Raw genomic sequence first — 256851 nt, 5'->3', positions numbered from 1 at the left:
GACCCTGACCTTGGGCTGTTCTTTTGAATCTCAGCCAGCCAACCCTGCCTGTGTGTTCCATATGGAGCTGGTGGCTCGGGATGCCTTCTGGACCTCAACTCACACAGGTGTTACACCCTGAGAGGCTGAGTCAGCCCCTTTGCTGGATGCAGACCAGGATGCATTTAGATGAGGCAATGTAACGCTCGCACAGCTCTCTCAGAGCTTACACACTAATTCCACCCTCCCCTCTTCCCATCTTCAGAAGACCAAGTCAATCCCCCTCATTTAGGTTGGCAAACATGACTAGGTCCTGAAGAGAGGACTCTCATCTGAAAGCCAGTGCATCAAGCAATTCACTATTTACCTTCCCAGTTTCCCTTTTTATCCCCAAATGCCCAGCACAAGCAGGATCCAGATGGCCACCTCGTCTGCTCGTGAAATATTCACAAAAGCCTATTTAGTAGCAGCATGCAGCAATTTAACCCTTTGTGGAATGGGGGTAGGGGTAATGCTGATAAGTAATCACTGGCAAGAGGGCAAGTATAAGGATTGCTCTCAGTAACATTATTGCCATCAATTTGCTCCCACTCCCAACAGAAATCCTTTTCCATTTGCAGCCTTGTCAGTAAGTTGCATTAAGTCTAAAATTATCTTTCGCATGTGGTAGAACCTCAAAAGGCCACGGGATTACAGGAGAGGATAAAGAGATAAAGAATTGGGCCTAATTTTTTAAGAAGCTTGGGATGGGGTATGGCCCTTTGGTTCTGTGAAGCAGATACTAACTTTAAATACAGGACCAAATTCTTCCATTGGCAATGCTGGCACTGTGAGTTGTCTGACACAGGAGACAACGCTCCCAGTAAATCTATGCACATCTCGAGTTGTGTTGTGGAAGAGGTGGGGAGGAGAACAGTGCCATTTCCACTATCGCCCTCTGACATCTCCATAACACAGAGCAGCTGCAGTCTCCATTTCTCACAGCTATTGATCCAGGCTTCTGCAAACCCAGATAGATGCTGCTGCATCAATTGCGCTGTGTCAACAATATTAAAATACCCTCTGCAGCCTTAACAGCTAAAGACTTACTTTAGAGCAGAATATGTTATGCTCCCTTTGTCCACACATCTTTTGAATGAACAGGGCTTGGACAGGCTTCTAAAAATGGCTGTTCTGGGGCAGTTGTTGCAATACTGCTAATGAACCTCCAGCAGTGCTGCCCTTGAAGCTACTATCTCCTCATCCCTTTGTGGAACTACAAGAAGGATCTGATTGCACAGCAGTCCCCAAGGAAAGCTTGCTCTGCCCAGACAGCCCCAAACACAGACTGTCCCAAAATCTGTCACAAAAGGGCAGAGATGACTCTTGCTCAAGAAGGGCAACAACAGCTTGAAGTTGGGGGGAAAAAAACCAATTTCCCTTGTTCTCAGCATGCTGTCACGTCCACATGCTGCCTCCATGCCTGCTCTCCCCTATGGCATTCCACATTCTCCTTCTAGTCTTGGATCATACAGCGTGGCCAGAAGCCACTAAGAGCACACCAGGTCCCACCTGGAGGCAGCAGGAGCAGTTATGGTTGGCATGATGGTGAGTGCCATCATCTCCCCATCTCCTCAGCTGTCACGGAGGAACGACCTATTTGCCAGTGCAGCGTATTTCAAGTGGAAGATTCACAAAATCTGAGAGTTTGTATCTTAGCAACCAGCAGGGCATTAAGGAAGCAGTTTAACTGCTTAAGTTTTCAATTAAAAGATGTACCACAAACATGAACAGCCCCCAGGGCCATCACAGTGCTGCATCAGGAGGGAAGAAGTGACCCTGAGCCATGTCCCTTCCCAGCACAGACCCTACAGTACCAAGCTCCTGCAGGAGGTGAAGCATGGGAAGGGCTTCTTTCTGCAGAGAAACCCTGAGGTTTCATTAGCTGGTCTCATAGGATCCAAAGCAAGATTTCCTGCTTTCCAAGAGAGAAGAGAGAGCTCCCACAATAAAAACCCAGAGTGAAACAGGCACAGATTGACCTCCATGAGAAGATGCAATGCGTCCTCTCCCTGCTTTGAGCAGCCTTGAGGCCTTTCCCTCAGTTCTCAGTTCCCCACCTCTATAAACTGTAGTTACTTTGCACAGAAAAGTAGGTCTTGTTCCATAGCTGTTCTCCATAGCCAGACCTAGAAGCAAGTCAGAGAACATCAGACATTGCAGGGCGGGCATTCACAGGGGCTGAGAAAGGAGGCAACTCTTGTCTTTCCTACACTTGCCTGAAGGATGCACTATGCTGGAGAAACTCAATGTAATACGGCAAAATTAAAACAAAAAAGAAAATCTGCCAGGATAGCTACCAGTCCCAAAGAGGAGCAGTGCTGGACGAGGACTGTCATATAAGGCACAGTGCATGCACGGACTCACTGTATTTATTTGTGCTCTAAGCTGCGAGACAGATGGGCTGCCCCAGGCTAAAGAAACTTCAGGATATAGGATTTAAAGATTCCCATGGAGACCCAGTTTTGAAACGATTAAAGATGGGTTGAACTGTTACTAGAAGTTGCATTAGGAGAGATTTATGAATCGTCCATTTACAGTTCCAGGAAAGCAGCTTTTGTAAAGAGAAAACTGAAAGAATCAGTTCACTGCAAAGCCATTTGCTGGGATCATCATCAGTCTCTCTGAGTGCAGGCAGACAAGCACTGCCTGGGCAGTAACTGGATGTGGTGACTGTGAAGAAGTTCGCCAATTCCTTAAATATATTTCTTGCCAGTGTGTGCTCTGAACAACATTTAGTACCAGAATGAACTGAAATTGCTCTGCACAGCAGCAAGAAATCATCTGGATTTTGACTGAGCATTTGAATCTGGATTATTATTAGATTATTCAGCCAGTGATGCCCGCCCTGACCTCGGGCTGGCAGTTTGAGCTTTGATTCCACACATTCTTGATCACAATCCCATCTGTTCAAGCAGACTCTCAGAGCATCCAAGCCCTGTTAGAATAACATTTCCATTACCTAATTAATTGTTTGACGCTATTCTCAGTGATTACTTACTGAAGTTATAGTTTGTCACCTGAGGCAACAGAACGTATTGTTGTCGTGGAAACATCTCCACTGTCACTGGATCTGAATAGAGAGGGAGGAACGGGAGAGGGAACTGAAGAAGGAAGGCTTTGCTGAAATGCCATTCCTACCAGAACAGACATTGGGACTGCATGTTGTCACCACATGAATTACAACAAGAGCAGACAGTGCGGATTAACACCACCAAGGCTGTGTTAGAAAAACCTCCTCAAAAAGCTGCTGAACTACAAGGCAGACAGAGAGTGCCTCTCACAAGACAGCCATGGCCTGTTCTGTACACTCTTAGTCTATCATTACAGTATTCTATTACATGATTATGATCTCAGATTGAAGAAACACTGCAGTGACAACTCTGCTAGTTACTGCTTGTAACTTGGGAAGATGGCTTGAAATGGGGCCTATAAATAGTTACCTATTCCTTATTTACTAATCGCGTTTCCTCCCAGAAATGGAGTAAAAGCAGAACGTGATTCTTTTGTTCACTGCCGGTGCCCTCTGGAGACAGCAGCTGAGGGAGAGAAAACGCAAAGTGAACCTGGAGTGCCACCTGATGGCACCGCATTAAAACCACACAGGCTACACTGAGTCAAGCAGCAACTTCCAAAGAGCAACTCACTGCACCATTCTCTCCTTTTATATTTAATTTCCCCCATTGCTAAGTGTTACCTGTTTTTCAGTCTCCCAGCAGCAATCCCTGCCATGCAGCGCCATCAATAGAAGATGTACCAGCTCTAAGCAGAACTCCTGCCCACGTCAGAGCCAGGAGAGCAGGGATATGAACACACCAAAACACTGGAGCAGGCATTACTGCACGTATCCTGCTCTGGTTTTCATTATTAGTTGCAGGTGGGAAAGCTGAGAATTAATTGTGCTCAGCCTCACTTGTTAAATCTATTTCCCCACACTAAACTTTGGGAAAAGCCCTTTCTTTTTTATTTTGCTGCAGAAGGGGGGACGATGCAGCAGACTATGAGTGTTTTTGGGGAGACAACCCAGACAGATCCATTGTAAAGGGCTGGATTTGTTCTGCACAAAGCTAACTGCACCACCTTCAAACAGGTTATACCATCTGTCTCCAGGGCTACACCTATCAGCCTCAATCAGGCTGTGAAAGTCCAGACTGCGAATGCACCCGGCTGCAGAATGAGGCTTAAATTACCAGTGTTTCACTGCTTCTGTAGGTATGCTTGAATTTATGGGCCCTCTGTCTGCAGCCAGCTGTGGGAAAACTTGCTTGTTCTTCTGGAGGAGTAGTGAGAACACACTAGAAAACATCAGTTTTGCTGCTTTGTTTATTGAAAAGGAGGAATTCATGCTTCAACCCACAGGCCATCTGGATAACAACAATGAAGGGACTGAGGCTAAGAAAGTCTACCTGATAGGAGAGGCTGGAGATGGACTGCCAACATCCAGTCCTGAGGATACAAGGCTTTCTCAGGAAAGCTACAGGGATATGTTTTATAAGATGGAGGCAAACTGAAGTGTCAGATGGCTCTGCTGCAAAAACTGCATGCACTGACTATACATCCTATATGCAAACATGTTCCACCTTACCCATGTGCTCAGCTTGCACCTGTTTCTTGACTGAAGTGCTGATTATCAATAAGCTCCTGCTATTTTGTTTATATTTTGTCTTGGGAAGTGTGATAACACACACTACTTCAGTAGAATTGCAAAGAAACTGCTGGCCTTGTTATCAGTTTCAGCCCTTCAGAGGATTCTTATTCTTAACTCAAACAAGAATGTGCAGTGAATCACTATTGCACAAACCATAGGAAATATTGTCAGACAAAAACACTGAGAAGTCTGTGGTGATGCTGCAGTCTTAACAAAGCTGCTGGGTGGAAGATGTGTCCTGTATACTTCCCACTGTATCAATATAAAATACCTTGTAAAGGAAGGTTCCATATTCATGTCTGGCTTCATAACCTGTGGTTCATGTTGACTGGAGATGCTGTAAATGCAGTTTTTCTCAGTGCAGAACATCCCTCCTTTCTGAGAAGATGAATCTCACCTTTTGTACATCAGGTTATAACTTATCTGAGGAAGAAGCAGGATGCTTTTGACCTTTTATTTTTTCAAGACAAAAGCTAATTAAAGCTTCAGAGTAATAGAAGGCCAACAAAGGAACCATCTTAAGCACATAAAAAGACAAACAAACACTACATCATTTGGTTGCTTGATTCCAGCCTTTCCTATTAGCATTTGAGTAAGCTGTGCAGGTATGTAGCAGTTATAATACCTGTCTACAAGCTGGCATCTTGTTGAGAGTGTACTCACAGTTCTGAAATCTATTTTGCCTTTTTTAGTGAAATTAATGAAGCCAAGAGACAGGTGAACATGGGTGAGCTCTGGAAGGTGGCACATTGTTTTATATTAAAGGCTCATGTTCACTTGTGTAAAGAAGTTGTGTTATGCCTTTGGTAATATTCTTATCATCCTGTATTACTAAAAAATGCAAGCAAATTTGTAATTAATTAATGGTAACTGGCAGTCAAGAAGATCAGTTTGCGTGAGGAAATAAAAATCATGTTATTCTGACAGATGTACTGATTTCCTTCTCCAAAAGCACTGGGTGAAATGCAAAGCATGAACTCCTTGCATTCCTTCCAATGGCATGAGGCTGTTAGTCATTACAGAGTAGGCTTTTAAATTATTCAGAATTTCTATATGCGTGGAATTGTTTTTCCTGTGCACAAGTTTGAGAACAAGAAGTACTTTTCCATGTTACTTACAGGATGGAATTCAAATAACGAATATTTGCTTTTCTCTAAATTCTCTATATTTTAAGTACTACACTGAGCTTACAGAAGAACAGCTGAGCCTAATGTAAATATGTCAATAGCCATAATGTAATATCCTCCTCCTCCTCATCAGTAAATTAATAATAATCCAAAAGACTGAATTATCAGCCTAGAGAAAGGGCACTTTGGAACTGTTTGTAATTCATCATGTCTTCAAACTAAGAAAATAAGAAATGTAGAATTAATTGAATAATTAACAGCAGTTGCCACATTATCATAGAACTGTAAAATCACTAAGGTTGGAAAAGACCCACAAGATCATCCATTCCAACCCTCAGTACAACATCTTGAACACCTCCAGGGACAGTGACTTCACCACCTCCCTGGGCAGCCCATTCCAGAAACAGCCTTTGCACAAACACCCAGCCTGGGACTGCAACTACTTAAGTACTAGCAGTTACATTTTGTCTGCTACAATTAAGAAATATCTGCTAAATGTTTCAGAATATTATTAGACATATAAGAAAATGGAATACCCATACATCATGTTACTGTTACACTATCTTATTTTCCCATTTAAAAAAAATAGTAGTATTAAGGAACACTTGAGTACTGGACAAGAATCTGGCCTTCTGGACCTTCATTCAGCTATGTCAACATAAATCTATAATTGTTAGTGTATCTCCACTTTTTCTGCAAATACATGAAGGGAGGAAACTCCACACAGTTTGCTTCATGATAAAAACCTAAATTCTCCTTTAAGAAGCTCCCACCTCTGTATTAAACCAGGCAGTGTTTTATTAGAGGGAAAAAGTGACTATACAAGCAAAGATAACAAAAAACCTTTATGCCATCCCTACCATATTGTAGTCTTGTGCTAGAGGTTCTCTGCTGCTGTAGCAAATTGGTCAAGATTCTTTTCTTTCCTCCCTAAGGTCTGGAAGCTGACATAGGCACTAAGCACTAGAGGGCAGCTCTCAGCTCCCTGATGTCACTGGGATTCAAGGTCCTACTCAGCAGTTTGTCCTGGGCTAAAGTACAAGGAAAGGCAAAGATTAGAGGAGTTGCATGCAGATGGCAGTTTTAGACACTTTAGCTCATCTAACTTGTCTCTACTTAACAAATGAATTATTTTTCCCTCCTAACAATTTCCCAAGAAAATGCTAAGCCAGAATTCTCCAAGTTGTTGGAGTTAAGCCTTGTAATAGCATCATTATAGATGGGAACTAAATTACCTGGATTAAGTCTTTTGTCTCAGTGACAGAGCAAACATTTCCATAGAAATCAATAGAACTACACACTACTTCTTGCAACACTTTCCACATCTGACTTCATCACATTTTCCCAGGATACATAACAACTTTAAAACACACCACTTAGTCAATAAATTGACATCCTTGTGCAGAGTAAAAGCTTAAAAAAAAAAAAAGATGATGCTCAATTTTTCCCCTCCTGACAAACAGACGAATAGAAGTTTTAAATTTATGCGTATATAAGGAAATAAAAGCACCTTTAGGACACAATTCTACTACAAAGATTCTCTAATAGGCTCCAACGTGACCAGGTCTGCAACACCAGGATCAGATAAGATCCTGGGATTCTGGTACCTTGCCTGTAGATGTCTTTGGGTTCTTTCTATCTGCACCTTGTTCAAGTGGCTGGAGTGCAGCCAAATGTCTTTTTTCTATGTTTCTTCTTCTGTCAGTTTTCAGTGACTGTGTTTCCCTCATGCTGGCCAAACTTGTGACAGGTATGGAAAGGCAAAAAGGATATTAACGTAAAAAGACTGAAAGAGAAGTCAAAGAAACAGAATGATGAATGTGATGTCATCCAGGTGCTCAAAAGGCAGTAAGTCACAATGCAAGCAAAACTTGCAGTACGTCTAGATTTTATAGCTACAAAAAAACTTGGCCTGGTAAACTCTAGTTTTACTGCCAGCTTGAAATAATGTGAAGTACAGCTTCAGGCAGCTCACAGCAGAAAATCGTGTATGTTCTAGATTGTGTTTTCCAATGAAAGCTGTTTGTCATCAGTGCAACATGAACAGCTGCTCAAAATGTCAAAGCATAACAAACACATGCTGTACCCATTTAATCAAGTTTATATTTTATATTTATTTGCACAATACAAATTATTAAACAGACACTCTATTTCAGTTTCCAACGTAGACTTCTACATACTATTTTCAGTTACTTTGGCTTGTCTGTTACTGGTACCAATACAATACCAGTTCTATCATATGGTTTTTGTCATTCACGCACCAGCATGGATTATACCTCAGTGTCAGACAGGTAGCTGTCACAGTCAATTAGAACAAACAGCTTGTTTTGTAAAGAATATTTAATGCAAAATGAAAGCTTGAGAGCGTTTTACCACCTTGCTGAGCTGTGAAATGGTATAACCTTTCAAAAAAAGGTTGAAACCACCAAATTCTGGACAAGAAATGACATAATATGTTTTTTACACAGATATCACTACCAGGAACTGATTATATGATCACATTTTTCTAGAATACATCAAATAAATACAAGCAATATGTGCAACATAAGCTACTGTCAACTACCTACTATAAATCATATCTGTGAACGTACATAGGAGCATGTTGTGAATATTTAAAGTGCTTTAACACAGAGCAAGTGAATCCATCTAGTGTCGTATCACAGGCAAACAACATGTTCAGTTTGGACAGAATAGTCTCCATGCAATTAGTAAGCAGCAATGCCCTGCATTCTTTTACAACATATAGTATATACCACTGCAGTCATATGGGGTTTAAAGTCAAAATACAGTGTTTGCACTTACAAAACTCAACCAATGCTCTACATTAGCATATGTTTTAAGCATTGCTACAGCAGGGTGGCTTTGTGTTTATTTTTCCTTTTAAGAAGCCAAACCTTTGGTAGTGTAAATGCAGCGTACATTGAAGATGCCACTGAACCAAAATGAGCTCATTATGCAGCTGACAGGAATGGGAAGAAGAAAAAATCAAAAACAAATTTAATGGCTTTATGCACTGTGCTCCTCCAGTCGTGTTCTATTTTCACATGCCTCCCTGCAGGTAGGAGTTTAGACATGCAATTCAAGCAAGTGATTGCTTTCAGTTCAAAGACAGGCCATTTACTGCCAAGACGACCTTCCAGAATAGTGCTGAATTCAATTATACTTCCTTGCCTCAAGTTCAACAACACTTTCTTAAACTCATTGCTTGCCTTCAGCACAATATCTTTGGTTATGTCATCTTCCTCCACCAACTTGGTTCCATTTTTGCTACTGAAAGGCATGCCCACAGTTATTTCAAATTTGTACCGATCGAACATTTTCATGTGGCAGTTATGCTTTGTCAGGTACTTGAGACGACACAATTCTTCCTCCTCCATAGTGACATTTTTGGGGTCACAAAGAGGGTAGGTTTCACCGTACAAGCACCTCATCCAATCACCAATAAAAAGTGGAAGCATGTTTATTGCAGATTCTGCACTATTATCGATTTCTGTAACACGCACGTATTTGAACCTTCCAGTCCATGTCACTCTGTGTCCTTCCAGGTGACTACATAAAATCTGAGTACGTGCCATATTGGTCTCCTTCCATGATCGGGGTCCACAGAGGAAGGCATACTGATTCCATGTCAATGTGGAGTTGTAAACTTTCATTCCCTCTGATCGATACACATAGAACCAACAAAACAACACTACGGCTGTAATCCACACCAAAATGAGTTTCACAATTGAGCTTCGAGTGAGAGATTTAACCATTTCTACTACAGAGAAGTTGACTTTTGTCCACCATCGGAAGAGCAAAGGAACAGCACACAAAACTAGAGTCACTACGATTTTCATGAGCTCCAGCGACACGAACCACTTAATGAAATGGACCAGACACATCAGTGCAATGCCTACACCCAGCACTGGGAGCGCAAAGAGAAACAGGAAGTAACCAATTGATGCACGGACGAGCCCAATGCCAGAGGACTCCCGCAGAATGACCACAGAGAGCTCACACCACATAAAGCAGACCAGATACGGGACCAGGTAACAGTAGGTGCCTTTAAAATTTCGCAGTTGTGCCATTCTAAAGAAAAGATAGAACAAATACAAAAACAAAAGGCACGGGATGCTTACATTGATCAGAAAAAGATGGCCAACAGGAACAGTAAAGAAGGTTTTCCCTAAGAATTTCAAGAAGCCAAAATTCCCAGGTAATATCTGCAACAGGGACAAGCAACCTGCTGCTATCTCAGTCATTAATGCTCTTCGTGTGTATGGTTCTGCACATGTGCTTAAACTCATATAACTCGTCACTGTGAAGAAAACTGAGACAATAGCTAACTCTGAGCATGGTATACAGTCCTTGCTTGCTATAGGGAAGGAAAAAATAACAAAGAATACTGAGAGTAAAAAATAAATGTACGGCTCTAAGTGATTCCACCCAAAGTTCACCTCAGCTTGCTCAACATCTAGGTTTGGTTCAAAACGAAGGAGTAAGTCAGTCAAAGTGCGGAAGTTTTCCCAGGCCTTACTGTCCTGAAAAACTTTCAGTGTGCAAATCACCATAGAAATGAAGGACAAATAGAATATAACTAACGGAATAATGAAGGCAAAAAAATCAATTGTCAGATTACTGATGATGAAGAAGAAGATGAGAGCATTGATGTGATGTGTTGGAATAATGGTAGACAGCCAATGCATTCCTGCCTTTGATGCAACATCTATTAGATATTCTTTTATTTCCATTATGGCATGAAGTGGATATTTTACAACCTAGAAAGAGAGAAAGAAGCATTTTATTTAAGAGCGGTTTTGTACTGGTACATCACAGATATTAACTGAAGCAGTAGCAGCCAGCTGTCTAACTTCAGTTGAAATGAAAAGATTTTTATTCCAAAAGAGTGTTGCCAATAACCTGACTTTACATTCTCTGATATTATTAGCTCTATTTTGATTAATTCAGCCAGGTGAAACGCAGAGGCTATTTTGATTTTAGGGAAGATGAATTTCATTACCTTTGACACATAATTAAACGGTTTCCTAGTCAAATATTCTGCTCTGGTAACTTCACACTTAAGATAACACAGAAGTGCAACCCTGTAGTTTAAGTCATCACTTGAGCTGATGATGTACTCACTTGAGTGAGTAATGTAAGTTTTAAAAACATTTAATTCTACCACTCTTCTGCAGAGATCATGTTATACATTCTGATTATATGCATTTAAAGAAAGTCTTTATAGCTATGCTTTATCTTTAAAAGATGCTTTCCACATACCTACAGACGCAGCTGTCAAAATCTATTTTGTAAACAGAAAGTCACTGCACGTGATCATAAAATTTTACCCATCTCATGTGGCATTTTCCTATACAATCATACAACAATGGAAGACATGCTAGATCAGATCTCCCTATGGCCACCTACACATTTAGTGTACAAGCAATACATGACTTATTTTTTTCAAACAAGGATTCAAGTACTACTATCTGCATATTATACAGTGCAAACAGTCCCATTAAAAAAGTTTTTAATATTTTCCCATAAGTTATGCTTTTATATTAACTATGGCAGCAGAAAAGCCAAAAAACCCTAGGCAAACCTCTGTAACATTGTGAAAAAACGGCAACAAACACACTGACTTTGGCACAAACTTGTTCATTAGCAAAAGTATCTCTGCTCTTCTTTGTAAATGCATCACTTTCAGAATACAATTTATTCAAAATAATGGAAGAGATAACACCTACTACCTTTTTTAACCTTTCTGTATGGAAATGGATAACAAAATGACAAGAATGACAAGAATTTATAACAAAAATGCTACTATTGATTTTCAGAGGCTAAATATCAGCTTTGAGAATCAAGTGCAAATCACCTCTGTCTTGTCTGAAATGTGCAAGTTACATCCCTTCCATACAACCTGTTCATTACTGTCTGCTTACCTTCAGTCTCAGGGGCAACTCTTCAGGAGTCTTCCCTGCCAATTCATCATCTTCCTCCTCTTCCTGCATAATCAGGTTAGATGGGATGATTCCCTTTGCATACTTCTTGGTAATCTCCACAAAGTCATCCAAAGCAATAAATTTTTTAGCTGTAAAATAAAGTAGAAATAATGAGCAAATAGCATCGCTAAAATGCTGTACTGATTATATGAACTGGAATATTAATTTTCTTTCATGTAATTAAAGATGTACTGTGAACTTCAAAAACTGAATTGGTGATAACACAGACCTACCTTTAAACTTGCTCTAAGACTTGTGCTTAAAACAAGCTGCTTTTCCCAGCAACACACGACTACTCTAAATCTTGTCAAACCAGTATGTATTTTATTATATTTGCAAACAGGAAAACGAGTGAACATAGCTTATCTGCAAGTACTCCAAGGAGAAGAGACTGCTAGATAAGGTTACACAGTTCCAAATCGTAACTTATCATAGCTTTGGTAACTGAGAGAGGTCTTTGACTAAAACCCACGTTGAAAATAAATAAATGTACAGGAACAGTAATGAATTACCTATACATTATGAACTGAAAACTGACTTCTGATTTGGCCTGTATTGTATTATTTTTCCAATTCTGTAACTTACGGACAGATATAATTACATCAAATGCCCAATTATTTATATCTACAAGATTAAATACAAGTTTACTTTAGCATATTAATTTAATATGGTGTTGGGCTATAAGAAAACTCCCTCAAACTACATCAACTAGGATTTAAATCAGCTGGCCACAAAATATTTTTTGCTCAGTTGTACACTGCCTATCAACTCATTTACAAGTAATGAAGCATCTTCTCGGCTATTGGCCTTCGTTATCCACTCCTGCAAGTAGAATGGAAGCAAGAGATTACTTCAGAGATCTCCAAGGATGCTACAAGATGCCTTATACACTGCTTCAAACTATTTTCACATCCAGTGCCTTGCATTAGCATGCACTAGCTAGTTTCTATGGCAGTCAAGCTTGATGTCATTTGTAAAGGAGGATAATTAACAGCAACTTTTCCCATACTCTGCAGTAAATGACACTGCTGTAGATATGAAAGACTTCTGAATGACAAAAATCTGTAATACACCACCCACACAGTACGTTTAGCGAGTCAGCTGACAAAAACAAGAACATTGGCGTGCTCAATGTAACTTTATGATTTTAAAGGGACAGAAAACTGAATGGCTTGACTAAGTTTCAAATAGAAGATTAGTGGATTTGAGCTTTAAAAAGAAATGAAAAACTTTAATACAAATAGTAGTTATGGAAGTTTTCCACAACCTGGACATTGCCCTTGCTTGCACTTTGAAAATATTTTTCTGTTTCCCCACTGTATGAACCCACATGTTCCACCAAACACCATGTGGAATTGTTCCCAAGAAGCTGTTTAACTTTTTGCTAACTTGTCTTTTTCATTCACAGACTGCAAGGCAACATGACTTGTACAAAGAATTCAGTGATGTTCCTCAGTTGTCTTTGGTGCGCTCCAGACCTCTCCTAACATCAAACAGACCGATTATGTTATTATAATGCCTTATCTGGACAAAATATACAGCAGTAAAAATAGATATTTGGTGAGGAAGCAGTATGCAGACATGATTAGAATCTTACTAAAGTTCCTTTAGGAGCTTTGACATGACTCTGAGGTATCCTGAGTGGGAAAGAGTTATTAATTTAATATGTATAGTTGGCCTATCAAGCGTAACAATACATAACACTCTCAGGCATGCACCAACTGTCCACTGACAACGTCAGCTTTCGTATTCCATTTATGCCTTCATTAAGAGTACTCCAGATCAAGTGTCAGCAAACATATTACTGGCTTAACACTTCCAAGTATTGACAACATAGTAAAACTGAAGGAAAAAATTCCTGCTGGCAAGATAAATGCAGAAACTCAGTGGATCAGAGAAGTAAAAGCTGGATAGGAACAGCTGCCTTGTTAATCCATGAAAAGATAAAAGCTCTCTAGAGGAGAGGTAACAGCTTAACTCCTACTTTAAGTGTTTGATGAAAACTTTTCATTTTTAAACGTTATTAGTATTTTGTCACCCAAGTGTCTCTTAAATTGATATTAAAAGTGTATGTTGTAGATTCTACTTCATTATTCATAGATTTTTTTTCCTTCAATTTGGTTATGACAAATTCCCCTGCCTCCCCCATCCACCGTAGGAAAAGAAAAATATGCACATCAATTCCTGCCTACGCTCACATGTAGGTTCATTTACTCTCCTGTTATTTTATCTGCCATTTAAGACTTAAAAAAAAAAAAAAAAGAAAAAAAAGCAGTTCCTTTTCTGACATTCTGAATTACTGAAGAATCCAGAACAAAATGACTTGCTTTGCACTCATGCTCTGTCAGCACGTGTCTGTTCAGCTAAGGAATGGAAAAAACAAGTGCCCAGCGATGAACTCAGTTACAACTGCCTTACGATCCCATGACCAAACAATGAAACACAATCCCTGAAGGACTATTTGTAGATTTCCAGAAGTGGCAAATCAGTCACAGGAGCAGCTGACCTACTCCCGTGGAAATTCTGATAGGACCAGACATTTGGTCTTCAAAGTACTATATCTGCCTGTCTTTACTCTCTCCTTCATATACACAAGCATGTGTTCATCCTCTGCTTTCACTTCTACTAAAGTTAGCATAAAGCTGAAATACTCTGTTCTTAGGAATGTTAGCTTTACTGCCAGTTACATAACTCGATTCCGAAGACACCTGTGTAACGAATAGAATCCTTGGAGATGAAGGCCAAACTGAACTGATGGAATGTACATCTAACCTTTCAAGGACCTGTGACATGCAAAGCCCTGATCTGGCTTATTAACCTACATATAACATTTTAGTTGTACGTATCCTAAACGACAGTGTTTTAGTAAGTAACAAACTGTGGGACATTCAGCAGAGCTTTCAAGAACCAATCTGCATTTTAGATATCACACAAATTGACCTGCCTCTATCTACTTGAGATATGAAAGGAATATCTGGGTACATATTTCTTAGATAAATTCTTGAACAAATATGAAAAAGCAAACATTAATTATAAGGGAATGGCAAACAGAAGCAAGGCAAATAGAGTGAGGGATCTGTCTGCAGTAAGAGTCTGCATAATGAATTCCCCTATCGAATTTTTTTTTCTTTTACTGAGTTCTCTCTAAAGCTGAAATGGGAAGAAAATGGCAACTTACATGCAAATTTCCTTTAGACTAATAACTGATAAGTTTATGAGAATGGTAACGTATTCTATCACTTCATGTGCAGATCATTTGTTTACCTTGCACATACAATAAATGGACATCATCAATTTATAGCAATTAAAACTGGCTCTAATCTGGCAGAAGAGCAGAAGGTACTAGAAGCAGTAGGTACTCACATTCACAGCTCACCAAGCGCTCCAGCATTCTCCTCTGCTTCTGCACTGACTTTGGGACTGGACCAGGCTGCTTTTCACCATCTGGTTCAATAATAGAAGTTTAAGAAAAGTTAAAGCTGTTAATTAAAGTGGTCAAACGAAAGGTGGAATATTGTTCAACCTCAGTATCTGGCGAATGGTATTTCCTCAAACTCAGCACAAGACAAACATACATATCAGCAGGTATGGAGGAGCTATTTACCTTTCTGTATCCTTATTACTATACAAAAGAAAAAAAAAAAAGAAAAGAAAAGAAATGGAAGAGAATTGACAGGGCACATATAATTCCATAATAGCACACTGAAACAGATGCCTTAACGACTGAATTTGTAAATTTAAGGATAACTGTGGTAAGTGGAAAAAAAAAGAAACACAATGAAACCATAAGACATGGAAAGCAACTGCTAAACTGAATCACAATCTACAGCGAGAGTTGGCAGGCCTTTAGGAAATAACTTCACCAGTCCAGAGAGATTACTTACTAATATAGCCATTAAGACAGTTATTATTTCTTAAGTTAACCATACATTTACTTCTAACTCATGCTTGATTTTTTTATAAAGCTCTTCAGGTTTCTAGCTGTATTCTACCTGCAATTATGTGTCATCAATACCATAAATCAGTTCATAAACAAACCTTCATTATCAACTTGCCCAACATTTTCCAGTAGTTCAGAGACTGCTAATTGCTTCTTCTTTTTTGGGTTTAATTTCCAATACATGACTAAGGCAGCTTTTCTCACAGCTCTCTCCAAGTCAGTCTCAGAAGACAGTTTTTTCACTTCTTGCTCATTCTCAGAAGTGATGCCTCAAGAAAAGAAAAATACATTAGATACTATTATCCCACACCATTTCTGAAATGACAGATTTGCCCACAATTGATTTTTCCTCAGTTTTCTGAAACCTCTCAAGTTTCATTCATTTCTTCACCCCTTAAATTACTCAAAAGCCCTTCCATGCACAAAATCCAGTTTCATTCCTTAAGTTTAGGCTGCTCTTCAACAAGTGCGCCAGACATGCAAGATCCTTACATGTTTTTGAACTTTTCAAGTACAACAGATCAGGCAAAAGGTGGCACAGACATGTATGTCTAACATACAAAAAGCAGAAATAATTTCACCAAAAAAAAATTATTTATTTTTAAATAAGAGTTCAGAGAGATGGCAGACAAAAGGAGCCCATTCCAAGTGGGGGAAGCAGTATGAAAGAAGGTATGAATCTTGAATTGGGAGAAGACAGCCAGAAAGAACAAGCAGAAGGAAGCCTGGATATGGGCAGAAGACTGAAACAGCAGACATGTAGGTGGTATATGGTTATATATGACCTGAATGGTCACTGAAAAGAAGCTTCAGTGCTGTTGAAGGGAACAATACACATGAATTCCATGAAGGAATTCAACCAAATCATTAATACAAATGTTTTTGTAAGCTGCAGTTTGCTTTTTACAGCACTCATTTGAACACGCTTCCTGCAGCTACTCATATAATTTTGCCATGAACGTTCCCACCGTATTTTAATGTGTCTTTTCAGCGTTAAAATGGATAGACTATTATTAAATTAGGATGTACAGACTAAAAGTCTCAGAGAACCCATACCTCTTCTGTCTGCTAGGCATCTACGCAACAGTTTAACAGCTTCTCTTCGACCTTGCTTAGCAGCAAGGATGAACCAATCAACCGCACTACAGTTGTTAAGTTCTTCATCCTCCTCTTCTGCTAATCTCAAGTAGTGTTTCCCCACCTAGAACAAGCGGAGAACAAAAATTCTTTCAATTACTGAAATACATGTAGTGTCCGTCTCTCTCCTCTCACCCCATCAGACTCAGCTACAATAAAATCTCTTTGAACAAAAGGTCAAAACATTTGCTCCCAGCAGTGAAGAATATAGTTGTAAGTTGATATTCTGCAGAGAAAGATCAGTTTCCAGAACTGGAAGCAAGAAGGAATTGCAGTACACTTGATCAGGTCAAAGAATTAGTTGCCATTGGTCTTTGGGCATCTAGCAGGATTAGTTAAAGTTCATGGTGTTATTAAGTCATATTAAGAGTGGTCATCTTCTTCAGTATCTAAAGGGGAGCTACAAGAAAGTACAGGATAGGCTGTTATGCAGGGTGTGTGGTGATAGGACAAGGGGAAATTGTTTTGCACTTAAAGAGGGTAGATCCTGGGTGTAAGGACAAAGTCTTCCACAGTGAGGGTGGTAAAGCACTGTAACAGGTTGCCCAGAGAAGTGGAAGCCCCATCCCTGCAGACAATCCAGGCCAGGCTGGACCAAGCTCTGGGCAACCTGATCTAGCTGTGGATGTCCCTGTTCACTACAGGGGAGCTGGACTTGATGACCTTTAAAGGTCTGTTCCAAGGATTCTAAGATTCTCTTCGATTCTTTCAATAAAAATGGTCAGACAAAATTCTGATGATGTAGGCTGTTAAAGTCTACAGTTTAGTCTCTGAAGGTCAAAACAAACTCACGATTAACTAGTGAATGGAAGATAACTAACACGGCTTAAGAACCTAGCAATTTAAGCGATATAACTTGTAAAATTCTTACCATTAAGGATTAATGTAATGTTAAATATACTTACGCTCTAGCATGAAACACTTCCGCTTATCATACCCTAACACTTAAATGTTAAGTGGCAGAAAGTGGCCAAAAGTACTGGACACTTATTTACATGCCCACAAAACCTGGGAAATGCTTTTGTTTAGTTAACTGCACTCCTTCTCTCTCTCTGTCTCTTTCAGGTGCGTTATTATTTACACTCAGAATGTAACTGAAATAGTAACAGATTACAGCTCCATAAATCTAGTATTATCTGTTGAAAAAAAAACCCACGAGACCAAAACAACCACCAACCCTGCTTGACAGTTTCTCTGAAACTTTGCATTTGATATCACCAATAAGTGTGACTAAAGAAATATCTTTGAAAGGTGAATAATAAACAGTTGTTGCAAGCAGACTGAACACTCTGATCTCATCAAAAAGATGTTTCTGTTAGACATTAAAGGTTAGGACTCCAATTCTGCAACTGGTTCAAGCACTTAAGTGGGTGTTCTAACAACTTCAGCAGTCACCAAGTCACCAAGACCTTGGAGCAATTAAATACAAAGCACAGCAAAGTGACCCAAAACTGTAAAGGAAATAAAAAAATATTGGATTAAGCAATACAAAAGATAGAACTAAACACTTACTATTAATTCATACAGGAGTTCAACCAAGCACTGCACAGATATAGTGGCAGAACAAGAGAGTATATGAGGTTACTTATTTACTTATTTTTACCTTAATACTTCAGCCTTGATAGTGCAATTCCCAGGTAATTCATCACCAACTGCAGATCTACCTTCAGCTTTTTATGTCAAGAAGGAATTGTATGAACGAGTTGCAAGGTAAATAACATCTTCCGACAAGAACAGGAGTTTCTTGAGCACATTTATGCTTCTAGCCATTGCAATTTTGAGCAGAGCTTCAAGAGTAGTAGCACTTGATGTGGCTTTCAAATTTATGAACATCTCTTGGTCACAAAATCTCATATTGCAATGTAGGCTAGGAGATTTTGGAATTAGTCATATATTGCACAAGTGTATTGCGTGAGGAAAAAGAAGCCATAGCACTGGTTTTATAATATAAATGTTTAGGGGTCTGGATTTTTTTTTTCCTATGGAGGTTTTTGTTTGTTTGTTTTTGAAGTTCAACATCAAGATTGAATTATTTGACCACTTCCCCCCCTTCCAAAAACTGCAACAAGACAGAGGCAGCTCCAAAAGCCAAGCAAATATTTGCTTGATATTTCAGTTACAAAGCAACAAGACTTTCTGTGTATTTAGAAAGTTTTATAAGCAAAAATCACCTCCAATCACCTCCAAGTTACAAGCATGTTGCCTTTTCACAAAATACTGCTGGAAGGGGCTCTAAAAAAGCCCCACACCTTTCCTTCCTATGGCAAAGCTTCCACGTGGAGCCAGCCATGAATGGCTGCACAGCTCTGGCCTGCAGGGGTCAAATAAGGAAGAACTGATGGGAAAGAGCATCAGCCTCAGATTGCTAATGAGACAATTCAAGGATTCTCTCTTTCCCGTGAGCAATGGTTTAACACAGGCATATATACTGTACTTCCCTAAAGCTGACTGCCCACCTCTCACCTTTGTGCTTTACCAACTGCATCATTTATCTCAAGCAGGCCCCTTGCAGATAACCTCTAGTCAAAGACACCGAGCTTCCTCTGCTTTATTACAGAATCCAGCTGTGGGTGTTTCATTTTCATAATTGCTATGCAGTTATTTCTCAATAAAGAATCTACATAAAGCTACGGTAATGCAGGCTGACATCCACTCATGGTGTGTTTATTTTCCACAGTCAGTGCAAGGTTATTTTTGAATAAACTTATAGTAATAGCTACTTGGCAGAGAACTGAGAGACTCTTTATGTTTGATTTTGTAATTATCAAGACAAAGAACGATGATGTAATGCCAACTTCTTATTCATAGTCTTACAACAGTCACAAATTAAAGTAGTTTTCCTGGCTGGATTCTAAAGTAGAGAAGGATGCATATATATGCACTATATCTTACTTATCTAGGTTAAAAATGAGAGATAATTCCCTCTCTATAGGCTACGACATCCATTTGTCTAGAAGATATAACTATTTGGGGTTCTTTTCCAAACTGTCATTTCCTCCTGAATGCACACTAATGCAAAATTTTATCCCAGATCTTTTTAAGAAAAGAATACTGTTATTATATGGGAACAGAAAGTGTGCACAGTTAAAGAGCTAAAGGAAAGGAGCGAAGGAGGAATGAACTGCAAAGGATAAGGATGAAATACAATTATTATTTATATATATATATGCATACAGATCATCGGCTTAGATTACCTGTGGTATTTCTTACTCAGCCAGAAGTTAAACCCCAAAATAATGTTCTATGGGTTTTGCTCTTTGGTGTGGAAGAAGAGCCAAAACGTGGACTTTGTAGCAGCAATCCCCTCACGGCTAAAGGCAAAGCCACCGGCTGCTTTGGAGGTGAGGAATTCCTTACCGTCTCAGGTTACAGCTCCAAGGACAGCCTGCCCTCAAACCAGCTGAGATGAAGTGGGGACTGAGTCTGGAACTGCCACGTTTTTATCAGCTTCACAAGCATTTCTCTGTGCCACTGTTCCTGCCTCCTCCCTCTTACCCCTTTCCTTTTTATTTGCAAGATGAGTGGTAATCCCCAAGGAAATAAAAACCAACAACAAAGCACAATGATCGCATGGAAGACCACAAGCACTCCTTTCCATCACAGCTGAAGCTGGAAAATAATACTTTAGTCAATTGTTATCCATATGAAATAGGAATTAAAAATCTTCTAAAAATGTTGAACTAGTTATACTAAACCTGTTAGACCAATATACCACCATAATGGAATGGACAGAAAATTGATAGAATTTTTGTAAAACCTAAGGAAAACCAAGCACAATGTGTACAGAGGCAGAACTGTCACTACAAATGTAACTACACTTGTCATTACATAGCTAGGTATAGTTAGCTTAATTAAACCATTACAGATTTGTTTTTAAAAATGCGTTAATTCAACACAGAAATGGTGATAAAACAAAACCAATCTCTGATGTTCCTCCTGAAGCATCTCAACAACAGCTTCTTGCACAGGATCCAGCATGAGCGTCTTTATACATAGTGGAGAACCGAAACAACAGTGTTGAATCAACTTTCAGCAACAATTCATTTTGTTCCAATGACAAAGTTAAATCCAAAGATCATTTAATAATCACTATCTTTATACCTCCATGAGTAACTCTTTGGTACATGATTTAAAAGGTAAAAATAAAGCGCTGCAGCTCCTCCATGCTCTGAGCCCTTCCCCCAGTTTTCTTATTTGTTCGAAAGGATTATGCAAGAACTGGCCTTGAAACCCAAGCAAGCAGCATTTCTCTAGGCAGAGAAGCCATCTGGCATCACTGTTCTTTGAACAATTTAAGATCCAAACAGATATAGTTCAACTAAATGTCTTTGGGTGAGATAATAGTTCGACTAAAAGCAGGCAACGCTATTTTTGGAATTAAGAGTAAACAGGACTGGAAAAACATACAAAATTACCTCTGTTTGTGCCTTTGGTTCTCCAGCTTTGGCCCTCTCCAGCAGTTCCTCAAAGAGCACTTCAGGTTCTTCCTTCATGGCCTCTACAAAATAATTCGATTTAAAAAAACTGATTTACTAGCAACACTTGAAATCATTTTCTAAATTGTTACTATATTTGGTTGAAGAATTAAAGGATCACATTAAAAAATCCAACACGAGGGTGTTACAAGAACAGCAGTGGAGATTAACTCATTATAGTATTTACTCTGTGTCTCACTGTTCTACTTCAGTGTATGTACTGTTACTTGTTATTTGGTACCTGCCACAGGATGCTACGCACAGCTTACAGTGTTGCATTCATTTCCCCAGGATTAATATCTCAATAGAAGAATTTTCATTACTGTAAAAATGAACATACACGGAACCTGCAGAATTGATAAACTTTTGTACTGTAATTCTTATGGCTGAGAGCCCCTGAGTCCCTACCCTGACTGTTCTTTATTTGGTAGAGAAGCACTTTCAAGCATTCTGAATAATCAACCAGCCTGTAAAACTTAGGCACATGTTCAGTTCCTCAGCCCCTGAACTATACAGAAACAACAAAAATGAGTAAATGCTGATAGAATTCATTCTACTTTGTCCAGTTCAGCACTCACAGTTAACTGTTCCTCCTTTCTTATCTGACTATACACATACAGATGTAAACACAGCTTTTCTTCCTCAAAAGCACCAAACTGGTCAAACATTAAGCAAAATCTTCCCAGCTCTATCTGACATCCAGTGCTTGTAAATAACATCATGCTGTGTATAATCTTATCAAGGAAGACCACTTTTAATGGAAAAACTAACAAATGCTATAACAACTACTTTTTCTTTTATATGAGAACTTACAATCTGAAATTTGTTTCAAGTACTAAAGAGAAAAACAACACAATTTAATCAACACAGAGTGTGTCAGAAGGAACAGACCAGTGATTCACAGCATGTTTATTAAGGAAGCTGAAACTACAGCTAGAAAGGCAGGTCTAAACTCAACAGAAAGCTCCAAAGCCTTACCCCATTATCCTGCAAGGTCACCAAACACGCTGTGATGCTTGGCAGCTACGTATTTAGGGCAGCCAGCATGACAAAGCATGGTCAGAAAGAACAGTCTCTGAGTGTAGGAAACGGAGAGATGTCTTCTGGCACTTGCTCAAAGCTACAGATTTCAGTCTCTACCTAATATGGTCAGTGATAGTGCATGAAGCATGGTAAGCAGCCCAGTTAGCTGAGGTAACATTAAGTATCAGCGATTCTTCAAGAAGCGAGAAGAAGGAAGATATAAGCCAATTTCACATAATTTCCCAAAGAAAAGGGCCACGTACACTCTTTAATATCTTTGGTACTGGGACTATTTCCAAACAAGAACAGGCTGCAAGCCAGCTCTTTCATTAAAATGGATATATTTTAACAGGAGCAAAACATGAAGTAAGTTTTATCCTTCCCCATGCCACAGTTTTGTCTGCCAACCTCCACTTGGAAAAATACTAAGGCCAGATTATAACACGTTGTCTGACTAAACAAGGCACATAGTGAAAAATAATTTTCAATTACTACTCCCTCTTTTCAGAAAGCTGTAAAAATATTATCGTAAGATAGGGAAACAACAGCCCAGGAGAATTAACCACTCAGTCTCCTTGCCTGATATATATAACCACCACACTGAACTCCAAACAAGTCAGAAGCCTCCTCTCCAGATGGCACCACTCACATCAGCACCCATCTTTCAGGGGCTCTCTGCTAACAACAGAAGTTACAGTGAAGAGTGGATTGTTTGAAAAAAACATAATATACATTTATCTACCCTATCCAAATGAAAAGATTTGGGCAATAGAGCATTTTACTGCTTCGTCCTCAGCTTTCACTCATTCATAAGCTTCTTTCAAATCAGCAGCAATAGTTTTGGCTACAGAAATGGGCTGAGGCCAACTGTACGAGCTTTAAGAACACAAAATACCTGGTCTTGCACTTTGGCTACAACAACCCTAGGCAATGCTACAGGTTTGGGGCTGAGTGGCTGACAAGCTGCACAGAGAAGAAGGAACCAGGGGTGTTAGCTGAGAGCCAGCAGCGTACCCAAGTGGCTAAGTAGGCCAGTGGTAGCTAGGCTATTATCAGAAATACCATTGTCACCAGGATCAGAGAGGTGATGTGCTCTCGATGTGGTACCCTCTGTACTCAGCCCTGGAGCAGCTGCATATCAAGTACTGCATTCAGTTTTGGGCCCCCCACTCTAAGAAAGGCATTGAGGCCCTAGAACATGCCCAGAAAAGAGCAATGAAGCTGGTAAAGGGTGAGGAACACAAATCTTAGGAGGAATGGCTGAGGGAATTGGGATTGTTCAGTCTGGAAACAAGGAAGCTCAGAAAAGACCTTATCACTCTCCCCAGCCACCTGAAAGGAAAAGGGGGAATATCCATAAGTCACACCAGGGAAGGTTCAGATTAGATTTAAGGAAAAAAAATCTCTTCTCTGAAATAACAGTGAGGTATTAGAACAGGATGCCCACTGAAGTAGTAGAAGTTATCAAGAAAAGGGTAGATGAAGGACATGGGTTGACAGATGGACTAAATGTTTACTGAGGTTGGAAAAGATAAATCAGCAAAGCACTCCCATTTTCTTTTTTTGTTTATTCAACACCAGAATATTACAATTACATTGCAAATCTACAGGTAAAGTTCTCAGGGAAGACTGCTTTAAAAGTGCGGACTTCCAGTGGAAAGAAGTGCTGCCTGGGGCTGGCTTCAACTCAATTATCACTTCAACAACCTATGTACTGCTACAGAGAAGCTATAAATAAAAACTTAACATTATACCTGTGGGTTGGTTATGTAGATGCAGAGCAAGGGCAAAGAACAGACGTGGTGTGTTCTAAAGGTCATATTTAGAATAACTCTATATCCTAGTGTTCCTACAACACGATATATAGATATAACACTAGGATATAGAGTATATAGAGTATAGAAAGTTTCCTTTGCTTAGCTTGAGACAGGCCTAGAAGGTGATCAACAGGATAAAACATGAACTCCTTAGGCTGCACATCTGCTGTATCAATTTACTTTCCTAAAGTATTCAGGTCAGCTGTTCAAGGTAAATGGTACAAAATGCAGTTGAAGTGTATTTCGGAAGCAAGAAGGATGGAGAAATATACATTCCTTCAACTGAGTTGAAAACTGGGAAGACAAATACTATGAAAGACATGCCTGCTACAAAAAGGCTAAGTGATGATCTATAACTTATTGCCCCTTGTTCTTAAGCATGTTTTTAGTGAGAAAACCTAATATGTATTCCTCCCACACAGAAGCACCACAATCAAAGTGCTGTCAGTAGAAGCTTTTATTTTCTAGCTTCACTAAAAAATGATGTCTTTTTAATGTCAAATCTTACTCTGTCTTGAATATAAGATTTCCTAGAAAAGAGGAACATTCATATTACAATACTTCATGCATCTTTTATTACAATTAAAATAGACTTCAGTAGCAGTTGTGTATCATGTGCTTATATAAATAAGCCAATGAAATCTATCATTCAAGGTTCAGAAGTACTTCAGTCATTCAAATGAAAGAAGGCAAGTGAAAGCACACATTTTAAGTAGTATGCAGCATGCATGGAAGAATCAAAGTAAGTCAGGACTAAAGTAGAAGGATGGTTGGAACTTCACATTCACTTTGAGTTTCTTCATGCTATGCCACCAAGACCCTGTGGTGACCATCATCAGGCCACTGTAGGGTTCATCTCCTGCCACACAGAACAAGTTATTACAACTAGATTAATAACAGCCTTTATGCATTTCAGTCCTACACAGCATTTAGAAGAGTAAGCTAAAGCTGCGTATCATTACCTAATGTACTTAAAAGGTGCTATCAAAACATTTGCTAGTGCTGTTTGTTCACTACGCAATTATGTTTTACAGTTTCAGAAAAAATCCTGAATACATGTCTCAACACAACCATTCATATAGGGAGAGCATAAGTAAGCTGATGAAACTAAAGACTATTTACTTCATGAAATTCCATCCATTGTTTATTGATAATACAAAGTAAGATTCCAATTTTCAGTCCAGCTTTGTAACCAAAGGCTGAAATGGATTTTGCTCATTTTAGGTTTTGATCTGAAAGAAGAAATGCTGTAATGAAGGGAAACATTAGCTTTGAAAATAATTCCATATGATACTCTGTTAGGATACAGTTTTTGTCCCTCATCTCTGGAATTTAGCAACCAAAATGATAAATGTTTGTTGGTGAAGCTTCCTACCAACACAAACATATCACAGCTCCCAGCAGAATGAGCTTTGCTAGTAGGCCTAGTGTTGGAAGTCCATTCTGTTATCACCTGTTGGCAAAATACACACATTCTCCCCATTTAGGTCACCACTACATCACTTGAATTCTCCAGATAAAACCAGAGAGCAGAGACTAAACAAGAAACGTTCAACTCAGAAGTGGGTATTTTAATGGATCACAATCTCATATGCCTTTGAGCTTACATTCCTCATTCACATAGTTATTGGGGAGCCACAGGAAATCTGCATTACTACCCACAATAAATCAATCTGTTGTCAGACACAAGCCAGGTACTTCCAAGTCCTTTGAACATCAGAAACTTGATGAACACAAGATAAAAAGAAAACTGAGTGTGGTTTCTCCGACAGAAAGCAATAATGAAGACAAAGCATTCATCTGAAATATATAAGTTTAAAAGAAATTACAGGTTTTTACAAGTGAATGTTAAAGCTTCTGAACAAAAGATTAAGGCATCAGGCAACACCCACAGAGTGTCTGAAGGAAACCTGTAGAGCATACAATCTTCATGATCACAACTACAAGGAATCATTCAGGCTCAGAAAAGAAACTCACAAAGACATGGAAAAGGAGAAGAAAAAAAAAATGTGTTTGGGAGAATAAAGGATCTTAGATTTCAAGATATGAAACAAGACCCATGTACGGGCTTTCCCATATTATTTTTACAGCAGATGTTCCTGAAGCAACTGAAAATAGGAAGAGTTAAAGATATGCACAGTGCTACATTCAATCCTAGCTAGCGTTTGCACACTTCCAAAAGCTCACTGAATACATAAAACTTTTTAACCACTTGAGAATACCTGACAGCTGTCACGGATGAAAATTGCCATTAAGGCAGCCCAGCAAGGTGGGTCAAGCAGCAGTAAGTAGTCAATTTCAGTTGATCCCAAATCCGAGTGTTTTAAAATATAGGATTACACTATTGCAAAAGCAATTTAGATTTAGTACCTGTCTAGTTGTACCCAAAGCCAAAAATCTGCTACAGCTGTAATTAAAAAGAAAACTGGATATTTGGAAAAACAAAATAGAGAAGAAAAAGGAGAGGACAAGATTTAGAAATAAGAATGCATCACTGTAAAGCTGAGGTCACTCCTTAAAAAGGGGAATTAGAAAAAAACAATGAATTGAAAACATACCAAATGATATGCAAAAGACATTCAGGGGAATAACTCAATGTAGAACCGGTTACTGCATTCTATACCTTTTTCAAGCACACAAGGTGCAGCCAGCCCACCAGGTAGACTGAAGACAATTCAAGGGCAACAAAAGAGTTTATTAAAGAGATGGTCACAGCAAGAGAGATCGATTAAAAGATATGTTCCCATGCTACTCCTAGCAGAAAATAGTGCTGAGAAGCTCCTATGCAGGAAACTCAAATCTGTTTCCAAAAGTTACCATTTCTTTCAACTGTACTTTAAAGCATAATTTCATAGTGCTCCAATATTAAAATCCATTGAACTACGTGCTGCAGCACAGAACCTCTCACTCAAAACAGAGATGAAAAGTGGCAAGCAAGGTAACAGAGAGATCCATAATAACAGAGACCGTTATGTCTGTTATCCACACACAGCAAATATGTAAAAGGGAAAAAAAAAAAAAAATTAGCCTGAAGGTTTTAAGGTAGGGATCATGTAAAAGCAAATAAAAAGTCATGACATTAAACAGCCCTCAAGGAGTTAAAAGGTGGGAGGACAGAAATCCAGCTCCTATCTCCCCTCAGTTTCACATCATTAACTGACTAGTAATACATATATTTGATGAAGGTGGTATGGAACACGGTATTGTGTGCAGGTCTTTCCAGCAACTAAGTCACTGGGAGGGAGAGAGGGAAAATGCCATCTTTGACATCAGATCTTCTCCCACGCTTGGGCAAGCTCTCCCATATATCACGAAGCATGCTGGTGTCTGAACTAATCAGTACCACAGTGTACTGAACTTCAGCGAAGGTTGAGGTAGGCATTATTTCACTGTAACACAATCTGAAAGGAAGAAAAGTCTGAACTAGAAAGAAAGCTACCATACTTGTACTTCGATAGGTTTTTTTGCTACAGAGTTTGAGACTATGATAAGGCCATATTGTAAACATCTGGTCCTTTTGGACTACTATGAAAGGAAAAAAAAATGCTTGACAGGCATCAGAAATAACACTGACACCACAGTGAAGCAGTTAACTTATGTTAGAACACTGAACACGTTTGCTCTAAATTCACATGTCCTGTGATATTAAATACATCAGCTTCAGCATATCATCCTTGAAATCCTCTGCAGGAGTCCAATTGCTAGCATAAAAAGAATTTAACAGTGTTGAAAATAGAAGATCTTACAACATTGGACAGGAAATAAGCAACAAGAATGCATGCACACACTGTAAATAACGTGGGCACCGTTTGTTCAAGCAGTAAATGCTCTCTAGGAAAAACAAAGCTTAAGGAAACTCCTAAACAGTTCAGAAGAATATATTTTGTGCAATATCTCTGTATTTCTTTCAGAGTTATCTCCTGTTAACGTACTTCCAAGGGAAGTGGAAATCATTCCAGTATCATTACACTGGCACTTTTCATAGGAAAGCTCTTTCTAAAAGCACAAAACTGATAAATTTATCCAGATGCAACAAATACTGTATTTTCAGGGAAGAGTCCACAGCCGTTTATTACAGATTTTATTCTCACTATGAAACAAGCTTTCCCAATACTGAGACTTAAGAACAAAAGCATACATATATTAACAATAAAAAGAAAATCTATTCTATTGCTAGAAGATGTTCTGTAGACATAGCCACAAAGTGAAAAGAAAAAGTTAAAACTAATCAAGCACCTTTCAGGAAATGAGAAATTTAAATTGCTCATCTGCAGGTAGATTTGTCTGTTATAAGTGTGTTCTTAGAAAAAGTTGATCTGTACATTCTGTAACACAATGTAATGCGCTAATAGCTTTTGTGTCCTAAGATTGTGCTGTTGAGCTTTCAGTGTTGAGTGGAGCCAGTTGGAATCTCTAAAGAAATCCTCCTACTCACTTTGCACAAGCTCCAGAAGTTGAGTTTTCTAGAAAAATTGCATTGTTGATTCCATAGTGGTACCTTAAGACAGCCCTGCTTGTACGAAGAACAACTCAACACATTTGTATTAGCACACATCATGAGGCATTCTATTTTTTAAAGGTGATAACAGGGATGAGAGTGTAGGGAATGTATATATATATATTTAAAGATAAGTCTAGGACTCGGCTGTGCTTTCTCTGGGAGCAGCACTGCGTTTGTAGATATGATAATAGTCTTAGTCACACCACAATTGCAAGTCATCAAATAGCATTAAATTGAAAAGGGAACAACTTCTGCACCCCCACAAAATGAAGGTAAATTGTCAGGAGAGAAGTGACAAAAAGCATGTAGGTGGAAGACTAAGAGTGATGATATTATAGAGTATAAATTCTACAAGTGGAGGGAAAACTATTCTTAAAAGGTGTTTCTTTCTAGAGTAGCTATTATTGTACATTGATCACTTAAAGTAATTTAAAATGATTTTACAACTAATAAGACAGCTTTGCTGCTTTTTCTCCCTATGCAGTCCCAGATTTACCCCAACTTCTCAATAACGATTTGATCAAAGAAGTTCCAAAAGTAGCGTTAAGTGTCTTTTTTTTTGGTCATTTCTCAGTTAAGACTAAAACACTACTAACCTTCTCCATAAAAACAAAACTAAGAAAAATCAACCTGCAGACAAGCAATGTGAGAAAGACTTGAAAACATAAGCCTTGCACAGTCCACATAGTTGTGTGAATGAAAACCCAAAGTTATCACAGTAATACACTTCAGGAATTCTGCTGTGAAAGTCCTTCAACAGAGGCACTATCAGTTCATTAACTTACAGTCAAAACAGCAGCCCTTAAAAAACACCTCTGATATTTGGCAAGTCAGCAGTGCCTAATTCTTTGCTTACTAAGCACTGCTAGTAGTTTACTGAGTTTGCAAAGGAGTGGTTTTATTTCCAGTTTACTTTATCCAGCCTCATCTTCTAACTTCCGCACTGAGGTAGGCCTTCTGCTGTTGCAAGAGGCCCCTCTAACAACAGAAGTTCCAAATCTCTCCTACACTTTTTTTTGCAGTTCTATTTGAGATGAATGTACAGATACCAGGTATGCCCAAATGTTTTCATTTCAAAACACTATCAGATACCAGCAGAGGTTAGTCAGCCTCCAGAAAGCTCTTGCTGCAGATGAATTTCTTCAATTAGACACTTGGTCAGATGAGGCATGAGCTTCTCAGCTCTTCCCATTCAATGCATTTCGTTTGCACAGCAGAACACAAATACTGGACTCCTTTTGAAGAAAACTTAATGGAAGGAGTATTTCCAAATGCTAGATTTAATTTAGACAAGCTGAGTTTAGTATAAATAAAGCATAATAGATTGGTGCAATATGAACCTTGGGTCCTCAGCACCAAATGATTTACAGAAGTACTCTAATTTCATGACACAATATGCTAATGTGAATGTAGCTCTTCCTCTTCTACTGCTCCTTTCTATTTAAGTATATGATAAGAAGGGATAGACTTTGGAACTACATCCCAAGTTTTACCTGAAAATAGAGACATTAACTTCTGTTTGTATAGAATCCTTTCTCCCCTACAGTAACACCTGACAAAGGAGCTTTCCAGAAGCCCCAGGAACTTCAGGTAAAGTCTGAAAGAACATCAATAAACTGACAAATTACATAGTATTGATAATTCAGAGCATAAACCTCCACTTCTAACAATCAAATCAATTTCTGAGTTTTCTTCAGGCTTTGCACAAACATTTCACATTGCCTCACAATGCGTCTGTAAAGCAAAGTATCACTTTTGTCTTCATTTCCTGATAAAATAGAGCTCTGAAGCAGAGGTTTCTTATAACCTTAAGTAGAATAAGCAAACATGTGGAAAGTATTTGTAAATTAGCAAGGTTCCCTATTTGTTAACTTTCATTTAGCAATGCAGGGGAAGATGCACACTGTTACAATGTATTGTAAACTGTTTTGAAGATTTTTGGGTACTGTTTATAAATTCTAAGGCACACAATTTATAAAAGAAACTTCTTCCAAGAGGTACAAAAAAACCTCATAACCTTCCACAGACACAAGACACTGATTTACGACCGCAAAACTCTCAGTACAAATACTTCCCCCATATGTTCTCAATTTTAGAGGAAGAAATTGGTACATGTCCTTAATAACAAAAACATGGTCAACGTGTTATGTTAGGGAACCAAAGAGATGCTTCTTGAAGCTTTGCAACTCAGTTTCTTGGTGCTCCCAAACTCACCTTTGAGATCCTATTCGATTCCTTTTTTCCAACTCTACTGGATAGCAAATGTACATGAATAAGGTAAACAAAACACCCCCCTCCCAAACTACAGTCCCTTTTGTCTGCATACAAGAAATTGTCACCATCACACTGCTTCCACCATTTCTGTTATCCTTGTATGTCCTCTCACCTTCCCTTCTACTGTTGAAAAGCAGGTACTTCAATATCATTTTAAAGGAAGATATTTTGCATGCTTGAAAGGGAAACACCTTCAGATAACCTAGAGCACAACAAGCATGTACCTGGGGGGAGTCAGTCCAGTTCAAGTTACCAGCACAGCTGACTTGAACTAATGAATGGAACGCAGATGCTCTGGACATGGATCCTATCATTATATTGGGAGAAGTTTCTCTCAATTATGCATTCTATGTACAAACATGGGAAATGATTCCACCAGCAAGCACTGCGTTTTTAAGCCTATCTGGAAACTTGTTCTTATGGAGTACAAAACAAATAGACAGAAATTGAGGGGTCTGTGCACCTGGGGGGCATATAACTTAGTCTTTGAGATTTGAGTCTTAGATTAATTCATCAAACTTTACAGATTCCATTGCAAGCAGCCACTGGTCTTTTTTCCTTCTTTTTTTAAACCATATTCCACATTCCTCCTGACACAGATTCCACATTCCTCCTGACACAGACTACCAAGGTAATGACAGAACTTCTTTAAGCATCTGGCAACTCTTCTGTAATTTCCTTAAACGAATACCGATGACTCAATGGTTTTGAAGTTTTGGAAGCCCTAATTAGCAGTGCATACGCTTTGCTCACTAATAAACTTCCTGTTCAGGAACATTCATGACAGAGCAGCATCATTGTTAAAACAAACAAACAAAAAAAGACAACATATTGACATGCATACCATTCATAATGCACTCCACAGGTTTGGATAGGAATTGGAAAACACCCATGAAAACAAACTCACCAATATCTAGAAATCATCTTAAGCTCATCAGTCAAGTAATCCCTTCCCCCCACCCCATGAAATTGAGGTTTGATTTACACAATGCATTTGCAACTGCATCTGACTGCTTCCCACTACTGTGAGATGGATTATATAAGGAATGACCAAACACTACCTAATGACGGTAGCCTATGATGAACTAAAGACTGCCAAAACACCCTAGGTATAGGATTTTAATCCAAATGAAGTACCTATGCTTAAGTGCTTTACTGAATCAGAGCCAGGGCATTCATTCCTTTGCTGGATTATGCTGCAAGATACAGATAATGCTGCAGGAGTGGTAGATTGGTGTTCCCAGGAAACAAATTACTTTGTTCCTATCAGCACGATACATTTAAACATAGAAACAGGAAAAAAAGCATATATCTGACATGCCGATATTTTGGCAAGAATATTCCAAGAGTAATGCAACTGTTTATGCTGGAAGAGACCTATGGAGATCACCTTATGCAATTCCCCTGCTGAAGCAGGGCCATCCATACATAATAGGGCACCTAGGACCTCATCCAGGTGACTCTGGAATATCTCCAAGGAGAAGATTCCACAACTGACCTGACCAGCACTCAGCAGAGGAAAGAGATTGTGTCCCCTTGACCTGCTAACAGCAGTCCTCCTAATGCAGCTTAAGATGCCATCTGATTTAACAGGTATCAGAACTGCATAATCTAAGGAAGTACTGGAAGGTTTGGAGAAAATTCCAAGGTTGCCTTACCTCAACACCTGGTCGTGGAATGGACTGCCCAGGGAGGTGGTGGAGTCACTGACCCTGGGGGTGTTCAAGGAACAATTTGATGTTGTGTTGAGGGACACTGTTTATTGGGAGCTGTTGGTAATAGGTGAACAGTTGGACTGGATGGTCTTTTCAGTCTTTTTCAACCTTGGTGATTCTATGATAACACTGGCCAGAACAGAAAGTCTTCTGACCCAAGCTATTTATCTTGAGGCTCTAGAAATAAGGGTCCTAAGTCAAGAGCTCCTTGAGTCTCAAGGACCACAGCTGGATGCAATCCTTCATTTCCCTCTGAGATACCACTTGGACTTCTGGACTTAGACTTCTGAGACTAACACTGAAGAAGAGCAGCCATTTAGGGGACAGATCCTGTTGTCCACTGAGAGACAACAAAAGGACAGGCAAGTAATTCACCAGGACGTATGAGTTTATAAGCCTCCCCTTCAGTACCCCGCACACAAATTTCAAGTGAACCTTGTCATTTTCAAACCCTTTTAAGTCGCTGTATTTGACTGTATTAAACTTCATTGAATCAACATGTTAAATTGGCCAGTGATTAAGTGCTGACTGAGTCACAAGGTTAAGCAGTATGATTCTTAGTACTGTAAAAGCATTGATAAATACTAAATTGGTTCTTATACTGCTCCAGTTTTAGCAGCAAGCTACAACAGCTATTCAAAGGAACAGATGTAGTTTTCCACGGAGGAAGTTGGTCACCAGAGCATGTTTTACGTCCTTTCATAAAACCAGAATACAACAGAACCATATGCTATAACTAAGAGACTGAATTCTTCACTTATGTATACGAGCAACTGGAATGTTATTTATTGGTAAAGGCTCTAACATTTGGTTTGAATATTGCAAAAACTGCTGAATTGCCAATTTTGGGTTTGAGATGACTTTTTTCCTATTTATGTTTCAATAAGGATATCTATGAATGTGTGAACTTCTGTGGATTTGTATTTCTCTATCTGAAGGTCTGCTAAAACCCCTGTTTCTAAGTTTTGATGACCAAAAATCAAAACTTGATGGTCGGTGGAAAAGAAAATTCTCTGCTTCCTCTCTTTTAAGAGAGTTTTTAGTTCTAAAGATGTTGGTATTATGCTAAATTTTACAAGCCCAAAATAACCATAGAAAAAAAATGGACAGAAATATGATCTTATTGAACACATTTGCCAACTAAATCAACTAAAATCTTGGTTGATCTAATATCTGGCATGATATAACAACAACAGTAACTATTTTGCAGCATTAAATACTTGAATATATTAAGAGGTGGATGTAAGAAGCAGTGACAGTTATATCAGGCTATTCATGCAAATTATCATCAGAAATGAAACACAACTGAAATGGAGAAATACAGCAATATTTGGAAGTCCTCATCCTAAATTAGGAATCACATAATTCATGTCAAAAGTCTCTATTTTCTAACATCTGAGTTATTGTACAGGTGGGTTAGATGGCAAAGATGGCAGTGATACCCTGAAGCATGTTAAAAATTAAGACATTCCAAAAAAGTTCACTACTTCTATTTAGAATGAACGTGCCCTTTGGTACCAAAGAATGCAGAAGGTTCCGGCCCGACCATTTCAATCCAGTTCTGAATTACATACAAAAAGATGTACTAACACAGCCAGTGATACCAGCCTGAATCTTGTGATGAACTTACCTGCATCTGATGCATATCAGATTCACACAGTTAGTAATTTTAAACTCTTGGACAGCCTTATTATCTTCAATTTAGAGTTATATATACCAGTATGCACATAAGCAGTTTCAATATTGAAAGTTCAACTTCAAGGAAAGTTAAAGAACAGTAACTATGCCTGGAATACAAGATTTCTTCAAGAAGTATTAGATTATAATATGTGGCGCAAGTGGTAGAAGTGCCGCTCTGCTACACAGAGGCTCGAATCCCGGGGGTTGGACTCGATGATCTCTAAGGTCCCTTCCAACCCGCACGAGACTGTGATAAAGTGAATTTAAAACTGAATTCATTAGCTGAATGCAAGAGCATTACGTTTTTCTTTCTACCTTCAGCAAGAGGTAAGTATTCTGCCTTTCGAGATGTATCACTGTTCTTAAGAATTCTTATCTGACAGGTAATATTAAATTCACTTTTGTCACTGATTTCATACATCGGTCCCTTGATCTATGTTACTCTAGCACCTATTCACCCACATTACAATTCATACTAAAGCTGCAGTCAGCATGTAGTCTAGCCAGTTAAAGAAATTAAATTGAAGCCTTAATATTCTGCTCAATTACATTTAATTCTTCCTGCCATTTTTTCAGAGAAACTTCTTCCCTGCTGCTCTATGTACATAAGGAAAAAGGAGATGGAAAAGCTCAAAAACACACAAAAAACAAGCAGCAAAGAAAAGACTCTTCTAAGACAATAGGCTAAGAAATTAGAGACTTGCTTTTATTACTTGGCAGTGTCTCTTCAGAGCAAGAGCTTAAAGCATACACATAAATTGATCTCTTAAGATTTAACATAACTCAATTTTGCAGAAAAATTGCTTTCATACCATTTTTTTCAGCTTTCTCCCTGCTATGGGAGTAGCCTGGAGCTGAAGAAGGAGCTGCAGCATCGCCTGAGGGTGGTCCAGATTTATGACTGCTCTCACTACGGTCCACAGCAGCAGCGTTCAGCTGAGACCTTCCAAGATGCAGTTGTGGTTGAGAGGGATTTGATGGAGGTTCAAAATTTGAGTTCATTTTAGCTGCAAAGAAAGAGAAGAGGGATTAGCTGTCAAGCAGCAGAATCACTACATAAAAACAAAGTAAAGCTTAAAATCGGAATCTGTATGTATAGTTACAAGAAGTCATGAAAAGGGCAAGAATATTGCTAGCAACTTCAGGATGTATAAACACATCCCTGAATAACTCCAAGCATCAACATTTACTGCTGGTTACTGACTGACCACATATAGCATTATATAAGAATATCTATTGCCTTTATCCATTAACTAAATAAGAATTGATTTTTAAATGTAGACAAACTAAGTTCACAATTAAATCCTGTAAATACTATATACAGACAACATTTTGAGTCTAACTTCACATATGCAAGAAATAAAGATTCGCTCCTAAATCTCTTATAGAATAATAGTGTCAATTTAAAATGATGGGAAAGTTGACTTCATCCCAAGGGCTTGGTGCACAGCCCTCAGCCAAGGTAAATAGCAGGGAAGGAAAAAAAAGTTCAGAATGCAAAAGTGGAGGCAAAGAAGGTGAGTAGGCAAAGGGCAACTCCGAAACTGGAAATGAAGAGGAACGCCACCAAAGACACTCATTGTGAACGTCTGGAAATGAAATATACAGAAACCAAAGTAAGTTCACCTTATTTCCTACTTACTCAGTCCACGATCTTATGAAATAGGATTTAAGCAGAAAACACTCAAGCCAGGAGTGAAGGCTTCCTGATTCCCCACAAGAAAAGGCCTTTTAACTCCCATTGCAAACCCTCTCTGAAACAACGAGCTGACCTCTGCTCTGCAGAGATGTCCCTAAATCAGTACACTCGCTCAGGGCTTACTGAATGCTTATCTCATACCAGGCAGGAAGTTGGAAGGCACAAATTCATGCCACCACGGCACAACAAGGAATAACTCTGTCTGACTGAAAGCAAGTCCCCTGAAACGAAGTAATTCATAAGAAACACTGTAGGTGTTTGCTTACCAACTATAACTTTAAAGCAGCTGTTCAGATCATTGATCTAAAGGTGCTTTTTCTCATGGAGGTGGAAGCAATGCAGCCAAACTCAGGGATACAACCCCTAACAGCTTCACCTCCACTCAAAGAGCACCAAAGCACAACAGGATGCTGAAAGCACCGAAAGCAATAACACAGCAAAATACTGTCTGCATTTTAGACACTCTACTTACCAAAATGAAGCTTAAATAAGAAAATAGTTTACTGAAAGAAAGAAAATGCATTCCTGTATTGTATCTCGCTACCAAACTATAAATAAACCAACACAGTTCCACTCAATCACCCTCCAAACAAGCCCTAGGAAAGCACGGAGATTAAAATACTTTCCCAATAGACCAGCGTGATTATTTTTAACTACTGAACAATCACAAAAGTTACTTTGCAACCCCGTTTTCAGCTTGACCTTCCGGAGCACTGTCAGCTGCACCGCAGGTCTCCCTAAGGGTGTCCTAACACATAACCGGGCACAGGGCTACACGAGAGGCGAACAGGGAGACTTACCTGAGGCGCAGACACTTAGCAAACACTGCTGTTTCAACAGTCCCTCCTATACAGGGCACTCTGAAGTTTCTCTGCGCCCAGACGCTAATCTTTAACTTTGATTCCAGCTCTTCCTCTCAAAGTTCGGGAGCAGAGCTGCAGGAGGAGCCGCCTCACACCCAATACGGCCGGGCCGGGCAGGGGCGCTCCCCGAGAGGCCGGAGTGCTCCGGGGTAGCAATAACAGCACCACCACCCCGGAAGGCCGCGGGGACCGGGAGGGAGGCGGCCCTCGCTCCGGTCGCTCACCGAGGCGAAGTCACTAACGCCAACTACACGCACTAGCTTCCCCCGCAGCCGCCAGGCACCGAGTGGAGCCGTAGCGGCCGCCCGCCGTCCTTAGGGGTAGACCGGCCCTCCCCCAGGCTCAGCCCCTTCCCACGCCGCCGCCACTCAGCGCTCGGGGGCGGCTCCGCCATGGGGGGCGGTCCCGGAGGGAGGAGGACGGGCCGGGCCGGGCGGAGCGAAGCGGCTTTGGGGGTGGGTTGGGATGGGATGGGATGGCAGCTTCCTGTGAGGGGGGTGGGGGATGGCGGGGCTGCTTCAAAGTAGCGGTGTGGGGTTACGAGAAAGGGAGGGGTGTCCAGACTGATAGTGTGACCTGACTCAGATCTAACTTTAACTGCTGCAATCTGCTCCCCCTGCTATTCACATTCACACTATTCACAAAAACTCTATAAAATTGATTTGATATTTAGTGGGTGAGTATAACAGATGTAGCTTGCTTAGGGAACAGGTGGGAATGAGGGTGGTAGCTGGAAAAACAACTATCAAGGAAGTGTAAAATAAGGCCTCTCTGTGCTGCTTATGTCCACTTCTTTCCAACAGTTGTTATAAGCCATTCCCAAGGATCTTTGTTCAAGTTTAAAACTGTCTCCACTGGATACAACCCAATTTAACAGTGAAACTCAATGTAAAATATATTCACAGATTGATTATAAGTGATATTGCAGTGTGTGTGCACATTTGTTTTATTACTGAGCTTGCTTAGCTCCTTAACTTAGAAAATACCACCTAAACCTCAACAGTGGCTTAACTATCACACATGCTTTATGTACTCGGGTATATAAATATACATAACATAACGTGGAGTGAGCCAAACTTAAGCATGGCATCAGCTTCTGACATCAACTCCACTAACTTCACTTGGGCTCACACTATGCCACCTATGTTGGTTTGCATTTGGCATAATCACATTTGCCAACTGCTTCGGCTACAGAGAAGCCTGGAAGTACTGTTATAACTCATCACAACACCTTTTTAATGTCAGTTATGTACTATGATATAAAAAATCCTATTGTATCAAAAACACAATAAAAGCCTGACATTCAGCCAGTTTCATCCAGACCTTTTACAAATATTCTGTATGTTTACAAAGTGATGATGAAAAAAACTTTTGATCAAGTATTTCCTAAAATGATGAAAGAGCGCATTGACAGTCCAAGAAAATTGACTTGCATGAAGTGTGAGTCATTCCAGTGAACAGCCTTCAACTCTCTTTATCCCAGTAACTCCAAATAGAAGTCCATTTCTTCAGCCCACATTACATTAAGAGACAGGTTTGATTTGTCTGGATTTGTCCAGAATATGTCAATCCTAACAACAACAACAAACCAAAAAATAACCCAAACCAATAGAACTGTCAGCAGTGCTGTTCTGAGAGCTGAGAAATCCAGACAAAATTGCCATGTGTACCTTCTGTAGTTATATATTATGAAGGATACATTATGTAAATAGGAATATCTAAGTGACGCTAAATAGGCTACACTTAAAGATGTCTCAGACGTCTTTGCCCCACCTTTCCAATATAGAGGAGAACTGCTGTTTTGAAATAATAGGTTTTGTTGTTTACTTTGTTACACCTCTTTTAACAGTATAATTTGACTGCTGGAGGGATTATATCAGCATAGCATTAGTTCAATAAAAGCTCCAGAATGCCTCAGGAGCAGCTTGGGATACTATTGTTTCATTAGGCTATAAGGACCAATCTGCAAACAGACTTTTTTTCCCAGGCTATGTGTAAATCTAAAGCAGCAGTCATCTTCTGTCAGAAATACTTAATTCGTACTTAATACTTCAAGCACAGTAGAATCTAAACAGATGTAAAATCCAGAAACTGAACAATGTGATGTCAGTAACTAAAATGTAAGTGCTATTTAGGATGGATATTTAAGAGGAATAGTTAATAAAAGGCAAGGGTGGGACGAAATGGAAAGAAAAACATAGAAAGGCAGGCTCTAAAAGCAGATAAAAATAGCTAGTGGAGAGTTCTGCAAAGATTGGTTTCATGTGCAAAAATACGCAGGGCAATTTGAGTATCTCTTCCTGTCCACTGCTTACTTATCTTTATCCCACTGTCCTTCTGTCAAGGACAAATAATAACCATTATCACTGCTTTATAGAAAAGAGCAGTGCTGTAGCACTGCCTCCCATGAGCTTTCCCTTCTGGGAGAAAAGGGTCAGCCTTCTCCTCATGAATACCAATCCTCTAGGTCAGTTACATGGCATCAGATGTTCACTTCTGCATTTATTTTTCATCTGTTTTCTTAGTCATGGGCATATGCTGTGAAAAAAGACAAGATTTTAAAAATGTGCACAGATACCTTCAGTAACCTCACAGGTGATAGTTAAAGCTGTGAATGTCCAACAGTGGCTTTTCACAGGATCACACAGTGTAAATCACAGAATGACCCGGGTTGGAAGGGACCTCAAGGATCATGTAGTTCCAACCCCCCTGCCTGGCAGGGCCACCAAACATACACATTTACTAGATCAGGTTGCCCAGGGCCCTGTCCAACCTGGTCTTGAACACCTCCAAGGACGGGGCATCCACCACCTCCCTGGGCAGCCTGTTCCAGGGCCTAACCACTCTCCTAGTGAAGAACTTCCCCCTAACATCCAGCCTAAATCTTCCCTCTTTTAACGTAAAACCATGTCCCCTTGTCCTGCTATTGTCAGCCCTTTCGAAGAGTTTACTCCCCTCGAGTGCTAAGGTAATTCCCCCTAAGTTTCTAAGGTAATTCATTCCCTAAAGGAGTCAAGAAGAACGTGCTACTTTTTGCTTCCTCAGATGTTCCTGATCTTTTGACAGCATCACCATCACAGAGCCACTGATTTCATTGTTGGTACACAGTACAAATTGAACTTAACTTTCCAAAGCCTGGTGCTGCATCTGAATTAGAGTCTTATTGATTCTATTCTGCTGCTGCCTAGAAGAAATGATGGTTTTCTAAGAGTAGGGAAATACTATCTCAGACCTTTATGCACAAAAGACAGTAAAACAAACAAAACAGAAACAGTTATTGAGTCTGTGAATGTATCTGGAATCAGGTTGGTATTAACACAGATTAAATTTGGTCTAAAATTAAATTTGACATCTTTAGACCCTGAGAGTTTCTTGGTAGAGGTAAGTTTTTACTCTAGGTTTTCTACAGAGTTTGTAAATAAATGAGGTTGCCTTAAGAAGTACCACGCTCCCCCTTGAGTGATATATTTAACATCTAGAATCATAGAATTGTAGAATGGTTTGTGTTGGAAGGGGCCTTTAAGATCACTTAGTTCCAGCTCTCCTGCTACAGGAAGGGACACCTCCCTCTAGATCAGGTTGCTCAAAGCCCCATCCAGCCTGGCCTTGAATGCTTCCAGGGAGTGGCCATCCACAGCCTCACTGGGCAACCTGTAACACAGATGAGTTTGCATCATGCTTGCAAATTGCCAAGTGCTCCACAGTTGTCCTGCAAATTGATTCACTGCAGTTCATTCCTTTGCAAGTGAGACATGATCTTGCTCACAGTGACCTCTAGTGTAAATGAACAAAACAATCTGGATTCCGCTGTGCATTTATTTCAGACAGAACCACAGTTGCAGATCCGAGCTAATGCATTCAGGACATGATATGCAACTGTTACCTGTTTAAGGGGACAAGTATGTATGCCATCGGTCTGACTAAATAACAGACTGTTTTATGAATTAAAAATAAGTCAATAGAAAACCATAAAACCAAAAACATTCCTTCAGCCATAATAAACATGTAATTAAATAATATTTTTTAATGTATCAAAAACAACTCAGTGTGATGTGGGTAATTACCATAATTCCCAAGTGAAAGAGTTTGCTCTTTTGGAAGTATAGCCCTGGATTTCATGTCTAAGATAGAAATCAAAAAGAAGTGATGCAAAAATTGCTGTAAAATTTAGAGTTTTTCCAGTGTGTCACCCCAATATATTAATGAGTTAACCTCAATATTATACATACTTTTTAGAATAATTTGAATGGATTTTTAAAAATTGCTCTAAAGAAAAGATTTTTCTGTCTGTTTTCTACAAAACAGCACAAGAAAAGGAGAAAGAATCAGATCTTTATGGAAAATGATTTATTATGGATAATTCCTGAAGATTGGCAGTGTTAAATCTGTAATTTAATAGTTAAAGGGAATTTAGCTTGAGAAGTAGCCAGTTCAATCCCTGAATTTATTCTGTAGGAATCTTCAAACATTTCAGGAGAAAATAATCTCCCATCTACTTTGGATAAATAGAAATTGCCATTTCCTTGGCTTATCAGCTTACATAACTTGAAATATAAAGTGTTAATAATATAAGCTACCTTCCATCCTTTCCAGCAATCCATCTTCTGTGCAGCAGCAAATGCAGACATTTTGTTCTCCAGACAGAAAATGTTATGTATAAATTGCTATCTGAAAAATTGAGCTTCTACATCTCAATTGCAGACATTTAATGTAAAGGATTCTGTAGCAGGAGATTGTGTACCATTTAATTAAGTTCTCAAAATTGTGCAAAACTGTCATATTGCAAATTACATTTCTGACAGGAATATACACTGTTAGTCCTATACATGTCAGATCAAATTCTTTCATATTGTGCCTCTCACTGATTTAGTCAGGAAGCCTTCACAGTGTCATATTAGTCATTAAACTTTCAAATTGTATTTATGTCAATACTGCTATCTACAGATCTCACTGCTTCCTGCCCAAAAATTGGCCAGTCATTTCACAGCTTTGCATACAAGCACATTGTCAGAAATATGAAAAGAAAGTGAACAGTAATGTGAGTTCATTAACAATACGAGTGAATTGATGGATCATTAAATACAGAAGTTCAGAATACTTATATCTGGGAAAGTCCACATTATTCCTTGACAACTGCATAAACTCAGGACAGATCGTTTGGTTGGATTGAAATGCAGGTTGAAGCATCTGTTCTTTGTCCAAATTTTCTACTTAATATTTCACTGTGCTTGTTCAAATTTTATTTACACATTTCAGTGTTCCAATCCGGTTGATCAACATTGAAAGCGATGTGATTTAGTAACTTTAATAGTGTCTTTAAACGACTTTAAAAAGAATGTAAAAACAGGCTGCAGCCCCTTAATAATACAGTTTGTCATAGCAAATGCAATCACATGATTGTTCTTATAGTACAAAATGTAGTTAGTGGAGACCCTCAGGAAGGTGTTGGTCAGTGTGAATTGTTTCAACACCTTCACAATGCTGTTAAGTTGAAAAACACACTGCTCCCACCAGGTGGCAATAACTCTTCATTTTTAAAAGGCACTTAATATATTTTAGATGGCAGAAATGTATTTTGTGTACAAGTTAGCGGGAAAAATGGTGATTTACAATAAAGTCAAGAAGATAGAAAATGTTGGGTTGCAGCATTGGTGGATAAGAGAAGAACAACTGACATAGTCTGGACTATGCATTTGACACTGTTCTGCATGACATCCTTGTCTCCAAATTGGAGGTATATGGATTTGATGGAGAGACCACTCTGTGGATAAGGAATTGGCTGGATGGTTGCACTCAAAGAGCTGTTACCAAAGGCTTGATATCTAGATAAGAAACCTGGGTGAGTGATGAGTGGTGGTGTTCCTCAGGGGCTGGTATACAGACTGAGTCTATTTAACATATTTGTCAGTGACATCATCAGTCTTGACTCTTCAGTGTCTGGTCATGCAGAAGCATGAAATATGCTCAGTTTTTCTCTTGAGATCCTGATAAAAATGTGAGAAGACAAAAGTGCCTCAAATGGGCTTCATAAAGAATGAACAGAACAGCATCTAACCAGTCAAGCAGAAAGTTCTGTGGAAGGAGATGGACAAACACTACAGAATTCCTCATACAGAGGAAACATTTTAGAACAAATGCTTGTTTCTGCTAATAACTTACAACTTACGGGTGGTTTTTTTTCAAGAGCCAAGATCATTTTGCATACTTTACATGCAGTTCTTTTGTCCATTTTCAGCCTGCAGAACGCTGTTCCAGCAATATATCTACCATTTAATATTTGCCACAAATCTAACATAAGTAAGTTTTTTTCTGCTCCCTCCTGCAGAGGTGTACATGCATAAAATTTAATAAGTATCCCTATCTCACCTTAACCTTGAAAATCAGCACTGGTTGGAATCTTTTCTTGTATATTCTGAATTTTTAACCTACTGCAACTTGTCTGATTGCATAAACTGCCTGTTTTCATTTTTTTCTTCTCCAAAATGCTTACACTTGGTATAAAGAAAAAGTTAGTGTAAAAAAAAAGTTGTACTGACATAAGCAATATTATATTCTACTGTAGTTATATAGAGTTCAAACTGCGGGAAAAAAGTAATTTATAGCATTGGTTCAAATAAAGTATTACATTTGGTTCAGCTTAAGGGGAATGCAAGGTGTTTGCAAGTTACCATTTTTGATGTAATAGCTTATGAAACATAACTGCTAGTTTTATATGACTGAGTATATAATGAGATACCAATAAATGTGAAAATTTATTTTTAGTATCAGTGTTAGTTTTCACGTATTTCTAACAGATTATTGGATAAAAGCCCTTTGAACACAAATAGCTAAGAAAAAGAAGCTGCAAAGCTTACTCTTGAGAGAAATGTGTTATGCTTTTCCCTCCTTTTCAGTTCCCTTTGAAAGAAGTCCAAAGCATGCTTGAATAGGGGACACTGTGCAGAATTAGAAACTTCACTGCTTATGTATTCTCAAATGATCTCATAACACGAAGACATGTTCTGTTTCAATGGAAGGAATTATTCACGTATAGGAAAATTCCAGCTGAAGAAGCTTGGTACAGCTTCAAACCATCTTGTTCAGCAACAGAGTTAAATACTTTGTAATACTATCTGATGCATATTACCAACTATGTGTCGATTGACTATATAGGAAACTGTTAATCACAGCCTGAACTTCTGATTAACCACCTGGGGCAAGCAATGAGTCAGCTGCAGGAGCACAGGTGAATTCAGCTGTGCTACCGGAAGGGGTGGGGCTTGACTCCACCTCTCCCAGATCTCATTTAAGGGCTGTCTACCACTAAGGCAGGTTCTCTTTCACTGGAGGTTGCTCCTCTGTGGAGTTTACTGCAAGCTTTCAACTTTGGTGAGTGTTTCCACTTATCTTTTTATCACAGTAATCTTTCATATGAAATGTCTGTATAGCCTCTGTTTACCTTATTGGCTCTGTAATTGTATGATAGTATAGCTCTATGTTAATTTTATTACAAAGGACTAAGAATGATGTAAATCGTTCTCTTAAGTGAATGACAGATGAAGCCAGGTGTTTTATTTTAACGTATATAATACCATCTGATGGGGAGAACTGCATTAATGTTGTTATTTTGCTTACTTTCAGAGTACTTTTTTCCCCTTTTTGAAGGGAAAACTGATATACCTCACACCTTTCTTCACTAAATCCTGGCATCTATTTATTGTCATCAAACACTCCTACCAGTATTGCTGAGTCAGACAGTAGCAAATCTTTGGTCTGAAATATCATACATTTTTTCTTATTGTCTTGTAAGACTATATTTGCTCTGTCATATGTTTGAGGTTGTTTTGTCATTACTCTTTCCCCAGACCGCAGGTCATTTGTAAGAATATATAGCTTAGACTTTCTCCCCTCCACTTTTTTTTTTTTTTTGGTAGTTTGGTATTTTGAAGATGAATCTTACAGAGTCCTTCTTGGTCCATGCTCTTGGACTCTGAGTTTCAGACACTTCTTTCTATGTGCCTATATTCCTGATTTATCCTTAGAATTAACTTAAATGCCTCTTTAAATAGAACTTTGGTAAAGATGAGATAAAACTAAAACAACGCATTTCTATTTATTTTTTTTTTCCACAAGTACTTTAGTTTTCTATATGTTCTGATGAAAAGTAAGCATCGAAATATTGTACAATTAAATATCTAGATGACAGAAAATATTGCAAGACTTTGGGAAGGAGATAAATAGGGTCACATATCTGCAAAACACTCTGGAATCTGAGAGTTGGCTTACTCAGGATGACAGTACAGTGCTGCTCTTTTCATTTTAATATGCATGCAGGAAATTAGTATGACAAACAGCTACGGATACTCAATGACTGGCCTTGTTTAGGTGTTAATTCTTTTCAGTATTAATGTGTTGACCTGGCTTGAGTTAGGGTTGTATGATAAAACAACGACTCAGCTCAGAACTAGAGACTTGTGAACAAACTTAATGAACAAATAACTGACAGATGTATTTCTGCTTGCAGGCTGAAAATAACAACTATTTTAACAGTTAAGAATTGGAAATAATTGAGTAACTTTAGAAACAGTCATACCCATTTTCACTTAACTGAGAGGCTACAGCAATACTAAAGAACACTTTAAAATTACTTGATCCCTTCAGAAGATACTTGATCAAAGTAAATTGTTTTATGGATCAGCATAGCTGGTGGGATGAGAAATCAAGGAAGGGTAGCCTGCAGGAAGAATTTTCAGGGAGCTGGGTAGACAGTTCTAGAATTGTAGATGTCCAGGCAACTGGTAAGAGATGTCTGTGTTTATTTTTTTTCAAATACAGCTTTTTGCAATTTTTAAGTTTCTAATTAACAGTGCCATATGATAAGGAGAACATTTGATTACTGATTCTAGGCCAATTTAATTGCCCTAGAATAAAGAAATCTGTAGAGTTGGTGTGGTGAATCATCATAGCTGATTCACTGTAAGCTGCATCTTGGCTCCAATTATGAAAGCAGGGAAAATTAACTTTAACATATGTAACTAAGATCATAGTCCTGGGAAGGAAAAGAAAAAAAAAAAAAAGGAAAAAACAAAGAGCCTTAACAGACAAAAATTTATGTTACATAAGGGAAGTCTTTTAAATGACTACAAGATTGTTTTCTACTTGTTCTGACAGCCTGGCATTAATTTACAGAAAGGTTCTCAGAAGTCTTAAGAGGTTTTAAAAGCTTTTGTAATCTCATATATGAGCTACAGATATAATTTTAGTTACAATATGGGAGAAAATTCATGAAATAAAAATAATTTACTGTCATTCAGTATTTGCATATGAAACTGAAAGAGCACAAGAAAAATGTTTTTCAGATTTTTAAAATAGAATTTAAAAGCAACTAGAGAATTAGATAATCTGTTCCAACTCAAAATGCTGATTTCCTGAACTGCATGAAGCTGCTTCATTTCAAGAGATAAATGACAATTATCTCCTTTGGCTGTGGATTGGAATATGGGAGCATGGGAAATGCTTTGCTGTTTATTGGCCCTCTCCTGTAGTAGTAGAATTCCATGAAGTATGGGCTACCCATAGCGAAACCAAAGGGAGTATCTCATAGTGGCTTAGCTGCACTAGAACCCTGTGCTTGGGAGCATTAAGTCAGGAAAATGGGGTGGTGTTTTTTTCATTCCAGACAGAAGTTGAAATTTACTCCCTTTTATAGGAAGTTTCTGTCATGGAAGTACAAGAAACTACAAACATCCCCTTGCTTTGTATAGGCAGAATCAGACTCCCAGAATCAAAACAGATGAGGGATGAAATAATAGATTTTAAAAAAAGACCTCTTCCAAGTAGGCAAGTAACTACTGTTTATTTAGAGATTAATAATCTCACATCAGCCCTGAATAAGAGTAAATCAGTTCTAAAATCTAACACTCATCAAAATTGAACAAGTGTTCTTGGCACGCAGTGTCAGGAAGAGCAAATATAGTGGTTATTCAATTGCTTTCAAAGCTGACTTTTAAGACTGCAAACAACAGAGAATCTATTGCTGAGTCACAGAAGTGTGAGGAAGCAAGGAGATGTCCTTTGTGAATGGAATGATGCACTGTAGTTAATTTTGAATAATGCATGGATTTACTCTAATTTGAGGATTTGGCACAAAATAATTAGTTTTTTATATTTTGGGGAAAAAAAAAAAAGGAATTTATCTATGAGAATACATGGTGAGATGTTGACTAGATGTGTTATCAGTTACTGTTCCTGGTGCCCCAAAAATTCCATAATAAAACCCAAATGCAAAAGTGGTGCTAAGCAGAAAAAAACACAGGTTGATAAGCAAGGTTAAGAGGCAATGAAAGAAGCAAATATCACATTATGGAAGCTACTCTTGTCTGTTCATCCTTGTGCTATACATATAGTTCTACGGTAAAAACAGAACACAAAAACCCTCTTCAAATATATATATATTGTAAGGAATAAAAACTCTTTATATACTGTAGAGACATTAAATGGATTGCCTTTAAATCTAGATGCCTTTAAAAAAAACTTCTTTGTCCTTAATATTCTTTTCTCAGTCTTCTCTTTAGTTCACCAAGTTCCAGCTTCTTGCCTTTTAAGAAATTGAAGTGGATGGCATTTCTGCTGCATCTGTCTGAAAAGGAAACTATACAGGCAGCAGAACCATAGTATGCCTTTCAGTTTACCTATGATTACCTATGCCAGATCTGGGTTTAATGTAAGTGTAGAATATTATACAACATGAAATGCAGAGTGTATTGCAGAATCATGGTATAGCAGGTAGCTATGAATAAAGCAGGTGTCAGCATACTTACAGCTGCATTTTCTGTAGCTGTTTTTTGGGAAGACTGAAGGAGAAATCTCTGAAGTAAGGCACCAGAAGAATAGTTCTGTAGCTACAAGATGTTCTGTAGACATGATGCTGCAGCTCAGAGGAAGCATTTTACTCTAAAACCTAACAAATTAATGCATTCAGTTCTTCAAAAGTGTTTCCCTGAATAACATTTTCCAGTGAATGTCTCCTTCAGACCTCAGAAAGCTTGTTTTAAAAGCATCACAAAGGCCATACTCAATAAATAAGTTTGTGGTTTTAAATTCTGTAAGCCAGAGATGATTGTATGAGTCTTCCTGTTCTAGCACAGGATATTGACTCTTTGAGTTGCCAGTGGAAATGCAAAAAGCCTATTGATTCACCAGATTTTCTACTTCTGTATTACACATGCTTTTTAATTTGTAAACCTCACCATTATTGTCTATCTGCTAATCCCTTGTCTTCTTTCCTTCCCCAAAAAAGAGGGTTATGTTCATTCAACCCTGTCCTAACAGACAGTTTTAGTACCATTTATTATGTATTCAGACTTATGAATTCTTCTGGACAGGTAAGAAATCTCATGATGTTTATTCTGTTTTATATGGAATAATTTGCCTTTCACATAGTTTTTAATAATCATTTCCAAAAGCTTTATAATCATGCTGTTTCCATTGCTAAATCTGTCAGGGATAGGAAATCACACAGCAGGTTTGAAAGCTCATGCTCCAAAGTTGGAAAGAATCCCTGTGAATACGCTTACATTCACTTAGGAAACCTGAAATCTAGAAAAGGCATCCATTACAATTTTAATTCTCTTTCAGCATGTCGTTTTTAAAAATCCTTGCTTTAATCACTTTAATGTTACATTTCTGCTCAGAAAATTACAATTTTCTGGCTTAGAAGAGTTAAAGAATGACAGTGATGATTTTGTATTTACCCAGCAGTGATAAGAATGAATCAGTATTATATATTTGATTCTTTTAAAATCAAATAGAAACAAATCTGGATGTTTTAAATGGATCATGCCAGTGCACCTAGACATATTTATATAACTGGAGGGAGTGGCAGACACACTGCTTTGATATGCTGCCATCCAGAGGGATTTCAGCAGGCTGGAGAAATGGGCAGAGATGACTGTCGTGAAGTTCAACAAAGGCAAATATCGAGTCTTGCACAAGGGTAGGAATAGCCACAATAACCAGTACAGAATGGGGGCCAGCCAGGTAAAAAGCAACTCTGCAGAGTGGAATCTGGGTGCCATAGTGGACAACAGGACCGTGAGTCAACAATGTATCACTGCAGCAAGGGCAGATGATGGTATCCTGGGCTGCATTAGGAAGTTTCACTATCAGTGATTGAAGGAGGTGATTCTTCCCCTCTCCAAGCAGTGCTGAGGCCACATCTGGTGTCCAGTGCTGGGATCTCCAGTGAATTATCACAAGGATGTGACGAGAGCACCTTCTCACATGAAGAGAGAGCTGTGACTGTGTAGTCTGCAAAAGGAAAGGCTCAAAGGGGAATTTTATCAATGTTTATAGATATCTAATGGAATAATATGAAGAAGACAAAGCCAGACTTTAGTCTGTTGTAGACAAGAGGCACTGAATCTCAGGAGATTCTCTCTGAACATTAGGAATCCCTTTACTGTGAGGATTATTGATCACTGAATTAAATTGCCCAGAGAAATTGTAGAGGCTCCATCCTTGAACTTATGCAGAATGTGACAGGAAAAGAAAATGAGCAACAAGCATTAAATGAGGTTACTTTTACAAGTATAAAAAAGGACTTGCCTATCTAGCAGGACAAAATATAATTTTTCATGTAAACACACCAACACGGTCTTGATCAGTGTACAACAGTCAACGTTTACTACTGGAGTTGTTGTAGAGTCTCTTATATGAAGAAGTAGTCCTCATAGATTTTACAGGAGTTTCGTAATGATGAGTCAGCACTAGCGTTTACACTGCTATCCTTAAGCTCCATAGATGCCTCTTGTACCTCCTTTTAAACAGGATATTGTTGTATGTCAAGTAAAGGGGATATAGGAAACAAGTGCAAAAGGAAAATGCAAATGCATTTCATTCAAATGTATGTATGTTTGGTAACTCTCTGTGCAATTGCAGATATTTTTCATAGACGTGCATACACAGAATTCCCTTCACCCTCTTACCTTCCTATCTCTTCCTCTTACCGCTACCACAGAATATAAGACGACAGTTCTATCCCTTGTAACTCTGTTGCAAGAAACGTGAGGTACACCATATAACCCCCTCTTCCTCTTTGGTACTCCCCACATCAGTATTTAAGGGAGTTATGTGGTCTAACATGAGAATTTCAACCTGAGAAGTTTTGTTCTGTGTATGAGTACGTTTGTTTCCAGTTTAGAGGTGTTATGTGCAACTCTTGACAGGTTAAAAGATAGCCATGGTCCTCTTACTGGGAAGAAATAGACACTACTAGAGATCAGACTTCTCAGACTGTAACTATCTTGCTGTAAGGGAGTTACATACTACCACAATAAGGAAGAACAGACAGGAAAACCTTATTCTCAGTGTGCTCAGGACTCTGTAATAACTGGTTCTCAGACATGAAAATGTATGGAGTTTCTTGTGAGAAACTGGTATTAGAACTGAAGAAATCTGGTTTATGTCACTGTTTCTTCCATTGAATTGCTACCTTGACTTAGCTAACATCTGTCATTTTCTATAACTGTTACTCTATCTGCAAGAGCTACTTAACTGCCTTCATGAAGTACCTCACAAATCATGAATTAAGGCAAAAATTTTCAGAGAGGTAACACTGATTATTAACAAAGCTGTACAGTGGAGTGAAGGTCATTCAAGTTTGTAGATACACTAACACTCAAGGTTTCATGAAACATGAAAGAAATTTCTAAGACATTAAACATTAACAAGTATCCATTTAACCTAGCAATTTCGGTCAAGTATTTACTGCTATTTCTGTCCCCATTTAAGTTGTCTGTACTGAGAATATTGAATTTAAAGTGAGTATAAAATGGACTTATGGCTTTTTCATACCTTCTACCCTGGGGGAAAAAAACAAAGAAGAAAAGAAAGGAAAGAGAGGAGAGATGACCAGCTATACAGAATAGCACATCTTCCACAAAGGGCTGAATAAGATAAAAATTCCAGAGACAAAGTGACAAGAATGCAAGTGAATACAAAACCAAAAAACATATCTAAGAGGACAGAAGTAGGCTGCTATCAGGCTCTATTTGTCCCCCACTACTACAATTCAGTTTTAACATGCTTGCTTCAGTCACAAGCACATATGCTTTATTCTGAGTTTTATTTCCTATAAATATTCCTCCTGATGAACCAATAAAAACAGAACTCAGACTTTCATGGAAAGATAAGAAACACTAGCAAGACTTTAAAATATATAAATAAAACAATACATAAATCAGAAAATACTGTTATATTCTGTTGTTGAACCCAAAATTCAGATGTATTTTTCAGTGAAGGGGGCGATATATATTCCTCAATAGAATTATAATTTAACAGCATGACTCAGAACAAACTACATTTCCTACAGTTCACAATCAACTGTCCTGTTAGATTATGCTGATTTTGTTAACTGCAAAGGGAGACTACATGATTATAAAAACTTATGTTTGGGAGAAATTCAAAGCCAATCTTGTCTAATTTATTAACCTATCCATTCTTTTCTTCTGCTGGAATCCATCCAGGGAACAAAATCACTCCATTATTACAGGACGATCTGCTACAGATTTTCACTTATACCATTAAAATGACTTGAATAGACTAAAGAAAAGGAAATAGAAAAGAAAAAGAGGAAAAAAAGAAAAAAGAAGATGAAGTGTAAAAGGAGCAAATACAGGATGTAATACAGACTTACATTTTCTACAGCTAACCTGTGATCTAGGATAGGTCAATAATAGGACGGATCAAGAAGGCAACAAAAGATGAAGAATAAATGGCAGGGTAGCAGCACATTGGGGATTACTGAAGATTAATAGCTGATAAATCAAGAATGTCATTCTATTTCAGTTAAAGGCAAGTGCTATCTTGTCACATAAGGCAAACAAGAGGTAATCCTTCTGCTAATCAGGACTGTATGGCCACAGCTGCCATGCTTCAAAGGCGAAGTCCATACTATGAGGAAGACATGAGTCAGGTGAATAAGGCCTAAAGAAGAGGAAAACCCAGAGGGAATTTAGGGAAAAGGTGGAAAAATTAGTCTTTCAGCCTTATCGAAGAAGTTGTTTCAAAATATGCAAAATCTTGTGCAAAAATATAGCTTTAAGTGCCTGGAGTGCATAAGATAGGTAGAAATTAATTGCAGCAAAGGAAATTTAGATTAGATGTTTGTTAAAACTTTAATAAGACACTGAAACTGTGAAAACATTATCAGACTTCTTTTTATAAGAGGGTGATACAAACCTCTAAAAGAGCAATTTTTTATATTTATTTATTTATTTATTTATTTATTTATTTTCCACCCCCAATAGGATTGTGGAATAAGAAACAAACCTTCAGGAAATTCTTAGGCCACAAGAGAAATGAAAGGACATGTTTAATTCTTAATTTAGATTCCCTTTAGTTATCTTAATTCCACTATGAACATCTTTGGATTAAAAGGGAGCAGTGAATGATGTATGGACTTGTTTTTTCAAGTTTGATGCTGGTTAAAGGCTGAAAAGCTGACTGCAATAAAATGCAGTTTTTCTTTCACAACATTTCCTAGGCTATATGTTTTTAACTCACCTCATCTTTCCTGTGGACCATTCTCAAAAACTGAAATACACCAAGATTTTTTGCAGCTGTGGCCCAAGCTTCTCAAAATGACTTAAGAACGCACTCTAAGAAGGTAAGTTATGTCATAAATCCTGCAGGGAAGCAAGGAACTGTAAATTCCTTTGAAGGTTAAGTTTTATTTTTTCCTTTAGAATAGCTACAATTTCTTTTCTGAAGCTGGGAAATACTTAGCATTACACTGCCTCACTTCTGTTACAACAAAGCACATTATACACGTTGTGCTTGATTAAGTCCATTTGAACAAGAGAGACTTACGTAGGGAACAGGCAGTCTGAATTCCAAAGATGTCTTAAAGAATGGGGTTGGGTTTAAAGCAACTTAGGAAATGGTGCAGAAATTTGGAGAACCTTCTGCGTCTTTATCAGTCTTTATCAGTTTAAACCAATTTTGTACACTAAACCCTTGGGTACTGTTAAACAGTGATCTCGTTGCTTGACTGCTTTTTTCTCCTGCAGTCTCCTTAAGTGGACTTTGGGGAATTGGCAAGACTGAGAAGGGAGAATAAATCTGTGTACAATACAATAATACAATACCTGCAGCATAGATTTGTTGTTTCAGCACCTCTTTTTCTGTAATTCATGAAGGACAACCAAAAGAAGAGCCATAGAAAGAAAGTCCACGTTAGAAGTAATGTGGCTAGTGCTAGCTCTCAGCTGCACATATGGAGATTAACCAGGCTTCCCTTCAGGAGCCATTATCCCACCAGACTGTGAATTAGCCTGTTTAAAGAGAGAGGAAGCTGAGAGATCTCAGCAGCTCAGTCACCCATCACTGACTACCCTTCCCACAACTGTATCTTATTTGTGCATTTGTATATTCACTTATTTCATTATCATTTACTCTGGATAGCATTTGATCTTATCTAGCTTCTACCTCTAAAGAAAGAACCATACTGAAGATTCAGAATCCTTATCCATCTTTAAAGAGAACTGCTTGCTAGTGAGATACAGCAGACCTTGCAGATTTCATGTTTGAGTGCACCCTCATTTGGAAAGATAAGATCCTTTCTTCCTTTAATAGAAGTTTAGATTAGACATAAGGAAAAACTTCTCTCAGAGAGTGGTCAGGCACTGGAATGGCCTGCCCAGGGAGGTGATGGAGTCATCATCCCTGGCAGTGTTCAAGAGGCATCTGGATGAGAAGCTGTAAGGTATGGCTTGTGGTAATGGGAAGATTGTTGGACTAGGTGGTCTAGTACATCCTTTCCAACCTTGTGATTCTATGATTAAAGGCAAATATACAGGTAGAAGTAGAAATTGTCACTCAAATATCTACTGCTTATTTACATGAGAGTATCTTTGACAAAACATGGGTTACTATATTTTAAATTCTCTGTTTCACCCTTTAAGATGGGTTGAATATTTTATTCTCACATTCCACATTATAGTCATTAACTTCATCTACTTACACTGTCATTATCAATTTGATACATGACTGCACAACAAGGCAGCTTTTATCCAAGTCAGCTGTACATTAAGTCTATCATAAATCTTAATTTTAGGGTATATGCTCCCAGAAGACTCTTCTCCCCCTAATATGGGAAAAGTGACTTCTCAAAAACAGGTGCAAGAAAATATAAAAGTTGTATGAATATCCATTCAGATATGTGCCCTCACACAAGAGAAAGGAAACATTGTACAATTTACTCAGTGCAGCAAAACATTTAAAATCAGAATTGGAAGGAACCATATTTCAATGCTTAATTGCAGTCTGATTCCTTTGGCTGCTATTGATGACAGTGCATGGTAAGTATTTCCTATAAAAAGCATATACTCAGCAGTATGCTGTTTCTGGGTATTCTACAAACACCCACCTATAGCAGTACCATAGACAGTTCCCTGCAGTATTGTCATTGGTGGGTGTTAGAATATCCAGAGGGAAAATCAGGGAAGAGAGGGAAGAACAACTACAAGAAGATGTACTATGACTAGTCATATCAGTGTTTCTACCATTCATAAAAGAAGATTTGATTCCAACAAAATACTTGCTGAAGAAAGATTTCATTCCATGCACTGGAGACTGTAGTTGGCTGTTGGCTATTTTTGCCCTTCGCCAAACCAAAGTGTTCCACATTACCAGATGCAGACAGCAGCACTGGTCTCCCTTTCGGTTTAGTAGACACAAATTCTGTGCTTTGAAATTCAACAGCATGGTAGGTGGCTTTTTTTCACAGCTGTTAATGTTACTATCATTTTTAAACCTGACTTTAAACTGGATGATCACAGTCATTTTGCTTATCTAAAAACAGTTAATATTTCCTCTCCTGTGATGAAAAGTACTAACAGTAATAACAAGTTCTGAGCAGAGAGAAGTTTTAAACTTAGCTTTATATGATACATAATCACTGTGGTAGTGCTATGCACTATTAAACAGTTGCCTGCAGATGGCTGCATCTCAATTGGAAAAAATCCGCAGTGTAAAAAAAATGCTGTCATTAGATACATATTTCTGTTTTTTAAAGAAAAACAAATCAATGCAATCATTTTGTATTTACAGCAGCAGATAAGTTGGTCCCTTGTGTGTTCCAAAAGTTCTCTAGAATTATTTTAATGAAAGAATGTAAGAATAAAATGTTAGTATTATTCAGACATGAAATTTTAAAATCTTATACTTTCAGTCTGACTAAGTAAGAGGGTCACTATTGTTCACAAGGATTCTTTATTACATTAAAAAGGTAGAGTAAATTTAGAGCAAGGACTCCAATATCCTTCTGCTAGCCACAGGCTTAAAGGTCTTTAGGATGAATACATCAATTTTAAAACTGGATTAACTTTTCAATTACAATCTGTCCTTGAAATTTCATTTTCCTTTCTATGTAATACAGTTATCTCAACATAAGAACAAGATAGTTAAAATGCCTCTAATTCTAAACTGCACAGCTGGAAGAGGTTTTTAATGAATTTTTAAAGTGTTAGTTTTAAGACTCAATTCTATTCCCACGGAACTAAATGAAGAATTTGCATTCTTTTGAGGGATTCAGAACAGAGCACGGTATTTTCTTGCTCATCTCACATACCACCTTTTTTATTTAGTATTTCGATCTCCTCTGTTACTGAGTGTACTTAGGAAACTGGAATGCAACAGCCAAACAAACAGCAACAATATAGCAGCTAACTGGCCAAAACGTTGTTTTTCTTAGTAGACTACTTCTGTAGTGAACAACTGGGTAGTGTATTTTTCAGAAGCCCCCTTCACTGTTAAGGGCACCACAGTTATTGGGATGTATTTGGGTAGGTATCATACCACATGCTCTTAAAAGCATGTTCCGGACTGCATAAAATGGAGGTTTCTCTCCAGCAGAAAGGAAGTAGACTATAGATCTATGTCTGACAGGAAGCTCATCTTTTTGACTTATACAGACAAGATAGTGACATACTTTTAAGTGAACCCCAACTTACCACATTAAACATGCTCAAACGCTTTCATGAATGACAAATACTGAGAACCAAAATGTTGGCTGGGTTACAGCTTTCATCTCATTATTTTTTAAGCAAAAATGGTTTCACACATAAGAAAAAACTTCCATGTTACAACCCTATGGCATCAGCTGCAGAAAAGCAAATCCTATATAAACACCCTGCTTTTGAATGAGGAGCACCCCGTGCCCTTGAACAACATACAACTCTGTGAAAAGGCTCTGTATAGATTACTGAAGAGCTTTTATGTCTTTTCTCTCTTACTGTAGCCAAAATTCTTATTCCTATAAAAAAACAGAGTAGCTGAAGCATAACAGGCTGCTTCTTATTGTTTCATTAATCCAGATTTGGAGCAGAGCAACTAATAAATGTGTTGACTTTATTTGTTTATTTTTAAAGAGTATATATATCAAACATTTGTACCTGATATTGTCTTAAAAGACTGAACAAATATACTCTGTGAACTAATTAATGCCAGTTGGGACATTCAAATCCTTAATTTTAAAATCAAAATAATCATTTTCTCTTTAGAAGAGGTCCTTCCAGAGCCCTTCTGGATACAAGAATTCCTTTAGTACCTGTTTGAAATATCTCCCTTCCGAAAGAGATTTGTTTAAATGTACTAATTAGTACTGCCCTGCAATGAATATTCCCTGTTTTGTTGCCTTTGCTGTTACAAATGTGTACTCCATGTCAGATTTAGATCTGATCCTTTCAGTTTGACCCTTGCAGAATCATTAAGGCGAGAGAAGATCTCCATGGCCACTCAGTCCAACTATCAGCTCATCACTGCCATGCCCACTAGGTCATGTTCCCTCAGTGCCATGTCTACACATTTCTTGATGATGATGACTCCACCATCTCCATGGGCAGCCTATTTGGAGAAGGAATTCTCCCTAATATCCAACCCAAACCTTCTCTGTTGCAGCTTAAGGCTGTTACCTTTCAGCCCATCGCTATTACCTGAAAGAAGAGGCTGACCCCACCTCACCACAACCTCCTTTTAGAGAGTTGCAGAGAGTGATACGGTCTCCACTGAGCTTCTTCTGCTCCAGACTGCACAGTCCCTGTTCTTTCATCTGCCCCCCATAAGGATTGTGCTCCAGACCCTTCCCTACTTCTTCACCCTTCTCTGGACACCAGGGGCTCAACATTTTTCTTGCAGCGAGGGACCCAATACTGGATACAGAACTTGTGGTGCAGTCTCACCAGTGCTGAGTACAGGGGGAAATGGCAATCTCAACAACAAAAAAAGCCCACAGTGCTTTGGCTCCTCAACTCTTCTCCACAAACACGCTACTGCTGCTGCTGCTGCTGATGTACCTACTATCTTGTGAATTGTGAAGCATGTCCTCCACAAATTCCTGAGTCTTCAGCTCAGCTGTACAGTACTTGTATAACCATGCTGTTGCCCAGTCACCCTGGCTCTGTCCTTCTGAACTAGCCCACATCTTGGAGCATGGAGTGATGAGGTGCTGGAGGCTGTGGATCCTCCATCCCTGGAGGTGTTCAAGGTTGGAAGGGACCCTGGTTGACCTGGTCTAGTAGCTGATCTGGAGGTTGGTAGCCCTGCCTGTGGCAGAGGTGTTGGAACTTGATGATCCTTGAAGTCCTTTCCAACCTCAGCCATTCTGTGATTCTATGATTCAAGGGGAATGCATGTTTCCTATGAGGATCTTCTAAAAAGAGTCCAGTGAAGGGCCATAGATGTGATTAGGAACCTGGAGGGTATCCTGTACGCTGAGAGAGTTTTAAGCATCTTCAGAGAAGGAAACTCCATAACCTCTCCAGGCAGCCTGTCCCAGTGCTATGTTACCCTCACTGTGCAGAAGTTTTGGTTGGGGAACACTGGAAGCTGCACATAGAGCACCGAGGCAGCTTGGATATCAGCACATGATGTCTCAAACCAAGATCCTGCTCCATTCTAATAAAATAATGAGGTTTTAAATGGCATTAGGGTTTACAGCTGTCTGGCATGGGTAGCAAGTGCTACCAGTTGAGTTAATCTGACAACTGTGCACCTAATTACATTGCTCAAGGAAAGCACATAAGATAAAAACTGATAAATCCATCTCAATGCTCTGCTCTCGGTGTGCACGGGCCCACTCATGTTCAGGAGCGGGTGGCCCCGAACCGCAGCTGGGGCACTACGCACATCCCAGGCCCGACATCTCCTGCCCCTTGCATCCCGCTCCGCAAGCAGCCGGTGCGGCGGTGAGGGGCTGCTCGGGGCGGGGCTGCAGGAGCGGCAGCGCCCGGCACCAGTGGCAAGGGCGGTTCGGGGCCACCGCCTCCCGAGGGCGGAACGCCGGTGACAGCTGGGAGGGAGAGACGCCGGCTCCGAGGTGCGGCCGCCGCCCGATCCGCGGCTGCGAGCACAGCGCAGAGAAACGGGGCGAAGGCTCGGGAAGCCGGAGGGGCCCGGCAGCCATTGCCGGCAGCGGCGTGTGTGGGTGAGTACGGCGGTGGGGCGATGCGGAGAGGGGAGGATGGAGGATGCTGCCGTGTTCCGACACTTTGATCGCGCGAGGTGCCCGAGGGGAGAGGTGGTGCCCGGCTCCGCTCGCCGCTCCGTGCCGTTGTCCTGGGGGCTGAGGGACCCCTCGGAGGCGGCCGTTCCTTGGCGGGGCTGTCCCGGGGCGGCGGAGGGGAGAGGCAGCTGCGGGCTGGGGTTCGGCTGCAGCGCTCACCCCTCCCATCCTTAGCGACTGCCGTCGTGCCCCGCCGGCCGGTACCTGCGAGAGGGCTGATAACGGTGCGGGGACCGCCGCCCTCCTTCTTCTCCTCCTCTAATTCGTACTCCTCGCTAAGGCCTGGGGCTGAGCCCCTCTGCTGTGGGGCTGCCCGCAGCCGCCCCAAGGCCTGCCCTTGGAGGGAGAGTGGGAAGAGGCCTCTCTTATTCCGTGGGGGGTGCGGGTAGGCTGCTATTTACATAACATGCCTCTGCTTAAGTGTGACCTCCTCGCTAACTGGAGGTTTCCTCTCTGTTTTCTATGGCAACACTACAGAACAGATCATTCACGGAAACAGATGATAGGGATAATTGGATGCAGGGTCGTTTTTTGTTTATTGGTTTGCAGAGTGGAATGGCTGAGATTTTGGGAGAAGTTCCTCATCTCAGCCTGAGGAGAAGCATCAGGCCTGAGGTCACTGCAGACCCAATGGGTCTCTGCTGGAATAGAGTGGGGACAGGTTGAGCAAACAAGCAAGAACTATTTCTGACAGGTATTTACAGATTAGGAGTCATTTAGTATTAGCCCAATTATTACCTTAAATTTATCTTACAGGCTAAACAAAAAGTTATAAGGGACAACGTTAAATTAACCCAATATTATACTTACCCCCCTCCCCCTTTCTTCCCCCTCTTGAATTCATTGAATTACTAGAAGAAAGTCCTTGTGAATCTCATAATGAGAGAGAAAATGAGTCCCACTTCATTTCAAGATTCCATTTGCTCCCTGAGATCACTGCCATATACTTAGGACCTATCATGTATATATACAGTAATGTCTTTTCTTCCTTGATTGGTTTTACTGACAGTAAGTGAGCTGTGTGCATGTATTTTAAGCAGGAATGGGGCTCTGTAATGCTTATTAAGGTCTTATGCATTTTATCTCCATGAGATGCCTGTTTCTGTTCCAGGTTTATATGGCTAGGAGTGAATATGCTTTGTGTGGGTTTTCTAAAGCCTGCTGAAAATAAACGTGCTCTGATTGTAAGAGATGATAATTCATGGCATATTTATGCAGAAAGGTTTTACGAAGACTTCTAAATTCTGCTTAATTGTCAGTTGAGATGGAGCTTTTGTTCTGCATTGAAAATGTGTATCTTTACTATTAATAATGCTTAAAATCAGTTTCTGTAATATGGGAGCTGTGGTATTCCACTGGGTTTAGAAATCTGCTTTCAATTTCTTTTCCCTTTTGTTTGCATTTCTCAGTCCATTGGGATGACTTTGTTTCTTCTCTACCTCAGGTAGAGAGGCATCTTTGTGGGTCTAGTTGTTTGTTTCCAGATGGGTGCAGGAATTGAGGATGTTAATGTAAACCAGTACATGTTGGACTTTTAAACACAAGAGCCAAGGATGTAGGATCTGCCAGAAGATGTGTCTGTGCTCACAGGTGAAGAGATGGTTTCTCTAGAGCTGTGTTGTACAAGTCTGAGAAAGAGACCACTCCTTAGGACAGCCACTGAGGCGTGTGGGCTTAGCTCTGCTCTGTGTGAGGTGCTGGACTGTAGGATATCATTGCTAGAGAGATTTGGCCAAGTGTAAGTTCTCCTGCATGCAGATAAAGCATTAATTTCTTTCATTTTGGAAATGCTTTGGACAATAACCATTTCTTCAGCGAATTTAGTTTTTTGTTGTTATGGGAACACAAAAGTTGGAGATATCCTTAAGGGGGCATGGGTTGAAACAGAGCTAAAAATGAGGTTAGAAATGAAAGACGTGTGCTTTGTTAAAGAGTTAATCTCCATTATAAAGTGATAGATCAGAGATTCCTCATCAAGCTTTTTCTCTCACACCTACAACTGTTTTACTGCAGTTCGTGTATTGTTGTCTCTGGTAATGTCCAGTCCAGTTTACCTCCATCGCCATCTTCATTACAGGTTACCCCAGCTCTGCTGTCAGCTTCTGCTTTGAATATTATTTATCAGTGTTGGATGTGAATTATTTTCACTTATTGAATTGTGGTTTGTTTGTTTGTTTGTTCATGTTGAAGATTTCAGTTAGCATATGACAGAAAAATAGGGTACATGGAAGTAAGGAGAGCGCTGAGGAAATAAGTGGGTCTGATCCTTGTTTCTGGGCAGTGCAAAGCCAGCTGGAATAAATATGTGTTGGAGAACAGAACGTGGTGGAATCACAGAATCACACAGAATCACAGAATTGTAGGGGTTGGAAGGGACCTCTAGAGATCATCGAGTCCAACCCCCCAGCCAAAGCAGGCTCCCTACACAAGGAGGAGACGTGGAGACGGTGGGGTTGTCACACCATGCTCCAGGAGGACATATGGTCATCCACCACTGATTACTGTGGGACTGCCCCTCAATCTTGATTTATTTATTCCAATATAACTTTGAAATAAGATTGCTCCACTAGTAATACAAGCAAAAAACATTACATTCCTCCTCATGTCATTCTCCGTAATCCTAATTTATTCTAATTTTTTCTTTTTCTCTCAACTTTCATTAACTCTATTCTACTCCATTTTGAAGAGGCAATACACAGCCTTAATTGCAGCTTTATGTATCGATATGCACAAACACATTCCATCTCTCCAGTTTTTCATTAAAAACGAAGTATCACATTTGGAACAGTTGGTGATTTATTATACTTACTCCAGTGCTACTCTGTGTTATTCAGGAAAACTGGATCTATACTCATTGTTTCCTAGTTTATTCACATTACAATAAAATATCTTGGATCAGGTCTAAAAAAATCCTTTTTATTTTATTTTTTATTATTTTTTACCTTTCCCCATTGTGGAGAGGTTTCCTTGTATATATGACAATTTTGAAACAGATTTCTTACCTCCTTTTAAATAAAAATACAAAGTATTATTATCCTTAATTTCAGTAATAGACAACATGCATTATAGTATTTCAATAGAAATGGTATGCATTAATTTTTGTCAGTGCAAAATGGAACTGTATTCATTTAAATTAATTTTTACTCATTCATTTTCAGGGATACTTGCTTATTTTGCATATTATGATAAATCCTAGAACATGTTTTCTCACATGGAATGCTTTGCTGAGCTGTTCTTTACAAACATCAAAGCTTTCATTGGTTTATTCCTTGCAGTGTTCCATTTCTTTTCTCCTTCTATCTACTGGATATAGCAGCTTAAGGGTGATTAATTCTATGTGCTATGATGGGTGAGTTCCTCAGCTTTTTCCTTCAGCCCAACAACAGGCTCATAGATCTGGCATTTCTTACCACAGTCTTTCTTGAATTTGATTCATTTTCTCTTTACCACATATGCTTTTAAAGAAATGCAGAAACACAGATGAGGAGCCAAATGTGTTTGGGAATCTTCAACCTGCAGCTGCTGCTTAAAGTTAGATTAAGAGTGGATGAGGTGCTTTATGTAGTGAGGGTCAGGGTGAGAAGCTGTTTTGTGCTGGGTTTTAGGCTCAAGAACGTGTAGTGCCCAGGTATCTTGTTTGCCATTCTCAATGGGAAATTGTGTATCAATAAAAAAGAGATACACAGTGACAGACCAGTCTGACTCCGTGACCTATAGAGATCCCTTCCAGCTCCTACAAGTATGTGATTCTGTGATTCTTATCCTCCTGTTTCAAGAGAAGTGAGTCTAAGAAACACTGTAGAAAAACATTTCAACATACATACACATAGTTACTTCACTGCTTTGCAAGTAACTTGCTAAGGAACCTAATGAGCTGAAGGGCGTTTCTGGAGGTGAAATTTGGTCAGATGGCAAAAAATCATGTAAATGAGGAGATCTTCAGAAATGGTGAATTGGCAAGCTAATTTATTTATTTATTTATTTAAAAGATACTGGCAATGACTTTCTCCCTTCCCTTTCCTTGTTTATTTTGCTTCCTTTCTTCTTCCTTTCCTCTTTCTGTGAGCGGAAGATGGTTGAAGAACACCTTCATTTTGTTTTGATGATGATGAGAAAGCTTTGTTTCTTGCAATTTTTCTAACCCCCCATATACTAGACTGTGAGCCAGCTTTCTGTAATCAGTGTGGAATTAGGAGGGGAGCTATTTATGCTATCAGCTCAATGTGCATTTGTTTGCGTGCTGCTAACCTGTTCTCTACTGAATCCTGAACATAGACACAACTGTGGGAGGATCAAGATGTCTCTCATAACTCTTGCAGTCATCTTTGAGGTTTTCTGCTATTTTCTTCCCGTTTTCAGCCCACCCTAGCAGCATTTGCCTGATCTCTAACACACTACCTTGAAAGTAAGGAAAATGAGAACTATATCAGAATTTATGTTTTTCATGTTTCTCAGTGCCGTTTTCACTTTCATCATCTTGGAATAACAAGCAGATGTCCTCAATTTCACTGATTTTAACAAAAACATTAGTACTGAACACATCCAGGTGCCTTTTTTAAATAGCTGTTAGTTCTTCATTCATTACGGAAGTGTCGTTAGTGATGTTTATTGCAGTTTCACTTTTCGTTTAGCACTAACGATAAGCATGTGCTGCAGAAGAAATGCATGGCTTCCTGACAATAACCTCAATAAATGGCGTACCTTTAGTTAAGGTAAGCATGATTGTCAGTCAGCCTTTGTCTTGATCACTGACTACTTATCCTTTTCCTTTGACTTCACTATGCAGGTGAGGAGGTGTTCCCCCACCCCTTAAGTATTGTGCACTCAAGTTTAATCCTAGTGTTATGTATTTGCTTTAAGATAAAGTGGGCTAAATGGCATGTTAAAGTATTTGAAACTGAAATATAGTAATAACAAATGTAGAAATAATAATAGTAGTTATTATGTGATGAGCATAACAGTGAGCCACTGCAAAGCAGCCTTCCTTGCCCTCTTTCAAAATTATCTTATTTCTCTCCTCTAATGACAAGAATGAAGAATATCTTATCTATCAGAAATAGTTCTATTTCAATATATCTTCCCAAAGTATCAGTGATTATGGGGCTGAGATTTCATCTTGTTTTTCTGTTTTCTCTCTAGGCAAGTATCCAACAACTGATAACTATTTACTGCATTATAACACTTTCACTTGTGCTTAGAAAATACTCTCAAATATTTTGCATTTCTTCTAACTAACTTAAACTGTTTGATAAAGGTGCAAACCTTCTTATAGCCTACTAATTCTCCGTACAAACATGCTAACCACCCTCATAAATACTTGTGGCAATACGCTTCTGTGTTGAGCCTTACCAGGGCATGTTCCTGGAGGGGAAGTTTTAATCTGAGACAGTGGTTCTGTTTCTGTTTGAGTGTTTCAGCTGCAGGTGCTTCTATGACATTTGAAGTACTTTAGTTAATTCATTCTGTCCAATCTGAATATAAAGTCACTATGTTACCTGTCAGGATGGAAATATGTCGTGATGTATTTCTTTTCTAAATTCCTTGGAAATGGGAGATGAGACCTGGTAAATACAGCTGCTTACATTATAGAAGGCCTTCACAATATTTTTACCTTGTGTTGATGTACTTTGAGTCACATCTTGGCATTTTCAGTAGAATAGAATGCATCTTAGTCATTCCTTACCAAACTACCTAGGTATAGACCATATTATCATCATACTCTTGTTAATTCAGTGGAGCAGACTTTTTCTTAAAGAAGAATACAGTCAATTTTCTTCTCATTTACTTTCCTCGTGTCTCCTTATTCTTAAACCAATAAGAATAACAAAAAAGAATGCATTTTATCCCATCTTTTCATATTGATGTTATTTTATATTTACTAACTTTAAGAAATAACAGAGTAAAAATCTATCTAGGCTATGGTAAAATAAAATAATTCCATTGACCAACAGGATGATGGACTTAATTCTCACAAAGCCAGACTTCAGCTTCTCTGTGCAGCATAATCCTCTCAAAGATAATCACCTTATTAGCTTCTGCATGAAGCTTTAGCCACTACCAGTATTATAAGGAGGGAGGATGGGTGCAGCCAACACTTCATGTCTGCTCTGGCAATTCTGAGTTGTTTAGTAAAACAGCAAGCTCTTACTAAATTCTTTAATTGCATTTGCTGTAGCTTGGTTTCCTACGGAAATGAGACTTAAATGCTTCTGTTGTCTTTTAGTGCCTTATGACTAATTTTTGGATTTGTTGGCTACAGTTGTTGTTCAAACTGCATTTGTAAGAGTAGCTGAACCAAATGCTCCTGCTACTGTACTCAAGATGTACATACTTGACTGGGATGTCTAGGTGTGCTGTATTATTATTTATAAAGCTGTTGCATTATTTCAGAATGTTAACTTGTATTTTATACCAAGATTGACCTTGAAAAGCGAAAATTTGGAGGCTACTTTCTTTTCCCCATCAATTTTTTCACATTATTAAACATTCAGGTTTACTTTTGTTTCCTCGCCTTTAATGCATTGCCATCAGGCATTACCCTTCTCTATAATTTTTAGATTCTACATCCTGCCAACCAGAAACTCAATGCTGTTATTACATTTTGTGTTAAAATACATTGTTTTCCTGCACTCAGTTAATTGTAACATCATTGCCTTTATGCTTATAGAAAAAAGAAGTATATATACATATAAAAATTTCTTTGTATCTTTCTTCTAAACTGTTGTCCACTGTGTAAAAAAAAAGCCTGTAAGATTTTGATTTTTATCACGTATTTTTTAGTTTTCTTATCTTCTCACCTTAAACTTTCCCAGATGACTTCTAGACTAGACGGCTATTTTCGTGTTAGATACAACTGAGGTATATTTAGTCTATTTATCTACTACTAATCTAGCTAACTGGTAACGTGGCAGTGGTTTCTAACAGCAAGCGTAGAGAACTTCTGTGTGCATATGCACACGTGCATTAAAAAAATACTTCAGGAACTGACATACAAATAAATGTGTCTGCACTCAGTGTATACGACAAATGGGATGAAAGAGAAGGTCCCCACACACTAATGCTGTAAAATAACTTTATAGTAATGCCAGATTAGGCCTTAAGAGAGGATGTACTGAAGACAGCATTTCTAATTATTGCGCTTAGTTAATTTAATGTGTATTTCGAGGTTAGCTCTTCAAAAAGTGCAAAAGTGACATAAGGTTCTAAATATTTTCAATTTAAAGTGTTTTCACATTGATCACACAAAGGTAATTGATCTCTAAAAGAGGGAGGTCCCTGTATCACAGTAGGTAACAGCTGCAGGGCATTTCATGCAGAGATATTGTTTTACCGATTTGCATCTGTATATCTAGAATCCTGTTTTATGTCAGTAAATCGGAGACTGAAACATCATTATTGTAAAGCAAACAAAAAAATCTGCAGAAATAATTGAAAAAAAAATATATATTTCTGGTTTTCCCCTTCATACCCAGTATATTTCTCTCTTTTGCATTCGATGCAAAAAGACTTCACTGGTCCAGCTGCTGCCATCAGCTGCAATTGGCATTGGAGTCAGGGAGCTGGAAAAAGTCCATGGTCCTTTGCTGGAATGCAGGAGCTGCCAGCTCCTTACTGGGAGGTGGGACCAGAAGCATGAAGCAATCACAGCATGGAGATGAGATTGCAGAATAACTATGCTGCTCTTGTTATTTCAGATACCCTGGAAGAACCTTTTTTTTTTCCCCCTCAAGGAAATAATTTTTATTGGCATTGCAGTATTTAAAGAGAGGGAAAAACTAAAATGGTTGGCTTATTCTGTACTAATTGTAGGGGGATAGCTACTTCCTTTGTTAGTTTTCATGTGGAAACAGGTCTGAAGAAGCTGTGAGGAAAGCAGGCATGCCCGTGAATGTGAGATACAGGAGATGAGTGAGTTAAAAGAATATGCTACAGAGAAAAAAGGAAAGAGTGGGTGTCTATGTAGGCAGCTTTGTTGATGGCAAAATGCTACATGTTCTTAGTTTGCTGTTTTTTTTTTTTTGTTTGTTTGTTTGTTTTTTTCCTTGATGGAGAAATGGATGTTCCGCAGAATTTAAGCTGTATCATTCTGTTTTATTTTTAAATTTGTTTATATTTACAGATTCTTTCTCCATTTTTTTCCTTTTTAATACTGGAAAAAATTATCAGTTTAAGGCTTAGATCTCTTCTTCAGCAATGGAACTGAACAATGAGAAATTAGTAATTCCAAGACCAGACTGAGCTGCATTAAAGTCTTTCACATGAACAACCAAACCAACACCAAAATTACTAGTAGACTGGAGACTGTACTGTACATACAGTGTAATCACTTCTGAAATACATTCTCAGAGTCACTTAACTCCTGTTTTTCTGTTTTAAATTTGGAGGCTTGAAAGTAACAAGTGAATAGTTGAATAAAGGGGGAAAGATCATGGAATCATAGAATGGCCTGGGCTGAAAAGGACCTGAAATATCATCTAGTTTCAACCCCCCTGCCATAGGTAGGGTTGCCAACCACTAGACCAGGCTGCCCAGAGCTGAGAATTGTCTTCTGCTCCAGCATTGTGTTGCTTTTCCACTTTACCCAAGGGCTGTTTTCCATGTTTTAGGTGAAGTGAGCTTAAAGGCAAGAAAAATCTCGGCAACAATGTCTTCACAGAAAGCTGTATTGTGGATAGGTTGTAACAAGAGGTGTTTATATTGCATTCTCGTGGTTCAAAACTCTGCCTTAATTAATAAATCCACCATGTGGTGGGAAAGATAATGGAATTCACATTCTGCCAGTCATCAGACTTGCTGTTCTACTCTCTTTACATTAGGTTGTTTTTTTTTTTTTGTTTTTTTGTTTTTGTTTTTTTTTTTTTTTCTTCCTTGTCTTTTTTTTTTGCTAAAAAGAGGCCACTATTATTTTCTTCTTTTTACCATATATTTTCTTTTTGGTTAAATACTTAAGTGAAAGGAATGGGTGTTTTTTGGTTTTTGTTTTTTTTCTTTGTGCACCTCATTATTTTGTTTGTGAAAAATTAAATTAGAGGAAGAACTTTCTACTGGACTACAGCCTTAGCTCTGCAGCAAATAATTACCATTTGAAGCCAAGATGCTACGTTTATGGTCTGTTGGCCTCATTTGGTTTTCAGAATGCCATGTCTCTGTTCCCACTACAGCCATTGCTCTCTGAATTTGGAATCTATTGGTCCAATATAGGCTCAGTAAAAGAACAGATAATGACAGCCTAGTCATTGGGAGAAAATGTGTTGAAATTGAAGTTTAACTCTTTGAACTGTGTTTGTAGTACTTTTTCTACATTTACAATATCATCAGTAGGCAGCATAAAGAAAACAATTGGAAGTACTGAAAATACAAGCAACTTTTATGCATATTTCATATTTGCATTGTGATCTTTCATGAAGTGATCTTCAAAACACCAACCCTTTAAATACAGCTAAATCTACCCACAACAGCTGCTGATGCATGTGATTCAGTGAGAAGTCATGACAATGAATTCTTAGCTTTTCTGTTTATAGGTTTCTATCATTCTTATTCCTGTTTCTTTTGTCACTGCTCTACACTCTACATTTGATGCTGTGTTTGATTTCAAACAGTGATGTAAGATGTTTCCTGTAGATGACCTGACGTCATTCATGGCCAGGTTGGATGGGGCCCTTGGCAGCCTGATCTGGTGGGTGGCAACCATCCTGCAGCATGGGGTTGGAGCCTGATGATCTTTAAGATCCCTTTCAACCCAAGGCATTCTGTGACTTGGGTCAGAAAGTACATTCAGAAAATCTCCATCCTTTTCCCTGCACAAGTTTATCATCTATTGTCTTACTGCGCTGACTTTTAAGTACACCTTTTGTCAGTACAGCTGCCTTCCAGCATGAAGGAGTGAACTAACCCCAGTTCCAGCATACCATTAATACCACACTGATCAGCTGGCAGATGTTGCAGGGAGACTGGTACTCCGCCCAGCCCTGCTGATCCCCCCGTGCCATATGTGCGTGCCTGGCAGGTGGCCGACCCCAGGGCTCCCATGTGGGATTCATGGCCTGCAGTGGGGTGCTAACAGGCACTGAGACCTTCCTAATATGGAAGAATGTTCTTATTGGAAGGTTTTTAAAGCAAAAAGGAGCTGCTGTGATAATAACTAATTTATCGTATAATTAAAGACTTAAAACCTCTTTCAGGAATTTAAGACAAGCAAAAATAAACTTCCTGCATTATAAATATAGGTTAAATTAGGCAGAAGTTGATTTTTTAGGTTACTGATTATATCAGTGGCCAACACGTTTAACAAGAGTGTTCTTTGTGCTGTGCAGCAATTTTTACAATGAAATAGCACTTTCATTATCGTGTAGACATTAAAAAAAAAAAAAAAGAGCAATGAACTTGCTAACAGGCGTATCTGGGTTAGGCTGCAGTAACTCATTAGAAGCTTCTAAAGCAGGATTACATAAATGGGACCCTATCTTGCCAGGTTAAATATAGTTCTGTAGTTTAATGTGCGGCTGTGTTGGCTGTCAGCAGTGGTGTGATTTGTTCACCTTTTCAGTGCTATGATTAAAACCTTAACTGCAATGAAAACAGAAGTAAAATTCATAGGTGAACTTTTCATTGAATTTACTGTGAGTACTGTGATATTCTTTAGGGCAGGTTTTTTCTTTCTCATTTTCACAAATAAAAATACTAATTTACTTGTTGGACTGGAATAAACTGGAAATACAAGCAGTATATCTTTCATTAATCATTTTTTTTTCTTTCTTTTTTAATAATAAAAAGAATTTGTTTTCCTTTTCCTGGCTTACAGATAATCTTACAGGGTGCTACTTCTAAAGTGCAGGTACCTCCAGCTATAAGAATCTGCCAGTTGAAACAGATGATTTTGCAATATATTGCACAAAGAAAATAAAACAAAAGGAAGTATTAAAGGAATTTATTGATTCCCTTTGGCCTGTTTTTAGAATAGCACTAAATTTCCAATAAAATTACAGATTCACGGGCTTCTAGAAGCAATATTCCTAGGTTAGGTGTACAGTGTATATGATGCTCCTATCGTGTAAATACTTAACTACTTGTATCTTTAAATATAAGCACTGATTTCTTGCAAAAATTGTTCTTAAACAGCTTCAGGTTTCCATTCAGGAGTTTCACATGTGATCAAGTGAGGACATACCAGATGGGAGGTTATGCTGAGCTTCAAATATGAAGTCAGTGCTATTCATACCTGTGTCTGGACATGAACATGGCTTGCTGTAATCAAAAGCCTTAGCTAAGTTATTCAGAGTGTAAGTGTATGGTGACAATGCTTGGTTAGGTTTTTTCCCAGCTAAGATTATACAAATCTGATAAGCTCAGGATATGTCCACCAAGTGTAGTCCTGTTACACACTCTAGTTGTAGTAGCGTACTGTCTTTGAAAACATACTGTGTGTATTTGCAAATCTCATTCCCTTTCCTAATTCTTAGTGTGCAGTAAGTTTGCTGCTGTTTTTATTTTGTGGCAATCTAAACAGAGGGTCTATGCAACAAGTTAATGAGGACATAAAGCTAACTTTAAAGTCATATATATATATATGACTTTATATATATATATATACACACACTTTATATTCCCTGTACTCATGAAGAAACTACTATTGACCTTAAGTATTGTTTTTATTTAAAGGCTAAGAGCTGTGGAAATCCTTTTTGGTATATGTGGAACAAAACCAATTCTCACTGAAGTATTTCCATTAGTAACACCTCATTGTTTTTATCACAATCATTTAAATACCACAAGAAAAAATTGTTCTGAGGCTGTGCATTCGAAATATGAAAACCAAGGGATCAGTTACCAAAATTCAAAAGATACTATCAAAAGCTGAAATAAGATTGCTTCTTCCGAGGAAATAAGTTACTGCATTCAAATTGATGTATTATATGTCTTATCTAACACATCATTATTAGTCTGGTTGTTAATTTGGCAAGTCATTAACTGTTTTATGGGCACTGTTATATGCCATTTACTATGGCATTTTCACTTGTTTAGCTATTTATTCAGCATCTGTTACCTTTCTAACAGTTATGTTGCATCCCCCCCTACCCCTACTCCAAAAATAAAAGCTATGATTGACAGGTTGACACTGTAATTGCTATGTGCAAGGAATTCTTGACTGATAAATTTATTACGTATAGTTCAGGGTTTTCTGATTGTAGAAAGCTGAGTTATCTTGGAATAACAATAAAAGGAAAAGAATAAAAGAGAAAAGTGAAAGTGCTTGTTATGAGAATTTAAAACCTGAGGCCAAGCACAGCTTGATTTAAGGTGTTTTCTGTAGAGCTTTCCTAAACATGGTAACCAAGATCAGACCTGGATAAAATGTGGTTTTTTTTAGAAACCTGGAGGATAAGAATAAAGACCTGGTAACTGCAACACATTCTATTTCTGAAGATTTTAAGCTTTTTTTTCTTTTTCTTTTTTTTTTTTTTTTTCTTTTTATCTTCCACAGCAAAGAAAAAGATAAGAGAAACTCAAAGGATGTAGAGGTTTTATGCTTTGCCAGCAGGCACAGAGCATCATTTGGGAAGGATTTGTGAAAAATCATATATTAATAACTATTAAATTTTTAAGAAGTGTTGGATTTTTCTTGCTGTGTTGCAGTAAAAAAGTACTTTTTCAGGTTGTATCTGAAAACACACCCAATTCTTCCTCTGCTTCTTCTTGCATTCAAAATCTTTGGGAAAAGATCTTCTCTGTACTATTAATTCTAGCTTTGTTGTCAAGGCAATAAATGTGATAATACATCCAGTATGTCCTAGCATGTGTTAAAAGTATTGTAGACAGGTGGCATATGCTTTAACAAGATGTGGCTTTGCTAGTTTCAGTCTGTCTATCCTTGAGCTTTTTATCGATATGGCTTAGGTGGTTCTAAGGATGGTGGGTTTATTTGTTTTGTGTTGTTTTCACCTGGACAATGCTCTTACTGTACTCTGGCAGCTCAGTGTGTGTGTGTATATATATATATATATATATATATATATATATACACACACACATATATATATATATATATTTTTTTTTTTTCTAGATGAAGAAAGTATGTTTATATGGGGAACACTCCAATTTTTCAGCTAGGTTCACTCAAAATCTCCGAATTTCCATATAATATCAAATATTGCTATTGTCAAACTACTTTGCCCAGATTCATCAATTATTTAATTAATTTATTTATTTTTCAACCGATACTGTTTTGTTTCCTTATGTGTCTTTGGGTACATGTTTAATACTTGGATAGATCTAGAATCAAATAACAAAGTTATAGTCACACAGTTTTCATCTTAAGAGTGTGTGAATGAACTCAAATTGCTCTGCCTGCAAGAAATTCTGCTTCTTTCTTGTTAAGATGTTTTGCAGTGACTTATATCAGAAGTTACTTTATCTATGTTTTAAGTAATTTACAGGGTGAGATTTACCAGACATGTGATACATGCCTTAGTAATAGAAACACAAAGTGACAAGCATTGTATTCAAGTTACAAAAATGTGGGGAGGAACTGTAAGAGTGGTTTCTAAAGCCAACAAGGACAGGGTGGCTGTAGTTCTGCCTGTAATTTCCCAGGCAGCAGAATGTGCAGATGTATTGTGCTGAACTGCTATTGCATGCTATAGTGGGATTGCCAGGTGACAGCCAGAAGCAGTGGTTGAGCACCAGGTGAGAAGGTGCAAGCAATGCACTTGAGTGATTGGATAGAGAGGAGCCTGGATCCATCTCCTCCTTATCCTCATTTAATATTTAGTAGCTCAGGGGGTAGCATTTTCTGGGTACAGTTTGTGCTCCTCTTGAACTGTCACTGGCCAGTGAAAGGGTGAGTGGTTTTCTTACTATCTTTTTTTTTTTTTTTTTTTTGGTGCTTTTCCCCCCCCGCCCCTCCTTTTTATTTGCTATTGTTCTGTAGAGTTTGTAGCCTGCTAGAAATCACTGTCCTTGCATTCTTTTGCCATATTTATGCCCTAGGTAGTTAGATAATGCATTGGATTGACTGTTCGTGGGTAGTAACTTCCATGTTCTAAGAAGTCTTGGCTTGCATGCTATGCATTGGGTATATACAGAGAATGTGTCCAGTGTGATTTTAGGTAAATACATATTCTTGTCAAGTACAGAAGTCTTTCTTGTGAACTGGGCAAGGAAAAATAGAAGTGTTCAGAAGTACCTTCTGTTCTGTTTTGTGCTAAGTAGGATACTCAACAGTGATGTTCTCAGATCATGGTGACTGTATTAGGCTAGAGATGAAGACATATACACAGACCTTTGATTTATCTAAAAGTATGAATGAAAAAAAGAGCTCAACATGGTGGATGCTGCCTGTGTAGCATATCGTCATCATTCTGTAACTTCCAGCACTTATTTTCTGAAGTGATGAATAATGAATTTGTGCCATTGGAGTGTGTTTGTCCACTGCTGTTCTGAATTCCTTCTTCCTTTTTTTAACAATAATTGGAAAAACCTTGTCATGTCCTTTTATTTATATTTTTCTGTGTTACTTTTGCCTTTTGAATTTCCATACAAGCACTCTATGTCTTTTGAGTCAGAAGACAGGAAAAATGCTGTCATATATACGTACTGTCTCTGTGCTGGCACCTACGTTCACAGTACAATTCTGTGTGATTCTGTGTGATTTTGTGATACAGTGTGAGATGGGGTTGAACCTACCCAACCGATAGTAGTATATGGGATACTACTTAGGAGAGGGCCTCTGTACATCTCTAGTACAGTGAATACCCAAATCAATAATTAAGTTTTATTGAAGTCATATAACTTTTAAAATAAACTATAGAAATTAAAATGTGGTTATCCTTTGGAAAGGGAAAGAACTGGGTATATAATAGTAATCATTAAAAAAGAAGGGGAAAAAAGAGACCTAATGTAGAGGACAATGGAGAGACTGTTTTCATTTTTTCTTAATGGAGTAATTCTACATGATCCTTGAGGTCCCTTCCAACCCGGGTAATTCTGTAATTTTATACAATGAGACACAATAGTTTACATTTTATACACATTATGATGGCAGTAAACTAGATATGCTTTGATAAACATAGTGATATAGCCTCTGTATATGACATGGTCACTCGACAGTACTGATTTGACTGGAGCTGTCTTAGGCAGATAATTGCATTTTTCTTAATTCAACAAAAGCAAATGAAAGAAATGGGCCCCTTGTGACCCTAGAAAGCTTCAACCCTTGCTTCAACCCAAGCTTGCCCTTGTGAGGCTCCAGCTGGAGTACTGCATCTAAGTATGGGCCCCTCAATACAGGAAGGAAGTGGAGCTTTTGGAGAGCATCCAGAGGAGGGCCACTAAGATGATTCAAGGGCTGGAGCACCTTTCCTGTGAAGAGAGGCTGAAGGAGCTGAGCTTGTTCAGCCTGGAAGAGAGATGGTTCCAGGGAAACTTCACTGTGGCCTGCCAGTATTTAAAGGGAGTTCACAAGTATAAGGAAAATCATTCTTCTTACTTGGGTAGATAGTGGTAGTACAAAGGGGAATGTTTTGAAATGGTTTTAAAAGTAAGGAAGGGAGATTTGGATAAGATGTCAATGGGAAGTTTTTTAACTGAGAGTGTGGTGAGATGATGGAACAGGTTGCCTGGAGAGGCTGTGAATGCCCTGTCTCTGGGGGGTTGGAACTACATGATCCTTGAGGTCCCTTCCAACCCGGGTCATTCTGTGATTCTGTGCTGAAAGCCAGGTTGCTCTGGGCAATCTGATCTAGTTTTCGATCGAGTAGTGGGCAACCCTACTTCTGTCAGGGAAGCTGGAACCTGATGGTCCTTGATGGTCTTTCCAACCCAAGCCATTCTATGAAATGACAGCACAATGTTGTGACAGTTGAACCTGAAGGTTTAGGCTTTGAAATTTTAAGTAAGGAGTCCCTATTTTCACTTTGTGTTTCTGCATTCTCCTTTCCTTAGCAGGAAGCCCCATATTAATGCCTGGAGACCAGGTATTGTTTCGTAAGTTGCTTATGCTATTTATTTATTAAGATGTCCTTTCACTGTGCAATATCAGTTCAATTGGGAAGATTCAGAGCACTCTCAGCTTTCTCATTATAAATGTTACTTGCTTAAAAAAACAAACTTTGGAAATGACTTAAAGTAGAATAAGTAAAAACAGACAGCCATTCTTAAGAGACTTTTGGTTTGAATGGTTCTATTTAAAGGAGATGTGGTAGAATGTCAAGATCAATACTCACTTTCTAGGAACTACTGCTTTATTCCCTTGACATCCACTAGTTTCACAGAGGGCTGGCAGTTTTCTTCATAGCTCCTAGCAAGGGTGAGGTCTACAAAACAAACTGATTTACATAGTATCTGAACATGTACACACTGCTACAAGGTTGCGCTGTTGTTGCTGTTTTTTATTCCTTAGGCAAAACAACTTCTTCCTACAGAACACTGAAACAGTGCTCATATGTTCTGGTATGTGTCTGGTGTGTGTGAGTGCCAGCTTCTGCTCCCTGCTGTCTTATCAGGTGACAGCTTCCTGTTTGCTCGATGCTCTTGGAGAAATAAACCATCTTGTACTAATATTCTGATTAGGATCTTTAGTTTATCTCATCAGAAGGATATTAAATCAACCGACTTTCATTTCTTAGAGGACAATTTCTGAGACACTACTTGTCCCTGACCTATTTTATTTAGGCAGGAATTGTCAGATACTAGGACTTTCTTTTATCAAAGCATGCTATATCATATCTTTTTTCAAATATCCCTTTGATTTTCTCTTCTATTATTCTATAAAGGTTTTGCAGATATTGGAAAATCCAATACTGAATACTGTGCAGCGAGTAAGCAAAGTATCTCATTTTTCTTCTTTTAATCTCTGCTCGTACTAGAGATCCCTGCCCCATTTCTAATAAAAGGCTGAAAGTCTGGTAACAGTGGGAATTCCTGGAAGTGTCAGTACCAATTTACATGGTTTAAAAATTCATTATTTTTTCAATTTATTTGCATCCATTTGTTGCAGATATGGAGGGCTGTGCGTGCAGATGCTAATAGCATTATGGAAGAGGGTGTGGGTCAAATGTTCTTAATTACTTCCTGTGTGGAGCCAGGAGTTGAGCTTGATGATCATGTGGGTCCCTTCCAACTTTGTATATTCTATGATTCTTTCTTCAAACAAAAATGTTTAGAAAATACTTTTATATCTTATTCAAGAGTTAGAAGTGAATCCAAAATAATAATATTAACTGTTCTTCAGTATGTTTGCAAAAATTGGTGGGGTTTTTTTTTGACAGCTATTGTGTCTACTTTCATAGTCAGTTAAATTAGAGTGCTTATCTAATACATTAATAGATGGAAAAAAGTGATTGCATCTATTCAATTATGTATATTTAATTTAAAAAAAATATAAAGGGGTTACAGTACATTAAAATCATATCGGGTGTTCAGCAGAAATAAGTGAAACAGCTGGTGATGGGTTTGGGGTGCCATTAGGCTGCAGTCTCGCTGACGTTTTTCAAGACCATACTGGGAATGAAGGAATTGGGTTTGTTCAGCCTGGAGAAGAGAAGGTTGCGGGGTGACCTCATTGCAGCCTTTCAGTACCTGAAGGGAACTTACTCCCAGGAGGGGAGTAAACTCTTCGAAAGGGCTGATAATAGCAGGACTAGGGGAAATGGTTTTAAGTTGAAGGAGGGAAGATTTAGGTTGGATGTTAGGGGAAAGTTCTTTACTAGAAGGGTGGTTAGGTCCTGGAACAGGCTGCCCAGTGAGGTTGTGGATGCCCCGTCCTTGGAGGTGTTCAAGACCAGGTTGGACAGGGCCTTGGGCAACCTGATCTAGTAAATGTGTATGTTTGGTGGCCCTGCTAGGCAGGGGGGTTGGAACTACATGATCCTTGAGGTCCCTTCCAACCCGGGTAATTCTGTGATTCTGTGATTCTGTGAGGTGTTCCAGCTCTCCTTCCGTGCCCAGTTGCCTTTTCCTTTGCTAGTCTTTCCTTATGCTGGATCCAGCATTTTTCGGTTTCTAAGATGAACCATCCCAGAGAGTGACAAAGGTTAAAAATATTGACAAAAACAAACCGTTTGCTCTGTACTGAGATGATTCTCTTTTTTTGAATTATCACAGCTCTACTGACTCAAGGTAGTGGCAAAATTATTATTATTATTTTTAAGGTTTACTCTGCCTTGAAGATCTCATGATACCGTGGTCTCACTTGAGGCATGCTGTAAGGGACAGAATGAGAGCTGTCCTTCTACATCCATCAAGGTGTGCAATATTGCTGAATGGAAACTGCTCACAGGATGATATTTTCTTTAGGTATGTGCCTCAGCAATTATCTTTAGTATCCCCTTCCCTCCTTTCTGAAGTTTCTCATGTGACTGCCTTCCCCAACAGCAACAGGTTGACAACTGACTGAACCTCTGATGTTTCACACCAGCCTTTGCTGAACTTTGATTATTTTCACTATTCCTACGTTGAATTCTGCACAGTTTAGACAATGCATGTTTCAGCAGAGCTGTCATCAGTGCCTGTCACCAGCCTGCAGATTCTATTAATTGTACCAAGTAGTATTTGGTGAAGCCATCAGTAGATGCTAGTCTAGTGGGCCAACAGGTAAGGGATGTATTTACAAAGACAGTGAATTGTTTCAGCCCAGAGGTGCAATTCTTAAAACATCTGCATGGTTTGCACTGTGTCTGCACTTACACTAATCTCCACTTACCATTTGTAGGTGTCTGAATTTTTAAACGTAAGCTTTTGTATACCTAGAGCTCAGATTTTGTGTTTCCAACTTAATCCATATTTTTCCTTTCAGTCACTGTGTGTCTGTATTTAATGTAATATTTCCACTCAAAGTGGACCAAGTCAGGAGATGTGTTGTGCTAAAATGCACTGGTAGCTAGGTGTCTTAAAAATGTAATTACTGGAATTTTAATCAGGAACATAATCTGCGTGCAGAAATCTTTTGTTCAAATTGAAGCAACTCTAATACAAAATATTATGGGATGGCAGTTCCCTATTGAAACTAGGTCACATCATATAAAATAATTAAAGATTTATTGCTCCTTAGGGAGGGCCCTAGATCTCCAGATGAGTGTTTGGGGTGCTCAATGGAGAATAATAAATTGCTCATATTCTGGGAGAGTATTGCAGTCATGATGTTTGTATGAAGGACTGCTGGAGCACGCTCTTCCCACTGCATCATGAAAATAAAATCGATGCCTGCTTCATTTCTGAAGAATCTGGATGAAAATCAGTGGAGATACCCATCTTAGAAGATCTTAGTGTCAGAAATGTATCTTACTGACTTTTTTCTGCTGAGGATTGTATAGAGTGGGGAACGTGAACTTCTTCATGTACTGTAGAGGTTGTGGAAGGTTTTAACAGAAAGCTGGATGTTCTGCTTCCCTCATGTGACCAGCAGCAGAACTTTTTTCCCGCTCTCTTCTCAGTAGCAGCTTCTGGACTGAAGGAAGTGCTTGCTTTTTCTTCTTTGAGAAGAAGCTTAAGTGACAGTAACTTGAATTCTTGGAATGTTGACAGCCTAAGCTTTTCCTTCACCTTCTGGTGATTTTAATGCAACCAGGCCAGCAGGGAGAGTTGTAAGAGTGCAAGTGATATCGAACAAAAGTGATTAATCTGATGGCAGCTTATTTATTAAGGGATTCTATTTCACTCACTTGCTCAGTTCTGAGTGAGGTGTTTCATGTTAAGCCTATTTTAAAAGTCACTTTTCTAAAACTGGAGCTACTGCTGATCATACTCAACTGCAAAAAAAAAAAAGATTTGATATTGTCATAGCTCAGTTTAAAATGTTATAAGGCTAAAAGAAAGCTATCAGAATGAAGATAAAAAGAGATGTGAAATCATTATGTAGCCTAAATGTTGGACAGCAGTGAATTCAACGTGTTTTATCTCTGTTGGCTGCTGGTTCCAGTAGTACAATGTCTCTGTAAAAGACTGCAGCTTCCAAAATGGTACGTTTCAACCCTAGCAGGTGAAAGGGAGCAGTGTAGCACTGCCTGCCTGTCATTAAGGGAGGAATGAATGCATTGTCACACATTGTATGTTTTTCTCATTAACTATGAACAGTGAAGAAACTGATATTTAACCTCTTTTTGAATGAATGTAGGCATGACCTATGTACACCACTTATAAAACTTACCTCTGTGTACATGAAGCAATCTATTTTAGCATTGTTATGGAGGGCTTTTTTTCTCTAGTTGGGAATATCTTACCTTTTCACCTGCATTGCTCGTTGCACTAATTAATGTGAGTACCAACTTAAATCAGCTTTCTGAAATGAAGGGGGAAAAAAAGAAAAAAAAAAAAAGTAAATCTAATTTCTCCTTCCAGGTTGCAAAAAATTACTTATATAGATTCAGAAAATATATTTCAACATTGCGGTTTCTGGTACTCTAATGTGCTTCCACTTTCAACTCCTCTACACAGCTCACTTCTATCCAGCGCAATCATGCTGCCATTGCTTTTCTTTTCTGCAAAGATTATAAACTCACTTTAGTAATGGGGAAAGCAGATAAGATTGAATTTTCATTTTGAAATGTATGTAACAGAGGTGACCTCTTCTGTGAGGGTTTATGTACTGAAATGAGATTAGAAATATTTACATAAATTCTATTATTTTGAATGAAGCAACTCTATAATCTCCAGTCAGAAATTCCACGTGTGCTCTAGTATAATGCTGAAGTGGGCAGATTAATAAGAAATATCGGTTACATAAATATGTAACTATAGGCTGTAAGCTTTTAAAGTCATTGGCTACGCTGAAGCTGATACTGATGGTAAATGTCATCCTGTGTTGTAAAGACTAACACCTTCCATGCAGACACAGGCTAAGAGAGTTGGGGCTCTTCAGCCTGGAAAAGAGAAGGCTCCTGGGGGGACCTTCCAGTACCTGAAGGAACCTACAGGAAAGCTGGGGAGGGACTTTCTATAAGGGCATGTAGCAACACAGCAAGAGGAAATGGTTTTAAACTGGAAAAGGTTAGATTTAGAAGAGGCATTAGCAAGAAATTCTTTACTGAGGATGCTGAAACACTGGAATAGGCTGCCCAGCAATGTTGTGGATGCCCCCTTCCTGGAAGCATCAAAGGTCTGGCTGGATGGGGCTGTGAGCAACCTGGTCTCAAGGGAGGTGTCCCTGCCTAAAGCAGGAGAGTTGGAACTAAGTGATCTTAGAGGTTCCTTGCAACACAAACCATTCTATGAAAAGAAGAATCCTAAATAACTATTCTTGTAGAATAAGTGCATTGCTGTTATACTTTGTAACATGAACTTAAAAAATATTTTTATGGTAATGTTGTGTCATTAGGTGTAGTTCTTGTGTCATAATCTGTTATGGAAACAGGATTGCTTTAAGTAGTGACTATCAGATGAATCTTCCTCCTTCCTCCTGCACTTCACTCCCAGCAGCCAGCAACATGCAGAACAGCCAGCTGTGGGTGGAGGCAGCGCTGTGGTGCACTTCTCCTCCCTGGGCAACTGAGCATCACTGGCACCCATTGCAAGGCAAGAAAATGCCTCTATCAGGGAGTACCCTACAAATGAGGACGTCTCATAAAATGTAACACGTGTAGTTATGCAAAGCTCTACAGATATTTCATCTTGTCAAGAAGGAAAAGTCTATTCTGCTTCTGTCAGTGTTCCACAGCAAAGCAGGCCTTCAGCAGGATGATAAATGGCATGTTTGACACAGCTGCATTGTCTGTTGCTGAAGAGATGAAAACAACAGTTTATGTATGTATTTATTGAAATTCAAAAGCATGTTATCATGCAGCAGGTCTTGAATCAGACATGAAAGACTAAATCATGTTACTTAAACTGTTTATTCATCTGTTTGGAGCATTACTCTACTTATATCAAGAATTTCCCATGGAGTAAGTTCTTGCCTGCAGGTCATGGTTATAGTAATCCTTATCCCTTAATTTTTAATTTTTATGCTGCTTCTACACCTAAGTTCATGCAAGAGGGGGTATCTTATGCTTTCTCAGCATTCTGAGAGTAGTAAATCCTCTGGTTTTTATGTAGTATAGCTTTTAAAAAAATAAGGACACCATACATTGATTACTTTTATAAGTTTTTAGAATGTTGATTATTGAAGTTTGTAAGGAGAAAGCAGAAAAGTAGGGAAGCATTTTGTTCTGTAGTGCATTTGGGTTTGAAGGGCAGTTGAGTGCAACTATACCAACTGACTGTACATTCTGTGGTAATGGAGCATTTTAGAGATGTAGCACTTTTATTTTATAGTGTGAAATTTTTTAGTGATTTCAGAAGTTAGCTTTAGAATGCTGATGAAGACTTTTCTTCATTTTCTGAGTATGAGAAGTAAATATCCATTTGAGTTTGTTTAACCATTTCATATCACACGATCCCCATTGTTAGCGCCTCATATACTCCTGTTTGTGCTCAACTGGAGAGAGCAGCAACCAGCATGAAAAAAAAAAACAGTGCTTTGTTCATTCGATTGAGTTATTTCCTTTTAGTGTTTATGGTGTTTTTTCATTAGCAGTCCAGTGTCTTTAGTTATGTTAGATCTTTTGATAACTACTCAGTATTTGAAAAAATAAACTGCTTGCAATAAAACTCCCATCACATAACCAGTTTAATTCCTAGCCATGAGTCAGTTGTAGATGTTTTTGCATAATGCCCTTGGGTTCTGTGGTAACTGCTCTGTCTCTCTTCTATTGTATAACAGGAAGGTCTGTCCCAGATACAGGGAGGATCCAGTCCTACTTCTACGAGGGTTATATGGATTTATTTCATTCAAACCATTACAATTTAAGAAGAGCTTCACTATTACTGAGAAGCATAGTGTATCCCTACAACATAGTGCCAGCCTGCTCCTTATTAGATAGAAAAGTAGTAATGAAAAATCAAAAAGCATGAATCAGAGTGTTTTGGTGGTCAGGAAGTCACGGAGTGCTCTCAGCAAGGCAGGGCTTCGGTTTGTGTTAATGGTTTAATAATGCTGACTGTTCTGTTCCATAATTGATGGAAATGCAATTCACTGTTCTGCCAGAAAGTGCTCCTATATAAAGACATTTCAAAGCAAAGAATCTGTTCCAAATACATCACCAGGATGCAATTTTTTCTCCTAATTATTTTGCTATTGAAGTGACCTAATAGTTCAGATAATTTCACAAAGTGATCACCTGACTATCATCATAGTATTTTGCTGACAGCTTTCTGAGTTTTAGATCTGTGATGGCTATACCTAAAGCTGATGTTTTCTAGAAATTCATGATTGTCACCTTTTTTCTTTAATAATATCACAGGTAAAATTAAGTCTAATTTTGTTTAAACTAGCAACATCTATCAAAACTCAGATACTGTCAATGTCCTCTGTTATTCATTAGCGTCCTACAATGACATGTTGATACTTTAAGGGCCTAAATGTTACTGTAACAATTTTGCTGTTGATTTCTTTTTCTCTTGATAGGGCCAAGATTTTAAGACACCTATTGTAATTACGATCTATATATTGTTTAAAGGCAGTAACATAATGCGAAAAGAGTGTCTTCTCTCTTCCCCCATCCAGCTTATAATAATATGTAATGAAACTGGAAATGAAATAAAGTTTATGAATCAAGAGTATATGTTGTTTTTTAAAGTATTATTTGCTATAGGGATTTGGTTTCTTTCTATAATTACCAACACGATTGTATGTAGCAAAGAACTGCTTTTTCAGTCTAAACATATATACAATACAAGCTTTCTTTTCTTTGAAAGGATATACTGAATTAAGAAAACAAAAAGCACTTTGCAGAAATACCCTACTGTAATCTTACTTCTATTATACTTTTACTATTAAAGAAGTTACTTTTTACTACTGAGCTTTCTCGGGAGCACTTTCTACTACTTCCCATCTTTCACTTTACAAGCATAATTACAGACTGTGATTTTTGAACCGGAATGAAGACTCTTCTAGAGTGGGAAGGGAGGTTGTAGGGTGTGGCAGTGCTCCACTGTCTCTCTGAACCTGTACACTGTTAATGAGTTATTATAAAAGTGTATGCTGCTCTTGACCTACTAAGTTGTTGACATAATCTTACACTAATGCTAACAGCTAATTTCTGTGTGGTTTAAGAAAGGCTGGACAGTGTTGGCAATGCTGAAGTCTGTGAAGTGTACCTGTCCTTTGTAAACTTTTGGATTATGCAATCAAACAGAAAGAAAACTTGGCAAGTTCAAAGATGGAACAATATTGGAAATAATTAACCCTACAATAAATCCTCTCCAATAGTGTAAAATTCTATGTTCATATAAGTGTGTTTTTGGTGCTGTTGTTTGGAAAACCCAGTGATCTAGAAGCCTTTAAAAACTTTTTCACTAGATTTTTTTTCTAGCTTCTGGACAGGTAGTGTAAGCATTCAGTACTAGGAAAGCTGAGAATGCTAACAAGAGATTAAGAGCTAGAAATACTTACAAATGATTACAGTCACTAACATTTAGAGATATTTTCCTAGTTTTCCCAGCAAGTTCAGAAAGCTGCAAAAGATGATGCTCCACTACATCAAGAATAATGATGCTATAAGACTTCACTAGAAACCCAGAAACCCAATTCCTTATTCAGTGTGATGGGACTGTTATTTATCTATTCCTACCAAGAAAAGTGCTTTATGTACAGAAAGCATTTTTCTTTAACAGCATCTGTTTTGGGAAACTATCGTGGCCTGAACCAGGTGCCTGATTGAGCACCTGGTGAAGGTGGTGGCTGGCCCAGAAAATTCAGGTTCAGCTATTTACCTGTGCTTCTTATGTGACCCTGGGTCCATCCATTCCTGTGCTTCATTAAGGGCTAGTCTCTGAAGGGAGCATGTCTCCTGGATGAAGGCCAGTTTCTGGGAGGAAATATTCCACAGCTAGAGAGCCACATCATTGGCTGGGTGAGTCAACATTTTCCTATGTATGATTATTGATGTTCCTAACAATATTTGTCCTGGTACTGCAAAACTTGTCAGAAGCAGCTTTGCTGCTTCCTAGGATCAAACAGTCCTAGGGAGTCCATGAATCATAGAATGGCCAGAAAAACTCAACAGCTCTACATATAGACTGTAACAGGAGGAGCAGGAGTACTTCCATGAAGTTAAGGAGAAGGGAAATAGTAACTAGAAAAAGGATTAACATAATGAATGTACTTTCTTTTTTTTTTTTTTCAGTAAGATTAAAAATAACTAAGACTGCTAAGATAAGCGTGTTATGTGCCATCAGGATCAGTAATGCAGAAGTTCAATTGAAAATTAGTTTTTGGGGTAAAGTGGAACTTAAAGGAGTTATGATATGGTTGCAAGTAAGATGCAACAGGAGAAATAACTTAAAAAATACTCTTGTGTCTTTTTAAAGTATTTAAAACACTTTCCAAAAGGTTATGGTGGTTCTACTAATGTTAAAGGCGATTGAAACTGATCACATCATGACAGGGGTAGCTTGCCAATACAGGCCAAAAATGATCTTACTAACCAAAATCATCTGCGCCTGTTCTGCAGCTTACTGAGCATTTTTTTAAGCAAAGCATTAACCTCGTTGGTGATTGTTTCTTTGTCTTTAGCACTCTCTCCAGTTAAGAAAATCCTTATTTTCAATTTGGTGTTAATGTTCCTCAAAGGAAATCGTAAAGGAAATAAATAAAAAAATCCAGGTGTATCTTGAATTGAAATGAAACTCGTTCAATTGGTAAGTTCCTTGGCCATAAATAATTTCTTAGTGTGGGACAGGTTTTCTGATGCCATTTTCCTGTGTGAAACACCAATATATTGTCTTCTGTTGTAAAAGTCTTTTTTCTACAGGAATATCTAGGAAATTTTTGTGTGCACACAAATATACTTTTTTTTTCCTTAATAAAAAGAGTGAATAGGTTTATACTATTGGCCTCTGTTCTTTAGAAGGTTGGATTTCAGGACTGGCACCCAACTAGGGGAGAACAGGAAGTAAATATATGAGATGTGGTTTAAAGGGTAAATAAAGAACTTAGGGGGAGTGGAGAGAAGGAAGTACTAAGTTTCATTACTGACTTCTAATGAAAGGAAAAATTATTATATTTATTAGTAAATACTGTAACTTTGAAACTTCAATGAGAACTTAGATTTTGGGTTTGGAATATCTATATATATGTAATTCTATTGTAATCCATGACTTCATAGGCTTTTTATATCAAAGGATGGGATTACTGCTTATTTACTGTACTTCATGAAGTGTGAGTGTTCAAAGTAGTGGTGTTCTCTGAAGTACTTGTGATCTGAGTTAATCATCAGTCCTGCATCTCTGGTGCTCTAAACTGAATGTATTTTTACCTTCTTTCTACGGTTTTTGTCACATCTGAACTCTTAAGTGTGCATGGCAGTAGTACCCTTAATAATGAGCTTCTGTGAGTTTGGGAGCTTCTTCCTCAGAATGCCACTCCATTCAGAAGCCTCGGTGCAGTAGGTGATGAGGAGTTCTGTACATCATTACATTAGAAAATGAAGTGGAAATTTAGTGGTGATGCTGTATTTCTGTTCTGTTCCCAGTCAATGGAAGTTGTGCATGAATAACAATAGATTAAGAATTTAAATACTGAAATAACAGTACTGAAAGAAAAAAAATGATTAGCAAGGGCAAGTAATGCTATTGAAGACTGAAAACTAATTTGATTTAATGATACACCAGTAGGTGGGAAGTTGAAAGTTCAGGTGATTTTTAGACTGCAGCCCGTGGTGAAGAAAATCTTGAACTAAATGAGAGGATGAAATGGGTCTAGAAAGGTCTCAGAGTGTAGGATTGGTTCGCTATAAAAGAGATTGTGAGGTAAAAGTATGCTTGCATGCTTTTTTAGAGGGTACTGTACTACTTTATTTCAATGTATGCCTTAGCATTTTCCTTTGGTCACGAAGACAGAGCTATTAGTTACTGGGTAGTTATATTAATAATGTGAAAATTTTGTTGGAAAAAGCTATGCGTTGATAATTTAAGGGGAAGAAAAATGCTCATGGAAAATTTTCACTTTGCACTTTTACACAGTAGCTAGAAGAAAGCCTAATAGGATTTTAGGAGAGAAAAACTGAGGCAACTCAGAAATTCATGCCTTACCTCAAGCAAAAGTAAGGCTTTCATAACAAGATTAAGTCTCATCGTTGACTAAAAGGATTGTCCTAGTTTGTTCCTGTCATGGGCTGCATGTGTAATTTTGGGCAGGTTTTAAAACCTTTTTGCGTGTTCCCTGCTTAGAGAATTTCCCATTGAAAATACAAGCAATTTCTTCTTTTCTCTTTGTAGAATGTTTCAGGAGAATTTTTTTTTTCTTCCTTTTATTACTACTATTTTTCCTCTCTGCTTTTTTTCCCCCTCCTTATTTGTCTTCTAGGATTTCATAGTAGTAGAAGGACTGAAGTTTTGAGGCAGTCTTTTTCTGCAAAATTCCTTTTATTCCTTATTAAAGGGGAAAAAAGTAAAAACAGAACACATTATTGTTAGCCAAAGTGCATAAATAAGTTTTTTCTTTCCTGTTCTGAAACATACATACACATCACTGCATGTTGCAGTGTTAGATATGCAAAGCTGTTTCCAGTAGAAAGTGCTGCTGGACTTCATATTCTGAAGGTGTAAAATAGCTGAATTCGCCCTTCACAATGCTGAAACTTAATTCTTTCATTGTTAGACCTTATTCCCTTTCTCCTGATGTTATTTATCAAGTTTTGTGTAAAGCTACATGAAGAAAGAACACGGAGAAATGTTTCTGTGAGAACTGTTATGCTTTTTCCTTAAGAATATCTAACATATGCTAGTATCTAAACCACAAGCTTCCCTAGACCTCCCGTCTCAGTTCATTAGCCTACTGGTTTGATGTATGGTTATTATTTGAAAGAGATATTCTGCTTATGCTGCTGTAACACTGTTTCATGGAGTTCACCCAGCCTGTATGCAACTGTACAGATTTACAGTACAGTGAATATCTCTTGTGCAGAACTGTCAAAGTATTGGCTATTCTGGCATGTGCATGTAATTCCTACATAATTTCTATATCTTGGAGTTGCTTTTTCACTTAAAACTAAAAGCATTTGTAGGTTTTCAATTAGGTATTAGTATAATATTGATATCCACAATATCAGTCCATAATGAGTATCAACTATGCATTACAGCATAGCTTCATGTGGGCTTGTGGCTTCAAGTGTGTGCATATGTGACAAATCTTAATGATGTGTGTTTAGCGCATCCACATGGAAGAAGAAACCTTCACCAGTCAGTTCATCTTCCAAACAACAGTGTTGGATGTCCAGTGGACTGGAGGCCAATATGTTGCTGTAGGAACAAGGGCAGGGCAGTCTAGCTTCTGTTTATGTGGAAAAACATTTTATCAATCAGTTTAGAGGGGGCAATGAATACTAGGAAACTGATTTCAGGAATTCTTAATGCAGAATTGCTAATGATAGTAAAACTATCATTAAAAAGACTCAAGAAAAAAAATGAGTGTGTCCTTACATGGATTTCTGTCTGTTGTAAGGCAGTAGAAAAATGGTCTAGACTTGAAAGAAAGAAAAAAAGCCAATTTTGGAGTAAAGGTGATGTGATCAGTGGTGAGTTTTGTTGATTCCAGTTAGTGAGGTATGTGAATTAATTTAAACTTCATGGAATTCTCAGAAAGGTGAACAGCCCTTAGAGCATTAAATTTAATAAATGTAATGGAGTGAGAAAGATCATGCCTTCCCATAGGTGTGATTTATCCTAAACTTCCTTTAAGAAGTAGTTCCAGTGATGCTGAGGAATCAAGATATAACTGAAAGGGGGTGGCAGGGAACATCAAACCAACAAAGGTATATTGAATAATTCCTGGTTTTTCTGTGGCTTTGGGGATCCTACTCTATATGTTACTGTTACATTGCTTTACTTTTCTCTTTTAAGTTTTCATTAGTATTTCAGTGTGATAGCTTGACATGATAATATGGGGTGAAGACTATAACCAGTCTTTAGGCAATTACTTTATCCCTCTTCTTTTCAAACTGTGCTTTAATGATCATCATTTCTGAAATCAGAAAGACTTGTTCTCCATTTTTATCCAACAAAAAATTTTGTATGAACACTTTGCTTAGGAACACAAAGAAAATAATATAAACTTTATATACTACTCTTTTAAGAGAAAGTTATGAAAGGTTAATTCAGTAAAAAAATATATATATATTTCTAAGGGATTTTTTAAACCAGGTGTGTCCAGGCTTCAGGCCCCACATGGCCCTGGTCAGCTAGTTTGTGGCTCAACAAGTTCATAAACTTCTAATATTATTATATAATTTTGAGAGACATTTTTCATGAGTTGATAGCATGCAACTTGAATGCAGACAGCATTGGTGACAGAAGAATGCTGTGGAGCAGAGGGCACAGTGAGGCATGAACAACTTGCACCCACTACTACATGTGTGTTCCTGTAAAAATGTGTGGTTTTTGTTATTAAGCAGACATGGAAGTCCTCCTGTTTAATGAGGCGAATGTGAAATTGCCCTCAAATAAGCCATCTATGAGGTTTCTTAATACAGACCAGTTGAGTACTCTCTGCTAATAACAAATGAAATGTATGGTGTGCAACATGGCAATTGCATAATGTAATTTCTGTGTGGGTAAAAGTGACTGCAGTGCCTGCATTACCAGCACCTCAGCACAGAGGAAAGGACCATAACACAGTCTCTGCAGTCAATGTGTTAAAATATTTTTTTCTACAGGAAGTAAAAAAATGTATCTAAGTGTTTTTGTTCATGATATTGTTATAATTACTGTATGGTAACTGAGCACCTGGGGACAGGACCCAGGCATCCCTGGGAGCACAGGTGAAGGCAATTCAGCTGTGTGATGAGAAGGGGTGGAGCCTGGCTGCACCTCTCTTAGACTTCATTTAAGGGCCACTGTGAAAAGATCTCTAGTTGGAGATCCCTCCTTGGTGAAATTTTCCCCCGAAAAGCTAGAATCTTCTGATACGGGTGAGTAAAGTTTTTCCCTTCCTTTACAGCACCTTTCTATCGTGCCAGTCCTTTCATCATCACACCTTTGATATAAAGCCTTTCCCATTGTATTGGTCTATCAAGTTGCTACAGCTACTTATAAAATGCCTCTAATACTGTGAAGATAGATATTTGTGAAATCAATCTTAAATTGTGATAAGCTCCATTTATGGCAAATAACCATACATTTTGGTATGCTGACTACATGGAGTTCTTTGAACAGCAGAAATTATGTAGAGTTTCTTTCCATTTTGATAAAAGAATTTAGAATAGATTTCAAGAAATTTGGAAGTAATCTCTTTGTTTTTTTTTGTATCTGCAACACCAATTTCAGGGGATGTAAACATGTGACTTTTCAAACAGACTATATATACTTGCAATCAGGCCTTCAATTCAAAGAAAAAATTTATGTCATTTTGCTAGACTTTTGTAAGACTTCTGAGATTGTGGAGAGCTATAATTCACTTCACAGTTCTGCTTTGTTCATGTCGTTGCTTTTAGGCAGTATGTGCAATTGTGAATAGTTATTTTCTAGGATGAATCACAGGAAGAGTGAAATAAGATCAAAGATCTCTGAGCACCTTGAGAATGGGGATGGGCTCTTCAGCAGGATCTGTGGTGATAGAAGATGGAGAAATGGCTTCAAGCTCAAAGAGTTTAGATTTAGGTTGGATATATGGGAAAGGTCTTTTACAGTGAGGGTGGTGAGGCGCTTGAGCAGGTTGCCTAGAGGTGTGGTTGATGCCCTGTCCCTGAAGATTTTCAAGCTGAGGCTGGATCAAGCTCTGGACAACCTGTTCACTGCAGGGGAGTTGGACTAGACAACCTTTAAGAGTTTATTCTGAATCTAAGAATTCTATGATGCTCTGAGAATGTACTAAGAATTACAGCCGCTTTTATCAAACCATGCAGTCATTTGTTCACAAAAACATGGTCAAATATCTCTCTAGTTTTGTTTTTTGTTGTCCATGTTTTATGTTTCAATAAAAACTAAGTAATAAAACATATATCTAAAGTATTTATATTAATGTCTCAAGGCTTTTCACTCAGTGTGACACAAACAAGTCAAAAGGTTGGATGCCTGTGTGAATATCCTTCTTTAAACAGCCTCTCTTCAAAGAGTCTCCTTACACAGGAGTTTTTCCATACATTTTGCTTTTTACCCCTCTTGTTTTCTTTGTTCATGTGTTTATCCGAAGACATCTGTTGTTGGATTATTACCCAGACAGCGTCAGAGACAGTATGCTTGAATACACGATCCTGATCTAAGCCAATATCATTGAATTCTTCATCAGCCTGTGCTGTTGTCTAGTACTACATGTTGTCTAAACAATACAGATGGTGAAATCCACAAGTAATTTTGCAAAGCAAATGGAAAAAATGGAAGTTTGACTCTGCCACCTACAATAAAGTTTTCCAAGGTTTAATGAGTATGTAATAATATTTGATAAATATAAATGAGCACATTTGGGCTGACTACTACTGGTACCCCAATGTTATTCAGGTTTTGCTAGTGCTTTTTAGATATGTTACCCTAACCTGAATTAATCTTGCCCATCTATGAAGACAGAGTAGTCTGAGGATTCTTACTCACGTGATGACCTTCGGTCAGTGTTGATCACTACTTTCTATCCTGAATGTCTGTTTAGAAGTAAATGTAAATAACTGTAAGATGCTCAAATCTGAGTGGGTTATATACAAAAAGTGGTTTAAAATTCATTTCTATCTAAACAATATTTAAGATAACATTTGTATTGATTTCTTTTCTCACTCCTGTTGCATTCTTTTAGCTTTTCTGCTCATAGTGAAGATGTAATTTTTTTTTTTATTTTTTTATTTTTTTTGTCTGGCTAAGTTATGCTCAGTGAGAGGAATTTTGTACATCATGCTCCTCTTTTTGATGCGCATAAAAAGCAATTGTTTCGTATTTGACAGATGAGGCTGTTCATAGCCTCTAGGTTGTGATGTGTGATTTCTAGTTCCAGAGATATCTTCATTTAATGAACTTCTGCTCTTCAAGTTACTCTTAGTGAGGTAAGTTGAGAACTGTAATTTAACTTACAGATTTAGGTTGTAAATCTTCTTTAGATGAGATTGTGCTTATAAAAGCCAATGTTCTGTGCTGGTTGTTAAAAACAGCTTCATATTTCAAAACAATTATGAATATATATGTGTGTGTGTATGTATGTGTGTATATATATATATATATACATATATATATATATACACTAAACATTTGGATTATGTTCTTCCAACTGTGTTATTTGGCTGTTATGCCTGCTGTTTTGACATTGCTATTCTTTGTATGCCCATAATTTGTCAAATGACAATTGGGATATGTATGGTAAATCTTACTTTAAGACATTGCTAGTCATGCCATAGTGTTTGAAATGGTATGGCTGGAATTTCATCCAGTATTGATAGTCATTCAGGTATCTGATTTAAGATTTCTTGAGGTTAACAGTCTGAAAAGCTATTTGTACTTTATTTTCAAATACAGTGGCAAGAGAGGGAAAATAAAGGATTTGTTAGGTCATTGAGTGTTTGTACCATGGATGTTACCAATGTGTTACTGACTTGAAGATTATCAGGAGCACTTTGTGAATGCCTGTAAAGGACCAAATGGGTGGGATGTGATTGCATGTATTTTATTTTAATGCATCTATTCTGTTAAACTTGTCTGGTTTGGGGAAATGTTTTTGACTGCTGCCATCTCTGTAGTAGTGAAGCAGACTTCTAACATTTTCCCTACCACATAAAGAAGCACAGATTAATTTCTTCATTCTGAGGCTTTGCTGTTTAAAGACTACTGAGGACCAGAGTGTTGTTAACATAGTTCATTTTGAGGTTATTTTAATATCATCCCCCAGTCTCCCGTATCAAATGGAGTTATTTGCTCACTGGCCAGGTTTTCTACCAGTAAACACTCCTGAGCCCTCCATTTTGAAGGCAAACATGTCCAAAGAAATCTACAAAGTAATGTTAATTGACACACGTTGACACCCACCACTTGTCTCTTACATAAGACACAATTGTCACAAAGCGACCTTTGAACCAAGGGAAAAAGGATTAAGCACCGTCTTTCACAGCCCTTTAGTGACCAAAATCTTAACTCCGAGCAGTAAGGAATCCTTAATATCAATAGTAAGTACTTGCATCTCTTTGCACATGGTAAGCTCCTGATCTCGTATACATCAAGAGTTTAAAATGTGTAAACTTTCTTGTGAATGAGAGGATGGAATTTTTTTTATTGTTTGCGCTTCTATCATAAAATGCCTGCCCTTGGCCCCGCAGCTGGAGCTCAGAAGCACAGCTTATTCAATGGAGGTTCTGCAGCAGACATTGCCTGAGAGGCACCAATGGTCCAGCAAAGCTAGCAAGGTGCTGTGCTGTATGTTATCATTTGTAGTGTAGACTGGCCTTTAATTAAATTTCTTAATTAGGCTAAAATCCAGTAACTCTAGGATGGGTAATTAGCAGAAGCCATTTCAGGAGGCAAGTGTTTTTTCTGGCTCATTATCCTGTCTTTTACTGTTTACCCAAGATTTGAGTTGCATTAATGCTCATGCATCTTCTCAAATATATATATATATATATATATATATATATATATATATATATTCGAATATATATATATATTTGAGAATATATATATTCGAGAATGTATGTGTGTGTGTATATATATATGCATATATATATATATAACTTTTGTTGTCAAAAGCTAATTGACAGTTGATGTTGGTGCTTAAACTTGGCCTTATTTTAGAGACTTTCGTCTTTTACATAAATATATTTAATTCTGGATAAGAATGGAATATAATGTGTCAAGTCTTTACCTTATTTTATGTTGATTAAAGCATTCATATTATTGATCCACAAAGTCTCCACCTTAGAAATCCCTAGTGCTTCTCATGAATCAGTCTGTTTGAAAGTGCAGTCAACAATTTTCTCTATTTCATCTATTTCTTACTGAATTATTCTAAAAGCACTTAGAAATTTTTGAATAACTGGGCTTACAAACAGGACTGATTGGATTACTGAGATGTGCCTCAGGTTACAATGCATTTATAAAGAGCTGCTTAAAGGGGCATAATGTTTACTCTATGCCTCCATTCTTTGGGATTAGAGCAGGCCATGCTAAAATTTCTAAATACAGGTACAAAGTTTTATGGTGCTCAAAATAAATAGTGTATATGTAGGAAAATATAGTTGTGTGTGTATAAATCTTCTCTACCTTCTCCAAACATTGATCACTTGCCTGCAGCAGTAATAAGTCATGTATCAGAAACAGCAAAATAAAAAGGAAAGGGATCATTTATTATATTGCCATACAGCAGCCAGAGGATCCTGTGGGCATAACTGATGACTTCCTTCCTGTTACCTTCTTGATGAAGTTCTAATTAATATCAAATTTCTTACATGTTATTTTTCTTTTTCCACAGAGGATACTACTTGGCTTGGTGTTTAAGAACTGATAATAACTAGGAGGTGAATTCACAGGCATTGTACCCTGTAGTTCTTGGGATATTGTTGAAAACATTCCTCCTTTATGCATTAAGCATTCATTGTTCCGAAATTAGCTCTTTGAACCCATCAAATCTGAAGTACAATAGCACTTCATACTTTTCAGTGTTCTGGTATGAATTTTAATTATATTTCTGCGTGATGGAAGTTGTTATGCTTTCAGCAAAGAATTTGCTGTAGTTAGAGTATATTGTAAACAACTTCTGAAGACTGTGGATGAGTTGGCTGCATGATGGCAGGTATGGGTTTGCTCTAGCTGGTGTATGTCCAAATGAATGATGAAGTCTGCTAGATCTTAAGTTACAGTGCATGTGTGCAGTCTTGTAAGTAGCTAACTATAAAGCTTTTGGGCTGTGCTGAGAGAAAGAATGAACACCCTGACATGTCAGGTGACAGGCATAAGGCAGTACTGCAGTACGAAGTAGAGTGTAAGTGGTAATGCCACAGCATCAGTCCTCTATTTATTCACCTCCTAACTGAAGGGAAAGTGTGCCAGTAATGTGAGATCAAATTAAATATATATCAATTTTATCCCCTTCTGAAGGAAGTGACAGCCAAAGTGCTATTTTCCCCTGGTTTAGAGAGAAGATATATAAAATGGATGTTGGTCAAAAGCAATATTTATTTTGAATGTGTATGTGTATCTGCACATTTTTATCTCTTCATGTGAGTTGTCTGTTTAAAAAAAAAAAAAAGTACGATCAAGCTGAACTATAGATGAGAAATGTATCCAATTTATATGGCTTCTGAAATGCATTTCATCAGCAACAGCAACACGTGCATTTCTGCTGATGGTTGCACTTTCCTTGACTTTATTGTTCCATTGGCCCTAATAAATATGGATGCAGTAGCGTGCATATGTCAGTGTTCCTTTTTCTAATGTATCTTTGCTGACTCCAGCAGCAGCCTATTTCACCTGAAATTTTATTTACTAGGAGGTGATTATATAAGTATGCAGTAAACTGGGTGTGATATAAACCAAAGTAATGCATTAAATGAGGGTAAACCACAGATTTAAAATAATAACAGCAAAAAAAGACACCCTGAGAACAGAATTTCTCAAAACCTTTCTATACAGTATTCAAGTTATATATTGTGATGCAGTGCAGAATATGTTGCCTTCTTTTGTTTTAAATCCCTTTATGTTTTGTACTAAAGGTGGTTTCATAAAGATAATGAAAAACGAATTTAGTACTTTTAATGTCAGGAAAACAAATCAAGGTCATACTATAGCAAGTAACTTTGATATAAACTTGCTTAACTGAATTGTGAGTAATAGTACTTGGTACCATTATTTGGTATTGTAAATAATTGGAGTTGATACTGCCTGATGTAATTTTAGAAGAATATTAATTTAAATATTTTAATGGACCTGAGTTTACACTTTGTTTTGCAAACTTAGCAGGGCAGCAAGATACTTAAGCAAGTAACTAAAATATAAATAAAGGGGCTGAGTGAGCATAAAAAGAAAGGTTCAACTTTGCACAGGTGTGGAATGGAGAGAACAAAACTGAGTTGCAAGTAGGGATGCTGAGCTTGAGGTTTATGATCTGGCAAAGTAAAATAAGTTCAGCTATCTTACTGCTGGCAAGCCTGAAAGAGCTTCATCTCAGCATATGTCACAGTGATGTAAGCTGTGAGGAACTACCTTTGTGGAATTGTTAGAAGCAATTTTATGCCTGTGCTCCATCTACACACTCATGTTCTTTAAACTTAGACACTGCACATTTGTACAAAAAGACCTCTGAAATGTCCAAAGGAGTAGATCAGCTACGGATGAAAATATGCTACTTGGGGTTTCTTTTGTGTGTGTGTGTGCCATGCCCCACAGGCTGGCTTGTCCCACTGTAACCTTTTTCTTCCCACTGGTACGTAGTGTGGCTGCTGTACTATGATACTGCATGTTCCAGTTTGAGCTGATTCTGACCTTTGTGAACCACAGTGCCTTGGTTGGGTCACTGCTTTGGGTGATGAAAGTGCAGGAAATTGGGCATCTCAATTAATTCTGAATCTATGGCCTGTCAAGTAAAATGTGTTGGACAGTATCCTTCTTCATATATAGCATATAAGCTACAGTGTATGTGTATATTTGTACATATATTATATAAAAACGTGTGAGGAGATGATGAAAAAAGTTTCAGAGGGCAGGACTTGGGAAGTGTGTTTCGACTTTTGATTTATTTAGTGGAATGAGATTGGTTTCTCTAAAAAAAAAAAAAGACAAACCTCGACATCTGGAATGTCCATTATTTTAGAACACTCAGATTTTTGCAATCAGTTCCTGCTAGGGAGGCAAGGATGGGTATTAAATATAAGGTAAGATATTAACTATAAGCATCAGCATACAGTGATTGATTGTGAGTTTTAAGAAATATGAGTATCTGTAGACACAAGCAGCTACTTAAATGTTAGTTTACTGATAGATGCATTTTCAGTAGTAGATCTAATGTTTTATATGATTTGTTTTGAAATGGGCTACTTTCAGACATGAAATCCTCACACCTGGGGGATTCAGTTCAATAAAAATCTGGACAGAAATTAACTGAAAACTGGGATACCTAATGTGCTTAGATGCTGCCACATATTTATGGAGCTTTTCCTTACCCTGTTATTGGTAAGACTGAAGAGGGCTGTGACCATACCACAGGGTAACTATTCCATAAAGGCAAGTATCTAAACATCACTAGGACTGGATTTCTTCTCCCATCCCCCACTATTATGATTTTAATGGTAAGCAGCTCTTTGTTTATGTAGAGCTGGTGTGAAGTCCTTTATTGGAAGATAATAATGTCTTTGTATCAAACAGTGCCTGTTTCAAACTGTTACATTTGTCAGTGTTTAATTGAACTTCCCAAGGTTACTGGGAGGATCCAACTTCTAACAGCTTCTATTGGGAATCACTTGAATATTGTGTTTCTGAGTACAATAATGCAATTTATGAATAAGTGGAGAAAAATGGTTGCTGATATTACACTTCAGTTCTTTGCGGAAACACAAGTGAGTACGCAGAAGCTCAGAGTTTATGGATGAACCTACATGTGTTGTTTTATGATCACTGTGAAGCCTTAACTGGGCACGCAGAATCTGTGCACTAAATGCTTTTTGTGCAACTCTGTGAAATGTAGAGACCTCTAAATTTGCTGTTGGAACTGAAACAGTAGTAATGTGCTACGAACTGAGCATTAAAGCTGCTGCTGAATTTTATTCATAATGCACAGCTAATTGATGGATTTGAGAATACAAAGTGCATGTTTTCTTCTCAGGAGGGCTAAAGGCTGAGCTGCAGTTCAAGCACATAAAATGCTCTGAGTCCTTTTCACAAGTTTTAGCTGACTCACTGTGTGACCTTGGGGTAACCTCTCTTGGCATACTGCATTTGCAAGGGAGAAGTAGCTGTTACATTGGGTGGGTATTCTTGGATACAGGAAACTGCAGATTTGATGAGAATGCTCTGTTTTAGATGTTTTACCTGCATTACAATAAGCACTGTGTGTTAGTAATGAAGAAAGGCTGTAACATGTACATGTAAAAGTAAAAAGGAGAGAGCTGGGAATGAAAACTGAATGACTATATCTTTTGATTTCCCTGTCTGTTGTGTCCAGCAGCACTAATTTAAAGCTAGTAAGAGGGTGGTATCTTGAAAGGGGGGGGGGCGGGGGGGAAGGAAAACTAGTGCTGAAATTAATGGTAGGTGCATTAACAAATATCTCCTAGCTTAATGTTATTTCTAATTGGTTAGGTATATGTTTTCTACTTATTAAAATACAGTTTATGGGACAAACAATGGCTTATAGGCAGCACATCATGCAACAGGGCTTTCATATGAAATTTACATCAGTCTTTCCAAATTGTAGGCATTGGTCACAGTCAGCATCAGATAATGAGGGGAAAGTCTAGTTAAACTAACTTAGTTTCCTTTTATGACAAGGCTACCCACTGAATTGACCACAGTACTCTACATGACAAAATATCCAGTTTACAGCCAGACAAATATAAAATATTATGGGTGAGCAGCCAGCTGACGGGTCAGGCTCCAATGCTTAAATGGGGCTACATCAAGCTGCTGCCCAGTCACTAATGAGGATCCCTGGGGCTCTATTTGTAGAGTCAGATCTTCCATATGTTTTCCTAAATGATCTGGATACAGGACTCAAATGCATACTAATTAAGTTTGCAGACAAAACAAAATTGAAAGGAATTATTGACTTCCTCAGGAGTGAATAGGCCTTGCAGGGAGATCTCAATAAAATTAGAGGGCTGGGCAATCACAAACTGCATTAAGTTTTAAGCATGGTTTGATTTTGGGGGTGTCCTGTGTGGAGCCAGCAGGTGTATTCAATGATCTTTGCTGGATCCCTTCCAGCCCAGGATATTCTACAATTCTATGATCTTGGGAGATTTTTCCAGTCATTGCCCTCTGGTGGAATCTTGCTTCCAGATCAGTTTCAGGATGCTTTGTTCCACTTTCTGTGCCCTGAAATGACCCAGCAATTGAAGCTATTTTGCCTTGCTATTACACAACTTACTCAAAGCCATTGTCTAGAGCAAAGAAGGTTTACAAGGCTATTTTTGTTTCTCACTCCTACGCGCAGCATTTAGTATGACTTTAGCAAAGTGAACGAGATTGCCAGTGCAAGATTGTGAATTAGACTAGCCCTGAAAAAGGACTTATTAATGTACTGACTTTTTTCTTCACTATTTCAGCTATTACAGAATTGCTGTTTTTAAGCCTGAACAAATATTCTTCATTCGTACATAGATCACTGATAAGGAACTTAGATGCAAGTCCAATTTATTGGGTTATTTAGACCTTCAGACTTCTCTCGCATATTCACTGTTCAGCCTCAGCAGTTCATTCAGTACATAAATACCTATGACAGTCATTTAACATATGAGCACATATATATTGGTGGTCCTTTACAAAAGCAATTGGGAGTCTAAACCTGACTAACTTAGAATCTGCTTCTCATACCTTAACTCTGAGAGCCTCTATACAAAGACTAGAATTTACACATTTAATGTAATTAAAGTCAATTAAGTAAGAATATTTCACATCAAGTTTTAAGAGGAGTTTAGAAATAGACAAAGGTGAGTATTGCTTAAATAATATAATTCCCCTTAAATTCAATTTCGTACTAGTAGGAAATATACACCGTGGTACTTTCAGAATTCCAGCCAAATTCCCACCTGGGAATTGTCACAGTAATCTCAAGTATGACAATTTCAAACAGTGCAGAAATTGTCATTCTGTTCACAACTCTTAAGGTCTAAGTTTGTCCCCTATAGAAAGCATGGCTATTTGTACATCTGATTGTGATTACATTAAATACCTTTTTTTTTTTTTTTTTTCTGTTATTTTTTGGAGTCAGTAGTGAAGGCTTCACATTTTTCTGGCTGTAATATGAAGTATTAAGGGGGGACTGGGTAAATTAGAGGGCAAATGGTGTATATTCTACACCAGCACCTGTTGGCACATTCTCACTGCTGACATGTTAAGTCCCATTCATGAAGGACTGGGTCTGTACTACTCCTATTTATTTGCACATAAGGTCTTTGCTTGCCTGGTTGTAATGGGGAATTTGACTTAAAAAAAAAAAAAAGTAAATATCACATTCTTGGAAATCTAAGATTGGTGGCTATACTGAGAAGATGCAACCTTCTTGAGTATAACTTGTATCTAGGCAATTATTTGTTCTTCTGGTGGATAATGATCAAATTAACATTATGGATGTTCTGGTTTAGACTAGGAAGCTAGTTAGTATAGTAAAATGAAATGTGCTTTTAGAAGTGTGCTTTTCTTAATGCTTCAACACCTGATTATAAGACCTCACTTTCCCTGTCAGTTATTGGAGTAACTTCTTAGAAAACAACTGGAAGTTAATGTAAATTCCCACTATGAAGAATTTACCAAGCAAAACTTACAGCAACTACTGCAGGGAACTCACAGATATGCTTGACACAGTATGCCCACATGGCAAAGGAATTGCTTTATTGCCAAATAAGGCTCATTCTTGTTGCTGTTTACTGTACTTTGTGTCTTAAACTCTAAAATTTGCATCAGCTGTACAAGGGCATACTGAGGGCTTCTGAAACATTCAGGAGAAATATTTTCCTGTTACCACAGGGTAAGGATGTTATTGTTGTTCATCTAAACTTTCTGCATTTAACTGTAGAGTTAGATCTTGCTTGTGACTGTTTGAAAGACAGATGAATGTGTGTCAGTTTTAAGGGAGACTGCTACTGGGGATGAAATCATAATGTGTTACATGCCAAATTTTACTGAGAATTCCATGTATTTCAATTTGCCAATTTAGGAAAGGGCTGAAGGTACCCAAGATAATTTCTTAACTATATGGGAAATGTTGACAGATTTGCCGCATTAGCAGAAATAAAACCTTCATTCTTGTAACACTGAACTTTTGTCTGGACAGCCATTGTATAACAAAGCACGTAATTCAATCAACTTTGCTTATTTAGTCTGTACTGCCCCTAAATACAGGATATGAGTGAATTATTACATTGAATGAAATTACTCATTTATCAAACATCAGTTCATCTATCAAATTATTTCTATAATAGCTTTAGTTCTTTGAGGATTTTTTGGAACACATGATATACTTGGAATTCAGAATGAAACTGAATAATTATCATTTATATGCTGTTTTTTTGTGGATTAATAAATAACTTTTCTAAAGAATCAGCATCCCTCTCCTCTTTACCATTTTCCCCTCTCAACCCCAATTAGAAGTAGATTTAGTTTAGTTTAGCAGTTAATAGGAATAGGAAATTAAATATCTAATTAACTTTTTTGTATTACAATATCCTTTGAGAAACTCCGGTAAGATTACTGAAGGATCATTGGGTTGTAGGTTTCCAGTCGTTGCTGGTAATTTGTTATGAAAAACATTCTGATGATACCTAGTGAGAAACATAATTAAATTTGTTTCAAGTCTACAATATCTTCTGCAAGACTTATTTCCAATTATTGCTTTCATTTTGCTGATGTGCAATGCTACTGAAATGTCTACTTTTTAGAAAGGGAATGTGACATTGCTATACTATTTTTATTACACATGCTATTGTTAAAGCAATTGGAAATTGGATGTCCTAGATCTATGTACGTCCTTATGAAAGCTTCTGTAAATAACACACCATACAGGGTGAACTCCTGATCAAGAGTTAAGATACTTTTTGTTTCTATACGACCTGAAGAATTTAAACTCAACTGCTGTTATGCTATCTAGTTTTTAGAGTGTAAGAACTTCTTTCAAAGAGTTAGTATTTTGGAATGAATAGATTTGCTGAAATTAGAATACATGCTTAAATGTAGAAAACTCACTAGGGTATTTTGAAGATTTGTGGGTTTTTGAGTATTGAGATTTACACAGTAACCATTTAGCAAGATCTGTCTTCTACGCCTGTTACTTTCTTGCTGGGCTGATTGCTGCATTTTGATAACTTCTTGCTCTCTTAAATGTCTCCTGTATTCACCTGTTAACACTGAGAATATTCCTCTTTCCATTTAAATCAGGCATGTTTGAATTATCTACTGTAAGGCTAGAGGAAATCAAGAAGATCTTTTTCTATGTGTAATAACTGTTGGAATATGTAAAAACAGGGCAACTCTTAAAGCGTAATGAAGATAGGGTCAAATCAGTGTATCTGACATCATAAAAATCCAGGTTCTTGGCCCCCTCCCTCCTAAGGAAGCTTGGTGCTCTAGAAACCAAGTAAATTACGCTCTTTGAGCCTCTTGTGCTACTTAAAGATGCTTACTAAGCTGTTTCAGCACTTTGATCTCCTGCCATGATCTGACCCTCATTCTACTTTTATCCTCTTTAAAAGCATTCCCTCAGAAAAGAGAATTTGGCCCTAAGGAAATAAGCATGTGGAATTTTAAAAATTTTATTTATTTATTTATTTTCATTAGACCCTGCCTATATGATTGTCCCTGCTGAACAAATAAGCTGCTTAGTTATTCTCTACGGATTTCGTATTTACTCAGCTGACAACAACATTGACTCAAAGCTTGTAACAAACCACTTGAACTAAGTGGAAGTATTCCAGAGCAAAGGGAATCTTCTAGGAGTTAACGTTCTGATGACAGTTACCATTGGAGGCAAGCCTGATATATTCTGCGTGAAGCACGTTTGTGAAGGCTTGAACCATGCATTGGACAACAAGCTTGTCATATTTCAGTACTGTTCAGGCATGGCATCCTTCCTACCCTGCAGCTCTCAGCCAAAGGCACTGAACTTTGCTGGGTTCTACATCATTCGTGGGAGCCCTATTGTTGGGAGAGCTTAGATTCCTGCATTAGGCACTATTGAAATGTTTTCCTTCTCTGAATCCTGTTTAGTCAATCATAGACTTATGCTTTAGCATAAAGGGCTTACTGTGGAACGGCTTAATGCTTAGGGTTCAGATAGATGCTATTCTATTTTCTTTACTCAGCTTAAGTGAAGGTGTTGTCATGCTTCTATGGTCAAAATATGTTGATGACTTTCAGTAATTGCGAAGGAAAACAGTATCAAGCCTTTGTGCATCTCTTTTCATAATTTCAGAGAGGAAATAGCATTGCTTCTTTCACTGTGCAGGACAGACATAAAAATAAAATAGTATTTAGGATTCTGAAATTCAGTCTAGTTCTTTGCTGGATAGGAAGTGATAACAACCTCATGGTGATGCATTTTTGGTACTGAGATCCATGATGTTGGCCAGTGTGCATGTGGCTGTTCATACACATAAGGGTAAGCTTGTAATGCATGAATGAGTGATATATCTTGGAAAGAAATACAAACTCAGTTAACCGTTTGCCTTGCCCTCTTCTAATTGTTCAGTAGCGTAACAACTTTGTTACTTTGATTGAAGATCAGCTGGCAAAAACAGTTATGAATTGGATCTACACATGCATTGGCAATAGAAAAAAACCACACTTACAATTTTGCATGCTTTTACTTTTGCTTTTTTATTACCTTGTGTGAATAAGTTTTCATTGCATTACTACTGTCAAAGCTATTGATCAAATCTAATTTGGGTTAAATCTCTTTTATTTTTTTTAACAGATAATGTCACCAACATTGCTCAGAAATCCCTTTGTCATCACAAAAAAGAGGATGTGCCAATAGGAGTAGGACTCACTGTGTGGAAAATCCCAGTACAAACGTACTTAACAACTTAGCTCCTGGTGTGGCTCAGACCTAACATCTTCAGCATAATATCAAACACAGCTGCCTCAGAGACCTGTGGACAAGAGAAAGGTACTGTGTGTTATCACCATGTTTGTTGGGTATGAAAAGAATAAGTCTAACACAGAGTTACCATGTTACCAATTTCTTACAGATAATATCACTTGAAACATCAAGTTATATATTTTTGTGTATGCTGAAACAGACTGTCAACCCAACTAGATTTTGCAGTCAGTAAGATAACCCAAATTAATACTAGGTTTCAAGCTGCTTCAATGTGGTTCTAGTTTCAAGAAGCCTTTCTGTGTTCACTGAATGAACTTCTTTATAGCAACCTTTTTTTTTTTCTATTTTCTGTTAATTTTGTAAGGCTCTTCCCCCTGTAGAATCTTAAATCTGCAGTACAGAAATGATGCTCAGTGTCATACCTTCATCACCTGCTTGTTAATGTGACTGCTGTCTCTATGTCATACTCCTGTCACCATTAATAAAGAAGAAAGTCTTTGACTAGCTTGGTTTCTGTTAGATATTAAGCTTCTCTGACAGAGTTTCTCAGTCTTCTGTTGGCTTTCGTGTGTTTATAGTGTGCACAAGTCTGAGGGATGAGGAAGCAGCTTTTATATGCTTTGCATGAGAATTCAATGCTTGGGGTTGCTTTGAGGGACTGACTATACATTTGGGGGGAAAATATCAGTTTCCTCCTATTGGAGAACTTATGGAAAGGAAAAGAGTTTAGCATTCTGCCTAATTCCTGACTTTATGCGTGTTCCAGAATCTTCCTACAGTAGGACTTCAGAGATAATGCAGTTACTAAATTCAGAAATACTAAAAACTGGACAACCTCCTTTCCATGTAACTGTTCTTACCAAAGCAAAATATCAATGGATCCTATGGATTTTTTTGTTTTTTTTTGTTTTTTAAATGTATTGCAGAAAAAAGAGGAAAACAGCAGTAACTTTGAAGATAACTTTACTGGCAGATATTTTGCAGTTTGCATTTGGAAATTGCTGCCTTTTTGCTGTTAACGAAACCTGACGTTATAGTGAATACGGTGCATAGTGGAAGAATGCCTTCTGCTGGAAGGGTTAACTATGATCCTACGTAGGGGGAACGCTATGAAAAATAAAATATTGTGGTGTATAATCATTACTGAAGTCCTCCTAAAGAAGGACAGAGTAAAATTTTCTTTAAAAATAATAATAAAAAAAAGTACAATAGTACAGAACATGCCTTAGGGGTCCCTCTGGCTATTATTGGGTTGTCTTCTGTGATGTTCTAGTACAGCTAGTAGTTCATTAGTAAATAGTTCATTAGTATCTTCTATTTTAATGCTTGAGAGAAGTTCCTCATAGCATAGTCACTATAAGGCAATATAAAAAGAATGGAAAACCAAATAATTTGGTGTTCATTGAAGTAACTCCCTTTTAGTAATGAGGAAAATCAGTGTAACTGTGTGTTTTGGGTTCTACAGATAATTGTCTGTAATTGGGAGGGTAGCTGAACACTTACCACTGACCAAGCTTAACCCCTCGTGGTGAACTACAGGAGGAGCTTCAGTGACAGAAATGAAGGAGAATTTTTCAGATATACCTGCCTAATAATACGAAGAGGGCATTACTTTTGGAGCAGCCCTTTTTGTTATGTTAGCCAACAACATCAGAGCCAGATGGTGGTGCCATAGAAGTAGAGGTTGAAATTTCCTGCCAGTATATCATTACATTTTATTGCTGTGTTCAAGGTGTGTTGCTCAGCAGGTAAAGCGATGTTCACTGCTGTGTGGGTAGGAAAGGTATTTCATATTTCCTATAATCTGAACAAACTATCAACTCTATGTTGCTGCTACGTCATGATTCTAAGGAGAAGGTCTGGACTTCCAGAGTCAGGCCAGAGACCTTTCACTTGGTGCACAATGCCAGGCCCCATGCCAGTTTGAAGACAGACCATGGAGCACTTTGTCAATCTTGGATGAATGCAGTCACCATATAGTCTGGATTTGGAGCCTTTGGACTTCTGCCTGTTTAGGCCAATGGAGGATGGATTGTGTGGGCAATGTTTTCCTATAGCAACAATTCTTTCACAGCAGCTGTGAAACAGTGGGTCAACTCTGCTGGTGCAGGTTTGTGTGTTTGTTTGTTTTTTTTTAAATAAGCTTGGCATGTAGACTCTTAATCACTGGTGAAAATGCATGGCTGATGGTGGTGACTGCTGAAAATCAGAATTCTGTAGCTGAGAATTTGGTCTATCAAATAGAGTTGTGCTTTTTACATCTGTTGTAGTTTCCATAGAAATAAACAAGAAATATTATTTTCAGAATGACCTACACAATAGAAAGTAGATAATGCTGATTTTGAAAAGTACTGAATACTGTAGCTCCATTTCCCATTGAATTTTGATTTTTTAAATCCCTGAAACAGTTTAAAAAACATTGATTTGTTATCCGTAAGTCTATCAGTTCCTCTATATCCAAACAGATGAACATAGATTAAAAAATTGATTTATTTAACAGACTCTGCAAGATGCTCAAGATATGAGAAAGTCTTTGATAGCTAATTCTGAAAGTGCTTGCTTTATATACTGATTATCCATGAGGAAACATCACGTTTCCTGGAGCTGCTTTAGGAAAATTTTAGCATAGGAGTTTCACTTTTTTGGATTGCTTATGCACATTTGCCCAACGCTAGAGGGGAAAAAAGGCAAAAAATTCCCTATCAAATCTTGATTGCTCTTATTTTTTTATTTATATATTTTTTGCATCTCAATGTCCTATTAATTTGATGGCAATTTTTCTGATACTTCTAAACTGTCTTCTCAGAATGACCATGTAAACACAGACACTTATATGTAGGAACAGGATTTCAGTGGGAGCTGCTACATCATGCTGCTATCTGTGGGTGTGCCTGAACATATAGGATGGCTGCAAGGTACTGAGTATAGGCCAGGCACATTTGTGTTTTAAATATCTCTGTTTTGTTGACTGCTAGATTATGAAATCTGCCATAATTGCTTCCAACTCCCTGCTTTAAACTGGCACAACTTTAATGTAGATAAAATGAGATTACTCATACTTCCTAACAGCCTTTGAGTTAGATTTATCTGTGCTGACTAATCCTCTGCACAAATACAATTCCAATTTTTATGACTATAGATCCATTTCTCTTCGAACACTGCAAAAAAAATTACTGATCTATGCATCTAGGTAGTTTCTTTTACATGCAAACTTTCAACTGTTCTGATAAGGTGCTACATTTGGATAGCAGATAGCTCTTCAGCTGCTGGCAGAATTCCCACGTGCATTTTAGAGTTAGATAAATGTGTGGTTGCTAGTGGTCTTGTTAAGATAACAGAGGTCATGTTTTGCTTAGCTGAAAATACTTGTCTACATTTTGAATGCTTGTAAGATGTACTAAAAAGAAAACTAAGCAAACTTTTTGTATGCCATAGAAAGGTCTTTCATTTCTTTAGGTCTTGCTATTGGATGTTAAGCAAAAGAGACCCTCAGTCTATTAAGAAGGTACTTGTCAATTCCTATGTTTATGTGCATAGAAAACAGAGGTATGAACCCTGAGAAAAGTGCAGCATGTGTGGTATACCTTTAATAAATAGTAATGTGACCAAGAAGCTGGGATATCTGACATCTCTATGATACTGTCCTTGTAATAATGTTCTTATATATAATAATATAATAACAATAAATAGGGTCTCTCTTGAAATTAGTTAACTTTTTTTTGAGTGTTTCTGTGTGTGTCTTTTTTTGTTGCTTTGCCTATTTGCTTTTGCTTTGTTGGTTTGGTTGTTGTTTTTTCCAGCTATGGATAACTTCATATTTAGCAAGAACTGCTCTTTGATTTGTTGGAAACAGTATTAATTGTGAACAGTGCCATATGAATAATAGTTACTTGGTCAGTGAAGTCTAATTATGGCAATATATGTTAACAATTTCTATACAAAGCAAAAGATAGTCCTTAAAAACAACATTTATACTATTATCTTACCACTTAAAATACTTCTTGAAGGAAACCTATCCTGAGAACACACACACATAAATACCCCTATGTATGTTGAAAATATTATGTTAATATTTTATTACATATAATCATAAGCAAAAAATGTATTTTAAAATGTTCTTTTGTTTTGTCTGTATTACAATCAGCTTGGACAACAGCAGTTGATTTCAGGTTGTTCCTCAGTTGCTCAATACTGCATTTCCATTATGTTGATAATAGTTTCAGGTTTTTGTTCAGTTCATGGAGGCTTATCAGCTCCTTTTCTACTGTGTGTGATCTTCTTGTACATCATAATGCATTTTTGTTAAATATGGAGTTGTTGTGCCTGAGAAATGCTATATACTGAAGCACTTCTATCTCACAGCTGGATTACTTCATATTTAGCAAGAACTGTGTGTGAAAATCTAAACTTCAGCCCAAACTAGGAAAGCTACCTTAAAATCCTTTGAAAATAAACTTCAAAGATGAATTTAATTCACTGATAATATACTGATAAATACATATTTAAAAATTTATTGCAAGGGGTTCTGTTTGGTTATAGAATGGAAAGAAATGAGGAAAGCAAAACTTAGGAAAGAATGAAATGAATGCGTCGTGTAAGTACAGAAAATGAATGGAGTAGAGCAGAATGTGAACCCAGTAATATCAGCTAACAAACAAACCATCATAATTCAGAAAAGTCACCCCAGAGAAAGAGCTCTTCAGAGTCTGGATGGAACTGAACAACATAACTATACCTCATAATTGCACAACTGACCTTCAGAATTTGGATTTATGTTTAAAAAATTGCTTGCTCATCCAAGACTTTGACTTGAAGATACAGTAGTAAGGCAGCCTACTAGATGGTATACTACTTTCATAAATTCTCTTAAGCTCTGTTTTAGTTGCTTTTGAGTCATTTGATCTTGAAGAAATGAATCTTCTACGCTGTGAAGCTTGTAACTTATCTCACTGATTGAATCTCTGAAAACCTCTTTACTTGAATTATTTTTAGATGTTAACCACAATTATGAAATTATATCCGAACTGAGATGTCTTTAAACGTTTTTTTGTCTAGAAAAAAGATGCAATGGAAACAAGAAATGCTATTGCAGATTTATCAGATGCTTATCATTACTGTGACCTGGGGACAGTAATTCCCCATTCTCTGTCTTCCCTCTCCTATGGAGACAGAAGTTGTTCATCCTCCAGAAGGAATCGCCCAATGGTGTTTAGGAAATGGAATCAATAGAAATGCTAGACTCTGATAAAGAGTGTGGCAGAATACTATGTCTAAAAGGAATCTGTATGGAGACAGAATTATGCTATCTGCAGGTGTGCTCTGAAGTCAGGACCATGAAGGAGATGTGCCTGTGTTTCATCTTGTAGGCGAATGTGATGGACATTATTGAGGGATAGGGGGACATCAGCATTAAGTCATTTGAGCTGAAGCAAAGCTTAAATTTGATGTCTTGACAGTTAGTAAAGAGCTATCTCTGTTTAGAAAAGTAAGCAAGCAAGCATTTTTATAAATGGTTTGGAAATGAGAGGCTCCTAACGAGAGGAGCCTGTGATAATGGTGGCAACACTGCCTCCCTTGAAAGGTCTGCCAAAAAATGGTCTGTTATTGGAGCTCAAAAGGAAGATGCACTAAGGCTCAGACATTGCGTAGGTATGATGTACAGGTGAGGAGAGGTAAGAAAAAACAGACCAACTTTTTGAGTGCTAGGGTGACTTGGTAGCTGCGTGCAATCTGCAGAGATGGAAAAGTGAGAGAGATTCAAATGGCTGGGATGGGAGCCAGGGAGGGCTCGCACAATCAGATTACTCAGCAGCCTTGAACTATACTTCACAGACTTGATAAATATCTCTGCTACAGCACTGCTAGCTCAAGTGCTGCTCATTGCAACTAAACCCAAAGTATGATTTTTTTGGGGGGAGGAGGAAGGGGGAAGAAATCCCTCCTTATTTATATTAAATTTGGCTTAAAATTTAAAAAATGCAAAGGGGAGATGGATGAGGGAATACACTTAAGAGTATGTTAAGAGTTTTCAATTATAGCAGGGATGTTTCTGTTTTATTCAGGAGAGTTTATTTTCTTTATTGAGGAAGTCCTTCATTGCTTTGTGGTTGTTTCAAGAAGTAGGAAAGAGATGCAATAATATGATAACTCTTAGAATAGCAATAAAATACTATCGTGTTATTTTTTCACTTTCTGGATCAGTTGGATCAGTTGCTCTTTTGTTCCATCTTTTCAACTGTGGCAGTTTAATATTTCTGTGCTTATCAGGAAACTGATGAAAGCAGACTTCCTATTTTTCTCAAGTAGAAGAACTTGTGTTGAACTTCTTGCAAGAATGCAGTTGTAGCAATTTTGTGTGCAAGAACAGTTAAATATTTTCCTTGTCATAACATTTAGACACGAATGACTACTTAAAGTAAATGGAAATCTATGAAAGAGGGGAAGCAGGAAAAAGCACTAACTGGTGCTGGTAGAGGCATGGAAACAGCTCACTGGTGAGCTGGATGTTATCACAACTCTCCAAGAAAGCGAAATTGGATAGTTGATAGGAAGTAGAATATTTGGGCATGTCAATTAACTTTCAAAGATTAATCTAAGATTTAAAAGTGAATCTAACTGTTTACTACTTAAAATCCTCCCCATGCCAAAGAAAATATGCAGTAATTTCGAGTTCCATTTGTGAAGTGTTAGTGAAAATCTTTGATTTGATGCTCCCAGACTTTTACTGTTCAACAGAAATGTAAATGTGTGCAGCAGTGGTACTTTGATTGATGTCCTTTAAAGGGAAAGAACATAGTCAGATCTAGTGTTCGCACTGTTCACTGAAACAAATATTTCAGTGTGGAATGGGATTACATGTAAGCAACAAGTAAACAGAATCACAGAACGGCCCAGGTTGGAAGGGACCTCAAGGATCATGAAGCTCCAACCCCCCTGCCTGGCAGGGCCACCAAACTTCCATGTTTACTAGATCAGGTTGCCCAGGGCCCCATCCAACCTGGCTTTGTACACCTCCAGGGACGGGGCAGAAAACCTTCATCTTAATGCAAATCCACTTCTTGTTTTTACTTTTTTCTTCTTCCTTTTCTGATACACAGTTCTTTCCTTTCACTTATCTCTGAGTACTGTTGGTTGTGAGGTAAAGAGCTGAGGGAGTAATAGACAAACAGCAGATAGGATTGTTATTTGGGCTGGTGATAAGAAATGGGTCCTCCTAAGGTTAGTTCCCTTTATTTTCCTTTACTTATATCTCCTTTGGCAGGCTCTGTTCTGTATAAGGGGGCTCCCAATAGTATATGCACCCTCTTTCTTCCCCCCCCCACCCTCCCGGTTTGTTTTTCTTTCCTGTTCTGGAAACTGTTAAAGTTTTGCTAGATTAGCTCTGCAGCTTATGATGTGAGAAACTTCATTGCTACTGCTAGAGCTGTGCCAAGCTTAACTTCAAAGCGAAGTCTTATTCTGTGGTTCAGCCTGGGGAGATGACGAGGCAATACTTATTTCCATATTACTTCATAAAGTCTTCAGGAGGACTAAGCATTATACAAAATTACTGTTGGTGCCCCAATGTTTTAGGCTTCCCTTCAGTACTAAGATCAGTACATAGCACAAATTATATGAATATATTATTTCCACAACATGCTGTGAAGTTTCAATTATACTGCATCCTACTTATTTGGTAATGTGTCTTAAATAAAAACTTTGTCCGTAGCCAGGGATAATTTACAGACACTGGAGAAGGAGGTTGCATTTGCTAAAAGCCCAAAAACATTTATATGTTTCACAGGTAAAAGGGAAAAATATATTTTCCTCAGTAAATGAAAAATCATTTTTGAATTCCTCTTAATGGATAAAAGAGGCTGGCTATGTCAGCAGTAAGTAGTTTAGAGATATGCTGGTGGCAATGCTGTACCTGCAGAACCTGAACCTGGATATTCAGATTTCTAGACAACTTTAAATCCTGTGTGGAAATAACCTCTATTCAATACCTGACCATTCTTGCAGGTTCAGGAAGCTTTATTTCTGCATATGTATTTCTGAGCATTGATTAAATTTTGCACTTCCAAATATATTTTGGACAGTGGCCAATCACAGAATAATTTTGGTTTTTGGTTTTATGTGTTGGCTTAAAAACAAACTTATGGCTGATTTGTCTTTTGTGTTTGTTTCTTAACACTGAGGGATGCTGTTATTAATGTTTTAATTCTGATGTGTAGAGAATAATTCTGTCCAGATATGCAAGTGCTCATGAACAGCACATTTAGCTCTGAGCATTCTCTTTGCACTTCTGGGGAATGCCTTGCCAACCACTGCCCCAGGCAGCCTGGTCTGGCTGAATCAGAAGCACCGGCAGTCAGCAGAAGGATGTCTTATTGGCAGACTTTTCACTATAGTGAAGCTTCCAGTTTATGGATACTGGAAGATGGTTACACAAAGAAAGTCTTCAGCTCACTAAGTTCCTCTGCTGTGCTTTTCTTGTGCTGTGTCATGCTTGTCTCTGTGGATGAAACTGAATAAGAAATGACTCTGTCTTTGTCTGTATTAGCCTCTAGCTGTGCATTTTGCTGGCTGCAATTTTAAGCTACAGTGCTGCTACCTTATGGAACTGAGGGAAGGAGAACAGAAGAAACTAACAGCTGGCTGAAGTAGTCCTTATAAATACTTCATCCTAGCTGATGCAGTTCCATCAGCCTGCAGTACAGAGCCTGAAGCTTCATTCACTTCAGTGAACAGTCACTCAATTACCAGCACTTGAAATGTCAGCATGAGATGACTGATTTTTTTATTTTTTTTTTTGTTTTTCAGAGCACTGTCATAAGGAGGAATTTAAGTGAGTCATCTCATGTTGTCACCACTGGTAGGCATGTGAAATGCAACCACTGCTTCCAGAGAGGGTGATTGGTGAGTCAGCATAGTCCCTGGTCATATAGGGAATCAATCCCTGAAATTTTTTTGATCAGAATAAGATCTTAGCTCTCAACACAGTGCATGGATACAGGGTATTATGTACCTGTAGAACAGCATTTTAAGTACTAACGTGAGTTATCTAAGCCACCTATCAGAAAACATTACTAAGCTGGTGTCCATCTCTCTGATCACTAGAGCTCTGAATGCTCTGGTCTGTATTCAGTGCTTAGGTTATTTCCTATTTGGGAAGATCATATGAATTCTTTAGTGAAAAGTAAAAATTAATAAGAGTATTGGAAAATTGTGACTTTTGGACGTATTTAATTATTCCTACAGTAATATTAATAACAGTGATGATGATAATTTGAAACAAACAAACAAGCTCAAAAGTATCTTCTTTTAAAATTCAGGTAAATAACTCAGCAAAAGTGGTCCAGTGTAATCCAAAAGCTTAGATATGATGGGATGATTAAGTCATAGGGTGTCAGGGAGGGTGAATAATGTTATTGCAGCCATTCTGTATTTGTCATTTCTATAGCACTAAGTGGAAAATGCTAAAATTTGATTGATCTTCCTATTCTTCTTTTGTCCTTAAATCTTATGCTTTAAAGGAGGAAATACTTTTCAGTGAAAGCCCAAGTATCACTCTGAATTGCACAGGATACAAGCAGAAGGATGGAAGGCTGTGTATATGTTGTGCTAGACAGGAGGCCACTTGTCAGGTCTCCTAAGTACGCTCAAGAGAAAGGAACTGCCACTTAGATCATAGGCTCAGCTCTATCTCAAGCTGTTTGCCGCAATGTGTGCAAGACCTGATTCTGGAAGTTTGTGGAAGGAGGGTCTTGCTACTTTAAACTGCATTTGAACTTTGCATTTTTGTGCTTTCTTCTTTGTTTCTGTGTGCGTCACAAGCTGCTGCTTGTAGTGGTTTGTCTTTTAGTGTGTTTAGTGGGGTGATTTTAAGGATTAATCCACAAACCAGTGCTTTGTGTGAAATTGAGTAAATACTAATGTAGGTCAATCCAACAACAAATTGAAGCCACTGAATATTTTTTATTTATTTCAAAGGCCTGGTTTCAAGCTTATAACATTCTGAGATCAGATTTAGGCCAAAGTTTCAGTATTTTCTGGTATATTAGAGTGCAGTAGTGCAGGAAGAGAACTGTGGAGCAAATTTCTAATATGACCTTGAAGAGGCCAACAGAGCCAGAGGTATGAGCCCTATAGACACAAGAAAATAGTCTGTTTTAAGTTAAGCTTATAACTGGTCCTTTAGTTCTGTTCCAAAATAACCTGTAAAATCAGAGGCCAGTTGTTCCTTTAAATTCTATTACATTGTATAACTTTTCTATCATTCACATGCTAAGCAACTGACGAGGACTACTGATGAGACCACTCCCCCTGTAAATTGCTTCAGCAGAGATTTAAAAAAAACCCAACTCATATTCATAATCTGTTACGTATAATAAAATGACATACAACTAGTTCAAGTGAAGCTTGATGGCTAAATGCATTAGTGATTCCTTTAATTCCCACTACCTCATCCTTTTCAGCTCAAATATTCCTTCTTACTGCATGTTTACTGTACAGCTTCTTGCAAATAAATGCCAGCATTTTTATTTTTGAATGTATATATGTTTTCTGCCTAGAAACAGGCCACAAATGTACTGGGTGCTATCCAGCCGCCTGCAGTACTGCAGTTGTCATTGGTTGATACATGTTTAAAGGTGTGTATAGGATTTAAATGAGTGTGAAATAGTTTTATGGTTTTTTGGTGTGCTACATTTTGACTTGGAAGAATTTTTCTGATTGCATGTGTTTTAGTAGATGCATACATGACACAGACAACCAATTAACTGGAGTGAAAAATGCATGTATTGGTGAAAATCATTCTGAAGCTTTCCAAATTCCTGTTCTTTTCACTGCCGAGGAGGGAACTGAAAGGCAGGGATTTGTGGTAAGATATTAAAGCACAGCTACTCTTCCCTGGGGGTAATAAGAATCTGTTGAAAGGCTGCAGAAATGCAAAATCTCAGAACATCTCTTTAGCTGAGCTGCCTTTGTAGAAACTAATGTAAAAGATACACTGGCAGGAGAGTTAAGTGAGTTATAAATTCTGAGTTCATCCACAGGGTGTCATCTGTTACAGAACCTCCTTAGTCAGGCATCATGAATGTCTAACTCATGCTATGCTATGATCTCTACAAAGCAAATGTTTCCTCTGTTCATCTGTACTCAACACAATTGTTTGATTATTATTATTATTTTTTTTTTTGGAAGAGCTAATTTAAACATTTTAGTGCTTCTTGGTGATTGCCTTCCATCTAGTTTGCACCTAGAGAGATATTAAAACAAGAATAGCTATGACTCTACAAAAAAAAAAAAAAAAAAAAGTATGGCTGTTAGCTAACAATAAAGATATTTTCGTATTTTATCTCTGAAAAAAAAGAAGAGTAACAAGTGACTCTTAAAGTGTTCCACTAAGGAAACTCAACAATACTGCAGATGGATTGAAAGTAAAACTCTACTATTACAGAAATAGATCTGTTCAGTAGCTAACAAATGGGTACCTAAAATGTTTTACTAGTCTACAATATACTTATAAATTCTTGTTATCAGAATAATTTTCTATTTGTTGATCCTTTTTCATCCTCTAGAGATGCTTTTGCTTTTATCCATTCGGTCATATTTTATTACATACATCTGAGAACTGAAGCAAAAAATGTAGGTCATCTGAACCTTCTGGGAAATCTGCCTTGGGCATTGACAACTATTCATGTCAGCATTCCCACACAATCATTGACTGATTACCACAATTCTGAACATTTTAATGTAATTGGCCTTTTTAAGGATATGCATTTTACCCTGTCCACCAAGTTTAACTTTGTCAGGTGCTAGGATAATAATTTTTATTTTAAACTTCTTGAATATTCAACATTGATGTGCTTGTGTCTCGTGTTCACAAGCATAACAAGGTTATCTGAGGCTCACAGTAAGGCTGTGTAATACAGTAGGAGAAAGGATTAAGTAAAATGAGAAATCACCTTCTTTGGATGGAGGTGTCTAGATGAAGAACCTTTTACTTATTTTTATTTATCTATTTTAAATCTGTTTTTCTTTTTATATTTGAATATATATATATATATATATATATATATANGTTACATTAATTACTTTTAACCTTCTGAGGAACTCTTGGAAGGAAATATCCTACCCTTACAAAAATAATTCATTAGAGTGAGGAATTTATTCTGTGGATGTGTATTGAAAATAAATGGCCATTTAAATATTTAATGTTTTTACATCGATGTTTTTCCATAGTTAGGAATTAGGAAAATCTGTTGAAACTATGAGTGTGGAAAGGTCAGAATTCTCAGGCGTTCTTAAAAGTCTGAGAGGTTGTAGGTCTATCTGTTTCTTGCAAAATACACCTGCAAGTTTATAATCTGAGTTTGGGGAAGAAATTAGAAAAGGCAGTAGAATATGAAGAGCAATATATGATAGTACAAAAAACAACAACAAAAAAGAAGCTACTGGTGCAGATGATTATGAAGAAAACTTCTTCAATATCTCTTGGGCAGAAAAGAAGCCTTAGGTATCTTACTGGTTTCCGTGCTGGGTGGAGTTGGCAAGTATGGACAATGGTAAAGCAAAAGAAGCTGAACTGAAGAATTTCCTTTTTTGTAAGAGCCGTAGCCTGCAGATGTAATTCTTTTTTGTTTCTTTGAGTAAAACAAGTGTGAAAATTTCAGCAGTAAGGATTATCATGCATTATAACTGCCATTGTTCTCCATTTTTCTATATCTTGCTTGTATGTCAGATAAAAAGAAAAGACGTCTGATCTGAAGGGGAGGGAGTAGTATATGGTTATTCTAAAATTAAAGCAAAATAGGCATAGTTAGAGAAGTCTTTGATGTTATCTTAGACCTATAATACTGTGCGTATGTATATATACTTTTTTTTTTAATGTCTTTATAATCATTTTCAGGAAGCTGTTATAGGTTCTGTTGCTAGTGGTTGACAGTTTTCTTTCTTTTTCTTAAGGAAGAACAATGGAATGGTATTGATTTTGAGAGAGCTTCAGCTAAGAATACTGAATCTTCAGTTTGTGCATAATGCCTTTAGAAAACTGCTGGCCTGGATGTGCCTTTCTGTTTAATTTTGTTTTTGATAGAGGTGTGTAAGAAACAGTGGAATAATTTTTTCTTTTGTTATTGCTACTTTCTCTTTTCTTTCTAAAATTCAGTAGAGCAAGTATTTTAGTTAGCGGAGGTCAGAGCCCTGCAGATTTTGGTGTTGCGTTTGGAAGAAAAGAATCATTCTCTGAACAAGAACTCCAAGAAAATAACACACTGAACCTGGCAATTTCCTTCCAAATGAAACAGAAGTGCAACCGATTCTACAAAGTATGTGGGAAGACAGATTCTCAACTGTCACAAACCATTTTCCATTCCCCCAGATATTTTCTGTCCTACCTATGTTTTTTGCTTCAGCTGAGATGACTCATTAACAACTTCACCTTCCAGAATCCTTCCTGAATCTGAGCAATGTTGTTAAAGCAGAAACCCCTTTGCCATATCAGGAATTTAATGCTGAACATTATCTGGCTATTTAAAATGACTTGGGTTTGTGTCAGCCTCTTCTCTCGTGTAATCAGTGATAGAACTAGAGGGAATGGTTTCAAGCTGCACCAGGGGAGATTCAGAATCACAGAACTGTAGGGGGTGGAAGGGACCTCTAGAGATCATCGAGTCCAACACCCCTGCCAATGCAGGTTCTCTACACCATGTCACACAGGTAGGCGTCCAGGCAGGTCTTGAATATCACCAGAGAAGGAGACTCCACCACCTCCCTGGGCAGCCTGTTCCAGTGCTCCATCACCCTCACCATAAAGAAGTTCTTCCGTACATTCGTGCGGAACTTCCTATGCTGTACTTTCATCCCATTACCCCTAGTCCTGTCCCCACGCACTACTGAAAAGAGACCCAGCCTCACCACTATGGTCCACACACCTCAGGTATTTATAAACCTGGATCAAATCCCCTTTCAGCCTTCTTTTCTCAAGGCTAAACAGACCCAGTTCCCTAAGTCTCTCCTCATAGGGGAGATGTTCCAGGCCCTTCACCATCTTAGTGGCCTCCGCTAGACTCTCTTCAAAAGAGATCCCTGTCTTTTCTTGTACTGGGGAGCCCAGAACTGGACACAATATTCCAGATGAGGCCTCACCAGGGCAGAGTAGAGGGGGAGGATCACCTCCCTCGACCTGCTGGACATGCTCTTTTTAATGCACCCCAGTATGCCATTGGCCTTTTTGGCTGCAAGGGCACACTGCTGGCTCATGGTCAATCTGTTGTCCACCAGGACGCCCAGGTCCCTCTCAGCAGAGCTCCTCTCCAGCAGGTTTTCCCCCAGCCTGTACTGGTGCATGCAATTATTTCTACCCAGGTGCAAGACTCTACACTTGCTTTTGTTAAACCTCATCCGGTTTCTTACTGCCCAGCTCTCCAGCCTGTCCAGGTCTCGATGAATGGCAGCACAGCCTTCAGGCGTGTCAGCCAGTCCTCCCAACTTCGTGTAATCAGCAAACTTGCTGAGGGTGGTCACTATCCCCTCATCAAGGTCATTGATGAAGATGTTGAACAAGACTGGACCCAGTACAGACCCCTGGGGGACGCCGCTAGTTACAGGCCTCCAGCCAGACACCGCACTGCCAACGACAACCCTCCGCACTCTGCCAGTCAGCCAATTCTCAACCCACTTCACTGTCCACTCATCTATCCCGTACTTCCTCAGCTTTGTTATAAGGATGTCATGGGGGACAGTATCAAAAGCCTTACTGAAATCAAGGTAGACTACATCTACAGCCCTCCCCCTGTCCACCCAGCTAGTGACATCTTCATAAAAGGCCACCAGGTTGGTCGAGCACGACCTCCCCTTGGTGAACCCATGATGAGTACTCCTGATAACCTCCTTATCACCCAGTTGTCTGGAGATGGCACCCAGCACAAGCTGTTCCATCACCTTCCCTGGGACAGAGGTGAGGCTGACTGGCCTATAATTACCCAGGTCTTCCTTCTTGCCCTTTTTGAAGACTGGAGTGATATTGTCTGTCCTCCAGTCTTCAGGCACATCCCCAGTTCTCCAAGACCTCTGAAATATTACAGAAAGCAGCTCAGCAACGACCTCTGCCAGCTCTCTCAGCACCCGCAGATGCACCCCATCAGGTCCCACGGATTTATGGACTTTAATGTTTCCTAGGCACTCACGGACCACCTCTTCCCTGACTAAAGGGAAATCTCCCATTCCCCGGACTCTCGTCAACCTCCAGGGTCTGGGATTCCTGAGGGAGAGCCCTTTCACTAAAGACAGAAGCAAAGAAGGCGTTCAGTATTTCTGCCTTCTCAGCATCCCCCGTTACCAGAACACCCCCCCCACTTAGTATGGGGCCCACATTTTCCCTAGCCTTCCTTTTGCTGTTAACAAAAGGCTGGACATTAGGAAACATTGCTTCTCAGGAAAGGTGGTCAGGCGCTGGAATACACTGCCCATGGAGGTGGTGGAGTCGCCTACCATGGGGGTGTTCAAAAAACATTTGGATGTTGCATTGAGGGATATGATTTAGCTTGGAAGTATTGGTGATGGTTGGACTGGATGATTTTCTGGGTCTTTCCCAACCTTGATGATTCTGTGATTCTTTGAAATAATTCAACATTATTAGCACTTGTTGCACACTTTGTTCTTGTGGAACACTAGGTTATTCTTAGAGGAGTGCTGGGAAAGGGGGTGGGGGAAGAACTGATGAAGTTTTTATTACTACTCAAGAAGAAAACTAATCTTGGGGCTTGCCAGTTAGGGTTCTTTGTCTGCTATTGATATTCTCCTTGAATATCATGTAAAGCTGTTTTAAATAGTTGAGTACTTTTAGATACATGTTAGATATGTATTAGGGAATTAAAATAAAATGAAATACGTTGATATTTTGAATAGATCACATTGAACTATTGACTTTGAATGTACACAGCTTATATTTTTCAAGTCTTTTAACCTGTTTTTCTAGTTTTATGCTACTTTCTCTGCATATGCTGATGTTTTGAATAATACTGTACATCTGATAACTTAAGGTGAAATGTGCTTACTACTTATTACAGTAAGTAAGCAGTTCCCACTGGAATGCCACTCAGCTCTATTAATTTATCATTATCTCTGTGCCCCTTGAGAATCTTGTGTGATCCAAGTCATCAGGTCCTGAATAAAATATGATTTATGTTTATATGCTATATTTATCATAAGAGCAAAACTTTCATTTCTGTAAGCATAGGAGAAGAGTTAATATGCTTTTAGGTATGATGATAAAAGTGTAACTTTTCTAATCTATTGCTTTCTAATTCTAGTACATTATATAGTATAGTGCATACTACAAGGAAGTTCAATGTGCTCGTTGACCTTGCTCTGTGGTGTAGTCTAATTCTATTCATTCTTTGTTTCTTTCAGGATATGAGAGGCAAAACCCATAATGGCAGAGACTTTTGTGAAAGATTTGGTTGAACACTACTTGACTCTTAAATGCTGAAAGCAGAAGGCCCTAGCTGGTGTAGCTCAATTTGGAGCAAAAAAATATTTTAAACTTCAAATATAATTATGTCAAAGAAAGGTCGTGCCAAGGGAGATAAGCCCGACATGGATATTGAAACTCTGCAAGCTGCTAACGAGGAGCTACGAACTAAACTAACTAACATTCAGATAGAATTCCAGCAAGAAAAAAGCAAGGTATGTATTTGCATTTTCTTGATCGTTCTTCTAAATAGTAGTGATGTTATAAACAAAAGCAGTGCTTGAATCTCAAGTAAATTCCCAATAAAATATGCATTAAACTTGCATGAAATGTCTCAAGAACCACTCACTGATAAAATGAAATTTTTGTCGGGGAGGTGTGGTGTGAAATATGAGAAGAACTGATCATTAAATTCCATTCTCTTGCCAACTATTTTAGTACCATACAAAAGTACGTAAATATTCCCAAAGACATTGTTGCTGAAATTTGCTGTGATTTCAAAACAGATAGCACTGGCTTAGCTGGACTTAGAGGAAGCAAAGGAGTTCAGGATTGGATCTTAGCACTGATAACTCTATGTTAAATAAGTGTATGCAGAGTTGAACAAAAGCATATTCAAACCATGTTATACATGTCTACAGGGACTGTAAATTGCCTGGAAGGAATGCGTGTAGGAGTCCTGGTTTGATTTGTTTGGGTTATGTGTGCTATTGTCCTTAGCTGCTCTGATGTGTCTGTTTATTAACAAAACAAATCCATAAATATTCGTCTATCTAACATACGTTCAACATGTATTTGAGTGGTCAGGAGAACAAAGTACATGGAATCATAGAATTGTAGAGTGGTTTGTGTTGGAAGGGACCTTTAAGTTCCAGTCTTCCCAACTGTGGGCAGAGTTTATGTTTGGTGATACTTTCTAAAAGTCTTAAAGACTTCTCTGAAGAAGAAACATGTACTAAAGACATGTTCACTTGATATACGGTGGCTTTGTTGTGTACTCGTGTTGTTATATTCTTGCAATATATGAAACATCTTTGGAACACATGGATAGTAATAGTCCAGTATATTCAAGTTTCTTAAAGAGCCCTGTGTGATACTCAGCTTTGGATGACATCATTTTTCATATTTTATTTCATATAATCATTTCATGGCACAGAGAAACAAGCCTATAAAAAGCATCTTCAAAATTTATTCCTTTGAGAGGAAAAAGTAAATAATAAAGCCCTAATTCTTGTTTGACTGACTGTAATAGGTTCAATACAGATCAGACAAACTAAATTTGTTGAAAAAGAAATTTCTATGAGCTCAAATTTTTAAGCACAGAGTAAAGAAGAAAAAGAAAAGAAATTAACTCAACTAAGGTTAACTCTAGCTTTAACACCATGACAGCTTTCAGAACAATACCACGCTGTCTAAAACCAGCCTCCTTACAGTCCAGCATCCGTTGCTCCAGTTTGCTTACTTGTTTGTGTTTCTGCAATACAAAAGGTTTATACTTGAGTACTGAGGTAGTTGCAGGAGATGTTTGTATAACACTTATCAGATAAGCATGTGGAGAAATGAGTGGGCTCACATGTGTAATGAGTAGGTATTTGAATTAGGAGATTAGAGCCAGAGTGCTGTAAAATCCTACTGAATGTGCAGTCGGTTCCATGGTAAGTTCTACTGCATGTTGGAAAGCATTTCTGGGCGGATGGTGGAGTACTGTCTTGAATTTCCTTGTCTTTGCTGACGTGTATGCTGTAAGTCACTGAAGCAGAATAGAGAAAGGAGGGCCTTGCCATCATGAGTCATTGTTTTATAGACTTTTCCAAAAATGTTTTGACCACTTTTCTTTATTGGGTTCTTTTCGAGTTTTGGTGTCAGATGTTGAATCTGTGTGTAACAGTGACTTCCTGTAAATTCTATAAACTTCATTTTTTCAATAGATGTATTTTATTTTAAAGATAGTATATAATTCAGTCAGAACAGCTGTATGTACTGGGAGTTAAAAAAAAAGAAGTTTTATAGAAAAAGAGTCATAGCTACCTATTTATGGAAGTATTCTAAATAATAAAACTTTTCATTGGAGAACCTAGACAAACTAAATGTATATATAAAATAATGGAAAAAGAAATGAGCCAGATAACTGTATGAATTATAAGGAGCCTCCTGAATAGTATGTAGCTACTAGGGTATTGTAATTGGGAAAGAAATATTGTAATTGGGAAAGAAATACAGCAACCATCTTGGCGCAGGGAAATGGATGAAGTGTTTGTAAATCAATGTGTAATGCTGTTACACAATTAAAGTTGAAGGGCATTTGAATTCAGATCTGTGCTCTTGTTGTATAAAGTAAAATGATCAATACTTAACAAATCACTAAGATGAGAGCATTTGGGTCATCTGTCAAACACTGCAAATAGCCAAGTTATTAGGAATAAATGTGGAAGAACTCAGAGTTCTAATAGGATTGAAGTGTTAACATGCTAGACATGTTAGCGTGACTTCTTGTCCAAGTAAAGGAGGAGGGGAGGAGTGAGACATCAATATGCAGATATTAAACAATGATTATCCTAAATTTGGAATTAAAAACCAAGGAAGTATCACAATTAAATCTTCTAGATGCTATCATGTTTGAAGTTGTTGACAGAAAATGCAGTGTAATCTACAGAATTCTATTCAGATTGTAGTGGAGTCTGTGCAGTTATTGTATCTGTCAAATTATACATCTAAGTTTTGTTCTGGAATAAAAGGACAGTTGCTGCAGCCTTTCGGAGTTTCTAGGGTATCCTGATATAAAACAAGGAACTATCCTCAGATATGAGCAGAAACACATTTTCTGTGATGCTCTGACATAATCTTGAGAGTTTAGGCTAAAAAATTATCAGAATTGGGGATGCTGGAAGCAAGAATGATTGCAGAAAATGGTCAAGATGAAATGTTATACATTTCTTTTAAAGAGCTATTTGTTGCTGGAAAAGAACAAGCAAGAAGAAGATATTTATGAGGGTTTAAAGGGAATAGAGTGAATTTAACAAGTTGTTTTTTGCTAGGGAGAAAGAACAATGAGTAAGATCACATAAATAAAAGAAATAGTAGAGGCAGTAGAGGCAGGTGGGTGGGAAAAGCAGTGACTGAGCAGTGAGTGTATGTTACATAAAATCAGTGTTTGACAAAGTGGAATTGCATCTGGTTGCAGCCTCTGCCACTTCTGTGCTCTTGTTAGAGGAGAAGGAGATCTGGAAAAAGGATTGCCTGAAAGAAGAATCAAGGCAAAATGAGTTCTTAGGTAACTGGAAGTGATAAGAGCTGTTTCTTTTACAAGGTGTGATACAGTGATATAATCTGCAAAGAAGCCAGGAGAGTTCTTAGGCTGTGGACTGACATGACAAATTGTCACATCCAATAAAGAGATTAAATCAGATCTGTAGGTTCTTCCAAAGACTTTAACTTAAATTTCTGAGTTCTACACTTGCAAGTTTAATGTTCTGCAGAAAGTTTATCGTGTCCAAAGTACAAAATTTTTGCATACTTTCTTTTCTCCCTGAAATTGTTTGTTTACATTTTACTTTTACATCAAGTTCTTGCAATTCAGTCAATTGTGACTTTATTCTGTGACATACAAATTGGTTCTAGTATGAACTTTCTGTGTTGAGCATCATTGTCTTCTCTTTATTCTGAAACTAGACTGTTTCTCAGTCTCTAAGGCATGTTGATATGCAACATCACTTCCGAAAAAGAAGTTGGGACTGTTGAGACTGAAGAAGTCTTGGAAGAACTTTATCAAAATGCAAAAATAGCTGATGGGAGAGTGTAAAGATGGAGCCAGACACTCTTAGTGCTCTGAAAACCTGTATGAATTTTTTTTTTACTTATTGGTTTTAGTTCTTGGCTATGCTTCAAACTGTGGACAGAACAGCTTTATGCATTTAAAAATAAATACTTTTTAACCGTGTTTGAGTTCAGATTGAAACTGAGACAGTCAAGCATATGGGAAAATACCATATTACTATTTTTGTTCTTTCAGTAGCCAAAAGTGTAGAGATTAACATTTTGGGAGGGAGAGAGTTTATGGCTTTCAGGGAAGACAACTATAATAGAGCTAATTTTCTATCTTCTCTGAGAAAAAGCAATAACAAAAATAGGCTTTTTAAAGGCCTTAAAGATTAGGATGCATCTATTTTTTTTTTTCTGGGTAATGGAGGATGAAAGTCATTTAAGATAAGATGTAGAATTCAGGGATTATAGGGTTGTTATTATTTGCGTTGGGCTTGCAGAAACTTTGTGAGTGAGATGACTGGATGATATGTGGTGGTATTCTGTTAGTCTGAAAGTTTGAGATATGTTGTCGTGGACAGAAACAATGGATATAGGTGTTGTCAGACACTCAATGTAAAATGAAAATCATTATTCAAGCATGAAGTTTTGTGTAAACTGGAATTCCCCAGAATGTCAGAATCCTTTTCACATGTATTAAAAATGCTTTTGGGAAGTTACAATCAATAATGTGTTATATGGAAAACTGCTTTTCAGTCTCGTGCCTGATGTACAACATGACTAATTTTAAAATACTGTGGTTCTGGAGGAATATCAGCATTGCTTATAATTGTCATTGTACAATTTATTTTCCTATATATTTTTTACTAGATCTCATTTTAAATATTCATCTCAATATTCTTTGTTTATCCATAGCAAATTCAAGTGAATTTGAGTGTTGGTAGGTTTGCAAATTCACTCATCTGTGATAAGCTAAGAAAAAGTTCAGACTAATGCAAGTAGTGGCGACCCATGCTATTTGCTGTAGGCTTGGATCTTCAAGTTATTTTATGAGAAGAAATAAAATATATGTATCTAAAGAAGATACTTTCCAGAAGGCAGACTTTACCACTTATGAGGGATATGATTCCTTTTTGAATGAACATATATATGATCTGGATCATCCTGGACAGTAATAACAGTACCTATGTGATAAAATCCTAATCAGATGGTGCCTAATTCATTCCTACAATCATAATTCTGCCCCAGTTGGTGTTTAGTCCTTTCTGCTGGAAGACTTCAAGTGGAGATCAGATTCTGGAAATCATTAAGTTAGTGCTAGGGACCTGAAGTATAAAAGATCGATCTCATTTTATGACCAAATTAAGTAATAAAGTTAATTTCATTGGTTGAGCTTTGGAGTTAAGATGCTGTGTTTTCTCTAAAGCAAACACACAAGTGTACCTGTTTAGATCCAGCCTGCTTACAATGAAGAAAATAGCAAAGTTTTTTGAACCTTTCCTGAATGAGTATTATAGCTTTAATTTAACTCTTGTGTTTGACTGTAGAATCCAAAACTGTGGAAAAAAATAAACAGTATTAATTATGCCTTCATAGTAATTTTCATTCTGAATATTAATAGAGACCCTCCCCTTCATACAGCACTAAAATCTGGGGCAAGTTGCATCTTTGGCATAGTTTAGCATAAATTAAACACATTAATGCATTGTGTGACCACAGGTTCCAGCAGTGCAATACATAGGTGCAAGAAGTCTAGAAATGCTGTGGCAGGTCCTAACATCCAACTGCTTGATGACCTGATTTTTACCATGCAGTGTTATGTAGATTATCTGTTTTTATTGCCACTCAAGGTCGAAACACAAAAACAATGCAGTGATAGGTTGTAGGAAGGCGTTGCTGATATTAGATGCTATTGGTTACATTATACCCTTTCTGGTGTGCTACAGTACAGAAGCAAGCTTCTCCTTTTTTCTCCCCAGTCTGTATTAATGTCTGATCTCACTTGGAAATTACCTTAGGTCAAACAGTGGATCTGGGTGTAGGAATTTGGTACTTGAATCCCAAAGACAGTTTGTATATATACAAGGTAAATTGATGATTGGCTGAGAATCCCATCTGCAGTACAGAGATAGTACTCCTTAGCTACAGAAGGACGCTGTGGAAATAAATTATGTGAGCCTATATGAAGATCTGAGTCACTGTGAACATCCTTGAAGTATGGTCTGTTGAGTAGTAGAAAATTTTTCTCACCCTGAACAGGAGAATTTTTTCTCTATCTGCTTCCTTTTCCATCAGCTTGTTGGGTGCAATGTGAGAACTGTGGATGAGAGTAATCTGGAGTGTTTGGTAGGGAAAATTGTGAGAGAACTGGGTTGGATATTTCTTGGTGGTGTCTTACTTCCTAGAACTGTGAGAAGTTGCTGCTGGTAGCACCTCTGAAAAGCAGATTCATCTATACACAGGCACCAACAGCCTTTTTCAAGCTCTAGTTCTCTTCCTGTTTGAAGAGAGAAATTTTGTGTTTACAGTCTTTGCTTTTGAACATTCAGGATGACTTTTTAAGAAGGTTTACAAAAAAGCTCTCTTGGTGATTTGTAAAGGTGTGATGGTGTTTGCTAATCAATATTTTACATTGATGTTTCAGGTGGGTAAACTGAGAGAGAAAATCCAAGAGGTTAAGCAAGAAAGGGAGCAGGAGCAGCACAAACACACAGCCTACGTTTCTGAACTGAAAGCTAAGCTCCATGAGGAGAAAATGAAGGAGCTTCAGACTGTCAGAGAGCTACTGATCAGGCAGCACGAGCAGGAAGTAGCAAGAATGGTGAAAATTAAAGACAGTGAAATTCAGCGTTTGCAGTCAACAGTCAATGTGCTGCGGGACGGGGCAGCCGACAAGGTAAAGACTGCGCTGCTGAGTGAGGCGAAGGAGGAGGCTCGCAAAGCATTTGACAGTGAACGAATGAAGTTGCAACAGGAGATCTTGGAGCTAAAATCTGGTAAAAAGCAGCTTGAAGAAGCTTTGAACAACATCATGCAGGCAGATAAAATGAAGGCTGCTGACCTGCGCATGGCTTACCAGTCCCATCAGGATGAGATTAATAGAATAAAACGTGAATGTGAGAGGGATATCCGCAGGCTGGTAAGTTCATGAAATAATACATCTGCTGATGGCAGTATTTAAGATATTGCTTTATCTGTCCACAATTAATATATGTAACCTGTTCTGCAGGGACATCTTCCACCAGTTCTGGCTGGTTCAATAGGCTTGAGGAATTACTCCCTTGAGGAATAAAATGACAAGAATGTATGAATATACAGATATAATTATATTGGATACATAAAAAGCCATGCTTGTCTAGTATGAGTTTCAGTATTTTAGAAATATGATTAATCAGTTTCGAGGTATGTCTGCACACTTCTGAATTGAGCCATGAATATTACCCAAGAGGCCTCAGTGCAAACAAGGTGTATAGGAAGATCCCAGTGCCTAATAAGGGTAAGAAAAATAGCTATTTGGCAAAGAAATCACTCTTTCTCTGTATGGCATGAAATTATATGGAAAGATGTCCCTGTAATTGATTTCATAAAGTAGTTATATCGTTTTTCATTAATTTAGAGAATGCTTGTGGACATGGATTTCTTGTTTTGCTGTAGCTTCAGTTTTTGTTTTCCTTCCACAAAGAAAATACATTCTTGCTATGTATTTAGGCAAGGGCACAATGTACAGACAGCTGAAAACAAGAAAGTAAAAATAGCTAGTTACAAACTGGAGATATAAGTGAAACAGAAGCTTTAAAAGGAAAGATACAACTTGGAGAAGATAAGTAAGCAAGAACAACTCTTACTTATTTTGTTTTTCATCCAATATTCTGAGCATCTAAGTTGAAATAGTATTGTTCTATTTCTGGATCAGATTATTTAAATATTCAAAGAATATGCACAGCCATAATTGCACTTCTTCACCCACTGAGCTTCAACATGAACTGCCCCAAAGCATACCTTCGGCTGAGGGCTGCATACATGCATCCACCTCCGTAATTCTCTACCAACAGACTCTTGTTTCGGCACCATGACTGTTCGCAGGGTGTCTGGTTTCCCTCTGAAGTCTGGGCTGGTACAAGGTAAACTTGACAACATACCTGATTAATGCTGTGGAGAAGTTATGTTTTGTGGGTTTTTTTTTGTTTTTTGGTTTTGGTTTTTTTTTTAATTATTAAATAAGAAGCAGAACTAGAACAGCATTTAAAGTTTAAATCAATCTAAAATTAAAAACCAAAATTAGCATATTTCATTAATATTTGCAAATAACTCTACGAAATTCTCTAGCCAGTAACGTAATGTTAGTACACATTCACATTTGCAAGGAGAAAAATCCTTCTCTTGTTCATGGAATAAGAGTACAAAGTTATTTTTAGGATTGATTTTAAGAAGGTTGTGATCAGCTATGATTTATGAAGTTTGATGTGTCCAGGTCACATAAAAAAATGTAGAAGAGAACCAGGCCTAAAATGGAACCCCACTACTTGCCATATGCCTGTAGTAACCTGTTGCTGTAACCCTTTGAGCTTGATCCGTCGGCTAATTATTGCATGAAGTCTCAATGTGGAACCCTTCTTCTGTTTTGAATTTCCCAAATATTTGTAATGTGGTACCTGAAAATTTGATTCAGTCTTCGCATGTAGATCCTGCAATCTTTTCTTTGGATAAGTAAGTCCTGCTCCTTTACCCATTCCTTAAATGACATATAGTGCCCCAAAGTGGTCTTGGTGTGGTTTCACAAGTGCTTAATGAAGGGCTTAATCACTTCTGTCATCCTTCTGGCTGCACTCCTCATTTGGTCCAGTGTCAAGTTAATTTGAGAGTTGAATTCTCTCACTGCTGACCCACATCCAGCTCGCCCTCCAGGACACCAAAGTCTTTTCTTGTTTCCTTTGTTTTCCTTGCAGCATCACCAACTGGAATTGGCTTCAACTTTTTTTCTGCTTTAGAACTTAAATTCTGGCAGGAGTTTGTATCTGTCTTAGGTGAAATTCCAAGGTTATTTTTGACCCATTTCTCCAGCACACCAAGTTCCTCAGAATGGTGGACATCTCCCCTAGCACAGCAACTGCCCCCCATGTATGATGTCATCCACAAACTTGTGGACAGTGCATTTCATTTCTTCATCTGGATAGTAGATGAAGATGTTACATGCAATATTCTCTTTGGTTTTTAAGAGGTACAATTCAGATGACCAAACGGTGCTGAGACTTTTCCTCTCCCAAAATACGTGTAGTTGCTGTTGGCAGGGAGACATTGTGTTTCACTGCTGCCCTGAGGCCCAAAAAGAGGGATGAGGCATGGCTTTATTTAACTGCACTTGTGCAGTGCAAATATGCATCAGTTTTGTTTCTTCTTCCAAACACTGAATTTTCCAACTTTAAAGCTGAGTTTTGAGTCTTCTTAGTCTTGTGTTTGAGACTTCCAAGTGCGTGCAATCAGGCATGGTTGGGCAGAGACTTCAGCAATGTTCTTCTTATCACCCAATTAATCGTGCATGTATTTCGTTCACAGCTGCTGATATCAAATTGTAGGCTGCTTCTCTGGATTTTGCCATCTGTTTGAGAAGCCTGTTTGAGTTACATACCAAGGCTCAGCTAATCTGCAGACCCTTCTACCACCTTCAGCATTTTAGGACTGCAAAATATACTTTGTTTTCAGCATTTTATGACTGAAAATGATACTTTCCTCTAAAGATTTTGTTCTTGTCCTCTCAGGAGCTAATAGAACATCATTCCACCAAGCCCTTCTTGCTTTTTTTTTTAGCCTGAATCAAGCAGATCAAATGAAAGTGCTTTTTAACATGGGCTCATCATTTTATGTTTATTCCTAATATCTTCTTAGGACTCTATTGTGGTAGGCAGGTCACTAATATGATTTTTTTTTTTTTTATGATTTTTTTTTACATCCTTTAGAAATATCAAACTCCTTCTATGCTATTAAAAACCCACAGAAATGATGTATGGCATAACACATGGAATAAAAGAAGGCTGCTTAAGTTTAGATTACTTGCTTTTTCTACCTTTTCCATCTTCTGGCTACTTCTGTTACATTTATTTCAATGAACAGTAATTATAGAAGAGATTGCAGTCAGCTACAAAATATGCAAGATGCTTTTGAGGAATGTACAGTAAACCTATTGAAAGGTTCTGATGTTGTCTGCCTTTATGCTGTTTCTTGTATAGCTTTGCAGAGCTTTTAATCTCTTCCTGAGATATATGCACTTCAAAAGGATAGGAAAAGCTATTGGAGGAAAATACTGACTATTGGTTTAGAAAAACTGCAGTATTGATATTTAAGAGTAGATCTCATCTATATGTGTATATAGCCCTTTTCCACTGGGCATCTCCCATCTTCCCTTGAGGTTCCTAAATAAGCTGCAAACATTTAAATAAATAGTTGACTATGTCTGCTGTAGAGAAGCCTGTGCACAACACAGGATTATTTTTGTTCCTCCCTCCAAGTGGACTTTATGTAGAATATTGTTGTTCTGTCTTACTGAAACTGCTGGAGATTGTTCAGCAAGGGGGCCACAAAGATGAGGAATCTGAAGCATCTCCCCTATTAGCCTGCAGAAAGCAGGGCATCTCCCTTGGAAGAAGAGAAGCCTGAAGTGGAAATGCTTGTAAATATCTAAAGGATGGGAGTCAAATGGATGGGGCTAGGCTCTTTTCAGTGGTGCGCAGTGACAGGACAAGGGACAGTGGGCACAAATGAAACACTGAAAGTTCCATATGAACTTAAAGAGAAAAATCTTCATTTTGACAGTGATGGAGCACTGAAACAGGATGCCCAAAAAGCTTATGGAATCTCCTCAGGGAGGTATTCAAGACCCATTTGGATGCACTCCTGTGCAACATATTGTAGGGAACTGCTTTAGCAGGGATTTGGACTTGATGATCTCTGGAGGGTCCCTTCCATTCCCTACAATATTGTGATACTGTGAAATGTAAAATGTATTAATTCCAGTTAGTTCTATCTTAAAAAAAATGAGTATCTTCAGTTCTCTATTTTTCTTAGTAACAAGCATTTCTATCAAGATAAGCTTTTTTATTATTATTATTATTATTTAACATAAAATGTTCAGGATAAATTTGAACTTGATTTCTTCTGGAGCAAAAGGCAATAGAATGTTGTTCTGCAATTGGCTAGCAGATAACTTTGATACGGACAAGTGAAGAAGAGGGTCCTACACTTGGCCATGCAGCAGCTGGCTTTTTCCACTTTGAAAATTGAGTATCTCACTGCCTTGACAGAGCTGGCTATTAATTCCCTGGGAATTTCTCTTTCAACTTTGCGAGAGGCTAAAGTTCCTCTAGAGATCTCTGAATTTTATTGTAGCTATTGAAGTGTGGGATAATTGGCACATAGACACATTTTCCAGTGACTAGCTTAGTTTTTATTCATATTTGGTAAATGTTATTAAAACACTTATTTCTGCTCATTTTTTAGAATGTTTTAAAAATGCCTTTTATTTTAAGAAAACTATGTTAATTTGGAATAGGCTACGAATGCTGGCCCTACGTTGGTGCAATGCAGGTAATAACTGTGTACAGCACTTACCGTTTGACTGTATAAAACCCATTAATTAAGAAATGATATTTTAGAAAGCTATCATTTTAGCCAGCGGCACCAGGGTGATTTTGTGGTAATATCCTCTGCAGATGCTGACTGTAGACCTTATTTTCTTTACAGCTCTCTTTCTGATGGTATTTCTACTACTTCTCAAACCACGTAAATGAAAATAAGTTTTAAGTTGCTCTCTTGCCTTCTGATCACAGGTGTTTTGTGTGGGATTGTATCTTGCTTAATTGCATTAAAATGTGACATTTCTAAAATGCTTTAAAATCCACGCAAAGCAGAATGCAAAAGAATTCATGCATTCCTGCTATACTACATAACTGCACAAAAAAAAAAAAAAAAAAAAAATGCAGTGTTTTAAAATGGAGAACAGCGACTAAAACAGCTAGTTGGAAGGAATTTCTGGGATATGTTTGATTCAGCACAATATCTGTAAGCCTAATTCATGGACTGAGATCCAACTGGTCTAAATACTTTGGAATAAAAAATGGTCTCCCTTTATATCTTACTGAGAGGTCTTAAATGATTTTACAGGAAGGAATACACAAGAGTACAAGAGCAGTTTAGTCAGCTTTCGGTTGCTGGGTGTTGCTTAGCTCAGCCAAATTGTGCCACAGATGCAGAAACCTCCTGTAGGCACCTGCTGTAGTTCCCTGGACCAGGAGGGGTTGAAGAACAGTGGAAAATCTTCTTGCTCAGGTAAAGAATCATCAAGTGAGCCTTGATCCACCCAGACTTACAAGCTGCAGCTCAGTGCTGGAACTGGCATACCCAAACTTCCAGTACAGAAAGTTCTGCATTCCTAAAATGTACTTCCCACTTCTTAGTTTCTCAGGGGTTTGCTAATTTAGATATGCTGGACGATTGGAGAATAGATTCAGTTCTCAATGGCGTAACTACTGTGAAGTATTGATGCTTTTCCATTTTTTTTATATATTTTTTTTTTACATTTTAGAAATATCATAAAAAAGGAGATATTTAAGAGGACTTTGAGGTTAGTCTGGTAACCAAAGGGATACTCATGGTGAGTCCCTTAAGCAGGAAAAGCAGCATGGGAAAAGACATGAAAATGCTTGCCTTGTAAACATGGCAAGCTGCTAATAGAATGAGGACGTGGCAACCTAGCATTAGATAAGGGATAAATGGACTGTAGTTTGTGAACATCATTGAGAGCAAGTATGATTTTTTTTGTTTAATGTAGAAAAACCTAAAGCATCTTAGTCTAGAGGTGAGAGTTTCTGGGTTAAGGAAATCATGATTGGCAGCAGCACACACGCTGTGGCAGGCAGGAAGATGAAAAAGTTTACTGTGTAATGTGCAAGTCAGAAGAAAAATGCAAAATTTTTGGGTCAGGAATTTGGATAAAATTTAAGAAAATTGAGGCGGTGTTTGGGTTTATGTATTTATATTGAAGGCATCATGTGTGTACCTGTTCCCTTCAGGAAAGGAAAGTTATATCGTGAAGCAAACAGCTAAAACAGTTTAAGGCAGATGTGTTGTTGTTGCTCTTCTATTCATATCTGTCTGCTTTCTGTTTGTGTTAAGTTACTTGAGTAAAATTGTTTAGAAATTCCTCTAGTATGTACATGTAGTTAAGTTAGCACTACTTCTGTTTTCTATGTCTATGTATGCACATTAATAAATGTAAGAGATGCTTTGCTCTGTGTCTCTAACTTAATGCATGGGTCCCCAAATAGGAAGGGGTCTATAGTAATGACTATTGTATTGCTATTATCAATTATTATCAATGTATCGGTAATTTTTCTATTTGACTGATCTTTTTTTCTTGGTTTCACCACATGTAGATTTTTTTAGTGGAAGAAAAGCTAGGAAGTCCAAAGGGGAATTCTGTCTTCTTCCTTGCCTTCTCCCAGCCCTACCCCAGAGCCATGCTCCATTATGCAGTTTTGTTCCAGTGTTTGATCTTTATGGATGGAAGCATATGGAAGAGTGACTTGAGCACAGTGTCACTGATGATACGCATCAAAAGATCTGTTCTGATACAGTTCATCAAGTAGCAGCCTGCACTGAAATTTTTCCATTTTTTTTTCCTTCCAACTGAAACACCTGCATCATTCCATTTAGCATTTAAGTTATGAGAGTATCAGGAGTACAAAATATGTTACCAATTGAGTAACTAAAATCTATGCTGCCTACATAATGTTAGTTCTTCCTTGTTAAGTATATGCTTCACATAGTCATGTTTCTTTTCCGTTTATTTCAGAATGAACACCTGTGTAACAGTGAGCCAAACCTTGTCCACAGTATTTAGTTACATGACATTTTTTCCTCTGAAGGGGGAACCCTGACAGATCAGTGTACATGATAGATAGCATTCAGTGAATGAGGCAGCTGCTTAATTTTTGTCATTGCTGTTCACTGCACTGTCCTTCTGAAACCCTGCGTGTCATGAATTCTTCCATTAATAAAAACTGCATACTTGTCCTGGAAGTTCTTTTTGATATAGTTGAAAGTGACACAAATCTGAATTAACTTGCTGGAATATATTAACCCCATTTATTGGATGAGGAGCTGAGATCTTTCTGGTCTTTGCAGATCAGGAAGGAAATGTACATTAGAACAAATAATTGCAATTTATGAGCAGTCCAGACCGCTTCAAATCTGCTGATTTTTTAAATCACATTTTAATTGATAGCCAAGCTATATCTTACCACACAGATCCTGAATGCAAACTAATTTCACACGCTTTGTAGATTGTGAAAAGTGTAAGATGAGAATCGTCAGGAAGTTATATCTTATCACATAATCAGATTGTGCTAATCAGACTCAGACTATCAGACATAACTGTAAGTTAACATGTCCTTTGTGTTTTTGGGGAGAGTGAAGTGGTAGGGTTGGAACTTGACTGAAGGATTTATATAGGTGTGGCACTATAAAAAATAATAAAATAACAGTAATAAACAAGACAGTTTGTGATTTTTTTTTTCTCTATATGTGAGACTATAATACTCTTCCAAAACTCCATGAGGTAGCAGGCCAAGAAAATGATTGCATAAGCTAAAGGAGATGGTACCATTATAATAAATATATAAGTAATGGTTAATATTCTTGTTAAGAAAATGGTTTCTATAGTAACTGCTGCAGATTTACTTCCTCTTGCTTTTGGAATAGTACAAAAAATGAATGTAACACTGATGATGTGAGGGGCAAATCCTATGAGAGCTGCTAGCAGGGATATGCTTTATTTGGTGTCAAGGTGAATGAACAATGCAGTTCAATAAACATAAATGGTTAAAAATTAGTTCTCCCTACAATTTATTCTAAAGCTCTGTATGCATTTGCTCTTTTCATTTCAGCTGGGGACTAGCAAAGGCACACAAAGTGCTTAGGCATACTTAAGGATTTAATTTGAAATGTGGCTGTTTGTTTGTTCACTGATCTTAAAACCTCTGTGAAGAGATTCACTGTGTTTAATTTTTTATTAATAAAGAGAGAGTCAACACTGGCAATTGTGTATTGCTTAAATTTCAAAACAAAGCTTATGTGAGTTTTAAAGGGTCTGTTCCTTTTACTTTGTGTTAGCCATATGTTGCTTCTATGGGAGATACTGAAGGGAGATTTCTCTTTAGCTTATTAAAGTTTCTATTTGCAAGTGAAATGGACAATCTCAATGGCTACATATTTTGTTTCAGTGTATGTCTGCATCTATTTTTGTTTTCCACTTGAACTGAGACTGTACCCAGCAAGCTCATTGTCAAGTGAGAGCTGAAACTTTTTTAAGGGGAGGGGAAAATGCTTCAGAGGAGAGAGATCATTCTTCTTGGCAGCCACTCTGGTATTAATCTGAGAGAAAAAGAACTTTTCTTTTTGCAGGTTTGTAGACATGCGTGCAACATATCCATACCTGGAAATGTTATAGAAATTTTCTTGCTTTATTTCTTTCCAGATGGATGAGATAAAAGGCAAAGATAGAGTGATTCTGGCTCTGGAGAAAGACCTTGGCATCCAGGCAGGACATACACAGAAACTCCTCCTTCAGAAAGAAGCTTTGGATGAGCAGCTTGTCCAAGTGAAGGAGGCAGAGCGGTACCACAGCAGCCCCAAGAGAGAACTTCCTGCAGGAGTGGGGGACATCACCGAGTTGATGGGAAGCCCGGTAAGAAATTCCTGTTTCCTTTAAATAGCCAGCACAGGACAACTACTGCCTGTGTATTCACATTAGTGTTGTGGTTACTTATTAAACACCAGAAGACCTGATTCATGATTAATGGTCTTGCACTGCATGTAGTGTTTTGCTTGTGTGTAAGAAAATCCTTGGACCTCTTAAGTTTCAAAGAATGTAGGCGAACACAGAACTTTTAGATCTTAAACAATGAGGTTCAGCCATGAACTTCTCTTGTTATCTGTGACTAAAAGCAGCCCTTCTTTGTCTAGAAAGCCACTATTTTTCTAGCGTTAGTTAGCTTATAATTTTAGAAATTATATAAGATACTATCCTTTTCCAAAACTGTTCCAAGTGCTTTTAGTTGACGCATTATGCACTAGATTTCTTCTTGAGAATGGTTATAAATCATGCTAGAATTTACCAGTTGTGAATGAATTATTTATATCTAGCTTTTTTATTTTAATTTTATTTTATTATTATTAATTTTTTTAATATTGTTAACTCTTTACATACATCTGTCATGTAGACCCATTTCAGGTATGATATAATGTAGCATTTGCTGTTTAGCTTTTCAGTTAATTAAAATAAGTTTTCCAAACACCGATGTAAGTGCCTAATTAAGATTTACACAATCTTCTTGCTAAACCATGTTATTACATTTATGGATTGTATTTTTAAAGATTATTTTATATATCTATATGTCTTTGATGCAAAGGAGCAGCATTTGGATGAACGAGATGTGAGGAGATTTCAGCTGAAAATCGCTGAACTGAATGCTATGATAAGGAAGCTGGAAGACAGAAATACTCTCTTAGCAGATGAAAGAAATGAACTGGTAAATTAATTAATAATAACACAGATGGTGACTGGGAGGACATTTTTTATGGTAAATGAATTAATGCTGAAAAGTCAGTGTTATAAATAATTAACAAATTAGACCTGGTTGGACACAATCAATTATACATAATGATGTTTCTATGGATATTTACTTTGTCACCATAGGCAAGGATGGAATCCCTTTTGTTCCAGAGAAATAAAACTTTATAAATTTATTCTGTGGTCATCCTATCTGAATTGGCTGTTAGCTTGCCTGTGGCACTGTCAAAAGATGTTGTGTAAAACATACATAATCCATGCCCTTAAATTACTGTATTAATCTTTGTAATAGACAAATTCAACAATAGTTTTGTGACATGCTTATGCAGGCTGGGAGTTAAAAAGTGTTTTTGTTCTGGAGATGAGGAATCTGCCATCTCCTTTCTCAAGGGAAATCTCTTAAGTAGGTGAATCCTAGGAGAATGATAGTAACTTATTAGAGAAAGGATATGAATTTTAAGAATGAATTCTATTAACTAACATTGTACTTAATTACTTGTAATGAGATTAATGGGAAAACTCTCATGGACTGTAAAACTGAGTTTTAACAGTGAAAATTTTTACATGCATTCTGTTATAATGCACTATTTCCAATGACAGTAGAAAGGATTTTTCATTTTAAGTAGAATTAAGTAGAATTTTTCCTTCACACAACCTGTGTTTCTGATTCAAAGTAATGCTATTATGCATGGTGAGGGAACAATTGCTTTCCAGTAGTTTGAGTGCAGCACTGACCTCTTCTTACTCTGTTTGTCAGACTTAGTTTTTCATACTGAGATCAGAGGATTTACTTTATGATAAAGGGACTTAAATTAGTTGTGATAACTTGATGATTATCAAAATTAATTTTTGAAATGTTCTTGTCTAAAATCTTGGCTGAATCTAGATTATATTCAGAATCTAGATTAGATTAGTTAATTGAGCCATAATATAGTAAAGCTGAATGACTTGAGAGCATAGTCATGAATTTTAAAAGAACAATAAAAAACAAACGACTCCTCACCAACAGCTATATAAGAGCATACCTTTTATCCTGGATGCTGTTAGCGATTTTCACTACTTTGCCTAGATGCTGAGTAGTGTCCTTTTTTTTTTCTTTTACCATTACAGTTGCTTTTCTCTACTCTGTACTTACAAAAAACATCATGCTTTCTTTCAAGATTATTCAGCCTCCTAATCCTTTATGTGGACATTATTCAGTCAAAACATCCCTGAAGAATGCTAACGTACTGCAACATCTTTACCGCAGTGTCCCTCTAAATGGGAGGCATGTATGACTCAGTCAAAAGCTCTTCTTGATGCTTGACTTTGAGGTTTCAGAAACAGCTTGGAATTGATATGGAGGAGATTTTGCCATATTCTGAGAGAATACTACATTAAAATAGTAATATGAATAAGCTCCTGTGATTCAGTGCTGTGGTGAAAAAAAAAGTATTAAAGAAAACAACTCAAGAATTAATGAAACAGAAGTACTGAAATTCTGAATGGACACAAATATGTGAAAGAGAAGTAATTTCTTTCAGTTGTCTGAAATAATAAGACCACAGGAGCAAAACTGAACAGCTTGGAAACATCAACAGAATGCTGAGATTGAGTCTGTGCCCTCTGGCTGCCTCTTGTATTGTCCTAATTACATGCTAGGTTTTTCAAATAAGGAAGGAAGTGTTTACTAAAGGGTAGTTGAGTTGGTGAAAGATGATGACCCTATATATATTTGCTCAAAAGAAACTTATGTGCAACAAGATTAGTTTATCAAGAAATCATGCTTACAGATCTTCATAAATGTTTTGTAAGAGCAAAATCCAAAGACCAGAGCTATTTCTCACTTGCTTGGACTCTTGTAGTTCTCGGCGCAGAAGTCTGTATCAGATGCTACTTAAGAAAAGGACTAAACTTTCTAATGAATGGAAAGGGCAAGAGAAAGCTCACACATTTATTCTTTTCTACAACTATAAACTAAAGCACAGCTTAGCTTGTTCCTTTGCCATTTGCAGCTGAAACGTTCTCGGGAGACAGAAAGTCAGCTAAAGCCTTTGGTTGAAAAAAATAAGAGGATGAGCAAAAAAAACGATGATATGATGCAGTGCATCCAGAGAATGGAAGAAAAAATAAAAAATCTGTCAAGGGAAAATGTAGAATTGGTAAGTGATAATTTCTGATGTCTTGTTATAGGATAACTCGGTTACTCTGAGGTGGAAGTGCTTGTGAGGCTTTTTTTCTGACAGGTGTTTCAGAGTCTCAACAATGGGATGATATAACAGTCCACTTCAGCCAATACAGTTGAATATTCACATTCTAAGTACAGAGTGGTATTCCTTTGTGTCATATCAGTTTGCCCTGATTAATGAAAAGGATCATGAGTAGATAAAACAATATATTTGGATGCTGTAAATGTACAACTAAATATCAGCGTTATAAAATGGTGGTGTTGTTTTTTTCCTGATGAAAGGACTGATTTTAAGTATATGTGCCAAAGGATCTACTGTTATAGAATGTCGAGACTGTTTGTCTGCTAACTTTTTCCCATTCTGTGTTCTTTGTTTCTGTTTTTAAATGTTTTGTGTGAAGTAATAACACTAAGGCATATGGGATATATATTTAGATGGTGAAAGAGGCCTTATGCTGTAGTGGAATATACACTGATGGGTCCAAAGAATTCTTGATTGCTATGTCATGAACATGAATTCTTTTGTGTTTATGGAAAGATAATTCAATATTCTTTAAGTTTAATAACAGATTTTATTTTAACTTTTGTAGAAAGAGAAATTATCTGCACAACCAGTGCTGAAGAGACACACATCTTTAAACGATCTTAGCAGCACACGGGATGAACAAGAAATTGAATTTCTTCGACTGCAAGTCAAAGAAAAGCAGCATGTTATTGATGATCTCACAGTGGTAATACTTCTAATGTCTGGTACACACATATGTATGCATATACATTGGTAGGCAAGCTGAAGACTGGAGAGCAATATTTTAACTGCAGTTGTAGTAATGACATAGAAGTAATTCTTTGGCATTGAACTGTTCTTGTTATTTACCAGGTAGTGAATAAATTTATTTGCGGTGTATGTGTGTATATCAGTTATGGACTGCTAATGGAATGAGGTGCATCAGTCCATTCACCTTAGTGACAAAACTGAATGTCAGCAACTGAGGAACCTGGAGGAAAGGACACATTCCAAAACTTAATAACTGTAATTCTACCTAACTGAGCTGTCCACTCTCTGTTTTTATAGCAAATAAACAGAAATATGCATGATTAATTTAATCAAAGGTAGCAAATTTTAGTATTACAATTGCACAGCTGCTACCCTCTGACTGTGAAGACTACTTAAGAGGATGCTTATAGATGTCTGCACTGCTTGGGACTTAATTCAGCTGCAATAGAGGTGTTCAGTGTTATTTTGGACACTGGGACACACCATTCTGGTGCTGGCAGAAATTATGTACCATCTCTGAGAGATGTGTGCATTGGGAGCAGCATCTGGAATTCAGACTGTTCTGAGACATCTATAACAGCACTATGAAAGCCACATAATGATGGAACAAATTTGAGCTCGTTCTGTCTAAATAAGATATAAGAGATTAAGCAATCAGAATGCTCAAAATAGAAAATAAAATAGCAAATAAAAATAGAAGATAAAAAATATAAAACAAGATGATTTGTTATTTCTTGGTCTGGAATTCTTATGTGTTATTACTTGGTCTGGTCTCTATTCTTGTCAGTTCACCTCAGATTTTGATTTCTCTCTGTAATCCTGCCAAAAATATCTGTGTGCATCGCCCAGTGTCACAGTGTTACAAGCAGTGGGATGTTATGCAGAATCCAATGCTGATTTACAGAGAGATGCTGCTTTGTCTAGAAAATATAACTATACAGGCAGGGACTATCTCACGATATTAGATTCCCAACATATGCAGTTATAATCTCACCTGTATTACACTGTGAAGTGGATGTGACTCAGTAATTTGAGGATATATATTGTAACCTAAATTTGGCTAACTAATATTAACTATATTTAGTGTGAAAATAAAATTAATAAGCATTACAAAATGTTGTCTCATTGGTTACTTTGTATCCCATGTACAGATGCTGTTTCACTGCAGAAATAAGTAAAATTGTAGACTAGTATACTGCTTTTCTTGTCAGTACTAACTAATTGATGCTTTGCCTTCAATATGAATGCAGGGCACGCTGCAGTTCCATTCTGCTTTTTATCTGTGTTTTCTGGTTCAGTTCCCACTTCAGTAAAATACATATAAATTGTAAAGAATGACCCAAATGTCACGTACCTGTTTAACACAAAAGTCATCATCTTAAATACAGCTGAGAGCAATATAATGCATAAAAGAAAGATGGTCTTCAGCAATAAGGCTGTTTGAATTGATTTGCACTGTCAATTCTAGAGTGCCTTTGATGCTGCTGAAGACTTATCAACTTGACTTCTCCCACAACCATGGTTTCTAGGCCAGTTCATAAAAGGAAAACTGTCAAGATAAACTCAAGTGCTTACAAAACACACAAGTGGTTCAGCAGATAGTTCTTCACTAATTGGTATTACTTTAGTTTTGGTGGCTTGATTTAATATTGCGACAGAAAGTTTATTGAGCAGCCTTACGAGATTAGAAACGGGGAAAATCAGGGTATTTAGGAAGTGCTTAATTCTGCGGTGGTGGAAGAGGAAAGAGAAGGACAGGCAGAGAAGATATCTCATTTTTCTCCATTAATCTGAACAACAGCCTGGAATGCAGGAGATCTGTTGTTACAGCAGGGACTGTGTCTTAACCTGGCTCTCTGAGGAGAGAACATTATTTTTCTACATCTTTGAAAATGTAGCTCTCTGTTTATAGCTTTAACTTAATGCGTTATATTTTCCTACACTGTGAGGTATCATCTTCAGTCTACCTTGGCAGTCACTACTTTTCCATATTTTGAAAGCCACGTGTATTAAAGGTGCTATAAACATTTCTGAGTTATTCCTTATTATCCAAAACTTCTTTATTGGAACAGTGTACTTATTTTATTTTGATTTCTACTTGGAGCTTCTCATTCAGATTCTGTATTGAATGTATAAAAAATGACTCTGAATAGGAAAATATACAGTGAGCAAGACATGAACTTGCAGCTGCTATTATTCATTTAAAAGTAGAAGTGTTACAGAGATGTAAAGCTAGATAGATCACCTGCTGTTACCATCTCTTCCCCCCTCTCCACATTCTCTGCATTTCTTATGTTCATATTGAATTTTTAAATTCAAGGCAACATTCAGGTGCTTGAATGTTTGTAAACCCAGTGTTTTTCAAATTACAATCTACTCAGGCTGTAACATAGTAAAGTACGGCATCATTCCATGGCCATGTTAGAAACTAGATGCAGGCTAAGATACGCCTGATTGCTCTTGATGAGAAAATGCCTTTGCATTTGAGAATTTTGCCTACTCATCCCTATAAAATACATGTAACACCGTATCTGGCTGGGATTCATTTTTGCCTACCAACATGCATCTTCAGGACGATTGGATGTTGGAGTGAGAAAGTTAAGTCTGTTTCCATAGTGAGCCTTTTGGTAAAAGCATCAAAGGAACTGCCAGAATCTGTGCCCAATTTTTAGCAAAGCTTTTTCTTGCCAACTTCCAATCAAGCATGTAAAGTGTGTGGCTGAATGTTTATTTGCTAAAGGGATAAAACTGCAGTACAGTGTGGTGTGACATCAACATGGTGTATTCTGAGAGGCTAAAGACATTGTCTTTGTGTTGGCTTTACCTCAGCTCTTAAGAAACTTGTTAAATTTCTTTGTGTTAAACATACCTAAGTACATATATATTTCAGAAGAAATCTCCACTTTTCTTCTAGGAAAGGGAACGACTATTGCGATCCAAAAAGCAGAAGAAGAAAATTCTGAAGCCTCAAAAGGTGAGCAAACCTTCATTGTCTACACATTCTGGTAGCTGTGAATAGCAGATGTTTCAAATACTACCCGAAATTAGAACTCTACTTAAATTAATGGTAAAATTTCATATAATTCTCCTGTTTTCTCTTGTAATTGTTTATTAACTTTTTCTAAGGATAGCGTAGGAGCTCTAAGGTTTGCACTGTGTTTAAACTTGTTTACAATGCATAAAAAATCACATTTTTAGCCAATGTGGCCTAAATATTCAAGTTGCTCAAGGTCTACATGATATAATGATTTGAAGTGTAATTTACAGAAAATACACCCCTTTAAAGTATTTGCAGAAAGTTACTGCTTAATCTCGACTGAAAACTTTAGCTCATACTATGGGTGAAATGATATTTCTGTAGATAAAAATAGAACAAAATGTATAACTATTTTTCTCCAGTAACTACTTTGCTTGAGGGTGCAGAGGGAAAAAAATAGGATTCAGATATTGAATGTTTTGTTTCAGACTGCCTTCAGTGCAGTAATGTGTTTAAAGTAATTGGTTTTGCTGAATACTGTTTTATTTTTGCAAAGCTGAACATTAACAGCCTGGAGCATGTGAGGGGAGGAGAATGGGATAGGAGAAAATGGAAGAGTGGAGAGGTTGTTATCAGGTATATGAAAGCATACAGTGCATGCTTTTCTAAATGGGTATTACATTAGTTGTTAGAGTTCAGAACTGTGTACTTCTGATGACCTCCAGGTGGTGCATTTTTATAGCTCTGCATTCTGTTTCTTCAAATGAGACTTCTAATAGTGATGTGACTTTGTCACATGAAGAAAATAAAATTCAGGCAAGTTGATAAATCTTGCGTATCTTCTACTTTTACATGATGTAACACTGATTGAGGCCAAATGATTTTGTAGTAATTTGAACTATTTTTGCTTGTTGTACTGTACCCAGAAGTTTGTCTGTTGTGAGCAGTTTTAAGAGAGGACTTTATATATACAATAGGTTGCTCCAAAAGTAATACCTCCCATCTTATTATGTTGGCACAAAGTGTCAGAGGCAGATGGTGGTATGGCAGTAAAGGGTGGATTTTCCCACCAGTATTCCATTACATTTTGTTGCCGTGTGACAGATGGCAGAAGAGGGGCAGTGTGACAGAATGGCACCTGATACAGAAGCATGGATGAATCAAAGTGTGGAACTGAATTCTTTCACGTGTATAAATTAATTAGGTGCTGTTGAATACTATGTGTGATTTTGGTATTGATGACTGCTTTTATTTGAAGACAGAACTACAAAGCACAGTTTTGAAGGACGTTAAAATAAGCCAGGCACAGCTAATCAGTCATTACATCTTAGCATTAAATCATGTAACTGTTTGCTCTTTTGCTTTAGAATTTACAATCAAATTGTTATTCCTCACTCTTTGATTCTCCATAGAAATATATTGTTACAGCTGCAGTTGAGATTTTAATAGAAGTAAAAATAAATCTCCAAAACCTATAAAATCCACCACCAACAAAAAAACCAGCCCTTCTTCTCTATGATCCCAAACACCCTAAAGTCCAACTGTCTTCATTCCCTTTGCTCATTGAGGCTATTACCAAATAGCCATATTCTCGTAGATGCATTTTAACATTCCAGCTCTTGTTTTTGTTAATCATTGTTATAAGCCAAAGAAATTTTGTTACATTATTATTAAAAAGGGGCAGTATAGCTTGAATCTACATAGGCAAATATATTGGAAATCTTTATCATTTAAAATCTTCTCAGAGTTCTCCTGCAGAATGTTCTTTGTCTTAGTTGTACCTGAATAGATTTTTAGTTTAGCAGGAATTTCAAGAAGTTATCTTAGGTCAGGAGTTTCTCCTTTTTTCCTCGCAGATCACATTTTATGAAGGGAGAATCAAAATGGCTTGAGAGTCTAGTTAGGTGCTAAATTAAGAAAGATAAATCAAAATCCTCAAGGCTATGTAAATTTCCTGGTCTTTTTTTACTTACTAAATCTATGTAGAACAGACTACTCATCCAGACGTCCAGTGGGGATTATACCATCTCAATTTTTACATCCTGTGTCAGAAATTGAGTTGAAAATTGTAAAATTCATCAAATCAAATGCTATGTTAGAAGACACTAACAGTGATGAGATACAGAAATCTCACTTTGAGAGTACCTTACGGAGCAGTAATGTTTTGATTGTTCTCCTCTGGATGCAGGTACCTAAACAGGCTATGTGAGTTTGTCTTGAAAATATCTACTTCTCTCAAAGGACTATAAATGTAGTCTAGGATGAGTTACTTTCTGTAGGAATACGAACAGTTCAAGTTTACTTCATTTTATGATCTGTGTGAGATTTTTACATCCTACAGATGATAACCTATATATAACAGTAGAAGAAGTTATGTCTGTATCTGTTCTTCCAACCACTCAGAAGGAGAAATAATTGATGTATATCTTTGGCTTTGCTTTTCTGAGATTTGTTAAATGTAAAGTTATCATTACCACCAGTGAATCACCAGGTGTGGCTATTGGAGTTGGATCTGTTTCCAGAGCTGTGGCTATCCTTGATAATGTGGAAAAGGAAATAACTGATGACAATTAAGATTCATGACGCCAGCCAAATAAACTTACATCAGAATGTTTAGAAGGTTCATTTTTTCTTCTAATAACTAGGAACTAAGTGTACAGGTGGGGTATTATGAAGGCACTGGCACAAGCTGCCCAGAGAATCTGTGGATACCCCACCCTTTGAGGTGATTAAAGACAGGTTGGATGAGACTTCTTGAAACCCAGTCTAGTGGTTGGCAACACTGAACATGGCAGGGGATTGAAACTGAATAGCCTTTAAGCTTCCTTCCAACCCAAGCCACTCCATGGTTCTCTTTAATTCTTGCACTGCTGCAGTTTTTCCTGAAAGGGTACTCTTAAAATCTAGCTTCCTTAATTTCCATGATACTCTGGTCAGATAATGTCCAGTACATGGACATTTCTATTACAAGTATTTTCCTAGCAGCTATTCCTGTTAGGTAGAACAAAATCCATGTCATACCTTTGTTGGTCTCTAAGATTTGTGTGAATGACCTGCCAAAGCTAATCCAATAGCCTTTGTAGACCTATTGTGTCTAAATAATGTTTGTTCAGCTGCAAAGCTTTTGAAAGTACTGAGGATTTAAATATTTTATTTTACAATTAGGTGTAAAATAAATGTTATTTCTGGGGAACCATAAGTACACTAGATTACTGCTGTTAGTATAGCTTTAACTGAGATCTCTTGCAATTACCAAGGGACATAGGCGTCCATAGGAGAACCTTGGCAACCAGCTCAGGTGTCCCTGAGGAAAGGAGGAGCTCAGTGGGATGGGACTTTACAGCCTCTGTTCATCTCAAGGTGTTTAGAGGAGTGAGTAATAAAATGATTGCATATATTCAAGTACTGGAGGGTATTTTTCTCTGAAGTGAAGAAGACTAAGAAAATAGAGGTTTATTTCTTTTTTTAGTTAATGTGTCATTTGTTAGGAGAAAATCATACCAGGTGTGAATCTTCTTTTCCTTCACTTTTCAAGGTGCAGTTTTTTTCTAGTGCGGTGTTTTGGTGTTTTTTTTGTTTGTTTTGTTTGAGGTTTGTTTCCTATCTATGTTTTCCTTGCCTCCCACAGCCCTGTTCTCGAATTGATATAATCAAGGAAATCTGGAAAGTGTTGATTTTTGTTTGTTTGTTTTGCACCCATAGAATGGAATTCTATGATTTCATTATTGATGATGTTATGCTGTTGAAAAAGAAAGCATTATTGCTCGGTTTCTTTGGAAACTGCAAGTCTCTACAGACTTGCTTTTTTACTTAAACTATAAAAAACAAACTGTACTTGCAATAGGGAAAGGCTTGCACAGAGGTGTGATGGAGTTCATATTTCTTGTTTTATATTTTTCTTTTTTTATCTGCCTCTGTGCTTTGGTGTGCCTGTATTTTTCTGGCTGCCAAGAAATGACATATAAGCACGAAGGTAAGAAGTTACTGATTAGTTCCTCTGATTGCCTTGCAGGGAAATTCTTCCTGGGTAATTTTCATCATGTTAGATTAATTTATTAAAAAATTGGTTATTCGATCATGAAGTAAAACTGCTTTCGGAACCCAGAAATCAGATTACCATTAAAAATGTGAGACTATCTTGTAATATACATATTATAAGTTCTATGTCTTGCTCTGTGACATTCTAAACTTTTATGTTTACTAGAACTGTGCTTCAATGGGAGCCTTAATATTTGAGTTACGAAGGCCTAATGCATATTTTTACCTCAAAGTTATGTGAGGGAATTGATATAAATTCACGTTCAAGATACTTTCTCTCAAATATGTGATAGAAGTCAGAGAAAATTAGAATTCAAATAAGAATTCTTCAGCAATAGATTTGACTTTTCTCAGTTATGATTTAGAAGTAACAATTGAATATACAAATCAATATAAAATCATCATTTGTTGAGAACTTTTCTGCCTCTTAAGGAAAGCTTGAATAAATCTTCAATGGAAACCATGTATTTACCAAAACCCAGTGAGTATTGTACATGGGCACATATTCTTTTCAAGAGTCATTGTGCTTCAACTCTTAAACTGCATGTGAAATCTGCCTAGATGGCATTGTCACAGGTACCTCTGGCAGTTTTGCTAGGGTCGTAGCACTAGGACTGCAGTGATTTCTATAGGACAGAGAGAGCAATAATGGGCCTTCATAGGGTTTTAATACAACATCTGCACTCCTTTTCCTGTGAATATACCCAACAGTAATGCTAGTGAATTAGTAGCTTACAAAAATAAGATTGGTTTCTAAAGAATGTTCTAAAGCTTTTGGACACCTGTATAGCATCAGGTTTATCTGTATATCTGTGAATGGATATACCGATTTGGAGAAGATGTGACTTCTTTATTGAGTGCAAAGTATCCCTTCTGGGTCTTTTGGTAAAATCAGTTAGTTTATAAGTCAGTTTGAATTATATTTTTAATTATTATATGGTAGTCTCATCTCAAGGAAAGCAACTGCTTAGGACATGGCTTTGAGACTGACTTCAGTAGTGTGAGTGGGATCGGCTGTATGTGAAACAATTACGGAGCTCTTCAGCTAACAAATGATAGAAATTAGACCTGGTAGGCCATGGTAACCTGGTGAGGTGGACTGTGGAAGACCAGAGCTTCCGGCCATAAGTGCAGTGTGTGTGTAAATACAGGCACCAACGTATCCCTTCTAGCTTACTTCTACGTTACATCTGAATAGATACTGCAGTCACAGTATCTATTCACAGATAGATACTAGATATCTATCCACAGATTCACAGAGGATCTTGTGAATCAGATCTTTATGACTTCAGTAAATAGTATTAATGTTTGTACTAAAGCATTACTTTACCAACAGTTTCCCATTACTATTTGGAGTTCTACCTAAGCAAATGATGATGGAAAGGTAACTAATTCAATAGAACGAGAGTTGATTCAGGGGCTGGTTTTCCTCCTGGGTGGTCAGAGAATACCTTGACTGATGTTTATTGGGTCATTGGGGTTTTCTAATTGTTTTGCTAATAACTGAGGAAAACTAACTTTTCAGAGGCATGTTGTGGAGACATTTTTTGGATTTGATGAAGAATCCTTAGATTCAGAAACATCTTCTGTAACTTCATATAACACAGATAAAACAGACAGGACACCAGCAACACCAGAGGAAGATTTGGAAGATGTAAGTAGCAGATGATTTGTTCTTAACTTCTACTGAAATTGGCACAGAGTATAAGAGCAACCATTTATGAACTATTGTGCCACAAGAACAGAAAGATTTGTATGTAAAAGATTTGGCAGAGAATTTTTTCGTTTCATTTCAATTTTAAACCCCACAGTCACTGTAATAAAATAAGATTCTACCTGATAGATTTAGTCGATACTGAGCTGAGAAACAAAGCATATTGCTTTGCCAAAAGCCAATAGTTACTAGACTTTAGTTTGCCTTTTGACTTTATAATTTGTTAGACGGTTTTGATACAACCATGGTTTTTTTTTGTTGTTGTTTTTTTTTGTTTTTTTCCTGCTTTCAAGATACTGAGAGAAGCTTTTGCAGTTCATTAAGGCTTAAGTGATTATAGCGAGTAAATATCCACTATCATGTTTTGTCTGAGCTCTGACAATGCTGCAGTTGGCCTACTTCAGAAGATTGCAAGGCTGAGGACAAAGAGTGAATTAAATACTCTCTTTCATCTTTCTATCCTGTTTGCTAACTTATGACTCACTTTATTCACTTGTAGCTTGTTCCCCTTTTTTCTAGTTTTAATATCTAATAATATTTTAATCTCTTTTCCTTGTAGCCTGACTTCCAGGAGCAAAAATTAATTAAGTGACTTTTCTTGCCCTCAGCATTATAGAAAAAATCTTGAAATTTTTTATATCAGTTGTTTAAAATTCTAAGCAATTTAAGACATTAATATTAATTGTAAAAAAAGTAATAAAATAGCATCTTAATGTTTTTGAGGTGTAACTACCATGGTAGTGTGCTTGTGTTGGTAAAATGCTTTACGCTGCTGTGGTAGAGACAAAGAGTAATGCAGTGCTGGACTGCATGACAAGTAGGATTTATACCTTGTGGCGCTGGAGTTGATGAAGAAAAGTGATGAACTCAACCATTTCCCCTCATGGTTTCTCAGTCAGTTTCTTGCCATTTCGATGTATTAATTATTGCTTTATATGGCAGTTGACACTGTCCTGCAATTGTAAGGTAAACGTAGCTGCTGAGCTCTGTGTTTTTAAACCATCTTTCCTTTCATTTCTACTCATGTCATTTTTCTTAAAGCTTTCTTGAAGTTTGAGACTCTGAAGAGTTGTATTGCTTGTTGTGAGTGTCTATATACAAAAATATTATATGTGTTTCTGGTTATGTACACAAAAACACCTCTTTTTCCTCTTCACTAAGACCACGCCGAAAGAAGAAGCTGAACTAAGATTCTGCCAGCTAACAAGAGAATATCAAGCTTTGCAAAGAGCATACGCATTGCTTCAAGAACAAGTTGGTGGAACCCTGGATGCAGAAAGAGAAGCAAGGGTAATTGTTTTAATTGCAATTTCTTTTATCTCTGAAATATTTGAAAAAGCTGAAAAAAAATTGAGTAGCAGGATATAGTAGCATTATTGCAGCTACTGTTAAATTATGATTTCAGAGGCACTGATATACTTGAAAATTCTGAGAGACCATTGCATATTTCCTCTACTTTCATGGGAAGGAAAGTGATATGAATATTTTTGCTATAGCTTTTTAAGATTATCTTTTGCAAAATGAGCAAAACCACGACATTGTTCCTTCTTGTTAATGACATTTTTTAGGGTGTTTCAGAAGGTAGCTTTTTGCATGGTTAATTTTGCAGGGCCCACTCTTCTGGTGTGATGAATGTTTCCTGCTGCTTTTGCATGAGGCTTAAGGTAAACAACAAGGACTTGAAGATGCAGAAGGAAATCCTTATGGGAATTTATGAACTGCTTAAGTGAAAAAGTAGCTGAAGTTGGATAGGAAGAATAATTGTAGTAGCTCAAGGATCCTTGGTTACTAAGAATTTCCAGAGATCTTTTCTACATCTTTTGTTTATTTACTTGTGTGATTCAGTCCCTTTTAGGACATCTCTGAACACTGTGGGTAGATGGTTTAGGAAGTGAATAGAAAGACGAAAATGCAGTGGTATATGCCATTAAAGAGATAAATGCATTATTTTGGGTCAATATGCTTTATTTTTATATAGCTCTTGAAACTGTTTAATTGTTAGGAACTTATTAAGTCCTCACTACAATTCTGTCTTGCACTTTTTTCCCCACTGTTTTTCACTTTTTTTCATGAATAGCTTCCAATGAAGAACTCTTTCAATTCCTAACATGATTTTTTTTTCTGAGAAGAGCTTGATCACAGGATATGTATAGACTGGAGATGACATAGTCAAGGAATGAAAACTTGAACAGATGGCTTTAAATATTTTTTTAACATAAACTCAAAAGCATTTATTTTAATGAGAAGCATTAAACGCTGATTAGATGATCCAAAAGACAGTCCATTTGATTCTGCATGTGATTAAATATACATGTCTATTTAGATGTGTGTCTGTGTATGTATATACTTAATAATACAATTTTCTTTTTTCTTCAGACTCGTGAACAACTGCAAGCTGACCTTCTTCGATGTCAGGCAAAAATTGAGGACCTGGAGAAAGCTCTAATTGAGAAAGGCCAGGTAAAAGCCTCTCTTAATGTCCTCTACAACATCATTTTCTCTCTTGTATGCAGTGGTGCCCTTGCCATCTTCATTGCTTGCTGGTGTGTTAGTGTGTCTGATGCAGTTTAATTACAACTCTGACAGTGGATTATTTAAAGGAAAGTGTTTTGTATGCTAACCACCAAAGATTCCTTTTCTAACACAGAATGCACTCAGTGTAATACAGAAATATCCACATATATGCGCATTCTAAATTCTGCTCCTACCGTCATTCAGTGCAGTTTTCTCTCTTTTCTGTTTGTCTTTGCTATAAATTCCAACAAGATGAGCATTCTGTATCATCTTAGAATATTTTGGTGTGTAACACAGGAAAACTTGAAGAAAAAAAAAATCCAACTTCCCTATAATCTGGAACAATAAGCTGCTGGGTGTATCTGGAAGCCACTTACTGTGTAAACTCTTTGGAGCTTCAGTTCCTGGGGGACAAAACTGCTTTCAAATTGCCATAACATCACACAGAGTAAAATTAGGATTCTGTATACCTTGTAAATAACTGCAAAGATCTGGCTATTGATGCACATTTAATAATATCTAGTATATTCAGTAAGATTGATAAGACAGTGAATGGTGGATTTAAAAGATATTTGGTTGCATAAGTGCTGGAACACACTGAGAAAATTGAATGTTATTTTATCATTTCTTTAGTGTTTAAAATAACAATTTAATATTGCAGGTAGCATATGGCAACAAAATTCGGTGTATTTTTCTGTAGATACACAATTTGAAGACTAATAATCCTAAGGCACCAAATAAAATCAACCTACAAATTAGGTCAGCTTAATGATATTGAAATTTTTTAAAGTTTCTATATAGTTCAAATTTTGATGTAAGAAAACTTTCTGTTAGTTTCTGTATAAATTTGAATGCTTGGGAACTATATTTAAATTGAGGATAAAATCTGATAAAAATTGTTTATGCTCACTTCCACACCAACTGCAATTTGCTTAGTAAATTTTATGCAAGTAAAATATTACTAAAGTAAAGAATATGTTATCAATCTAAAAATGATGACTTGCTGAGGTTTTGGAAGAATAATTGGAACTGAAAACCTCATGAGGTGCTGACATTTTCATGTGTTGATGATGATGGTCATGAAGGGAAATTGCTGTGTAATTGAAAATAATAACAAAATAATTGACTATTTCAGTGTGAAATGTAAGCAGTATGTGTGTAAATACAAGTGAAAATCGATATACATGCAAGAAATTACTTCTGTGACTTTTGTTTCTGGAATGGCAAAATGAAAAATATATATCTGGAAATTAGAACTTAGGTAGTTTATTATGTTATGGGACTCAACAATACTTACAACGTTTTTTTCTCATAGTAATCCTGAGAAAGTGAAAGGGATGTGATAAGGAGCAATACAATAGTATCCCTATTGGGTTAATTTGTACACTGAGCAATAGATTTTCACAGAAGTTGTCACAGTGTCTTCCTGAGATCTGAAGAACCTACTTAGTTTTCCTAATCTGTTAGTCCTTATGTTCAACAAAATAAATGATTGTGATAATAAACTGACTTCTTTGTGCCCTATGTCATTTTTTTTTAAATTACTTTGTCATCTAGGAGGTTGTAATAATGCTGACTATTTGATAATACTTGTGAAATGTTTGTTTGGAGAGCCAGCCCATAACATATTTTCATAAGAGAAGCAATGAATTAAAAGGCCCTAGTGAGTTTTCCCAGGATATTTTAGTCTGATATTACAACTGTAGGAAACAAAAGCTGAAAAGACTTTAAGAGCTCTCTTGATATCAGATTAAAAAAAATTAATAATAAAAAATTATGAAATCTTCTATTTTAAAAATAATTTGAATCTTGACTTTTTTTTTTTTCTTTACTTTTATTTCAAAAATTCTTGACAAATACATTTTTCAGTGCCAATCTTAGCTCAGTTTTCTTGGTATGTCGCCTTTAACTCCATAATGAAAGAAATTCTTCTTTGCATGGAAGTTAAAATGTGCTGGCCCATACTTTTTTGCAAAGGGGAAAAGGAATAAAGCCAGTAGAGTATGAAACTATTGTTCACAGTCAGTAGAAAAAAAAACCAGCTTTAAACTTAAAAAAAGAAAGTGGGTTAAATATAGTCTTAATTTTTTCTTTTAGTTGACCTTTCAATGCTATTTATAGGGCCTGGATAGCGTGATTTCATTATTTTCTGCTGCAGAATCAATGTGCAAAAACCTTGCTGACAGAAAGTATCAGCCATAATACTTTGGGAAAACATTTGGATTTTAAACAAGTTGTCTTTTTATACCTAGAAAATAATATCATAAAGCACAATGAGCTAGGTTGTGCAAATACTTTTTTCTATAGAGTGAGTAGAATGAATTTGGATGTCAAAATCCATGAAGTCTGAATATCCAATTTTGTTTTCATAACCTGGGATATTTGATGAGGTCTCTTTAAGGAAAAGAAAAACATAAAAACAAAGATCAGCTTTGGAGCAAATGATCAAATAGAAACACAGTTTTCAATTGGAGAATATCTTATTTCATCACCCTTCCTCCATTGTCTTAAATTGGCCTTCATAAACACTGTGTGCTAACCTGATTCTCACGCCTCTAGCAGAGGGCAGTTGCCTGTATATCTCTGAAACTTCTTATTTCATTTATTTTGTGTAATAATTTTTTTTTTCCCTCTTTCTCCATTTGGATTTATACTAAAAAACTCAAAAACAGATGATTTTGCAAGAAAGTTCCAAGCTTCTTGTAGTGGAAAATAAATAGTTTTCAGTTAAGCTAAGTTGAGTAAATAAATGTTTTTTAAATGACAGGATATCATATATATGTGTTTGCCCACAGTTTCTGTATGTAAACCTTTTAAAGTAAATAGTGGGATGGAACAAATTAGGAAATGGGAGACTAAGCTTCAGAAAAACAAAAATGAACTTTTATTGTTTCTATAGATCTCATTTTTATTTATCTTTGAAATACTTACAATTACTTTATTCTTTGATGAGTGATCATTTCCTTACATGAGTGTGCATTGGTCTGGAATTTTCTGATTGTAGTTATTTGTCTTGTTCAACAAAATATTTATAACCTTTTAAATTCTATTCTTTTTATTCATAGGATTCAAAATGGGTAGAAGAGAAGCAGTTGCTAATCAGAACAAATCAGGAGTTACTAGAGAAGGTATACGTTCAGCATCTGACTATTTATTTATTTATTTATTTTACAATTTCTGTGTTTTATCATCAAATGAATGGCAAAAGGAAATGAATGTACATAGTATGGGGATGTCAACATAAAAAATTGCATTATTTAATTCTCTCAAGAAAGAGAAATTCTGATTTTCTTCAATTAAACTGCTATTATACTTACGAATTCTTTGGGAATGGAAACTGCTCTTTACTGTGGTACATGTTGTATGTGTACATGTAGCCCAGAGTAGAACCCACTGTGTCTGATCCTTCCAGTTTCTGTCAAAATGTAACCATGGCAATATGAAATGCTTGAATTTTACTAAACAGTTACACAAAGATTCCTATTGCCAGGACCATTCAAACTAGAATTCTGAAATTTGTTGTAGGCTACTATGCCTTTTACTGTCTGAAATATTCAAAGCTAAACATCCTCATTGTCTTTCCAAATGTAGATGGAAATATTAGCTGGTAGTTAGAATGTAACAATTATTTTTGTTCTTAGTAAATGTAGAACAATATTAATACAATAGGAACAATATGAAGTGCATGAATGAGAGCAACTACAGCTGGACTTGATATGTCCAGATGCTTACATGGCTAAGTATCTGCAGCATCACAATCTGCTATATCACATTCAGGTGCTCCTCTTCTGTTCAGTTTTATGTAACTAAAAAGATTACCCAATTAAGTAGATCAAATGTTATATTTGACATAATGAAGAGTCAATTTTGAATTCCTATTTTATCGTTGCTAGTGTCGCAAAGCAGAAATCTGGAAATTTAATAATCATTTAAAAAAAAGATAGAAACAAAAAAACCACATTAAGATGTTGTTTTCACAAAGACAGTTAGAACAGTCTGTCCAAAGTTAATCAGTTTTATTCACGTGATTTTAAAAGAAAGCTCGTATTTCTTCACTTGTTTAGATGTAATATTCATACAACATTTCATACTGGCTTCCAGAATACCATTCTAAGAGATCACGGACTTCTTCTGCCAGTTCTCACAGATATTTCCAGATGTGATATTTCTTCTTTATGTCCAAGGCAATGTCCAACATCTAATGAGAAACTGAAGTAACAGTTTTGCCTTAAACCCTGATCCATAACTCCATATAATTCTTTTTCAGTTATTTACAGGATATTAGATGTTGTGTTTTTCTCACAGATTTACAGAATGGAACAAGAAGAGAATCAGCTGAAGAATGAGATGCAAGATGCAAAAGACCAGAATGAGCTGTTAGAATTCAGAGTGCTAGAGCTTGAAGTAAGAGATTCTCTCTGTTGCAAACTCTCAAATGGAGCAGAAATTATGTTTGAACCCAAGCTGAAATTCCTGTAAAGATTACTGATGTCTGGTGCATGTTTAAGGGAAATCACTTAGGTATATATTTTTTAAATGTTGTATCTTGGGATAATGAGATTGATACCACTGCCTTAATATGTTTTGGAGAGAGTACTCACTAATGTTTATGAAGATGTAATATAGCTAATATATATTGAATATAGATTGTTTTACATCTAATAAAATATATTGTTTTGCACTATTTTGCCTTTTTTATTTGTTTCATTTCCATAACTACTCCCTTCCTGCATGTCAAATCACTTGGTATGTATACTACAGCCTCAGTTGGCATTGCTTCAATTAACACACCTTCTCACATCTTGCATGCAATGAAATCTAAAGATCTGACACATCCATCACATCAATATATAATTGCTTTTAATCACACTGATTTAAGATTGACAGCAGTAGTATGAAGTAAAATAGTATCAAAAGAACAAAATGATAGTAGCTTTGAAATATTTTTCTTACCTGAAATATATTTTCTGATAGTATAAAATGGTCATGGGATGAAAATAATTTTCACCACTCATAGGAAGTCTAATAAACCTCTAAGAAAGTCAGTGTTAGTGGTGAAGCACAAGTACAATTTGTGGAAGTGGGAAGTTGCCCATAGCAAACTTCTTTAATGAATTCTGTGAAATAACTGTGAAATTATTTTTGTGAATAACAATTTGAACATGTAGCCGCTGATCACATCCAAAAGCAATTGTTTTCGTTGCCTTGTAAATGAGGCCCGTCTAAAATTTAGAAAGAGTAAACAGCTCATGTGAAATGCAGTCACATGGTCACACAGTCTGATAACACGTAGTTCAATCTCAGGGATCATCAGCCTTCTTAACACCGTCTTGAATTATCTCTCCAGGAAGACTCTCAGTGTCACTCCTCCATAATTTTCATCACGCAGCACGTTTCACCGAAAATCTTGGCATGTGTAACTTTTCTGATAAAGATGAAAACGTCATGTCATCCCGTTGTGTGGACATTCTTCTTTTTCTTTTATCTTTGATATTTCTTAATCTTTTTTTAATCATTTATTTTGTCAACTACATCATTCTTGATCTCATAATACACTATATTTAAAATTAAGAATTTACATTATTAGAATTTTCATAGATGTTCTGGAAAATAAAAGTATTTTATGATATCTTTTATATTTTATTAAGCAACTGTAGATTAAAATGCTGAACAATTTAGCACTGAATTGCCAGTTACCCTAGAATCTGCTTATTTAAATGTAAGTGTTCTTAAAAGTACAGCAGTCTGAAAAAATGTCTTTCATAGGAAAAAAAAAAAAAAAGTGCTTCAAAACATCCTTGAGGAAAGTATCTTCCACATAGAAAAATCACATGAAAAATAGTTCTGTTTAATGTGTTTAGTTTCATTATCTGCCAAAATTTAAGGTCTTATTTCATAGGATAACAAGGGGAGTATTTTTGTGTGATTGCAGTAAAAGATGTTTTTTGTTTTTCCTTTGTGGGCAAGAATTTAGACACAAACATGATTGACAATCATTTAGTAAATGATTTAGTAAAGTCATGGACACTTCTCATAACCAGAACATTTTTTTCAGAACACCTAAAATGTGTCAGATTAAAATTGTGTTAATGTAAAACAGAAAACAGAACCATTTCTACATAATTTAAAACAAGCAAATCCAGGTGAGTTTAGAGTAATAGCAAGTGACTACTTTTATTTATTTTTATTTATTATTATTATTTGCTTAATCTAAATTAATCTAAATCTAAATCTAATTGAATTTGGTTTAGAAATCAGGTAATGCTTGGACAGAACTCACTAAATTTGCAGCAGCTCCCTTTCATTAAAACTGAAACCAAAGGTACTTTTGGCAATGCTTCTTTTTGTTTTGAGAGAAAATCTGGTTTTTCTCATTTGTGTTCCCATGCCCATAGTGAGCTTGCTCAATGTACATCCCAGCGCATTGGTTTGCATAGTCTTATTCCTGTCATTCCCAAAAATATCTTGAAATTTCACTTAAATAAGGTCTTATTCATTGTTTTATTCTCTTTTTATCTTCTGAAGAAATAATAGTTTGGTATTTTGAAGAAACACATGAAAATTAAGTAGATGGACTGGATGAGAATTTATGACTTTTTACTTTTATCATGGAGGCATGTTCCAGCATTCTGGATTGTGCAGTGAATAAGACAGGATTTCACATGTTCTATCCCAGAGGTTAACTGTAGAATAGAGTAGATACAGAGCTTCAGTTTTATAGATGAAATATGTAAATATTTGGTGACAGAGTTTGTCACCGTCAATTATTTGGCAACATAAAAGAGTTTCTTCTACTGGACTGTAGCTATTTAGTTTGCAAACTCTTTGTGAATATAGAATCAACTGGAACTCAAAATTAATTTATGTGCTTAGCTAAGCCCAAAGTCTTTCAAGTACAGTGCAAGCAGGAAAAAATTCCACATATTTTGAATATGGATAGTAATCTGTCTTTTTAGTGTACAAGTCTTTTTGTTTGTTTGTTTGTTTTAAAGATGGGAAATACATGTTAATTGCACATCTTGTTTTTAAACAAAATCTTTCCTCAGGAGAGAGAACGAAGGTCACCAGCATTTAATCTTCATATAACCACCTTCCCTGAAAACAATGGAAGCGCGCTGCAACTGTTCTGTCAGCATGAAGGAATAAAGGTATATGTGGGTCATTAGGAACTGTTGGATGGCCTGAATGAAGAACTTAGTATTCACATGAATGGTTTTCCATTATTATCATCTTGCTGTAGGAAAGAAAATCTGAAAAATGCCTATAGTAAGAAAATAGATTTTTAACTGGGAAAAGGTTTTCTTAAGAATACATTGTGGTAGTTTGTAAGACATTCATAAATGTAAGTGAAGACTGGTCAGTTTATAAGCTCTTTAACAGCTGGTTTCTATTCACTCCCATGATACAGCATAATGTCAGCTGAGGAAACAAAGTGTATGTTCTATTGTTCTCACTATATATATGTATAGGGAACTGAGTCTTTACAGAAAAAGTTTAAAAGTCACTCTAGTTATCTCCCTAAATCTCACTGAGTCTGATTAACTAACATAGAATCACAGACTAATTTTGATTGGAAGGGACTATAAAGTTCTTCATGTTCCAAACTCCAAGCATATTTTTCTTTCTTTATTATTATTTTTATTATTATTTTTGCCCACCTTTCAATTTACTTGACTGGAAGCAGAGATGGTCTCCTCATATGGGCATATTAAATTATTTGCAGTGCCTGTAAGAATGTTAGTTGTTGCCAGCAAACTAGACATTAGAGTGATGGAAAACCTCATTTGAGTTTTAAATATTTATTTATGCTTTGTGGAAATTAACTTTAATGAGAATTTTGAATTTAACAGGGCTAAGAAATGGCATATCTTACTGAATTCCAGTCCTTACCACTGAAACTGATCAGTTGAAGTTTCTGTTCAACATTGTTCTGATGATCAGAATCATTAGCTTTGACTTCAATCCAGCCCAAGTACAAGAGTATTTTAAGCTCTGCACCATTCTAAAATTACATATGTGCGCTGTTTAGTAGCTACTGTGGCATGCAGATGCAATGCTGCAGTGTTGGGGTGGATGGGGAGGGAGGAAGGGTACTTCCAATGATAAACCAATGCAATAAGTTATTCCTGTTTTGGAGCCAGGATATTCTATGTTGTACAGATTCTCTTCCATAGCTGTGTCTGATTTTCAGGAAATCTTTCAATTCCTTATTAAATCTTACTCACTGGAGTCTATTGGATATAGAATGGTGAGCAAGTATATTCTGATATGGGTATGCACTTTGCAAGCACAGCTAATTTCACTTCAAAGAAATTGAAAGATCAGTCATCCCGATTCCTTGTACTATGTAACTGCACAGAGCACAGATGGAAAGCAGCATGTTACATGCTGTAAGTAATGAAACTAGTGAGCCAAGGCACAGCCACTGGGAAATGCTGACCCCTACTAAGAAGCACTGAATATGAGAAGTTGAGAGTGCCAACATTATAATGGCTGTCTTTTTGTGTGTATATTAAGCATTTTTGGACTGGTCTTGGCTTATCCAGTCAAGCCTTCCTACCTTCAGAAAAGCACAACTGCATGCAAGCTGTCAAACGAAATATCCCTGTTCAACAAATAATTTATAGGCCAAACTTGGGATCATTCTTGTGTGCATTGTTATCAGAGGCTAAGCAGTTCCATGAACCTTTCCAACGACTTTTTACAGTAGAAAATAGAATTCCTGGCACTGTTAGATCTAAAATACAGGAATCATCTGCAGATGTATTCTTCCTCTTTTTTTTTTTCTTTTTTTTTTTTTTTTCATATCAGTGAAGTGTTTGCCTTGGTTGTAGTGATTGGGCAGCAGTTGCTGTTTTCTATGGATATGGGGGTACATCAGCAGGATGCACAGACATCAGAGTTGCTTGCTGCATTTAAATGATGTTTGACTTTGTTTCTAAAATGATCAGTAATACTTTTGTGGTTATGATGCAAAACTCATGTTTAACTTATTGGTATTTCAAGACTGCATGCAAAGGTACCTAAAATGTAGCATGTAAATCTGTTTCCCACCTTTAAAAAAATAAGTGTTGACCATCTTTTTCAGGATGTGAATATATCAGAACTCATGAAGAAGCTAGATATTCTTGGAGATAATGGGGTAATGATTTTTAACTTTAAATGTAACACTGGCTTTATTGTTGTTTTCAAGCAGGCTTTCTTTTCCGCTGTACAGAATAACACATAAGAAAATGTACAGATGATTTTTGTATGTCCCTATTTGTAAAAAAAATTATGAATCATCAGATACTACTAGTACAAATGTAAAAGATTTCACACAAATTGAAGTTATAGTGTATTTCTTCAAGATAGGATTTGATCAGGGCTGATTGACTTGAAAGAAAAGACAATGTAGATTTTCTGATCATGTTTATAAAGCACTAAACGTAACTTGTTTACTTTGCTTCTCTAAGTCGCAGTTAAAATTTGTCACTTGAATTAAAGAATGGATTTCCAATCCAATTTAAAATGCTTTTTCTTCTTTTTTTTTTCTCTTTAATTTTAGAATTTGAGAAACGAAGAACAGGTTGCAATAATCCAAGCTGGGACGGTACTTTCTCTCTGTGAAAAGGTAGAGCTCAGTAAAGATTTTTGTCTGCCTGAAAGACCAGCGATGTCTGCTGAGATCTCATATAGCTCTGTCAGAGAAGCATGAATTTTCTGTTAAATGGATCTGGACAGGAGCATGTATTCATCCTTACATGATTTTACTGGGATTGTGATGTTTTGAGGTCTAATCTAACATTTTAAATGAAATCAATTTAAAAATAAAAACTTCCTCTGAGAAATTTCTTTAGAATAAGGTACTAAAATGCATCTGGACAAGAGCCAACTTCATTCTGAGAACTGCCTATGTTCTCCAGGAGACCTTCCAGGGCTGTTGCAAGGTTCTCTCTAAGTCGCACAATTAGTCCACTTTGGACCACTTCTATGCATGACCAAGAAGGCTGAGAAGCCTGTGGTCCTTTGATCTGTATAGTAGGCATAAATAACAAAAAAGTGAAAGGTAAATAATTAATCAGGTCACTCAATGACTCCAGTTAAAGAGTGAATATAATCTACAGGTTGGATGTAGATTATGTGTAATCTACATAATAGTATTATAGTATTTATTATATATTATATGTATATATAATATATATAGTATGTATAATATATATACTATATATTATATATATATACTAGAGTAGAGTATAATACTATTATGTAGATCATATAATATAATATTATATATATAATATATATATACATACTATATATATTATATACATGGTATTTATATATAATACTATATATATAATAGTATGTATATATATTATATATATAATGTTATATTATATGATCTACATAATAGTATTATACTCTACTATTATGTAGATTAGTGATAACATTTAAAATGAACTAAGAAAAACTTACCTTTTTTGTTTTTTTGCTGAAGGAACTTCACCCCTTCCTTTCATAGTTAACTATAAAATCTCTCCTCCACTTTTAAAATTCATGAAGAAAAGTTTAAAATTGAAATCTGAGCATTTTGTTGAATAAGTAATCATTTTTTTAACTGACATTATTAATCTATTTATCTTAATATCTCAATTTAACTAATCTTAAAAAAGCAAAGTAATAGTTATTGAATTAATTGAATAATTACTATAAGAAAAAAAAAGTGGAAGTGGACAAAAAAAAGTGATACTTTTGATTGCTCTATAGCATGAAAAACATGAGGTAACAATCACTGCCCTTCAAATTCAATAAGTGAGAGAAGGCTGGTAAGGAACAATGAGATATGTCCAGCCTTTAGAGGTGGGATTGGGTTATTGTTACTCAATTAAATAAGTCCTTGCATAAAAACTGTCACTGGAATTAGTCAGCTTTTAACTGTTGTCAGTGGTGCAGCTTAGAACATACACTTTTATCTGTAAGTTATTTACAGTAGCAACATATCACAAGAAGGGACAGTCAGTTTTTTAAGCAATAGTAATTTTTCACATAAATGGAAACATAAACTTAATGACAGTAAAAGTTCTACTTAAATTTCATTTCAAGATAAATAGTGGAGGATTTTTGCTTTGTTTTTGTTTGGTTGGTTTTGTTCATTTGTGGGGTTTATTTGACCAGGTTCTAGTCTGCAGTAAAGAATTTTTATGGTCATTTTACCACAGAATCTGATTTTTACAGAAACTCATTCAGAAAGATGGAGTCTTTCATTTTATCTTTCATAGCAAATAGACTGAATGAAATAAAAAATGTTCATCTTATCTTTGATTCCAATTTTCTGCAATTTTAGTAAAGTGCCTCACAGTAACCTAATAAGCACCACCTGGCAGGCAGTTAGATGAAAAGGGTACTCTGAGAAGCATGAAACTTTTTGTCCTTTTCCTGGTGAATATTTGATGTACAGTGTTATCAAATGACATCAAATCACTGTAAGAAATCACTATCCATGTCCAAAGTTTAACCAAGACAAGAAATAAGATAAAATAGGTCTATGTTGTCTTCAACATAAGAAACACAACATCATATATTTTCATAATATTCTGTGTTTTACATTACACATTGGGGGAGATAAAGTGTAAAGTAAAATACAAAATCTGATAAACAAGACTAGATTATTGCTTTAACATAAGTTCTATTGGAGGCATAGACAATTTAGGTTAGAAGAAATCTAAAACAAATCTACTGCCTCATATAATGTAACAATCTCAGATGTTTTGCTAAATGAGGGACAGATGACTTTGCATGTGCATTCCTATAGATCCTTAGTTATGAGAAGCAATCATATATAATCACCTTACAGTGAGATCTTTGATATATTAAGGGCATTATGCTTGTTACATTCATGTGTTGTAGTTATTCACTCCTAGTGTTTCTTTCAATCAAATCTATCATACCCAGCCATTAGCAGTAATTGTTTTGGCAATCAAGCTGCTAGGCAAAGAAGGTTTCTGGGTACTGCTGGAACAGTTCCAATAGCTTGCTTTGAATGCTACAACTGATTATGACTCATAAACTCTTGCTTTTCTTTTTGTGCACCTTGCTTCCAGAATGACTTACATGCATGAGAAAAACAAAATCAAACTTTTGTTCTGCATGTCATCCATCAGTTAATAAATCAGACCTCTAATTCTTGCAAACAACTTTTCATTTGCAACTATTGAGGGTTATTGTGAGAGATGCTGAGTATGTTCAATTTCTATTGATTTCCAGGGTTCTGAATGCTCACTATCTTGCGTCATCCTTTATCAGTGGTGTGGTTATGCTTAGCAACATCTTCTGTCCATCACCTTCAAAATGAAGAACAAAAAAAATTATGATGAGGACGGAATATGAGGTTCCTGGTCATTTCTTTCAGCTTCATATTCCAAGATAAACATACTGAGTAGATAAAACAAGATTCATTTTTTTTTATCCATCAATCTCTTGAATAGTGGAAGATCCAAAAGCAGCAATTAATTAATTCACTTTTTCCTTATTTGTAAAGTAAAACCCTAAATTTAAAACGTTGATGTATAATTCTTATCCAAAGAATTACACTAAGTAGGATGAATCTAGTAAAGTGATAATTATCCATACATCAGTGGCAAAGCCATGGCTGGTCTTAATCAGAACTAGCTCTTGGAAAAGCAGTATTAGTCTAATGCTCTCTGAAAACTAGTCATTGATCCTTATTGTATATGAATAAAAAAGAAAATAAATGAATACAGACAGAGCATTCCTACCCATTCTGATAAGTTCTGAATATAATGTAGTCCTGGTAATAGTTAATTAAGTAATTAAGCAAAATCCTTCTGTATCTGCACTTAGCTTTTGTAGTAGTTAATTATGCATTCAGAATTCAATGGCTATTCTTCATCCTCTTTTTTTTGCTTATTCCCACAGTAATAAGGGTTTTTTGAGAGCAACAATGTTAACTTCTTCTGTGTTTCCATTATTTCTTCTTTATTACTTATGTTTCAGAAGTGTACCTCTTACCAGTAAAGACTCAACAAACTGCAAAATGGAGGGTCAAGTCTGCAACTTTGTCTTTTGTATTGTCTTCTGGGAAAGTGCAGAGCTGATGCCATCATAGTGTTTTTACAAATCAAGACAACAAGCATTAGTATATTAAGCTGGAAAAAAGCATGTAGATATTAAATTGTTCATCAAAGTCAATGATGAACTTTTCAGGGGGAAGGAATCTTTAACTGTTAGAAAATAACCTCCACGTTACTCTTGAGTGTGCTTCTGCAGTCCTCCATTCTGCTTGTTTTCACAACCTGTTTAGTCATGCATTACTTCAAAGCGAATAGATTAATATGGCAGAAACCTATGCCTGGGAACGTTGGGAACAAACTTGTGGAATGTTTGGTGCAAATTTTTCAAAAGCTCTGTTTTATTCACTTCTCGCTTTTCTCCTTTTTATATTGTTGTGTTCATGTAGTGGTTAAAACAGATAGAGGGGACAGAAGCTGCACTGACACAGAAGATGTTAGACCTGGAGAATGAGAAGGTAAGGAAAGGACACAAATAATATGATTCCCTTGGTTAAACTAATTTCAAAAGCAATGCTTAAGCTTCAACATAGGTTGCTTTTCTGCTTTTCTTTGCTTAACTGAGATTCTTTCATGGTAGAATTTGCAAGAGGTATCTAGAACTGTTTCTTGTTTGTGTTCTTTGAAGTGGAATGGAAGCGTCAAAGGCATCTGGAGCAAAAATACTAGAATATACACAAAATAGTACACAAAGGTGTAACTTTACAGAGCAGATTAACTGAACAGTGTGAAATTGTCTTTGTGCTTTCTCTATGTGTTAATTTGTCAAGCAACAGCATCATCTTTTTAATCATGCTGGAAGAATTGTAAGGGATATGTTTTTGGTCTCTGATATTCAGTCTCTAGACAAATTGTAAAAGCCTCCTTTTACTCTAGACCGACACCCTTACTTTTTCACATGTTAAGCATAATGTTTTGAAATATTTGCTTGTTTTTATTGGTTTGCCATACATGCTGTGTTTCTCCTTTTCAAATGGCTCTACAAAAACAATTTAATCCTCACCACACCTTTTCCAGGTATATTAGTAATCAACATTACATGCATCTTAGAGAATAGAGTCAGGAAGTTAACTGATTTGCACAGGGCCATTACAGAAGTGTGTATTTGGACCACACAAAAAGAGAAGTGCTCAGACTGTGTTCTCTGTTGAGTGTAGCCTATCATGTTGGTATTACTTGAATATAAGCACCCTTCCCACACTTAACATTTCTATTTTTAACTCACTGTGGAAAAATGGGAAAGTTTTAGAGGCAAAGTGCCCAGAAATACTAGCTTTCTTTATAAAAAGGAATTGGAAAATGACAATTTCTTTCTAACTTATTATATTATCTTCCCATTTAATATCTGTGATGTTTTTAGAGATAGCCCTCTAATTGTTAAAATAGCAGTCTGAAAGTCTTTGTTGCTGATGGCTGTGTCTACAAAAACTGAATTGTGAAATGTGTTTGGAAATAATATTATGCCACTGGTTTAGATGTCCTTGGACCCCATGTAAAGAATTCAAGATCTCACCCTTGGTCTCTCCCTCTCGCTTTCTTGGCTATCTTTTACAATGGCTCTTGGAGAGGAAATATGACCTAGAGCAGCTGCACTGCTATTCTGGGATCTGCTGGTAGCTTGATTCTCTCTATAGTCTTGGGCAACTTAGTCGACTCTGCTGTGAGCCACTCGCAAGCAGCTTCAGACCAGGCCTGTTCTGTACTTTGCTTTACACAGTACATCTTCTACAACAGCCATGGAGCTGTTGCCAAAGCTACGTAAGAAAATAATGTCACGTGGGTAGTCAAGATAGGACTTGATATGGTGTCTGATACCATATTACATTCTTCAAAATTATGTCCATGAGAGGCTGGGAAACAGGTTCTGTAGCACCTGCAAGAGACATCTGTCAAGCATTAATTGGCTAATCAGAAAAGGTTTCTCTGTAACCAGATGTTTTCAGTGGGAGGTGAACATCAGTACTGTTCACAGCTATGCAAATTCTACACTGGCAAACATGTCACGTGCAATTCCAACAGATTTAAATGTCTGAAGGTAAAATTTGACCATTCTCAGTATCTTTTTGTATTGCCAACATATATAATCCGCAAGCAAATCCTTCTATTGTATTTGGAAATGGTCATAGTACTAAAATAAATTGATAGGTGTAGCAAGACTGGCAACATTTGCTTTATATACTAATAAGAGCTAGAACAAACATCTTAGGATTCCTCTATAAACAAATTGTGATATATTCTATATATTGTGTAATGTATGCGTGTCTGCATGGATTGCAAGAGTTTGTTGAGTAGAATCAAACTTTATGATGTTAAATTTGATCAAAAGGGCTCTGTTTCCTGCCTAGAGAGGAAAATTAAGAAAACCTACTACTTTATGTACTACTTATCACTGAAGCACTCTAGAGGCATCATTTTGCCTTTTAGTTTGACTGCTCTTACAACTGTTTAAATGTTCACAACTTTCTTGCATCATCTTATCAGATTCTGAGTTTCACTGAATTATCAGCTGTAAGTTATTAATTCTGTGGAAGTTAGTTCATTTGATTTTAGATATATAAAACTCCTCAGTATGTCAAAAACTTCTTCAGCTCTGTAGCTATAGTCACTTAACCTCTCTGGGCGTCACATTACCCATTCCAAATTAGCTTCCTACCTCTACAAGCCAAAAACTGACACATCATGGATTATTGCTGCAAGATCCAGTCCTGGCCCTGTATCTTCTGATTTCCAGCCTGGAAGAGTCTAGACAACACAGATTTTGAGTTGTCTCATGGTTTCCTTGAGGGTCATACTGAATATTTTCAGAAAACCACTCAAGTACCCTCACTGTTGTTATTGCCATACCTTCCTTGACCTGTTTGTTGGATATAATTGCCATTGGATCCCATGCATGCACATTCACATTCACCACTCAACCTTTGGTTGCAACAGATCAAGGCAGGATTATACACTGATGTAGAGTTCTGCACTGTCTGGGTACAACTTGTTGACAGCATGTACATATTTTAAGTGCCTCTGTTGTAAATTTGATATCCAAATATCCTTCCGATGAATGTTGTCACTGACTATAGCTTTTCTTTTACTTTCAAGTGGAGAGTTTACAGGAATATGATGGCATTTATGATTCTTCATGAATTAGGATAAAGAACAAATGCTTCTTTATTTTTATTATCACTCAGGACCTGTTCAGTAAACAGAAGGGTTATTTGGAGGAAGAACTAGACTACAGGAAGCAAGCTCTTGACCAGGCATACATGGTAGGAAAAGAACAGTCATTCAATTTTCATGTTTGAACAGATTTGGTAAAATATTTTTTTTCTTTTGATTTTAAATCGAGTTCTCTTTTAATTTACTTAGTATTCTACTAAAGGAAACCAAGTGGGAAATCAAGTGCTACATAAATGAGGACTTAGAAAAGGGATTGTACTATTTACAAGAGTCGTGTTATTTGTTTGTTTGTTTTATTTTTAATTCTAAAATACATTAAATTCTTGTCAGTATACCTAGAATGGTAAGAGCTGGTCTGTCTGTGCATGAAACTATCCTGGTAAAATTTACCAGAAATAACTATAGAGCTCCTCCAATACTACTTTTCCCTAAGCATTTGTAAGTATTTCTGAGAATGCTTATTCCTACGCCCTTCCTTGCTGTGCTGCGCTGCTCTACCTAACCTTACTTTTCCTAGTTTTCAAGTGGAAAGTTGCAGCCTTGCCTTCTCTCAGGTTATGCAGCATGAAATGAAGCCTTGGGAATAATCTAGGAATTGACAAACCACACACTTCACTTTCTTAATAGCAAGACTTCAGGAAATCAAAATATAATGGCATTAAGAACTGTTCATGCATCATAGGTTTTTCCTATGGGGAAAATATTTTCAGGAAAGGAGCAAGGTCTTGTGATCAGAGCAGATGAGAGAAGGAAACAAGCAAGCTCTATTTCTAGCACCGTGACCTTGGGAAAGCCATTTAACCTCTCTGTTCTGCTGCTTACGCATCACTAATATGGATAGAATTACCTACCTCAGAAAGGTGTTAAGAGGGGCTAAAGGGATGTTGTCAGATGCTTTTGATCTAAATGTTATTCTACGTTGCTTTGTAGTAGGAAATATAGAAATAAACTAACCACAGGAGCAAGAGAAATACTATCATGATTCCTTTCTTTACTCTTGGGAATATGGTTCTCCATACAAATGTAAAGTTCTTCTGTACTCTGCTTTGCCAGGTGCTGCAGTTTGAATTAGTGAATTAGAATCTGATTAGCAATCTGACAAAGGGTGGGAGACTGAGGAGAAATTATTGTGCCCTGCAGTGTTTCTCTCCTGGTTGCTTACAGTCATGGAAACAAAGGGGGTGAAGTCAATGTTGAGCAGTGGATAGCAGGAAAGTAAGGCCAGAGGGAGAGAAGACACTGCTATTCTTGTTGTTCACAGCTGTTTCGTGTATGCTATGGGCTTTTCATTTTGTAGAATGACTTAGAAACTCAGTCACAGTAGAAGGGAATCTTTCATTTTATGGTGGTTTTGTAATTTTCAGTACCAGGGATCTGAGGGTTTTGCCACATGTTGAACAAAGACCTATTATCCGGAACTTTCCCAAACAGATAATAATCATTTAGTAGAAGAGAAATCAGCCCAGGTGCTGGTGTGGTTCTGCGCACTGTGTGTGGAATGCTCCTCACTGCTCATGGCTGCTGCTTTCTGTCCTGTTCCTGTCCCGTGTCTGTGTCCTGCCTCCCTCCTGCCCATGGCTGTGCTCGCTGGCCTTCTCCTCGAGCTGCGGGTGGGTTGTGTGCTTGCTGGGTTCAAACGGCAGCCTGTCTGTATGTGATTTGGGTTGCCTTAGAAAATCCAGGAGCTGGAAGCCACGCTGTATAATGCCCTGCAGCAGGACCCAGGAAGGAGGGCGAGCGAGTCGCTGACCGAAGCCCAGAGGGAGGATTTGAGGGCTGCTGTGGAGAAGGTTCGGCGGCAAATCCTGAGGCAGAGCCGTGAGTTTGACAGCCAGATCTTGCACGAGCGAATGGAGCTGCTGCAGCAGGCCCAGCAGGTAAACCCCGCTCTCTCTGCTCCCTCCTGTCGGTGTTACTTTGTGGTGGCTGCCACTGCCCATACAGCAGCACCTCACTGCACCTTGTCAAGTAGGGCTTAGTCTATACCTTGCACTGCTCCCATGTCAGGGAGATGGGCAGTGAGAGGACACTGTGGGCCTGGGCATGGTATGCACGCAGAACAAGCCACTGTCTCACTACAACATCCTGTTGCACAGTCTGCTTCTTGTGTGTAGAGCTGCAGTCATCCACAGGAGTCCATGGGGGGATTGTTGTGAGTTTAAGGCTTATGTTAGCAAAAACTAGAACAGAGCGAAACTCGTATGCCTTAACACTATGAAAAGTATTAACGAGCCTTCATGCTTTTACATTGGTTCAAAAATGCATTGTCTCCTTCAGGACAAACACAACATAGATTCAGGAAAATTCTTCCCTTGTGGAAGCATGGTAATTGTTTATTAAAGAATCTTTTGTATGATGATGGGTCTTTCTGTTCAAATATTCATGGAGAGAAGAGAACTGCATGGTTTAGGAAGTTAATTATTCCAGTAGGAATAATTCCTGTATGGCTCCTCATAGTAACATCTGGAAGGTGCAGCCAGATGTTGTAGATCTTGGAGGCTGCCCTCTGGTTGCTCTGGCTGCTTTCTATGCAAATCTGGAATCACGTATTTGAAACATACTATGAAAATCCATGCAGGACGTTATTGCTATATCAAATACCAGTTACTGGGTTAGGAATTACTTTTTAGTTTGGTTTAAGCTGTTTCGATTTGCTTTGTAGATTAACACAGACTAGATCAAAATATTACATTACTTCTAGCACTGTTGTCTTCATCTACTTTCATCCTACAGTGATGAGAAATGCTGACAGTGTTAGAACTGAGCTCTGACTTTTTAAAAGTCTCCTTTTTCTTCTTTTTTCTGCATGTTCCCTTGGTTTGGGAGATGTAGCACTGAAATCAGGAGGATATGAGCAACTCAAATGTTTGTTAAAGTGTGTCCAATCAGTAAAGGTGTACTGAAGGCTGGAAAAAGTAGACACAAGCTAGTCGTAAAAGTGTTGGAAGGAAAGGGTAGAGTAAGTCTATAAAACTTGATTAATTAAGATAGAATCAGAAGTTATTTGCTTATGATGTTATTATCATGGCTGAAATAATTGAGAATGTGTTTTATTTGCCAGTTTCTTAGGCAGTCTGATCTTCTAGACACTGTTTTGATTATTATTTTTTTCAAAACTATAAGTACTGTTTCTCACTGACATCTAGTAGGTGTGCACGGAATTTTGTGTTGGCTGATGCCTCTGATTAGTGAGTACAGCATCAGTCTTTTTACCTACTGTAGTAACTCTGAAGGTTTAAATAAATAAATAAATCTCTTTTTGGCTCTTAGCAACCACAAATCTATCTCTGCCCAGGGCCTCTGAAGAAATACCTTATGCATCTGAGGAATACACATTTTGTTAATTGTATAAATCCCATTTATCTCTTATATACACTTATGCAGTCATGCAGTGCTGAGGCTCATGGCATTTCAGATCTGACAGATGATGAAGTTTTATGTTGATATTTGCAAGAGTGAGCTTCAGAGGAAGAGATCACTTTTCCTGAACACTTGTTTCTAAATCCTCTACATCTAAATGATGTACAGCATGAGATTTTTCCATCAGACTAGATCCTATCTGGTCCTTTGTTCCTATCTGGCATGTGCTCTTTGAGGGACCAAAATTGTCTAAGACCTTTCTGTGGCCTCACGGAACACCTGGGCAGAGCTCCTGATGAAGGATGACACAGACAAATAGGTTGTACTAATAGGAGTAGATTTGTAGACTGAAATGCTTGCTTCCAAGGACACTGCAACTATGCTAAGTGCATTTTATGTGTTTACTTTGGCTTGTGTTGGGTTGTCTGGTTTATTTATTTATGGATTGATCCACAAGTAAAATTAAATATGATGGATTATAGAATGGTTTGGGTTGGAAGGGACCTCAAAGATCATCTAGTTCCACTCACTGCTGAAGGTGGACTTGCCAACCACTAAATCAGGCTGGCCAGGGCCCCATCCAAACAGGCCTTGAATACCTTCAGGGATGGAATACCCACAACCTCTCTGGGCAACATATTCCAGCACTTCACCACCTTTTCAATGAAAACTTTTTCCTGGCATGTAGTGAAAATATCCCATTCTTTTGCTTAAAACCATTACCCTTTATCCTATACAGAATGAGAATTCAGTTCTGCCTTAGAGCAAAATGGTAATGTAAGCATAGTCTCATTAGCAGCGGATATTTATATACTTGTCTCCAGAGCCACTTTATAGTGTGTCATTGGAATTTTGTCTTGTGCCCATCTCAACATGTCGTAGCCCTGCAGGCCATGTTAAGCTAATTCTACTGCCTAATAAGAAGCTAAGCATTTTAGTCATCTATTTTTAACCCCCTGTTGTTGACAGGAAAAACAAAGTCAAAGATAGCAGTTAATTTCCCCAAGGTAGAGAAAGCAAACATATTGCATTTGAAATCCTTTACTCAGTTTCCCCTTAGCTGTTTTCTTCCTGAAGTTTGTATTTGTATGAGACCAGTGCTAATTATCTAGTAGTTGTGTGCAAAACTATGTACAGCTTAAAAAATCAACAGAGAAATAAACAAAATGCCATAGCATGGAACAGTAGTATCACAGGCCTAATCCTCACTGGAATAAATTTGTCTGCCATAGCTGGTGAGAGAAGCTGAAATGCTACAAAAAAAGAGAGCACGTCAAGAGTTGGCAGAGTCTTTGTGTATGGATGAAGCTGTTCTAAATGTGCTAAATATCCTTAGATGTTACATTAAATGAGTGTCCCCTTTTCTTGATAAATTTATGGACACCAGAGGTTTTGCTGACACAGGGTCATTAGCAAGCACCAACCATACTGTGTTCTGGCAAAAATGTAGTCAAGACTTGTTCATATTTATGCACTTTACAGTGCTTTTGTTTTTTGGGTTTTTTTTGTATACACTTTTTTAATCTCCCAGAATGGAGGATAAGGAGAATGAAATGGCAGCATGATGGACCTGCTAGTTTTACAAAAAAGGTAAATGTTCTTTCTGGAGAATATACTGTCTGAAAGGGATAAGGACGTGTATGGATAATAGTTGTCCAAAGTGAGCCTGCTCTTCTTTTTGTGTGCTCGTTTGTCTAGATATGAAGCCCTAGTTTTTAGTCACTGTGTTTGAATGTTTGAGTGCAATAAACATGATTTAGGATATTAAGCCTTGTTTTGCGTTGGTTGCTCTGTTCATCTTGTGCTTATTATTAGCGTATAAATAGAATCATTAGTGTATCCAATATGTATGAAGGAAACCAGGCTTCTATGGAACCAAATGTGACAAACACTGATTAGATCTGCCTGCTAAGTCATACAGAATTTTTGCTAACTCCAAGAGCAACATGCAGGTCTAGGGGGCAGATCTGTGGCTGAAGCATACTGACAGTATTCCTTTCAAATCATAGAAGGTGCTTTGATTTACATCATTCTCACTATTTGTGGGAGGCAAGATATGTTAATTAAAAATCTGTCACAAGCAGCTTGTGCTATTTGCTCCTAGCCATAGGGTGCATGCAGTTCCACTGCTGTTCCCATATTTATCATATTGTATTGTGCTATAGTCTTTTTTATGAGCTTCTGTAAGCCATTTTATTTCTAACAGGACTTCTTTTAAAATTAACATTTATGCTTTAGCCCGTGCACAGCAATGACTTTTGTGCTCTTGGGAAATTATGAGGATTATTTCTAGCTGGTTCTGTGAGGGAGGGGATTTTATATAAATAACATGCTTCACAGTAAGCATTTTCTGGAAAGGAGAAAATGTGGTAGTGTAGCTATAGAATCCTCTCCTAGAAAAGATTACTTCAAGTAGAACAACAGTACAGGATATTTCTGAAGTAATGATATCAACTTCTTAATTAAGCAAGTTCTGTTTACTTTTTTTTAATAAATAATTCAAAAAGTAAGAGCCATGTTGCTGGATCTCTTGAAAAAAGTTTGTGTATTAGTTCCCTGATGAATTTGGTAAATTTTAAAGGTCAAATTTTGCCTTATATTTATCATATAGTGCCTTTATTCCAATTACTCTGGCTGTAGCTCATTTCTGCAGTAAGAAACTGTGCAAAGTGATGAGAACCAAGTTCTAAATTAGGATAGCTTAAATTGCATTGCACAGTTGGTTGTCTTCATACATGAAGAAAATATAGAATCAGAATTTATTCTTGATTTCATTTAAGTCATTTTAAATACAAGAAGAAACTAGAAAATCCTTGAAGAACACCAGGCTGACACCCTTTCCATTCCAAAAGTGTTTGCTGCCAATTAGAAAGGAGGTGAGAGGCAGATAAAAAAGACCTTTTCCTCTGAGTTGCTTTGTAATCATCATACTAAGCTGAGGTGGGGAGAAGAGTTTAGTTTCATTCTAAACTCAGTTTAGAATATTGCTGAGCGAAGCCCAGTTTCACAGAGTAAAGGAAATCATCATTTCATTTCTCTGAAATGCTGAGAGCATCCAAATTCCAGCCCCAAATAGTTAGAATATAGCCGTAGATATTTCAACTGTATTTTCTTGAAGCCTTTATTCCTATGACCAGGCAGAATTATTCATCAGTAATATACACACAAGACACCACTGTGCATTTTTGCTGGAAGAAGGTATAGGACAAGAGTCCTATGAGAAGGCAAGAGACCTCACTGCTTATAAGTTAAGCATAGTGGATGCTATTACTCTATGGGTTCTCCCTACTAACTCATACACAGGACAATTTTTCCACACTATCATGTAATATGTGGGAGGAAACACCTTGTTCACAAACACATAGGATAGATTCTAATTGTGCCTATACAATTTTATTTGCTCAGCTATTCAGAATACTTATTTGTTGTTGTTTTGTTTTAGGGTTTTCTCTGAGACCCAACATTTAATAACATTAATTTGTTGAAATATTAATTGCTTGTGTGAAGTTGGAACATCAGATTTGCTGCTTGATATACTAGTGATGTTTGGGTAGAACTTGGATAAATTCAGCAGTTATTTTATTTAACTGTGTAATCTGATATGGTTGATAAACCATTTATTTTTCACCTGGGGAGAATTGGAGAATAAGGCTTATGTTAAACTGTGAAGGCTCTGGAGAGCCAGAGAGATGGATGCTTACTTTATTAAATTATTGAGGACGATATGCTTGGTGTACCTTGGTGATAGGCATGAGAGGGTGTGATCTTTAGTTTGTCCTCTCTGGCATGTTGCCCTGTGCCATTCTGTGGCCTGGTCAAAATCCCAAAATTTTGCCACAGTAAGTAAGGTTGAAGTATCACTAAGATTACTTACACATCAGTGGTTGGGGTAATTCTCAGTTAATTTACTGCTTGATAGATATCATCTGCTTTAATGCTTTAATTTTAAGTCTGAAGTATTACAGTGCTAGCAATGCTCATCCCCATTTATTTGCATGCAGCTGTATGTGTAGATTAATCCATAGGGTAATCAGGGATATTTTTTTGCAGTTATTATTGTTTGCAATTGGGAAATAATCACTGTTCAGTCTACTATAGATTGTTCGTGATGGTGCATTTTTGATATTCACAAATGCTTTTGGACCTAACTGTAATCTATAGTCATCAAGCATATCATGACAAGGTTAATCACAGTTGACCTGTGGTATTGATTTACTATGCAGAAGTGAATATTGAGTCTTTCAAACCGTCATTGCTGCCATAAAAACAGCAGCACAATAAAATTCTGTTAATTCCCACAGACGAGTGTTAATTTTAGTCATTTCTACATGTTTATCCTACAGTGCTTTGTTACATATGTTTTCTGTCTGTTTAAACTTCAGATCAAACCATGCTTGATTTGCTAATTGCTTTGGTGATGTTACTTGTCTTTGTGAGTGATGATAGCTGTACTGGCGCGATACCTACAAACTGCATATAAGAAATCTGCTGCTTTTGCCTTCAGTAAGGTTTGATTCAGGTTGTACTCAAGCTAAGAGCAACTGCATGCCTGAAGGCAATAATAGAATCTAGAAAACTCTCAGCTGAAATTTGAATGCTGAAATTCTGAATGCCTGTGTTTCTTAGGAAGGATTGTGGTTACGTTACATTCATATGCACAATTCATGCATGTATTTTGTTTCAGTTTAGACAGAGAATGTAGATGTGTTAACTAAAAAAGTATTCTGATAATAATAATGTGTCTGGGCAGTCAAGGAGTTAAGATATTGAATATTTGGTCTTCTGAGCTCCCACAGACTTAGAATAACCACTCTGCATATATTTAAGGCTTAAATGACTTTAGCAATAAATCAAGTTTACAAGCAAATATTAAACCATATCTTCATGTTTAGTATTGACTTATAAAAAACATTTATTTTAAGGGAAATGCATTTATAAAATTCACTGATTTACTACTAGAGTTAATGTAATTGAGTACATGTAAGCTTCCATGCTGAAAGATGCATCAGTGGAGCTGCTAAATGATTCATTTTCTTCAGGAAGGCAAATAAAGCAATTGGAAGTATGTAATAAAGATTAACAAGAACAATTCTCCTACTTGAGTAATTATCAATTGGATTATCATGGTTGAGACTACAGAACTCAGAAAGGAATGAGGTTATTATCTGCTTTGTAAAGAGGTATCTTGATGATAATTTTGAGAAATACAGAGTATCAAAAATAATGTAATATATTCAACTGGCCCAAAGTTTTTGTTCACAAAGTGAAACAAGATGGCATTACAAATAGCTTACTTTAATAATATTAAAATGTGCTTGCGTTTTTTTCCTTATATTCATTATGCAAAATCACATTCTAGGAAACTGAAGGGAATATTTGAATTCCTAAGCCTAAATTTCTTGCAGTAGCGGATAGAAAAGCTTGATGTCTATCAATTGTCCATATGTATTGTATTGCATATACATTATGATCCTTAAAACAACTGCTAAAATACATTTAAATATTATAATATAATATAATATAATTTTAATATTATATATATTATGTTATTATGTTGTTACTTTTTCCTTAAGGAATTTTATCTATCAGCTATGTTTGAATAGCAACTAAAAGAATATCAGTTTATATGCATCTTTGTTTAAATTTATACATGTACCATAGTTACTCTGTTTACATTATTAAGTACCTTACATACCTGCATCTTGATATCCTTGAGATGCTGCTTAAAAGAGTGATATAATGAAACAGCATAGATTCTTCTCTTTGTTCTTGATCATATGCTGAATTCAAAGATTCAGGATTTGATATAGTCCACCCATGGTGCACATCCTGTGAATGTACATCAGCATGAACCTTTCAAACATTTCAGAGCCAAGGACATAAGCAGCTTAGCAAATCCTCCTTTGTCTGCTTTGTGCTAAAATTATCAAATTGTTTTCTTTGATTTGCTGATGGCTGTAAATCCAATAAGAGTGGGTCACAGGAACTACTAAGGTGATTTCTGTACTCGCTGGTTAGTAGTACACTGTTGAGTTTTCACACCGATAGCAGCATGACAAGACGTGTATTTTGCAGGCAGATAAATTCAGTGTCCTGATGTTTCTGCCAATAAAACAAAGATTGTTCCCATGAGCCTTTTACTTACTCTCTTTTCTAGAAAACAAGAATGTTGGGTCTGCAGCTGGATACTTGCATGCAGTCTCATTGTTTCAGCAGCCAAAATTTGCCACAGAAGTTTTTTTCCCGGTAGCATTTTCCCCAGCTGGCAAAGGTCCTTGAAGACTTGAAGCCATCCAAGCTGTTGGTTCAGGACTGAGAATGGCTGGCTTGTGCTACAAGTGAATTGGAGAGGACAAAAGGCATAAACAAAGATGCTTCATTTCATTTACAGCACATCCAGTGTTCATTGCTATCCAATAACTAGGGAACATCAGAATTCTCAACATCTGTATTTGCTACCAAAAAGGAAGCTGAGAGATGAGGATAGAAAACCTGAATGTGTGAAATGAATTGCTTAGCTGCACAGAGGGATGGGCGATTTCTCATCAGAATTTGAAGTATCATAAAAGAAAAACTAGGAAATTTATGAAATCTACACGATTTTGTTCGAAGGTAGGGAAAATTTGCACCTTGGATTTTTAGAGTAGCAAGGCACTTCTTTACACTTCAGATCTCTCTTTGTGATGCAGAATTTCCTGAGATGCCAAACTCTCAGAATGATGACAAATCATCAGTGGGTTGATTTATTACCTCCAGAAGAAAAATGAAGGCTCTATGATTGAAATCCAGGGCTCACTGAGCTCACTGGGGGGATTTCCATTTATTAAATGCTTCTTTAGAACGGGTAGGGTATTCATGGAATGGATACTTAATGTAGATGAATTGCTAATACCAACCATGCATACATACTTCATGCATACTATGTGGGAATATAATCAACTTTTTTTTTATCTTTTTTTTTTCATACTTGTTAAAGTATTCTATGATATAAAGTATCTCAAGTGCAATAATACCACTTTCACTACTAGCTTTGTTATCTGTTCTTCTCTACTCCGTAAGGCAGGTTTTTGAACCTGTGCTAATAGGATTTATCTGTCTCTGAAAGCTGAGTAATGTTTCCAGGAGAAACATCCATCTTGCTGTTTGCATTTCATATAAACCTTGATTCCTCAGATGGTCCAGAAGTGCTTATATCCTTGAGGTTGCTGCTGTACAACTATGAGAGCCAGACCATACTAAAATTCCCTTTTGAGACCAGCACCTAGCGCATTTAACTGGTTCTCCATTGGCAATGCATTAACATCCTTCCACTGAACCTCACCTCTGATTTGAATGGTCTGCAAGGAACCCCCTGCCTTTTCCTCAGTGGTATGCTCTTTTCATATCTGTGCTGGCTACTTATTACTACAAAGTTTTCTCAGAAGTACTGAGGTGCTGTGGAACTGTCTATGCTTTGTGGAAGCCAGCAAGACATAGTAATGTTATGCACTCACATCTTGGTGCCTCCGCCTCTATTATCTTAGAAGTAAGAGTTGAGTGTCTGAATTTCTTTGTACTTGCCATCCAAATTAACCAAAGTGAAATAACTGCATCCTGTTTCCCAGAAAGATGGACTTTCCAACATGAGGTGAAAAAAAATGATGATGGTTATGTGCATTTAAAAGAAATACATGTGTTGAGAATCTTGTGCTGGGACAAATACTCAATTCTCTTCTTTTAGGCAGATTGACAGCCCTGGGTGTATGATACTTAGTAGAGTTTCCATCACATGCTTATCACAAAACTGTTGCCTTCAAAGAATATTTATGATTTAGGTGCCTTAACTTTCTGGATATTCTTTCTCTTGCTTAACTGTCAGTCTATCAGGGTGAGTGCCACAGGGCTGAATGCCACCTTCTTATGCCAAAGTGTGCATAACTACTACTAAAAATCATTTTATAATGGATCTTAAAAGTCTGTTCAAATTGCAGTTAAGTAATAAGTAAGGCACGTATTGCACATCCTCAGCACGCTTTTTCTGTGTCTAACTGGAAATGTGAATGGATTTCCAGAAGGAGCCTGGCCGCTGACTGAGCAGCTTTGCTATTGCAGCGTAGCCTGGCTGGTAGAGCCATCTGCTGTTGACTTGGGATAGCAGCAGTCTGGGCATCTACTGTCTGTAGGAACTGCTTTGTTTTGTCCCTCATGCCTGCTCTGACTGAGGCCAGTATTAAGGCATGGAAACATAATAACTGTCCCGTTTTCAGATTGCCCACCCGTGTCTTCCACCCTGTTTCTAAAAGAAAAATGAAAATAAGGAAAAGAACAATTTGTAGATATCTTCTCAACCAAAACGTCTAAGTGTTTTGATAGCAGGGTAACATAGATTTTATTGGTTCTTCACGCAGTCTGTTGTTCTGTAGAAATTACACTGGCTTTATATTGCCTTGTTCAAGCAAAAAGCCAAACGAATCATTATATTGAAATATTTATACCTCCACATGATACAGTAGGAAACCTTGACTTACCATCAACTTAAAGCTGAAGCATGACAGAAGATGGAAATAATAACAAAAATATATTTCTGCATGATTTGTTGTTACAACCATGCTTTTGCAAACATAAACAAACCAGAGTTCATTGAAAGCAACTAATCAAGTTCTGTGAAGGTCTGAGAGTGAGTCCACAGATTCTTGATTGCCAACACTTGCAAATAAAAGAAGACTAGATAAAGATGTAAGCATTTGTATTGCATATCAAGCAGTTCTGACTTTGGTCTTAATTTGGACATGTAATTTTTCTGTATTTTCTTCCTCGGTGATTTAATGTAACCCTTGGCTTAAGAGCACAAGTTGGTCTTTCTAGAAGATACTCTTATTTAAGCTGTATTTATTTTATGTACCTTGTGTGTATTTTTAAAGTCATATTCTGCAAATCATTTTCCTAATATGGTCAAGGTAATACTATAAATGGAGATATGCACAGAAGCGAAGTATGTTCATGTTGACATGTTAGCTACGCTACATGAATTTAAATCTGTGTTGATATTGTTGTTTTTTATTTTTCCTGTTGCAAAGATATTTCTGTTTTTTTAAAGACATCTTTTGAATTAAAAGAAAAAGGGTAATGAACTGAACTAGTTATTTCAGGATAGCTGAGCTAGGCTGACCCTGTGCAGTCACAGGATGTTGACTGCAATAGTTACATCCATTTCATCCCCCTGGATAATCCTTCTGCCACACTCTAGGGGAACAGAAGCAAGCACGTGCAAATGAATAGCACCAAGCCCGCTATTGCTTTTAACAACAAATTCTGTCCTGTAGGTTTGAACCCTGTTTCCTAGAGTAAAGGTTCAATATATCACTCAATTGAAGTTTCAGTCTTCTGTGTTCCACTGCCATTGCCTTTTCCATTCATGTAAAGGGAATTATGGCTATTTAAACACTTGTATCCTAACTTCAGCATGTCATTTTTAGGGGGCAAATTTGGAACAGGTCTTTTAATAGACATATGTATGTGTGTGTGTGTATACATGGAAATGTTTGCCCTACAGGCAATAATCACCCTGTTTTAAGTCTGCCCTACTGACACACATCTTGTCATTTCAAAGATTTTCTGTAAATAGATTTTCATACATACGAAATGCAGCACTGTATATATTCCTTTTTAATTTCTAGGTTGCCTTGGTATTTAAACTAAGTCCTAGGAACCCATAATTTTTTTTACCTTAAGACTCTAGTGTCTTTTCACCCACCTCTAATGTAGTTACACCAAGCTTAATAGTCATGATGGGTTATAGGTGAGAACTGCAAAACAGAAAATCAGTTTTCATTTTTAGCACTATTCCAAATAACTGGAGAGAGTAATTGAATAGCTGTAATCTTCTGAAAAGTTTAAAAATTCATGAGGGAATAATAACATCTCAATTTTTACTTAATTAACAGAATTCCCTAATCTGAAAAATGCTGTCTAATTAAAATGTCTGATATAAAACTTGCTCTAAACCCTGAGGTGAAGAAGCCACCAGATGTTTGCATTTTTTTAGTGTTCTTACTTTTACAGGAGAATAGTTCTCCACACACGTTGAAAAAACATTTCACACAACGAATCTTGAAGGTGAAAATGAGGTTTGAAGTTATTGCTTCTTTCCACTCAACTCCCTGCAGTCTAATTTTATCACAGAGCATGGCATCACCCCCAGTAGAGTTGAGTTCTGTCACTCAGATCTGGGATGCAGTTGGAAATAGGAATCAGCAGAACTGCAATTAGTGCCTGAGAAAGAAGAGTGTAACTTAATAGAGCAGAGAAGTCGGGGATGATTACATCTGCCTGGTTCATATCCTGTGGCTTCTCACAGGCTTGTAATATTCCTGCTACATACAGTATATGAAAGTGATCGCTTGAGAGATAGAAATGCCGTGAGCAGATGAAGTATAAATCAATTCAAAGGTAATAGAGGAAAAGTGAAATTAATACAGCTGTGCTCCAGGCATTTGTTACTGTCAGCAAGGCTGCATGCACTTATGTCATGTGAGGGCAATCCTGGTTTGTGCATTTATATTATCTGGGAAAACCTCTGAGTGATGCGGCATGATATGGTGGGGTGTTTTGATTAACTTATTCCAACTGCACGGTGTTCAAAAAAATCACTAAAACAAAGTCTTTTCTTTAAAAAAGCATCAATAATATCAAAATTCTTGTTTGCCACCTGCCTGCAGTATTTTTGTGGAGAACAGCCATGGGCATGTTGAGCTGTGGGGTGGAGGTACCTCATCATTTGGGATATCTCCAGATTAGATTCAAAAGGTTAAAGCCTAAGTATTACACTTCCTATAGCTATACTGAATAGTCATAGGATCTGCTGCTGGGAATTCTGTGAGCTGCTGTGAGCATGGGGCATTTCCCACCGTTGGAAGTTCTTGAACTGAAAGCAGATGATTGACTCAAATCTTCTGTTGATCTCACTGATGTATAAGTATTGACTGGTTGCTTTTCTGAAAGATACACTGTTCAAATGGATCTGAGATTAACAAAATAATTTGGGAGTTGTGCAGTAGCTCCTACATTCAATTTATAAGTGTGTGCACAGGAATTAGACAGGAAGACAATTTTCCTTTTAAAGTTCAGGAACTGCTGATAACCTTAAATTTTTATAGGCCAGGGAGAGATCGGGCAGTAAATTCCAAAGAAGAGCTGATGATTTAAAAAGTTGCTCTTTCATTCCCAGAAACTGGTACTAGGAAGTCCCAGGTTTCTACCTGTAAAAAGAGATTACGAACTTTATAAAGTCTATAGAAGTACAATATACTGAACATACTAATAAAATGCATCCTCTTAGTCTAAGGTGAGATACATGGACCAAACAACAATCATATTTTTGGGGATGCTTTGATCAAAGAAGGTTCTTAAAATTAGGGAGAGCTGTGGTGGAGACATTCTCTCTGAATGTCAGAATGGCATCTTGGTGGTGCACTGAAAGTCTAAGTGCGCTTAGTTTTTTCTGGTACAGCATAAATATCTCAGAAGCATGGCCATGTTTTACAGGAAAAGAGAAGGTTAAAATGAGACGTAACTGTTATATGCTGACTGTGTAGGTAAGTAAAAAGAAACATTCTGGCAGTTGCAGAGAAATTAGACTTGAAATTAGGGTGCTAATTGACCTTATCTCTGCATCTATCTTAAAAGTATGATTTATGGGTGGTGAGCTCCTCTCTGGTTGTAAACAAGATGATATGAGGATACAGCTTGTTTCAAATGCCAAGGTTTCATGGAAATGTGAAGCAATCCTGCCATCTGCACATCTAATATAACTGAATAGGAAGTGCTCATTAATAAAGGGTATTTATTCTCATTTTTAAGCTAATAACATATTTTCGACTCATATCTTTTTCAAAGTAGATACTATAAGGTCTATTTCACTTTTTTGTTCCAGAGGATTCGAGAACTAGAAGATAAAATAGAACTTCAAAAAAGGCAACTCAAAGAAATTGAGGAAAAGGTAAATAAACATCTGATTGATAACAATGATTTTCTCTCTCATACTGATTTTTCCGTTACACTGATGTTAATAGGACTTAACCTACTCTTGAGAGATCTATTTTAATACAAGAAAGATCAAATTTTAGTTCAAGTCCTTATTGCAATAATCGAAACTCTGCCCTTGTAAACTCATCATCATCTGGTGTTTGGGTTTTTCTGTCAAGTAGGAAAGTCATTAGGCTAAAATGGGGAGAAATTATTATTATTATTATTATTATTATTATTATTATTATTATTATTATTATTATTATTATTATTGTAGTTTAGGTCAAATAACAGCATTATGATTTGTTTATTTGACAGAAGAGGCTATCTTTGTTCTGTCCCACGGGTAATGCTTAGCAAACCTCAAGAGTGTGAAAGAATAAATAAAATCTCTTCATGTTAATACTCCCAAAACAAAAACCAATACAGTTTGTAGCATAGATAGTATCAGTTAGCATAATGTACGCTGGCTCTTATTTGCAATGGTCGTGGAAAAGTGCTGGAAAAGAAATACTATATTCACAGGCTGATCAGAACACTGGGAATGAGTTAAAATTGTTAACATTTTCTCTCTTAATGTCACATTGATGGGAGACCTCTCAAGGCTTCACCATTTTCTGATATAATTCAATTCTTAGATGAGCACAAGGTTTCCTTCTATTTGTATTACGTTTACACTTCTTTTCTTGAGATGAAATCTCATTCAGAATTTCAATGCCTGAAAGAAATTTGTGTTGTCAGAACATCGGTGAATGATACACCTGTACGTCATTGTTCTTTTTAAGGTTTAATGTGTAAATAAATGGAGAATGACATTAACATCACACTGACACTGAGCACTTCATGTGGAGGGAAATTCTTTCTTTTGAAGGAATGGCAGATTTTATAAAGAAGCCTGCTTGCTGCACGTTGCTTATAGTTACTTCATCATTAGTATGGCTTTTTACTTTCCCTCAGGAATTGATACAATTTTTAAGTTTTATGTGAAATGCTTTCCAAAGAGAAGATAAGAGCGGCAGTATTTTTACCCTGTAAATTCTTCAGCAAACTGCCCTGCTTCTAGGGGCTATCAGAACAATAATGTAAAATCTTGGTTTCATTCTACCTGCCAACACAAGAGGAACAAGTGCTTTTTAAACACATTGTGCTTTTTTCATAACTAAGTCTCTGGCCTTGAAGTTGTACATAGTTTTTACTCCTGTCTGGGTACGATTTCATACAGAAAATCTGTCCGGCATGGAATTATGAGTTCATACTTGATAGAACTAAGCCTAATTTTTCTGAATTTTACATAAACTCCATATGTTACTGTTTACAAAAGCTGTCCTCAAATAATGAATTTTTTTCCCTCTTACCTCTTTTCAGAGTCAGATTGGTATATTGAACTTTCAGCTCAAATCAATTAATATGAATAAAAATTAACTGCTGTAAAATTATGTCACTGGCTTTCATGTTACATATCTTACATCTTCTTTCTTTTCTTTTTTCCTCATTTTCTTTTGACCTTATTTTATAGTTTTTGTTCCTTTTTTTGTTTTTTTCACTAGCATTCATTCTGTGGCCTTGATGACACAACTGAGCCAAGACATGTGGTTGGTATTCTTTATATTACTTTGTACTCAGTTTTTAGCTCTTAGATTTTGCTGTGTTTTGAGAACCATCCTTGTAAGGCTTTGAAACCCTGGGAATGCATTTACTGGTTTTGCTTGCACATACAGGACGAGTCCCCTGTAAGGTCAAAGTGATGACATCCATTATCTTCCTAACCTTCTGCAGAAAATCATGTATTTTTTATCAAGGATTGATTTTGCATTCCAAGATACTGAATGCCTGAACTGCAGTGGGTACTTCTCAATTCTGTAGAGAAAGTCCATTTTAATCTTGAAGTTCAGCTATTACTATAAGGTCCTGTCTCCTGTCCTGCACGACGGAATGGTGGTGAAGAGTTTGATTTTCAGTTTTGTTTTCTAAATGTCCTGTACCCATGCAAAAAAAAGAGATTCATTTTACTTTAATAAAATCCTTGAAGCCACAAAGTAAAGTTGGAAGAAATAACTTGATTTTCTATTATGAGGTGATATGAAAGAAGTATGACTGACGTTCTTTGTGCTCAGGAACACAGTAAGGATGAGGGGACCTTTTCCAGGTCTATAAATATCTGAGGTATGCGGGACAATGTGGCAATGCCAGACTCTTTTCAGCATTATGTGGAGACAGGACAAGGGGAAATGGGCAGAAACTGGAGCACAGGAAGTTCCGCATGATTGTGCGCAAGAACTTCTTTACAGTGAGGGTGACGGAGCACTGGAACAGGCTGCCCAGGGGGTTGAAGAGTCTCATTCTCTGGAGATATTCAAGACCCACCTGGACGCCTACCTGTGCGACCTGGTGTAGGGAACCTACTTTGGCAGGAGGGTTGGACTCGATGATCTCTGGAGGTCCCTTCCAACTCCTACAATTCTGTGAGACTAAGAAATATGTTGTTCATTAGACATAACCAAGAAATATGTAGAGATTAGAATAAAATCAGTCCTATTCCTCTTCATGGAGCGGTGTAAGTTTCATGCTCCTTTTCCTTCCCTGAAATATGTTCTGAATTATGATCCAGGAAACTACTTGTAAGAAGAGATTGTTGTCAGTGGACCCATTTGTGCAGTCATAAAGCCACTCCAGATTTCTAGGGGCTCACAGCACATCAAAGCTCTAGTTCAGAGGACAGTTTTTTTTAATTCATTTTGCCACCAGTGAATTTATCCTTGAATAATGTAACACAGCAAAGCCTGTTTTAAGAAATCTAACTATGGTTTCTGGTTGGTAAGATTCTTAAACATTCTTTCTTGCAATCAAACTGGTTTGTTTGCTAATGGTAGTTTCATTCTTGTTATATTGAAGGTAACAATAGACTTTTAGGAAGACTTTTTGATTGGGTGAATGCCAACATTTATTACAAAGTTAATTTTGTCTATATGAAGCTGAGAATATATTTATATGTGTTTCTTTTTTTCTCTTATTATACAGGTTATTAAGAGAACCTATGGAGTGAACAGCTGAGTCCACATGCAAAAATATAGAAAATATTTATTGAGCAGCTTTAAATTGGTGCATTTTTTTCATAAAACTGTTTGCATAATACTTGAAGCTGCAAAATATTTGAACTTAAAATTAGAGATTTTTTAAATCTGTTGCTTCAAGCTGGAATGATTTGATAATCAAAAAGGGACCAGCACATCATACACAGTGAAAAAAGCATAAAGAGAATTTACACTCATGCACCAATCAAACACTGAAAAGAAACCAAGTGCAATTACTGGATGCTATGTGAACTGTTCTCTACCAAATAGTTTTCTCACAGTACTGAGATCTTTGTCTCCATACTGCATGCTTTCAACAAATGTCGTTTTCATTTCACGCAGGTAACACAAAATCTCCTTTTTAGTATCCATATAAAAAGATAAGTGTTTGACAGTAAATTCTCTGTATTAAATATCTGACAGGTTAAGAAAAAAAAAAAAAGGCAAAAAAATATAGAAAAAAAGAAAAACTGTTCTGAGTTGAAAACAGAGTGAGATGTAAAGCCCCACAGTGACAAAAATCATACTAAATTCATAAGTTGGAAACTCACACATGGAGAAGATGTAAAGTTTGGAGAAAAGGCAGGATGTTAGATTGAAATTGGAGAAGTGGGAAAGAACTGCATGGTACAAGTGAATGTTTCAGTGTTCCTGGAAAATTAAGGCAGTAATTTGTGAAGATGGCCCTGGGAGAATGGAAAATTTTGAGATGGACTGAGAGGTCAAGAAAACAGAATGTGTGGTGTGCTGTCCTCAGTTATTTCTTTGGGAAGAAAGAAAGACTTGAAGATATGGGTGTGCAGATGAATGTGATAAGCAGATGAGTATTTGTAAAGAAATATATGGGAAAATTTTATCCTCACAAACAAAACTTGACAGCAGCAACCAGGAAGAAAAAATGGCAAGATTGAAGCCCACAGAGTTGGATATACACAGCAAAGGACATTAACCACCTGAACTGCAAGAAAAACTAGTTGTGAAGCACAGATTGAAAAAAAAAAATGAAAGTTGAAAACAGTTGTTTAAGATGGAGAACAGTTAGAAAAAATCAAGAAGGTGAGGTTTTCTTTCCAAGGAAAAGAAAAATTGCTCTTGCAAGGGCTGGAAAGACATTGTGAAGAAGCAGGTAATTTTGATTATTCTGGAATGTAGAGGCAAATTGACAATATTATTAAAAGCACAACATGTAAAGACAACTTTCTCCCTAGAATTTTATGGAAAATCTCTATGCTAAAAAGGACTGTGTAGAGAGCAACAGAGAGACAGGTCTGCTCCCACTGACATGCTGAACTCAAACAAAAAAGTAGAGTGGAATAAGATGGTTATGGTAATATATTGGATAAAATGAAAGCTAGCATTGAAAAAAAATAAGGCAAGGAACAATCAAGGCAACACAAATAAAGCTGAAGAACAGGTTTATCATAGCAACTGATCTCCAATTTGGAGGAACAGGAAGCAACTTCAGAAGAAACCAGCTCTCTCAAATATTTTAGCCTCTGAAGTAAGATCAGAGAAGAAAAATCACCAGCCAAGATCATATATCTGCTGAATAAGCTGGAGCACTTGACAACATTATTTCAGTCAGATTTTGCAAACTGGGGATCGTTTGAGTGTCTGAATAACCCTGTTTCCTGACACAAAGCACAACTAAAGTTAGAAACTTCAGAGTTGTTTCTTTAGAGAAAGAATTTGTTGCTCAAAATGTTTTGTTCAAAAAGGAACAAACATTCACAGAATGTTTCCAAACAGACTTTTCAATGTTTCGGTTAAAACTTTTTGGCATTGTCATGACAGAATGTGGAAAAAAGTTTTGTCCTTAGTCTGAAGAGACCACAACAATGGTAATCAGAGCTTTGGATAATCAAATCAGAAACTGATGCTGTGATAGAAATTGGAAAGAGGTTGACTAGGGGAAGAAGCACTCTTCTACCAGACAAAGCTTTTCTCCTTCTTAGGAAATAGAACTGGAAGCATAAACAAATGATCACCCAACATGTGGCTGCAACATTAAGTGTTCTGCACGAACAGCAGATGGTCTTGTTAAGAAGTAGAAAAGGTATGATCAGTTTTTGTTTGTTTGTTTGTTTGTTTGTTTTTGTTTGTGTTTGTTTTTGTTTTAATGTGTTTTATTGCATTGTAGTTCATGTGACAGTTTCCTAAAACAACAACAACAAAAAAACCTGCCTGGTTTGAGTGAAATTTTCCATATGACATTATGATGTTTTTATCCTATCTTGAAATAACAGGTTTGTACTTTTGGAAAACTGGCGTATCATTTCAGTCTTACTATCCATTGCATGTTGATATCAAACGTAAGACTGAGAAGAGGCTTACAGTACTCAGGCCATGAAGGATGCTGCACATGATTTTTACTTTCTGTGACACAGATTTTAAGTCATCTCTCCCAGATGTACAAGCAAAGAGGGAAACAATGAGTTTCTGATTTCTGAGATCAGTAGTAAGAAATTTCTTGGTTTTATGCTGCAGTACTAAGTACTTTTCAGGACAAAAATAGTCTGTATGTATGCCTGGGATTCCTCCGGCCCAAGTGCAAAACCTTTCACTTTGCTGTGTTGAACCTCATTGAGTTCATCCGGGCCCACCTTTCAAGTCTGTTGAGGTCCCTCTGAATGGCATCACTTTCCTCCATTGTGTCAGTTGCACCACTCAGCTTGGTGTCATTAGCAAACTTGCTGAGGATGCACTCGATTCTATTGCTGATAAGTAATCCATGTTATCAGCTGCTATATTTAGTAGAAAAAAATCCCGATTTGAAAGTTTGATACCTAATGCCTTCATGAATTAATGTAATTGTACCTTTTACAAAGATCTGCAACTCCTTTCATACATGCTTTGAGGTTAGTGAAATGAGACTCTCTTATAAATAATATATGTTTTCAGAACTGAGGACTGTTAATTTGATCTTTAGAGAGGCTTAGCCTCTTATAGCATAGTCAGACTGAAGTACATTGAAAACCTAATTGATTATTTTCATCACACATCCTTCATCTGCTAGACAACAAAAATTTTGTTACTGTATTAAAATGCTTAGTGATGAAGGATTTGATGTTCTGAATTTTAATGCTAACATTGATACTTCTTGGATTTTCCAGGATTTAGAAGATGCAAGCATACCTGGTGAGCATGAAAGCAGTGCTGGACAAGAGAATTTGAACCTCAGAATAAAAGAGCTGGAGAAATTGGAGCAAAAACTGAAATGCACTTTAGAGGACTACATGGAGTCAGATTCTGTGCTAAGAAATAGGTAAATAAAACCTTTTTTTTGCATCTAGAGGATGTCAAGAAATACATGCAAAACTAGCAAATGAGCTCTAAGAATCCTTAGGATGGCTAATAAAATGAGTGTATAAATGTTTTGTGTAGCTTTCAGAATAGAAATACACTATTCAAATTTTTGTTTTTACTATTTAAATCAGTTCTGTAGCATGATATGGACTCTGTAGCCAGGCAGCCTTCTCAGGATACTTCTTCCTTAAATATTCATAAGGTGTAAATTCCGCTTTGCAGATTATATCACTTTTTTAAAAAAAGTTTTAAGAGTTAATTTTGGAACAGAAAGATGCACTTGTATTTAAAGTTTTGTGCTGTATAAAAAAATTATACTTTCTGAAAGATGCATGTAGCTTAGTATGTTAATGCTATTACTGTAGCTAAATAAGCATTAATTATGTAGTTGATTAGAATAAGATTAAGTTTTAGGTGCCTTGCAATGACACTATTCTTAACAAAGCTAGAGGCTTAAACAGATAATAAAATCTAAATTTCCTAACCACAAGTCTAGCAGAACCCAATGATTGGATAGGTGTGGAGACCAGAGTTGTGGTTATCCTTATGGTAAGTTTTTACTTTGCATAACACAGAAAACTTCACTCAACATTATCTCGGTAAGAGTGATTATTTGTGGTTTTCATGCTAAATGTGCAGAGAGAGAATGAACAACATCATTATCTTTAAAGTCTTTGACAGACTCCAGTGAAACTTGCAAACCACAGTAGACTCTTTTTGATAATGTTTACTTGTAGCGATCAAAGAAGTGTTACCATCTTATTGTCGAGAGAAAAATGGGAACATAAAAATAAATTGATGTATTGCTGATGACAGCTTATCCATCTGGACTATACTGTTTACTCAGCAAAGATCTTCATTCTCAATGTAACAGGATGAAAGAGCTGGAGCTGTCACACAAAACACTTCTGGTGATGATTGATCAACTAAACATGAAGGTGCACCATTTTGAAAATGCAAACATGCGTATTAAAGGGAAACTGCGAGAAGTGTGGGAGGAGCTGCTGAGCTTGGTAAGGAGGATATTGTTTCAAATGACCTATTTTAAGTTCCCTTCAAGGTAGTAGTTTCTAAGTCAATCCTCTTCAGTGACCTGACTGTTTTTAGGCAATATATGATCTCAGGCTTTCATTTTGTTCATTTTCATAGAATCATAGAATCATAAAAACATAGAATTACCCAGGTTGGAAAAGACATTGAAGATCATCAAGTCCAACCTCAGCCTAACCAGTACCCTAACTCTAAAAACCCTCCACTAAATCATATCCCTGAGTACCATATCCAAATGGCTCTTTCATTTTGTAAAACCAGACTAATGAGAAGAACTATTTTCTCTCTGTGCCTCACTTTCTATTTTTCTAACTGTTTTGACAGCATTGTCAAAAAATGAACAAGGGCAACAACAAAAAACAACCGCACAAAAAACTGCTATTGCTGCCATTTGAGCCATTGAACTTTGGGATATCTGCTCCCAAGTCAACACATTCTTTTTCCATAAGTTAGGTTTTATTCCTCTGACCCCACATTAAATTGTTTTTTTTCATTCCCCACCATACATAATACAACAGCACAACACAACAATGGCAGCCTGTTCTCTGTACAAAATACAGCTGCTCAGCTGCAGGGAATACAGCAATGTCTCAGTGCCTCAGTCTTGCTTAAACGTTGCCATAATGACAATGTGATACTGGTGGCTCTGTACAAGGGCAGCATGTGAATCACGAAAGCGTTCTCTGCCTTAAGTTGACCTCTTTCACCTCTGTACATCTCTGTGTTCAAGCACAGTTTGATGCACACCAAAATACTAAAGTCTTTCTGAAACTGGTTCAAAAGGCATCTGTTCCTTTCTTCTTTTACCATGGGCTCATAAAAGGAACTGACAGATGACAGGTATGGGGAAGGGCAAAGGGCAAAAACTTGGTCTCTTATAAAAGTGTTCGTTCCCTTTTATTCAAAAGAACCACGGTTTCTCTGTCAGTAACATCTCAGCGCCATACCAGTATCAGGGTACAGGATATGTTATTGTGTTGTTCAGAGCTGGTTGTATGCATTTCAGTTCAAAGTTTTTTTTGATTTAATAGTCTTTGTAGAACATGGAAGAGAAAGTGGGTAGTTTTTGGTTTGAGGTGTTTTTTTTGTTTTGTTTTATTTCCTATATTTCTCCTGAGTTTTCAGGGGAGGAAAGGGTTAGAATTATTGCAAAATTAAGAAAAAAGGTAAGAGATGATTAGATTTGATATGAAATTTTTAACTGTACAAATCACCAAAATTTTAGGTTGAAAATCAGGAGAAGTCAGAGAAGAAACAAAAGGAGAAATTACATTGGCTTCAGGAGCAGCTGAAGACAAAAGAAAATGAAGTAAAGAGCCAATCTGAGTATTTTGAGCACTACAAACAAAGGCAGAAGCAACAGACAACAGTGCTGAGAAAAAGTGAGTGTTACCTTCGGGGTGAGGTGTTTAGACTGGAAAAGCAAGTGCTAGATCTCAGTGCCCATATTGCTCTTTTGACATCTGAGTTAGGAGAGGGAATGGCACAGTCTCTCCATAAGAAGCTGGAATCAGTGTCCGAAGGCACACAGAGCTGTAAACTGTCTAATATGCAACTCACAGAATTGAAAAACTCCATTGGAAATGTGGAACGTGACATGAAAAGCCACTTTGAGTCATTTCAGAAAAATCTGAAGTTCCTAAGGGATAAAGAGGAGGGCAACAGAAGAGAAAGAACAGACCTGCTGACTCAGCTCCAGTGCTCCCAGGACACTGAAGACTTTCTCAGGAGAAAATTGGAAGAATCTTGTCATCATGTTTATAATCTGAAACTATCTGAAATCAACCTACAGGAACAAGTGAACAAGCTTTTGGATGAAAACAAGGATTTAAAATATCAAGCTAGGGTGAGGTTGAAAAAGAAAGAAGAAAAGGACTCACACCTTAAAAGACCAGAAAGTACAGACAACATTACTGACCTGGTAAGTAAAAGTTAAGCAAAGTGCAATAAAGTTTTATTGCACCCCAGATTACACTTCTAATTGGGTATGCAATGAAGATATAACTTGGAGGCTTTCTCCTTCCTATATTTGTTTCCTTTATTTTTGTGGATGTATTGAAAGTTCAGTGTGTAATTCACACCAATTGGAATCAGCAGTTGAGGTTTCAATGCATTACTGCTTTTATTAGGTGTATATTGAAGGCACTCCACAAACCTTGTTTCCTTAAGTTTTCAAGTGATGTGCCCAAGGCAAAAGGTCTTTGTTGGCACCAAAAGTACAACCCAGAAGAACTTATGTCTGCCTCATGGACACCATTCAGATGAAGAATGCATGCATGGTTGGGTGAGTATTCACATCTTATTCATGCCCGGATGCTGAAGGAAAAAAGCACAGTTGAGAAAAAAATCTTGCTCATGAGATTTTCTGGATAATGGAGCACAAGGGAAGATAGATAATATATTCAAGTCTGTGAGTTGAGATATTCAGTGGTTTGCAGCTCCCCAGCATTGTGATGTGCTCTGAATACACTGAATAGGATTTCTTTGCTTCAAGCAGTTCACTCCAGAACTGCCTGGGAAAGCTCTACATATGCTGTAATATGACATTCAGCTTCTGCCAATTCATTTTGCTGACAAAGAATAGTTTCATGGAGAGGACACAGACAAGGTTTTATTATTTATGCACTGGGATAGATGGTATTTTAATTCTGAGGACTTGTTAACAAAGTGAAATCAGTTCAGACTCATGCTTAACTACCCATTCAGATCGTGACCTGATATTCCTAGAACTCTCACAATATTACATGCAGTTAACTGAGAGGTAACAAACACAAACAAAACCTCTTTAGTATAGGAGAACAAACACACTGTGAGTACTTCAGAACTGGGAGAGGATAGAGAGGACCCTCTGTCCATAAAATTTAAAAGAAATGAAGTTTTTAACCTAGTACTTGAATGCATCTTTATAGACATAGTGATTTGGTACAGTTTCTAACTCTTTAGTCCCAAGCAAGTTAGAGAAAGAATGTTAAGAACCTTCTGAAGGAACTGGCAGCATGTATGATCTCTGTGGATATCTTAGAAGCTATGTTGCCATTTTTGTCCTTGGCTGCCCTGGGTTGGAAGAAGGACTTGCAGCTGTACTTATTTTTATAAGCTTGAACCATAGATACAGGGGCTTTACCCTAATGATTTCACTTTTTCTTAAGAATGAAGGTTCAAAAATGTCCCTTGCTTAAGATATATTTAGAAGGAGCTGCACTGAGTTGTACACAGGTACCACAGCCAAAAACACTGTGAAGGAACTGCCCAGCTAAAACCAGAGGGGATGGTGGCTTTCAGAACCAGAGAATAAGCAGTGAAGAATTACTTCCAAAAATCTGAGAAAGGGAAAAAATAAATATTGAACTGAATTTACGAGAGCAAGATGACCAATTGCCCAAGACTAATGTGGAATGTCTTCAAGAAACAGGACGTGTCTCTTTCATTCTATTCTGTAGTGTGGTGAAAAGGTTTTTTTGCTCCACCAAGTTTTCTAACCATTTCTATTCCAACTATTAACGTATGTCTGTGTTGTCTTAGGAATTTACTGAGTTAGGCAGTCTGTGGTATTAACAAATGTGCCAAAGCATATGTTAAGCCAGTGTATTTTGTTCTGATGCACAGTAGGTTGTGTTCCTTGTTGTGTTACATAGCATCAGCAGCATCAGACCTTGTGCACTGCTGGTTGTATTTTCCTTTGCTTTCAGGACTGCTACAGATTCACCTGGATTTTTCCAGTAGAAAATTGTGCCTTAAAATAGTCTGGAAAAAAAAACAATTTCTGTTCTAAAAGGAGGAGGGAGACCTCTGGTGTTGTATTGTAAAACTGAAAAGGGTTTTTTTTTTTCCCCTTAGACTCATATAAAATTTCCTAACCTCATTACAGTGGTCTTGTAGTATTCAAGCCAAAATAATTACATAGCAAAAAAATCCAATTTAAGCTCATCATGCTCCATCATCAGCTTTAAAAATGAGGAGTTATATGTATAACAAGACAAAATTTCATGCAGTTACTTTCCTGGAACAAATCTGACACATCATTTTTCACTGAGAGAGTGAGTGGGATCATGTGGCTATTCTGCATCCAGGAAAAATGTCATTTGTGAAGACAGGCTTATCAGACCCATATGAAGTACAAAAGATCTGATATTTCTCAGTAAATATTGTAACAAATGACAAGCTTGTCAATGATACAATGATACTACAGGAAAATTATCTCCTGAATATTACTGTATATTAATGCAATATTATTTAAATCAATTGGGTGTTTTGCTTTGGTACCATGGAAGTGAACTGAATGTCATGGGGGAGTAGTCACATAAATTTAATAAGAAAATTAAATTTCCAGAATCTTGTCTGCAGTCTTCCAGCTGCAGCTTATGCCTGAATGGAAAATGCACAAAAAGGTAGCTAGTACCATGTACTGATGTCTTTATACATCAGAAAACTTCTGGATGTACACATTGGGGGTCTATTCAAGATCCTGGTGAACAAAAGTTAAGAAACACCAAGCAGCACACTTCTCTACAACTCTCAGATGAGAGTTGAAGGTTTGGTTTCATGCTGTGGTGTTCCTGGAATTCAAGGATTGTATGTTTTCCATCATTTTATATAACAGTCTTCTGCCAGAACCCCCATATTAGTAATGAAAATATATCTGGGAGTAAATAGAGGCAAACTTGCATGAAAAGAATGAGCATGTTCCAAGGAATTAACATTAGCTTCATTATGACTGAGAAAAAGATGGGAGACATCTGGAGTTTTTGTGGTTTCCACACAAATCACACCACCCAGACAAGATATAATGGTTGGACTGGATGATCTTTTAGGTCTTTTCCAACCTTGGTGATTCTATGATTCTATGGTCCTATATGATACGGCACAATAATGCAGGATATGACTTGGGTTGAAATTAAAATTATTCTTGTTGGTTATTGAGAGGAAAACCAAGTGGCATTTGTAGACTCGTTTTAAGTTGCTGCTTTTTCCACCTGCGTGTAACAATAAAGCTGCAGCTCAGTCCTGATCTGCTGAGGCTTTTTTCAGCTGGCATTTGATGCAAAGCACTGTGGAATCACAAAAACGACTCTCTTGGTTTCTGTTCTGTTGCTGCTTTGGCTACACCCTCAATTATGTTTTTTGTTGAGGAAATCAAACCTGATTATTCGCTAAAAATAAGCATGGCACACATGAAACATGATCTGCAGTGTATCAGACATTAAGGATTAAGGGTATCTGCTTTGCAGCAGAAATTATCCTAGAATCCAACATGCTAACAAACAACATAACAATTAGACTCTGCCTTGCTAGTGTTCTGTGCTCCAACATATTGTGCACAGTTATTACTCAGATATTCTTACTTAAGTAGCTGTAGAGTCTCAAGGAAATGTGAAGGTAAGGTCTAAGAAGCTCAATATTTACTGGAAAATGTTGGAAAGTATATAAACTACCAGCAATAATGCTGAAATAATTGGTCTATTTAATGTTAATAGACAATAGCAAAGGAAACTTGTGTGCCTGTGTGCCTTTGTATTAGTAATGGTGTATTTATAATCTGCTTTTTATTTTCTTCCCCCCTTTTCCCATCAAGAACAGAGACCTACACCAGCAAGGTGATCAAAACCAGAAAATGGGAGCCATCTCAGATCAACGGAGAAGCAGAGCTGCTCAAACTCCAGTTGTGCTGCTGCATGCCACGGAGTATGGTATGAAAATGATCCCCAATTTTTAATTTCATTTCTGTGCAGCAAAAGTAGAGATTATTTCTTTCATGTGGTGTGCTTGACTTAGAAGACAAAGCAGCTCCAAAAACCTCATCTGGAAATAGTATCTTGAGAATGTGGAAGAATAGCTATTCACTTGTATGACATGAAGATTTAGCTGTGAGCTTTCTCAGCAAATCCTTCAGCTGCCAAGAGGCTGAGAAGTTAGGCGATACTTCTCAAGTTTAGACTGAACTACAGTGTTTGAGAACACTGCACAGCTGTCACATTTATTTTTTAGACTAAACATTACATGAATGCTCTGATGTTGGCAAATTGTATCTAGTTAATTTTCCAACTAAAATTAATGTGAACTTAATGATGAATTGCACTTTAGACCCACACCAAATATTTTAGCCCTTAGGTTTAACCTTTATGTTTAACACGAGTTGTTCTCTACTTGGTGTAATGAGGTGTTCATTTCATTTTGAAAGCATTTAAGAACTGAAGGGTGGGGAAACAATCTCTAAATATATCTTAATTTAGAACTTTATACTTGTCTTATGAAATACGTTTTCTTGCTTAATGTCATCCTTCTCTCTGCATCACTCATGGTATGCCCTTCTGCTAGAGAAGATAGTTTGGGGCATTGTCTTACCAAAATGCTTTCCATTCAGTACGTCGAGTCAGAAATATTGGGGTTTGTTTTTCAAGTAACTGTCTGTGAGTGTCATTACACTTACCCTGTACTTTACCATAACAGAAACACCAGGATACAGCTGTGATGGGCCTAAACAGACAAAACAGCAACAAGAACTGCTGCCAGTTTTGGAGCACAATTCCAGCACCTTTGCAAACACTGCTGAAGAACTTGGTTTAGCTGAGATCAAACTGGTAAGAAGTTCCTGCTATTCTCATCTTTGTGAGCACGGTGAATCTGTGAATTCTGAGTTAAGAAGAAGAGTTGGTGTATTTAAAGATGAATACAAAAGCATTTGATATCCTATCCAGTTAAGGTGCTATTCAACGTGAATAATTTTGTGCTCCAAGAAAATGATTATTTGTTCCTTCTTATTTTTACCTTTATTCTATTTCAAATATTTAGTTACTTGACAACTTCACATGTCAATATTTTTTCTCATTTGTCCATAATCAAATATTATTTCCATTGGAGTATATTTTTCAGTTTGAAACGTATCTTCTTTGCAATTACCAGGTCACCCTAGGAGCAAAATGTACAGGTGCATTGGAAGACAGTTTCACTTTGTTTAGATGTACCCCAAGCTATCCTACAGCAAGACTGCTTCCACCTTGCTCTGAAAAAGTAACTAATGGTGAAACGAGTGAAGGAAACAAAGATGAAGAATACCGTACTTTCTCCAAAGAACAAGCTATACATCTACCCTCAAAAATGTTCCCTGTTTCTGTGGTTGAAGATTTGATGAGGAACAAAACCAACGTTATCTTGTTAAAACCGGAAAGCTGTGAGGTAGATGCTGTCAGAACAGTGAAGAAAGTGTGGAGTTTGGATTTCAGTGGTGCAAATACCAATCTTTGCTTGGATGGTCTGTGTGTTGTTACAGAAGAAGGTTTTTCTGATAAACTTCCTACAGGTCTTTTTGGAAAAATACCGTACTCTGTGACTGAAAATGTTGCATTCTTTCTTCAAAAATACAGAGTGGAAAAACATCAGCAACAGAAATTAATCCTACCAAAAGGCTTAACTAAGAATAAAAGTTCAAATAAAAGTGTTCATGATAGAAAATATTACCAAAAAATCTTTAGATCGAGAATTAAAGGAGAAGAAATACAAAATGAGAAATCCCAAGTACAACTGCTAACCTCTGTTTTTGGGGAAAATTCTAATGATTCAAATAAGAGTGGTTTGGTAAAGCCTGAGAAACAAGGAATTGAAACCAAAGGCAAACAATGCAGTCCACAAGGCGTCCACAAAATATCTGTTGATGTGAAAGACTTTCACATGCATTTCAGAGGGAGTCCTGAACAAGTGGAGACACAAGGAAGACTCTCAGAAATCTGTGTCTCTGATGTGATGAGGGTGTGCAAAGATGGAGACATGATGAAAATGGGAGGGAAAGAGAAGAAACCTCAGAAAACAACTCCCCAAATAAACCCTTCAAGAAATATTGGACTGGAAGTAAAAAAAGTCCAGTCCCTGAAACTACATGAATCAAATGAAAAGAATTTCTCATGTCAGGAAATTGCTGCTGAAAACATGGAATATGCATACCCTCAGAAATGTTTTTGGTCAGAGGAAAAGGGTTATTCACTAAACATATTATGTCCTATGCAGAAGAGATCACTGTGCTTAAGCAAGCAATTCCTGCCAGAGAAAAAATTTTCCAACTATTTCTGTCACCTGTCACCACCAACAGTGGTTCACGACCATAATATGAAAACACATGCACTGGAAAAATTAGTGGCAATGTGTTCACAGAGGATATTTCTACTGACGCAAGAGAATGAAAACTACTTTAAGAAGGTCTGTGTATTACAAGAGGAGAATGAAAGATGTGTTCAGAAGGTGTGTGCGCTGGAAGAGGACATGAATGCATGTTTTCAATACGCTTTAGAAGTTGATGAAGATAACATTGTTTCTTTTCAAAATTTACTTAATGAGGATGAAATTGTTGGTAAACGTTATAACATGTCAGAAGGAAATGCCAAGAGCCCAGGAGCAATTTTTGCTAAAGCCATCTCTAAGAATCTCTCTTACATTGAAGAGAAAAGTAGGAATTTGGGGAAAGACTCATTAACAATTGAATCAAATAAACTTCCCAAGAGTGTTTTACCTCTAGATGGAAAGAAAATCAGATATTTCCAGCTGCTTTCTGATCTGAAAGAAGAAAGAAGAAAATGCTTCAAAGAAATAGCTAAATTATTACAAGAGAAGGAAAACTACATAGAAAAATATAATGAATTAATGCAAGAGAGAGAGAGAAACTTAAAAAGAATATCTTTTTTAGAAGGTGAAAAAGAAAATTTATTGGGAAGTTTGGCAGAAATAAAATGTGAACAAGACAAATACCGGGCCTTGGTCTCAGAACTTCAGGAGTGCAAAAGTAGCTGTTATCAGACTATTTCTGTCTTGCGGGAGGAAAAATGTGTTTTGAAAGGAGCTATAGATAAAATCAAAAAAGAAAACGCAGAACGAATTGGGGAGTTTCAGAAAGCAAATGCAGAGTTCATTTTAGAAAATAACAAATTGAAAGAATTGATGTATTCTTTGGGTTTCACCTATGAAGATCTGAGAAAAGAAAATAGTTTGGGAACAAAGGAAAAGGTGGCAAAAATAAAAGAGGAAAATAAAACTCAACAATATGGTGATAAGCCAATGAAAGTTAAAACAGCATGTAGTGTAACTCAGACAGAAGAAGAAGGAACAGACCCTTTCAGCTATTTCCACAAAAAAGAGGTAAATATTAAAAATAACGAGTGTTATCAACAGGATCTTCTAAGGAAATACAAACATGTTCATTTACTAACTTTTATTCTGATAAGGTTTATTTTTTTTTTAGCTGTTCTGGTTTTTGTCAAATGTATACTTAAAGACAAGATCTTTAATTATATTCATTTTCTCAACTATTTCTTCTGCAAACATGAATTTTATATTACAGTGAAATTCTATGGAGATTACAATGTTCTTGTAACAGCAGAATTATTACTTCAGTTGAGAATAATCAACAGGGAAAGACTTATCTCTAATATTCTGATTTTATGCAAACGTTTGTTGTTAGTCAGATGAAAGGAAACCATATATTTTTCACTAAAAAACATGTGAACCCTTGTGTATGGATGGGAGAAGTCACATCTTTCTGTTTCTTCATTTGCTTCAGGGCAGTGGGTCTGAAAACTACAGTGCGATGGAAGAGCAATTGGAAAAGACAAAAGAGGAGTTAAAAACACAGCAGAAAGAATTAGAAAAATCAAAAAAAGAGGTAAGTTCCTCTTTGATGCAATTCTGAGGAGTGAATTTGTTTTCTTCTTTGTTTTCCTACCTGGCTGCTTTTTCTGCTGGTACTTAATGTTTCTACTCAATGGGAAGTGTCTGATCTGCAGAACCGAGATCTTTCAGCTAAGAAATGAATTGCATAGTTATTTGGTTTTGACAAGAATTTCAAGTGAAACTGCATTCCTTCAGCATATTTCAACAGGAACTGAGGGCTTAATAAAGACACCCCAAACAATATATCTGCTGTAGCTGGCTATGGCCTCCCTCCGTCTCATTAGAAATGAAGAGTAAGAAGCCCTGAGGATTATGGCAAACCTGAATTCAAAGTAATTTTTGAAGTAGAGGAGAAGGGACATAAGATCTGACTCCGCCAAGTGGTTTTGCTATACCAAATGGTAATGTAAATCATGCACACTGCCCTATCTCTTGACATCTCTGGAACAGTAATCATCTTCATGGAACTTCTTGTTTGAACAGAGAGCTAGTTCTGTGCCATTATACAGCAAATCTGTGGTTTTAATACCAACAGAGGAAGCTTAGCTTTCTGTGTTGTGCCCTTCCTAATACATTAGCTTTAATATTCCTATTTTTATTTCACAATCTCCACAAGCTGTTTATCTTAACAGTATTGCTTTATGGCAAGCTTGAATTTATGGGGCTGTTCCACACAGTATCTAGCATCATGCAGACTGACTGTGGAAAAACATAGACAATAAGAAGTGTTACACTGGGAATGTAGAGGAGTAGTATGATTATACTTTGTGGATGTATGAGATGGCCATCCTTTGGCATCCACTGTGTAAAACATCCCCGATTTCATATGAGGTGACTGCAGTGCAGGGGTGGATTGGGATTGAATGATGCCTTATTAGGGACAGACTAAAGACCCTTGGAGTTTACATGTAAATATATCATTTGATTTTTATGTATTTTTTAAAAGTCTGATTAATTTGGGCCCTTCTAATCCTTTGGGTGTTAGAACAACTTATTTTGTTAATTTAAAAGAATGTGAAACCTTTGATTTCAGAAGGAAGAAATAATATATTGAGTGTGTGTGTTTGTTTGTTTGTTTCAAAATGACTGTTAATGTGTGTAAGTAGGGAAAATGAATCTCAGAAGTAATAGAAAGGTTTTTACCACTTACTCTCCTTTTTGCTCTGATGGCTTTCAGACTTCTATTTTAAGCTTCATTCAGAGCACTCAAGGTGACTTCAAATTTAGAAATGAACTTAAAAATTTAATCTCATCATAGCTCTAACAATTTAAAACTTGCAGACTATGTTCAAGTCCATGTCTGAAAGCCAATACTGAGAAACAGTATCACTGCTAGACTAACCACACTCAGTAATTTTGCTTTTTAACCTTACTATTAGGCTCAGAAATGGTACAGGGAACTTGGCTTTGCTGAAACAAGATATGAAGAAATCAAGACTTATTTAACACATGTTCTCTCAGAACTAGACTGTCTTAAACAAGAAGCTGGAGACAAAACTCTTGGAAAGCAGCACTGCAGATTTGTGGTATGTATGTAAATGGAATGGAGAAAAGCCATATTCCTTTGGGCAGGAGTTCTTGGTGTTGAGACATCCATTATTGTTATTGGCAATAGATTTGATGCAGGTTTAGAGCCAGTACAGATGTAAAATTGAAAGTGTGGAGATTTTATGTTAGGCTGACCATCTCTCTTACTGGATGATCCAGTGTTTCAGTTCTACATGGGCATTTTAGACACCTCTATATTTTAGAACTCGGTCTTGCCAGAATAATTCTCTGACACTTGGATTTTTGGCTGAATTAATGAGATCACCCATAGTGGAAGGTTTGCTGTGTTGTTTGGCTTAGCTCTTACTTCTCTGTCTGATTTAAATCTTTGTTGTGGGATTAATATCAATTTTTTTATTTTTTTATTTTTTTTATTTTTTAAATACACACATATCTCATCCTAGGGTCAAAGTTGCAGCATATATACATCAGAGAGATGAGTTTGTCCTTCAGTTACACTCTCTGATGGATCAACTAATCTGTATGACTTAAGACCTTTATATCTTAACCAAAGGATGTAGATCTTATTGGTAAAATAAAGCAAATATCAATTTGGATAGAAATTAGACATATTTTAAGAAAGATTAAAATATTTTTTTCACTTTTTTTAAAAATAAACTTTTTAATAAACATCAATCTGTTTATCTGAATTCCTTTAGATATGATCTAACCTTTTCTCTGTCTTTGGTGCAGGTAATATACATTAAAGTTACTGCTAGGACTGGTTTCACTGGTGTTGCTAACAGAAAAAGCATCATTTAGCATAAGATTATTTGGGGAAATTTTCTAGAATTCTCTGGTGTCTTTCTGCACCATATTATATTAATAGGGGTTGGGAGAACTATGTGGGTGAGCAGGAAGGAAGCAGAATATTACTTGCAGCTTTGGAAATGAATACAAGATTTTTGGATGAAATGCACACTAAATAAGTTAAGTTTGGGGCTTAGTCATCCTTCAGTTATTTCCCAGTTTCTGGGTTTGTTGCTGTTTTGGAGCTCGAACAGCAGTTACTGTAAACTGGGACATCATAACCTTAAATCACTTTTTGTGTGCTCATTTGTGCTTTTTTAGCATGCCAGCAAAATGCAGAGGGAAGGAGGTGATCCTTCTCTGCCTTTAAACTTCATGCATTTTTTTTCCCCACTTCTTTTTCCATTAAGCATCTGCAGCCAGGAAGTGTTTCCATTTCCTATATAACATGCCTTTTTTGTGTGTGTGTTTGTGTGTGTAGGAGAAAAGATGAGAAAAAAACCAAACTGATCTAATCAACCTTGATTTGTCCAACAGTCACTATTGTTCTATTCTCTTAACACAAGAGGGAGCCAAGAAGTTTGATAAAAAGCAAGCACAAATGACTAGAATGCTGCACATAGAAAACTTGCTTGATTAGTAAAAACATGAAAATAACTTATTTGTGGTTTTGCCTATGTTGCAATAATGAGTTGCAGCCAGAATGATGTAATCTGTCTCTTCAGTTTTTGTTTTCTATGGAACGATACTTTAGTATCTTCTAGTCACTGAAGGTGTCCAAATTGGAAAGATGGTCGCTATGCCAGGGAGAATTACAGTGTGCTGCTGTGCACAATAGCTGAATGTTAGCTCTTCTTTCAGCTGTTTTGATGTTCATATCCATGAAAATCAAACCATCCTCCTGACTGAGTGTTTCACAAGAAAGTTTATGGTCTTATTACAGATCTGAGTGAGATTTTTAGCAAAATATCAGAAATGCTCAATCTCTTTAGGCTTGCATATATGACATTATGTGAAAGCTTGAACAGCTGTGTGTATCAACTCAATATTTTTAAATATAAATTCTCAAGAGCACAAGCAGCATTCCCAAGACTGTCTTCACTCTTAGATCTTCCCCATTCTCAGACTATCCATTTAATCTGACAGTATCATTTCTGGAGCTGACCTCATGATGCTGACCAAAAATCTAAAGCACTCCCTAATCCATTCAATCTAACTGCATGAAGCTGAAGGAAAAATAAAATAAATGGAGAGTATGAAGAGTGGGGGAGGAGGAATTAAATTCAGAAGTTCTTCCTTCTGCTTGTTCTGTACCATTATCATTACATTTGGATGTAATAGTTTATTATTTTTTTTAATATGTACTTAAAATCAGATTCATTTTATTAATTATCTTCCAAAATAAAAAGATAACTGAAAACATGCCATTTACTCTCTGAGATAAACAAATGTGAAAACCAAGGGGTGAATTATATAGCAGGTAGAGCAGGAAGCTGGGGACTTCTGAATTCTGTCCTCACTAACTGTGTGACATTAGGTTAGTCACTTAATCTTCCCGTGCCCCAGTTTCCCCATGTATGAAATGATTATAATACAACACTAACCTTGAAAGAACTTTGTCAAATCCCAGTTCTATGCTTCTTTTCAGAGGGAATCAAGAACTCCTTACTCACAAACAATTCTGAGATTGTTGCAGGATACTAGTGCTCCTGTGTTCATAAAAATTTGAAATCATATATTTTGTATTAGCTTAAAAAAAGCTGAGGTAAAATGTAGGTGCATTGCTCTAAATCATGATTCAGAATGTTTTATTTTCTACATCTAATCTGAAATTCTGTGTGTTTGCTCCCTAGCCAATGTACACCATGAAAAGTGGACAGGAAATAGAGGACAATAAAATAGCCAGTAAGAGATTACAGCAGCAAGTACTGACCTTGAAAGCCCAGCTCAGGGACCAGACTGCATTACAAAATCAGTTTAACGACTTGCAAAATAAAGTGGAACTCCTTCAGGCTCAGCTATGTGAAAAGGTATAATCAAGCTGATGTCTGTGTGCTTGAGTGGGTGGAGTGATGTGAGCTCAGACTTCAGACTCTACTTCTTTATTCCCAACAGAAAGAGCCAAAATAATCTTTTAAAACAATTATTATTTTTTATTATTATTAATTTTATTTTCCCTGGGAGTGAGTCTGGGGATAATTCAATCTTTTACAAGCATGTAAAATTACCCCTGACTTCAGAGAAATAGGAAAAGATGTCAACTGCCTGGGTGGTCAACATTATGGAAAGATGATAGTCTCTCTATAATAAAAACTTGCCACCAGTCTCTTCTGTAATCCCCATCTCAAAATGCAAGAAAAGTGCTGAGTTTTCTTACAGAGCCACCTCCTTGGTTACTCTGTCAGAATTTTTAACATTTCCAGCTCTCTTCCTGCACTAGAATTTTGTAGCTTTTCTTTGACCAGCAGTTAGGTTTACGTATTAAGTGATTTGGTTGAATGTGTGGTTTAGTGTTTGTTTTTTCTTTCAACTGACATTAATATTCTGTTGAAAGCTTCCAGGTCTGCTTACCTTAACGGTTCCTAGATCTGCACATTGTATTTCAGTGGGCACACCAGAGCAGATATGCCCATTAACCCGTGCAGAGCTGTAACCTTAAATTCAAACTGTTGTCAGTGTGACTATAATCACTGATCTCTTAGGTGATCTCTGAGGAATGAATAGATTCCTGTTAAGGTTGTGGGTAGCCAAATGGGAATTGTCCACTGTGCTGTGAAACAACTAGTAAACAGAGTTTTCTCAGTTGGACCCTGTAGGGAGTGCACAGAATGTGCTTCTTCTCTGTCTTTTCTCTGAAATATAGGAGACAAAGAATTTTCTTCTTCCTGCAGAGTGTGAATTTCATTCTCCTCCCTCCACAGTAAATCCACTGCCTTGTTACGTGCTGTGATTTACTTTAGAAAGCACTGCATGGAGAGCTAGTGGCCTCTCTCAGGAGTTGATTAGTCTGCTTCTTAAAAGAATAGTGCTGGTAAAATGAATTTGCTTTATAGTGTCTGCTGTCTGCATTGATGGATGATGCATATCAGATGGTAGGTGAGTAAAGGATGAGACGTGCTATCCATATAAGTGGGCAGCTCCTAATTGTACTGTTGCATCAGCAAAGTGTTTTGTTCCGTTCCTCATCAAGAATTTAGCGTCAACAGTGGAGAGACCTACTGCCAGCATTTCTTTTGTTCCCTCAGTGCAAGTGTAATGTAAGGGCGTCTCTCTGTCCTGTCCACTGTGTTCCTTCCCAAGTCCATAATACATTGGCTGAAGACTGGGTGACGTCTTTCAGTATAACTGAGTTCTTATAAAGGGAATTTATTTATTTATTTATTTATTGCCAAGTATTACTGTATTCATTTATAGTAGAAGGAGATTTTTACCTGACAGAATATCATACATGTTATATATATTATATATTATATATATTTTTATATTGTTATATTATTATATTATATTACATATATATTCAGAAAGCAGGTTTCTCATGAATAGTAAGCATTTTTATCATGAAGTACAAAACAGGCCGTCTGCCTCACCTCAAAGTAGGGGAAATGTATCCACCATTTCAGAGCAGAAAATTGTTGATGTTTACTTTTGAAAGCCTGCTGTGGAATGCATGTGCTGGAAATCTCCCCATGTTTCTTACACTCTACAGCATAACATAAATAAGAAAGGGGAAGACTTTTCCCCAAAAGAGTGTTTTGGAGGATTCACAGATCAAATGGGAGTATGAATGCATAATGAATGATATCAAGTCTTTAATGTAGTGTGACTTTGATGATATAGGGTTCCATTTAAAAGCATCCAAAAGCACTTGGTAATACACGAGTCCAACATCAGTGCTATGGCTTATCAGTGTATAGACAACTCCTTGCTTTACTGCAGGGTTTCTGCGATACAAAATTTTGCAATTATATGAAGTATATGCTTCAGAAGTCGAGTCTAAAACAAAGATCCAAAAACTACTGCAGTATTCTTAACTGACTATTGAAAATATTAATGTGATATGTTTTTCAACCTTTCAGACAAGAGAACTCCAAAAGAGAAAGTCTGAAGCAGTGTTGACACTAGCTCCTCTAAAGGTAATACATGTTCTTGAAGGCTGATGCAGACTGATGCAAAGGGATATCCCTGTGTTTACAGGCTTGCTTTTGTTTTCAGCATACTGTAGCAGTTCTCTGTGTGTGCCTGCTTTCTGTTTGCTCCTATGCTTTAAGCAAGGGTTGGCTGATACTATAGCTAGAAAAAGTGGATTTTCACAGATAGAAAAGTGAATGTCGCTCTCCAGCTTATCTGTATGTACATATTGCTGTTGCAGAGTCCAGAAGCACCTGAAAGGCCTAGAAGTATAGGACTACAATGTACAGCTTTGAGTCAAACGTTTAGAATTTCACCAGACACAGAAAATAATTTTGCAGTCTGAACAGGGAATGAGATCACTGTATGTGTTTATGCTGCATAGGCTAAGTTGGCTTGCCTGACCAGAAAGTGCCAGGAAAGGAACAGCTTCATTACCAGGATGCATGCCGAGTTTCGCCGTCAAGGATTTAACAACTCCATGTTTGATGAAGAGGTGAGAAGTCTGGTGAATGACGTTGCCCTAGCAGAGTACACAGCCACTTTTACATGCAATCAAGAGGTAAGCGTCTGCATGTCCTTGCAGGATCCTCTGGTTTCAGTTGCTGTATTGTCAGTGATTTTTTGCGAAGTGTTTAGTGAGACTCAGTGAATAGTTATAAAATATCTATGGGCATTTAATATTGCTTCAGACTGGGCAGCAGGCTGGACAGCCTGGCTCTTGCTGAGCAACATGTTGCTGAGCTTCAGACCATTCTGGCTTCAGATGTTTCAGCTGGCTGCAGAAAGTAATTCCCTATGTAAGAGAGGAAAACCTTCCTGCCAAGGCAGATTTGTATGTTCCCATGGAAAGAGAAAAAAAAGTTTTCATGAATAAGTTTTCCTATGGAAAACATTGTAGTGAGAAAATATCCAGTTGACACTGCTACAAGTTTAGTATATATATAAAGTAGTAGCAATCACAAAGAGAAGGGAATGTTTCATATTCACAATTCTGTTCTGACTTCTGCAGGCATGTATTAAACTGAACTGACTTTTCATCTTTAAGAGTTATGTTTTTCATTTCAACTCTTATTCTCAGTGATATTCACATCTAAGATTCCCAGCTTTTACTGACATAAAACTGCTTTGAAAGTTCATTCTTTTTCCTCCCCTGAGATTTTAACTTCTAAATCTTTCCTAACACTTGAATGCTTCCAGAGAAAACTTGGTGGATGTTTTTCTTTTTTTTCCTTCTTGACATGCAGATTTGCACTTGGCTTTATTCATTTCTGGATCCAGAGACAAACAGAAGTCTGTTACATATTGGTGGCAGACTTGCTTGCTTTAGATTAACAATGGATTTCAACTGCAAGTTTGTAATGCATGAAGGGTTGATCGCAGAGCCCTTTGAAGGACTGGATTCAATTCAGTGCCAGGTCTTGAATAGTTAAGTAAAAAATTATGTGCCTGCTTCTCAGACAAATTTTCTTCTAAAATTATTATTATTATTATTAATAGCCAACTGTGTAAATCCAGGCATTTTCTCACTCTTTTAGGGAGTGTGTGGAGAAACAGGAGTGTGTTCAATTCTTTCCCACAAGTGTCTGAGCCAGCCAGACCTGATTTTATGTCAGCAGCCTCCATTCAGATGACTAATGGTTGTAATGGATAATACTGCTGTACTCAGTCACTTCAATTTCTCTTGCACAGGAAACCTTTGATTTGATGATGTATTTTGTACTTTCTTTCCACAATGGATCTGAAGCCATCATGGCTATTTCCCCACTTTTCACAGATCCAAGAGGGGATTTGTGCGATGAGTGTAACAATAAATGGTACTACTTTTTATTGCTTTTCATGGAGTCATCTTAAACCTCATACACAGAAAGCTCCAGGCAACTGAATGTGTCCAGTACAGTGAATTATGTGCTTTACGGATAGAAATAAATGTGCAAAACAGTGTAGCCTAATCATCCTTTGTATCAGAGGATTTCCTCAGAGGTACTTTTCAACAGAACAATGTTTTTTATATATACACACATATATATATATATAAATGTTCTCTGTGTATATCTTCTTTGCAAGAAGGCACTTACCACTTTCCTGTGAATCATATTTGAAGGAAACATGCTTGCAATAATAAACCCTTATGCTCCCCACAAGACAATTTGTACATTAGTGCTGAGATCAGAAGATTTTCTGACTCCTAGAGTGAGATACAATTCACATTTGATTCCTGTAGTTCAGACAGTTACATCTTTGGAAGTTATTCTGCTTCATTCCATAGTTAGTGATGACAAAGAGACACTGATAAACAGTTACCCTGCCCATTTTATCTGCCTCTATATCTATATTTAGATGTGATAAGAAAAGTCTAAAAAGTTATTTTCTCTCTGTTGTAACATGTGTCAGAAAGAGATATGCATTGGCCAGCTGAGTCCCTTACAGTGAAGGACTCTGAGGCTTCAGTCTTTAGGGGGCCAACCTGATCAAGACCAGGCAACTTTTCCAGGAAATTTTTCACAAGAAGTGGCTTCCTTTTCTGATGTTACAGAAAATGTGAGTTGATTGAAATTCCAAGCAGATAGAAGAACCAAGATGGTGGTTGTTATTTAGTCATTTTTTAAAGAAAGGTGGAATCCACTGCAGAGGGGTGTTAACTTTGACCTTCAAAAATATTGTAAAATAATGAAGGATATGAAATATTGGTTTAAAACTGTTAAGGGCAACCTGTCATTTCCAGTGAAATTACTGATAAAGCTGATCAATTATGTATATGGCTGTAGAGAGAGAGTCCTGAGAATTTTTAGTGACTGAGAAGTTGGAATATACTCAAGGTAAGCACCGTTTTATAGGGAAATTGGGTCTGGCTGACAAGGTTTTCTGACAGACTGCATAATAGGGGTATTTTAGCAGTGGTTTTTGCTCTAGTAGAATAGAACGGTAAATGCATGTAGAATATTCATGATTAAAATAAGTAAACTAACTTTGAAACAAACTCTAGAATTTCTAGTAAGATGAAATGTTCAGTTAAAATTATCCATGATAAATCAAACTTTATTCTATTGATGACACCAGTATCTTTTTCTGTTTGTAATGTACGAAAGGGTAATATATATATATTTTTGTTATTGTTGTTTAAAAGCCATCCTCTCAAGGACACAGAAGTGTGAATTTGCATTCTGCCAAGCTTGGGGGAATGTCACAATACTCCCATTTTTATCCCAGCTGGGTTAATTTGTGAAAGTGCTCAAGGAAACAAACAAAAAAATATATTAAAGTAAAATAGAATTAATACTGTAAATAGTTAAGTGTGATAATTATCTAATAAAAAATATTCACACATACACATTGAGACAAAAATCTGCTATTTTTGTTCATAAATATAATGCTTGGCTACATCCATAGAGTTAAAAATAAAGTCAATTTTAGTGTTTCATTAAGCCTTATGGAATGCTAAAGGTGAATCTTTTTGAGACACTCATACCAGCTTTCATATAAAGACCTTTCTGTGAACACTTTGTCAGTGTAGTAGCAGTTCCACTCATCAGGGTTTGCATTAACTCATAACCAACGTTTCTGCTGATTCTTGATACATCGGCTTCAGCAGAATTCAGTATTCCTGGAACTCTAAAGGGTTTGTAACTTGAATATTTGAGGGAAATAGAAGAAAAAAACTTGAAAAAGAGAACTTTTTTTACTAGCAATGGAATGTGTGACTGTCGCAGCTTTGATATGGTTGTGTAGCTTTAGCAGCAATCCTGCCTACTGAGCAGGACAGTGATTTGCCTTTGCACGGGTCATTGGACTCCATAACTTGTGCTGCTCCTGCTGAGCCTCATCTATCACTAGGAATGCCTCTAACTGTGCTTCCCGTAGTGAGGAAATTCTCATCAAATAATTTTAGATCCAATCTCTTCATGCTTCAGAACATGTCAGGGCTGCCTTTTGTAACCCCTCCACTACTTTCAGCCAGCCAGCATTTTTTTTTTTTTGAGTGCTGGTGAGTCACTGCCTTCATAACTTTGCATAGAAGCCAAGGACTTCTGGAGATTCTTTTGGCTACAGTGTTTACAAGAGAACATCCAAATGTATGGCTTTTGCTTTCTAACTGATCTATGGCATTGATGCTAGGATTTCAGTGGGTGTTCATGCCACCCTGCCTAAACAAACACAATCCAGATCACTGACTATCTGTATAATCAGCACAGAGAAAAAGTTGGTCCATGTGAGTGGTCCTTCAGTTCCTTGATGCTGTTCTCCTGTGTCTCATCTGCTGCTCAGCCTGAAGTAAAAGAGACAAGTGGTGGCTGCTATCAGGGAGTAGCTGTCATCTCAGCTGGCAAAACAAATTGCATTTGGTGCTTAATAGGATCATTGGCCAGAATTCAGTGCTCTTATCATGAAGAGACAAGAATGTAAGGTGTGATGGGGATCAAAGTCAGTGTCCATCACTTGTGTTTGCCGTTCACACCCCCTTATGTGGTGTGTCCTGGGGAAGGTTCTGTCCTGCAGCATACCAGATCTAGAGGTGAACAAGCACAGTTCATACTTCTGACCCCATGAACAGGTCACCAGTGCACTGGTGTATTTAGGAACCACAAGACACATTCTCTAGGGAGCCTAAGAGCCAAAAGTGTTGTTTTGTAAGCAGAGGACGACTGGTGAGTTTTCTCAGGTCAGGCTAACTTGTATCCTGTAAGGATTTTAGGGTCACCTCCAAGATTGTAGGACAAGGCAGCACTACTGGCATCTGTGTGCTCTGACCCTGGTATTGGAGCCGCTCTTGAACTGCTTTCAAGTTGCATATTACACATAAAGCTCTATGGTTCTAAATTTTGCAAAATGCTAAAACTTCTTCCATTGACAATGGCAGCAATTTGCGTACTGTTGGTTCTTCTTTACACTGTCATAGCATTTTATTTTGGTAGATCCGTTTGCCAATATATGATGGTCATATTTGGGGGATCAATTCAAAACAAATGGACACCATTATAACACTTCAGAATCCCTTGTGGTTTCTGGTTTTTGTTTGTTTGTTTTGAATGGACACAAGTGATGTAGTTAATGCTTATTAAAGACATAGAGAGAAAAAGCAATACATTTCTTTAGTAAAATGAGTTTTATTTTAAAGAACAATTCCTGATTTCTAACATTTATAGTATTTGCATTTTTGGAATTTCTGCAAGAGAATTAATGACAATGAGGTGATAACTTAAGATCAGATGCACTAAATTTGAAAGTAATTCAAAAAACAAAAACATTAAGGCTGAAAGTACGATTAATAATATTAAATTCATTTTCTTTGCAACTGCAAGGAAAATAATGTATCTGTAGTTTTATTTCATTAAAAAATCTGTATTTATGACAAAACTTCCTTGTAATACTCATTTCTTTTCAGTGAAATCTTCTCTTTTTGTTGGCAACTGTTATGAAAAAGTACTTTATTAATCAAGCCATATTTCTGACTCAGTGTGACATCAGTTCAGTATAGAAGATATTCTGGAAGAATGCTCTGAAAGCATTGTATGGTGTCAAAGTCAATTTTGTTGTACAACGAAACCAATTAAATTAATTTAAATATGGAATAAGACAATGTGCCAAAGAGTTTGTGCAACTGAACTCTTAAAATCCATTAAACTTAACTTCCTTGATTATTCTTAGGTAGACAAACCTGGATTTGTTGCTGAGTAAGAGATTATGTGTGAAAAAAACACACTATAAATTTTTAAATCCTTCAAGAGTAAACTGTGCAGCCTTTAAAATTAGTGGGTATTTTTCTATTTTTTCTAGTTTTTCTAAATACTCAGATGCAAATTTGGAATTTTTATATCTTGAGGAAGAGTCGAGGAATGCAGGATTCTGTTTTAGAAAGATATGAGTGCCTCACACTTAAAGAAATTGGTATATTATCTTATTGTGATAAATATAATTACTTTACATTGGATTTCTGTGGATATTTCTCACAATGAATAATTGAAACAGCTTCCACTTACTCAAAATGAACAGTGCTGGAAAGCTTCATCTAGCCTGAGTTTCTAAAGTGATATTTTGTCTTGCAGATGCTGCCATCTTCCACAGTCATTTCAGAGGCCAGTGGACAGTCAGAGAATCATGAGGCTTTGGTCAGAGTGAGCAGAATGTCACAGTCAATACCTGCAAACTCTCTGCAAGAGGCAGATGGCATCCACAGTTCTCACATCACTCCAAATATGTACACCAGTTCTCCCGTAAAATTAACAAGTCCAGAGAGGATCATAGCATTTCATCGGGAACTAAGGCAAAACCATCAGAGGAACTGCCAGGTCAGTAAAGTTCATTCTTGTTCTTTTTATTTTAGGTAAATGTATTGTTCTTGACAGCCATTTTACAGATCCTATAAATATTTGAACGGTCTCTTCCAGAGATGTATGCATATATCATTAGTTTAAGCAAGCTGAAGATAACAGATTCTTAACGTTTTTCATTATGCATTTTCGTATTGCCTACGAATGGCATGAAACACATAAAAATGATTAAAAGTTTGGTTTTTTCCCATCATGGAATACGTTCTCCTGAAGTTATTTCTGAAAGTTTTTGGATGTTTAAAAAAAAAAAAGAGAAATTATCATGTTGATTCTGTCCTACCTTCTTATCCCTCCTTTTTGTTTTTTTTTTTAGTGATCCAATTATTCCTATGCCCTGAAGCTCTTATAGTAATTTCCATTAACTGCAGGAATCCTGTTAAGAACAAAGTTGATCAATTGCAATTGCATTTGTGACAGACTGCTGCTAAACTAAACACGCGAGAGATTTCACCCTCTCTAAGACAACATAAACTCTCCATAATTACACAGAAACAAAATTTGAGTTTGCAATTACTAGAGCCAGTTAGCTACAGCAGTTATGAATATTGCTCTATTGAATTTTCCTTGTTAGCTCAGATTAAAATAAAAGAAATAAAACAAGCAGCTTGTGGTTTTTGCTTTTCAACTATTACATTAAAAAAAAAATGCAAGACACTAATGTTTCTTTTTAGTTAAGAAGTTTATATATAAAAAAAAATGTTGACTCAGAATTCTGGTAACATATAGAACTCATAATTATTTAATCCAGGGGCTATATGTGACAGCTTAAACTGATTTCCCAGTGGTCTTCTTTATCACAGCCATATATAAAAAGGATTGATGAAAATATTGCAGAGGAAAATTATTAAGGAGAGCAGAATGCAAGCAGCAATTTGATGACCCTGATCTTTGATAATTCCTGGATTTATTTCTTTAATACATTTAGACCATGTGTGCTCTAATTAAATCACAGGGAGAGGATGACACAGACCTACTGTAGAATTAAATGGGAAGATACAACTGAAACTAACCACAGTGTCCAGAGTGAGATGCTTCCTTACAGGATACAGAAATGCACTGGGACATCTGAGGTTATGTTTTCTTTTCTTTGTTCCTCCTCAGATACCTTCATTTGTCTCCTCCAATACAAACTCAAAGGCTGACCCCAACCTGTCCATGACTCGTGAGGAAACACCTTGGCCTCCACTCCCAGAGATGAAGGACGCACTGAAGCGTGACTGGTCCATGCAGGGGAGGGACTGCTTGTCCAAATGGGATGATGCATTTGGGGGTCAAATAGGAAATCAGCATGCAAGTGCTATTCCCCAGGGAATTAAACAGAAAGATGTCATTACAAATAATGCATGGCTCTCTAGAGAAAAAACAGATGGCTCAACCTCAGCTACCACAGCAAAAAGCTCTTTGTCAGACATGTTGTCAGCAAGTAATAAAGGTCAAAATCCTGTGGGAGGAAATCAGCTGCATGGCAAAGAATAAAAACCTCAGAAATAAAACAAGGTAAAGCATCTTAGAGATGTAATATTCCCATTGTCATACTACTTTGTACGTATAAAAGGTACTGCTTATTTTTTAAACCAAAAATGTTTTGCTAGATGTGTGAGGTGTCTGGAAAATTTACATGGAAAAGAGCTTTAATCGTGCTTACAATCAGGATTTCTTAGAATACTTAAGATAACTGAAACCAGCAGTTTTCAACAGCCAGGCTGCTTCTCAGGTTTTGCTTTACCACTAGTCTATGATTTGCTTTTCCTTTAACTGTGAAACAATGTATTAAATTATTTTTGCTTTTATATGCAACCCATTTCTTCAGCATGCAGTGGCAAGTTATGAAATATCTGGCTTGAGTGACAGGAACCTAAAGAGACATTGTGGCATGGACTTCCTAAATTCCTACTTTATGTAAATGTGATAGTATTTTATGTTGTTAGTAGTTCCTTAATGTCTTGGGATTTTAAATTTTTTTTAATTTTTTTTTTTAATTATTATTATTTATAAGCTGAATGACAACAGGATACTCACTCTGTGCTCCTGTAGATGGCAGCATCCATAAAACACCATCCTTCAATTGTTACTTTTAAGCCCTTTGTTCAAGTTCCAGTTTAATTTTAGCAGTTTTAATGGACTTGTTTCAGAGTGATTCTTTAGGTACTGCTTGGTCATCATAAGTACCATAACATCAGGGCTCCTGAGGTGGATACTGAGATGGCAAACCCCTGCAGTAAACACAAGTGAAGGCAATGCCAGGCCAGCTGCTCTAGCATAGCTGTGGTATAGCTTCCTCGTGAGCCTGACTCAGAAATAGATATAATCTGGTCTGTGTGAACCTTTGATGAAATCTGAGGTATTGAGAGGGAGCAGGAAGAAGGTATGTGTGAGCCAAGATAACTTGAGTCTGGAAAAATTAACAGAACATGATTGCAAAATCCCCTAAACACTTAAGTACCATTTATGTTGGAATCCTACCAACCAGGGTTGATATTTTTGGAAACTCAATTATTCAAATTTCCTAGCTGTCTTTATTTTTAGTCACTTTTATTAAGAAAGGGCATTTTTAACACACATTAAATTGTGACACTGTTCTGTGCTTTTTCTCTGCATTCATTGATTAGCCCCAGTTGGCCCATAGTGCATTATTGCTTTGTTTGATGCTGCTCCTCCAAAGCCAGTAACAAAATGATCGGTTTTGAAGAAGTATTAATGCACGCATTCATTCCTTGTGGTGGGAAACCCATCTTAATTTGCTCAGCAATGTAGCAGAGCAATTGCTTACAGCAGTAACTGAATTGGTCTTCATCCAAAACCTCTTTAGATAATACACACCATATATCAAGGGAAATAGCCTCTGGAAGTGATGTTTGAAAGCACTGTCTAAGCAGAGGCACCTATGAGTATCCAGCGTCTGGAATTCTGCTCTCATCTGTCTTCCTATTCTTTCAAATGCTGGCCAGCGGTTCTGAAGATAAATCTGATGTCCTGCAATGAGTTGTCTTATTTAAGGCTGATGTAGAAATTAAAAACACATTATTTGACACAATAACTTTCATACTGATAAAACGATGCTTTGAAAATCAGCATTTAACAGAAACTTTTTGGAGCTTCATCTTGCTGTCAGTAAATTACATTAACTGGTAGCTGAGGTCAGCTAGAAGTCAGATGATAGATAATACATGAAGCGTGTTAATAATAAGGGTATTAATAATAATATTGTATGATGGTAAGATTGCCTGTTATCATAAATGCCATAGTATCTTACCGTGAAATTAAGCCTTTCTCAGTCCAGTCTCTTTCTATCAAATATAACTATGGTTAATCTATTATGCTTCATGTTACAACTAAGTAGATTATTTGGCACCATTTTTCCTTCTGTTGAAATTAATTATTTCCTGAATAAGATCTGCAGACACAGCTGTAGTTGTGGGAGCAGACACTTGCAGACATATTACCAACAAGGAGCTGCATAATATGTAGTAGACTCAAGAAATTTGTCAGGCACATAAATTATTTGCTGGCACTTAGTAGCTTTCCTTTGCAAGTCATGGATTTTAATTAAAATCCTGTAGCCCTTTGTTGTTGTTGTTGTTGTTTTTAATTCTTTGAGAAATACATTCTTCCTACAACAGCAACAACAAATTAAATCTGTGGAGATACCACAGTTCTAAATTTTCTATCTGTTTCATTTGCTTTTTACATTTGCTAAGTAAAAATGCAAGATTTTAGATACTGCAGTGGAGGAATGCTAATAATTTAGCAGTATTCATTTGTAGTGTTACCTTCAACAGCCATAGGAAATATGGAACATCTAAAGGCTCTTTTTTAAACTTCTCTCCTACTCCATTTCATCTCAACACTGAATAGGCAAATGAGAAATAATAGTCATATGATGCCAAATTATTTTGCACTAATTGATGTACAAGATTAGATGATGGTTTACATCAGCAACAAGGTCTTTCAAATTCTTTAAACACTGTCATTTATAGAAACCAGCTCCAAGATGTACAGTGGCAGGCCAGATGGTTTGTATACTGGTGTCCTGCCAAGCTGAAGCTTTTTGGGAGTCTGAGCTTGCTGAGTGATTCATACAGAATGATTAATATTTCCTCTTATTCTGTAAATTATTTGGGTTTTTTTTTTTTTTAAACTGAGGGTTGGAAACAGCATGCTTAAAGAACACATCTGAACAATTGATTTAATTATCTGTTGCTTGGTATCCAAGGACTGCACAAGTCAAATGGCATTATCTGAGCTTGATGGGTTTATCAGCACACCTAGAAGGAAACTGGACATGAATATACATCCTACTAACCAGTGCTCTCAGAACCTGTTTTCCATCAAGACTCTTTCAGTTACAAAGAACTTGTTAGAAACATGAAAAAGCTGTTAGCTAGGACCATCAGTTCATGTCAAACTCATTCTTGTTGACACTTTCAGGTAATCTTTGCTCTGATCTTTTTTCCATGCTTGAACTTACCAGTAGTAAAGCCAAAATATCTTATTTTAGCAGCAGTTTTCTCTTTTCTCTCTCTCTCTTTTTTTTCAGAAGTATTATTTAGAAATAGAATATATATATGCAGTACATAGAAGAAGTAATGAGAAATAACACACACAGTGTATTTTAATGGCTAGATGAAAGATAAACTTAGAAAACAAAATGATGGTGCAGCTCAGGCAAAAAAGGGAGCAAAATGTTTAATGGAAGTGACTCCACCATTAGCTCTAGGTTCTCACGGCATTAAAACACCTGGAGAAAAGGGGAAGGGGTTCTTGTGGAAGCCTATCACTTCCTATCTAATGTTTTTCTCATACTGTAAAAATCTTTATGAATATACAAGATTCAGTGGTGACATTGGAGGCTCAGACCATGGTAACAGTCTCATGCTCAGGACTCGTTCTTATGGGTCAGAATAAAAATGTGAAAATCTGTGAAAATGATTAACCAACGATTATATTTTCTGCAGTCCTTAATAAATTACATTTTTGGGTGGCAACTCTGGTGTGTAAGAATGCTATCTAGTATCTTCTTAGAAACAACCTTTTCCTTTAGTCCTTAAGCTGATTAATATTAAAGCCCCATATTAAAACCAGATAATGCATGGAAGGTTTTTTCAGTGTTGACCTTTTTCATATGGTCTGATTAAGCCAAGATACTCCCAGATCTATCTGTGCAATTGTATTCTTAGCAGGCCAGCCAGCTGGTGGCTTTGACTTAAGTCTGTCATTTTTGCAGCAGCTTTCTCTTGTGAATAAAGAGAATATTGTCTTTCCCCAGACTGTGTCCCCAGTCTTACCAGTCAGTATAATGGTGAACCATAGGACAGCAAGTTCCTTTACATATAAATATAGATGAAATATTTATGAACATTTGTATCCTTACCCATGTATAAATGCAGGGGATTGGCATAAATGATGATAAAATAATAGGGAAAAGTTACTAGATCAGTGTTTGTATAAAATATTCTTAACACTTTTTTGTGTCTTGTTTTTATACACCTAAAATCTTGAACTTTTGCTCCTGTACTGGAAGCTAGACTGACTTGCACCCTTGTTGAATACAGTCTGAACTCTAGTAAAAAGCTTGAGGATATTTTTACAGATGATGGGTCAGGTTCATGGCATGCTCCAGCAGCTCTGTTTCAATCTGGTGACCCAGACCAGCTGTTACCCTGGCTTCTCAGGCACTGAGGTCAAAGGACCAAGGAAAGAAATAAAAGGGTGTGGTTTTATTTATTTATTTATGATTCTTTGGTGGCGTACAAAAAAAAACATTTAATCAACAATTAATCAGAAATTAAGGTCTTACCTGTTCTGTCACAATGTGCGATCATGGAGCAGAGTAAATGGGAATTTCATCAAAGGATTCCTTGAGGTTCACTAGGGTTGGACTTGCACTACCTACTTTTAGACAAGAGTGATAAGCTTTGAATAGTGTGGCATCTCAGCATACTGCTGTCTGGCAAAGTGTTCTTTAAGTGGGAAGCACCTAGAGAACATCGCCATTTTTTGTAGCTCTAAGGCCAAAAGTTATAAATGATTCTTGCTCTGAGCCACAGCTAGAAAGGGAGAACGTGGCCATCTACTTGTGCCCTGCCTTGCCCCCACCATCTGCTGGGTGACACCTCTCTGCTTTCCCATCTGTAGGCTGAGGACTCTGTCTCTCAGCAGCCACATCTTAGTTTCCATCTGGCTGCAGACAGTCCCTTCTGGTGAGGGGGCTTTAAACTAAATCTAGGGGTGAGGCTGCCTTTGGCAGTAGCTGGAGGACACTGGTAGTTTACAGTTGTGCTTGGAGCTTACCTTGGGGTGCACAGAGCTGTTCTCATCTCAGAAAACAACTTTCAGTTTAGGACAGCTCAGCCAATGCTATCAACCTTCAAAGCAGAAAATGTTAAATGTCTGTTTGGGAGGCAGGGACTTTGTAATCATCTCTTTACTAACTAAGCTTGAATTATGCTTAATTTGGGATCTAGAAAGTGGGATTCCTTACACCAAGTGTGAAGCCAATTTCCTGATGCCTCTGACAGTCCTGAAGAGAAATCAGCGCTTGGTCTACAGGACAGGGTTAATCTCACAACTGTGTAGATCTAAAACAGGCACTACAATCCACACTGTAGAGCTGACCCTTCGGCTCACTGACTGTAAAGCTGAGACAAGGGGAAATTTGAATGTCAGGTCTGCAGAATAAAGGGAAGGTAATTCCTATCCTCCTCCTGTGTCCTAAACAGCTACTGTCTCAGAAGAGATAACTGACTTTAATAGTCTGTTTTATGATGTTCTCTTTTTTGAATATTCTGCCTGAGGGCTTTTCTTTTGTATTTATTCCATGGATTATCTGTGTATTTTTGTCTTTATTTATATTCTTCAGCGCTTGAATTCACTTTAAGGCATTTAGGTAACAGTTTATGAATATAATAAATGGGAAATAAAAGGTGTATGTAAATCTGAACCTGTATTGACCTGACATAAATTCTCTGGGGGCCGCAAGAGATCAGAGACGACATTCATCAAGTGAGGCACTGAGCATACATCTGGTGCTAATACTTAGGAGTTTTTGCATAAAAATAAGATGAATTCACTCTTTTTCATCTGTGAACTGTGCACTACTCTTTACTTGCATATCCCCATGATTAGTGTAAAATAGAGCAATGCGGAAAAAAAGGGTAACAGCTTATAAAACACTGTATTCAAGTGTGTGGATTCAGCCTGGCTTATGGTAAGTTTTCTTCAGTGGATTCACACCTGCAGTCGCTACCATTCCTCTGGGAAATCATGTAAGCACATGTTTCCTTTAGAGGGCTTCTGACCTCTTTTGTGTTCTTCTCTTTAATTTCTTTGTCCTAAGTAAGGTGATATTAAAAGAAATCCTTAGTGGTATGCTTCCCCGGGAGCTTTACAGACTGTAAAGGATAGAAGTAGCTTCTGCTGCTTCTAAATTAAAAGCAGTTGCTCAGACTCTTTCAAGTCTCCAGAAGATGACATGTCTACTAAGAATGAGTGCAGCCCTGTGCACGAGCAAACTGAACACTGGAGAGAGAATAATGTGATTGTCAAGACACATCCTTCAGTTTAATAAACCATTTTGAGAAGGCAGCTCTTCCTTAATTTAAAAGTAGTCCTTGGAAAAAAAATGTAATCTAAACTTTAGCATGAAAGTAAGCACTCTTCTCATTTGAAATAAACATACTTTTCTTTCTTCTGTAGTACTGGGTAACTTCCATAGTAGGTTAAACCTGTTGTAAATCAGTGGTATATGAACAAGGTTATTACATGAGCAGCAGTATTAAGAATAATAGCTTATATCTTTGAATTTATAAGCATGCATGTTTTATTTCCTAAACCAGCTTTTCCCTTAGAAGAGGTTGCCTTGTCTGTAAGACTTATTTGTAATATCATGTGATATGCTATAAAATGAATTACTACCTCCAAGCTCGCAGTTAGTCAGAAGTTGTAGCAATACATCTCTCCTGGATATTCTGGCAGCTTAATGTTAGGGGCTTCTTCCTGCTCCAAAATGGTTGGTTTGGGACTGATTACTAAGTCATATTGTCATAGTAAATCTGAATCTCTAGTAAGTCTGAATCTGCTTGCCATCCTGTTCTTTAAATCATCAGAACTGCATTTCCATCTGAGTGTTTTACATTGGGAATCCTATGCATCCAGTGCCATTATATTCCCAGACACTGCAAAGTTTACCTCCATCCATCCATCCATCCATCCATCCATCCATCCATCCATCCATCCATCCATCCATCCATCCACCCACCCATCCATCATCTATATTCTGAAAGAGATTAAAACACTGTACCACAGACCTCAGGCCTGGATGGTGTATGGGTGCCATGTTCATTTTCACTCTCTCAACATTGTTCCTGTGATTTCTAATGATTTCCTTGATATTTTGGGACTGGCTGCAGCTGAACACAGCATTATATGTTTAGGTTCACACCATTAAAAAATCAACTTCTAGTTTAATTGCCTAATTTATAAAGCCTGCTTGATAGTCTGTGACACAAGCTGAAACTTATGTTCAATAATTAATGTGAAAAAAGACAGTGTTACATGGCCCAGATAGATTAAATGCTCTTTTCTTTAATCCTGTCAGTCAGCCACAACTGTTAAAATTTATATCCTCATAAAAGAAGGTACCTGTGCTGCTGTAGGTTTTCAAGCTAAAAGAAATTTAATGCTGGAATAAAGTATATATCCAGAGCATATATAACTCAATAAGACAAGAATAAGCATTCATAAATGTAATAAGAAATTTATGGGGACATATGCTTACACAACTATGACATTTTGCCACATTGTTATGGTGATTTTTCATAGTTGTAAGAAGGAAATATATCAAGATTTATTGTTCTTTATGTTTTAGTTGCTAACTAACTCCTCTTAAGCCTTTCAAAACATACCCTCGTTTATTGAGTTTGATTTTACATGCCCATATATAATCATGTACAGACAAAGATCTCTGGTGATTTAAATTATGCTTTTATTAATGCAAGCTTCCAATTCAAATATTCATTTCAAAACATAAATATATGAAGAATCTCGGACTTTGTAACATGAACTTTTGTAAAACTTAGCAAGAGGTTAGAAGTGCTGAAAAGACATTTAGTCACACTGGGCATCAGGAAGATGATGCGCAGTTGGCTGCTGTGCCACAGAAACAGCATGGACATTGTTCATATGTAGAACTTAATGGGAATCCACAGATATTAAATGAATATTCCATTGGAAGGACACCTTCTCCCTCTTTGTGTGGAAAAATCAATATCTCATCAGGGAACTCTTCAATACAGATATTTTGATGAGCATATGATAAATGATATTCTTGTCTGCACTTGGGATATAAGGAAAATAATTTTCCTGGTATAATGAGTGATAAGTAGGCTGAAGATCACATGGGAATAAAATGTAGCTGTTAGATCCATTTGATAATTTCCATCTGGATGGTATTTGCTTCTCTCTGTAAAGGGATGGGAGCTGCCTATTTCTAGGCAATCTGTTCAGTTTCTTTTACAGGAAAGGACAGTTTAGCTATTCCTTCCATATGGGCATACATTATTACATCTAACAAACATGTTCATCTCTCATTTTAGCCAGACCCTCTAAGTACTCTTAATTCCTGTGTGGGTTGGGATAGGGATTGAATATCCTCTTTTCTTCTTGTTTACTCTTCAGACAGCAATAAGGAGTGGAGAAGAACTTTGCTATTCTGTATTGTTAGGTGTTAGTTTGCCCTAAAAAAATAAACTTTACTTGTGAGAGTGGAAAGCAAAGATAAGCTGTAAGAATAACAGTGTAATCATTGCTTCTCCCTTGGGCCTGACAATGCTGTATGAACACAGATCTGCAAGTTCAACTGTCATGGGCTCCAGTTCATGCCAGCTCTGTCTTAAATTAAGCTGGTTCTGTCTCAGTATTCACTCTTCTTTAAGCAAACAGAAAAAATGTTGTAAGGTGCGTGAAGAGAACTTTCACTGTAAGTTGTTTTGGCTAACTCATGGGGGGGGGGGGGGCGGGGGGGGGGAGGTGACGGGGGTGAGGAGCGTGAGTGGGGCGGGGTGGGAGTTGGAAGGGGCGGGGGGACAGGGAAGGTTGCGAGAGGGGGAAGTGGGGGGTGGGGCGGTAGGTTTGGGGCGGAGTGGAGATGGGAGGGGGGGTAGGGTGGGTTGGGGTTCGAAGAGGTGTGGTGGTTGGGCGGGCTTGGGGAGGGGGAGGGGGGGGGGGGGGGGGGGGGGGGGGGGGGGGTGGGGGAGGGGGGAGAAGAGGTTGCAAATTTAAGAAAATAAAGAAAATACTACAAATAAGAATATGGTGTTTTAGGACTGTACCTCTCTCATCCCTCCACTGCCAGTGACCCCTTTTCTGCAGAGTTTCATGAACAGTTCTTTTGCATCGTCCATGTGAAATTCAATCTCAGCATGCTAAAGGCCTTTGTCCCTCCACAGAAAACAGCCAGAATTAGAGAGCTTCAGGTGGGTTGAGTCAGACTTGGTAAATAATGAGACAGCAAAACACGTTGTGTGTTCAGGGCTGGGGAACATGTGTGCAGCTCTACACAGCCTGGATGCCAAGGGGCTTATTGGGGAAGGTAGAAGAAACGTGTCAAAATGAAGAAACAGATGCTGTCTAGGCAGGAATTTGCATTCATTTTGTTTACTCACCTGGCTATTGAGGAAACCCCATGACAAATAACGTGTGCTTTCAGCTGCTGACCTTTTTATAGGGCTATGACAAATACAATGCTTTGTTTTCCACAGAGAGCTGATGTATGTTACTGCTGTGTCCCTTCAGTTGCAGCTGTGGAATTTCTTCTGTGGAAGTAGCTTTAAATGAGACAGAAGTACTATCTGATTTGCTAGCACAAATTAAACTGAGTTTTGCTTTCTTTGCCATGGCTCTTAGAGCTCTCTGTGCTCTTTAAGATTTGATCCAAATAGATCACGGCTGTTTCATTCCTGATGTGTGTGCCACCTTGACTCAGCTAATATCTGAATCTTCAGCAGTCGTTAAGGGGAGTGACAACATTAAGAGTTTATTTTATGCCTTGAAGCCATTTTCAGACCTTCCTATCTCAAGATGACATTTGCTGCTGCTGATAAAAGAGGTGCTGGGCTGCAGGTGGTGCCAGTGCTGGGATGAACAGGCTGTGCCTGAGTGGTACCTCACACGTGCTTAGGACATCCTATCAGCAGTTGAGCTGCACCATTCCAGTTGTTGGTGCAGTTGTTTTAGGAATCATGGTCACATCCTCCTGTATTCTACAGGCACACACCAGGTCACACCTAGGAAAGGCAAATTAATAAAAGACAGTAACTGAAAACTGTTACCTAGAGGAAATGACCAGGGCAAACTGATAGCCTCCAAGGCCTTGATCATTTGCAACTCTGTGAATTCTTGAAGCAGTATAAGTTCGTATTCATTCAGTAAACCTTGATTAAGTTGTCAAGTTTCTCTTTGAACCCACATTAGACTTCTGCACGTTGCTATTTACAATGTGAAGGATGCTAGCCAGTTGATTGCATGTTTTGCCCCAGAAGCTGTGGATGCCCCATCCATGGAGGTGCTCAAGGCTAGGTTAGATGGGACCTTGGGCAGCCCTATCTGATGGGTGGCAGCCCTGTCTACTGCACAGGTTGGGGCTGGGTGGTCTTTAGGGTCCCTTCTAACCTAAACATATGATTCTATGTTAAGAACCACTTTGTTATTAACCAATGGCTTTCATAGCATACCTTGGCTCTTATTTGTGGTTTCCCTTTCCTCCTACTTGCACTTCTACTCAAGTATCAGTCTTCACTGTAGAGCATCAGTTTTACAGAAGAACCTATCTAGAAAACAACAGCATTGTTTATTGATAGCTACAGTACTCACATTTCCTAAGTCATTTCAGGACATACATAAAGCAAAATGTTTGAAAAGTTCTCAAACCTTTTTACTCCAAAATTACTAACAGAAATCACCACTTACTCTTCTTTTCTTTTTGTTTTCCATTTTTTAGGCAAGAGAAAATATTTGCTGGGCCAATTCTGGAGCACAGACAAAACTTTCGGAGGTATGACTGATAATACAATTGGAGTCCCTTATCAGAGCTTGTAAGGTAAATCAGGCAATTATAGTAAAAGGGGAAGGTGGAATAAATTAGAAAACAAGGGGATACCATTTCTTTTTAATTCCAGGTAAGTGCTTCCACAGGAAATATTTATCATGTCACCCTCTTCTCTGTGCAACTCCAGTCTATTTTTATGCTCTGGAAACCCTCAACCTCACAAATTAAGTGCAAATTGAATTTTGTCTAAATACATAAAATGAAATGAGAATCACTTCTTTTTGGTTCTTTAGAGCTGTGTATGCACAACTAACAACTTTATGATTCCTTCTCCCTTTTTTATCTTCTTTTATTTTTTTTCAGTAGCTGCCAGTTCTGAAATGAACACTTAAAACCAAAGTATTTGTGTCTTTAAGATTTATTTATGCCCCCCAAAATGGCAGAATGTTCATTTAATATTATGGAAAGCAGTCACTCTTTTTAGGGTTAAGTGTTACTCTCTCAGACTCCTGTGCTGAGAAGTTAGCAGCTATTTTTTTCAGATACTGTTGTTTTTTTTTCTTCTATGTTGTTACACCTGCTTCTTTTCATTCACTATTTTGTCTGCTAAAGTTTTCTTTGCTTAAAATAATCCTATTATTGCATGAAAGTTGATGAAAACAATTAGACTGTATAGCTAATGTCAGAAGAATGTGACTGAGATGAAGAACTTTATGTTTTGCTACACTGTAGAGATAATGGGGAAATTCACAGTATTGTTGAAGAAATACTGATACTGGAAATATACATCCTTATTAAATCAAAGCATTAAAGCAAATGCTGAAATAACTTTGTAACTTCAGTGCTGAACTGGCCAGTGGGTTGAAAATTGACTTTGCTGTAAGGATTCAGGTGAAATGTTATGCTAAAATGAGAACACTGTTGACTTTCCTCACCAAAAGGGAGAAAACTCCAACATCTGCATTAGTGTTCTGCTAGTGCTTTGAAAAGCTGATGATAATAGTATTCTGTATGGTTTTCATTCTTTCTCCAGGGATCACTTTGCCAGTTGGTTTGTTCTGTGTTATTAAAACAGTGGGAAAAGGCAGGCTGCCATTTAGAGAGACCTGTAGAAGATAAATTAGGATGTTGCAATATGGCATTCATTGCAGGATAAAAAACAATAGAGTTTTAACAGAAATGAACAGTTCATATTTTATCACAAAAAAACATTACATATTTTTAATTTTTTTATTTTTATTTTTTTTTCCATACTTTCATTTGGATAGAGAATACTCTGTATGTTAATTTTTAGTAGTGTTAATTTTCCAAGCGCACATTGCTCCTGCAGCAGTCAATAAAATCAATGTAGCCATTTCTGGTGACAAACACAGATTTGACATTTTTTGCACAGTGGTCACTGATGCATAATCAATCATGTTGCCTTACAAAAAAAAAACCACAAGCCAAAACAACAACAACAACAACAACAAACAAAACAAAACAAAACCAAAAAACCAACAGGAAACTAAGAAGAAGTATATTTCATCCAGATACTTTAGTATGGAACTATTTTAAATTGCTTTTCACTCTTACTGAAAAATTTACTTGTATTTCCTATTCACAAAGGTGGGCTGAATTTCTAGCTCATTATTTGTTCTGGTTCAACACTTGGACTGTGACAGGAATTGGAGAGGTTGTACACTGTTGCTCAGACATCCGATTTCTATCAACAATTCTCCTTCACGTGGACCATGTAATGCTTGTTTTTGTAATCACACTTAGGAAACTCACACTCTTAAGCCTTGTCATCTTTCACTTTGCTTTTAAAAGAGAGAAGTTTTCTCTTTTACTAAGGTCATGCATAGTTTGTAGCAAACTAAAGTATCAAAGATCTAAGTTAGGTAACCATTGGATTTATTCCTATTTGTGGTAGGTTTTGGTACCTGGAAGATACAGAAAATCTATATTCAGCAACAGATACAATAATTTATATTTATATAGTTATTGAAAACTTGTGTAGTATATTTTTCTACAGAAATTATAATTCATAGTCCATATTTTGATTATTTGGTTGCATTGCTCTTGGAGGGGACACGTGCTATTAGATTCATTATGAAAGTTAGAGTATTTCTTTTCTTCCTGCTGTGCTCATCTTTCCCAAACACTTTCATCAATTTAATTCTGAGTTCCACATTTCTTCAAATCTAAATGTTTCTTAAACACAAGGGACAATGACAGTGACTCAATCACCTCTGTGAGCAGCTCTTTCCAGCAACTGACCACTCTTTCAGACAATACATTTTTTTCTGAAGTCCAACCTGAACCTCTCCATCACAAATTAAAGCCATTTGCCCTTGTCATATCAATATTATTCAGGAGGAGAGGCTGACCCCCATCTCATCACAACCTCCTTTCAGGTAGAGAGCAATAAGGTCTCCCCTGAGCCTCTTCTTCTGTCTGAATAATCCCAGTTCTTTCCGTTGCTCCTCATAAGGCCTGTGCTCCAGACTCCTCACCTCTTTGTTGCCCTTCTCTGGACACATTCCAAGGCCTCTGTGTCTTGTAGCGAGGGGACCAAAACTGAACACAGAATAAATGTGCATCCTCACCCAGAGCTTCATCTGGAAACACTGTTTTCAAATATAAACCTAGTACATTGTCTTCTTTAAAGTACTTCGGTATTGATACAATGTTAAAGTTACACAATGTATTCTGTTGCTATCATCTGTAGTCTATTCTCCCACAACTATGTAAAATTAGTTTAAATAATTAATAATAATTTTGCTGTCCTCTTTCTCTAACCATAGTCCCAGTGAGTGCAACGTCACTACTTCTAGTCATTCTGCCATTTGAATTTATGCATGTATTACCTGAAGTGACTCATGATATATTTATATATACACATATGTATTTAGGAGTAGTTCTTTAGGCTGTTTTAATTGGTCTTTGAACTTTGTACTTCATCATATTAAGAGAGAATTATGATGCATGGTTACCATATGTCTGTACCTAGTGACCTAGTGATTTTTGGTCAGCATTTATACTGTGGTGCTCAGGAGAACTTTTTTTTTTTTTTTTTTTTTTTTTTTGCAAGCAGAAATTACAATTTCATGGATGAAGCTCTTGCTCAGCATTACCCTAAAAGTAGATCCTTTGTGTAGTACCCATGAAATCTATTGCTTCCCGTGCATTAAGTTGTACCTCAGCACGTTAAGCTGAAATTTAATCCAAATAACCAAGCGGAGTTGAGTGGGCTGTAGATGTGCACACTGACTTAGAAGAAAATTTGGCTATTTCAGAACAGCCCCAGTAAGAAAGTGACAGGCAAGAACCTGCAGCATTTCGTTTATACGAGAAACTCTGATTTGGTTGGAGGCGTTCTTATGGCTTTCCGTAATGCAGAACAAGCTGACAACTTCCTGTGCAGGACTGGAAATTTATCTTTGGCTTTAAAATAGAATTAGAGTTGCCTGAATGTTAAAGGTGTTCAATTATTTAAAGGTATTTAAGCAAGTCTGTTACCTAAATATGCATGTATGGAGAAGGGTGGTAAAGAGTAGTGAATACAGTATTTAGCCTAATATAGTTATCCTGGGTTTTAAGTTGTTAAATTCACATTATGGTCTTTGGTTGCCTTGTGGCACTCAGTGGTGGATTTGAACCTGACGATGGAAATGAGACATGAGAAACCCTTAACAGGACAATTTCCAGTCACTCATGTGGACACAGCGGTGATGCCAGGGTCAGAGAGGTTTTGTGTTGTTTATCTCCAGCTCTGATAAAGAATCTGCTTGCCACCATCTGAATCTATTTAATCATATCATGATAAAGCAGATTCTATGAAACATAGATCACCCTTTAATATCCATCTAAGACTAAGACACCAAAGGCAAATATCTGTCCTATATTAAATCCTTTAAACAAGTTGTGGGTTCTATAGAATTGTTTGAGTTAGGAGAGGCCTTTAAAGTCCATCTAGTCCAACTCTCCTGTTATGAGCAGGGACATCTGAAGCTGGATCAGGTTTCCAAAGCCTTGTCCAGTCTGACTTTGAATATCTTGTACCTTTTTGTTTTTATTTTTTTTACATGCTTATATGCAGATGAGGAGTTGTGTAAGACTGCTATGAATTCAGCAAGTACAAGGTAGCTCAAGTCTTTTTTGAATGACATTATTTATTCTATTAATATTTAATGTGGAGGAACTAGTGAACTGCATAATTTGATAGAAATGTGTGTGCTGCTCCCTGAACACCTCTAATGCTGTCATGCTTTCTTCAATTTTTAGAAGTTATTTGAAAGAATGAACACAAAATACTCTGCTCTGATAAAAAGCACAAAGCAAGTTAATAGTATGTGGCAGTGCACACCTATTTTCCTGGCAGTTTTTCTGTAAATTGCTCAGAACTCACCAGGTCTCTTGGCCTGTTGGCTGTTCAGGGACTTCCTGGCACTCATTGGCTTGTTCCCAGGGCAGAATGTGACATGGGATGTGCCTTAAAGATGCATTTTCGTTTCTCCTAGGATTAGTAGTTCTCCCCATATAGCAGACACCAAGTCCATCCTGACTTGGCAGGATGAGCAGTGGGGTGAGACCAGGTCACTTTGCTCTTGGTAGCATTATTGCTTGTCAGGCTTTTCCATGCTTGTTAGATTTGAATGCTGACACATCTTTGGAGTCTATTATGGCAGCTCTCCAATGACATAATTTGTAGTTATTGTTGTAAGTACACTGAGGTTAGGTCCATTTCTCTGAGCTTCACCCTGACTATATTCTGTGAAAGCATCACCAATGCTGTGTTGCCTGTATGTTCCTTTCCCCAGATGTCCTAATTGTGTCCTATTATTTGCTTCTGTCTGTGATCTAAAAATCCATAGCCCATTTGACCTTTTACTCTTCATGTCAATGCCTTGCATGTGTCCTTAGAAAGTCAGTAGCTTCTCCCAGTGGAGATACTGTCTCCTTTCTCTGCCTTCCTACCTGTGTGTCCTGATGATAAGAATATGAAAAAGACAATAGAAATACCATAAACCATATGGCCATAGGATAGATTTGTTTGACTTGCCCCTTTGGCCCCTCCACCTGGTCTCTGCTCCCAGGGACTCTTACTCCATGCCACTGCAGTGCAGCTGTCATTAAAATATATATAAGGATATATTTTTTTCTATTTCTGGTGAAAATCCCACAGATAAAAAAATCACTCTTTGTGGATCCTGTGAAGGGGATAAGGCTCTCTCAAAAGCCATTATATCAAAATATTTTTATGTCAAGGATAATTGCTGAAGTCCAGAATATTATTGTATTCTCTCCCAAAGGAGAGAGAGAAATTTTTTTTTTCAGTCTGATTTGACACTTTTAGTTCCTTAAAAGATTAAAACTGTAATATCTTTTTTAAAGAACTAATTTAATTTTTAAAGAACTTTATGACTTTTCCTGAGCTCTTTGCAGCCAAAACCTTGAGCGATGAAGCCATGAGGTTCTTGGCTAGAAGAATTGTTCACTTTTCTAAATAATGGCAAATAGAAAACTAAGACTTTAATCGGTAAGAATGTAAAAAGACCTGCATTTCTCACAAGTAAGCTCCTCTTGGTGCTAACCAGTCTATATATTACATGCTATACAAAGTATTGCAATCTCTACCACCTCAACCAAATCCCCTACAAGTCAAAGGACTTATTTACTTCAGCAAAGAGCTTTTTCTTGTATTTTATGTATGTATATATATATACATATATATATATATATATATATATTGCTTAATGAGTAATATTACAGAAAAAGTTGTAGGAAACTTACTCATTTTGCAATTAATACTTCTTCTATTTGCAAACTGTCTTTAAAAAAAATGACCATGTAGCATTTCAAATCAGTATTCAAATTGCAGGTGTCTCTGGTTTGTTTTCTAGAAACTGAGAATCCTCATAGGTTGGATTAGCTCAAGTTGGAAATTAGGAAAAATTTGTTATAAGAAAGAGCAGTAATGCATTGGAGCAGGCTGCCCAGGGAGGTGGTGTCAACATCCCTGAAGGTGATCAAGAAAATGGTAGATTTTGCATTGAGAAACATGATTTAGTAGTTTGGTGACAATGGGTTGATGGTTGGACTGGGTGATTTCTGTGGTCTTTCAAACCTTAATGATTCTGTGATCCTAAGCAAATAGAAAGCTAATGATGAAGTAAACTAGTTATCCTAGATAAAAGTGGGAGATATGTGAGCGTTGATCTGCAATAGTTCTCTATTTTGTAGTTCTTATAAGAAACATCTGACTGGCATCAAAAAAGGGACAAGATGATCCAACATATTGCAGAGAGTTATAATTGTGTTTTTCAGTGTTGGAGAACAAATGTTCTATCTCTTGTGCCCCACCTGGACACCGAGAGGCTAATTTTTATACATCTTTGACCTAAACTCTTGTGTTGTTCTTTAGAGAGTTCATAAGGGATAGATGCAGAATGAAGAAAAATGCAAGAAGTGTAGATACGCTTCTGGGCTGCAGAAGACAAATTGTGAGCTTGACCTTTCTTGAGCTTGCTACTCAGCAAGGGATGGAAATTGTTCTTTAAACTTTAGCTAGGAGATATATACCTATATTAATTGTAACAAAGGTTTTACCTATAATAGGTGGAATATTTTTAGATGGAAATTTACGTTTCTTCTGTGGGGTGTCTCAGATGAACAGGAATTTATATACCATGGTTTATTCCATGTATCATACACACTGACTCATCTCTTACCAGACTGGACCTCAATTATTTGGAGAACCAGTTAGTGAATGTGTGTGAAGCCAGGTTACAAAGAAATTCTAAGCCATAGATAGATGGCTTGTTCGTACACATATATCTCCACATGTGATAAATCCCTAGTTATGCTCTGTACTAAAATGCTGAAAATTTGACTAATAGAAGATATATTTCCTTGTTCCTAATTAAGTTTCATAGAATAGGAAGCTCCTTTAAAAGGCATTGTTTGCCAAAACAAACCACCCAATCACAGAATCACAGAATAGCAGAATGACCTGGGTTAGAAGGGACCTCAAGGATCATGTAGTTCCAGCCCCCCTGCCAAGCAGGGCCACCAAACATACACATTTACTAGATCACCCAAAGCAGCCAACTAAACAAACAAACCCTCTGCCAATAACAAAATCAACAGCGACTAAAACAAACGAGGAAATTTTGTAGCCAAGTACTTTTAGCCATGTAGTTTTTGTTCTTGTAATCATACAGTCTCAAAAAACACAACCAAAACTTACTTGCTGTTAACGGAGTATTAAGTACTTATTTGCATGCTCTTATTAGCAATAAAATAGTTCCTGTTAAAGTAAAAATTAAACTACAGATCATAATTCTGGTGAGAGCAAAGCTTGAATGTATACACAGGCAATTTCCATCTTGTTTATGGTGCTATTCATAAAACACTCAATTCATATCCTTTACACGTAAGCAGAGCCTTCTGAGAGCCTTGCAGCTTTGTTCCAGTGCTGAGAGCAAGCTGTACTCTCTCTGGTTTCAAAACCACTTTAATCTGAAGGTGACAAATGAGAGAGATTAATGGCTTCAATTTGGACACGTGGCCAAGTACAACATTGATTCTTCAGCAAAGGCGGAACAGACTTGATTGCCTGGGGTTTAAGAAAGCAAATATTGACTTGGTTAATGATAATATACATTTCTTAACATATCACTACAGAGATGCAAATACTCTATGCACACTTTAATGCCACATTACCAAAGTTGCCTAAATGTATGTTTAAAGATACAATGGAATTCCATTAAGTTCAATAGAAAAGAATGCGTAATTAAAAGACTAGATTATCTTAGGGTTAAGCAGGTATTTAAATATGGGAATAGTTTTCACATCCTTGTTTTTATAAGGGGACAGTTATTACACAGAGAGAACAAGTGACTTTCCCAGCATTTCCTAAGAAGTCTGGAGTGGATAAAGAAGATGAACCCAATTTTCTTGTTCTTGGTTAGACCCAAGTCTGACATAGAAAGCCACCTTTAATATGTAGACAGTGTCTCTGCATTGCTACTTGTAAACACAAATTTTGGTGAGGGAAAACACAAAGACTTGGCACCACCAGGGATTTTTACTAGGCATGCTTCAGATAATATACTTTAGAGTCTTCTAAACTAGATTTATTAGCAAAAAGCCTTGAAACCTTTAGTACAGTAATAAGTTATGGAAGGTTTAGGCAAAACTTATATTAGAAGATACAGATACATCTGTGGATATTTTCTCTTGTCCTTGTGTTGCTTTTAAAGACTGTCTTTCTTCTGCAGATGATAAGAGACAAGCTGGTTTTCTAAGGAGAACTGCAGAAATGATGTTGATACACTTTAATTGCTAGCCAGAAAAATGCCCTCTTTAATAAAACCTTTTCTGAAGTCAATTAAAATAAAGGGCTTGGAACACAGGAGGGTGCAAAGAGGTGCAAAGAGCTGATGTACAATCATATTAGCTGGAGAGATTAAACATTCACTTTCAAAGGCAATTCAGTGGTGATGGACTCCCCAGAAAACCCCTTCTCATTTCTCTTATGCTAGGAGCATAGGAAAATATATCCTTGAAGGTTTATCTGAGTGTTGAAAAATGTAGGGTCTAAGACTTTCTCAGGATTAACTCATCACATATGAGACCACCATGAAATAAAACTAAGCAACATTTAGACCTCTGTGACAGTGTGACATACTCAGCACTTTTATAAAGCAGGTCATTTAAATATAGCTGTTGGACTAAGGAAGACAAGTTTTTAAAATCTTAGCTAAAAGCTTTAATATATCAAAGAGAAATAAGTCAGAGTGTTACAAGTGTGAAGTTAGACATATGGCGTGAGTGTTTTTGGGTTGCTGTCAATTATGCAAGTTGACTGAAATAAAGTAGAACTCTTTTAATACTGGGAAAGCAGGTGGATGAAGCCAATATAATGGGTTTTGTTTTCCCTACTGCTCCCTGCCCCCAGTCTTATGCAGGTATCTTTGGAATCGGTGGTTTTGCTGTAAAATGGCTGGGGACTAACAAAGATACATATTTCACTGCACTGTGAAGACCTATCCTGTCTGTCTTGTCTAGAGATATCAATAGAAGAAATTTTCTTATTAAAAAAAAAAAAAAAAGAAAGAAAGAAAAAAAAAAGCCAAATACATAAGATACATTCTTTGTTAGCTAAATCATCAATCATAACAAATCAAACAAAGCTAAAAGACAACTAACCAAAAACCTGAAAAATCCCAGCTGTTCTCTGGTTGACAGAGTTATTCAGTCCAAGAACCTCTTAAGCTACTGCCTTATTTATGAAACTACAAGGACAAAAATGCTTTTCTATTTTGTGTCAAAACTACAGCGACGGAAGATCCTTACAGTGAATTTAGTTCATCCCTGTCAATTCCTCCACTGATATTGGTAGGATTTTTTTATGGTGTATGACTTTAAGGCAATGCATTTTGAAGCTCCATTTCCCTCCTGCTTGAAAATAGAAAAATAATCCTGTTGCCTCTGGGAGAAAGTATTGGTGCAGAGAAGAATTATGTTAGCATGACATATATAAAAATAAAAAATATAAAAAGGAACTTGCTCAAGAGAAAACAATGAACATTTATTTACTGTCTCACAGAGACAAATTTTCATGTCTATTTGGAAGGTTGCTGTATGACTTATATGCTACTTAAGTCTCGCTTGAAGCCCTGATCTGAATGAGAATTTCTTGTCTGAGAATTTCTTGTGAGGCAGTTAAAACCAGATAGAGCTGCCCACACCTTTCTGATCTAAAACCATGTGTGCATGCTCAAACAGTTTGTGCAGTAGTAATGAAGGAAATGCAGGCTAAAACTAAGCACGTGCTTGTCATTCTGAGTGTGTGTTGCAATGACACTCCAGCAAAGGAAAGAAAAAAATCGCTGCTGTTCTTCACTATCTCCATCTACACTACATTACTATCATGTGACGGTGATGCTGGTTGTGTAGCATTCTCCTGGCCTGCATCCGTTGTATGATGAGAACCTGTCAAGAAAATGTAAAGTTTTATTTTGACATGTTATGATATTGTAGTAGTCTTCTGCCAAGCCCTTCTCAGCCTCCTAAGGAAGAAAATAAAAATGAATACAGGAAAAGAATAATATTATTTCTGTCCATGGTATTCCATCAGTTGGCTAGCTGGTCCTGGATTTGCTTTTATAAATTGTATATCATCTGAAAATTGAGAAAAGTACTTTAATAAAATGATATTAATTTGATTGACCATACTGTGAAATGCACAATAGTCTTTGGACTTTACCAAGTCCAAGTCTTATTCTTTGCTGAACATAGAGTAGAGAAGAAACAAGTTTAAATGATGTTGTCTTAATCTGTTGTATCACATGCAGTAGTTTAGAATTTAATGACAAAAGTATTTTGAAAAGATGATAAAAGGAAATAAATATAGCATGATGAGAAAGTATGGCATATATGAATGTCATAGACCATGCATCTTTAGTATTGCTATTCAAGGTCATAAATGCAGTAACTCAGCTATCAGCTCTTCCCTGCTATCAGGACCATGTGGGTCACAGAGAGGTTGCTATAGTAACTTTGCATTAACAAAGCCAAGATGCTGAAAGATCTGGCTAACTGTATAAATAAAACAATTGAGTGGAGTTTGCAACCAGCACCCTTGTTAATATTATGCGTAATTCCATCAAGGGAGCACTTAATCTCATGAGAATTAGTTTTGGGCTTGAAGAGTGAGAGAAATGCTGACACTTAAAGCTAAATTTGCATGGAAAGGGTCAGTGATGCCATTTGAGCTTGACTATTGCAGTCTACAGTCCCACCTTCAAAAGACAGTCTCAGAACTGAACCCATGTGTGAAGGTACTCCTGGATGCAGATGTTTGGATATTTTGAATACAGACAGAAAATGAATTCTTTGAATCTGAGCAAAGTCCAAAAAGTTAAATACAGTTGTTGAATTATATAGTTTTGAGTTAGTATGGACAAGGGAACTCATCTTTCAGAAGAAAAGGCTAGATCAGGGTGTGGATAGAGAACAAGTGGGATTTAATGCTGATCTGTCGTGGGGACCTTTATTGTTGACAAAACAATGAGAATTTATGTGTGGGAAGAAACAGCAGATTTCTGAATTGAATTTGCCTGTGTGGTGAAGATTGGCTTGAGCCCAGATGAAACTGTGCAGTATTTGGGTACACAGAGGACCTGGGGGGAATAATCCTAATATATAGCTTTTCCTATAGTGAGGAAGCTTACTGTGGGAGTTACTTTCTTCTACAGACCTTCTAATTCATGGGAGCTTATGAGAACTTTGAGGCTTTTCCCCTATATACATATATTTTAAATATATATTTTTAATATGGCCTCATGGTTCAAAAGTGAAAGAGAGAGGCAGGAATGAACAGGCACAATAGTTGTGAATGCTCCGTTTCCGTTGGAAACCAATCTAAAAATATTCTTGTAGCTGCAGCTCAGCTGTGCTATCACTCGAAGCTCCTGGCTAAGACTGTGAAAGCACTCATGCCTAAGGCAGAGAAATAAAAGAAAGAGTTAAAGTTGTAGTCTATCATGAGCCTGCAGTCCTACAAAGGAAACCCTTCATTGTTTGAGAAAAGTACCAGGGCTTTTCCTTTTTCTCTGGCTGTAATAAGCCAGATCAGTGTGACTTGCTTTGTCGAAACTGAGAGCCTGAGCAGGGTGAGTGCCCATCTTAACAGCCTTCTGCAGGGGAAAGAGGGGAAGGAAGATTTTTGCTTCAGCAATTCCATTTGTACTGCTTTCCTTCCCAGAATAAAGGTGGTTTTGTTCAAACTCAAGAGTCAGCGAAGGAGTTTGGCTGTGAAATGAGCTCTCCTCAGGAAAAGAGGAAACAGGTAGAAGACGCAGCTTGCAGTTGCGGAAACAAAGTTCTGCATGCCCCCTCCTCCAGGTCACCCAGATGACTTTTGCACTAGCCAGCTGCAAATCACATAATGAGGCAGTTTTTGCTGGATATGTATTCTTAAATATAGTTTTGCATTGTAGTTAGATGTGAACTTAAAAGAAATGGTGGGAAATTAGTGGGAAACGGTATGGTTGGTATTTGTTTTGCTCACATTGGTTTTTTGTTCAAAATCTTTGGTGCTCTCAGACAGGCAAAGCAGTTAATTCTTTCAGCCAGCATCAGGACAATCATATCAAGATGTCTGTTATGTAAACAGATTGAATAACATTAGACTTACAGAAATAAAACCAAATGTTGCCCCTGCACTTCCTTTTGGTGTGAAATCTCAGTGGATAAAACAGTCTGCCCCCTGAAAATGTCCTATTCATACAGATATTAACCTAATCACTTGTTCCATGTAACCAAGGGACTGCAAGATCAGAGAAGTATCCACATTCTTCTTCTTCCTGTCAGAGATGAGGTCGATACGTTGAATACAGGGGAGTCTCTTATGTCTATTATTCTTACAAAACTATAAGTCAGAAGTAGAGCACTGCTGAGTGCGTTTGAAGGGTTGATATATAGCAGTAAGAAAGCTCGTATAACAAGAGTAGTCGGGTGATAAAACCAGCTGGGTAACTAAACACCCATATCTGTGCTTGAGGCCCTTGGGCAATGATGGAGGAAACTGGGAAGGAATCTGTGTATCTATCACCGCTGCTTCTACATAAGATAGAGGTTTACGTATTTTGAAGCAGAGGAAGAAAACATAGTGTCATCATAAGAAATGTGAATATCCAAAATGCAGCTGTGAAGTGGTCTGATATCATTCTTTAAGAACTGGGTGCCCTTTCTCAGGCTCAAGACTGTACAATTTGCATAATAATCAGCCAGGAGATCCTCAGCAACTTCATGTGTTCCAGCAAACATACAGGATGCAACATTTGGTTAATTAGAGCCTTCACATCCCTTTGACTCAAATAATTTAGGGAATAAACTCTGATGTCTGGCACTGCAAGTTAAAATGTTGGCTCGGGGTCTGAATAGAAAAGACACAAGGTCATTCTCTTTCTTGTTGCTGCCTAGGCTCAGGCAAGAGTCATGGAAGAGGCCTTGACTAGCCAAGCTGCTCTCCACTGGCGCACACCAATTGACCTGACTGTGTCCCAGTGATGTTTTCTAGTCTTGTGAAGACATCACATGGAGATCTGCTTTTATAGGGGTGAAGAAGGGTGGAAGAAAATTATATTGAAGTAACTATTTTATTTGAAAATTAGCTCACGCATTCCATGAAGGTCTACTTTTCCCCGTGATCTTACCAAATCCCTTAATTCATACCACTTAGAATAAACTGACTGCTGAGTGTAAAGAAGATTTGAAGTGTCTTTTCTGTACTGCTAAATAATGATTACCTGGGGAGATATAAAATTTGAATTGGAAATGTCTGAGCTAGAGCTGATGATATATTAGATGTATTATCTCCAACCTGAGGCCTTCAGTCAAGAGAGAAGGTCATCTGTTAAAGAAGTTTAAGAGCACTGCACCAGGTATTTATATTTTCTTTTTTTTTTTTTTTGAGTTTAATTTTCTCCACAGAAATGGTGCATAACTTTTCCAAGGAGTTATGTGTTGCATCTTCTTTTTAGGCTTCCTAAATTATTATATTTCACTTTATGTTTCATGATTTAGAGAAAGGATCTGTACCGTGCTGAAACCTGTGATTTTTTCCTTCTTTATTTTCTAACTATTTCTTACTATAATTGTTTAATTGCTATGTAAGAACTCTGACCATAGATACTTGAATCCCCACTTCCCCCAGTCCATGTTCCTGTGGTGAAATTGAAGAAAAAACAATATGCCTTACATTGTGCTGAGTCAGACAGCAGAATAAAAGAAGTGCGAATTAGTCCCAAGAAGTGTTCCTGTGTGACAAAGGGCATTTGTCTTCAACTAGACCTCATTTTTCTCATTTAGAAAATGAAGCTGAAATTTCTTGCCACAATAGTCTGTGAGGTACTGAACCTGTACTGGACAAATGCCCTGGAGAAGGGACGGGAGTGTGAACTACCTCAAATTTTTCTCCAAGTTTTCCCATTGCGAACAAGATAATTGGAAGTAGATGGAGTCTCCCCTCTTGTCTCCTGATTGCTCAAGTGAAGCCAGATTTCTAAGGAGGAGAAGTACCTGAGAATCTCTGAGGTTTGGTGTCTCCTGAGTCTGGGTTCTGTACTGCTGATGATTAATATCATCATAGTATCATCATCATAGTATCATAGTCTCGTGCGGGTTGGAAGAGACCTTAGAGATCATCGAGTCCAACCCCCTGGGATTCGAGCCTCCTGTGTAGCAGAGCGGCACTTCTACCACTTGCGCCACAGGGGGGATTCGAATCCAGGGCCTCCGGTGTTGCAATGCGGCATTCCTACCACTTGCACCGCCAGGGCGCACACATTAGCATGAGCCATCCATAAATGAAATGCAGAAGAAATAGCAGTATTGGTATTTAACTTAACTCTGTTTTTTCTAGCTGTTAATTATTCTCCTTTTATGCCTTTTCATGTTTAAGCTGTATAATTGTGCATAACAAAATGTTTGTTGTTACCTGCTGTGATTTTGAATAATTTGCGGCATTAATATGCAATTTGGGACCACCATATATTCTCTTTGAAGCAAAATGAAGGTTCCTTTACTGTTTTTGTGTTTTTTGAAGGTGTGTGGTAAGCAGGGTTTGGCTCACACAGTCTTTTCTCTGGATGTCAATTTTGAATCCACTGAACAAATTAGAGAAGCATAATGAAGACATACGAGATATGTGTGACATATTACTGAATAGGCTCCCCAGGTAGGTGGTTGAATCGCCATCCTGGATGTGTTTAAAAGCCATTTGGAATTGCTCAGGGATATGATTTAGCAGAGGGTTTTTAGAGTTAGGGTACTATAGTTAGGCTGCAGTTGGACTTGATGATCTTCAAGGTCTTTTCCAACCTGGGTAATTCTATGATTCTATGATTACTATGAAATAGCTTGCTGAGGTACATGGTAATCTAAGCAAAGCAGCCCAGGACCTCTGCAAACAGCAGCGTCTTGTACTTCCAGTTAATTGATTCTGCAGATGTAGTCAGCGACACCAGTGTATTTATCCTATGTCAGTGCCACTGGTCCTATAAGTTTCATTTGATTGTGTTCTTTTCTTAATGGATGGGTTAACCATATCTAAAACTAAAAATGTATTTTTCCCATTATAACAGGGACATTTTTTTTTTACATGAGTTCTGTGAATTTCCCTGGAAACAAGAAAACACTGAGATAAGGTCAGAAAAATGGTAGCATGCCAGCCATTGTTTCCAGTTTTTCAGTCCCAGCTTAGTACCGGATAAATGATATTACTGGGGCTCCAGGTGTTAGCTGATACTGGCAGTAACTTCTGAACAAAGACAGGTGTGGTGTGTTTGGTTCAGCAGAAAGTAGGTGGGAATATTTGGCAGTGAACAGTTGCCATGTCAGGAAAACACAGAATAATTTTGTTTTTCTCTCCTACCCTGGCCTGTTTACTGGAGTGGTTTTGTTGTGTCACTGTCTGCTTGTGCTTCACTGCTGTCCCAGGATCCCTTCTCTTGTACAGTATAGGATGGGGATGAAAACTTCTTTCTGGCTGTCTTCACAGATAGCTCTGGAATATTTTCTAGTTTTCCAAATGATGAAAATACTGCCTTTCTGAACATGAAGCAGGCTGGTTTAATGTTAATACGAAGGTCAACCCTAAAGGTTATCTGCCTTATAAATAACCACATTGTTCCCTCCACTCGCTACAAGTTTGCAAGCTGCTTAATATATGCCCAGTCATGCAAAGGATGAAACTATAATGGTAAGAGCAGACATTCAGAACTATTGCTCTTGCTTTTCATAAGCTTACGCAACTGTTTGCAGTAGCTGGTTGCCAACAGGACTGTTGTGTCCTGACACTTCAGGCTAATCTTCTGTCTCCTGAATACACTCAGTTTCAACACTCTTGAATGGATATGCAGGAGGAATATTTGCAAGATCAAGCCCATTCACTGAACTTCACAAATTCTTTAGCAGCTGCTAAAGCCATCAGCCTACGTCTGTGTTTGTTGATCCAGTAATACCAGTTGAAGTCCTGCCTGAAAGCACCTAGTACTAACCATACTTTTTGGCCATAAGACGCCCACCCCTCAAATCTCTTCTGGATTTATCCACCTGCTTCTCCTCTTGTAAATGCCTGAACTTCCCACTTCTAAGGGTTTTCCAGTGAATCTATCTGATCCTTATGTGCACTGACAAGTGTCCTTTTCTGCCAGCTCATATCTGCTCAAAAAAGCAGAGGTCATCTGCATCCACAGCCTCCTCTCTGCAGAGAGATTCAGAGGTTATCTGGTTGTGAATAACTCTTGCACCACAGGCTTGCAGATCTGTTGAAGATGACAAGGAAATTATTGTCAGTGGTTATCTGCAAGAGCTCCTTGTAAAATTAGTCAAATGCATTAACAAGCTGTAGGAGAGGAGGGTGTATTTTATGTAAATGGAATTGGAAAGTCTTTGAAACTAATTGCTTGAAGTGGGTGGATAAAGGTGATGGGGTGTGATAGACATACAGATTTTTTCCTATTTGCAGAACAGATAGTGTTGATTAGCTGGGTTTAGTATAGCACTGCATATATTAACTGAGCATAAAATTGTTCCTATTGGAAAATGCCTACTATGTGATTAAACCTAACAGGTCATGCGCCGGATGTTATTACAGAAGCAAATTTAGAAAGTTTTGGAGGTATACTCCTGCAGATAAGTGCACTGTTTTTGGTGAGCTTGGTATCATATTTTTGTCCTGTTTTAGTGTCAGTATTTTACTTTGTAGTAAAAATGGAAGCAAATGTAAAAGGAAATGTGGAAACTTTACCTACAGAATAGCTTGTGTCTTCTGAAAAGCCTTGTACTCAGTAGTAGTTCTGGGGAAACTCTATTTCACACATGCTACTCAGAGTAAGTGCCCTGAGAGATGTGGTAGAACTTCCTGTCTGTCAGCTGCCCATTTACATCCCAAATCCGATTTGACCTTCCAGCTTTGTGCTTGATGGTCATGCTAATTTTTTGGCCAGAAAAGTTTCTGCTTGTTTCTTTGGTGCTATTGTTGATATGGTCTTTAATGCTGCAGGCATGAGCTGTACACTTAGCTCCTAGTGCTTCGTCTTCGATTTAACCATAAAATATTAGAATATTTATAGAAGTCAGTGGTTTCATTTACATGCCAGCTGGAGATCAGAATTGCATATTGGAGTTATCTACTTGGTCTAGAATTGGGATTTGCATAGATATCCACATGTGTTTGGTAGATGAATAAAGCACTATAATGACTACAATAGTAAATCAACTGTGTTGTCCTCAAGTATGAGTGCTTGCCATGGATGTGTACTTCATGTCAGTCTGAGAACTGAGCACCTGCTGTTGATTTGAGTCCTCTCCCCTTTCATATACTGTCTTATATTGTCCTAGATATAACACAGAGATTTTCTTAACATCCCAGTCTGGATAGAGTCTCCTTGGTACTGTGTTCTGTGAAGAAGTACAATGTCCCTGGGCTATGGCCATTTCAGCGGAATGGTTTGTGGGTGAGTGACAAAATGGAAAAGATTAAAGGAAAAGGAGGAACAAGAAACAGCATTAAGAATAAATGGAGTGAACATTCAAATTAACAACTGAACTTGAAAGAATATGTTGAAATATAACTAATGGGAATCTTTTCTTTCTAGAAGCAAAACTGCAATGGTATTGATTGGTAGTAGTGAATATGGGAGGAAAAAAATTAGAGAGGAAAGCCTCAGGAAAATGATTCAGCATGTCTGATTGCAAGCACCAGGCTGAGAACATGTGTAACAATTACAGATCTTTGAAAAATTGAAGGCTGAAATTTCAGTGGGTCTCCTTTAATAGAAAATAGATGCATGTGAGCCTTTGATGAACAAGTACACAAGGTTATGTAGCAGTCACAGCATATTCTATCTAATTTGGGACACTGAGCCTGATGCATCACTGTTACATAAGCCTGTTGACCTGATATAGGGCTTTGTGATTATAGGAATTTGAGAAAAATAAATCTTTTTCAACTTAGCTTATGTGCTCACATGAAATTAGTGTCTTTTTAAAGTTTTGCTGTTTGTATACATTATTATTATTATTATTATTATTATTATTTCTATGGCTACATAGATCTGGTGCTTTCCCAATTAAACATAAAACCTGGTATTTCCTGAAGAGTTTGCTTTTGGAAATGAAATAGGGAGGGAATTAGTACCTGGGATAAAAGGGAAGAATGAAGAGGCTGTGAAGATGGTGAAAGTGCAGATTGCTAGGCAATAGGACAGTCTGTGTGTTTAAGCATCTGGACCCTGGGATGTTCTGTAGACCAGTCATAATGGCCTGTTATTTAAGTGGTGGAGAATGGAAAAAGATCATTCCGTTTCGCAGAGGATTTTGATAGATTTGTTTAATTTGGCTTTATTCTGATTTGAAACAAACAAAGTGTATATTTTTTTGAGTTCTTCAACACCTAGAACTGAAGTCATTAGAAACTTTGGGGTCTGCAGCTCAAGGCTCTCTGTCTGGATCCTCTGGCTGATGAGGGTGCCAAGGAGTTGCACATTTCCAGAGCTCTCACACTCGTCTTCCTTGTCTTTCTGCCTGGTGGGCTAACAGGGAGCTGGCAGCCTCAGAATCTGTGAGCAGGGATACTCCACTCTGAGTTTCTTGGCAACCTGCCTAATGAGATCTGTAGAGGAGCCAGCAGCTTAGGAGTTCTGCAATCTCTGAGGCGATCCTGGAGCAATAACTTCTTTCAAACTCCCACTCTCTGTCAACCTGCCAGAAATGCCGTTGAAGACCAGGGGAGGGGACCTGGCAGGAAATTAGGCGTGAATCCTGCAGCCTCATCAAAATCGAATGTTCTGTGAATTTTTTTTCTGACTGCTTTTAGTTATCCCATGTGGAAACCCTAATGTGTCAGCACCTGGCTGTTGAGATCCTATGTCCACTTGCTTTAGATATAGTGCATCTAAAGTTCAGGGAGGAGAAAGAGAGGATGAAGAGAGACATACATGGCCCTAGTGGCTCTGTTAGTTGCACACCATCTCTGCACTGGTCTGTGATCTACTGGTTAAGTCCATACACATAATTCTGTGTGCTTGGTCAGGCATCTTGATGTGCTGCTGTGCCTACCCTCACATAGCTCTATAGCTGGGATTCAGCTCTTCACATAGCACCAGGCCGTCCATTGTCAAATGGTCTACAGATCCCCATTGCTCTCATGGTGTTTATTCTAGAAAGCCTAGAGGCTGATAAGATGGCACTGTAAAGGCAGATTAAATACTTATTTATGCTTAGTTCTTTTTTCCATGCTTGCTTTATCACTGACCTTGATGTCTGTATCTGAGTAAAGATATTGGAATAATAGAATCATTAAGGTTAGAAAAGACCTTTAAGAACAGCTAGTCCAACTATCTGCCCATCACCACCATACCCAGTAAACCACCTGATTCAAACTGTGTGGATGAGAACTATCTTGGCATTTATTCATCCTGAGCATGCCCTTAAAATTCAGTAGGTTATAGAAGCCTAAAATTTGTTGTAATTTATGCTAAACATTTACAGCTTCAGAGTGGAGTTTCAGTAGTCGGGGGGCCCTGAAGGTGAACGTGTTCTTGTTTTTTCTAGCCATGAAGCCAGAGGTTGGTAGACAACAAGCTTGATGGTCCCTGTAGGGTGATTTAGAACTAATGATGCAATGCAAAACTGCCCGAATGACAGAGAAAATCTGGGCCACTGTGTTCATCTTGTCTGATTTCCAAATTTTCCAGTGCTCAAGGGGACAAGATTGTAATGAAACATGACTTCCTGCTATGTGGGTCATAAGCTGAATTCTCCAATACAGGAGTAAAGCTTGACCAGGGAAACTTGCTTTGCCTCTGTGAATATTGATGGGAATAACAAATTTTTTTCTTCCATTAGTAATTTTCAAGCAGTTGGATTTAGGATAAAATCACTTTGGTCTTTACTACTGGCATTGCATTAAAATATGCTGCAGTTAGTAGACCAAAATTCTCTGTTGCTCCTCAGGCTTTTCCAGTAATGAGGGGACTGCTGTGGGGTGTCTGTGGGTGCTGCCCCTGCAGTGCTGCCTCATCATGGCTGTCACCCATTTTCCCTGTCAGGCAGGGCTGGGCAGGCTGACACTCAAATCTCCTTTAGGTTGGTTGAGCATCAGGGTGAGGAATCAGCCACAGGAAGTCTATGATTTGCTATTGGCCGGCATATGGACTTGTAGTAATATTGTTTTGATTTTTACTTAAAAAAATAAAATCCTTAGCCTCAAGTGCTACATAATTGATTCTGGATGAGCATTCATAATTCTCCCCTGTGTGACTGGAGGGATAGTAGGATAATAAAATACCTTGATGAAATGTGAATTGGCTTGCCCATTTTTCTTATGCTGACAACAGCAAGAAAATCTGCTGATGAGCTACTTGCATGACTGTGCATTTAAGGGGGAGATACTTCTTTGTTACTGCTACAGCACTGTTGCAGCAATTTAAAAAGTGTTTAAGGAGACTGCAATAATTCTGGATGTGTCTTTGGTGACTAAACATAGTTTTCTAAATAAGCAGTTCTGCTGATGATTTTTCCTAGTCTCCTGTGAGTCATAAAACCTTGTGTCATACTGATAAATCCATTCTTAACGACCTTGAATTTTAAAGAAAACGTGTGTGTCTTCTCCTAATTCAAATAATTTAAATTAATGATTTTCTGCAGAACATTTGTGGTGCTTCCCAGTTCATCAAACTTCCCAAAGGACAGCAAGCAGTCCCATATTTGAAGGCAGCACTGACACATTGACAGTGCCCCTCTGGCACAAAGGTTGCTGTGGCTTAGATGAATGTGACCCTTCTGAATAGCCTTTATCCATGCAAAGTGGTAATCTTCTCCAACCCTGGAGACATCCAAGGTCAGGCTAGATGGGGCACTGAGCAATATGATCTAGTTGTGGGTGACCCTGTTCATTGCAGGGAAGTTGGACTAGATGACCTTTAAAGGTCCCTTCCACCTCAGATGATTCTATGATTCTATGCAATGTGAATAGGTCTGCTTAAAAGATCATCTAGTAAAATGACAGCAGTTTCAAAACTGGGAAACTCCAGTGGCCTTTATTCCAAGAAATCTCGTCCTGTTCACAATAGGTATATTCTCTTCACCCAGCAGGTCTTTCAGATTTTCGTGGTTGTGCTTACTTCCTTGTCTTCCCTAGCATTCCCCACTGACATGCATGGAGGTAGAGTTTGCTGCTGTCCATGGAGGTGGTGGAGTCACAGTTCCAGGAAATGTTCACAAAATGTGGAGATGTGGTAGAGGGACTTGATTTCATGGACAACGGTAGTGATGGGCTGACGGCTGGATTAGATGATTTCAGTGTTCTTTTCTAACCTTGATAATTCTATGATTTTCTCATTGTCTGTTGATTCAGTTTGCAGTGCCTTGCTGCAATGAATCAAAGTCAGCAAATGAGACATGTTTTTGGAGGCTTCGTAACTGTTACTTACCGCAAGTACATCAGTTCCATTTCTGCGAAACTTGGACTGCACATTGCCAGCAGAACCTTATGGTTAAGATTGTGATGTTAAAGATACTCCCTGAGAAATAGTAAGGAAAAGGAGTGGCCCTTCAGACACAGTGTTTGGAAATAATGCAGCTGAATATTCTTTTGCAGACTGACTTTGGGGATGCAGGAAAGTGATGTGTCAACTTGCACATTGTATGTTCACAGCTGGAATAAACACGTGTTCTGTTTGTAACTAGGTGTATTATGATGCTAACGCACGTGTGTAGGTGCCATGCTGCATATTTGGAGGTGTCATGCTCTTCTTGTTCATATAGTCAGAGATTAACTCATTTGTATTAGCCTTCGACTCCATAATAAGTCTTAATAAGAGATATAAAGTGATGTAAATAACACTAAATTCATGTTCTCAGTTTACCTTAGCAGAAAAGGACCCCATACTTAATAAGTGCCAGTAGATTTTCAAGGCTACCAAAAGCTTTGGAGGGAGTGATGTTTGTACAGCAAAATCAAACAGGGTCTTGTGGAAGATGCTTTAAATACAAAGGTGTTTTTTCATTGTTTCTTATTTTAAATTGGAATAGGGACAGTCTTTAAGTAGGGCTCGTACTGGGGGAACTCTTTTTCTTAAAAAAAATATCCAGCTGGATTTTTCTTTCATACACACACACACACACACACACACACACACACACACACACACACACGCATGTGTTTTTCTCAACAAGCTGTGATCAGACTTCAAGGCTTCTTAGTTTGTCATTTCCAATTTTTGGACTGCTTCATATCAGCATGTTTCACCCTAAGTTTGCTGGCAATCTGGCTGCTTTGGCTGCTTTTTCAAGACTATGGGTTAGATACTGATCTCATAAGTTCATCTGTTACTGCTGCGTGCCTGAAAATTTCTGCAATATTTGTTGAGCAGGATACATGTCAGGATTCTTCTATATGCATTTGCATGTCAGAGTTGAGTGTCTTGCACCAGAACAAGAGGTATTAACAGAAATGTTATTTTAGAAGATATTTTGAAAGCAAATATACTCTTCCTATATATTAAACAGTAGATGAAATAAACTTCCAGGATGGTGCTCAGCACAGCAGTGAATTCAACTGTCCATGCAGGTTTGGAACTCCTGTTTGCTCTACCCCAAAGAACACTCATAAATTGCTCTTCTCCAAACAGTGTGAAAATGGATGTGTAACAATTTCCAGAAGAGTTCCATACCAATAAATAGCACTACTCATATGCTGTTTATTGAGCATAATGTAGATTCAACTGTTAATGAAATTAGTTTATCTTGTGTACAGTTTGGTTAAAACAAAGATCATACATCACTGCATGAATTCTCATTTTTCCAGAGTTACTGTGTTAGTTTGGAAAGAGACAATGCCATAAAGTCAGAGCAACAATACCGAATCGTATCCATGAATGCAAAACTTCTTAGTATTTAATGTATTTATTGGCCACAAAAAAATTAGATCACCATGATTTCATTTTCTAACAGAAGATAATATAATTCATTTATGGTTTTTAATCGCCGTGGCTGGTTAGTTGATTGTTTTTTCCTCTGGGGTGCAGTTGCCATAGCTTTTCCTTTGCTCTGATATACAGCCAAGCTCTGTTGGCCTTAGCTTTTAATTGCGATCAATACATCTTCACTCGGACTTTAATGAGATTCACACCTCCTGAACTCCATCAATTAGAAACTACCTTCATAAACAGCGAATCATAAATAGGATCCCACTGAGTACTATTTGATTTTATTTTTCCAAATACAAAAATCAAATGTTTTTACAGAGATCAGAATGCATTTGTTGAAACAATATTTATTTACTGTAAAGCTGAGGGATCCCACGTGTATTGTGGCAAAAGGCAGCTTTCTAACACTTCCTTTCTTGCAATTACTCTTCTTCAACAGTTTTATAGGCAAGTAATCAAACTTAATTTGTAATCTCAGATGTGCATAAAATATTTCATGGTAGATTGTTTCCTAATAAGGCGTGCATGCCACAGACCTTTAATTTTCTGTAATTAACATATATATAAAAGACTAAATGCCTGTTATGTTTGATTGATCAAATATCTATAAGTACATTATCAAATATTGAAGAACAACACAAGCCTTTTTGCCTGACATTTTCTTTCCTTTGTGCTGCTGTAGCTCTGGAACAGAGGTAAAAGCCAATAGTTCCTCAGTGATGTCAAAGTAGAGATAATACATGATGATTGGTAATGGTCAAAACAGAGCAGAGTAATTTTTTCATATTTTTCAGCATGAATTCTTTTCAGTTGTTACACTGTATTCAATTCTTTGATATTAGATGTTAGTTATTATTAGGATTTGTTTCCAGTAGGCATTGGCTGAAATTATTCAGAAAGCAGAGTGAAGCAGTCAGTATTGTTTCTACCATTACATTCATTAAATAATCATCCTTTGAACAAGTTGCATTGGTGAGGGCACAGCAATGGCCTTGGATAGCATTACCAGTGCTTTCTCACTCAGGTTCCTTAAAAATGTTAGTTTAGATACTATGGGGAAAGGGCCCTTGCTCTTTGAGGATAGGCCAAAGGACCTAGGCTGTTTCACTCCTGAGAAGAGCTGGCATTGAAGAGATTTCACAACAACCCGTAAGGAATTGCTGGGCTCAGTTGACATAAGGTGAATCAAAGGAGATTCAGACTGAATACAGGAAAAGCCTTTCCTCCATAGGGACAATCCATCCGTAGGACAGGTTGTTCAGAGAAGAGAGGTCTGTGCATTCTCCGTTCTTAGAGGTTTTAAAGATTTGAATAAATATAGGCCTGAGCAACCTGGTCTGGCTTCATAATTAACGCTTATTAAAGTTGGTTGATCTTAATGACCTTCTGAGGTCCTTAATATGATCCTATAGTTTTGGGAATCTCAGCACATGTTGAGCAAGTATAGATGAGGATGGAAAGAAAAATCCAGAACAAATGAATGCAGACAGCACACAGGTTGTGAAAGATTGAAGAACATCAACTGAGCATATGAAAATGCACTAATTTTTGTTATGTTGAATATGATTCAAACCTGGATTAGAGAGTATGGTACAGCCGTATCATTTAATTTTGTAAGATTCACTTTAAGGCTGCAAGGCCATGAAGAAGTCAGTTTTCTTTAATGACCTGCTTTAGCAGTTCTTTGTGCTGGTGACTGAGATTGATTTTGCTTCTCTTATGATGTGGAGGAGCACGAGCTCAGCCTTTGCACTGCTGCTCATGCATGTGCTTTAGCCCTAACAAAGAACAGGAAGCCAGCAGATTTCTGAGCACCAGAGATACCCTTGCTGAAATATGTCTCACTGTTAATAAAGGCTTGGCTGGTTATTAATTGCTGCAAAACCCTGTTGGTGACTGCACCTCCATGCTTAAGCACTGTAAATGCTTAGCTGGTATTTTTCTTTGTCAAAGTGACATCATGAAGACCTTCTTTATTTGCCTCAGGCACTTCACAAAACAGTCATCCTCCCTGACAAGAGTAATTACAACAGATCAGTAGCCATTTGTGTTGCCATATGACTTAGGTAAGTGGTACAAACAAAGAGAATAAGAGATGGATGAGTGCTGTGTCAGGAAAATAAGACTGTAAGAAGCACAAAGGTCATAAAAGACATGGAGTGAAGTATAAAAGGAGGGATAAATAACAACACATGGCAAGAAGCAAGGACAAAGGTGATAGAAAGAAAGTAAAAAAGAAAGTGAAGAATATGAGAAAAATTAGAAATTTAAGCGATAGCAAAATTTTTCAAGAAAAAAACATGTAAAAAATGGAATGAAGCATTATGCAAATAATTGTTTTCAGACTGTAAGTGCTTCTGAGACTAGAGAGTCATGGGATCTCATCACTCTGATCCTGTCCAGAACCTACGGGATCACAGAGTCTTATCTTTGTGTGAGTCAGACTTGGTGTGATTGGAAGGGGAGGGACAGGATTGTCTTTCAGACAGTTCAGAATACAAGATCATATTTCTCTTTTTAATATTACCTCTCTTATGCCCATTAAAAAAAAAGGGAAGTGGCTGAAGTCCTGTGAAATTACTGGTATCTGTGGATAGCGAGAACTGTAAGTATGTTCTGCTGCGTATTGTCCATACTAAAATATGGTGATCCCCAGAAACAGTATTTTCATAAGAAATGAAATGGTTTTAGGATGTGATGAAACAGCCTCAAGTTGTGTTAGAGGAGGTTTAGATTAGATGAGAGGAAGAATTTCTTCGCAGAAAATGGTTAAGCACTGAAACAGGCTGCCGGGAGAGATGGTCACCACCCTGAAGGTATAAAAGAGATGTGTGGGTGTGATGCTTAGGGACATAGTTTAGTGGTAGACTTGTTAGTGTGAAGCGATGGTTGAACTTGATCTCATGAGTCTTTTCCAAACGAAATAATTCTGTGATTCTGTAGCCTGGCACTGGCACTCTAGAAGCCTTCCCTTTCTTTGCCTGAAGAAAAGAATGACCTGCAAAGGACTCTTTGTTGGCAATACAGAACGGGGCTCTATTTCATCATGAATAGAAAAGAAACTCCCCTAACTCTTATGTTTGGATCCACCTACAGTGAAAACAGAGGAGATAATGTATAACATCAGAAAAAGGCTGCAGAAAGCTTCTTGTGTTATATTAAATATGAAACAAGACTGAATATTTGTCACCTTTTTATTCAAGATGGAAATCTGAACTAGCAAGTATGGAAGGACTCCAAATGCCTCTTATCAATAGCAATCACAGTTGTGCCTTTGCACAGCTGCCACTCTCCTGACTCAGTTATTGTCTCTTGCGTACCTCACTGGTTTTGTTTTCTATAATATCCCATGTAGCTGCTTGTTCAAAAGTGATGGCCTCCCCATTATTCTGCCTCACTCTACATGATTTTCTGTTCTGTTTTTCTTGATGCTTAAAACTTTCCTATTCTTAAGTATAGATCATAGGGCTCCTTTCTTTCCCTCTTTCTGATTTTCCTCTTCTGAGGAGAATGTCAGTGAATAAGATATGTTTTAGTAATGACAGTTACTTTCCATTGCTAGCCAGTTTTATAAGAATGATTTGAATATATCTGTGTTTTAGAATCTTGAATGTACGTGTAATTTCCCGTGCTCTTAATATACTAAGATGAACATTTCTCCAATAGACACTAAGTTTTAGACAACAAATACAGGCAATACATCACTCACAGTATTTGACAGTAATAATTGTAGCCTCATTAGAAAATGCAAATCCGGGCTTTTTATACCTGAGAGATGATCCAAATGATGAACTTGAAATTGCTCTAAGGAAGAGACATATAGATAGGGCTTACTTGGAATGCTGGATTTGATGGCTGTCATCCCTGGAATGCACCCTATCTGAGTCTACCTCCAAGAGGATTACAAAATGGTTTTGGGAAGATGGTAGAAAGTGTTCATTCTGGTATTGATAAATGGACAAATGGAACTTGTTCACAACAAGGAGCAGCAAAAAGGAGAAATACAAGATGTGACTTTCATCTTAAAATCAGTTAATCATTGGAAAACATCTCGATGTGTTTAGAACAATTCAGTTCCCACAATGTGTTCTGTTAATGTTGCAATTGTGTTATGCATGCATGGAAGCACACAAAGCACACTGCTTTCCAAATGCATTATTTTGTCCTTGAACAAGTAATGAATGATTCCTTAAACTGTGGAAATACAGATTCTTATCTTATGCTTTTCTCTTTGTATTTTCTCCTTTTGCTTATCCAGGGAGTAAAGTTTTGGTTACAGAGACACAATTACTGCTCAGAAGGAATGACGAAAGGTGCTCTGACATGGAGATTACCACAACTGCTTCATTATGGGAAAAAACGGAGAAGCTGCACTGACTTACCATCTACCGTGTTTTAGCCACATCCTTTAGTGGAACTTGACCATGCCAGCCAGCCTGATATGTGGTTTGTTATTTTGTTGCTTTGTTTTCTTAAGATCTCAGAAGATCCATTTTACGAAGTTATCACACTAAGCACAGACCTCAGCCTTCATGGGTCTGCTGATGTGGGCATGCAATGTCTTCAGCCACCTATGGCACTGAGCATTTCAGAAAGAGGCTTTGATCCAAGTTAGGGTGTTCAATATTTCTGATGACATGTTAGATGAAGGTATAAACTGTCCAGGAAATGAGACAGAACTACATTTTTACAATGTACAAGTTGAGGATGCACTTCATGGGCACAAGAGAAGCATCTGGGACTTCAAAGTTCTGCGTCCTAATGCTCTAGATTGATTGGTATTCTACCACATGAATAGTCCACACCGAATTTAACTTTCAGATAAAGTATTCACATACATACATTCTTTCCCTGAAGTAGGTGTTTCTGCACCCATTTGTGTATAATACTACATGTTATGAAAAAATATTTTGCAACTACAGTACATAGTGTACGTTTATGCACTCATATCTCCAATTCATACCTGAGTACCTATTTGTGAGGGCAGAGAGACGTGAACACTCACGAAAGACTTAAGTGGTCATAAGTGGTCATATAGGTACGTGCATTCTTTATTTAACTAAAAGCTTGCACAATGCTGTTGGCAACTCATGTTGCCCAAGTGGGAACAACCACAGATACTGATTTCCCACACTGTCCTTTTCATTGTAATGGACTTTCAGCGCTGACTACTGTTTTTTGCGCTTCTTTCCTTTTTTTTCTTCTTGAAGTTGCTGGTAGAATGTATTGATTTTACAAAGCTGACTCTCCCAGTAATAACAGATACTCTTTGAAAGGAGGCAGAAGGATAAGAAAGTGGTGGAATCCAAAATCATTGTAATGTGTATTTCCATCTTATGATTAGTAACAAGATGGCATGTTGGCACGTTAACATTTGAAGTTTAACTACAAGTTTTTAGAAAGAAGCAATGACATGTGCGTAGGTTTCTCTTCCTTTGCATACCATCCACCAGAAAACATGCATCATTTCCACAGAACTCAGGCAATTAAACCCAATTACTTACTTTTGAATTAAGTGTTGAACTAACACATCATGTTTTTTTCCTAGCATTTATCCATAATATCCTCCCATGAATTACAAATATTGATAATGAACCTTTCCATTTTGTATCATCTTACGCTTTCTACCATTAGATTTCATTCTAAAATGATTAGAATAAGAAATATAAAGCATGCTTCATTCTCTGTGGTTTGTACCACAATTGCCTTTAAATTCTGCCACAGCCTAATATGAAAACTGTCCTACCAATATTGGAAAACCCTGTTTATTAATTAATAGACCACATGGCTGAGGATCAGGAATTAAAATTCCAGTCTTACCATAAATCACTAACAGTAAGTCTTTAAATGTAGAGATTATCAGATGAAACAGAGATCCCAGTTATTATTTTCTGGATACCTTATGGTGAAAAATGTTGTCTAACTGCTACAGAGTGTGTTCAGTTTTCTTTTGCTAAGCAAAAGTTAACTTGTTTAGATGTTCTGTCTACGGCAGACAGGCTGGGCACAGCTTTACGTATGTCATTGTTTTGGGTAAAACTTTCTCAGAATGCAAAATGAGGCACTTTGTTCTGATTGCTTTATATGCACAATATCGCTTTGACCAAATTCCTCACAGTCAGAATTGAGGTACTGCTAAATTCTAAGTAAAAATAACCTTCTTCTGTCACCCTAGGTAGACAAAGTGGGCTGTGTTACATGATGATAGTTCACTTATTTCCATATACTATACTGCATAGAGCACCACAAGATACTGAAAATATAGGTTAATGTATTTCCACAGCTCTTTACGTAATCTTTAAAACCTGAATTCTATTCTTCATACTACTGTGGGATGGCATATGCTTGGAAGTACCATGATTGATTCCTGCATGATAATCACATTACATTCAGAATAATGCAATTGCTGGGAAATATTTCACATACACCGTAGGGTTCTCAAGTTAAACCTCCATACTGAAGTATTACTGAAGTATGGATGATGTTTAACCTCGTGGGCTTTTAAAAAGTGTAAACCTTGACCTGTATTTCTAACTTGCAGAGGAAGGATTTTAGTATTTTGATTTTCTATGGTTGTGGGTGGAGGGAGGGACGTGTACATGCTGGGTTTTGCTACTAATCCTTTGGAAATCCTTTAGTGCCTTAAGGAGGCAGAGGAGAAACAGACCTTAGGATTACAGAAATTTGTTCAAACCTCTTTCCTGCTTCAGCAGAGTTCCTTTAAAATATATTGTGCCTTTGGCTCCAAACATATTTGCATTAGAAATCAGTAGCAATAGGATTATGGACAGGAATTTTTGTCCCCACAAAAATGTTAGAAAAGAGAGTATACTGTTTCTTATGTAGAGTGTGAATTAAAAATACAGCTAACTTAAGTTTTACTACTGCCATCCATGCCTAAACCATTATTTGCTAACAAGGATAATTGCAAGTTGGAGGTAGAATTAAAAAACAAGAGTAAGTTTAAAAGCACTGAATGAGATATTTGCACCACAAATCTCCATTGGTCTCCCTAGGACCAAGATTTCACTCAGTCTTCTACCTGGCTTAAGAATCTGATCGATATTAGCACATCTGATAGATATTGAAGCAATATTCTCTGTTTAGCATTTTCTAAATCCGTAGGAAGGGAAAAGAGAGATGAGTAGCTGTGAATACCTACCTTGATTTGGAGTCGTCAGGATCTGTGGTATAAATCTCTGTTCAGTGTTATTTCTGTCTGTAACAGACTCTCGTTATTGGAATATGAATATGCAAATGTAAATTCCAAGATGACAGGGAACTGTGCAGTGTGAACTAACGGATGCTGAATATCTGTATTTCTCTACTCTCAGAATAGTGGTTGTGTCTTTTTTAAAATGAAGGAAAAAGACGTTACCTGCTTAAGACCACTTCTGTGCAAAAATCCTTTGAGAGGTCATTTATGTTCTCACTGGTGTTCCTAAGCAGATCTTAGGAGTAGTTGATCAGCCTTTGGCTTGGAGATGGGGAGGGAATTTTATCTTCTAGTAATTAAAAATAGTTTGTTGGTACAGAGCTACCAAAAGGAAAAAAAAAGGAAAAAAAAAAAGAAAAAAAAAAGTGGGCATGAATCTCAGAGGCGTGGTTGTCTATTTTGCTCCCTTTGATGACAAACAAGTTTTAAAAATATGTAAATAGTTAGAAGAAAATCATTACACAGCTCACAGTATATAAGATGAGATACAGCATGGAACAGACTTTCATGGCTTGTTTATAAATTAGGCTTCTGTCTTTTGTCTGGAATTTGGAGAAAGAAACCATGTAAATTAAGTAAGGAGTAAAAACTCTCTACTCACACTGACTGAAACAAAGATTTTCCCCACCTCCTGAGGTACTAATGAGAAATCTGGGATGAATAAAGTATGGAGATCTTGTATTTTGAGCTCTACTGCTGTGAAGCTATTCAGCTCTTCTGCACAGCCACTCGTGTTGTAGTTGCCATGAAGCACTGGGGACACAAGTTTGGGTCCATTTCAAGAGGTGCCAAAGAATTCACAAAAAGACTGGGGTTTATGGTTTGATACTTATTAGACAGATGTACCAGCTAGATGTTTTTGGAGGAAGAGGGTTGTAAATAGATGCAACAGTTTTAAACTCTTACCCATGATTACCCTGTAATTGGGTGTCAAAGTGTAGACGCTAACCGAGAAGTTTCAGTAACATGATAGAGACCACTCTTGATTTTGATATGTTTATGGATAACTTTTCAATAAAGATTTCCACTTTAAGACATTTATCATGGTTGTGAATTGTACATATGTATTAATTTTCAACGTAATTAGGGTGAAAACAGAATTGTAATGAAGTCACAAAGTCTACTTGATGATTATCACAGATTTATAACTCTCACAAATTATGTAAGATATGTTGACATTTTATCTTGTTAACAAGATGTATTTTTCTATGTTAATTAAATGTATAATTTGTACAATTTTGTATATTAAATGTATGCATATTTTAAATTAAAAGCTTTATAATTTTAATTATTTTTAACTCCAAAATGGTGGTGGAACTTATAAATATAGTTGTAAATACAACTGTATCCCTGCATAACAACCAAGAAAGTCTCCATTTTGAGGACGGGCCATCAACTATTAGCTATTTGGTCTGCTACTAGAATGAGGATACTGCTCAGTCTTAATTCTTGGTAGCTCCTCTTGGTAGAAAATCTGCCATTCAGATTCTGATGACTTTGCAGAATTACCATGAGTTAACAGAATGGTATTGGCTGTCTTTCTATTATACTTCCTCAGGAAGTAGGAAATATGCGCCTTTACTGGCTTGTGGAATTTAGGTTCCATAGTTCTGCCATATCAAGGGGCAGTCCAGGTTTCCAATGTACAAGAATTGGGGGCAGGAGAAGGACACAACAGCCAGAAATCCAATAGTTGTGTAGAACAGAGAAGGAATCTCAGTGATTCGGCTTTATCTGCTGGAAGAAAGAAATCTCAGATCTCTCACTCTCACTGCTCGCACCTTTTTATTTATTTATTTATTTTGGTCTGATGATTCTGCTGTAAAATATGCAACAAACAGACGGAAAATGTACATTGCATGTTCTCTGAGCTCCTGCATTTGAGAAGCCATTTTCCAGCTGTTGGCATTCATGCTGTTGAAAGAAGAGTTCCAGCTACCACTGGCAGGCTGGTAAATCATGCCTTTCTCATTGGACTATTGTTGAAAGTTTTTGTTGAGGGAAGCAAGTATTTGTCTAGGTTTTCCGCTAGCTCTCATGTAGCCTATTTGGAATATAATTAGTTTGTCACTGGCGTTACGTCAGTATAAAGCTTAAAGGTCCTATAGGAAGAGGGTTAACAATTTCAATCAAGTTATGCCAAGATGAGATGAAACACAGTGACTGCAGAATATTCCAAAATGATATAGTTCTCCAAAGTTGCATATGTATTTTTAGGTAAATTCTGCATCAGTCTCCTTATGCATTAGCATTAAGATGAATGTTCTAGCTTAACACTAAAAAAACAAAAACAAAACCATTTTTCTTTGTTGTTTAAAAAAACTGAGCCATACTAGGAACCTGAACAATGATACCTAACTAGAAACCATGTAAAATGAGTCAATCTGTCTTGGCTTTGTAGATGTTAAAGAAAAGATGCTCTTCAACTCTGAATGATGAAGCAGACTAATGCATCATGTGCAACTTGTTGGACCTACTGTGGTACCATAAGAAATACATTTTTCTGAGGTATAAAATTCATTTCTGATTGGAAAGAAAAATATTATGAAATTAATACAATGTTACCATTAGGAACAAAGAATCAGGTTTTGCCTAAATTGTAGAGAAGTATTTAAAGCAGTAACAAAGCAGTATCCCAGCAGTTACTTTTTTTTCACACATCAGTGGGTTAATAACTGAGGATCAGTGAACCTTTGACTAATACTGTAATTCCACTCATGCAGACAGCACAGTTTTACATAGCATTTAAGAGAGGGGTTACCACTGTTATAGGAAATGCAGAAGAGGAAGATGTTTGACTTCATAGAGCAGTGCTCAGGTATGTTACATAACTGCTTTTTACATGGCTTCGGTTCATTGGTAGTTATTGATGAGAAAGCTGGTATACTTTGGTGATGCATGTTGGGATGATAGCAGGCATTTGGATGGTGCAGTATTTAATACATCTTTAGACTGAGAGTTAGCAGAAGTTCATATACTTGTTTCTTGGTTACATTTACAAAATACTTTGAGTTTAGGGAGCTGGTTTAAAATATATTAGCTGGGTTATGACATGAATAATAACAAAGCACTAATATTAAGCCTGTTAGCTAGCAATAGAGCACAAGTGCTGTGCAGAAAAACCAGGAATGGGAAAAGTCAGGGAGTCCGACTAAAAGAGGAAGATAGTCCAATTTTAATCCCTTTCAAAAAGTCTCAGTTTACTTTTAAACTTGTGGCTGTTCAAGTGTCTGTTAATACTGGAAAAACAGTTTGATTCTGGCTGTGATGTTTTATTATTTATTTTATTTTATTTTATTTATTTCCCCAAATTCATGCTTTTCTTAAAGAACAGCTTGGAATAAAGATTGTGACGCTGTCACTACTCAGTATATGCTCATGTTTGCAGCTTTCCTCTGGAGAAAGATATTATATGTAATGGATGCTGCCTCTGAATTAAGATGTTCTGGGCCAAATGCTGCTCTCAGCTCTGTCAGTGGAAATACGAGTACTATAAAGCCTATTTGAGTGATTTTATGGTGGTATAACTGAGTAAGACTTTGTCCTGCTGAAGTATGTAGGTACACTATGGAAAACACTAAGTTTTTTTTAATCTGCCTGTAGCTGTCTACATCAGCCTATATCTGCTATATAGAGCATCCAAAGGAGGGCTACAGAGATGGTAAAGCCCATGAGCAGCAGCTGAGGCCTCCGGTTTGCTCAGCCCAGATCAGAGGAGCTGAGACAGTAGCACTGTGTGGTTGGGCTAGTGTTCAGATGGCATAACCATGCTGTACATGAGCTATAAGTGGGTCTTGAGGTTGATCCAGCGCTTTAAATTTGCTTAGTCATTTAATCAATGTCAGAGCAGTTTGTTCCAATATTTCAGAGAAACAGAGTGGGTTCCTTATGTAACTGCTGGTGCACTCAAGGCATGACAGGATTGTCTGAGGTCGGCTGTGTGGGTGGGAGATGAGTATCTACGTTTTAGTGTTCGACGACTCCCCCCTTTGTAAGACAGGTGCAGGTGTAGATCCACACTTTCTGAA

General features: G+C 37.3%; 3 protein-coding genes across 21 annotated transcripts; 2 read left to right on the top strand and 1 right to left on the bottom strand.

The window, feature by feature from the left end:
- Window positions 1–7887: 7887 nt before the first annotated feature.
- On the bottom strand, window positions 7888–37242 carry WFS1 (wolframin ER transmembrane glycoprotein). 2 transcript variants are annotated; one of them, XM_015862846.2, is made up of 8 exons: window positions 36839–37242; window positions 35152–35346; window positions 21270–21352; window positions 16774–16918; window positions 15816–15986; window positions 15141–15221; window positions 11718–11866; window positions 7888–10553 (listed from the first exon to the last, which is right to left on the bottom strand). In XM_015862846.2, the coding sequence occupies exons 2-8, from the start codon at window positions 35339–35341 to the stop codon at window positions 8745–8747; spliced, it is 2628 nt and encodes an 875-aa protein (XP_015718332.1). In that variant the 5' UTR covers window positions 35342–35346; window positions 36839–37242; the 3' UTR covers window positions 7888–8744. The 2 variants fall into 2 exon arrangements, with proteins under 2 accessions (XP_015718332.1, XP_015718333.1); XM_015862847.2 differs by lacking the exons at window positions 35152–35346; window positions 36839–37242 and adding an exon at window positions 22308–22399.
- A 20952-nt stretch (window positions 37243–58194) lies between these two features.
- JAKMIP1 (janus kinase and microtubule interacting protein 1) lies at window positions 58195–184253 on the top strand. Of its 14 annotated transcripts, none has more exons than XM_032444136.1 (26): window positions 58195–58364; window positions 101989–102183; window positions 110920–111015; window positions 112671–112748; window positions 115268–115427; window positions 118513–118788; window positions 124977–125471; window positions 133860–134069; window positions 134794–134913; window positions 136949–137095; window positions 137712–137852; window positions 140811–140870; window positions 146437–146565; window positions 147787–147915; window positions 149002–149085; window positions 152205–152267; window positions 153445–153543; window positions 156186–156287; window positions 158228–158281; window positions 158687–158752; window positions 162599–162667; window positions 165389–165466; window positions 167051–167254; window positions 180649–180714; window positions 182288–182332; window positions 183759–184253. In XM_032444136.1, the coding sequence occupies exons 6-26, from the start codon at window positions 118660–118662 to the stop codon at window positions 183789–183791; spliced, it is 2523 nt and encodes an 840-aa protein (XP_032300027.1). In that variant the 5' UTR covers window positions 58195–58364; window positions 101989–102183; window positions 110920–111015; window positions 112671–112748; window positions 115268–115427; window positions 118513–118659; the 3' UTR covers window positions 183792–184253. The 14 variants fall into 14 exon arrangements, with proteins under 14 accessions (XP_032300027.1, XP_032300029.1, XP_032300031.1 ...); XM_032444138.1 differs by lacking the exon at window positions 115268–115427 and adding an exon at window positions 115066–115197; XM_032444140.1 differs by lacking the exon at window positions 112671–112748.
- Window positions 184254–184367: 114 nt separating this feature from the next.
- On the top strand, window positions 184368–254121 carry C4H4orf50 (chromosome 4 C4orf50 homolog). Of its 5 annotated transcripts, none has more exons than XM_032444131.1 (16): window positions 184368–185867; window positions 186925–187076; window positions 187992–188130; window positions 189393–190088; window positions 193740–193854; window positions 194615–194745; window positions 195068–197287; window positions 197709–197810; window positions 199198–199344; window positions 201970–202146; window positions 204193–204249; window positions 204630–204806; window positions 210289–210531; window positions 211675–212070; window positions 222569–222622; window positions 249866–254121. In XM_032444131.1, the coding sequence occupies exons 2-14, from the start codon at window positions 187048–187050 to the stop codon at window positions 212047–212049; spliced, it is 4608 nt and encodes a 1535-aa protein (XP_032300022.1). In that variant the 5' UTR covers window positions 184368–185867; window positions 186925–187047; the 3' UTR covers window positions 212050–212070; window positions 222569–222622; window positions 249866–254121. The 5 variants fall into 5 exon arrangements, with proteins under 5 accessions (XP_032300022.1, XP_032300023.1, XP_032300024.1 ...); XM_032444132.1 differs by having other exon boundaries at window positions 222569–222667; XM_032444133.1 differs by lacking the exon at window positions 201970–202146.
- The last annotated feature ends 2730 nt before the right edge of the window (window positions 254122–256851 follow it).

The sequence above is a fragment of the Coturnix japonica genome, chromosome 4 (assembly GCF_001577835.2).
Source record: "Coturnix japonica isolate 7356 chromosome 4, Coturnix japonica 2.1, whole genome shotgun sequence".
Classification (NCBI taxonomy): Eukaryota; Metazoa; Chordata; class Aves; order Galliformes; family Phasianidae; genus Coturnix; species Coturnix japonica.
The sequence above is the reverse complement of the archived record's forward strand: the minus strand, read 5'-3'. Positions and strand labels throughout refer to the sequence as shown.

What these genes read in the sequence shown, in the direction of transcription:
- WFS1 (XM_015862846.2), bottom strand. Translation starts at nt 35,341, where the DNA reads ATGAACTCAAATTTTGAACCTCCATCAAATCCCTCTCAACCACAACTG. An exon ending in TGGGCAAGTTGATAATGAAG is followed by an intron (nt 15,222 to 15,815) that starts GTTTGTTTATGA and finishes TTATTGAACCAG; the next exon opens with ATGGTGAAAAGCAGCCTGGT. An exon ending in GCGCTTGGTGAGCTGTGAAT is followed by an intron (nt 11,867 to 15,140) that starts GTGAGTACCTAC and finishes TTTATTTTACAG; the next exon opens with CTAAAAAATTTATTGCTTTG.
- JAKMIP1 (XM_032444139.1), top strand. Translation starts at nt 118,660, where the DNA reads ATGTCAAAGAAAGGTCGTGCCAAGGGAGATAAGCCCGACATGGATATT. An exon ending in CAGATGAAAGAAATGAACTG is followed by an intron (nt 134,914 to 136,948) that starts GTAAATTAATTA and finishes TGCCATTTGCAG; the next exon opens with CTGAAACGTTCTCGGGAGAC. An exon ending in TGCTGCAGCAGGCCCAGCAG is followed by an intron (nt 167,255 to 180,648) that starts GTAAACCCCGCT and finishes TTTTTGTTCCAG; the next exon opens with AGGATTCGAGAACTAGAAGA.
- C4H4orf50 (XM_032444131.1), top strand. Translation starts at nt 187,048, where the DNA reads ATGGAGTCAGATTCTGTGCTAAGAAATAG. An exon ending in TAGAAAAATCAAAAAAAGAG is followed by an intron (nt 197,811 to 199,197) that starts GTAAGTTCCTCT and finishes CCTTACTATTAG; the next exon opens with GCTCAGAAATGGTACAGGGA. An exon ending in AGCAGCACTGCAGATTTGTG is followed by an intron (nt 199,345 to 201,969) that starts GTATGTATGTAA and finishes TTTGCTCCCTAG; the next exon opens with CCAATGTACACCATGAAAAG.